Consider the following 240,611-nt stretch of genomic DNA (forward strand, 5'->3'; position numbering starts at 1 on the left):
TCTTGTGGAATTGTATATTCTTTTCTATACAAATATTTATATTTATGATTAAAGTAAAATGGAATAGCCATCAGAGGTAGTGGAGTCAAATAAAGTAGAGCAATTTAAACATGCTTGGGATAGACATAAGGGTATCCTTACATAGAACCAAGGATCATATAGGGTTTAAGGTCACCATAAGGTTAAAAAGGGGCAGACTAGATCAGCCAAGTGGTTCTTATCTGCCATCTTATTCAATGTTGCTATTTTGACCAAAACTTGGGACAATTACATGAGCATTAAAAGCAATTGGTCTACACACTTCAAACTGATTTATTCTATAAATTTATAAAAATGAATAAATAAGTATGTATGTGTATGTATGTGGATGTGTGTGTACAAAAGGTAAAAAGTACAGAAGCAGCTGCAAACTTTTTTGCTTTCAAATATGTTTGTGCATAAATTTTTGGTCTAAAAGCCCTGTTCTCGCTGACAGCGGGGAATGTATGTATAGAAAAAAGATAAGATAAAATTGCATTTACTCACCATCATTCCTGTGACCTGCTATGCAAAAAAGTAGGGAATGACCTCAAAAAGTCTGGTGGTCTCTGTGTGCAACGTTGTCAACAGGAATACATCTATTTTTTATTTTTATTCATGAAAACTTAAGGTTAACAACTATTGTTTTGAGGGCAAAGGGCTTTCCCTACTGTCTCTATTGACTCCAAGCTATATCTAGTCCCGCAGGCCATGGCATTGAGCAAAATAGTCATCAGGGGTTTTTTTTATTCTTATTTTTGTTCTTAAGATAACCAGTCAATTCAATATGTATGCCAACAAATTCAGCCTTTCTTGGTAAAGGTGGCATTCAAGTGGTCCTACACTATCTTGCCATTTCTACCCCTGTAATGCTGGCCATACACGCTGCAATTATCGGGACGATCCGCCCGATATCGGCGGATCGCCGCGATAATTGTAGCGTGGGGGGGGCGACTGAGGGTTAAATATTGCTCGGTCGGGCATGCTGGATTGTCCAGCATGCCCGTCCGATGCAATATTTTCCAGTAAACTGTCGGCCGCATCGGGCAGTGTATGCCCAGCACAGCCGACAGACAGACATTTCCTGTGTTCCTTCCTACGGAAGGAAAAGGGAAATGTCTCCTCCCCCGGGGGCGGAGCGCGGATGTCGGACTATACACTGTGAGATTTCTCTCACAGTGTATGCCGCGGACATCTGCGGCTGGCAGCCGGCCAGATAAAATGTCTGTCGGTCTGACAGACATTTTATCTGGCAGTGTATGCCCAGCATAAGATGGGCATTCAGGGGAGTTTTAATTGTAAAATAGCAAAGAGGGAAGAGAATGAGGAGGCTACAGCAGTCACGTTAAGTGATTCTCAGTCATTGCTTCATAATTTGAGGCTATAATCAATCAGTACGATTATTTAATACTTATTTACTCAAATATTGCAAGCAACCCTTTAACACTACCTAAAATATCAATGTTTTTACTCATTAGAAAATTAAATGTATTAAAAGTATCACCTTTAATATTTGACATATTACAGCACTAGATAGTGCTACCATGTACATGTACTACAGTACTTTAAATACTCTTTGAAACTCTGCTCAATAGGTACAAAGATTCATTACTACCTTTTTCATTAATTAGTAGATATTTTCACCAATTAATAATTTTGCCCAGATAGATAGTGCCACCTTTTAATTCATATTAATTATGAACTAATTATTAATCATTCTTTAGTCATTAGTTTCCACCCAAATATCCTTGACAAGAGTGTAAAGAGCAAATCCAGTGGCCCTAACAAAAAATGTGATGTATAATCATGCTAGATTACAAAATGCAGCAGCTCTGTAAAATGAATAGAAACTTGCAGAAGCAGGAAGCTATTAATTACAATATGTATGCCCTGCTTTCCTACCCTAAATATAAACTGAGCCAATCTGGAATAACCAACTAGAAGCAAACCCACTAATGTTACAGTAAAATAACAACTGAGTGTGAACAAATAATTACTGAACAGATATTTTACCTGGCTACAAAACACCTTTACCCCCAGAGGGAGTTTCAGAATTAATGATCTAGAAGTCCAACTAAATACTAAATTATTGGTGATTTTGGCTTTAACTTGTGTGCTGAAGTGAGGGAGGAAGTTCCGTTCCCCCTAGTGGCAGTGAATTGGTTAATGGTAAAGGCGGTTGTTGGATTCGTTGAGTATCCTAATGCACTTTTTAGATTCAGAGAAGTTCCCGGCCATAGTGTGTAGCGACAGTGTCCCTTTTCTGGATGCCCTCAGGCCAGGTGCTGCTACCCTGCTTTACCTTCTTCTATGATGTTCTCCCAGGGACAGATCACTTCTTGAATGGAGTCCTTACATGCCAGCTGGTTGTCCTCCTCCTCCTCTGAGTCAATGGGATAAATCCGACACTCAGCTGGAATATCCACTTTAATCTGGAAAAAGCTGCAACAAGTAACATTAATTAAATTCTAAAATGAAAAATAGTTTGTTCAGAATTAGTCATTCTTACCCAGGAGAACACGATAATGGGTAATCCATTCACATAGCAGCCCTTCAATATCAAGCTCTGGCATTACCCAGAGATCTATTCTTCAATAATATTCTGGATATAAAAGAGCACTGCAGCCTGTCACTACTTTTAGTATGTCAAATATCATGAGGACGGGTAGATGGAAATGTAACAGTGGTCAATTTGCAAAAGCGTACGTTTCTCTGCGATTTTACAGTGGGATTAAAAGTAGCATACTTTTTTAAAAGCCAAAACCGGGTTAGTTAAAAACCGCCCTATTATATTTTTACCTTCATCTTTACTGGTCTGTGCTATTACCAGTGAATTTAGATTAAATAATGAGCATTACATATTTGCATGCCCATACATATCCTTTATTGAAAAGTAAGGGGCCTATTTAAGAAAAATTACGGCTAAGCCCCTCAAAATAACATTTCTTAAATACTGGGGCCAAGCTCCATAAAGCTTTTCAGAGCTTAGTAAATGAGACTGGGGATTTCTTTGTTTTCGTTTTCAGAGGATTGGCTGCATTTTTTACTTTGAATAATAGGCCCCTATATCTCTTTTTTGTACGTATGTGCTTGTGTTAATATGCTATTCTACAGCAGATACATGTGAATAACTGATGATTTAAAGAGGCTTTTAGTCTATTTTATCCCCATATCTTTACTATGTGTGATGTAGACTTTGTAGTGGTTACAAATCCACATGTACAGTAGATACATGAAGGAAGACATCACAGTTTATGCTGATATCTGCTAACCAGTTGCAGTTTTACTTTCAGGGTCTCTTGCCCAAGAGTCAATGGCACCACCCAATGGCTGTGCTTTGTTAAAGGGAAGGCTGGGAGTAGCATTTGAATATTCCAGCAACTGCTATTGCGAAAGCGGCTGCATTACCAACCATCTCTGAATCAGAGCAAAATAGGGATCATAGGGCCTGATTCAGAGATGTACGCTAATGCCATCACAGCTGCTCCGTGAAAATATGCAAATGTCGATTTTGAGACGCCCACCTGCGGCTTTGCAAATCCAAGCATCTGCGTACAAAGACACAGCATCGGTCACAGATCCTTCGATAATCAGACTGAGTAGCCCTATGGTTGTGAAGAAAGGGCGCTATACTGAGATGTTTGAGCCACTTTCACTGCATTTGGGATCACAGAGGCAGGCTGTGACATGCCCCGAAAATTGTTGTGACACTCCTGCGCTCTTTGCCGCCACTCCGCGTTACCTCCCACAAATGCTCCCTGACTTTCAATCACACTGTGCTGCGAGCGACTACGGTAATGTGCCTTGACACATGTGCCATGTGACTCTGACGCATGTACAGATGACCAATTATCGCTCAACTGCGTAAACATCGGAAGAGCGTACAACTCTGAATCAGGCCCATAGGTCCCTATTAGGCACATGATGACTATACTATAGAAAAGTATTTTTTAAGTGCCTGACTGACCTTGAATGCAGTTTGTTCTATTCTTGCTCCATACAGCATGGAAGATTTGTGGATATAGGGCCTGATTCAGACCCGCTCGCGAGCGGGCCGATGGTGCCCTACTGCGCATGCACACAATGGAGGGAGCTCCATCGTGTGCATGCGCGAGACCCGAATAACGACGGGGTAGCCGTCATTATGGGTCTCGCACCAAAGGGGGCGTGCTGTCGATGGTGAGTGACAGCACGCCCCCTTTTTTGAGCGTGCCGGGGGCTTGGCTGCCAGACGGAGGTGTTCCCATGGGAACGCCTACCGTCTGGGTCCGGCCCCACTGACATCACTAGTGATGTCAGTGGGAGTGATTTTGGCTCTGATAGAGCCAAACTCACTCCAGGGCTTGCGGTCACCGAGACCCTACCGCAGGGTCTCGTCGCAAGCCCGATGGTCGCGATGGTCTTGACCATCGCGACCATCATCATGGATGCTCGCATAAGCTGTGGGTGGTAACCCACAGCTATGCGAGCGTCCAAAAGGCTGGACGGAAAAAAAAAACACGCCCTGATTCAGAGCGGGCGCTCGTTCAGAGCATCCGGCTCTGAATCAGGCCCATAGCCAATACATTTCTGGCAGAGATGACAAGTAATCCCTATCTATAGTCCAATCACCATAGTTGGAACGCTGTGTGCCTTCGTTCACACAACTTTTAGTTTTTAAAGTTCTACTCTCCCAATAAATTGGTACTTGAAATGCTGCGTTAAGGGTCTTGCAGTGAAAAAAAAACTGATTAAATACCCTCTTGGTATTATATCCATCAGTGGCTCCCTGGAAACTGATTTATGAATTTCTATCAAACAATAATACACACAGTAATCTATTTTACTAACTTTGTTATGTATTTCCCCTTCTACTGTAGATGTGTTGGCATTTTTCTCAGTGTCTGAAAGCTAAAAGGAAATAATACTGGACTGAACAAAGAGGGCCTATACTCCACAATCAGATAGGGTGTTGGCAGCTCACCATTCCATGCCGTAATGGGTTCATGCAGTGATGTTCAGGTGATTGGGGAGCTTGCAGTAAAATACACAGATGTAAAAAAGCTGGTGACATCAGAGCGAACATTTTGAGACCTCCAACATGCATGTGCCATGCAAACCATATCAGACTTTCCACTGTGCAGGTGATCATAAACACGGATGCTAGTAAAGCCAAAGAAACACAATGTAATTCCATGCATTGGCCATGCTGAAAACAGTGGGAAACATCTTATTCTTTTTTTGTCCACCAGGTGTTAATGATCATACAGAACACGGCTGTGTTCCCTACTATAAAAACTCTCTCAACCACTTAACTCCCCGTTTCAGGAATGCTCCTCGCCCCCAAACTGTCAATCTGGCTCCTCTCTGCAGCTGAAGCGTGCGGGGTACCGCCAGGCTGCCCGATCACTGCGACCAGCAGTGATCAGTACAGAGAGGATCCGAAGGTGCAGAGGGAATGGGAGGTCCTCTGAGATTGGCATCTGCTGGAAGATTATCTTCCGGCAGCCGCCCAGTGGGTGTTTGAGACTGGTAGCATCAGATGCGACCTTGTCAGGCACAGCCCAGCCTGGTGTGATCACATGTAATGCGATCACGCCAGGAAAGTGGTTACAGATTTATGCGTTCTTATTCAATTAATAATTTCAAACCCCTAAAGATCCCTCTCCAGTGAAAATATTCTAAAATTAGCCTTTAGGGTACGATGGTTAACTGTAGGAGAGTCTGGCGAACTTGATAAATTCACTTATCTGAATGCAGAAGATATTTGGTAAATTGGGATATTTATATTTATACATGCTGTTTCCACATGTATAAGGGGGTGAAAAGTTTGAGAAATACACCAGTATTTCAGTTCTATGAGTTTTTTCATAGTGATTGGGGTCGTTCTGCGTAAAGACAATGATATTACGGAAAAGGCACATGATTACGGTAATCAGTATGATGCCTTGAGATTTTAATAGGTAAAAGGTTTGCTGTAACAGTTTATTTACTAAACCCAAGTCAGTGACATGGAATGTGGGAGACATGACAGAGTACAATTAGCACCTCAACAGTCATTTTCTCTGTGAGCTGGAAACAAAGGAAAGTCAGACAGTTCAATAAACCCTCTCTGACCACATATCTATAAAAACCAACATGTACTTCCCTGAATCCATCAACTTCTGTACATACTGCAGCTGGAAAAGGCTTAGTTATCCCATCCACAATTAACTACTTCCAGAGTTTGTTTAATTATACTGATAGGTTAAATACAGTTGCAGTCTAGGGTGCGCTTATCTGGCCAGTTAAAGTTCCCAATTCTTCAGCTAACATTCATTGGGAGCACCTCTACTTACTTGGTCACTGTCTTTGAGGTTTGTTGAAGCTGCTGCTCAAGCTCGTTTATAGGTTGCACTTTGCCATGATTGACCGCTGGGCACTTGGGAGAAAGGGTGGCAAAAACTGGGGAATTTGAGCACCCCCTTTTCAAGAGCTTGCTGAAAGACAATGTCACCTTGGATTTCTGAGCCGTTTTGATCTCCAATGGGACAGACAGGTGGTTCCCAGCTGTTCCAGACTCTGACCCGAATGACACTTCTGTATTGTCAGTGGGAGAAGGGAACTGGTTCTCAGAGTCATACACCCTGCCGGATTCCCATTTCCTTTCGACATCTGGAGTACTTTCTATTGCTACACTAATAGGAGAAGGACAGGCTGTACAATTTGGCAAGGCGATGTGTCCAAGGGAGGGGGTAGAGAGATCTGTTGCAGGGTGGCAGGTCAGGAAGGGACTTGTTGGGGACGGGGGAACACAGGTACCGGTGTAAACAGTCAGGTGAGGAATTGGAGCAGTGTAATGGCACAACTGTAGGAGAGATCAGAGGGTTGGTACAAGGTCAACTACAGACTAACATTGCAGGGTTTTGTAAACATTATAAATGCTAAAACATTGTAATTAATATTAACAGTTACTGTGTCATAGAGCTTGGAAAATATCAGTTACTTTCAAACTAGACAAAGCTGAGGGTAAAACATAAATTAACTTATGTACATTTGGCGAGGTACAGTACCTTATAAATGCTTTTACCTGGCCTTACATAATATTTTTCCCACCTCCTATTGGCTGTAATAGTGATGTACATAGCAGTAGCATTATTTACAATAACTAGTATTATATTCCAAGAATACTATGGGGTCTACGTACTAAGCCTTTGAGAGACATAAAGTGGACAGAGATAAAGTAACAACCAATCAGCTCCTGTCATTTTTCAAACACAGCCTGTAAAGTGACAGTTAGGAGCTGATTGGTTGGTACTTTGTCTCCGCAACTTTCTCTCTCTCCAAGGCTTAGTACATAGAGCCCTATGTACATGAAGTGCACCAGTCCCCTACACATGGTGGAGACAGCTTTTATGTTTTAAACTGATATTCTAATGAATGCAACATGGCAAATCACTAGGCATCAGTGCCATCATGACATCACTGAGGTACGAGGCAAGAAACTCATTGATGTTGCTGGTCCCAAGTAAATTGGAAGATCACATTGTCATATTGGTTCAGCCATCATTGAATATATACAGAAAAATGGTATACAATAAAAAGAATAATGAAATAAAGACAAACTTGGAAAACGGAACATGTTTATTGATGGAAAGACATGGAAATGGAATGACAGGAAGTGATGTAACAGTTGGTGAATGGGAAGGATGGAGTGTATTTTGCAACATTATGATATCTTGTATAAAGTACAAAATATATCCGCACTGACATTTACATATGAAATGGCCTAAACAGGTAACGTCACCTATAGATTAAGACTCACTGTACTGCCTTTTCTACCCACAGAAATGTGAATAAATAAGAATGACATACAGCTGTAGACACAATTCCCAAAGTCATAATGGGCACAGATTGCGCAGTCTGCTTGTAAGTCTAGCCATTTTACTGTACTGTATAGAAATCTGCAAGGAAAAGCTACAGACCTGAATATGTATATATTCCTATGGAGAAATTTTATTTGCTATGCAATAATGAAAAAGTGGTATTTATATATACTGTGCAGATTAGGTTTTTCAGTTGATTTAAATTGTATTATTTGTGTAGTTGCAGTCCTGTATTACAGTATGTTGCATTATATGTGTAGATGTAGTCCTGTATAATGTTGTCTTCTCTTTAATGGAATTGGACCTTTGTGCTGTTTAATACATAGGGCACAGGACTAACTAACATCAGAATTGCTACAAAATAGCTAATATGTGCCAATACTTCTGGCATACTGTACCTGGACTGGCAGCTTCTCATTGACTGGAAACACATAACACAGCCAATTGCAACTAGACAGGAAATGCTCCATACTTAGGGGTTTCTTTCCTCCCTAGCCTGATTTACTTTCTTGTACATGCTCTCCTGCAATGTAATAGCTGAGCATACTGGGTCAGATGCAGCTGGAAGTAAACTGGGCGTACTTGGAAAAGATGGATGGAAAAAATACTTACATTCGCCTCAACCTGAGTGCCTGGTTTGCTACCTACCCTATACTAGGTGCAAAAGCTACGCCTGCAAACAGGTGTATTTTCGCTTATGGCAAATTCTGCGGTTGTGTTGACACCAGATCACAGAAATGTTCCTACAAGAGAATGCCCCGTTTCAACTTAGTTACACCATCTACATATGTGTAGACAGGATTTAAATTTATATCACTCTGAATAGCCTGTACTTGCGTGTGCCCAGCTCCTGAGCAATCGCAGTATAAATTCATGTAAGATACGCTCCACAAACAGGCTTAGGTTCCACTCTGCCCTACTGCCACCTTGCTCTCTATGGGGCTGATGCTGAGTGATTACTGCTGGTCTGTGTAGGATTCCTTACATGATTACCCTATGTGCATGCTCAGAAAGTGAATGTATGCAGATGTTCCCAGGAAGGCCCGCACACATTTTGCACCTACCAAACCTTACGATAAGATAGGTGACATGGAGGTGGGAAGAGACACTCTAGCATAAGTAAAGTTGAGTGTGGCCATATACACCCCAATGCTGCTCATACACCCCAATGCTGCTCATGCAGACCAGCAAGTAGGTGCATATATACCTGTTAGGAGACGTATCTTTTGTACCTGCTATACGGCCAGTATAAGTACACACTGATAATAATGATATAGTTAACATGGTGCATATTCTGCCAATGCAGAGTCGTATGCATTATTTAGTTATGTTATAAGTTACTATAGCGCACACGTATTACGCAGCACTTTACAGTGCCATTCACATCTGCCCTGCCTCACTGGAGCTTACAGTTTGTTGGCCTGATTCAGAGTTGTACACTATGCCAATGTTTTTGCAAATGGAGTGATTATTTGCCATTGTGCATGTGTTTGATTTGCACTGCGCAAGGTGCATTGCCGTAGTCGCACGCTATGAGTCTTTTTATCACAGTGTGAGTGCCAGGCAGGGATCGTTTGGGGAGGCAAAGGGGAGTGTCGGCTAAAAACGCATGTCACAGGAAACATGGCTCCGGCGTCTCAGTTACGGCGACCATTCTGAGTAACCATAGACTCACTCAGGAAGTCAATGTTGGCCTGATCTGCATCCTGTGCATGTGTATGCAGTTGCGGGTAGCTGCGACGGCTCAGGTGGGTATCTCCGTACAAGTCCCGGCCGCTGTTGCATTAGCAGACCATCGCACATCAACAGCTATGAAAATCGCAGCTGCGGCAGCATTCGCACACAACTCTGAATCAGGCTCTACATTCCTTATCACAGTGTCTTTCAACCACTGTGCCGCAGCTCTCAGCTCACCGCACTTGTACTGTAGTGTGTTTTGTTCCTGTGGAGGCCAATGTGTGTGTATGTTTTTTCATTGGTCACGCACGCTGCATCGCCGGATGGTGTGCCTTGGCAATTTTAAAATCTTGTGTAGTGTGCCTCGAGTTGAAAAAGGCTGAAAATCACTACCCTATCACATACACAGTCATACCCACTAGGGTAAAAAAAATTTCAGAACCCAAATACCTTACCGGTATGTGTGGGAGAAAACTGGAGCACTCGGAGGAAAACCATGCAAACACTGAAAATATACCAACGTTACACAGATAATGCCTTGGTTGAGAAATTAACTTGTGACCTCAGGGCCCAATTCAGACCCGGACGCTAAGCAGCAATTGCTCGCTATGGCCGATTGTCGCACATCTGCGCATGCATTGCGGGACGCGTGTGCGAACCAGTTACTGCGATCGGGAATCGTGCGCTCGTAGCACAAAGACTGAGCGCTACTATGAGTGACAGTGCTGTTTGTGGGTGGTAACGGGAAGGTGCTTGTGAATGGGGGAGTGGTGCTGCGAACGCAGGCATGTCTGGGCGTCAAAGTTGAGTTTTATGGGTGTGCATAAATAGCATGGAAGCGTCATTGTACACGTCACCTGGTAGTATTTCAGCCTGCAGTGATCGCAGTGCTTGCGGTGGAGTAGGGTCTACCTCAAGCGCTGCGAGCAGCTCCCATGACTCTCGATGGTTCTGATTAACCATACACTTCCTGGAGATGACACGTGCTAAGACAGAAAAGTGGGCGTCTTTATACCGGCATGTGCTCACTCTGCCGTCGCTCTCTAAGACATAGAGGGCGTCCTTACACCAGACAGTGCGGAATTTGCATACCCGGCCCCTTTTGGATGCAAGCGATCGCGGCTTAGCGTCCGGGTCTGAATCGACCCCCCAGTACTGTAAGTAAGGCAGCGATGCTAACCACTTCTCCACCATGAGTTCTGCATATATGCAGAAATGCGCTATTTTTATATTATTTTTTTCTTAATTTACGCTAGAGATGTGCAGTTCGGTTTTACTCGGATATGTTCGGATCTCAGAAACTTGCATCATATTATCTATCCAGCGGTCACGTGTTTTAGAGAACAATAAGAGAAATCCGAACTTGCAATAATAATTTTGTAGAAAAGAACAGAGTACAACCGAACCCGCACATCTCTAATTTACGCCCAATTTGCTACCAACTGTGCCTCAGTTGCTATATGTGACTCTGATTGCCAAAAGCGGTGACACAAGCCATAGATCTCTCTCTTTAATACCCATGTTACCCAAAGCCATCAACATATGTTGATTCCTAAATCAGCAGCTTTTACAATACAACGAATTTTCCTTAGTTCATTCCAATCTGGCTTTTGATCAAACGATTCTACAGCAAACAATCTCATTAAACATCTGTAATGAAAAGCAGTGTGTAATGGAACATTCATCAGGGAAAGTTTCCTAGATTTTGCAAAAACCTTTCATTCTGTGTCCCATACTGCACTGGTAAGCAAACATTTATAATTGGTGCACACGTTAAAGGGTTTTCACTCCTATTTATCAGGAAGATCCCAGTATATGTCAGTCCGGCCTCCTAGGTGTTACCTGTGTTGCTCCCAGAGGCTCTGTTCTGGAACTACTACTGTTTCCTTTAAATGTAATTGAGTTACCCGCAGTCTATAAATCAGCCTGAGGCCTTATAGTGTGCGTGGAAGTTAGCAATTTCTGAGTAAGGTCTGACCTTGTGCAAGTGTGTGTGAGGCTGTGATGGTGTTCTATTGTACCAATGGTCTCTCAGTCTTGCTAAACATTACGGATGTGTGTAAGGTAAAGTGGGCGTCCTTTGAAGTGCTGCGACTACATAGCGATCGCAATGGATTAGCATACTATCGCAGTTGAACTGCACATTCGAAATAGCGATCCTTGCTGAATCAGGCCCAAAGGCTATACTTGCAAATGTAGTGCACCTGATCTACCTATTATGTCTAACTCCCATGGCCAGAAAGCTGATCACACAATAGATGCTGAGGCTTATTATATTATTACATGCATATTATAGACTAATCAGATAAAGAGATCAATTTTCATATGCTGCGCTTTACATATACGTCACGTCTTTACTGGATTTGGATGCTAGATTAAAGGGGCAATAATATTAAATACAAATGCTGTGTTTTGATTTAATATTTCTGGACAAGCTTAACAAATACTGTACCTAGAACTTCTTACTACTTCTTGCATATGAAGCTACAGTACTTATCACCTAAGATCTACTTCCAGAAAACGGCTAATGGTCTTTTATTTCAGTAAGAAGCCTTGCTGCTCTGTCTTTTTGTACAGCGTACCCCATTTCTGAAACAACCTAAATCACTTAAATCTGCCTTTTGTCTAAAACCTTTAATATGTATGTTGCCCGATTCCATACACATGCTTCTGATGGTAATTCTTATTGCTCTCTGGCAGATCACAATGAAATATAATTTATATGGATATAATATATACACTTACTATTCCTGGGTCCTTTCTGTGCTCACAGTCATGCCTATATTCATCAGACATAACAGCTTATTTTCATTGCTGTGGGCTATGATGCGGATACAAGTATTGTGTCCTATCCCAAGGATACAAGTAATTAAATAAGTCTTCCTAACTGTATAAATGACTTATTAAAAAAAGACAGAAGGAAGCCTGATAAAGCAATGAATTTAGTAATATTGGTAGGAAGGCAGGTGCAAACTAATAGCAGTGTCATGTTAAGGTGCCAGAACACACATGAAGGTGTACGCTGATGTCTCAGGTAAATGATTACACTGTTACCACATAAAATACCCTTATTAATAAAAACAGCACTAATGATCATTGATTACTGTCACCCACAGGGATTCCAGCAAGATTCCTCCTATACATGTATTGTCATCTTGAACTGCCCTTACAGGGAATGACCTTTACTTGAAAAGAAGGGACTACTGAAACATTACCGACAAGCCTGAGCTACAAGTGTGTACATATGATCTTGTCACTGATATTGGGTTGTGCTTTACTACTCGTTGCTCTCAGTGGGAAGACTTACAATGCCATACTATATCTGATGACAAAATGCTCCTGATTTACCTTACAGTGTCAGGGAAGTCTATTTTGTTTTAACAGATGATTCTGTATGTCCATCTGCCCTCACTAGACACCACTACATTGTCACAATCCTGATAGTGGAATTCACAGATACATAACGATCACCTTGAATAACAACCACAATCAGGAAATCCATTATACCTATAATTTGTCTGAATTTTAAATTACCCATCCTCTATCCTGTGCTCTACTTGGTACAGCTGTTGTGGCTATGACTCATTCATTGAAGAGTCCTAATTATACTCAAAGTCGTAGCTTAACCTTCTGGAAAGTCAACAAAAAGACAAATATTTTTGGACCAGCAAACAGACTGCCCTAGAAAAGCTAAGCAGTGGGGACACCTTGTGGTAGTGCTGGGAATTTCACTAGTTTCTCCATTGAATCTATAGCTGGTAATTTCATCCTGTTTTCTTGCTCTTAAGTTGCCCTAAGATTTTCTCACTCTATACTTGAGCCAGTATTGCCTGGGTCCCAATCTAAGTGGGTTTAGGAGCCTCCTGCTTAAGTTGGCTCCTCCTGTCTAGCTTGCTCATAACCTGGGTAATATCCACGGTGTTTGCAGCCTCCTTTGCTCGGGCTTCTTCCTCCAGCTGTCGCAGGATCACCGGGCTTGGGCTGGATCTCCGATGCCGACGCATGAATGGAAAGTTACTGTTAGGAAAAGAGAAATATAAAAGTATAATCATAACTATTTTCTAGGTATTGTTTTGAAAATAATGTACTGTATTATACATTTCACAACTCTTGTATTGTATATAATACATATTTCCCCTTCTATAGATTAGATAAGTTCAATGTATAAGGATATTAAAAGCTATTTATAATATCTACTGTAGTTGGACATATAAAAGCTCATTTAGAGATGTATGTAAAAATGCATCTTGTCCTCATGTAAAAATGTGTCTGCGATTTTATGTCTTGACATTGAATATGTTTTTAATTACATTCCTAAAATTGAGTGCAAATATGTGTTAGCAGCAAAACAAATGTATGGGTCACCTCTAAAGTCAGTAACCTACATTATCAATACCACAGTGTTAGCCAGCACCAAGCCACAGAGTCTGGGGTAGTCACACTATAACAAGTAAACCCGCAGCATTGGCTCACCTTGCCGTAATGTGAACCCAGACCCCCATCCCTAAAATAGAGGCTATAAATCTGCGCTGAACAATTTGGTCTGGTTCACATTATCACAGGAGAAATCCATATTGTTGGTTTCCCTGCATAGTGTGACCAGCCTGTGTAGTCTAATGCATTAGCAGGATGGTATCCCACGCTTACTGATCCCCAGAGTTCCCCTCCTGCATGTTTTCAAGGGCAACAGACCAGGCTGAGCAGAGGCTGTTGCTTATTAGTTTGAATTTTTTATTTGCTATTTAACAAAACAAGATGCAATAGTCCTCATCATCATCATCAACATTAGCTTGACACACAAGATAACAGTGAGCGGCAAATATGCCACATTTAGTGCCAGTGATTAGCTTGCGAACTCCCTTATGCCCCTTTCACATCTCCAAAATAACCCGGGTTATTGCTGTGTTGAGGTGGCTCGACCCGAGTCGAGGTGCAGTCTAAAAGCACTACTTTGGAATAACCCGGGTCAAGCAACACTGCTTATAACCCGGCATTTCATACCGGGTTATAAGCAGTGTTAAACACAAGTCGGACTCGGGTCTATGTGCACTTAAAAGTGTCTGACCCGGGTTATTTAACCTGGGACTCAGGGAAAAGGGCTTATTGGCTGCTTTTTGAATGCCTTGATGATGTTAGCAGCCTGAGCCCTGCCAGCACACTACACAGAGATAGAGTGAGCTCTCAGATTTTCATCGCCATGGCAAATTGGAGTCCTGATGAGGTGAAGGAGCTTCTAAGAATTAGGGGTGAGGCAGATATTGCCAGACAGCTGACAGGAACTGTAAAGATTTCTTAAATAACTTATCAGTGGCTGAATCTAGCAGGAGTATAGAAGAAACTATCATGAAGTCAGGGCTGCAACCTTGTACTATGTCAGCCATGATTGCTGCAATGCTGTGAGCTGTCCCCACCCTCTCCTTTTGTTCCATTCTGACACCTCATCTTTCTGAGCCTAAAAGACAACCCGGGAATAACCTGGGTCAAAAGTGCAGTGAAAATAGACCAACCCGGGAATAACCTGGGTCGAAAGTGCAGTGTGAAAGGGTTTGACCCGGGTCGGACCCGGGTTCAATATCGCTGGTCGGACCCGGGTTTGAGATGTGAAAGAGGCATAACTGTACTGTACTTGCTCGTGAACGCCTGAAACCCATCTCTGCGCACGCAAGCTCAAGATCCATGTAATTCAGTAGTGCATGCTATGAAGAAGATGCACAACGTAATAGAGCTGTCGTAATGATAACATTTCAGCACATACAATTAGTCCCCTGTATACAGTTTTAATTACTTTCATCATCCGCCAGTGTAACCTGCCAGTACATGCGTAGTAAATGGTTGGACCACATCTCCAACAAATTAGTCAATTAATTTAAACACATGCAGGATAAACAGAAGTGTATCATTAGCATAAACTATTTTAGGCAGAAATGGATACAATATTCTGATCACACTGATCTGCCACACAAGCTCTATATGCTATTTACTGTGTGTGTCAACAGTGAAATGAAACCGTGATTGTGAAGTTTCAGTACCTTTGATGGCCTGTAGATGGTGATGTAGAGACAAGAGGCTCATTTTTGGTTTTAGTGAAATGTATTTATGCTCAAACATTATTTGGACCTATTCATTTTCGGTGCTTAGTGTAATTATTTGGATATTTATAAACAAATAGCCATCAAATTAATAGAGGCTTCCTTTCAACTGCTGGTTTAGTATAGAACCGTGATCATATTTGCTCAAAATGACAGCTGAGACACTGCTGGGAAACTGTGTGTAAAGCTGGTGATTTTGGGAAAAAAAACTTCATTATTTGGAGAAAAAGTCCTGGGAAAAAAGAGAAGTGGGACACATCCGCCGTGTGACGGCCCTTTCATGAGCTGTTCTCAGCCTCTGTTTCATGAGCTGTTCTCATTCCACTGGCTGGCCAGGGAATCTGCAAGCACCATGTGCAGGCAATTAGAGTGCAGGCCTGCAAAACTTTCTGTTTGATGAGATTCTCTTGCAGGGATGAGAGAAGACACACGATGGAGAGCAGATGTGGCTGGCAAGAGAAACAGCTTGTTTTAATCTTTTCTATCACTATGGACCATCAACGTATATATGACGCCTACTGGAGAAAGTCACAATACACACTCTGCTACAACAACCAAAAAACTTATATTTCCTCTCTATACTAACATGTTAAATGCTTGTTCCTTTGGCTAGTAGTAGCCTACTGTAACTGACTGTAACTGACTGAGGGCCTTATTCAATTAGCGGCGAAAAGCCGTTATCTGAGAAAAAGTATCGCGGATGACGTAATTTCGCCAGGCGGAAACTTTTACGCCATATTCAATTGCAAAGACTTTTCGCGTACACGTAAAGTCAATGCAATATAATAGGCGAAAAAGTTTTGCCTATGAATACCTGGTGGGAAAAAGTGCAGTTTTGGGATGCAAAGGTGCGGAAACCACTCTGCACCCTTTGGACAGACCCCCAAAGGATAACTGCATCGAAATAATGCAAAAAAAAAAAAAAAAGAGGACCACCCCAAAAAAAACACTATGAAAAAGGGGGCGAAAAAGTACAATGTTGGGGTCCAAACTTAAAAACTAGCGAAATAAGCTTTTGGGGGATCTGCAAGTATGGGGGGGGGGTGTTTTTTTGATTGCAGGTGCTTGCTGAAGGTGCATTTTTAACGCTTTTTAGTTTTAACACTTCACTTTTGCATTTTTAAACTATGCTTGCACCCATTTTCATGTACCCCAAATTTGCTGGGAATAGTTATTTTCTCAAAAAAACCCTTCTAAATCCTATTCTTCACCATTTATGCAAAGACGCTATATAGAGGCAATTGAAAGCATTTAAGTACCCCAAATAGCTCCAGGGAGGCTAATCGGGGACATCTATACAATCCCCAATGTTAGTGCATCTTTTGGGGGATGTCAGGCTGATTTCCCCAAAACTGGCAGCACTTTTCGCCTATTTGAGTTTCGCCGGGACGCGTTCTCGCGTCCTTTGAAATTGAATACGGCGAATAGCGGGGGCGCGCTAGACACGAAGTCGGCGAAAAGTGCGGCATGCAAAAAGTACGGGTCTTTTCGCACCTAACTGAATATGCCCCTGATCATCTTATTAAAACAAACAGGCAGGAAGTCTCACTATGGTTATCCTACAACACTATATACCAATCATTTACACCATCTGTTTCTTTAAAGTTGTGGCTATGCCTTCTTGTAATCTCCCCTACCGTCTTTCCATCCCATTATCTGACATTTTGCTTATATTCTCTATAGTGTCCTTTCCTGATTAAAATGTCACCATCTTCCTGTATCACCAAGATCCACTTTCTTCTATAAGTTACAACCTTGCTTCTAGAGTCCCATTTCTAGGAAACCTGAGCTATAGAAAAAGCAGGAATCACAATAACCCACAGAACAGCCATCCACAACACCACTACAGCCTGTCATCAATAGCAGTTCTTTTAGGAAGTGACTCTAATATAATATAAGTGCAAATGGGACCTAGATATGCATCTGATCTGTATGGTAGACATAGAGATAGGACATAAATCTACATAAATGGTGCTGCATGTAGGACATGGAGTTAAGAGATGGATCTTCATTGTATAGTTGATATGGGGCCAGGACATGGCACTGCGCTGTAAAGTGGATATAGGTTTCTCAAATAGTTCTGTTCTGTACAGAGGACATGAGTTTAGCACAGTATGGTGGACAATGGCTGTGGGGGCACACATGGAGATGGGTCCGAGTGCTGGGAGCCTGTCTCACCCTCTAGTCAATGTAACTCTCCCTTCACTACACAAAGCTTCAGTGTCCATTGATTCTCCTACCTGCATCACTGTCTTCTCTTGCTGCTGAGCTCCGATCTCTAAACACTGCAGTGCAAACCCTGGTCACATGACACATCTAAGGTGTCCACCAGTGCTCAAGGCACCCCCCCCCATACTCAGAGCCATGCCTCTATTAGCTCTCTTTCTGTGCAGCTTACTGTCTGTGGTGTGGCCTCGCCCCCAGCTCTGCTAGCAGTGCCTGACTATACAGAAGCGAGGCTGAGCTGTTGCTGCCTCATCTCTCGTCTCCATGCAGTCCCAGGGAGCTCCACAAAGCTAGTGAGTGTTAACTATAAAAATAATTACAATAAACAAAGCAGAAGTTTATAAGTTATAAATATCTTCTTTGTATTATTCTAATAATTTTTGTATCAAATCTCAGGAGTGTGACAGGGGAGGCTCTGCCCCCCCTGCCTGCGCGTCCATGGGACACACTACCTAGATACAGGACAGTACTATATACTGTACAATGATTAACAATGTTGAGCTCACTGAGTAATAAATTAGTGCAATGCAGAGAATAATTAGTAATGAACATTGGTCTATGCCCCAAGGAGCTATTACAACCTATACTCCCTACCACATGTACACAGATATACACCAGGGTTCATTTTATGTCAGAATCCAATTATTCTACCATTACTTTTTTGAATTGTGTGAGGAAATCTGAGTATCAAGAGGAAACCTGAGCAAGCATAGGGAGAACATACAAACTGCACACATATAGGGCCTTGGTGGGAATCGAACCCAAGACTTCAGTGCTGTGATGCAGTACTGCTAACCACTGTGCAAACTGTGCTGCTCATAAGATATGAATCTGTACTGTGTGGTGAACATGGACTTAGGCTATGAATCTAGATTGAATGATGAACATGAACCTATGTTATGGATCTACACTGTATGGCTGACACATGGATTGGATATGCAGCAGTACTGTACTGTATGGTGGATATGTTATGTTTCCAACATGTGGATCTGTACTGTATGGTTGATGTGGACTCACTGCATTGTAGACATGGATTTAGGACATGCTTCTACTCTACTGTTTGGTAGAAGTGGGAATAAACTTCAAATATTTACTGTATCGTGAACATGGGGATAGAAATGGATCTGCACTGTACAGTTGACTTGGTGATAGGATACAGATGTGTGCTGTACTGTACGGTGGGCATGGAGTTTGGATATGGAGCAGTTCTGTATGGCAGGCATTCGATCCATTTCCGAGTCCCGTATCCACCATACATGGAGCTAGAACATGGATCTGCACTTTATAATAGACATGGATCTAGGATATGGATGTGCACTGTATAATGAATTTGGACATAGAATTGAAAGATATGGGCCTAGGGCATGGATCTATATGCACAGTATGGTGAACATGGATTTACCCTAAACAGTTGACTAAGCATTAGGACATGGATATGTGCTATATAGTGAACATGATGCTGGGATATGGTGCAGTGTTGTATGATGGGCATGTGGTTAGGACATGGATCTGTATGGTGAACATTAGACTAGGACACGGATCTGAACTGTATGGTGGACATTTGAGTAGGACATGGATCTGAACTATATGGTGGACATTAGAGTAGGATATGGATCTGAACTGTATTGTGGACATGAGAGTAGGATATGGATCTGAACTGTATTGTGGACATGGGAGTAGGTAATGGATCAGTACTATATGGTGGGCATGGACCTGGACTGGATCAAACATGGTGCTATGATATAGATCTGTGCTGTATATTAGACAGTGGTATAGAGCATTGATCTGCACTGTATGGTATACATGAGCCTATGATAAGGTTCTGCACTGTAAAATTAACATGGACCTAGAAAATTAATCTGCACTGTATGGTGAATATGGAGCTAGGCCATGAATCTGTGCTGTACAGTATACATGAGCCTAGGCCGTAGATTTTCACAGTCTGGTGAACATGGATCTGTTCTGTATGGTGAATATGGCGCTAGCACATGGATCTTCACCGTATGGTGGACATTGGCTTAGGATATGAACTGAACTGTATGGTGGACATGGATTTGAATTGAGTGGTGGACATGGGGCTAGAACATGGATCTGCGCTGAGTGGTGGACATGGGGCTAGAACATGGATCTACACTGAGTGGTGGACATGGGGCTAGGACATGGATCTGTACGGAGTGGTGGACATGGATCTGCACAGAGTGGTGGACATAGTGTAAAAACATGGATCTGAACTGAGTGGTGGACATAAGGCATGAATCTGCATTTTCTGGTGGACATGGGAGTTGGATATGTAGCATTAATGTATGGTGGATATGGGTATATGACATGGAGCTACTGTATATGATGGCCATGGAGTTAGCACACAGATCTGCACTGTATGGGGGACATGGGCTATAACATGGATTTAGGAGATAGAGTAGTACTGTACGGTTGACAATTAGCATAATAAAGGAGAAGCGCACCATGCTTATCATGTTGTTAGGATATGGTTCTGCACTGTATTATGGACATGTGCAGTGTGGTGGAGACCCGTCTTGGATATGGATCTATGCTGTATGGTGGTCATGGAGTTAGGAAATGGATCATTGCAGTATGGTATACAAATGCCTGGGAATGGAGTAGTGCTGTATGATGGACATGTATTTATGACTTAGTTCTGCACTGTATGATGGACATGGAACTGGGATATGGATCTGTGCTGTATGCTGGGCATATGTCTGGGACAAGGATCTGCACTGTATGGTGGATATTGGCCTAGGACACGGTTCTGCACTGTATGGTGGAAATGGGGCTAACACATGGATCTGTGCTGAATGGTGAACAGGGAAAGCATTGCATGTTTATTTTTTATCGATCTGCATCCTACTATGATAAGTATGGTATATGGTAATTTGGTTTGCATGGTATTATACACTGAGTAGGTATGTATTTCTAGGAGTTTGCTGTGTATAAAATGCTACTTATTAGCTTGTTACAGAGGTTCCCAAACGCTGTCCTCAAGGCACCCTAGCAGTCAAGGTTTTAAGGATATCCATGGTTGACCACAGGTGACTTAATTAGTAACTCAGTCAATTTGATGTGTTAGGTTATTAAGGGCCTGATACATAGATGGATGCTAATGCCATCACTGCAAATTTGCATGCAGCAGCTGTGCGAAGGTACAGATGTGTCCACATACATCTATCCTCCGTGCGCAACAAGTCGCGCCACGCATAATGCGGGAGCTCCGTGTGACTTGGTAGCGCTGAGTGTCTTTTTGTGCGCCTTTTTACCTTCAAATGCGTCTTATTCACAGAGCGATGCGAATAGATAGCTCAAGTAGCTTCTGCTGATTAAAATGATATGCAGCATGCCTATGTTCTGTGTGCGACTGCGGTAGTATCTGCAACGCTACTTTACAGTGTTACAGCCGCTGACAAAGTCACACAAAAGACGCTCTGTGCTACCGAGTCACGCCATGGCATGGCGCGACTAGAAGGACTGTTTAACGCGCAAGGAGGCTAGATGTATGAGGACCCATCTGTATGAAAATGTTGCAGCTTCGCAAATCCAAGCAACTGCATACAAAGATGCAGATCAGTCAATCGGCCTTCTGAGTAAACCCCTTAATCGTGCAAAATGAGAGCAGGAACTGAGAAACTGCAGCCATTTTTTTCTGCATACGGGACAGCAGATGCAGGTTGTGGCACACCCCTAAAACATTCCAGAAACGCCTGTGTTTATGTTGCCACCCCACAAACGGTCCCTGCCTATCACTTTGCGAATAAATCCTTGCTGTGATCGACTATGGTAATGAAACTCAGATGCATGCGCAGACCACCAATAATCGTTCAACTGTATAAACATCGGCACTGCCTGAATCAGGCCATAAGTGCAGACTTAATATGGCTTGAAAATGAATTTTGATCAATATTTTATAGGTAATTTACCAGACAGCTACCAATATAAATAATATGCTGCCCAACTGCACACTGACTGGGGACTGAGCAGACAATATTGCACGTAGAACTTTAGGATGGTGTATAAATGATAATAACATGATTTTGCTATGGGGTCCAGCAGGGCCGATGCTAGGGTATTCTTCGCCCCCCTGCAAGCTAAACTAAATTTGCACCCACCTACAAATATGTCCTCTTGACATGTCACATATTTACCCCTTATTCACATAACGTCACACAGTAGAGCCCCTTATACACATTATGCCACACAGTAGTGCCCCTAATACACATTATACTACACAGTAGTGTCCAATACACACATTATGCTACACAGTAGTGCCTCTTATACACATTATGCTACACAGTAGAGCCCCTTATTCACCTTATGCCACACAGTCGAGGCCCCTCTTGCCTATCTGTTACTAAAGAGTGGGCTGGGCCTAATGCCCAGAGTCACTTTTACTTGTGGCCTGGGTAATCTGCCTGCCTAACATGCCCCCACAGGCATGTGGCCTGATTGTACCCATGGGCCTAATAACAGACACCTAATTGGATCATGGTCAGCGCCAAATTTAAACTGGCACCGCACACGCTTGCCACGGAGCCCTCCCGCAATGCTTACCGCATTGCGCCGGCCCTGGGGCTCAGACATTTGTACTTACGTCTCTGAAATCAACCGTCCTTTTCATAGAACCACTTTGTCCTAAAGCTTGGGGTTCATGTTGAGTTGGATGCATTTTACGTGCACCAAGCCACAGAAAGATGTGGTTTGACAGTGTTAGTATTAAATGCTACAGTCACATTACCCAATTTCTACACAATATAGAATAGTTTCTGGGCAATGGTAATACTAAATGCAAATATCATATTTACCATGTAAAAGCCAAATAAATTCAGACACAAATAGAAAATAAAATTCAATTAAATATACATTTCTGGGGGTTCATTTACTAAGCGGTACATTGTAAGAGATGCCACTTCTTGGCTCGTTGAAAATGGAGATTTAAAAGTCAATGCTTTATATAGCAAAACACTGCTGATTAGTAAATAAACCAACTGATAACCTCGCCTTTCAAAATCAAAATGGAATACACTAATGTGCAGTGGTCCAAATGCATATAATAATTAAATAATATGAACAGATGGCTGCAACTTCATGTAATATAACAGTCATAGACCTCAGTGGGAGGGGTACAGACGCAGTCAGCCAATCAGAAGTGGCTGATGACTGATCATCATCAGTATGTGTTTTGCACCAGGAGTCCAGTACCTGCAAGAGATATTCCAGACAGGATATATGATATATGTACGGTTCTACCTCACTCATAAAACTTGTCCTTACTGCACTCAGCCAAAGCTCTCCTGCCCCTTCTCCACTTCCGTTCTGCTGCTTTAAGCGTAAGGAGTGAAAAGTGTAATTTGCGACTATGGGGTCTATTTACTAAGCAGTGTTATGAGAGAGTGAAAAGTGATAAGTTTGTGATAAGGTGCCAGCCAATCAGCTCCCAACTGTCATCTCACAGGCTGTGTTTGAAAAATGACAGTTGGGAGCTGATTGGCTGGCACCTTATCACAAACTTATCACTTTTCACTCTGTCTCATAACACTGCTTAGTAAATAGACCCCTGAATCTGCAAAACCAGATTGGTTTTGCCCAAGGGCGTAGCTACCGTGGGTGCAGGGAGTCTGGTTGCTATTATGGGTCCTGCAGCGTTTCCGGGGCCCACCTCCCCCTGCACCCAGCTCACCTCAGCGGCATTACAGAGAGAGAAGCCACTTATCCCTCCTGTGAACTGCTTCTTAGTGACAGGCACTCTTTAGCCTGTGACTAGGAAGCAGTTTGCTGCAGGAATCATCAGCACTGCAGGCCCCCTCTTTAAAACTAGCAGCTTAATCACCAAAATGTTGCAATTGTCTGCATCTGCAAGCTAATACATTTACCCCTATCAGCACAAAGTCTGTTGGCTGCATCTTCTGTGATGTCCTCTTGCTTCAAGAAACTGAATGTCTTTCACTCTCTATATCAGGGATGGGGAACCTCAGGCCCGGGGGCTGTATAAGTCCCGCAGAATTATTTGGTCTGGCCCTCTGTTCTTTTTTCTGCTAGCCTCATTTGGCTAGTAGGGTGCCTAGAATGGCACCCTGCAGCCAGAATCTATGCAGCAGTGCTGCCTGGAGCGCCCTTAGGATGCTTCAGACAGTCACACCGCTGCCCTTACAGCTCCGTGCATTGCTGTAATCACCGGCGATTGTGGCCCCGCCCACGTCATATGGAGGGGACGTGGCGGCCCCGGGCCCACAAATAATGTTATATATATATATCAAAATGGCCCTATGCAGAAAAAAGGGTCCCCACCCCTGCTCTATATTCTATCCAGTATATCTATGACGTGCCCATACCAATGTGGGGGCAGCACAGCTACACCATTGTAGATTAGCACACAGAGGAAACCGGTTTCTTGAAATATATTCAGTCAGTATTATGCCATTTTTTAATCCAGAATTTTTCAACACGCTATAGGACAATAGTTACAATATGCACAATGATGTCTTGTATGCACTACAGTTTGTAATACACAAAGACAACCACTGGGTGGAAGCATTGCCAAGGAAATGTTTCCATGCACAATCCTTAGTAAGAGATTATCCTGCATTTTCATTATTTTATTATTTTTATTCCACTGCAAATGATGTGCTACCCAAGTAAGTATTGAACATAGCAAAATGGATTGTTTACAGTTACACTATTGAAACATATATATAAAAGCACTAAATCAGTAATGAGCTTTTATACCAATTAAAAACATATAAACCCATATTTGAAACATAAATCCATTCCCTTCAGCTATTAAAACTCTGCCTTTACTTTACGTGTTAATCCCTCACACTCACGCCATACAGTTCCCTAATATTTTCTCTAAACGTGTGTATTTCTACTAATGCCACCCTATACTTTACCCACATTACAAGGCCACAAGTACTGTATGCCAACACCTGGATATTACACCCAAATGTTTATCTCATTCCTCCCTTTGCTGAGGTAACTGTCCCCACTTTTCTTGGAAGGATTTGCACTTAATTTTCAAACATGTCTGCAGTGATTAGCCTCCAGTCAGCCACAAGTGTATTAGAGAGGTTGGATCTGAACCTGGGCGATAAGGCCTGGCTCCTAGTCTGCATCCCAATTTATCCCAAAAGATATGTGCAGGACAGTCACGTGCTTCCCCATTTTTTGATGGACCTGACTTTCTGCAAAGGGGCATTGTCAGGCTAAAGCATGAAAGGGACTTTTCTAATCTGTTGCCACAAAGCTAGAAAACCCAATTATCTAGAATCTAATAGTGTGCTGTAGTATTAAGGTTTCCTTTCATTTCCTAAGGGTTACCAGGTTTCCAGATTTAGATTCCTGGACAGGGGGCGCATCCAGGTGTGTGGCCAAAACGGCATTTTATCCTCATGCTCTTGTATGCCAGCCCAGAGCCCACTCATGCCCCTTTATATGTCTCCTATATGTTCTGCATTGTGTACCCCCTGTCTGTATTTTATTTACAAAACTTTTCACCACATCTTTCCAATCTTCCTTATTGTGCTCCACATTGCCCCCCAGCCCCTCTCCATATTGCAAATGGTATTAAAGGGAAAGTATGCCTTTTTGCAGTCAACAGGGTAGACACATCAGGAGGGGTGGAGGGGTAAGACAAATGATGGAGGATCTAGCTAGACTAGAGGAATGGTGAAGTACATTGCAAATACAGTTTAATGCTAAAAAATGCTAAATTATGCACTTGTGTCTCAATAACCTAAAAGCTAAATATAGTATTGAGGGTACTCTATTGGAAACTACAGAGGAGCAAAGGGATCTAGGAGTCACTGTTTTAGGTGATTTAAAGACAGGTAAGCATTGTAACAAAGCAATGAGGAAGGAAAGTCAGATGATTGGTTGCATAGGGAGAGGAATTAGTAGCAGGAAAAAAGAAGTGATAATACCACTGTACAGGTCATTGGTACGTCCTCAGCTAGAATACTGTGTTCAGTTCTGGAGGCCATATCTCCAGAAAGATATAAATACATTAGAGACTGTACAAAGAAGGGTAAAATGGTGCATGGTCTACACCACAAAACTTATCAGGAAAGACTAAAAGATCTTATCATGTATAGTCTGGAACAGAGAAGGGAAAGGGGGGACATGGTAGAAACGTTCAAATATATCATGGGTTTTAACAAGGTGCAGGAGGGAGACATTCTTCAAAAGAAGAGAAGTACTAAAACACGAGGACATGCACTGAAACTGGAGGGTGGTAGATTCAAAGGAAATTTGAGGAAAACTTACTTCACAGAAAGGGTAGTGGATAAGTGGAATAGCCTCCCATCAGTGGTGGTACAGGCTAAGACAGTAGAACAATTTAAACATGCATGGGATAGACATAAGAATATCCTTACAAATAACTGAGGATCGCATAGGGTTGAGATTACCAAAAGGTAAAAAAGGGCAGACTAGATGGGCCAAGTGGTTCTTATCTGCCGTCAAATTCTATGTTTCAATGTTTCTATATGTTATTTAATTTAATTCACATAGTAATGTGCTCTATGCCCATAACCACACTTCCCTGTCTGTAGTTAGTATAATGTGCCCCCTCCCAGATTTTTGTTATTGTGCTCTCCTTTCCCCATAAACACTCCACACTATGGGCCTGATTCAGAGCCGGACGCTCTGACCAGAGCGCTCGCTCTGAATCAGTGCCCTCCTACCTAAAAATGGAGCGGCCTCCTGGCCGCTCGCATAGCTGTGGGTGACCACCCATAGCATATGCAAGCGGCCAAAAAGATGGTCGCGATGGTCAAGACCATCGCGACCATCGGGCTTGCGACGAGACCCTGCGGTAGGGTCTCGGTGACCGCAAGCCCTGGAGTGATTTTGACTCTATCAGAGCCAAAATCACTCCCACTGACATCACTAGTGATGTCCCTCCGTCATGCGCATGCGCATTGGGGTAACATCGACCCGCTTGCGAGCGTCCTGCGCTCGCGAGCGGGTCTGAATGACCCCCTATGCTCCTTTTCCCCCATCCACACCCCACATAGTGCTCATCTTCCACCAACCACATTGTGCTCACCTTCTCCCTCCACATCCTACAATTTGTTCACCTTCCCCCACCCACATCCCACATGCCCAGCACACATAACCCCAGAGACATAGTCACTGCCCAGCATTTCACTTCGTACATAATAATAACAATACTATTAGTGATAACAACAATGCTAAAAATACAGGTCTGGTACATGTAAGAAAAATACTCAAAATCTGTCCCAGTCTGTCAGTGTCTCTCCTGGCTCCTTTCCACACCATCCGGTTTGCGGTCATAGGGAGTCCACCCAGTTGGGTCACTCACATACCACATCTGCTCTGCTTGGCTGAGCCGCTGGCAGCCGCACTGAGAGTGAGTGACTCACTCTCTCATGATTGGCCCGGCAGAAGAAGAGGGAGAGCCTGAGCTGCTCACCCGTTATTAGTGGTGCGGCAGCGACACTTGCAGATATAACTGCCACGGCCAGAGTCCCTGACATATACTGTCCTGGATTACCACCCATCTGGACTCCGGACAGTCTGTCAGATTTCCGGGCTATCCGGAGTAATTCCAGATGGGTGGTAACTCTATCTGTAAAGCATTTTATTACCACCTCAGAGGCTAGAGAAACTGACATGGATGCACCAACAGATGCAGGTCAAAATCAGATACTTGATGATCAGTGCATCGTGCAAGCGGCACTTGTATTGTTATTGGCAAAGATGAAAACTGATCCCATTTGCCAGGATGACCTGTCTATTTGGAACCAGTCAAAAAGTAGACACTATATCCACAGTGAGCATGTCGACCTGAGAATGCCGGCATCGGGATCCCAACAAGTTGGGTTATGCTACTTGCATCATTTTAACTGTGTGGGTGTTATAACTTTAAGGTTAAAACACCCGCTTGGTTACAATGTTCTAAGTAGCATTACACCCATTTTCACTGCTCCAAAATCCAATGGTAGTATACTTTATTCCCCTCCAGCTGACCTTTGACATTGCACAGGCTGATCTCACACTTATGCGCAGCTGCTTCAAGCCTGCTTGGACATGGAAGTCCAATCCATGAAGCTCCTGACAAACAGTTCTTACGCTGACGTTGCTTCCAGAGGCAGTTTGAAGCTCGGTAGTGAGTGTTGCAACAGAAGACAAATGATTTGTGCTACACTCTTCAGCATGGTTCTGTCCTGTGAGCTTGTGTAGCCTACTGCTTTGTGGCTGAGCTGTTGTTGCTCATGGAATTTTCCAATGCACAGTAACAACACTAAGGGGTTTATTTATCAAGCAGTGAAAAACTTAGTAAAGCGGACCAGTGGAGAAGTTGCCCATGGCAACCAATCAGCTTTGAAGTAACATTTATTAAGTACAGTCTTTAAAATAATAGGTAGAAGCTGATTGGTTGCCATAGGCAACTTCTCCACTGGTCCACTTCACTAAGTTTTTCACTGCTTGATAAATAAACCTGTAAAGCTGGCCACACATCTAAAGATTATCTGTCCAACCAGCCAACTAGTTGATTGGTTGGAATGAAAATCTGGTAACGTATGGGAGTAAATGATGAACAGCAATTTGCTCCTAAATGCCAGAAAACAGATGATGAATGGTCAGTCACACAAGTTTGTTAAATGCTTTTTTGTCCATTTTCTGGCGTTTGGGAGCAAATTGCTGATTATCATTTGCTTTCATACCTTACCAGATTTTCATTTCAACCAATCAACTAGTTGGCTGGTTGGACAGATCATCTTTAGATGTGTGGCCAGATTTACAATTGACCAGAGCAGAAATATGACAACTGACTTGTTGTAAAGGTGGCTGTTTCTGAAAGTGTCACACTGAAGATCCCTGAGCTCATCTTTATGATCCATTCTACTGCATATGGTTAACTGTGTTTAACTAATTAACATTGCATGACGGTATGCTTTGTTTTATGCACCTGATGCCATGGGTGGGGCTGAAGTGGTCAGCACACTATTTAGAAGGGATGCTGACATACTTTTGCCCATGTAGTGTATTTGTGGCCACGATGATGCCTGATAGTATTACAGCATCAGTTTGTTTTGTGTTTACAAACATTCTTGTTTTACTTTTGTTTTTATTTTTCAATGTTGTGCCCTTTACATCAGTTTTTTTTTACAGAGTACAGTATGTGTATTGGCAGAGAAACAAGCACCATTCTGCATGACTAACACATGTATGTTGCTGTTGCACCACAGCTTGTGGGTGACCCTGGTTATCTTTCAATGAAAGGTTCATCATGCAGTATCTTAACAAAAGGTCTATTATCTTGTTCTGCATTGACTAAATATTTCCTTTTAGCTGTGCTCTAATAGGCAATTACAGCAGTGTATGCAGGATAGCTTGTCATGATATCTGTAGATGCAGGGTGTCACACCACTACACTTGCCTTTTTTTGGTCTCCTGTGGGACGACAGCCTTGTTGAGCATCTCCTTGTAGATGGGGGATTTCAGGTACCTGGCATATGAATCCTACTGATAGAAAGGAGAACATGGTAGAAAATGCGCAGGGCAAGGGCCATAAATGCGTGTCTTGCATCTAATAATACCAAACCTTTTTCATCAACATATAGATGTGGGTTTGCGCAGCGTCCAACACATAGCGATGAGGGTGCTTCAGTCCTTTCACTGTGATATCCATGGTTTTGCCATCGATATTAATCCAGCGTCTGGCACCTGGAGCCAGAAAGAGCCTAGAACAGAAGAGAGTTAATGTAGAAAGAAGAATACAATAATAATAATTATCACCATAATTTAAAACAGGAAACCAAGCAGAAGATGGTTTGTAATCCTAACATTTATCACCTAATGTAGAATTGCAGGGATGAATCACTGAGAGGAACCTTCCAATGTGGCTGCGGTTCTTCCACATCTTCCACATGCGGACTGCCTGGCAGCCCATTGGCAACATTTGTACCATGAAAATTTGCAAAGCAAAACATTTTCAAGGAATATAATTGCTATTGGATAAAATGTTTAGGTGCAGATATATATATATTATATATATATATATATATATATAGAGAGAGACAGACAGGCATGATATTGGGTGCCCGACGGATGGGACATTCCATTTCCGAAATTGTGTGGACATTCAACATTCCTTGATTTACGGTTTCACCAGGGCTGGTGCTAGGGTCTTCGGCGCCCCCCTATAAACTATAATTTTGTGCCCACCTACAAATATGTCTTGAAATGCCTCATATTGACCCCTTATTCACTTTACGCCACACAGTAGAGCTCCTTATTCACCTTATGTCACACAGTAGTGCTCCTTATACACAATATGCCACACAGTAGAACCCATTATCAGTGATCGTGAAACACGCGCTACAGCGCATTTTTACGCGATACAGGAAGTTTTTAAAAATTGTGTGTGTTCGCCGCAGGGCAGCCAATGACCACGATGCTGCCGGTGGTGACGCTGCTGCAGTGCACACACAGCGGCCAAAGCAGCCAATCACCATCGGTGGACCCTCATCCTCCATCTTTCTTTATCCAATCACCGCCGGCTGTGTGCACTGTGTTCAATCTGACCTCCGCGCTGCTCCCGGTTTGCCCTATCGTGCTTCCTCCTAACTAGTGAATAGATCCCCTTCAGTAGAGGTATCCTGATGTCATCATTCATCCGTGTGACTGCAGTATCACTGTATCTGGCAGCAGGTAAATTATATTTATATTTATTATAGCACAGGAGCAGACTGGTGTCCTAATGTTATTTTTATACACGGGAGCATTCTCTACTGCTCTGTAGTGCCCTGTTTGATTATATGGAGAGACTGACCTGTGTCCTATTATAATACTAGTGGAGCAAACTATTGTACTCCTTGTGCTCTCCTGCGTAGTCTCCTCTCCCACCCCTGTGCCCCCTGTTCCCCTCTCCCCTTGTGCTCTCCTGTGTAGTCTCCTCTCCCACCCCTATGCCCCCTGTTCCCCTCTCCCCTTGTGCTCTCCTGTGTAGTCTCCTTTCCCACTCCTTTACCCCCAGTTCCCCTCTCCCCTCCTGTGTAGTCTCCTTTCCCACCCCTGTGCCCCCTGTTCTCCTCTCCCCTTGTGCTCTCCTGTGTAGTCTCCTCTCCCACCCCTGTGCCCCCTGTTCCCCTCTCCCCTCCTGCTCTCCTGTGTAGTCTCCTCTCCCACCCCTATGCCCCCTGTTCCCCATTCCCCTTGTGCTCTCCTGTGTAGTCTCCTCTCCCACCCCTGTGCCCCCTGTTCCCCTCTCCCCTTGTGCTCTCCTGTGTAGTCTCCTCTCCCACCCCTATGCCCCCTGTTCCCCTCTTGCTCTCCTGTGTAGTCTCCTCTCCCACCCCTGTGCCCCCTGTTCCCCTCTCCCCTTGTGCTCTCCTGTGTAGTCTCCTCTCCCACCCCTGTGCCCCTCTCCCCTTGTGCTCTCCTGTGTAGTCTCCTCTCCCACCCCTATGCCCCCTGTTCCCCTCTCCCCTCTTGCTCTCCTGTGTACTCTGCCCTCCCAACCCTGTTTCTACTTGTGGAATCGATGCAATGTTGAGTTGCTGCACTTCGCCGGGCTACAGGGGGTCCTACACAATACTAGGCACCTGTCCCATAACTTTTGGCACTCCAGGGTGTACATCATATAGTAATACATATGCTATACAGACAATTACAAAAAAATTACACAATAATAGAATGAATTTTACATACTGTAATTATTTCTCACATAATACAATTTATGAAAAATTTGCAATTGACAATAAACCTATAAGCCACATATAGTTTATTTTACAGGGATAGACATTGTCTCTTTGTTATCATGGTCTTACTGTGATGCATGAGGCTAGAGTTTCCTAGGGCACTGCTTTACCTATTGTCTAATTATCACTAGGATGCCCTATTCCGTCATTACTGAAAATATTTCAAGTGCCCCAGTACATCACAGCGGTTACTAGTACCCTAGGTTGAGTATAGCTGGGGTAACTAGTACCCTAGGTTGAGTACCGAAGGGATAACTAGTATCCTAGTTTGTGTACCACTGGGGATACTAGTACCCTAGGTTGTGTACCGCTGGGGATCTTAGTACCCTAGTTTGTGTACCACTGGGGATACTAGTACCCTAGGTTACTAGTACCCTAGGTTGAGTATAGCTGGGGTAACTAGTACCCTAGGTTGAGTACCGAAGGGATAACTAGTATCCTAGGTTGTGTACCACTGGGGATACTAGTACCCTAGGTTACTAGTACCCTAGGTTGAGTATAGCTGGGGTAACTAGTACCCTAAGTTGAGTACCGAAGGGATAACTAGTATCCTAGGTTGTCTTACCGCTGGGGATATTAGTACCCTAGGTTGTGTACCGTTTGAGTTACTAGTACCTAGGTTGAGTACCACTGCAATCCTCTATAGTCAGAAATAACCTTGTAACAATGTCCTTTTTCTCTCTGAGAGCTAAAGAAAAGTATCATTAAAAAACATTTTCCCCCATCTAACCCCTACAACAGTAGAAAAGTACAAACAATGAGCACCACCCAATGCCTACCGAATTCAAGTTCATATGGGGGGATCTAATTAAACTAGACCCAGCTGTGGTTTATTTTTATTGACCAGTCTATTGATCATTTTGATATGTTTTCTTTACTTTATGATTACAACCCAATTGACATCTTCTATTAAGAGTAATTCTTCATGAAATATACCTAAATCAGCACCATACAACCGGGGTTGGGGATGGGATTCCGGCGACGATCAGAATACCGACAGCGGCATCCCAACATTCAGAATCCCGGCAGAATTTTGTGTCATGACCCTTACTCTAACCCTCCCCCTAACCCACCTTTCCCGCAGCCTAACCCTAACCCTCCCCTCCCGCAGCCTAACCCTAACCTCTATCCTAACCCTAATACTCATGGTTGGGATGTCAGCAGTCGGGGTTTTGGAGCCAGGTTTGAGGCTGCTGTCGAGATTCCGGAGCCAGCATCCTAACCGTCAAGATGCCAACTACATCACTACCACAGTGCTGACTGTCTGCTGCCTGACAAGTGCTGGAATTTCAGTGTCTCAGCAGACCATTAATAACTGTTCTGGAATAGAATTACTCATCCCCTTCTATGTTAGCTTGTTTGTGAGGTAGAGATCATAGCACCTACTGCAGGGACAGATGGTAAGACAGACCTAAGGCCTTACCACCTGGCTTACACTCACTTGTAAATCTCCTCTGCTTTCTCCTTCACCTTTGACTGGTCTCCATATTTCAGATCTTCACAGGCTTCCCAAAAACTCATGTTCTCCCCTGGTACAGAAAGATAAAAGATATATAGTGTATTTCCAGGTCCAGATTCCTGGACAAGCTGGATCATTGATATATGTTGTAGTAATCTTAAAATGTATAGTGAAGATTGTGGCAACTGCAATTTTGTCCACTGGACCTACAGTATGAGAGACCTCAGCACAATATCCTCTATGTACTGTACCTACCACTAAATTCTTTCTTGAGGAACAGCTGAAAACTTTGCCTTCCCTTGGGGTCCCGAATCAGTTCACTGAAATTAAATGCCCAACGCTCAACTCGCAGCTTTGTAGGAATTTCCACTCTAAAAATGATGGAGGAGATTTCAGATTCTATATAATAGAATTATACTCTCAGATTCTATATAACAGAATAATACTCTCAGATTCTATATAATAGAATTATACTCTCAGATTCTATATAACAGAATGATACTCTCAGATTCTATATAATAGAATTATACTCTCAGATTCTATATAACAGAATGATACTCTCAGATTCTATATAATAGAATTATACTCTCAGATTCTATATAACAGAATGATACTCTCAGATTCTATATAATAGAATTATACTCTCAGATTCTATATAATAGAATTATACTCTCAGATTCTATATAACAGAATGATACTCTCAGATTCTATATAACAGAATAATACTCTCAGATTCTATATAATAGAATTATACTCTCAGATTCTATATAACAGAATGATACTCTCAGATTCTATATAATAGAATTATACTCTCAGATTCTATATAACAGAATGATACTCTCAGATTCTATATAATAGAATTATACTCTCAGATTCTATATAATAGAATTATACTCTCAGATTCTATATAACAGAATGATACTCTCAGATTCTATATAACAGAATAATACTCTCAGATTCTATATAATAGAATTATACTCTCAGATTCTTTATAACAGAATAATACTCTCAGATTCTATATAACAGCATGATACTCTCTACTTCACACAATAAGTAGGAAATGGAAACTGTAAGCTGCAAAAACATTTTATATATATAGTTTATACATGTATGACATTTTACTACAAAAAGCTAGAGTAAGAATTTCAGCACAAGCTTCTGTGTTTTCCGTCAGGGCTTCTGCAGCAAGGTTACAGTGAGGAGGGGGCTTGCAGTTCCATGGAAACAAGCATGGAGGAGAGATACCTGCTATCTGTGTTACACTGCGGTCAGTTGAATAATCAGCAATTACTGGCATACAAGGATGTCAAGTGTGGAGTAGCATTAGCAGCAAAGGGAATGTATGGCTTAACATCAATACAGGGTGGGAGGGTTACAGTGCTACTGACTGGCATCATTAGTCTTTAGATGGTTACCTGGACAAAGAAGAGGTGCTTACGTACTAGAACCTGACTAATGCATTTGGAAGACTATTTCCCCAAAAAAGATATCTTGTCTGCCTCCAAACTGAAGTTTGTTAAATTAAAAGCAATTATGGACAAATACATAAAAATTAAATAGAATTTACAGATATATCATTCTAGGATAAAATTAATGACAACCGTATAATAATGTTATCCTCATTGTCTGAAAGATCCTGATGGTTAACTTTTAAAGGGTTGGGTACGGCATCCCAACAGTCAGAATCCCGACGCCCAAAGGTAAGTACCACTAGCCCCTAACCCTCCCACCCCGTAGCCTTACCCTAGCCTCCATCCCCACAGCCTAACCCTAACACTCCCCTCCCGCAGCCTAAATCTAACCCTCCCACCAGTGCCTAACCATAAACCTAACCCTAACCCTCACACTTACCCGCTGGGATCGCAGGCGCCCAGGATGCTGGTGCCGACATTCTCACACCTGTTGGGATGATTTGGATTTATACGCAAACCCAATGGTTCACGTACAAATCCGATGTTTGGGGATTTGTGCATGGGCAGGACCCAGTCTGCGCGTGTGTAGAACGGGTCCTGTGTGAACGCTCGCAGTCCCCCATTAGCCACAGCATGATTGACATGCTGTGGCGTTTGAGGGATGGAGACTGGTACCGTTCTGCAAAATGGAGGCATGCTGCCCCTGTTTTGTAGGCTTGCGGAGCCTAGGGTCTGCTTGTTGTTGGATCCCTTCCTGGACCCAACTGGCCAGATCCGAAGTCCAGTCTGGCAGAGGGCTGCGACCATCGATCCGATACTGCATCTTCGAACGCAGCACTCAGATCGCAGATGCATGCAGACATCTCCTGCTGCATTTGCATTTTAGTTGTATGGTATGGCACAGCTGCTTCCCTACAGCTCTGCAACAATAAAGTGCAAATCGTAATCAGGCCCATAGTTCACTACTGCAATTTGTGGCCCAGTTGCAGGGCCCCAAAATCTAAAAATATATTTTTATACATAAGCTTTATGAGGTAGGCAACTCACAGTTTTGCATTAAGCTCCCAGAACGTAGCGTCATCCGTAATCCACGGGTTACTAGGGAGACACCCAGACATAATGGGATCATGGGAGTAGTACTGCTCACAGTATTTCAGAACCCTGCAAGAAGTTGGGAAGGATGGTCACAGGAAGCCACAAGATAGCATAAATGTCCCATTTTCACCAGAGCTTACATAGTTAAGTCTTATTAATTAGCCATTGATTGGTAATGTCAAACTAAGTACAGGTAAATGTAAACATATTAAATGATTTACATGATGTGCCATTCACATATATATGTATATCTAGGTCCATGCTGGCATCTATAGACTTTTTTTTATTATCAAGCAAAATCCAGTATGGACAACACACAAAAAAGATAAATTTATTTCTGAAGGTTTAAACACACCTGATCTACACTAAGGGGTATATTTACTAAAGTGAGAGATTTTAGAAGTGGAGATGTTGCCCATAGCAACCAGATTCTACTTAAATTTAGTTAGCACATTCTAGAAGATAATAATTTACCCATAAATGAGTGCATTTCTAATACATCAGACACACTAGCCTAGTCTATCCACACTATGGGGCTTATTCAGAGTTGCACACAGGTCCTTTTAGCGGATGGATCTTGCATTTTTTTTAGCACAGCAAATGCATTCAAGCTAAGCAACTATGGGCGATACAGAATTGTACTGATCTTAGTCACATCTCAGCTTACGGCTGATTGAGTGTTACTAGGTGCGAGTGAACGTTCGCATATAGGCTAAGGACCTGATTCTGAGATGGACGCTGTCACATCTGTATGTGACAATACTGTGCATGCATGTTTTTGCTAATACCATGTGTAAAGTCACACATCTGAATGTGCAAGGACTATGAGGCCCACTTTGAGCATCTTTAGATGCTGAGAGCCAGCTTGGTGCATCTTTAGATGCAACCATTGGCCCACCATCGAAACTTGCACCAGTTCTATGCTAGGTGCAGATTCACCAACAGAGTATGGCATCCAATGTGAGCGACTAAGCGCCTGAGTTCACAACCAGTCCTCCATTACACCCATAACATGCCCATAAGACGTTACATCTCGGTACGTCTGCATAGCCACCTCTGAGGAACACCCAATACATTTCAATCACTACTGCCACTCTATACGCACACACAGTGTAACGCATGCGCAGTCCGAGTTTTTCGGGATTGTTGTGCACAAGCAGTAGCAAATGAATTGCTATGAACATCAGCACTGTGTGTGACTCAGAATTAGGACCTCATTCAGAGTCGGTCGTTGCGCCAGCATGGTCGTAAGGTAAAAGGGGCCGGATAGGCAAATGAAGCGCTCGCCAGTTGCGTCGTTAAGATGGGATCGATAGCTGGACGAGCTAGGGGATGAGGCGGCCGTAAGACTAAAAATACGCCCCCTTCTCGTACGCATTACATGTCATCTCCATCCATATAAGGATTAATCGAGACCATCGGAGCTGCTCGTAGAGCTTAAGGTTGACCATACCCTCTCTTAAGCACTACGATCTAGTCAGTGTAAAAACCTCCCATGTCACTTGTGCCATGACACTACTTAGTTAATTATGCACTCCCATAAAACGCCGTTTGCATAGTCAGGCACGCCTGCATTCGGATCTCCACTCCCCCGTTCACAAGCACCTTCCCTTCTTACCACCCACAAACGCCTCATCCTGTCACTCAAACTAACGACCTGGCTGTGTTCAAGGAGAGAGCAATTTCTGATCGTAATAGCTAGTTTGCGCACGCGCATTGCGAATTTTACACATACGCAGTTTAGCGAACATCGGTGGCGTACGACCAACTCTGAATGAGGTCCTTAGTCCCTAAGTGTTCTGTGGCTTGTTGTGGGCACGTAGGTGTTACAGATTACAGAATACATAGAGATTAATGTGATTTCAGATTGATTTCACAATAAGGAAAAACCTTGCATAAATGCATGTGGATAATGGTAACGGCTACGTATGCAAGCGGCTGGATAGGGCGGTACACAGATGCATAAAGGCAAAAATCCACAATCACTTCCGTGCGTGCAATGTGGCTGCACTTCATTGCAACTCTCAATCATCCTCAATATTATTTCTTTCTTTTGGGTTTACTGACTCCATTTGATAACAAGGAGTCTACTGTAGAGTGACGTTGGGAGCTATAGTAACTGCATGGAATCGGCTGAACGATGGTCAGAAGGATCAAACAGGATGGATAATCAATCAAACTATGGGCCTGATTCAGCAAGGATCACAACTGCTATTATGCAATCAATCGGCCGATTGTTGCGTACTGCACATGTGTATGCATGGCAGTGCGCGAACCGGCCTCTGCGATCGCAGTAACTACGCAGACCCATCGCAGTGTGATTGACAGGAAGTGCCATTTTTGGATGGTGACGGGGGTGGTTGTTGCGAAACGCAGACGTGCCAGGGCGTTTGTACGCCGTTGCAGGGGTGTGCATAAATTATCCACTGAAATACCATACACAGCCCAAGGACTCGTAGCGTGCGCTAAATTTAGCAATTTCTGAGTAAGGTCAGGGCTTGTGCAAGTGTGTGCGTGAGGCTGCGATGGAACTCAATTGTAGTGATGGTTTTGCAGTCTTGCTAAACATTACGGATGTGTGTAAGGTAAAGTGGGCGTCCTTATGTTGTGCTTCGGCGGCATAGCGATCGTAATGGATTAGCATACTATCGCTGTGAGACTGAGGGTCTGATTCAGAGCTGCTCGGAAGCGGCCGCTCGTTCGCTCCGAGCGATGTTCGCACATCTGCGCATGCGTATGGGTCGTAATGCGCATGCGCCAACCAGTTAGTGTGGCCGGAAATCGAGCGCTCGCAAAATAGCGAGTGCCTGCTATTTTGAGTGACAGAAGGAGGCGTATGTGGGTGGTAACAGGGGAAGGTGCTTGAAAACGGGGAGTGGAGATCCGAACGCAGGCGTGCCAAACGGTCAAAACGGGCGTTTTAAGGGTGTGCTTAATTAACAAAGCAGCGTCATCGACCACGTCACTTGGTTGTTTCTTAGCCTGAACAAGCACTGCGAGCAGTTCAGACGCCTTTCGATGTACTTGATTAATCTAATAAATAGCGGAGATGACGTATGATGCGAGCGGCCAGGAGGCGTCTTTACAAAATAGCGAGCGCATGTTTCGTTCGCTCGCTCACACATAGAGGCGTCAACAGACCGCAAAGAGCGAGCGCTCAATTTAAATAGCCGGCCCCTTTTTCTGAACGAGCGAGCGCAAATAGCGTCCGGCTCTGAATCAGGCCCTGAGTGCGTAATCGGTATTGCAATCGCAGTTGCGATCGGTAGTGAATCAGGCCCTATCTTTGCTGCTCTTCAGCTGTTCTGAGGCTGGAAATAATTGAAGTCTATGGCCCTGATTCAGAGCCGGACACTCTGACCAAAGCGCTCGCTCTGAATCAGGGCCCTCCTCCATTAATATGGAGCGTCCTCCTGGACGCTCGTATAGCTGTGGGTCACCACCCACAGCATATACGAGCGTGCAAAAAGATGGTCGCGATGGTCTTGACCATCGGGACCATCGGAATTGCGAGGGAAACCCTGCAGTCGGGTTTCCCAGCCGCAAGGCCAGGAGTGATTTTGGCTCTATCAGAGCCAAAATCACTCCCACTGACATCACTAGTGATGTCAGTGGGGTCGGCTTCAGACGGTAGGCGTTCCCATGGGAACGCCTCCGTCTGGCAGGCACGCCCCCGGCACGCCCACCAAAGGGGGCGTGCTGTCAATCAACATCGACAGCACGCCCCCTTTGGTGCGAGACCCGGAGCGATGGAAAGTCCTTCGCTCGCCGGGTCTCGCGCATGCGCACGAGCTTTGAGCTAAATTATTAAGGTGTAACTACTGATATATATATATATATATATATATAAACATACCACTTGTACAATAAAACACTGCTTGGCAGGACCTGGTCTGACACGATTCCTCCTCCTAGGAACATCTATTAGTGTTCCTAGAAGGACTGTGGATCAGTTTAAGTTGCTTATAAACAAACAAAATGATGCTACGACTGGCAAAGTCAAGATTAGAGTTTCTTATGCTGCCCATCCACTAGGCGATTAAATTGAGTGGTTGAACGATAACGGCGTCGTTATTGTTCATTAATCGTTTGAAGATCGTTCACTAAAATGTCTAAAACGTCCAGCGATACGTGCTCCCGCTGGTTGCTTTAGACCATCTATCATCGGGCAAACATGCTAGTCAACCTGACGACAGCATGTTAGCAGATGATTGATGTGCCTACACTGAACGACAGCTCGTTCAGTGTAGGCACATCACATAATAAACAGACAGACAAACGATGTCTATACAATGTCTATAATCGTGCAGTCTTTTGCCTGTCTTCTAGTAGATGGGCAGCTTTACTGCAAATTTACTATTAATGTGATGTTTCAGACACAACAGAAAATAAACAAAGAAGCTAAGCATTTACATTCCAAAATGGGAGCAATAATATTTCTTTTCAGTGAGACTCTGAGCCTGATTCGGAGATGGACCCAATGTTACGCAGGTAAGAGATTACCGGTGATCTGTGCATGTGCCCGAGTCGCACTGAGCATGCGTCAAGTTTCATTACCTTTGTCACTAGCAGTGAGGATTTATTTGCAAAGTGATTGACAGGCAGTGACGGCTTGTGGGTGACAGTTGGGGGGTGGAGGGTGTGACTCAAACTTGTCGCAACCATTTTTGGGTCATGTGTATGCCTGCGACTGTGATCCCTTATGCAGTAAAAATGGCTCTGGCGTCTCAGTTCCCACGGCCATTCTGCATTACCATAGAGTTACTCAGAAGTCCAAAAACCATCTAATCTGCAACCGATGCTGGGTGTCGCAATACAAATTCCAGCCACTGTGCCATTTGCATAATTTTACACAGCTGCTGCGTACAAATTTGCAGGTATATCTCTGAATCAGGCCCTCTGTATTTGTTATACCACAAGGTTAGTACAGATGAATAGTGCTGTAAGCACTGATAACTCTCCCAGGAATGGGTAATCCTGATTACACCGGAGTGTTGTACAATGCTGTGCTATCACAGTCCCAGCTTCCCTACCACACAAAAGGGCTACTTAAAGCAGAATATACCCTTGTACTTCTGTTTCCCAGTGGTGTCATTTGATGGTCACAATAAACATGAATCATGAAATTGTGTGCAAGGTTATTAAATGACTAAGTGTATGTTATCCATCCTACACAGGTTTCATAGCTCTCATACACCTTATGAAGTGTAAAATAGAGCAACACACAAATATAGCTGTAATGCATCAGATAACCAGGAGAGACAGACACGCAGCAGGAACAGTAAGCTGCTGATAAACTGTACAGACAATTCACTAATAAACTGTCCACAATGTACAGTATGCAGTAACAGAGAGGGCATGATAGTGACAGACAGGATGTAGAGAGAACTGAGATATTGTATACAGTATCAGGCAGAGGACAGGATAGACACACACAGGAGGAAGATACAACTAACACATTATATACAGTATCAGGCAGAGGACAGGGTAGGCACACACAGGAGGAAGATACAACTAGCACATTATACACAGTATCAGGCAGAGGACAGGTTAGTTACACACAGGAGGAAGATACAACTAACACATTATACACTGTATCAGGCACAGGACAGGTTAGTCACACACAGGAGGAAGATACAACTAACACATTATACATAGTATCAGGGAGGGGGCAGCATATTCAGACACAGGAGAAACAGACAACTTACACATTGCAAACTTCTTTTGAAGGAGCAGGTTTTCATTAGAGTACAATTTGTCTATACAATTTAATTAATTACTTTTGTGTTTCTATTTAGAGGTATACAATATACAGTAATCTATTTACTTTAAATAATTAATACTAATGAGAGTATAACGGAATACCGGCACAGAAATCACAGTATGATACTGTCCAATGGTAGAGGTATCACAGTATCAGGGAGAGGACAGGTTAGTCACACACAGGAGGAAGATACAACTAACGCATTATACACAGTATCAGGGAGAGGACAGGGTAGTCACACACAGGAGGAAGATACAACTAACACATTATACACAGTATCAGGGAAAGGGCAGCATATTCAGACACAGGAGAAACAGAAAACATACACATTGCAAACTGTATCTTGGAGAGGGCAGGGTTAGTCAAACACAGGAGGAAGATACAACTAACAAATTATACACAGTATCAGAGAGAGGACATGGTAGTCACACACAGGAGGAAGATACAACTAACACATTATACACAGTATCAGGGAGAGGACAGGGTAGTCACACGCAGGAGGAAGATACACATTATACATAGTATCAGGCAGAGGACAGGGTAGTCACACACAGGAGGAAGATACAACTAACACATTATACACAGTATCAGGGAGAGGGCAGGGTAGTCACACACAGGAGGAAGATACAACTAACACATTATACACAGTATCAGGGAGAAGATAGGGTAGTCACACACAGGAGGAAGATACAACTAACACATTATACACAGTATCAGGGAGAGGTCAGGGTAGTCACACACAGGAGGAAGATACAACTAACACATTATACACAGTATCAGGGAGAGGGCAGGGTAGTCACACACAGGAGGAAGATACAACTAACACATTATACACAGTATCAGGGAGAAGATAGGGTAGTCACACACAGGAGGAAGATACAACTAACACATTATACACAGTATCAGGGAGAGGTCAGGGTAGTCACACACAGGAGGAAGATACAACTAACACATTATACACAGTATCATGGAGAGGGCAGCATATTCAGACATGGGAGAAATAGACAACTTACACATTGTAAACTCTCTGGGAAAGGGCAGGGTAATCACACATAGGAGAAAGACAACTGATACATTGTAAACTGTATCTGAGAGTGGGCAGGGTAATCACTCACAGGAGAAAGAGACAACTGACACATTTGTAAACTGTATCTGGGAGAGGGCAGCATAGTCACACACAGGAAAAAAAGACAACTGACACATTGTACATTGTAACAGGGAGAGGACATTATAGTAACAAACACGAGAGAGACATCTGAAACACTGAACACAGTATCAGGTAGAGGGTAGGATAATCAAACACAGGAAAGAAATGCAACTACTGATATTTTGTGCACAATAACAGGGAGAGGGCAGGGTAGTCAAACAGAAAGGAATGGGAGAGGAATGGATCACTTACCCAGATAGAGACACAGAAGACTTTACTGTAGATCTCATCAGAGACTGCTGATAGTACATGATCTATGGTGTAGAGAAGAACATAAAGTGAAATGAAGTCCATTAGCACTCATCCACAAATGTTGTGAGAAAATCTAATCAGCAATATTTAAATATATCTCCTTCATCTCAAATCTTAAGTAAGTTCACCCCTGCACTGCATACTGTTCTTTTCCAAACCCAGCCAGTTATTACACAATCCCTCACACATCAACAGTTGTGCACTTACACCAATAAGGAATTAACTAGGAACAGATTGCAAACCAAATAAAAATGTGTGCTCTCAGACACACAAGCCAATCTCCAAACACAGAGCACTGCACAACCATCCTGATTTTGCCTTAAAACATATTACTGTTTGCACGCTGAATCTAGGAAGTTGAAACCTATTACGTATACCCTTTTGTTTATATTTCCTAATACACTGCTAGTATGTTTTTATAACATCAATCACTATTTTATATTTTGATTTCTGTATTACGCTGGTTATTGGTACATAATTACACTTTCCATATGCATTGTGATTAGACAGAGCAGTTATGAATCAATCAATCAATTTTCTGGACATAAAAAATGCTTTTCCACTTAACTCAGTTAGAACTTGGGGGGTATTCAATCAGGCTGCGTAAAGTTGATAAATTATTACGTAATTTCAATTATCCCCGTATTCAATTTCAAAGACTTTTCGCAGGTTCGAAAAAAAAACAGGGATAACTTTTCACCATGTTTTACATGGCGAAAAAAAGTGCAGAATTGGGTTTTAGGGGTGCAGGCTTAAAAAAAATATCCTGCACCCCTGGGAATAGCCCCTAAAAAAAAAATAATAATAATAATTGGGGAACAGTGTTTAAAAATAGCCCAATAGGTTCAGAGGTAGTCTGTAAGTATGCGGCAGGTGTTTTCTAGAATAGGCTACTAGTGGCAGGTGCATTTTTGAAGAATTTTTAAAAAATGAGTTTAGGGACTGAAAAATATGCTAGTACCCATTTTCATGTACCCCAAATTTGATGTGACCACTTAAAAAAAACTAAAAAAAACTTAAGTGCTCTTCAGCATCACTTGTTCTAATGTCGGTAAAAAACACCTGGGCTAAACGGGGGTACCCAGAGTGAACCCTCATGTCTGGACATCTTTAGGGGGGTCCTAGGAACAAAACCCGAAAATTCCCAAATTTTTAGCGATACTTTCCTTTTCGCAGGCTCACGTTTTCGCTGCTTCCTAATTGAATACGGAGATAAAATGGGCGCGCGCCCAATACTTTATCCTAGGAAAGGCTCCAATGTGGAGCAAAAAGTCCAACACAGACTTTTCGCTCCCAAATTGAATATGGGCCTAAAGAGAGCTTACACATTCAGACAATGAATAGTTATTGCAGAGTGCAGTTTGTAGTCTATATTAGAGCAGAACCTGTATATAAAGGGCTGTGCATATGACATTTGCTGTGTTTTCCTCAGTACAGTTTGCCTTTAATGTCTGTATTTGCATACATAAATTATATATAGTGTACTATAATAAGAAAGAACAGAGGTAATTAATTATCCAGGAAAATGTCACTTTTCATATACATTAGCTGCATGCGCACATTCCGGTTACAGGTACTGCAAATTGCTCCTAATATGGCTTTGTAGGTCTTGCTGGAACTGTACATGGTGAAAAGAGTGAAAATGTAACTCTAAAGTCCTGCCTACAATCACTTTATATGTTTCTTCTTTCCTTCTAAACCTAAGTTTTATCTTCCATTAAGCATAAGAGTGAGGGGACAATGGGACAGTTTCTATTACGTGTCACTTTTGTGGACAGTATTTGAATGATTTTATTACATTAGTAGAATTGTGCTTTCCTGTATAATATGCGTTGGAGACCTGAAATAGGATTATGCATGTATAGGCCAAGATCTGATCTCTGTCACCTGTAGATGTGTAAAAAGGAGAAATTGCTCTATAGACATTACTAAGAACTGTCCCCATAAATATGCACTTTGCAGCCCTTTCGTTTGCGGGCAGAAGGCACAAGTACAGGTGACAATTTCTACGTAATCAGCATTTAGCTAGGAATGCCTACATCTGCACCAGGGCCTGATTCTGCCTTTCATGCAATGTCAATGTCGGACACAGTTGAGCGATTTTGTACTGCGCATGCATCTAAGGTGTCCAAATTCCACGCACACAGTCGCAGTGATGATTGAGGCGCAGGGTCACCGAATATAAATAACTGTATTGGGCAGCGGTGGCAGGGAGCTGGCTTTGTGGACACACAGAGATGGTCCATGTTATGGGTGTAAAATAGGATTGTGGCAGGTGTGTCACTAAAGTGCTTGCAAACTCAGACGTATAATTGCTCACATTGGAGGCCATACTCTGATATCTAGCATGGGGCTGGTGCAGGTTTTCAAGGTGCGACAAATGGCAGTAGCTAAAGACGCACCAGGCGGTATTTTAGTGTCTAAAGATGCTGAAAGTGGGCGCCTCAGTCCTTGCACATTCATACGCACCTCTGTACACCAGAGCAGAGCTTGTAGCGGTAATTGCAACGAGACGCAGGAGCAAGACCGGTAAGAGATGCACACATGGGCGCTGCAGCGTCCAACTCAGAAACAGACTCCAAACATTTCCACCAAAAGATGCAAAAATTTGCACCCCCTCCAGATATCCACATAAACTGGCGCATTAGCGTAAAATCTGCAGGGACAAATTTTCCAGACCTTATGAATGTGAGGGCATGACAGAGGGTGTGTAGAGCAACAATCAGGTTATGTATTAATGGTGTCAACGTTTTCACAGGTCTAATTTCCTTTCCAGGTGTCTTCATTGCCACTGGGGAATTGTATTGTAATAAAATAAGTTTAATGAATAATAGATGATAAAACCTAACTGCTGACAATTATATTTTGTATACTAGGACTCGGCTGCCATTGAGCTAAAAGTGATTTACACTTAATACACCCACTGCTCTGTGCAATGTTTCTGCATCTACAGTATCTGCAAGGAGGATATATATATATATAGAAAAGTAAATATCATTCACTATGGCAAGGTGTAAGTCACAGCTATTTTCAGCTGCTGTTTCTAAGCTGAGTCTTTCCAGGAACTAACGACCACTTACTTCTCTCCTGTAGAAATCCACCGTCCTCTTCTGCAAAGCAGAGAAATAGAAATATATTACACAGCAAAAGAAAAAGAGAGAAAAACATATCTCTGCACAGATGATTTATCGCCGTACAATCAGCAATTATACCATGGATACATTTAAAACCGGAACTGTTCTGGGGCTTTGAGGACCGAATTTGGGAAATACTGCTCTATATTATGCAAATTCATTCACATGTCAGGTTTTCAGAGAAGTCATTTAAAACCAGACACACTGAAATTGCAATACAGTTTCATTAGCTGCACCCATAGAAATACAGTGCTACCTCTTTATAACATCTTAAGATGGAATTAGTAAGTAATACTGCCGGCCGCATCCCGACATCGACAGCCCGGCAAGGGTGAAAATCCTGATTGTCCATTAAGGTAAGTATAGCTAACCTAGCCCCCCACCCCTAACCCTCCCTTAGGCGTGCCTAAACCTAACCTTCCCCTCCCCGCAGCCTGACCCTAAGTCTCCCGGGGGGGGGTGCCTAGCCCTAACCTCCCCCCAGGGGTGCCTAACCCTAACCTCCTCCTTCCCCTAGCCTAAACCTAACCCTCCCGGGGGGGTGCCTAACCCAAAGTCCCCCCCGGGAGCCCCTAACCTAACCCTCTCCCCCGCAGCTGTCCGCGCCTGGCTTACCTTTGATCGGGCTCCCAGCGTAGGTCTGACAGACGTCGGGATCTCAACACCTGTCATTAGTGCCTTGCCGGGATTAGACAGTCGGGAAGCCGGCGGTCGGGATTTAGTCTGTTGGCTACCCGACTGGAAGGACTCAGTATGTAATACCGCAGCCTAACCCTAAGTCTCCCGGGGGGTTCCTAACCCTAGCCTCTCCCTGGGGGTGCCTAACCCTAACCACCCCTTCCCCTAGCCTAAACCTAACCCTCCCTTAGGAATGCCTAACCCTAACCTCCCCCCCAAGTACATAAACCCTAACCGATTTCGACGCCTGTCATTAATGCCTTGCCGGGATTCCCAGTCGGGAAGCTGTCGGTCGGGATTTAGTCTGTCGGCTTCCCGACTGCTTCCCCTTAAGACACATGCTATAGCAAGTATAGCATTCTAGAGATGGCGACTTACTGTACTATGGAAATCATGGATTTGATTGCATGAAGAATACTGTGATAATGCAGTGAATCTACCGGTTGCTAAATGAGGAGGAAACACTGGACTTATAATATTACAATTGTACAACATCATGTTAATATTTTTTATAAAGATATCAGCTGCATGAATCATATGGCTATATGAGTGGGGTGATAGTCAAGCATTAAAGACATTTTATTCATGCAATAATAAAATGAAACACAGCTCTCCACAGGAGCTGATTCACTCAATAATGTTCAAACAGCATATAGTGTCCTGGCTGTAAACACTGTATCTGACAGATCACTATCTAATCAACCAATACCTCACTACACTAAACACTTTAATCAGAGACACCCAATCTGGGAACAGGCACTGATTCTGAAGGATTTTTGTAACAGAATTGAGGTAGAGGAGTGTTATGTGCAATTTGTCTATGTAGCTTATGTACAATTGCGAATATTAATAAGAACAGAATATACAAAAAAAAGAAGAGGATAGAGAATAAATTAAAATGAAATGTGTCCAGGAAATGGCAAAGAGGAATTTAGCATGATGAATACTGAGTGTAAAATAAGTATTAGAGGAGAAATACGTAAAGTTTTAGGATGTAGAAAATGTGTCATAGTATAAACATTTAGGGCCTGATTCAGTAAGGATCGCTATTGCGATTGCAGCTCCGTAATCGCACACAGGACTGCTGCAAAAATTTGCTAATGTTTGCAATCGCAATGCCATCGCAGCCTAACATAAGGAAGCCCACATCCCCTTATACACATCCGTAATACTTTGCAAGTCTGTGAAACCATCGGTAACATCAGAGCCTCACGCACACTTGCACAAGGTCAGACCTTACTTAGGAATTGCTAACCTCATTACACACAGTGAAAGCTCAAGCTGCGTATGCCATCGCAGTGGCTTATATATGTATGCCCCTGTAACGGCGTTCAAATGCACTGGTATGCCTGCGTTTCGCCGACCCCCCCCACCCCCGTCACCACCCCCCCAAACGCTCACTTCCTGTCAATCACTCTGCGATGGGTCAGCATAGACACTGTGATCTCAGTGAAGCCTTTATGCACGTGCACTGCGATGCATACGCAGTACACAACAATTTTCCGATTGCGTGCATAATCGCAGTTGCGATCGGTAATGAGTCAGGCCCTTAGTACATAGTTTTGGAAATATGTTAATAATCTCCTCATACCATTACGGAGGATTTAGGGGCTGATTCTGAGGTGGACGCAGGTCCTGATCAAGACGCCCACTCGCAGAGGCACTAATCCGTCGCGAATGCCTCATTGGATGCACTATGGAAACGTGAACCAGCCCTATGGCAGGTGCAATATCTCCGTCTAATCATGACGTCCTGTGCTATTGCCGCCTGCATATGGCTAGCCGTCCCCATGTTACCTCCAAGTAACACCCACTGAAATCCCCAGCTCTTATGTCCGAAATCCTTCTGCGTCTCCCGGCGGTAACCATCGGGATGCATGTCGTGTGCGACTCAGAAGCATGAGCAGACTTACAACATCGGCTAACTGCATGCGGCGCTGACACTGCGTCCACCTCTGAATAAGTGCCTTAAACTCATAAATATTATAGTGCTCCACAGCTTGGAGAGAATTCAGCAGCAGTATGCTCACAACCATCACTAAATGATGTGAGCATACTATAGTGAACATACTGTAGTGAGCATACTGTAGTTATAAAATGTAGTGGCAAGGTGATATAGTGGGGAGGTTCTCTGCATCTTAGGTCCTGCACTGGAGGTTAGTGTTCTCACTGGCACAGAAAGGGGAGCTGGGGAACTGATGTACGGATATGGTGAAGTCCACTGAATCAGAAAAGGCTGATGTAAGTAAGTGACATTTCAGACATGAAAAAGTGCATTGATACTTACAATATCTGAAGATATTGGTACAGCACATTCAAGTCTATTACACTGTGGTCTATATTACAGAAGATTTTATATATACTAGTACTGTTGCCAGAGCTGGAGCAGTGCTCTCTGGCGCCCTGTGCTGGCCCCGTCCCAACCCCTGATGTCATGCGAGGGGACGGAGCAACCAGCAGGAGTAGTGTGGCGTGCTTCTTAACGGCTCTATGAACTGCACTCCGAACAGCAATGAAGCTGCATTACTCATCATAGGGTGCCATTTCATGCACCCTGCTAGCCAGATGTAGGGGCTGTGGTGCAGCGACAGTGCCATCCCCAGGGCCCTGCACTCTGGGCAGCGGCACCGCTCGCACAACCTTCCCTGTGGCCTTTAGGGGGAGATGTATCAAACCTTTAGGTGGTAAAGTTCCTGTAATTTTTCAAACACAGCCTGTGAAATGACAGGAGCTGATTGGTTGGCACTTTATCTCTTTCCACTTTGTCTCTCCCAGGGTTTGATACATCTACCCCTTACTGTTGCTCTGTGCATATACAGGGAGTTCGGAAAGTCCCTCCGCAGTAACTGTTTGCTAGTTGTGTGACAGACAGTGGAGGCTCCAGAGGTGGGGCTGCAGCCCAGTCCATAATTCAAATAGGGGAGCCACACCAACTGCCAGCTCAAACGCTGCCAAACATCGCCGACCGGGACTCACTGGCAGCTGGTGTAGTTTCCCTATTTGAATTTTGGGCTGTCACACACTTAGTACATACATGTGCTAAGTGTGTGCTGTAGTATTTAACTCTATTTTCCTGAGTACAGTTTTTCATTTGGTATGTGTATTCTGCATACATGTGTTAGATAATAATATTATTATTATAAAATAAATATTGAGCAGATCTATATTAAATTAATTTGCAGAATATACTGTAGCAAACAGTTCCAGTCAACAGTTTTTCCAGAAGTACTGTACTTATTTCATAGTAAGTATACTCTGGTGCTCAGCCTCTCTAGAGGGCTACAGATGAGTCTGTTTTGTAATGCAGTTAATGCATAGAGAGTGTTAAGCAAATACATATTTCGTTAATAATGGGAGATCTCAGCTCACTGGAGCCATTTGCATCTTAACATAAAAAGCTAAGTATGTATCTCCTCCTAATTGCTGGAGAAATTAATGATGAACATGGTATTATCATCTGACAAGCAGCCTCTCCTCTATCTCCCAGACAGCATTCTCAACACAAGATTCCCAGAGATAATGTTCAAAGCTGAGTCTGCGGAGAGAACGGACAAGAGAGGATGAAAAAAATCAGCATAGAAATTAAAGAAAATACTTCAGTTTCACAAATATATCTCATCCAGCCCCACAGTGTAAAACTGTACAGATATCCTTTTATAGAAGGCAGCGGTTTTAAGAATCCCAGACACCACTCTAGGACAGAGACAGACTACCTGTGGCTCTTCAGCTGCTGTGAAACTACACATCCCAGCAATTGGAAATTGTTCAGAGTACATGCAATGTATGTGACACATGTTCATAAACATTACAGAGATATGTGACTACATAAAACGCACACTTGCCTGGAAAGGAATTACTTACTTTATTTAAGGAGAATATAAAAGGGCCTGCCCTGTAATATTGAGCTGTGCCTTCACCCTATCCTTCCTAACAGACAATCTTTCATGCTGGGAGAAAAACTGACCTGCGCACTTCGCTGGGGAAAATGACTGAGTGATCCCTCTTTGCACTCCTCCTGCAGGTCCTGTCAGGGGTGTATTTATAATGAGGGCAAGGTGTGCGGTGCACACGGTCCCCTGGGTCCAGGATGGTGCCGCACCGCACACCTTGCACCCATATTATGCATACTTCTCGGTGCTGTAGACTCTGGGCACACTCTAGTGCTCAGTGCGCTGCCGGCCCGAGAGAAGGGGTCCCGTGACGGAGACTGCACACGGGCCCCCTCCTCTCTAGAAACGCCCCTGGGTCCTGTGACAGGTGAAGAAGCAAGGAGAGATGTGTACTGGGGTTTCAGTGAATAAAAATCACTTTAAATCAGTAAGCATGATGAACATAACTGAATGCACTTATCTTGTACAATGCATTGTATATCTGAGAGAGCAGATGCACCCCAGCAAGAAGGTAGTACAGTATACTTCAACATATAAATGAGATGAAAACCTTTTCAAAGTGAGTTATGCATTGTTTTATAGATACTAGCAGCACCCATGACACCTATCCAAGTACTTAGATTCATAAATCGCAGACATTAAAAATCATCAGAGTAGAACAGTACTGTACTTTACTAATACTTCTCTGGTAGTATGGTGGAGGTGGAAGGGAGAGTCTATGAAGGGGAGGGGTGGTTTATTTTTCTTCAGGACCATCTTTGGCTCCATACTCCTTGTCCTCCAATTCAACCTTTGTTAAATTAATGGGCATAAAGTGGGCATGGTTTAGCTAACGCCACAATAAATCCTCCATTTTATAGAATATGCATGTTGTGATTTATATAGTTGACATCCAGGTTCCCTGGCCCATCCATAGCCAGAAGGATAATGTGCATATATATATATATATATATATATATATATATATATATATATATATATATATATATATATATACTTGAATTGATTGTGTTTATCTGATATTATAACTCAGCATTACTTGAGCTCTGTCATACATTGATTTATCTATGTTTTTTGATTTACGTGTACCAATTACATACGTGTGATATAATTCTGAGGTTAACACTGTGTTTAACCAATAAACAGATTTTCACGCAATTTATCTTAGTTAGCCTATTAGTATACTCACAGGCACACTACACATATAGGGGTTGTAGCGCTGTAAATCTGTCTACTTATCTGTATATTGAGAGGAACAGGCACCTCTACCCTACCTGCAGCAGACACCGTAACAAAACAGAACTAACCGGTGCGCAAGGAAACCAATTACCTATTTTTTACAATAAATTATATATATATATATATATATATATATATATATATATATATATTTATATATATATATATATATATTTATTTATTTTTTAAATATAGTATCAAAATTCACAACTGACATTTTTAGGAACATTTACTGATTCCTCCACTTTTACAGAACACTGCCAAGTAATTAGGGTAGCCACTTGGTTAATATATCATCTGGGCTATGAAAATCAGAATCGTGAAAGTGTTATAAATGAGGCATAAACATAACAGATAGCATGGATGGATAATTTCTTTATACATGTGATGTGTTCTCAGGAATACTAATATTGATGTAATTACAGCACTCCCTCTTAGTACCCCTCAACTGTAGAGCCTTGTTATTTAACCTTTTGCAAGTCGTGCTTTACATAGACACACAGCTCCTCCCTCGTGTTACTGGCCTAGACAGCAGAAAATCCTCTAACCTGTCTCATTTCACACACTGAGTTTCTATGGTAACCAATGACAGACCCCAGTAATCTCTGATCTCCGACATGTTGAAGGGCCTCAAGGGGAGGTTTATCAGTGATTCACCATCTTTTATCTGAACACTGTCACTGTGTCTATTATATATTCTGAGCATTGGCTTGTAATTTAGTGTCAGACAAGGAAAATAAAATAAGCTCTTGACAGTCATTGTTGAGTGCAAAATACAAATATTCCTGTACATTGTGAGCTTTTTTTTTTCAATTAACCATTTTGCTTCTGAGCTCTGAACTGGAGTTGAGACCAGAAAGGTGTTCTCTGTTTACGTCAGCCATGTATTTAATAGAATACTTTTTACTTGTGGACTCTGGAGAAACAAAAAAACATGCAAACTCTCCTGAACCAAGTATATAGTTGTCCCTGGCAGGGAATGAGTTAAAATGGACTGGTTTGGGACAAACCCATGTAAACAGTCAAAGCAACAAAATGATAATGCCCCACACTTCAGTCAACTGAGGTTAGTAGCAAAATGGGCAAACATTTATCCAAAATTGCTGCTCTGAGTAAGACGCATTTGCTGAACTCATGCTTATGTGAGAACGCCACTTCCCATTCCGCCTCTATAGATGTAAGACTCAATAGGATGGATTCAATTAGCTGTGCATTTATTCACCTATTACACTAAGCAGATTCTACTCGCAACTCCTTAGGCTGTGAAAAGAATCTGCCTTCTGTGGGTAACGCACAGAAGCTGCCGAGACCCATTACGGCAGCTTCCATGCAAGGTTGGATCTGCCCAATTAGCTTACAAAGCGCCCCACTCTGCCACCGGCCATTTGCATATGTTTATGATCAGGAAAAGCACAGTGCAAAAATACTCAAACTATCCCGCTTCATCTGGCCTGATGCTGACTCTTCAGCAGCCCCTTGGTGTGCAAGGGATAAAAAGTCATGTTACGTTATAGCTCATAGCAGTCATAACATAGAATAAATGGCGTACTCTACTTTCCTGGGAGTAAGCTTAATGCATGCAAGGCTAAACATCTGTGATATCCGCCATTTTATGCCCAGAAAGGTTCCCTACAAAGCCATTTCCTTTCTGAAAGGATATACGGTATGAATAGGAAAATGTCTTCAACATAAACAACACACTTGTCTGTAATGTTCTGTTTGATTTGCATTTCAGAAAAATAAAACGCATTTATGGGTAACACGGATATATCCTTAGTATAAAGCCGGTAGTATTTTAGAATTACAGATTTTTTTTCACAGAAGCCTTCTTTAAACATATAACATATTAACTTCAAACTGTGAATTATGAACCTGTGCCATCCTACACCGATATTCTGCCAGTACCTCAATAAACTAGTATAGCATCACATTTTCCTCATCAATCCTTCTCTCCATCACTGTGTTTCCCCAATGCAGATAGATCCCACTATGATATCAGTGCATGAAGAGGGATAAGTTCATCTCCTCTCTCTGTATTATGTTAAGTGCTTCTATTTTTCCATTTTGATCAATTCAGGACACACTGGTATCCGGGACACTCTGGTTACAAGGCATCTAAAGGTTTCCATGAGAGATGTGGAGCCCAGCATACCTGGTACCACTTTCATTTTGTGTCTTACAATTTCCAAAATATAACAAATAGGGTTCATGGCATCCTCACCTGTTACCTTGACAGCATTGGGGTCAGTGGCTCTGTCCATCCCATACTCCAACACATCCAGCATTCCCGGCTGATATAAACAGAAGGCTGGGGTTAATGTGTGCCAATGATATATAGCTCCATGCTAAATGTATTGAAGGCTTTTACATCTTCTAATGACTTTAACTCAATGGTCTCTACATGTCCTTCTGTTGCTGATTTCCCCTCTTTTATTCACACAGGCAGACTTTTGTTGACCTTAAATATTACATGGAAGTTGTTCCAGAATGAAACTGTGTCCATTGCACACGGCTGAACTGTGTTGTATCTAAAGACAACAAATGAAACAATATAAAGTAGAAATCACTCATCCAGCGCTAATCTACATAAACAGCAAAAGAATGTTTCCCAGCTGATTTCGATGTATCATCCACCAACACTTTTATGGGATGGTCTTCCGTTGTAGTCCCCTCATAGGCCCATAATCAAGTGCCAAAAAACAGAGGAGAAAAATAATATAGTAAAGTACAATTTAATATATTATATAAAAACAATCAGGCATTCAACACATCAACGGATATCTCCAAATGGCTGAAATGGTTACAATTACCGGGTAGAGGAAACAACTGTCAACGGGCAGTCCTTAGAGCACTTATGGTAAAGTGTAATGAGGTAGTGCCAGTCCCGGGTACTTCACTGTTCCAAGCTCCAATTCCCTTATTTCCTCTACCCAGTAATTGTTACCCTTTCGGCCATTTGGGATATCCGTTAATGTGTTGAATGCCTGATATATATTATATGATATATTAAATTGTACTTTACTATATTAATTTTCTCCTCTGTATTTTGGCACTTTATTATGGGCCTATGAGGGGACAACAACGGAAGACCATCCCATAAAAGTGTTGGTGGATGATACATCGAAATCGGCTGGGAAACATTCGTTTGCTGATTATTTAGATTAGCACTGGTTGAATGATTTCTACTTTATATTGCATTTCTATTGGTGAAGGTGTGAGGAAAACTTCTTATAGTTATCCACTATACCCAGGGGCAGAACTATGGGAGACAATGGAGGCGCCTGCTGCCGGGCTCCAGCTCTGAAGGGGCCCCTTGTCCACAACATATTCACCCCACTTAGGGCTGTAACTATATACCCAGAGTGTACCATCACGGCCGCCCAATACACGGCACCCATTCCCGGCACCCAAGAAACCACCATACACTAGTGGAGAGCTCCATGTCAGCTGCTGCCTTCGTCTATCTATAGCCTGTCTGCATGCAAATTACTACAGCTGTGACAGGGGGGCATCAAATTAAAACTTGCCTCCGGGCATCTGGGATGAACTTACGCCACTGACTATACCGGCTGCTTTTCTGTCTTTTCTGCACACCTAAGCACTCATCACTGTGTTTCCAACAAATTAAACAAATCTGCTCAAAATATGTACAGTAATAATGACCTTTGTGAAAAATAGAGCAAGCCAGTGTGATGCTGTAACGTATTAGAAAGAAACTGCATAATGCTATGTGCAATAACTGTATTTGAAGATGGAAGAACCTTGATATCATCTTTATTTCTCAATCTATGACTTTGTTGACTGTCCTGCCCTCTTGAGTAGAACATCCAGGTGCTCCATGATGCAGGATATAAGTTGCACTAAGGGTAAGTGATGAGGGCATTCACAATAAGGAGTTATTGAACACCCTGCTACTCCATGACATCACAGCCCTACTTGTTGAGCGCTATCACATAGCACTTGTGGAGAAGGGAGAGGAAGTCAGTTTAGCACACGTGCAGAGCTGAGTTTCTCTTTACGTAAAAAAACTCTGCCATTAATTACACATGCAGCAGAACTAATTATTTAAGTAACACCGAATGCACTACTTAAATAACCAGTTCTACACATGGCAGAGCTTGTTACATAATGGCAGTGCCTTTAAGTAACATCTAAATGTCACTTAAGCTGTAAATAAGCAACGCTATTTAGGGGTGCTAATTTGCATAGAGCACAACTACTTACCTATGTTATTTTAACACCTCTTCCTTAGTTAAGTAAGGTGTTCCTAAAGGCCCTTACTAAACATATTTTACAGAACCTGAAGAAGTATCTGGGTGACAGCACAGACCTCCTAACACAGCTTCTGATTTGACGGTGGTATTGCAGGAGCTATGTTTTTCTTTTTCTTAAATAGGATTATACACAAGATGACATTAGCTGGAGAAGAACCAGTCACGTCTGTATACTCATGCTGCAGGGGAAGTATATTCTGGTGACCTTGTATCAGTGAAGCACTGTGACTGGACAATAAGTAATTCAGCTGTTACATTAGTATACACAACATATTTCCTTGTACATCTGTGCAATCCTTTGCATGCTCCTCATACTTTTGGGCACCAGTGGTGTATGCTATAGGGATTTTTTCTGTTTAAATAGGGAGCTTGCAGACCTGAGAAATATATTATCATGAAGGCACACTAATGATTCTTTACATAGTGGAGGAATTTATTAAAATTGGTGGAAGGAGAGAAAAGATGCTGTAGCACATAGCAACCAATTTGCTTTATTGGTCATTTTTCTATGCACCTTATAAAATTAAAGTGAACACTTGACTGGGTTGTAACACTTCTTTTTTATTGACAGCCATTTACATTAATGTCCTCCAATGGGTAGCAACATACAATAGAATTTGTGTTTACTGTTGGTGAATAAATATGTTAATTTCATGGTTAGCATTCAGGAAAGTTTGACACTGGTCTACTTACAGGTGGTCGGTGAACCAGCCAGTATGCCTTTTCCTGGCAGTCCAGCACCACACGGTCAGATTTCTTACGCTCCTTTCCAGCCCTGAAATAATAATTCATGTTACAATTTAGGTGTATAGTCATAGAGTGGATAATAATTTATCTATCTAATATATGAAATCACTCTGTGTTAGAAACATACACTACACATCAGCCTTATGGGTCTATTTACTAGGCTGTGTTAGAAGATAAAGTGAACGGTGATAAGGTACCAGCCAATCAGCTCCTAACTGCCATTTTTCAAATACAGCCGGTGACATGGCAGTTAGGAGCTGATTGGTTGGTACCTTATCACCGTTCACTTTTTCTCCTAACACAGCTTAGTAAATAGACCCCTTAGCTTAGAGCTGTGTTCTCTGCAGAGGTACAGAACAAAACCAATGATCTGTTTTAGGGTCTTGCAATATTAGAAACTGGATCAAAAAGATACATTTAGTGAGTAGAGGTAGTCTGAGATCTAAATATTATTACTGATTATACTTAGAAGTTCCAATGTTCCATAGACTGTTAATCACAATGATGTTTAGAATGGGACGTAATTACCTAATTTAGTGCTTCCAAGGTTCAATGAGTTTAATATGAAAAAAAAAAAAAGATATATACACAGCAACTAGACAACTTTCAGAGGAGCTCATACCTAACGACATAGTATAGAAGGTAATTGGGACAAATTAATTTTGCTGTGGCACACACATAAAATAAGGAGGGGGGGGGTCCGTCCAAATTGTGGGCAAGCCCAGTAATAATACTAGGCTGTTTCCCCTCAAAAAGCTGTGAATTGTCCCAGGCATCTGCTATCATTATTATTATTATTATCATTACTATCATCCCAACATCCAACGATTTGAGACATACGTGTCCGTTGTGAGGTATGGGAGCAATTCAACTGTTCTTAAAAAAGGTGCAGGGCAAGTAACGTGGACTATTATGAAGCCCTTATGTACATTAGCCATTTCCGTACACGCTCTCATTAACAGTTTATGCAGCAATCTAAAAGCTGTCAGAGCAGGTATCCTTCACTTTAACCCAATCCAGAAAAAAAACAAATCAATAGGACAGCACCGTAACAATATACATAGAAAAAAAGAATCACCATTTACACCTCACCCAATAAAAGTTTAAACATAATTCTGTTCAGAGTGAGACTGATGTGGAATGAAGAGGTTAACTAACCACGCAGCTCCACTCTGCTAGACACTGCGCACTCACTTGTACTGCTCTTTCGCCTGCATAATGATAAAGTCCCATTTGTGGTTAATTTTCTTATTTAAATTGCTGTAGTTTTCCTGGAACAGAAAAAGAGGAAGGAAAATCTAATTAGCTTTTAAGAAAATTAACATAAACTATGAAGTATCCAGGGAGATCACAATGATTCTGCAAAGAAACATTAGGAAAATATTTAGCAGCAGTTATCTCTGGCCAATGGCAGACTATTATAAGGGAGCTGAGTGTGTTCAGAGTTTTGGCACTGTCAATTGTCCCAGATCTTCCCATTAAAATGCTCTGGTATTTGGAAATATTGTCTTAGTGAGTTGTGTGATTACATCTAAAGACTCCATGTAGCCCTTACTGACATCCCCCCTTACTGTACACTACTGCAGCATGCTATTGAACATTTCTGTTTTTCTCTTATTGTTGTTTTTTCTCTATTTGATTTCATTTATCCATAACCTTTGCTAAAAATCTAATTATAGAATACCCACATCTTTTTCCTGGTACCAGTATGACCTAGACAAAGGGTAAACGAAGCTCTGAGGTTTGTTAAATATTCTGATGAACTTGGGGAAATGTTCCTGATAGTTATTGTTTTATGAGGCTCAATGTGTATATTAATACATTTGGATAAAGGGATTTGTTTTTTGTTTACATTTCAGGGGTCAATCCAATTAGGTGCGAGTCCTTCACACCCGCGAGTAAGTTACGGTACCGCCAGACTCTCACATTTCTGTTTAGAGCCCCATAGGGTTGCAAGCAAAAATCTGCGAGTCCGGGAAGAGATCAGGCTGCAAAGGGGATGAATTGCCGTTCCAACGGCAAATTGCACCTATTTGGGTTGACCCCAAAGAGTCTAGACATAAAAGTATGTGTAGTTGGAACACGTGGATGAGTCTGCTATTTCTTGGGGCACTCTTGCAGTCATTGAACTACAAGTCTCAGCAAGACGTGCCTGCCTGCCAGTAAAGTGTAAACTTTGAATCACCAAAAGACTACACTTCCCCCTAAAGCTTTTAATCAATTTAGGGAACAAATTTACAGAATTGTCAGTGGCTGAATCTCTAGCAAGTCACAATATTGAGTGATAAAACAAATCATACAATAACAGTATTGCATGTAAAGGCTGCAGATAAAACTCACCTTTTCATATTCTTCTAAAAAACCTTTTTTGCGGATATTTTTCTTTGCAAGGTAAATTGCTGCCAACGAAAAAAAAAATAATTAATATAATGTGATAACAAGGATCAATGTTCATTCTCCACACCAATAGATACTAATAGATCAGCTGAATCTTTCTTCTCCCTATACTGCACACTACAGAATCTCTCTCCACCGTCACATTTGCATAAGAAGTAATTGGCATAATGGAGGCGTAGCCATCAAAAAAAGTTTATAGACAGATGAAAAAAAAAAAATACTACAAGCACAGGGCCTGATTCAGAGCCGCTCGTAAGCGGCCGCTCGTTCGCTCCGAGCGATGTTCGCACATCTGCGCATGCGTATGGGTCATAATGAACATGTGGCAACCAGTCATTGCGGTCGGAAATCGAGCGCTTGCAAAATAGCGAGTGCCTGCTAATTTGAGTGACAGAATGAGGCGTTTGTGGGTGGTAACAGGGGAAGGTGCTTGAAAACGGGGAGTGGTGATCCGAACGCAGGCGTGCCAAACGGTCAAAACGGGCTTTTTTAGGGTGTGCATAATTAACAAAGCAGCGTCATCGACCACGTCACTTGGTTGTTTCTTAGCCTGAACTGTTCGTATGATTGCGGTAGGGAAATCCTACCACAAGCACTGCGAGCAGTTCATACGCCTTTCGATGTACTCGATTAATCAAATAAATAGCGGAGATGACGTATGATGCGAGCGGCCAGGGGGCGTCTTTACAAAATAGCAAGCACATGTTTCGTTCGCTCGCTCAGACATAGAGGCGTCAACACACCGCAAAGAACGAGTGCTCAATTTAAATAGCCGGCCCCTTTTTCTGAATGAGCGAGCGCAAATAGCGTCCGACTCTGAATCAGGCCCACAGTCTCCTTCTACCTTCCCCAGTAAATTACCATAGGTATGTTCTCAGAAGAAAAGTGTATTACAGTGTTTCATTGTATACCAATATATGCCACTCTCTTTCTAATGCCGCCCTCACTTTAACACTAGTTTTGGCCTGTACGCTATATTATAAGGGGGAAGCACTTTATAAATGTGATATATAAGAACTTTAAAATGACTGTGCTATTGTATCAGGGTCTGATTATTCATTAACAGAAATGTTACATATTTTGCTTGCTATCAATTTGATGGTACAGATTATTATAGAAAGTACACACAGAGGTACAGTAAATGCAATGTCCTGCATTATTATCTTAGCTAGAGCATTGTATGGGAATCCTCCTCTGGTATATGCCTCTGAAACACAATAAATGTCACATATTGACTGGTAAAATCCAATCCACAATCTTCCTCAGTATTTGCCTTCTCCTGTAAAACATAAAAGTCTCCCACCTCCTGTTATTATATACAGTAACTGTCTTAGACCAGCTAGTACAGGACATAGGCTTTATACTCACCATAATCTGTGTCCTCTGCAGGCCACTGTTGTGTTGGCCAAAAATATGGTGTCTAAAGGGACGAAACCAAATATTAACTTTAATTTTAATTTCATTCCCTCTAGTCAAACTTATATTATTACATTAATATTACTGGAATATGCTATGTGACATATTACAATACAACTATCTATAGAAGAGGCAGGTATTACCAGCACACACTATGCGCTACCATAATATTCATATATTGTACCATTACACAACTACAAAATAGCCCATACCTGAAAACTGCACCCCCTATTTTATACACCTACAAAGTAGCCTATACCTGGAAACTGCACTGCCTCCTTTACTGTATAGACCTACAAAGTAGCCTATACCTGGAAACTGCACTGCCTCTTTTACTGTATAGACCTACAAAGTAGCCCATACCTAGAAACTGTGCTCACTCTTTTACTATATATACCTACAAAATAGCCCACACCTGTAAAGTGCACCCCCTCTTTTAGACACCTACAAAATAACCTATACCTGGAACCTGCACCACTTTTTTATACAGTACAACTAAAAAATAACTTATACCAGAAAAATGCACCCCTCTTTTATACACCTACAAAATAACCTATACCTGGAACCTGCACCACTTTTTTATACAGTACACCTATAAAATAACTTACACCAGAAAAATGCACCACCTCTTTTATACACCTACAAAATAACCTATACCTGGAAGCTGTACCACCTCTTTTATACACCTACAAAATAACCTACATCTGGAACCTGCACCACCTCTTTTATACACCTTCGTTACACCCCAGTGATATCCTTCACACATGGAACCTTCCCCCTCATTGATACACAAAATAACAATCAGTACCCCCAACACCTTTGCCCTGCACCCCCATTTTATACTCCAGCCTTACCCTGCCACCTGGAACTTTTGCTCCATCCAGTATTTCTAACGCGTGGAACATTCACATCATCATTAAACCCTAACAGTTTCTCCAGCAGCAGAAGCCTATATCCAATCATTACATCCCAGCAGTATACCTGATGTATGCAAAATTCACATCTTCAGAATTCCCCATACCTGGAGCCTGCACCACCTCTTTTACACAGCTGCAAAATTCTATGTACCTGGAACCTGTTCCCCTATCTTGATACCCCACCACCTGGATCCTTTTACTCATCATTACACATGAAATATTCAACCCATCACTACAACCGAGCAGTGCTCCCACAACTGTAGCCTTTATGCAATCATTATAATACTATAATTATATAATATAATTACACCCCAGTAGTTTCTTTGTCAACAGAAACCTTCACCCCATCATTACACCCCAGCAGTATCTCCCACACCTGGAACCTGTATAGGCTGTTGTCTGCCTTCAGAATGAGGTTTGTGGGTTCCTGCAAAGGGTAGATGTAGCCACATTTCACCATCAGATTACCAAGATGCTGCCCTTCTGCAAAACAATGAATACAGTAGAGATATTAAAAGGACAGTAACACAACAAATAAATACACTTTATATACACACAGTTGGCTCTTGCCTGTGCTATGAAATGGGGGGAGAACAGGTGGGGCTGTGATAAGTAACAGGTAAGACCACAGCACGTAACTGCATCATGTTACAGGAAAGTAAAGGACCTACAGGGCAAGGTGGCATCTGAGGAGGTGGAAAAGTGCGCACAGCTAAACCAGTAGTAAGTTAGCTGGTCTAGGCAAAGACTGATTGTCCAGGGAAAATGGGAGTTTATTAAGACAACTAGAAGGGGTAAATTTACTAAAGTGAGAGTTTATAGAAGTGAGTTTTAAAAGTGATGTTGCCCATAACAACCTTTCAGATTCTCGCTATTATCTTCTAGAAGGTGCTACTTAAATGCTATGGGCAACATCACTTTTAAAACTCACTTCTAAAAACTCTCACTTTAGTAAATTTACCCCGAAGTGTGGATCCACAATGTTTGACACCTTGTAAATGAGCCAAAAACTATTACAGCTCGTGAAAAGGTTTTGTAGCTGGAGATCTCATCTACAGAAATTTGTCAGTTGTATATGCAGGATGTCCCCCAGTGCAATGCAGAGGACTACAATTACCAGCAATGATATGCGAGTCTCATCTTATATTTCTTTCCTGATTTTTAATGTGTAATTTAGAAAATACAATTTTGCTGAATAATTACTGTGCATATTTATTAGTAAAACAGAAAACATACAGGGCCTTACAGAAAAAGTACACTTAAAACACAAAAGAACATATGTATTAATGGAAACATATCATAACTATAAAGAATCAATAATAGATGGAAAGATTTGTTGGAGGAGATTGCTGTTTCCTCATCAGGTCCCGTTTCCATAGTAACAGAATGCGCGACCTCCGACTCAATGCGCATGAGCGGCTTACCAAGCTTTCTTCTTCCTCCTTAGTAGTAGGACGTGCCCACGAGTGTCCCTGTGTGTCAATGAACTTACGTCGTCACCACTAACCACTGTGTCAACACCACTTATAACTGTGTAACCACCGCTGACAAGTCCTACTACCACCACTGCGTGTATACAGTATTATGCTGCGCAAAGCCCAAGCACAGAACGCTACCTCCGTTAACCTGCTCCTGGCTGGATAGGTATCAAACTGCATGTATTTTAGATGTGCTGCATTAACCCTGTGTTGTCACACACCCAGTTGTTCTACCTGTTTAATAACCCAAAGATCTGGTTAAGCTATTTAATGTGTGGACTGACATCATTCACACACTGCCGCCACCTACATCAACAGTTATAGGTTCTCTCAATAGGTTATGGGCCCAGGCTGCCAAACTCCCAAGCTGCCAGCGTGTGCTGAAAAACTATACTGTAATGGTGCATACACACGGTACGATCAGTCAGCGATAACGATATTGCTAACTAACTCATTCTGCACCTTCCCGGAGTGCTGGATGATCGATATCGATGATCCAGCACACCACCAACTCACCAACGACAGCCAACGACCCTATAGTAACCTGGTCGATATCGACCAGGTTGGCCTGCATGCACAGGAGATGGACGATATCATTATCGTCCATACGTGCCCGCGCATCGCAGGTTATTGGTGGGTTACACGGGACCAAAAAATGCATGATATGAACGATAACGATATGATCGATATCATCGTGCATTTTACTCGTCCCGTGTGTACGCACCATTAGAACTCTGCACTGTTCTGTCATGTTATCTGGCAATATCCATTCCCCGCCAGTAGGGGTCGCCAGGCCTTTTTGTTATGTGAACTGCGGTACTGGTCCTTACCAGAGGTGTTGCTCCTCTGACTCTTTATGAAACCAGGGGTCAGGTAATGGATGAGTCAATCACCAGTATAAACTACACCTGACACCTGCCTATTGTCACGGCCAGGGTATTTCAGCATGGCGCTAGGCGGGTGTTACCTGTGAGGTGGTTGTGGCGCGGGCTGTCTGGTGGCGGAGCTGGTGTCTGGCGGGGGGCTTTGGCTGCGCGCGTTGTTGTGCGGCCCTGTTGTCACTCTGCGCTGGTGAGGCCTGGCGACGTCTCCGTTCCGTTTGGCATGGGCGCCGCCATCTTGCCTTCTGGCCATGTGATGCGGCTGGCCAATCCTGGTGAGTCACATGTTCCCTCCGGCCAGTAACAGCACGGCATGGGGTATTTAGGAAGGGTCAGTGCCTTCCTTCTTTGCCAGTGCAACGTGCATCTCAGCCTAGCTGAGAGGGAGTTCTCTGTGCTTTCCTGTTCCTGTGAATTCGCTGTCTGCCAGTCTGCCTGTCAGCTCCTAGCTCCCACTGGACTACCCCGCTTCCTCCATCACCCTTGCCATACCTGAGTGCCTGAGCCTGCTGACATCCTGCGCTTCAGTTTACTACCTGCAAACCTGGCTTGATTATTTTCAGTTCACTACCTGCAAACCTGGCTTGATTATTTTCAGTTTCACTACCTGCACACCTGGACAGCTCTAATTGTTTCTACTTGGACATTAACCCTTTGCTCCCACCACAGAACTCTTGTGCACATTTATATATTCCTGGACTTTTATTTTCTGCCACATTATATGTCTACTCAAGCACTTATTAAAGATCCTAGTTTTATTTTCAAATCTGCTTCTGTGATCGCTCCTGCTTCCACCTAGGGCCAACAAACAACCCAGAACATAACACCAATTTAGTCTGCCTGAACTCAGCACTCATTGCTGTGTCACCAATGTTTCCTGCTCATATATATGGACCAATGTTCCTGTAATGTTTCCTGCAATATTTCTGGATTGCTGTTAATATTTCTGTGCCTGCCAAACCAAGGGAACTCTGGCACTTTTCAGGTTATCCTCCTGCTATGTAGTATTACCATTGTTTCTAGACTTGTGTTCTTACTTGTTGCTGTGCTCTGTGTCTGTCAAGCAAAGGAATGGCTGCCATTCACTCTGCTTCTAATATTATTATTGCAGTACTCCCCTTAGTCTGCTTTGCCAATTTCATCTATATTGCTAAATTCATCTGCTTTATCAAGCTTACCTGCATTTCCGTCATTGTATCATCCCTCAATAAATATAATTCTAAATTTACTATTACAGTCTGTTACTTGTGGTTCAACTGCACCCAGTGGGTTGATAACAGATACCAATAATGCAGTTGACGCAGCAACACGGAATAAAAGGACTTCAGTGAGTACAGAAAAGACCTTTATTCATACCATAGGTAAAAATGTATGCTACTAATGCAAGTATTGGTGTATTGGGAGAGCAAAATGGCTACTGACAGCCATTTTCATTCATGGTTCTTATGTGTGTATCAGACATGAAGTGGTACAGGAATGTGGAAAGCAGACAAGCCATAAATCCTTTAGGCGTTGTCTTTTGCGATGTACGCCTGCGTTAAGTTTTAGAAAGTTCTTATCAGTAGTTAACCAATAGAGTAGTTTGAAATAGGTTCATACCCATATTAGTAAAGTTAGCTGGGTATGACAAGTAGGATGCTATATAAACAAGAGACAAAGGAGATTCGAGCGGCCTGCCCTATGCCTGGATCAGACTGCAGCTGGTGGCCAGGGAATTGTTCGTCCAGAGATAGAGGCTCCTGGATTGTGTAACCATTTTATATTCCGAAGCTAAGTAACTATTATTCTTTTATATCTTGCATCTTTTTTCAAGATACTGGTTTGTGAGGCTTAATTAACCTTTTGTATCCAAGAACCTTATTTCGTTCCACCGGGAACCATTGGATTCACCAAACTAACGGGCTCTGAGAATTTATGCTACATGGAAGTTTGCAATGCAAATGCAGTTAAAGAGGGAAATAATATGGAAAGTCCCTAGGGATCCAGTAAACCCCAATCCTGATGATGTGGATAAAGTCATGGGAACCATAGGTCTGGCTGTAGAGCAGCAAGTGTATTCCATTATTCACGGGAAAGTGACAGCACACGAAATGTGGGTAGCATTACAGATGTCTTATTCGGACAAAGGCTCATCCTGAGGCACACTCTGTATGGCCCTATGCTAAGTGGATGTAAAATTATGAATAATAATATTTAGATATGGTGCTATCTATCTTTCAGCAGTTAACTTCAGTAGGCGTCCAAGTAGAAGACGAGGAGGTAGCAATGGTGATACTGCAAAGCCTTACGGTAGAGTATGATTTCTTAGTAGTTGCTTTGGAGTCATGCACTACCAAGGTGTCAACGGAGTTTGTACAGGTCAAGCTACTGCAGTTTCAAGAGGGCATACCTTTTGAGACCAAAGCTGAGAATTCTACTCTGCTCTCAAAGGGTGTAAAGTTTAAAAAGTCCAAGAACAAGTGCTTTAAGTGTCATAAATGAGGACATAAGGCTTCAGAATGTAAAGCAAGTGACCCAAGTGGTATTTTGTCATGCAAGTGTAACAGAAAGAAGCTAAGTACTACAAAAACTTGTGATGCTGGACATATCAATAGCTGAAAGTGTGCCAGAGCTTGAAACCACAGATACAAATGATCACTCACAGAGCAGGAGCTCTACGTTTCCTTAGGGGTAGTATTGGATATTATACTACCCTGAAAAACTTCAGAATAGGATGAAACAAGTAAGGCCCCTTACAGACTTGTCCTCCTACATTTATTCTCAATACGCCACGCAGAACAACATTAAAGGCGTGAGTGAGCTGCCAGGTCCTGTGCAACTCTGCTAGCGTCAGACTTTTGCTGAAAATGGGTCTAAGTTGCAATGCGATGTAACTAGGATGCATAATGAGACTGTGATGACTAATTTGAAATGCGACACTTGTATATCTGTGTGCAACTGAGTCTGTAAATGGAACTTAGCACTTCATATGCTGATTCAGAGACTCAGTCGCACACAGATATACAAGTGTCACATATCAAATTAGTCAGCACAGTCTCCTGGTGCATCCTAGTCACATCACATTTTCGGCAAAAAATTATGCGAAAAAGACACCCGGCACTAGCAGAATCTAATAGGACATGGCACATCGAGAAGGGTTATTTGGTGCGACTGCAGCAAAGATGTGCGAGGATACATCTGTACCTACTCTCACAACTATATGGACTTTTTGGACTTACCTCACATGGAACATACTTGGAGAGCTGAGTACACCTTATGCGGGGGAATCCACTGGGACTATAAATCCTCCTAGCACAGATACTTTTTCCTATAACAAGTTAATACGTTTTTTTTTATTATTATTATTTCTTTATTTTTGTCAAATATATATATTTTATTTTGAAGTTATCTGTCTGTTGTTTTGAATAAATGTACCATTTTTATCACAAATTTATTGGCATATGTGGACAAATTATGTTTTCACATGTGCGGAGTGGAAGAGCCATTTAACATTATAGGACATAAGAAACATGACAGATAAGATTATTTATTTTGTACATACAACTGCATAATAAGAGCATGTGATAACTTTAAAGGATCTATTGCACTTTTAGCACAAGTCACTTTATTGGTCAGCATTATTGCACTATTGTAGTCTCTCTTTTGTATATTGCTGAGTTGAATCAATCTGGGGCTCACTGTGGACATACTGGGCCTGATTCAGAGGCGCTCGCTTTGAATCAGGGCGGGCGCAGGTTTTTTTAGTTGCGGCCTCTTGGCCGCTCCCATAGCTGTGGGTTACCACCCACAGCTATTGCGAGCGGCCATGATGATGGTCGCGATGGTCAAGACCATCGCGACCATCGGGCTTGCGATGAGACCCTTGTGGTAGGGTCTCGTGGCCGCAAGCCCCAGAGAGCTTCTTTCTCAAATAGAGCCGGAAGCTCTCTCACTGACATCACTGATGATGTCAGTGGGGCCGCCCACAAACGGCAGGCGTTCGCATGGGAACGCCTCCGTTTGTGAAGCCACCCCCCGCCACGCCTACAAAATGGGGCGAGCTGTCGATCAACATCGACAGTTGTCCCTTTTGTAGTGAGTCCCGGAGCGAGCACTTTTTGCGCTCGCTTCGGAGCTCGCGCGTGCGCACTGGGCCACCATCGACCCGCTTGCGAGTACAATGCGCTTGCGAGCGGGTCTGAATCAGGCCCACAGTACTGTGCAAAAGTTTTTGGCAGGTGTGGAAAAAATGCTGCTAAGTAAGAATGCTTTCAAACATAGAAGTGTTAATAGTTTATTTTTATCAATTAACAAAATGCAAAGTGAATGAACAGAAGACAAATCTACATCAAATCAATATTTGATGTGACCACCCATTGCCTTCAAAACAGCATTAATTATTCTAGGTACACTTGAACACAGTTTTTGAAGGAACTAGGCAGGGAGGTTGTTCCAAACATCTTGGAGAACTAACCACAGATCTTCTGTGGTTGTAGCCTTGATCAAATCCTTCTGTATCTTCATGTAATCCCAGACAGACTCGATGATGTTGAGATCAGGGCTCTGTGGGGGTCATATCATCACTTCCAGGATTCCTTGTTCTTCTTTACACTGATAGTTCTTAATGACTTTGGCTGTATGTTTGGGGTCGTTGTCCTGCTGCAGAATAAATTTGGAGCCAATTAGACGCCTCCCTGATGGTATTGCATGATGCATAAGTACCTGCCTGTACTTATCAGCATTGAGGACACCATTAATCCTGACCAAATCCCCAACCCCATTTGATGAAATGCATCCCCAAACTTTCAAGGAACCTCCACCATGCTTTACTTTTGCCTTCGGCGAATAAACTGCCTTCTGTTACAGCCAAATATTTAAAATTTTGATTCATCAGTCCAGAGCACCTGCTGTCATTTTTCTGCTCCCCAGTTCCTATGTTTTTGTGCATAGTTGAGTCACTTGGCCTTGTTTCCATGTCGAAGGTATGGCTTTTTGGTCGCAAATCTGCCATGAAGACCACTTCTGGCCAGACAGTAGATGGGTGTACCTGGGTCCCACTGGTTTCTGCTAGTTCTGAGCTGACGGCACTGCTGGACATCTTCAAATTGCGAAGAGACGTAAGCATGATGTGTCTTTCATCTTATGCACTAAGTTTCCTTGGCCGACCACTGCATCTACGATCCTTAAAGTTGCTAATTTATTTGTGCTTCTTCAAAAGAACTTGAACAGCACATCTTGAAACCCCAATCTGCTTTGAAATATTTGCCTGGGAGAGACCTTGGTGATTCAGTATAATGACCTTGTGTCTTGTTGCTGTGCTCAGTCTTGCCATGGTGTATGAACTGTGACCTGAAACAGTCTTCTACAACCTCACCTTTGTAGAGTTTTCTGTTCCTAACCCAGTTTTATGCCTCATACACAGCTGTTTCAGTTAATGACTGTGTTTCAGCCTACATATGAAAATGATAATCATTATCATCTGTTTGGTATGATTTGTTAATCATACACCTGACTATAATCCTACAAAATCCCTGACTTTGTGCAAGTGTACCTAGAAGATATGATGCTTTTTTGAAGGCAAAGGGTGGTCACACCAAATATAGATTAGATGTAATTTGTCTACTGTTCATTCCCTTTGCATTTTGTTAATTGATAAAAATAAACAATTAACACTTGCAAAACATTCTTAATATATACAATTTTCTGTCAGATATCTGTCCAATCTGGCTGGTTGGAATGAAAACCTGGTAATGTATGGGAGCAAATGACAATAGTCCATTTGCTTACAAACACTGGAAAATAGTCAAAAATGGTTGTTCAGACAAAATGGTTAAAACACACAAATGTAACCAATTTGAACAATTTTTTTTGTCCTTTTTTCAGTGTTTAAAATCATATGATCGACTGTCATCTGCGCCCATACATTACCAGGTTTTCATTCTAACCAGCCACATTGGACAGATATCTGACAGAAAATTGTATAGTGGATGCTCAGCTTTACTTTGCAGCAGTTTTTCCATACCTGCATAAAACTTTTGCACAGTATTGTACATCTGGTTAAAGAAAAAAATCTGAACCTGAGGTGACATTGTTTTTGCACAAATACGCTTACCTCAAGTTTATGTCTGGTATGCATATATAAATAAGGATTTCCTGTTGAAAATTACCACTAATTCTGAAAATGCTACACTATTAGGTGCTTGTTTCCTCTTCACCCTGTTCTGGATTTATAGTGCCGATCCACTCCCATTGGCACACGGAGGAACAAAAAATAAACTGTTGGGGAAGTGTATTTACCATTATTGGAATTTGGTTATTGTTCTGTAAAATTCACATTATATACTATGAGGTTATTCATTGATAGTAATATTGCAGAGGTGGGAATTCTAGAATTCTATAAGATTTTATGGTTTCTAAGAACGTTATTGCCACACAGACACGTATGCACACAGTGGCAATATCACGCTAGATGGCAATAGTGAGCCATGTATTCTGTGTGGGGCTGAAGGGATCTGCCCACACAGGGTAGAAAAAGGAAGTGTAATGACACCTAAAGGCTTCCTCGTGTACAGAGGTCAGGCAAGGCGGGATGCAATCGGGAAGCCGACTGCCTAAATACCGGCAGCCGGCTTCCCGACTGTCTTATCCCGGCAAGGGTGAAATGCCGGGCGTCTAGATGTAGATGCCCGCATTTCCCCGACGCCGGGAGACCGGCGCCCGGCATCACGATCGTAGTGATGCCGGGCGCCGCGAGCGGACAGCCGCGGGGGGGGTGGAGGGTTAGGTTTAGTGCTCCCCAGGGGGGGACTTAGGGTTAGGCACCCCCCCGGGAGGGTTAGGGTCAGGCTAGGGGGAGGGAGGGTTAGGGTTAGGCACCCCCGGGGGGGACTTAGGGTTAGGCCACCCCCCAAGGGACTTAGGTTTAGGCAGCGGGGAAGGGGGTGGTTAGGGTTAGGCACTTAGAGGGGGGATTAGGGTTAGGCACTTGGGGGGGAAGTTAGGGTTAGGCACCCCTAAGGAGGGTTAGGGTTAGGGGGGTTAGGTTAGTGGATACTTACCTATCCACGATCGGGATTTCCAGCGCTGTCGGGCTTCCGCTGCGTCGCACTCTGCTTCTGTTGGGCTGCCGCTGACGGGAATCGAACCGCCGGCCATGCGGCCGATGGTATTTCATACCAATTCCGGCAAGGCTAACGAGGCAGACCAGTCAGGCTGCCAGAAGGAGACAGTCCAAGTGGGACTGTGGCAGCTACAGGGCCCAGTGTGCCTGGAGGCCAGTGGGGGCCAGGAGGCCGGTGTCTAGACCGGCAAGAGGAACTCTGACTGTTTGTGAGAAGCTGTAGCAGACAAGCTACAGGCTGGGCCCATACTTGCAGGAGGCAGGGAGGACCACAAAAGATACTTTGTGTGAAGACCAGGAGACCATGTTTGTTCCCTGTGAGAGACTAGACAGAGACTTTTGAGAGACTGTGCTACATTTGCAGACTAGCTGCCCATAATAGTCAGGGTTCAAGAAGTGAGTTAGTGCCCTGAATGGGGGCTAGGTGTTTGTTATTTTTGTTCCTGAATGCTGTCAGTAAAGCTCCATTTATTTTTACTTGAAAAGTTTACTTGAAAAGTTGCGTGTGGACCCTTATTATGCACAAAGGCACTGCAGCACTGACCTGCTACTGAGCTAAATTATGCCAAGTTATAACAATATATTATATAGAATGGGGCACTCACCAATAGAAAGTGACGGTTTACTCTATATTCGTCATGCTTACAAGTTCAACATCATTTTGAAGTAAATGTTTTGACCCCATCAGTGGTCTTAGATGCTGCTTCAGCATTGAATCAAATTCAATGCAGATTCCAGATTATCGAGAATCTGTACGTGCGCAGGACCCCTTCTGCACATGTGCAGAACGGGTCCTGCAGGATCACACGCAGCCTCTGCCTTATTGGCAGATAGAGACATTTAAGGGGCGGTGGAGGACAGGGTGCAGCTTTGCAATTCCATCCACTGCTGAATTAGCCCCTTAGTCATAACACAAGTTATTGTTTCAAATTCAAATGCATATATGTAAAATATAAGGTTTGTCCTGTCTCCTCATTGTGTGTGGAGTGGAAGCCTGGGTGCACAACAGCGACTGGGGGCTTCTGCAAGGGAGATGGAACAGACTTAGAAGAGGAGGACCGGCCGGGGTAAGAATGGGAACGGGGGAAGGGCCCGAAGCGACAGAGGTGTGGAACAAAGCGAGAGGGGGCGGAGCTGGTGGAGAGGGGACAGGGATGGCCAGAGCAGGGAGGGCGAGACTGAGCTTGGGCAGAGACTGAGATGACCCGGCCCAATCCGTTCCTAGCCATTGGAACTTTGATGTAGGCAAGTGTTGGCACACGCCCAGATATTACTCATAAAGTGAGCCGTGTTAGCCAATTTGTAAAGAAAGGAACACTGGTCTGCTGTGAAGTGCATTACCTGAAAGGTACTAGCTCCTTTAAATGAAAAAAATTTCTAAAACTGGAAGTCTGGAGTTACAAGCCATCTGTGATGCCGACTAGGGATCAGATGAGGACAATGGACCTCATTCAGAGTCGGTCATAAGTGGCCGTTCGGTCGTACGCCTAACGACCGCAAAACTGAAAAAGGAAGCAATCGCACGGCCGGTCGGTCGCAACCAAAGTGACACCCATACGTGAACAATGCACCTCCTCTAGCTAGCGAGTGATAGCAGCTAGCGATCGAGTCAATCGTTGTCAGTCGCTGTATGTTAATTTTCTTCTGATGGTTGCGGCCGCTTGTGTTGTGTGCAAATTACATAAAAAATTAACAAAAAAACGCATAGAATAAGCCATCCCCATGAAATATATTTATTCTTATTCTCTAATGCAAACGCAACTGAATCAATTACAAGCCAATTAGCAGTGTTATTAGCAACAACAAACGATTATTACCTGCTTGCATTGTGTGGCACAAAATAGAAACATCAAACATAACATTAGTCACATTCGATAGTATCGATTGTACTCTCGTGCTTGAGAGAGCACATACCCAACCTCAAGCTGTACGATCAGCCAGGCCTCTAACCTGCTCGCAGAGTGACGTTTTACTACTTCCGGCCTTCTATGTCGGTCGTAGCAGGTAATTTATGTACGCCCCTAAAACGCCCTGAAAACGGTGAGGAACGCCTGCGTTTTTAGACCACCACCCCCGTCAACACCCACAAACGGCCTTTCATGTCAATCAACTCTCGGAAGCCACTTCCTGCTCGTAAGCCGCACGATCGACAGCATTTTGGATCGCAAGGTCACGTACGCACATGCGCACAACTAACCGCACGCATGCGTGGTTTGGAAACATCGCATGCGTACGACCAAGAGGCTGCTTACGACCGACTCTGAATGAGGTCCAATATGCTTTCCTGCACTGGATACCTGTTTGTACTAGCAGGTACAGTCGTCAGCTGGACTAGTAGAAAACAACCTATTGTTGGCTGAAATAGACTTTGGGGGAAATTTACTAAGAATCTTGTTTGGTCGAGATTGCAATCTCGGGTGTGTTTTGCCATTTTTTACAACTCGCAAATTTACTAAAGGAAAACTCGGGAGAGATTTCTCTATTTACAAAGAAAATCTCGGGTGAGAATGCAATCTCGATTCAATACGCCATCGGCCAAACTGCAAGTACTTTCCATGGAAAATATACAACTCGGGAATTTACCAAGAATCGTGATTATAATCACGGGTGTAATTTGAGCAAACTTCATCCTAGATAGTTTTAAATAGACTACCCCTGAGCTGCGAGTTTGGCAGAAACATAGACAGATCAGTGTGATCTGTGTATGTTTCTGCCTGTAATTACTATCTAGCGGGTAAATGTTAAAAAAAAAATTACGTAGGGATCCCCCCAAAAAGCATAACCAGAGACGGACTGCTGACCCAGTCCTGGTTCTAAAAATACGGGGAATGAAACGAGTAGGGTTCCCCTGTATTTTATGAACCAGCACTGGGCTCCCAGAGCCAGTCTTTGTTTTAAATATATGGGGGAAAAAATGGTGTGGGGTTCCCCCTATTTTTAAATCCAGCATCAGACTTAAATCTAGCCGAAGTGTAATGCTACACAGCCAGAGGACCCTTTCAGCGGGTCTCCCCGACCAAGACATTAACACTCCAAGCTAGTCTGCACAAGCCGGGGATCTCGGGGGAGGTGGGGAACCCCCAATAAAGAGTTCCCGAGCACCCCAGACTTACACTGAAGCCCGTGGCTTTTCCCTGCACCCGTGGCCGGTGTGTTCAGGGGTAATAGTGTGAAAATTAGAATGATACTATTGTTTTTTACAGTAGAAGCTACTACATAGCTTGCCTGTCCTTTGGCACTTGTCGAACTACAAGTGCCAGGAGATGGCAAAAAAAAAAGACAGTACACACACACTGTAGAATTTAAAAGTTTATTACATAGCTAACACACTCACATACTTACCTCCTACCAGTTGTTCACGTCCCTTTCTCCAGTAGAATTCCCACGGGTTTACCTGTGAGAAAAAAAATCCAATACTCCCCTAAATCCTGCTGTAGCTTCCGGCCCCTGCTCCTTTAGGCTCCATGGGACTTGGAATATAAAAACAAATACCCGATCCATATCGGACATGTAGAGATGTATGTGTTAACACCTACATCTCTACCGCTCTGAATAACAGAGACCGCATGGTTTCTGTCATTCTCGAAGGCAACCAGACAATCAGAGGCCGCTCTACAGTTAGAGGCCGCTGATTGGCTGTGACCCACGTGTTGTTGACTGTCAGTCACGTGGGTCACCCTGAGAACCCTGTTTACTACCATAATCTTCAAACAACTTTGGTATTTTATAAGATGTGCACATTTCACACACCCAGGGGAAAGCTGACAGGGGCCACTTTCATACACGCACGCAGGGGGGGTTTCCGAGTACCTAGAAACCCCCCCTGGCCGCCGCTCCATCGCTGCCCAGCTGAATTATTTTTTTTCCTAAAGAGAAGGAGCAGCCGGGCCCGGAGTTCAGCTTACAACCAGCTGGGGCTTGGCTGCTGGCTGAACATAGGGGGAGCTGCAGCGGGAGTGCAGCTCCTCCCAGGCAGTTCCGATGGGGCACTGTGAGAGGCGGCTGAGAAGCTGAGATGCCGCCGGGTGCTGACTATTCCCGGCGCTCTTTCTTGGAGCCGCAGGTGAAGGGGGTGGGGGTTGCCGGCAGGGGGGGGGGTCCTCAGGGCCGGCTGCTTCCTTTAGGCAGCTTTAGGCCTATGAGCGCCGGCCAGTAGCGAATGGGCCTCTGTGTAAATTTCAAGCAGCGGCCGCGGCACTAATAGAGCCGCCCCAGGCCGTCGCGCTGTTTTGAGAACTCCAGCGGCAGGCACAGTCACAGCCTGTAGGTGCCCATCGTATCTGCCCGGCGGACGCGGCACTTGTGAAGCAGGCCGCGACCACCGAGCTATCATGTAGTCGGGGCTGAGACAGACAGACTGCAGTGTCACAGTACTGTCTGTCTCCTCACTCCCCGGCCAGCCGCGCCTCCAGGCTCCAGTCTACAGTCACAGTGCTGCCTTTTCTAATGGTCATGCGCTTCCACCCAACTGTAGAATACACAGATTAACTGCGGCAGCTGGGTCCGGCGCAAGTGACGTCACTGTGACACCGGCTGGCCCAATCTGCCACTCCGCCTGCAGACTACCTGTTGGACAGGCCCGCGACAGGGGGGTACAAACTGGTACCCCTGTCCCGGGCCCTGAGGTTTAGAGGGCTCAAAGCTGGGGTACAGTGCCGCCGCCAGCCCTGGTAACCCTCCTGGTGACTCCTCCCCTCCTCCGTGAATGGTCCCTCTCCTGGCTACTCTTGTCATACTAATGACGCTGCAGCGCCATTACGTACAACGCTGTGCTGGCCCTACTTCCTTCCCTGCAGCGGTGGGCCGCGGCCACCTAAGAGAAATAGGCAAGGGAAGTGCTGCAGTACCACCAAGTCCGCTCCTCGGACTGCAACAGGCTATTCTGTAAGACAGCTTTGTGGTAAGTGGATATTTAATTTAATTGGTATATATATATATATATTCTGAAACATAGTTAATATCAAGCTGTAAGGGTCTGTGTATTTATAAATCACCCAGAGTGCCGCCGCAACACTGCATATAATATATATATATATATATATATATATATATATATATGTATGTATACTGTGTATATACAGTCAGGTCCATAAATATTGGGACATTGACAGAATTTTCAGATTTTGGCCTCTATTCACCACCACAATGGCTTTGAAATTAAACAAACAATATGTGCTTTAACTGCAGACTTTCAGATTTAATTTGAGGGTAATTACATCCAAATCAGGTGAACGGTGTAAGAATTACAATGGTTTCTATATGTGCCTCCCACTTTTTAAGGGGCCAAAAGTAATGGGACAAACTAAACAATCCTAAATCTAACTTTCACTTTTTAATACTTTGTTGCAAATCCTTTACAGGCAATTACAGCCTGAAGTCTGGAACGCATAGACATCACCAGATGCTGGGTTTCATCCCTGTTGATGCTCTGCCAGGCCTCTACAGCAAATGTCTTCAGTTCCTGCTTGTTCTTGGGGCATTTTACATTCAGTTTTGTCTTCATCAAGTGAAATGCATGCTCAATTGGATTCAGGTCAGGGGATTGACTTGGCCATTGCATAACATTCCACTTTTTAGCCTTAAAAAACTCTTTGGTTGCTTTTGCAGTATGCCTAGGGTCATTGTCCATCTGCACTGTGAAGCGCCGTCCAATGAGTTCTGAAGCATTTGACTGAATATGAGCATATAATATTGCCCAAAACACTTCAAAATTAATTCTGCTGCTTTTGTCAGCAGTCACATCATCAATAAATACAAGGGAACCAGTTCCATTGGCAGCCATACATGCCCACGCCCTGGACACTACCACCACCATGCTTCACTGAGGTTGTATGTTTTGGATCATGAGCAGTTCCTTTCCTTTTCTTCTCTTCCCATCACTCTGGTACAAGTTGATCTTTGTCTCATCTGTCCATAGGATGTTGTTCCAGAACTGTAATGGCTTTTTTAGATGTTGTTTGGTAAACTCTAATCTGGTCTTCCTGTTTTTGTGGCTCACCAATGGTTTGCATCTTGTGGTGAACCCTCTATATTCACACTTGTGAAGTCTTCTCTTGATTGTTGACTTTGACACATATACATCTACCTCCTGGAGAGTGTTCTTGATTTGGCCAACTGTTATGAAGGGGTTTTTCTTCACCAGGGAAATAATTATTTTGTCATCCACCACAGTTGTTTTCCATGGTCTTCCGGGTCTTTTGGTGTTGCTGAGCTCTCCAGTGCATTCTTTCTTTTTAAGAATGTTCCAAACAGTTGATTTGGCCACACCTAATGTTTTTGCTATCTCTCTGATGGGTTTGTTTTGATTTTTCAGCCTAATGATGGCTTGCTTCACTGATAGTGACAGCTCTTTGGATCTCATATTGAGAGTTGACAGCAACTGATTCCAAATGTAAATGTCACACCTAGAATCAACTCCAGACCTTTTACCTGCTTAATTGATAATGAAATAACGAGAGAATAGCCCACACCTGTCCATGAAATAGCTTTTGAGTTGATAGTCCCATTACTTTTGGCCCCTTAAAAAGTGGGAGGCACATATTGAAACCGTTGTAATTCCTACACCGTTCACCCAATTTGGATGTAATTACCCTCAAATTAAATCTGAAAGTCTGCAATTAAAGAACATCTTGTTTGTTTCATTTCAAAACCATTGTGGTGGTGAATAGAGGCCAAAATCTGAAAATTCTGTCAATGTCCCAATATTTATGGACCTGACTGTAGGTGTATACTGTGTGTGTGTATATATATATATGCGTTTGTATATACTGTGTATGTGGCAATATGTGTATATATGTGTGTGTGTGTATATAGGTGTCTATACTGTGTGTGTGTGTGTGTGTATATATATATATATATATATATATATACATACATACATACATACACACACACATATATATATATATATAATGTGTGTTTGTGTATACTGTGACTATATGTGTCTATACTGCATGTGTGTGTATATATATATATATATATATATATATATATATATTGGCTCTGTATTCAGAAATTGGAAACCCACCATTCAAAATCCTGCGTCTGCCACTGACTTTAAACATATTATACTAATAATTAAGCCAAACGTATTGTTCTATATACTGAGACAGATCAACCATGTTAAGGAAAGAACTGAGCTAATTGCCAATTATCCAAACAAAGATGTTATAAAGTCACTGCCACTAATCTTCCCTCCAGCTCTCTGTAGTGATTAGTTCAGGAAGATGTGCTAAAACTGAAACTTTACAAACAATTTAGTACAGTAAAGGGACAAGGAAAAACTGTAGTGGAGTATGGAAACAGGCAATTAAATAATGGTTACATCGAGCTGCTGACATACAGGGCTCTGAAAATGGAGATAGAACATAGACCATTGTGGTGTTAACAAATTGCTACATATTTATCACAGAAACAAATTATATAGTTTTTGTGCTTTTATTAGAACAAATGTTTGCTTTGATACAGTAATCTGAAGTGTTTACTAAAGGTACGTACACACGATACAATCAGTCAGTCATAACGATATCGCTGACTGATCGTCCTGCACCTTCCTGGTGTGCTAGATGATCGTTATCGTTCATCCAGCACACTACAAACCCACCAACGGCGAGCCAGCGTCCCGCGATCCTGATATCGACCAGGTTGGCCTGCATGCACGGGCAATAGTCGATATCGTTATCGTTCATATTGTGCATTTTTATTGTACCGTGTGTATGCACCATTAGTTAACAGAATATATTGAGATTTTAAAATGGAAATGATACATGCATGTAAACCACTATAATAAAACATCCTACAGCATTGTCTTCAAAAGAGCTGTGCCCACTAGTATCCAGAGTGTGGTATTATTATTACTTATTGGGCATCAATATGTTCTGCAGTGCCAAACAGGAAAAAGGTACAAAATGGAGTAAACTTAGTAACTAAACTACACCAGTACATAATTACATGTGTAGTCATACAAACACCTATCGACTTAAGGTGCATACACACGTAAAGATTTTCTGTCCAACCATCCAACTAGTTGATTGGTTGGAATGAAAGCCTGCTCAGGTATGAAAGCAAATGACAATCAGCAATTTGCTCCCAAACGCCGGAAAAAGGACAAAAACTGTTGTTTGAACAAATTGTTTAGATCAAACATTTAACAAACTTGTCTGACCGACCATTTATCATCTGTTTCCTGGCATTTAGGAGGAACTTGCTGATCATCATTTACTCCCATACCTTACCAGATTTTCATTCCAACCAGCCAACTAGTTGGATGGTTGGACAGAAAATCTTTACATGTGTCCCCAGCATAGAGAGGAGGCAAAGGTCATCGGCTGACCGGAGAGGGCAAAGTCTAAGACAGGTATTTTGTGAACCTGCTCACTGCTTGTTAGCATCACCTGTATATTTGTTATGAATGAAAGGATACTGTGTACTATGGAACTATTTAGGATTACAAAGACCTTGTTTAATGTTTTAGCTCCCAAACTGTACCTGGAGTCCCATGCATTACTCTTTCCCTTTTGCCTACAGGCGCTGGGGATTTCCAAGGAAACATTTACAAATCATGTTCCTGCTAATTGCAAGGTATTCAGCCTCTATAAGAAAGCACTTTGCAACAACAACAAAGTACAGTAGATCGCAGAATTAAGGAGCACATGCTGTTTTTTCATGCTGAGGTTTCTTTGTTTTAATAGCTGTCAATCAACGTTCCCTAAGGCTTTCTTGCTATTGAAGTAAATGCCAATCATTTTATAATAAGCTAAACTGTTCTCTGCAGATACAAAGGAACGTCAGAAAATTGTGTTACAGCTGCAAATCCAATATATATTAAGTGATCTGTTTCAGAAATTAAGGTGTTTTTGAACTGTGTCAATATTTGCTCTGCCATGTTACTGCACCCATCTTTCGCTTACATCTCTCCTCTTATGCTGGGTACAGACTGGCAGATATATTAGCCGATAAATCAATGTATCGGGTGCCCGTTGGCCATTGTGTACCAGCGATATGTCTGAACGACGTCGTTCACAGACATATCATGTCGGCTCTGCTGCAAAGTCGATGGCAGATATATCTGTCCATCGTGCCCCCCTTTAAAAAAAATTTATTTCCCTCAAGTATTTACTAGTGATAATTCAGTCAGTAAGACTCTGGGTGTTGCCGTTTTGTTTGCTCGCCACTTACCGATATCTGATGTCTCCATACATAATCTAGTTGAAGGTAGAGGTATTTTGGTTAAATGCACTCTATACCATCAGCGCTTTTTTTTTTTGAACGTTTATACACCTAATTCTGGTCAAACCTCTTTTATTGCTGCTGTTTTAGATAAAGCTGAGACTTTATTGGAAGGAATTACGGTTGTGGGAGGTGATTTAAATTGGCCTCTTGATCCTCTTCGTGACACTTCCAATAAAACAACTCATAGGCCAGGGAAGGAGTTTAGGTGGATGAGACGCACCCTTCACGACCATCAGTTAGCTGATTCCTGGCGGATCGCTCATCCAGCTGTATCTGACTTTACCTTCTTCTCTCGCCCCCACCACACCTACTCGAGAATCGATTATCTTTTCTTGAGCCACAGACATTTACATCTCATTTCAAACACCTCAATAGGATCTATCACGTGGTCTGACCATGCTCCAGTTTTCCTTACCCTTTCCCTTCCACAACACTCGCTCAATCCTTGATCATGGTATTTTAACGATATCCTTCTACAATATGCCTATTGCAAATCCCAAATTGAGTCCTCCATAGACTCTTATATTGAACAAAATGACCAAGTGGATATTTCCAAGGTAACGGTGTGGGAGGCACACAAATGTGTTCTCTGGGGCACTTGCATTCAATTAGGCTCCTATTTAAAAAAAACAGAAAACGAAGCAAAGAGATGCCCTTTTGGCTGAGATCAAATCCTTGGAAACTTCCCACAAAGCTTCCTTATCCCCACACTATTATTCTAAATTGGAAGAAGCTAGAGCTGCACTTCATAAACTTTCCATGGATAAAATTAAACTGTCCTACCGTAAATGCCGTAGTCGTTTCTATCAATGGGGAAATAGACCGGGTAAGATGTTGGCTAGGGCGTTGCGTGAACAGCGTGCTATCACATTTATTCAAGCTATAAAAGACGAACATGGCCAGACCCATAATGAAACTAAACGAATCGCTGAGTCCTTCCGGTCTTACTATGATAAACTCTATAACCTTAAGAACCTGGGTCAGGACTCGGACATTATCACCCACCGAGAGGCGATTTCATCTTATTTAAGATCGCTTAACTATCCTCAGCTCTCTCCAGAAGAGGTTGATTCTCTTGAAACACCTTTCTCCATTGAAGAGGTGGATCGGGCAATCTCCTCCTCTCCAGCTGGTAAAAGTCCTGGTCCAGATGGACTTTTTACAGCCTATTATAAGGCTTTCAAAGATAGACTGGCACCCCTTATGACTCGTGCCTTTAATTCAATCTCAGATAGTACGAGTTTTTCCAAACATTCACTGGAGGCACACATTACTGTCTTACCTAAGGAGGGTAAAGACCCTACCTTATGCACTAGTTATAGGCCTATTTCACTCCTAAACATTGACTTGAAGATTTTTGCTAGGCTCCTAGCCGACTGGTTGAAAACATTCCTGCCTAAATTGATCCATGATGACCAGGTTGGTTTTGTCTTGGGTCGCGAGGCCAGAGACAATACCACAAAAGTTATTAATTTAATACACCAAGCCTCTCTCTCTCCTTCCCAGACTATTATCTTATCAACTGACGCAGAGAAGGCTTTCGACAGGGTCGACTGGTAGTTTATGTCAGGTCTTTTACGTCATTTGCGATTAGGGCCTTCATGTCTGCAGAGAATTTTGGCATTATATGATGTCCCCACAGCTAGAATTAGGATAAACGGATCCCTCTCTGACTCATTTTCTATTTCAAATGGGACGAGGCAGGGGTGCCCACTCTCTCCTCTTTTATTCGTGCTATGTATGGAAGCTCTGGCTAGGGCTATACGTAGTAATGTGAACATTTCTGGTATTCATATAGGCAATCAGGAATATAAGCTAGCACTCTTTGCAGATGACCTTCTTGCAGTGCTCTCTAACCCAGCTACTTCTCTCCCGAACCTTGTTTCAGAATTTCAAAAATTTGGCATGTTTTCAAATTTTAAAATTAATTGTTCCAAAACCGTGGCTATGAGTCTGACTGCTCCTCCATCTCTGGTAAATTCTTCGAAACAATCCTTCCCCTTTGTTTGGCATCCTACTAGACTTAAATATTTTGGAGTCTTCCTGACTAAAGACCTATCCAAACTGTTCTCGAATAATTTTTTGCCACTGTTGCAAACCATTCGTTCTGATTTGGCCAATTGGCGCACCACTTGCTTATCCTGGATCGGCAGAATTAACGTGATCAAAATGAATTCCTTGCCCAAAATTTGGTATTTAATGCAAACCCTTCCAATTCATATACCTCCAGCATGGTTTAAGGAGATGGAGCGCATTATTCGTAGATTTGTCTGGAACACTTCTACACCACGCTTTAAACATGCTATCCTTTATCGCCGCAAACAAGATGGAGGTCTGCAACTTCCCCACATCACTAGCTATTATCATGCCATAATGCTTAATCGCGTTCTTGAGTGGACCCGGGCGAGTGGTTTCAAATAGTGGATAATGTTAGAGGAAAGCTGTCTGGCTCAACCCATAGAATTCGCTCCATGGCTTCCCAAAATACCAACTGTTAGATACCCCACTATAACATCTACACTATACGCTTGGCAGAAATTGCGACGCCTCCCCCATATTTCATCTATTGTTTCCCCTCTTACTTCCTTTCTTGGGAATTTGGACTTTTCCCCTGGGCTCTGCACACTGTCCTTCAAAAATTGGATGAGCGGTGGCCACTTTCGATTGGGTCAGATGGTTTGTTCGTCAGAGGTGCGTTCGTTCACAGAACTCCAGGAATCATGGCATCTTCCCCAATCCGAATTTTGGAAATACCTCCAAATACGGCATTTTATCACTGCCGCTTGCAAACTTCCTGACCTCACCAGGACACTTACCTTGTTTGAATCCTTATGTTCTTCCTCTCAGACTCCATCCCATACTATTTCTACATTATACTCACTAATTATTAGAAATTTATATGAACTGCCTCCTCCATTTACTGCAGTGTGGGAGAAAGAACTTCAAGATAAAGTTCAGGATATTGTTTGGGAGATTGTTTTTAATAACACCTTTGCCAGTTCTTCTTGTATAGCTACTCTTGAAACTTTCTACAAAGTCTTATCATGTTGGTATAGATATCCAGTTCTTTTAAATAAAATGTTTCTGCAGGTCCCAAAGGTTTGTTGGAGATGTAACTCTGCACCAGGCAGCCTTCTTCACATATGGTGGGATTGTCCCTCGCTGGTTACTTTTTGGTCAAATGTATTTGAATGTTCCAAGATAATTCTAGGGGGGAGAGGTCCCTAGAGATCCTGGTTTTTGGCTCTTAAACATGACCTCTTCTTCAGTGGCTTCATACAAGAACTCCTTACTGCGACACTTGAACAATGCAGCTAAAGCGGTAATCCCTATTTTATGGAAGTCCACCTCCCCTCCCTCCATTAAAGATTGGTTTAAGAGGATCGACTACTATATGGATATGGAGGACATCATATCCTTTTCTAAAGGTAGTCCTACCGACTTTACTGTCATGTGGTCCCCTTGGCTGTTGTTCAAGGGCTCTACACAATACGCCATGTTTAATGGCTCCAATTCTGTACCCGTATCTGTCTCCTCTTGATTCTAATATCTATTTGAGACTATGATAATTTGCCCCATAGATCACCCCCTTATCTATCTACCGCTTAGTTTTCCTCCTTTTCCTCTGACCTACCTTCCCCCGAACCTTCCCCTATAATTTTTATTTACTGTTTATTTTATTTTATTATTGTATATTTTTTGTGTGATTTATCTATATTACATTAGAATCTTGATTGTATTATTCGAAATGGAATCACCAAGTGTCAACTGTCTATATCTAAGTTTTTTCCATTTTATTCTATCTAAAATGTCTGATTCTTTTTCAATAAAAATAGTTTGTGTAATTTAATAAAATCCAGTTGGTGCTTCTAATTTTTAGTTTCAGATGACAAAGGAGAAGGACTCCGCCTATTTCATGTTTTGCACAATTCTGCTATTCAGATATTTTTGCAGAGCAGTCTCCAAACTGTGAAGAGTAGGTACGCACCTTCATGTACAGACCATCTAGGGCGGCGAAAAAGAGGTTTTTTTGCTCTGCAGCTATTATTTAATTTGTCTTTATCTATCATAATATATACATGAATACAGAAGAAAGGTGTTATACATGCCTACAGGTGTCATTATGTAACAAACAAAAATAAATCCTATATGCAGAATATCTGCAAACTATTTTCATTTAGATAAAAAGTGACATGGTATAATATGGAGATAGAAAAACTTGACATTTTTTAGCACTTAATATGCAGTTCAGTTGTCATAATTAGACCAACCTTCATCAGTAATCTGCAGCCTCTGTATAATCCATTCCAGAATATCATGTCCTGTGGGATAAATAGGTAAGAATTAATGTGAAGTGCGAGTGCCATATGTCCATAAAATATATACAGTGGCTTGCAAACAAATTCACCCCCTAGAAAGTCAACTGATTTACCTGTATTACAAATTACACAGATTAGCTCTTAATACATTTTCAAACTCATAACTCATTATTTGTCTTCAGATTTTTTTTATTTAAATAAAAACTGAATAATTATGTTGGCATAAGTATTCAATCCCATTCAGGCTAATACTTGGTAAAACCACCTTCTGCTGCAATAACAGTTACGTCTGTTGGGGTAATTGCACACTGAGAGGTAAATTTACTAAAGTGAGAGTTTTTAGAAGTAGAGATGTTGCCCATAGCAACCAATCAGATTCTACTTAACATTTAACTAGCACCTTCTAGAAGATAATAGGTACAATCTGATTGGTTGCTATGGGCAACACCACTTCTAACTTTAGTAAATATACCCCTGGGAGTGTTTTTATCCCACTCTTCCTAGCTGATTTACTCCAGGTTGGTTGGATGATGCTTGTTGGCTGTGATTTTCAAATAGTGCCTCATATTCTGTTTTGGATTGATACATGGACTTTGACTTGGCCATTGTAGAACATTTAAATTTTTGTTGTTTGGCCACGCCAGTGTGGCTTTGGCTTTGTGCTTGGCATCATTGTCCTGCTGAAAGGTGATCTTTCTCCTAAGCAGACTGAAGCAGGTTGTCTTGCAGTATCTCCAGTATTTTGCACCACAGATTTAAATAAGATGCCCTATCGCCGAGGTGGAAAGGCACCCCAGGACCATGATGCTGCCACTCCTATACTAGACTGTTGGGATGGTAATTGCTGAAGAATGAACAGAGATACAGTCAGGTGCATAAATATTGGGACATTGACAGAATTTTCATATTTTGGCCTCTATTCACCACCACAATGGCTTTGAAATTAAACATACAAGATGTGCTTTAACTGCAGACTTTCAGATTTAATTTGAGGGTAATTACATCCAAATCAGGTGAACGGTGTAGGAATTACAACAGTTTCTATATGTGCCTCCCACTTTTTAAGGGACCAAAAGTAATGGGACAAACTAAACAATCCTAAATCTAACTTTCACTTTTTAATACTTTGTTGCAAATCCTTTGCAGGCAATTACAACCTGAAGTCTGGAACGAATAGACATCACCAGACGCTGGGTTTCATCCCTGGTGATGCTCTGCCAGGCCTCTACTGCAAATGTCTTCAGTTCCTGCTTGTTCTTGGGGCATTTTCCCTTCAGTTTTGTCTTCATCAAGTGAAATGCATGCTCAATCGGATTCAGGTCAGGGGATTGACTTGGCCATTGCATAACATTCCACTTTTTAGCCTTAAAAAACTATTTGGTTGCTTTTGCAGTATGCTTCGGGTCATTGTCCATCTGCACTGTGAAGCGCCGTCCAATGAGTTCTGAAGCATTTGACTGAATATGAGCATACAATATTGCCCAAAACACTTCAGAATTAATTCTGCTGCTTTTGTCAGCAGTCACATCATCAATAAATACAAGGAAACCAGTTCCATTGGCAGTCATACATGCCCACAGCATGACACTATCACCACCATGCTTCACTGATGATGTGGTATGTTTTGGATCATAAGCAGTTCCTTTCCTTCTCCATACTCTTCTCTTCCCATCACTCTGGTACAAGTTGATCTTTATCTCATCTGTCCATAGGATGTTGTTCCAGAACTGTAATGGCTTTTTTAGATGTTGTTTGGCAAACTCTAATCTGGTCTTCCTGTTTTGAGGCTCACCAATGGTTTACATCTTGTGGTGAACCCTCTATATTCACTCTTGTGAAGTCTTCTCTTGATTGTTGACTTTGACACATATACACCTACCTCCTGGAGAGTGTTCTTGAGTTGGCCAACTGTTGTGAAGGGGTTTCTGTCTTCCACCACAGTTGTTTTCCGAGGTCTTCCGGGTCTTTTGGTGTTGCTGAGCTCTCCGGTGTGTTCTTTCTTTTTAAGAATGTTCCAAACAGTTGATTTGGCCACACCTAATGTTTTTGCTATCTCTCTGATGGGTTTGTTTTTATTTTTCAGCCTAATGATGGCTTGCTTCACTGATAGTGACAGCTCTTTGGATCTCATATTGAGAGTGGACAGCAACTGATTCCAAATGCAAATGTCACACCTAGAATCAACTCCAGACCTTTTACCTGCTTAATTGATAATGAAATAACGAGGGAATAGCCCACACCTGTCCATGAAATAGCTTTTGACTTGATAGTCCCATTACTTTTGGCCCCTTAAAAAGTGGGAGGCACATATAGAAACCGTTGTAATTCCTACACTGTTCACCTGATTTGGATGTAATTACCCTCAAATTAAATCTGAAGGTCTGCAGATAAAGCACATCTTGTTTGTTTCATTCCAAAACCATTGTGATGGTGAATAGAGGCCAAAATATGAAAATTCTATCAATGTCCCAATATTTATGCACCTGACTGTAGGTTTCCGCCACACATAGCTTTTTGAATTTCAGAGAATTTTTGTCTCATCTGACCATAAAACCTTATCCCACATTTAGCTTGGTCACTCTGATGTATTCTGGCAAACTCTAGATATGCTTTGATGTAGCTTTTCTTCAGTCATAGCTTCTTTCTAACCACCCTTCACTCAGGCTAGTTGTATGTATGTGTGCTAGTTGGCCTCTCTGTGGCTTTCCTCACAAGTCCCCTTCTTACTCTGACATTGAGTTAAGGCCATTTCTAGTCAGTGCATGGGAGGAATGATGCAGCTTCCATTTCCTCACAATTGATCCAACAGTAATCACTGGGATATCCAAGCACTTGGATATTATTTTGTAGCCTTTTCATATCTTGTGATTGCCTATAACTTTATTTAATTTTCTTAGAATGCTCTTTGGTCTTAATTTCCACAGCTTTCCTACAGATTCACAGTATGACCAATGTTATTTGAATTAAGAGTATTTTATCCTTAAAAGTTGACCTCTTTTTAATGATCCACAGGTAGAGGCTAATTTGAAAGCCAATTGTTATGGAAAGAAAAAATAGCTGTTTAAACTTGGAGCTTCCACAGCACTTGGGTTGACAGCATTTTCTCAGTTTTTATTTTTTTATCTGCTAGCATATAATGAATTATGAATTTTAAAATGTACTTTAAAAGCCTACTGGTTCTCAATAAAATTACTGTCTGGAATAATCTGTGTAATTGTCATTTATAACCATCTGTTGACTTTGTAGGCCACGGTTTATTGTACTTCTACTTAATCTGTAGCAATATTAAACACGCCGCGTAGCAAATATCACAGTGTGTCTGTATTTGACTATTGCTATAGAACAAAAGTGCTGTAACCAACTGCAACAAACTCAGTTTCTTTGTATATAGAGAAAGGACTATGATTATTATATGGTACAGCACCACATTTTATAAATATCCACCAGTATCTGCTAACAAAACTGTCTGAGTACATTCCAAAAGGAAACCTTTTATCTGATGATACACAATATTCTAATCCTGTTTTCCTTCAGCCACTACAGTAACCCACACTGCAATATCACAATAGTTTGCGAATGTGTACAGCTATAAAGCACTACAGCGGTTGTGTTATTTCCCATCACTAGGGACCTCATTCAGAGTCGGTCGAAGCGGCCGCACAGTCGTACGGAAAAAGGGGCCGGATATGCAAATGATTCCCTCGCAAGTTGCGTCCCTAAGTTCGGATCGGTAGTTGGCCGACCAAGGGGAGGAAGCGGTCAGAAGACAAAAAAATACGCCCCCTTCTCGTACGCATTGCACGTCATCTCCGGGCATATAAGGATTAATCGAGACCATCGGGAACCATCGGAACTGGTCGTAGAGTTTAAGGTTGACCATACCCTCTCTTAAGCTCTACGATCATGTCAGTGTAAAAACCTCCCAGGCCACATGTGCCATGACGCTACTTTGTTAATTATGCACTCCCATAATCCGTATGCACTCCCATAAAACACCGTTCGCATAATCAGATACGCCTGCGTTCAGATCTCCACTCCCCCGTTTTCAAGCACCTTCCCCTGTTACCACCCATAAACGCCTCCATCTGTCACTCAAACTACCGACCTGGAGAGAGAAATTTCTGATCGTAGCGGCTAGTTTGCGCACGCGCATTGCGAACTTTACGCATGCGCAGTATAGCGAACATCGGTGACGTACGACCGTGCGGCCGCAACGACGACTCTGAATGAGGTCCTATATCAGTACTGCGGTTAAATCGTATATAAGAAGGGTGGGAGCAAAGCATTTGCATACTGGGTGGAATAAGTCAATGTAGTCTTCATGTATAGTATTTGAGTAGGGAACGTGTGGCAGAGGTTTAGCAAATAAGGAAAGGCAGTGTGATAAGGGTTGGACGACAAAGCAGTCTCTACTGAAAGACTATTCATATATAAGAAGAGATTGCTGATGTGAAAAGATAATCTTTTAATTTGATCTATTTAAGGATACCTTGTAGGTAGCCGCAGCTCTTTCTGACTCAGTGATCAATTGAAGGTCAGACAAGGTCATTAATCTCCAGTTTATTCTGCAGCCTCAATCATTCATCCATGTGTGCTTCTCTTAAAGATGCCCTGTCAGGTTTATTATATACGTTCAACATGAAATTAATCAATTGACCAATCAATTTGTAGGGTTTTGTAAACAAGTGTCCTTTGCTAGTTAACACTATAGCCTCCTGCCTATCTCTGTAAATCTTGTATCACTGAGCTCGAATTTAATAGACATCTTAACACCAAATATCACACATGAATTATGATTTTCCACTGCTGCTTTGCTATAAGTTTTATAAATTGTTTTCTCACCTCCATCGTATAGAATGCACTAAACTCTGAAGCAGTCACATGTGAACAACTCTGTGTTCCGCTAGTGGTTGATTGATTGGTGTAATGCTAGGCAGGGGCGCCGAGAGGGGGGGGGGAGCGGGTACAGATTACAGGCTTCCTGAGGGGTCCGGCGCCGCTCCCCCCCTCACAGCAGCCCAGCACACAGCGTGTGCTGAGTTGCAGTTGGAGACTGCTCGTGGCTGCTGAGCAGCAGCCACAGCAGTCTCCTATGCCTGTGCGGGGGAGCGATCACACTGATCGCGCCCCCCTTGGCTTTGCACCGGGCTGAGGGGGCTCAGAGCGCCCCCCTCCGCAGCGCTGCAAATCTTTTTTTTTCCTCGGCAAGGGGGCGTGGCCACGCCTCCCACAATTAGGCCACGCCCCCTATTACCGGGGCCCGCCACGACTCTTGGCGGGCCTGATGCTAGGTACACTATGCGATATGACGTTCATTTATCCGATGAATGACATATCGCATAGTGCATCTGTCCATATGTACAGACGATATGTCTGCCAACGACGACGCTCACAGACATATTGCGTCTGCCCTGCAGTACAGCCAATGCCGATATACTGTATCTTGCAGATATATTACTGCATTTGGCTGCAGGGACTGCCGACGCTGACATCTCAACTGGGAGGGAAAAATTACAACCCACTTGTGATGTCAGCCCAGACATATCAAGCAGCATATTGGCAAATGTGTACTGGCTTACCAGTTGGCTGCTGGATCGGCAGATCCACGGGTCGGCGGACAAGTCATCAAGGTGTGTATCCAGCATTAGAATCAGCCAGGTACCTGTGCAGGTTGCCTAGGATACATTAGCAGCTTCTTCTCTCCCCTGGGCTATCTCTCAGGTCAGTGGCGTAACTAGGGTATTTGGAGCCCAGGGCAAATTTGAAAAGGGAGCCCCACCCCCCCACCCCAACATCCTGATATGTGCGCACGGGAAAAATTGGGCGTGGTCACTTAAAAATGGGGCGTGTCAACATGATACACCCCTTTATTTTCACGCTGAACATTCCTATCCATATGCACCTTAACCCCAGTAGTACCCCTTATACATTACCCCCAGTATGCAGTTGTGGTCCCTCTTATGCAGGCCCAAAGTAGTGCCCCTTATACAGTATCCCCAGTAGTGGTCCCCCTTATACAGCCCCCAAGTAGTTCCACTTACTCAGTGCCCCCAGTAGTGGTCCCCCCAAATGCAGTGCCCTATGTAGTGTTCCCCCTTATGCAGTGCCCCCAGTAGCAGTCCCCACAATGCAGTGCACCCAGTAGTGGTATCTCCTTATGCAGTGCCCTTTATATAGTGCCCCCAGCAGTAGTCCCCCCCATGCAGGTTTCCCAGTAGTGGTCGCCCTTATGCAGGCACCCAGTAGTGATCCCCCCTATCTAGTGCCCCCTGTAGTGGTCCCCGCAGTGCCCCTAGCAGTAAGCCCCTTATATAGTGCCCCCAGCAGTAGTCCCCACCCTCCCATGCAGTGCCCCAAGAAGTGGTTCCCATGATGCAGGCTCCCAGTAGTGACCCCCCTTATCCAGTGGTTCCTGTAGTGGTCCTTCCTGTTATTGCCCCCAGTTGTGGTCCCCCCAGTGCAGTGCCCCTAGTAGTAGGCCCCTTTTACAATGCACCCAGTAGTAGTCCCCCCCCCAAGTAGTGGTCCCCAGTTGAGGTTCCCCCTCCCGATTAAGTGCCCCCTGTAATAGCCCCCCCCCAGTAGAGGTCCTCCCAATAATGGTGCCCCCAGTAATAGCCCCCCCAGTAGAGGTCCTCCTAATAATGGTGCCCCCAGTAATAGCCCCCCCAGTAGAGATCCTCCTAATAATGGTGCCCCCAGTAATAGCCCCCCCCAGTAGAGGTCCTCCCAAAAATGGTGCCCCGTAATAGCCCCCCCAGTAGAGGTCCTCCTAATAATGGTGCCCCCAGTAGTAGCCACCCCCCCCCTGTTGTGCCCCCACCCCAGTAGAGGTCCCCCCAGTGGTAGCCACCCCCGTTGTGCCCCCAGTAGTGCTGACAGTTTTTTTAAAATATATATATAAAAACATACTTACCTGAATCCACGCTGCTGCTGCTCCTCCAGTCCGCGACGCCGCTCCCGCCGCCGCCGCCCGCCAGTCCTCCCGGGCTGGCGCGCTCAGCATAATGGGACAGACGTCATGACGTCTGTCCCATTACCCACTGCAGGAGCCGGACGGAAGTGCGGCTCTTGCAGTGGGTGCTGCAGCAGTCAATGAGAGTCTATCTGACTCTCATTGGCTGCTGTTTAACACACGCATCGCCGCCAGCGCTGGCGGCGATGCGTGCGTTATGCACAGCCTGAGCCCGCCTCCTGGCGCTATTGGGCAAGCGCTCAGAGGGAGGGAACGGGGTCAGGTGTGCAGCAATGTGTAGTGCTGACCGCACCTCATTGCGGTCGGCGCTACACTGGTGGTTAACTAGGGCGGGCCGGACCGTGGGGGGCGCCGCCGGTCCCACGGCGCCCAGGGCAAGCACCCCGCTCGCACTGCCCTAGTTACGCCACTGTCTCAGGTGCTGCTTATCATGTTTTAGGAGTAGGCTTGAATTCAGAATCCACAGAATCCACTCAATTGGATTCTGGCCACACACTAGACCAACTTTCATCCAACCAGCCAACTAGTTGGCTGGTTGGAATGAAAATCTGGTAACATATGGGAGTAAATGATGATCAGCAATTTGCTCCTAAATGCCAGAAAACAGATGAAAATGGTCGGTCAGACAAGTTTGTTAAATGTTTGATCAAAACAATTTGTTCAAACAACAGTTTTTAGGAGTTGGGAGTAAATTGCTGATTGTCATTTACTTTCATACCTTACCAGATTTTCATTCCAACCAATCAACTAGTTGGATGGTTGGATGTAAGTTGGTCTAGTGTGTGGACAGCTTTAAATAACTTGCCTTGCCATTTCACCTGTGCTGATGGAACCAGGTTCTGTATATTAAGGTTTGACCTTGGCTTTATTTCTTGGCTTATATAGATAGATAATGCAAATGCATATTTTAGGAAGGTCATATTCATTAATCGGTTTGGAACTATATATGTTTCAGGACAAATCAACCCAATATAGGCATAGTGCAATTTTACATATTTTTCCTTATCTTTGCTTATTTTCGCAGAACTTCTTACAGTATGTCTGTTCACGACTACTGACCATATGCTGCCATCCCTTACCTTTGGAAATATCTTTGGGTCTATGTAATAATGATCGCCAAACTGTTGCGATTATTATCTATCCATATCACAGGGGATAATTTCATTTTTCATGAAAACATACCCGCTATGTACAAAGGAGAACTCGCAGGGACAGCGGTTGCGGTAACCGCTGACCCTGTGAGTTATATCCCCGGCAAACTGTAGAAAGTGAAAGACATCTCCTGTGGAAGCTGACACTGCGCATGCGCACAGTGTCAGCCTCCGAAGCTGGCCGGAGGATGAGAAAGAGAGATCGGAAGATCCTGCTCCTGAAACCTCCATAGGCTTAAAGCAGTTTACATCATCGACGATGGTGTAAACTACCAGGGCCACTCTCCGAAAGCTTAACCTTTTGGGGTTTGGTACATATGGGTCAGATTTTAGTCCCCTTTGATAATAATGGGGACTGCGATCTGCTGTGCTAATTAGTACTTTGCCAGAGATTTCTGTGAAATCTCCTGCATTGTGCCATTAGTACATAGGGCCAATACATTAAATTATGCAGAAACTGCAGTTTCTGCATAATTTTATGTAACAAACAGCTTGATAAATAGACCACTTTGACTTTATTTGTATTACCACTTACAGATGTGTCCTCCTACACCTATGCTTTTTGTGCCATAGGGTAGGAGATGTCTGGCACGATTCCCGTGCAATGCACTTCTCGTAAAATTTTAATACTTCCTCAATTTTGCAACTTAAGCCAGACCCTAGACGATATCCGGCTGATCAGACGACATATCGCCCACATCGGCCAGTGTGTACGCGCTATGTCGCTGACGATGCGCACTCTCGCGTGTTGTCAGCAACATCACCTGTTGGACCTGCATGCAGGTCCAACGGGTGATATCGTCAGCAGGGGCCATGCTGCCGAATGAAGCATGGCCCCCACTGTCATTCCATCGCTGCCGGCATCAGCAAATGTGTACACACTTACCGATACCGGCACCCCCGCCAGGTCCTTCCGCAAACGACACTGTGCTGGGAACACATCGTTTAATGTGTAACCAGCATTAGTTCGCATATAGGATACTAGGTATTTGGGATTATTATTTTCGTTGCAAAGGAATTAGTATAAAGTCGCAGATAAAGCATAACCATGTATGGTGCAGACCTGATTTTTCTTTTTACACAGACTGCTTATTTTTTCTACTTTTGACACAATTTTGCATCTTACCTGTTTATACTAGGTGCTTAGGAATAGTATTTTAGCAAAAGCATTGATATAAAGAGGTCTTGGATGGAGATAAAGACCCAGCCAATCAGCTCCTAATTGCCATGTCACAGGCTAGGTTTTAAAAATTATAGTTAGGAGTTGGTTGGTTGCTACTTTATCTCCATCCACTTTATCTTTATCCAAAGCTTAGTAAATAGATGCCAAAGTCTCAGATTAAACCTAATGATGCATAGTGAAAGTCACTTGTATCAGACATTCGAGGCCCTTTTACTTTATATTGGTCTTTTTAATCAGGATATTTATAATATATATTTTGTTTAGATATAGGTACTGTAGATACTAAGATATAATAAATAGGATTTTATATGTCCGACGCCCAAATTCGTTGGATTATTTACTTGGGCGCCATGTTTATGAAAGGTCCTGAGCCCCCTATTTTTACCTTGTAAATTATTCTATATATAATTTTTATTTACCTAGTATAAAAATATTTTATATAGATTTTTCAAATTTACCATGTTATATTATTTTTATTTATGTATGGACCTCTTTTATATGTAAACATATACTTGACGTGACTATTTATCTTGGTTACCATGACTATGTCGTCATGTCAGTTTTTTTTCTTTAAACAACTTTATTGAATATCAACAAAATGGCGTCTGACATATTGGACATCGAGACACGGGTCTGCCTTTATTACATGTGAGTACTAGTTGCCTCAGTTGGAGGTATTCTAATTGATACCGCTTCCATAGTGTGTTTTAATATTAGTAAGGTTGTGCCACGAGCCGGTGATTTCCGGTATTTAACTTCCAGTATATAGGTATATACACTGGGGTCTGTATATTATTATTAGTATTAGCTGTTATTTATATGGCGCCACAAGCGTTCCGCAGAGCCTTACAAAGTACATAAACAAATTAGTGAACAAGAAACCAGTGACTTACAGTACATTACAATACGTTAGAACACGTGTTCAACCTGGATCAGACCAGGGCCAGACCCCTTTTATACCGCGGCACCGACCCGGGCGTAACCGCTCACACCTGTGACCCGGCCCTTCCGGCGGTGCAGTGGACGCTTGGAGATGATGTCATCTCCAAGCGCCACTGAAGCCAGCCACACCGGAGCCAGGTCTGCAGTGACCCAGCTCTTCCAGTGTTGCAGTCGGGCAGCCTGCAAGGTACCCAAGTTGGATCCACGGGTCCCTTTACCAAGGTGGATCGGTTTACACTGACAAAAATCCTGGGTTGATGCGCGTTCACGTGCATCAACCCAGGATTTTCAGGTCTGTGCAAAAGGGGTATTAGTCTAAGCCAGTGGCTCAAACTCGGTCCTCAGAACCCCACACAGTGCATGTTTTGCAGGTCTCCTCATAGAAACACAAGTGAAATAATTAGCTCCATGTGTGGATCTTTTAAAACATGTCAGTGAGTAATGAATACACCTGTGCACCTGCTAGGTGAACTGCAAAATATGACCTGTGTGGGGTCCGGAGGACCGAGTTTGAGAACCTGTGGTCTAAGCCATACAAGGAAGGTACTCCATACAGGAAATTCCTTCATCCGCAGCATCTGCTTCACTCCCCCATTGTGTTAATACTTGTAAATTGGAACACATTCAACAATTTGATCCTGTACACACTTGTGTAAATGTTTTTTGACATGGGGACATTGTGACTTTTATTAACATGTAATAAATAAATGTACATTTTCCTTTAATAGTGTCTATCGTTATATATACATAGTACACTAAGGTGACAGTGCTCTAACCGATTAATTTACCCTTAAGAGTGACACATTTTGGTTGCACTGTGGTGTGGCATGTTGTGTATTGGAGGCACTGTGGTGATGCACTGTGCTGTGGCATACTATGTATTGGAGGTATTGTGGTGTGGTAAACTATGTTTTGGGGGCACTGATGTGTAGCATACTATGTAATGGGGCACTGATGTGTGGCATACTATGTATTGGGGCATTGTGGCGTAGCATAGTATGCATTGGGGCACTGTGGTGTGGCATACTATGGTTTGGAGGCACTGTGGTATGGCATACTATGTATTGGAGGCACTATGGTGTGGCATACTATGTATTGGAGGCACTATGGTGTGGCATACTATGTATTGGAGGCACTGTGGTATGGCATACTATGTATTGGAGGCACTGTGGTGTGGCATACTATGTATTGGAGGCACTGTGGTGTGGCATAATATGTATTGGAGGCACTACAGTGTGGCATACTATGTAATGGATGCACTATGGTGTGGCATACTATGTATTGGAGGCACTACGGTATGGCATACTGTGTATTGGAGGCACTACGGTGTGGCATACTGTGTATTGGGTGAATACAATGAATTGCACACCGGAGATGGGCATGTATCCAGTCTGATGGCATGTGGGGAAACTTGAGAAGCATTAAAGAGGTGGTGATCTATAGAAGTTTTCATATATTTTGGTTGCGGATGATAATCTGGCTCCTACATTTTTAAGATGACTCTTAGATTTAAAAAAAATTTGTCGAGCCCTGTCTTAACATATTTTTTTTTCTGTGATTCTCCCTTTGTAGAATAGAAACAAATGTGAATGAACAGATATGATGTTACTAATGACATAATGTACATTTTATCTGAGGGCAGACATTAAGAGTATCTACATGAATAAGAGCCTGCTTCACATGGGCTTCAGACTCCATATTCCGTATTGCGTCACCAAACATGGCTCTGCCCATCTCTTGCCAGAGTGGGGGGAGAAAAAAGAGAAAAGAAGGATTTGCAAGTTTAGGAATCAACCAAAAACATTTTTCTTTTCTGCTCTTATACTGCACTTTACTTCTTTTCACAATAATTACAAAAATCACAAGTCCTCTTTAAGCCAAAAGTTTCTGAAGAATAAACTTTAGAATAAAAATAATTAAAACAACCAGCATTATTAATCAAAAGCTCACTTCATGCGTTTTAATTATGGATGTGATCTCTGCATTAATAAGTATGAATATACATCATGTTGAGATCAGCCTGTCTTGATATTAAAGCTACGTTAGCATTAACAGTGTGCCAAAGAAAGCAAAATGTAACTCCATGACTAGCAGAACAACTGGGCTTCCTCTCTTGGACCTCTGCACTGGCAATGCCTGCTGTAACATCGCTCTCTTGGTGGTGGTAGAGGTGAGGCTGCTTTTAGTCCTGGTCTGGATTATTATTTTTACCACTTATTTATAAAGCACCACAAAGGGTCTAGAGCGCTGTGCAAAGAGCATACAGCAAAATAGTACTTTAAATTAAAATGCATTATATTCCATACTATATATACAAACATACAGCTACGAAAAGCATGACAAGCAGCAAGAGGTACATGACGGGGATCAGCATCTCACTTTAACTTGAGGAGAGAAGTGAGAGGACAGAATAGGGAACAAATTAGTGCAAACGGAGTCTGGGCAGAGGAAACCGGACCAGAACTGCTGAAGGAGAATACAAGACAACTGCAGTATGGGGCACAGAAACTCATGGAGGAGGAGTGGAATACAGTTAGCTGGTAAAGTGAATCATGACAGAATGACAACACAAGGAAGGAGGGTTCTGCTCGTGAGAGCTTACAATTGAAAGGAGATGTATATACAACGAAGAGTGTGATACTGGGTGGGAGAGTAGAGGGGATAGTGAAGGGAGAGGGATAGGAAGAGGGCTGAAAGGTTTTTATGTAAAGTTGAGGTTTTAGGGTACATTGCTGTGTGCCTAGGCACGCATCCACAATTTCACTCCTCCCTTGTTTTGATGGAAGTCTATGAACACGTTGGGTCATATCACCTCAGGGCCAACTACAGTGTTTGAGCAGCATGTATACTGAGCTTCTACAGCGTATCCTTGTTCTTTGTGTTGTGACTAACGTTTCTCACTACCCCAAATGTCTGCTATTTCTATTTGTTATCAACCTGGCCTGTACTGGATAATCCCTGTCTGTTATCCCAACCTTTGGCTCGTTTGACCTTTCACCTCTACTTTACATTCCACATGAAATTAATACTAAGGATCCCAGGAAAGGTGGCTCTCAAGGTATGACAAGAAAGCTTGTCAGGGCACAAAACAGCTCAATATTGTGAATCTACACCTGATGCTTAGATGCATTTATCCTAACTCTCCTACTTTTTCAGCCAAATCTCCTGCCAATTATTGTAAAAAAGTAATCCTGTTTCTGATCTCCATGTACTTTAAATGGCTCCTAAATTGATGGACGTCCTCCCTGTATATCAGTTTTGTGCCACCAATAACTGTAGCAATAAAAAAGAGAAAATATGCGAATGTCGCAGCCGCAGGGATTTGTACTGAGACGCCCACTGGTGACTTTGCAAATTCAAGCAACTGCATTAAAAAGGCTCAGCATCGGCCACAGATGAGCCGATTATCTGACTTCTTCGTGACCCTATGGTCGCACAGAATGGCCATGGGAACTGAGGTACCAGAGCCGTTTTTACTGCGTATGGGATAGCAATCACAGGCTGAGACACACCTTGTAAACGGATGCGACACACCTGCGTTTCAGTCTCCTCACCACCATGACCATCCACGAACGTTAACTGTCGGTCAATCGCTTTACAAATAAATCTTCACTGTGAGTGATGACGGTAATGGAGCTTAACGCATGCGTAGTGTGACTCATATGCATACGCAGACTGCCGATAATCACTCAACTACTTAAACTTCACTGTAGCCAGCAGGGTTTATGGTAGTTGTTTTGTGACCCTTGTCCCACATTCATTTTCTGATGTATGCTTTGCAGATAGTTGGCTATACCTTTATTCCTCTAAGATGATGCTGTTTAAATCTGTGAAGGGCATTTAGTGACATGCACAGATATATTGTTATCGGGGGTAAAAATGTCAATAAGGTGGTTCACAAGACACCATGGCCTTGGCATATTTCAGTAAGGTACCCCATTATGTATTATTTATGATTGCGACAATACTGACCCCTATTGCTAATAAAAGTAGGGTATTAATGTATGTGTCCTGGGGAGACATCTCCCCTAATTTCCAGGGGATAAAAGGAATATTCATGTGACACGTTAGGCCTTTCTGACTGGAGTCCACTATTTCTCCAACCTGGATGTCTCCTTAAGAGATCATTCCTGAAACCTGTCGCTGAATACAACTGATAAAGAGCTGAGTATATCTTTATATATCTTCTGAATACATAACTTGGGCTTCTAGTTCCTCTAGCAGAAAAGTATACAAAAAAATATAAAGAAAATAAATATGTTCCCCCTAATTCTAGTTTTAAACAAATCTTAATTTCATTAATGAAATCATTTTTTCATTGTTGCGTTCTGTTGTTGCAGCTCCACTGCTGACCGTGCTGAGGGCCCTCTTCAATGATGTTAAGTTGGTCAATAGGCTGCACTGGGCTTCATCATCATCAGAGGGGGTGGTCCGGTCACAACTGTTTTCCTGTACGTTTTGGCATTACATAGCACCGGCGGAGCGAGAGTGAGGAATGACAGGCAGACAGTGTTGGTAAGGTACGTAAATAGCAGTCTCTCTGTACCCATGAATATTTTTAAATGGACTGTTTCTATTGTTTGTGATGCCCTATTAGTTGTGCTTATTATGTAAGGCTAGCTATTTTTTTTATGCCCTTATTTTTTATTTGCCTGCTGAACTAATTTATTATTGGTGCAGAGATAATGATCTGAGGGGCAGAGGGTCTATATTCAGTTATAGGGTGATGGGGAGCACTACCATGGTGTGAGGTGCAGGGATCGATACTCTGTTATGCGCTACACAGGATTGTATTTTGTTACATGGGAGGGCCGCCATCAGGGGGAGGTACAGGAGGCACAGATGCAATTGCCCGGGCTAATATGGGGACCCGCCAATGCTGATAATGAAGATTGCGAAATTGTTCACATTCACAGATAGTCCTTTGAATAAGAAACAGTTTGCGGCCAGGATAATCGGCATTGAAAATGTATTACAAAGAGGCACAGGGGGCACATTGACTGGGCCTCCCTCGCTCAGGGGGCCCGCCGGAACGGGGGCCTGATTCAGATATTTACGCTAATGCAATCACAACTGCATTCTCTCATGGAAAGCAGTTGCTAAAATATGCTAATGACTTTAAAAGCATAGACAAGCATAGGATCGCCCACTGCTACCTTCTTGTATCCGTCCGAAGACGCACAACAGCGAAAACATTGGTACCATCGACGCACATTGGGCAGTCACACAGCATGTAAGTCAAGTCTGACCAGCCACAAACAATGCAGCTCTCCTGACACACAACGGCTAATTTATACAAGCCCATGAAACAGCGCTTAAAATGGACCAACACACTTACGTTTTCTAGTCACTCCTCCCAATCACCACCCCCAAACACTGACTGCTTGTTATTCACTTTGTGAATGGTTCCTCTGTACGGATTTTCACGCATGCACAATTGCAAACAATACCTCTATCAGCGTAAATATCGGGGGGGGGGGGGGGTTCACTTGTTCTGGGTCCCAGGATTCCTATTTGCAGTCCTGGATATCACCATATCATCTCTGTCAAGTGCTGTTACAGATATTCTGCTGCGCATACATGTTAACGAACAGGTTGAATTAGTGTTTTCTACACAAAGTTGTATGAATAAAATACCTGTGATTGCATGGGGTATAGTGGTAATCATCAGCCTCTGTGTGTGCATCTTAATACCGGTCTCCATGTCCTGCATCTCTAGTAACAGAGCTTCAATCTGAAAAACATAACACAACAGGTTAATATCTACAATGAACAGGTTCGTTTTTCTTTCTGCTATTTCCAGCTAAGCTAATGAGCATTCCACTCAGTTAATCATCCAAACACATCGGGCCAAATGTAATAGGTCACGTTTTAAAGAAAAAATCCAACTCGCATCTTCTCGCATTTTTTGAAGGTGCGAGTTGGTGCTACTACACTATATGAATCTGAGCGAGTATTTCCCTTTGTAAACTTATACCTTTTATTGTGACTAGCATTAAAAGGTGCGAGTCATACAGAAGCCATCAGAGATCAGTGAGATCCGTGAAGGCCTCTGTCTGTGTGATTTTTATAAAAGTAAAAAAAAAAGACGTGCACCCTCTCCCCAGAAGCATAACCAGCCCCGGGCTCTATACAGCCTATCCTGGTTCTAACAATACAGGGGCCAAAATGCGTAGAGGGCCCCTGTATTTAAGTACCAGCACAGGGCTTTTCTGAGCCGGTCCTGGTTGTGGAAAAACAGGGGACGGTCCCTGTAATTTCCATTACCAGCAATGGAGTTTTTCTATCAGGGGGGGTGGTAATGCCACAGCCAGGGAAACCCTTTCACCGGTTTCCCCGGCCAAAGCATTACCCCTGACTGCTAGTCAGCCCAGGCCGGGGAGCCCTGGGGAGGTGGGGACCCCCCTATAAAGGAGTTCCCCTCTCCAGGGAACCCCAGGCCTAGGCTGATAGCCCGGGGCTATCCCTGGCACCCCTGGCCGCTGGGTTACCTTTCCTCCTGTCCAGCATGGTTTCGGGTTTTTCCGTTTTTTTTAACCTCCTGGATGCCTACAGGGACCGAAGAGGATAGGAACATCGCATAAAGAGGTAAGTATGTTGGGTTTTTTTTTATTACAGGTACCGTATGGATTCCTACTGGAGAAAAGGACATGATGGCATCAGGGATACTAGGTATGTGTGTCACTGAGTGTGCATGTGTGTTTAAATAAAATTGTACTTTCACGATGTGTCTTGTCTTTATTTTAATATTTTTTGCAGTGGAACTACAGGTACCAGTGAGCCTGTAATGCCCTGCATGCTGGTACTTGTGGTTCTCCAAGTACCAGGATGTGGGGGAGGCTTGCTGGGACCTGTAGTTCCACAGCAAAAGATAATATTAACACTTCTATTTTACACAACACATTTACACTATCAACCCGGCACCCTGCGGCCCGGGGTGCCGGGGATAGCCCCGGGCTTTCAGCCCAGGCCTGTGGTGCCCTGGAGAGGTGGACCCCTTTATTGGGGGGGTCCCCACCTCCCCAGGGATCCCCGGCCTAGGCTGACTAGCGGTCCAGGGTAATGCTTTGGCTGGAGAACCCAGTGTAAGGGTTTCCCTGGTTGTGGTAATACTCCCCTGCTAGAAAGAGTCTGGTGCTGGTTATGGAAATTACAGGGGACTCCTACTTTTTGTCCCCTGTTTTTCCACAACTAGGATCGGATCAGAAAAGCCCTGTGCTGGTACTTAAAGTACAGGGGCACCCTATGGAATTTGGCCCCTGTATTTTAAAAACCAGCACAGGCTGTACAGAGCTGGGGATGGGTATGTTTCTGGGGAGGGGGTGCACATAATTATTTTTAAAATTAAAATTATTTTCATATGTACACACAGAAACATACACGTATTTCATGGATATGTGCATGTTTCTGTATTACACTGACCTGCTCAGGATATACTCACTATCCTGAAGATGGTCTATTGTTTTTGCGAGTTCTCAGGCAGTAATATGTGCGAGTGAAGCCCTCGCACTCTATTACATTGCCCGAGTTCTATCTAGAGAATGGGAAAACATCTGGATGCGAGATGTTTGTTGTGAGTTATAGTAAAGCCCGAAAAAGCGAGTTTTACTATAGTCGCACCATATTACATTTGCGAGTGAGTAAAAAATGCGAGTTCAGTGCTAAACTCGGATTTTGTTACAAAATTGCAACCTATTACATTTGGCCCATCATGCCTAAACACAGATAAGTGCATTAAAAGGAGGCACTGATGTAATGGCAAATGTAAGGGCAGGATGCAAACTTTCTAACTGCTCCTATTATTATGTGGTTGAAACTGCTCTGCCTTTGGATACAAAGTATGTATGGATCTGTACAACAAAATGTTATCATTGACTCGTATCTATTACCTTTAAAATGTATAAACAGAACCCTAAATATTATCAATTAAGTGCTGTATACAATAAACTGTGTTTGAGGCTAAGGTTATCCTTCTTTTAGGAGCATACATGACGTGATTTGATACTTTGTTTGGAATCCTAAAATACAATACTCCAAACCTAAAAATACTTCACGGTTCACTTGACCACGATTCTCAAAAAAAAAAAAAACACCACTCACAAAAATATCTATCAACAAATGTGGGTCTGTAGCATGGAATGTGGAGCTGTGCTGACATTTTAAGGATTCAATGTGGCATTATGGAGTTGTTGTGGCAATCTATGGCTATATCATGGCATTATGGAGCTTTAGGGGTAAATTTACTAAAGGTCGATTTTGCATTTTGAGTGATTTGAGGTGCAAGTTTCATTCGATTTGTATTCGATTTTGCATTGGACCAGGGGACCACTCGAGGTAATATAGGTGAGTATGTATGTTTTAAACTTACTGTGTAAGGTGTGTGTTTCTTTCAACATTTCTTTACAGGTGAACCACAGGTCCCAGTGGGCCCTTAATGCCACGCATGCTGGTACTTGTGGTTCTCCAAGCATGCGGGGGAGGCTTGCTGGGACCTGCAGTTCTACTGTTAAGACAATGTTTTTATTCTTCTATTTTTACACTACACTAACATAATCAACCCGCCACCCACCGCCCAATGGTGGTGGGGATAGCCCCGGGCTATCAGTCTAGGCTAGGGGTGCCCTGGAAATGGAGAGGGAGACCCCTTTATTGGAGGGGTCTCCAACTCCCCAGGGATCCCTGGCCTGGGCTGACTAGCAGTCAGGGCTGATGCCGCGGCTGGGGGGCCCGGTGATAGGGCTCCCCTGGCTGTGGCATCAGTCCCCCATTAGAAAGGGTCCAGGGCTGGTTCAGTGAATTACAGGGAGACCCTATGCAAATTTTTCCCTGTAATTCCAGAACCAGCACTGGTTCCCATAGGCCAGTGCTGGTTGAACTAAGTAGAGGGAGATCCTACGCAATTTTTTCCCTGTATTTAGTCAACCTGGGTTTGCAAAGTCCGGGGCTGGTTCTGTTTTGGGGGGGACCTCACGTCAATTTTTTTTTTACATTTAACTCTTTATTTACTTTTTACAGTCAGATACATGCAGGCATCTCACTGATGTCTGCATGTATCTGTGTGAGAACAAACTTATTTTTACACATCTGTTCTTTACCCTTCACTATCACCTTTTTTCCCCTTTTTGTGTGATGCCCTGGGGATGGTCCTTGGCTGGAATTTTTTTGGGGTACCTAGCTTCTCGGACGTGTACCCCTTAATGTTAGGGACGCCAGTATAGAGGAGCCTTGACGATGGCCTGGCACTTATTCATATATTTGCAAATGTATGTAACTAATACCTCTGAATCTCTATTATGTAGGATTTAAGTATTTTAGGTTGATTTTGCTGCAGTGTGCTGGAGAGCAAATCCCTTATTTTTCTGTTTTCAGTGTAAACCCCGCCCTTTACAAGCACCTGTGCTATGTCATTAAGCTGATATGAGCGACCACCATACTTTCTGTTTGCATATGATGGAAATCACAAGGTCTCCCTCATTTACCGGGGAAGAGATGTATGTGAAAACACATACATCTCTTCACTGTCCGAATGGTCGGCGTTATTTCAGTTTGTTATTTTCTGTGGCCGGGACTCTACGCCAGGAGGTAGGGGAGTATTTTTTTCTTTTTTTTCTTAGGGATAACCAGGGATTTCTACTGGACAAGGGGGGTACCACTCACCGGGGACAAGGTAAGTATGTATGTGTGTGTTTTGTGTGCAATAAACTTACACAGTGGTGCCTGAAAGTTTGTGAACCCTTCAGAAGTTCTATTTTTCTGCAAAAATTTGGCCTAAAACTACCTCAGATTTTCACACGTCCTACAAGTAGATAAAGAGAACCAAATCAAACTAATGAGACAAAAGTCTCCTGTGTTTCAGCGATGCTGTGAGTGTTTCACTAGGACCAGACACAATTCTTGGGAAATTTACCCATAAGGCTATATGGGGGGATGATGACCTTCTATGCATTATGAGGCTATGTGGTCAGCACTGTGGGCCTGAGAATGCTATTGCGATCGTAGCTGCGAATACGCATGCAGTCCTACAGCAAAAATATGCTAATGAATGCTATCGTAACGCCCACTTCACACATCCGTAATACTTTGTAAGTCTGCAAAACCATTGGTGACATCGAGTACCATCGGAGTCTCACACACACTTGCCCAAGGTCTGACCTACTCAGGAATTGCTAACCTCATCGCACGCAGTGACAGCCCAACTGCGTATGGCATCTCAGTGGCTAATTTATGCACGCCTGCGTTTCACCGACCATCACCCCCAAACGCTTACTTCCTGTCAATGACTCTGCGATGGGTCCGCGTGGACACTGCAATTGCAGACTGATCAAGTGGAGCCTTCGCGCACTGCGATGCATGCGCATAACGCAACAATCGGTCATCTACATGCGTAATCGCAGTTGCGATCAGTAATTAATCAGGAATTATTAGAAGAACCTCTGGCGCTACTAGAATACCAAGAAGAACAGTCTCAAGTCTCTCAGTTAATCAAGTCTCACAAATTGTTAGTCTTTGGATGAATTCCTCTATTTGCTGTGAGATGTCCTCTCAATCCAAAACAGGTGGACCTTTTAAGATTGTCCTCAACTGAGATTACAAAGAAAGAGTTCCACTGCTGGCTTCTGCTCCATTTCAGCGATCTTCTTCAGCACAACTGGTTCTGTGAGTCCAAGTACTCAGGCCCATTAATGCGCACAGTTTTGATGGTGTAAGTTAAGCAATTTCACATGAAATACATGGGAGCGGCCGTCATCATTATCACCAATACTTACAGTACACCTCATTCTAGATGTGATAGATACAACTGAAATAAACACCCCTCGCCATAATGCATGACTCAGAATATGGTGTATCTCAGGCTACACGCCCACAACGCTCCCTTTCGTGCGTACGTCCAGTTGACACACAGAAACGCCCATTTCATGGATGGAGAGAAACCTTCTAATGGATTGTCTGACTCCGTATCACTCGGATTTACACACAGATACGTATGTTTGCTACAACGCATGTGCAGATTGCTAAAACTTGCCAGATGTGGCCGCATTCAGGAGTATGAATTAAAAGATCTACACTATTTAGATAGACAGTCAAAAGATTGACACTAAATGGTAGACAGGCAATAGGTTGACTGGTACAAAAGTTCGACACAGAAATGGTTGACATGGATGAAGATCAACAGATACAAAACATTGACATGGTCAAAAAGACAACACTGCAATGGTTGAAACAAAAATGGTCGACACATTTTTTTTTTCTTTCAAACCCTACCCTTCACCCTAATCCTCCCACCTAGTGCCTAATCCTAACCGTTGGGGTAAGTGCCTATATCTAACCATCCCTCCTAGTGCCTAACCCTCCAATAAGTGCCTAACCCTAACCCCCCCAAAAAGACAAAACAAAATATGTGTGTCGATCATTTCAATGTCGACCTTTTGACCATGTCAAACTTTTGTACCTGTTGATCTTCATCCATGTCTACCTTTTGTACCTGTCGACCATTTGATGTCTACCTAGACACTGTCAACCTTTTCATTGTCATCTATTGACTGCCATCCGACATTCAGTGTGCGACTCAGAATCAGGTCTAATTTAAATAAAAAATAACTAATAAAAGCACAAAACAGCAACAAACATACCATAAAGTCATTCAGACGGCTCAAGACATATTAACATTTCCACTCATCAACTGTCCATTAATAAGAAACAATACAATCAGGCTGACGGGCCACTTAATTACGATATGTACTAATCAAACAGGTTCTAATAATGCTGAGTTTATATGCCAAACAGCAGATCTCATCTAATTACGCCAGCGAAATTGGAGAGAATGCTAGTTCTTGTAGTGCCAAATTTGGAGTATTTTAAAGTACCTCCTGGTAAGTTAGCTCTTAATTTTAAAAACACAATGTGTGCGATCCAATATAAGGGCTCTCATTGTTTAGCGTTAGGACCACCCTTAGCAGAGGCACCTCGACATGGCGGGTGGCTTATCATATATTTGAAAATGTGTGTAACTGAGTACCCGTAACCTCTGCATTTTATTTACATGTGGAATGCTGGCTTTTTACTGTCTTATTGCAGTATGCTGGGGTGGGGACTTTGGACCTCATTCAGAGTCGGTCACAAGCGCTGAGCGCTCGCAACCAACTCGAAGTTTTGGTCCTGCGCACACACAGTGGCGGCACTGCGCGTGCGCAAGCCCCAGAGCGAGAGAGAAACTCTCTCGCTCCGTAGCTCACTACAAAAGGGGCGGCTGTTGATGTTGATCGACAGCTCGCCCCGTTTTGTAGGCGGGGCAGGGGGGTGGTTACACAAACGGATGTGTTCCTGACGGAACGCTTGCTGTTTTGTGGGCGGCCGCAATGACATCAGCAGTGATGTCAGTGGGGAGTTTCCTGCTCGATCAGAGCAGGAAGCTCCCTGGGGCTTGCGGATGCCGAGACCCAACTTTAGGGTCTTGTCGCAAGCCCCGATGGTCGTGATGGTCTTGACCATCACCCTGGTCGGTCGCTAAGCTGTGGGTGGCTTAGCTTAGCTAGCGACCAGGAGGCCGCACATAAAAAAAAGAAGTGGCCGCCCTCATTCAGAGAGAGCGATCACTTCTTGCGACCGCCTCTGAATGAGTGCCTTTATCTTGCCCAGATAACCCCCTCCATTCCAAGCACCTGTGGAAGCCAATAAATTGAATGAGCAACTTGCATTTTCATATAACACGTATTGAAAAGTGACCCTGCTTCTCAGCTTTGAGGACAAAAGCCCTTTCTTGCTACTCTAGCACTCAGGTTCAAGACTTTAAAAAATAAGTAATCTAGGTGCAGTACAGTGTAAGAACACTCAGATACACCATCTCCCCTGGAGGGAAGAGGAGCAAAGTGCAGTTCTCATGTATAATTTATACTCCATGTTCCCTTCACACCTAACCCACTTCTTACAAGTGAGTAAACCGCTGTGCGCCACTGTGGGGGCGTAATCCTTTGAAAGGGCAAAGCATCTGCAATTCAAATCCATTCCTTGCCATAAAGAACAGTACAACGGAAAAGGGAGCAAGACACAGGGAAAAATAATTGTTTGGCATTTAGAATCAGTTGGTTTTATGAACAGAATTCCTCGAAAAATGGTAATTGTGCTCCCCTTCTCCCCTCCCTATCTCTGCTCTGCATGAGGTAATTAATGAAGCCGCTTACAGGGCACAAGGTTTGGTATATTTATGATATCTATGAGTCTCTGGGTTTGACATTGCATGTAATAACATAAAAAAACATAAAAGTTGACCAGTTATGCTTTAACTTACAGCTGGTAATGTCAGCAGCTCCTCATATACAATATTAAATATTAAAGTATACCTGTCACCTACATACAGGGCCTGATTCAGCAAGGAACGCAAAGATGCAGACGCACGCACACGGCCGCTGCGAAAATATGCTAATTAATGATTACGCACGGCAATCGCAGCAGAATAAGCAGGCACCCAGCACTACATAATACCATCCACTTCCCTTTACTTGCGTCCTCTATACCTGGCAAGACAGCGGAAACATCGGTAACATCGAGAACCATACGCACAATAGTGGTTGACCTGACCCTCTCGCAGACATAGCAAGACTTCCTGTGTTCAACTAGCTTTCAGGCTGTGTCTGCCGCCGCCGCAATGGTTTAATTATGCACGCCCCTGAAACACCGTCCTAACGCACAGGCACGCCTGCGTTTTCCCGACCACTCACCTGCCACCACCCACAAACGCCACTTCCTGTCAATCACTTGTCCCTGGGGCTGAGGACTCCCTGCGTACGCATACTCCATCGCTCTGGCCGGTTCGCGCACTGCGATGCATACGTATGCGCAGAGCAAAACCATTGACCGATTGTGTGCGTCTGCATCCGTGCGTTCCTTGCTGAATCAGGCCCAACAGTCGTTCCTTCTATGGGCTAAAGTGAACCTATGTATGTATTAATATCTCTGCAGTGGTGCGAGCATGGGGAGTTCTGAGTACACAGAAACAACCCCCCCTTGATGAAATTTTTTTTTTGCTGACCACTATTCTGCGGCATGCGATCGTAGCTCCGTCCTCTTGCGGCATTCGAGGTCTGTGGGGATGTCTGCGGTCAAACCAATTAGGTACAGCTGGACTTACTGCTGTATGCTGCTCTTAGGGTACCGCCGGACTTGCACTTTTCTGTTTGCCGCCCCATAGGGCTGCGAGTAAAAATGTGTGAGTCCGGGGTGAGATCGGGCAGTGATGCCGTTGCTGGCATTTCTACGCAGTTACAATGGCAATTTGCCCCCTTTGCACCTAATTAGATTGTCCCCTATGAGAAGTGCATCATTTTGGTCCTGCCCACATCCCATAGGCGTGCAATAGTGGCATAGTGCTGATGGGGCGGGGCCTAATGATGCAAGGTGCCTGGCCCCATCTCAGGCTCGGCTCCAGTCCCAAAGTAAGTGTAATCTACTAGTTGATACAGTTGTCCACCTGCTTGACCCTTATATTTACTATACAACTTGCACTTGTTTGCTGCCTCCTTCCCCAGCAATGCATCACTGGACTGCAAGATGCATTCCCCCCTTGCCTGGCCATATATATTTTTGATACCTTGTATGGCGCTACATATACTTTGTGACAACTTAATAAGTAAAAGATTACCCATTGATTCATCAGGAACCAGTGACATCCCTGAGAATGCAGCCTCTAATGGTGCCTACACACTTGGCTCACGATCCAACATTGTGTCCAATTTCCCTTTAAACTCTCCCCAGCAGCTCCCCGGCAGTTGTGGGTACGATTTGGTGTTGAAAACTGGCCAATGTGACAAACGATCTATCGTGCCTCCTAACTATTCCAGTGCATTGTGACTGAGATTGTCAGATCTGCCCTACAGCACGGCAGATCTGAAGATGCTATGTACGACCTGCGCATCGGCATCGTGATTGTGAGTGGAAACTCACGATTTGGGCATATTTTACAAGACTTGTCGTCACGATTCGTCGGAATTCGGCAAATCGTGTAGGCACCTTTAGAACCAGGGACATTACTATAAAGGTGGCCTATCACTTCACCAGGAAACAGTTACATCCTCATTAATGTCATGGTTGGCTTGTAAATAGCACACCTGCCAATAATTCATTTTTTGTGATCCAAAAGATTTTATGAACCTTTTTGAAGGTGGATATGATTCCATGTATTTACAAGTATAATTAAATTTAGTGTTACGTAATTTTGACTTTGGAATTGTTTTTAACCACTAAAAAAAATATCACTTTTTCACACCTGCCAACTGCATTAATTTTCACTATTCAGTCTTAGTTTTTCTATCCCAAAAGGTGTTGTGGTCTGTCAGACAAGCGTGACTTTAGCAGAAATGTACATAGCAAGGACAGATCCCAATAAAGATGTGTGTATGAGAGGTATGTCTTCATTGGTCGTAGTTTTCCAAACAGAATTTTGCCAAGTATGAACATTCTCTTGGGTTGAAGATAAGTGCACCATGGGACTATAAAGCTGGGTACACTCTCTGAACAACGGTGCAACCCAGCAATGCAACAATGCGATGTAATGATACATTGCACGCAGCGTACACACTGCACGATCCGGTGTACGACAACGTGATGTATCGTTACATGCTGCATGTACCAGCACCGTGTCATTCATTGGAACGTCCCATCTGCCGTGCAGAATACAATGTGTACGATATACAGTATATTGCTCTGATCCGCATCAGAACGATATATCATACAATACATTGTATGTACCCAGTTTAATATCTGAAAAAGTTGGTCATTTTCTGTGTATTCATCTGGTTATTGTGTTATGACACAAGAACTGGCCAAAATTATTACATTTTATATTGCATGGAATGGGAGTGCTCTAGCTTTCCTGCCACATGTAAGTCATACTTACCTACTTACCTTACCGAGGCAGCCACAATGGGTGCACTACATATGTTACAGTGAGAAGGAAGAGAAACTCATAGAAGTGTGATACACAGTGGGAAACAGTTTATGGTGATTAGTAGTCTGTCCTTAATAGGTGATGCTACTGATCTCCATAAAATACTTGCATTGGTGTGGTGTTGGCTTTCAATATGGTTGTTTGTACAATTTCCAGGAGTTCATCAGTAGAGGCTACGGGAAACAGTCGGGAAGCCGATGGGCGGAATCCCGACCGCAAACTTCCCGACTGTATAATCCCGGCAAGGGTTAAATGACAGGCGTCGAAATCCCGACGCCTGTCATTTTCCCTACGCCGGGAGACCGACACACGGCTTACCGATCGAAGGTACGCCTGGCGACAGGCGTGGACAGCCATGGGGGGGGAGGGTTAGGTTTAGGGTTCCCGGGGAGGACTTAGGGTTAGGCACCCCCCAGGAGGTTAGGTTTAGGCTAGGGGAAGGGGGGGTTAGGGTTAGGCACCCCCCGGGGGACTTAGGTTTAGGCGGCGGGGAAGGGGGAGTTAGGGTTAGGCACTTAGGGGGGGAGGTTAGGGTTAGGCACCCCTTAGGGAGGGTTAGGATTAGGGTGTAGAAAAGGTTAGTGAATACTTACCTTGGGATGATCAGGATTTTTCATCCTTGTCGGGCTTCCATGCGGCCGGCGGTAATTCATACTGACTCCGTGGCTACAGTCATCCGGATGGATGAAACCTCAACATATTTTAGGTATTTTCTCAATTCCATTACCCTGCTGCCCACTTAAATATGGTGTTAATAAGTTAGTGGTTAATGACAGCTGAAGCGCCTCCAACATCACAAAAACAATATCCTTATGGTATCGTTTACTGGTAAAAATTTGATTCTGGAAACCTTTGAGCTACTGTGACCTAATTTGCCCCACTCCTGTTATAGAACCAACCAATCCCACCAATTCTGCACACCAAGGGCCTCTTTTATCAGCGAGTTTTATCATTCACAACGAGTGGTAAAACTCGCTGCATATGATAAAGTAGCTCCAGCCAATCAGCTACAAACTGTCATTTTTCAAACAGATGACAGTTAGGAGCTGATTGGCTGGAGCACAATTTATCATACACAACAAGTTTTATCACTTGTTGTGAATAATAAAACTCGTTGATAAATAGGCCCCTTGTTTGAAAAGCTGTCACTCAAACTCTGCCTGCTTACAGTAGTTAGACAAGCACCTGCCTTCTCAGGTGTTGTTTTGCTGAAGAGGAGTGAAAGAGAGCATGACGGACATAGGGGTCTATTTACTAAGCTTTGTTAGGAGATAAAGTGAACGGTGATAAGGTACAAGCCAATCAGCTCCTAACTGCCATGCCACAGGCTGTGTTTGAAAAATGGCAGTTAGGAGCTGATTGGCTGGTACCTTATCTCTGTTCACTTTATCTCCTAACAAAGCTTAGCAAATAGACCCCATAGTTACATGCAAACTCTCAAGTTATATTATGCAGATCAGCAATGTACACTTTTTACTATACAGTATATTAGTGTCAAATAATAAATGTATTTGCTATTTAAAGCACACCCCTCTTACTATACACTCCTGTCACCTTACCAGGCCAAATAATGAGGGTGAGTGGTTGATGTTGGAGTGATTATCCCTACTGTACAAATAAATTGGACATTAGGAAAGCAATATTTATGTCTGGAATATCGCACACTGGGCCTGATTCAGAGCCGCTCGCTGCTGGCGAGCGCTCACTCTGAATCAGGGCGTGTTTTTTCTTTTTTTCTCCAGCCCGCTCGCAAAGCTGTGGGTGACCACCCGCAGCTTGTGTGAGCGCCCTGGAGTCTGTCGCGATTATCGCGACCATCGGGCTTGCAACGTGACCCTGTGGTAGGGTCTCGGCTCCCGCAAGCCCGAGTGGACTTCCTGCTCTGACAGAGCAGGAAGTCCACTACTGACATCACTAGTGATGTCAGTAGTGCCGCCCACATACACCAGGCGTTCCTAAGGGAACGCCTGAGTTTGTGCAGCCTCCCCGCCTACAAAACGGGGCGAGCTGTCACTCACCATCGACAGCCGCCCCGTCTTGTAGCGAGACCCGTAGTGACAGAGCTGCCATCGCTGATCGGGTCTCACGCATGCACACACCAGAGGCGACACATGCACAGTGGGGGACCATCGACCCGCTTGCGAGCGCTGTGCGCTTGCGAGTGGGTCTGAATCAGGCCCACAGCCTCTTCTCTATACAATCATTAATACAGGAGCGCCCCGTCCATTCCTGGAGTTAATGTATCTGAGTACTCAGCAGGTGAATTAATTTTTGGAACAGATGTTCAGGCAGTGGAACTAATATCTTTAGACATAACAAGACTCTGCTAAAATGCCAACTATTCAAATATAGATGAGATAACATGACATGGGATGCAGCAAGATAGTGCCAAGCTTTCATTGCCTTGTCAGCTACCTAATACCTGAAGTTCCCCATTGTCGTGGTTACTCCTGTAAGGAACCAGCAATGAAGCCAGATTCAGCAAGGAACGCACGGATGCAGACGCACGCACCCGGCCGCTGAGAGAATATGCTAATGAATGCATACGCATGGCAATCGCAGCAGAATAAGCAGACACCCAGCACTACATAATACCACCCACTTCCCTTTATTTGCGTCCTGTATATCTGGAAAGACATCGGTAACATCGAGAACCATCAGACCAATACGCACAATAGTGGTTGACCTGACCCTCGCGCAGACATAGCAAGACTTCCTGTGTGCAACTATCCCTCAGGCTGCGGCCGCCGCCCCAAGGGCCTAATTATGCATGCCCCTGATACGCCGTCCAAACACATAGTCACGCCTGCATTTGCCCGACCACTCCCCCGTCACCACCCACAAACGGCACTTCCTGTCAATCACTGTGCTCTGGGTCTGCGTAGCAGTTCCCATTGCAATAGCTAGTTCGCGCACGTGCACTGCGATGCATAAGCAGAGCAAAAACATCGACCGATTGCGTGCGTCTGCATCCGTGCGTTCCTCGCTGAATCAAGTCCTAAGTTGGATGACTGCACTCTACACACTTTTTTCTGGCTGGGCAGAAGTAGACTGGTGTGGTTATTAATCATGTCTTGTATTGAGATCAGGGTTGTAAGATGGTTGTCAGTACTTCCATATAAGGGCCAGATGGCAATGGGTACCAGTGTCTGCTCAGTGTCTTCACACACAGTGGCATACTTGAAAATCTTGAGTGAATTGTTGCCCTTTCCTTTCCACAGTGAATGACCCCATTAAATGTTAATAAATCTAGAAACATAACCGTCATTTACACAGCAAAGCTGCAATAAAATGGACCTGAAATGATAATATGATACCTCAAGCGGGAAATTACAAGCAGTGCACCTAGATTTACAGAGCCCCACATCCATTTCCTCAATACTGTATAGCTGTGGTGGAATGGCTGAAAACTGAGCAGTCCATGTGGAATTGTTTTTGTTGCCGTTTTAAAGAAATATTCCAATAAAAAGAAGACAGAGGATATTTTTACTCTAATGCAACTACCTACCTATAACAATGATAGTTAGACGCACTCTTTAGTAGAGTTTATGTAACATTGCTTGAACTGAGTAAAACTTAGCTTGATGTATCAGGAAACAGATAACTTATGGGACAGAACATGTCACCCTCGCTCCTTCATCATCTCTATTCTAGCTGTTTAAAATTACACAATAACAACAGTATTTGCACTGGGCAACTTAAATGTTAAAAAACATCTTTTACCCAAAATCTGCAAATTCAAGATTTCTGTTCAAAAAATAAAAAAGAGATTTAAATCAGGTGGCAGACGTACAGTATAGATTATAGGGCCAGCAAGTTGTCTGAATATGTTATCAGCAAAATTACTTTTAATAAGCGACCCCCCCTCCCCCCAAAAAAGGCATATCAAGGCAAAAGCTATACAAAACCTACAAAAAAAGACAAAATCCGGATGAATGGTCGACAGACAAAAGGTTGACAATGTATAGGTCAACACCAAATGTTCGACATGCAATAGGTCGACGTGGGCAAAAGATGAACAGGTACAGAAGGTCGACTGATGAAAGCTGACAGTGCAAAATGTTGACAGGTTCAAATGGTCGACACACCAATGATCGACAGTTAAAAAAAAAAGGTAGACGCATGATTTTTATTTATTTTTTTCAACATTTTAGGGTTTAGGGTTAGGCGGCCGGAGGGGATGGTTAAGGTTAGACGCTTGGGGGAGGGTCAGGCTACAGTTAGGTTTAGGCACTTGGGGAGGGTTAGGGTTAGACACCAGTGGAGGGATAGGGTTAAAAAATCAAAAAAGTGTTTTGTCCTTGTTGACCTTTTGCCTGTTGGCCTATGAATTGCCTGCTGCCATGCATCAATGCCGCAAAATATATGTATTGTCATACATGTATCCAAAATAAAGCAGTCACTCACTGTCATGTTACGCCAAAATGGATGTAATATGTGCAGTATTTTGTAAGAAGCCCTGATAGGTAGAATAAAGGAGGGGCCTAACTTAACCAAACGAAGTGTCTGATGTTTTATTCTCTCTGAGCAATAAGAAAACAGAAAAGTGCATGCCCGGCTACTGACATTCCTAGAGGCACCCAGCAAAACTTGTGAAGGGATGAATTCTGCAAGAGGCATTTAGGACATTTATCTGTGCCTAGGTCTGACAACTATGCACAAATTATATGACCTCAATGACAGAGGAGAATTAATTAGTATATCTGGCCACTTCATGTATACAGAACTTTATGGGGGAGTTTTAAAAAGCAACGGTTTGGGATGCAGTTTTTCAGAACTAGTTCAATATATTTTCTCTAATTATACTACCTACAGTTGTTAGATGCACTCTCTAGAACTGATCTTGCTTGCATTTGCTTCCTTTCATCTACCACTCTCTCAATTGAAACCCCATTCTTTTCATCTATTGTCTAGGATATATTTAAAGCAGTATAACTACACAGCTGGCCTGGTTACATGGATTGTGCCCTCCTCTACCTTAATTGAGTCATTGCACCCAGGGCCGGCGCTAGGCTGAGCTGCGCCCAGTGCCGTCCTGTGTTGCCGCCCCTTCCCTCCTCCGCTCCCTCCCCCTGAGCTTAAATATCAACTATAGCGCTGGGAGGGAGGTGGGTGTTTCCTGCGCCCTCCGGAAACAGTACTGCTCCAGGCGACGGACCGGCTTGCACGTGCCTGGAGCCGCTACTGATTGCACCTTGCCAAGCATTTAGCCTGTTGCTTCACCTATGGGCTGTGACTGTAGTGGTGGTATCAGCAGCCCAGCTTGTGACAAGGGACTGTGTCTGTCAGCGCTAAGCATGTACATCTAAAGGTGCGTACACACTAGACGATGTGCTCACGATGCGATATCGTGAGCGATTTCCCTTGAACTCTCCCCGGCAGCTCCCCGGCACTCCAGGACACGATATGGTGCTAAAAAGTGACCAACATTCTTTGGTGCATCCGTAACAATTTCCAGTGCGTCGTGTACGAGATTGGCAGATCTTGCCTGCTGTAGGCAAGATCTGAAGATGCGATGTACGACCCGTGGGTACGCGCATCGGCATTGTGAGTGGACACTAACGATTTGGACATATTTTACACAATTTGTCGTTCCGATGCGTCGAAATCGGGCGAATCGTGCAAAATATCGTCTAGTGTGTATGCTCCTTAACGGTAGTACTTCTCTGGATTCACATTAGGCTCTGTACAGTGAACCCTTGCTCCATCTGCTCAGCCTGTGGTATATGCCTACCAAGCATGGTGCTGGCAGGTATTCTTATAGGTCAGAATATGTGAAGAACACAGGGTCAGTTTCAGCTATATCTAGGGTTGATGTTTCTGGTGTGAGCAAGCTGTAGGTGAAAGGGATGTCCATTACCCCCCTTTGTTCTTTCTATTGCAAGTCACAAATTTGGGGTTATCAGTAGCACTCCTATATATGAGATAGGACCAATTTCTGAATATAAAGAGATCAAATAAATTCATTTTGGGAACCTACTGACCACACTGGAGAGAGTGGCGTGGTGAGAGGGGCGATTCCTACACACAGCCTGGACCTATGGATTGTGTTATGCCGAGGGACTGTGACTAAATACCCGGTACTTTATCAGTTCCATTACATCCGGCAAATTTATATCAGCCATATGGTAGGTTGGCATCTGTTTCCCCTTGTATTTTATCTTTGATGGCTGGGTTTGTATGCTTTATTGAGTCGATTTATTTGCTTTATGTGTGTAAAATATGTGCAATAAATTTTGCTAAAACACATACTGCAATAGACTTTTTATGTTATCAAACACTTGCCAAATTTATATTTGTTGAACCCCTTTTCTGACATTACAAACACAGCTGATTATTATTTGTGTACACTTATCAAATTGAAGTGTAACTATTTGGTTCATTTAAAACATGGGCACACAAAACATGTTTTAATAAGAGATATGTGCCAATTGTGTTTTAACTTGTAGTGATATCATATGTCTGAATGGGGAGTATAGTGTTTCTCCCATGTGTTTAAACACAGTCTGCTAATTCTATTATTGTGCAGTATAAGGGGTCTATTTACTAAGCTGTGTTAGGAGATAAAGTGAATGGTGATAAGGTACCAGCCAATCAGCTCCTAAATGCCATGTCACAGGCTGTGTTTAAAAAATGGCCATTACGAGCTGATTGGCTGTTATCTTATTACCGTTCACTTTATCTCCTAACACAGCTTAGTAAATAGACCCCTACGTCTCTTACATATTTCCCTCTAACACTGCACAGGAAAAAATACCAGCCACACTGAACAGACCCAAATACCAGCCACACTGCACAGAACACACTACCAGCTACACTGCACAGAACACACTACCAGCTACACTGCACAGAACACACTACCAGCTACACTGCACAGAACACACTACCAGCTACACTGCACAGAACACAATACCAGCCACACTGCACAGAACACACTACCAGCTACACTGCACAGAACACACTACCAGCTACACTGCACAGAACACACTACCAGCTACACTGCACAGAACACACTACCAGCTACACTGCACAGAACACAATACCAGCCACACTGCACAGACAGCCCTAAACAAATACACAGATATTTTGTCCAGACTTAATTGCCAGACACATTGCACAAACTCGATCAACCATATTACATAATTTCACTATCAGCCATAGTACACATATCTGATTAGCAGCCACTATACTCCTTGTCAGCCACATTATGTGATCTCACTGTGCAGAATCCCATGTACACATATTGCATACACCCATAAAAAGTCACATGATAGGGCGATGTGAGAAAGGAGTAGGGGCTGTAAAACAGTGTATATGCTGTTTTGTAATGTCACACTTGCTTATTTTTTATTATTTTTTTTACGAGATTTAATTTTGCAGGACGGTATTATTAACTAACCTTTCCAGGGTGGATAGGTGGATTCAGTGTCCCTCACTTTTTGAGTGCACAGCCTTTTATTCTCCCCCAAAATACCTGAATTCTTCTGGAGCTTGGAGATGCTTAAACCTCATCCTTATACATATAATAGGACACATTATGCACTTGCAGGTGCACTGTTGTAACAACCCATCAGCTTCTAGCTATCATTTATCTAGTACAGTCTATAAAATGACAGATGGGCAATGCTATGGGCAACTTCTTCACTGTATCTCTCTGAAAGATTTGATACATTTCCCCCAATGAGCATTGTAATAATCTCTAAATAGACAAAAGTCACTCTAATGGTTAATTTTACATATATAATGCTAAACTGAGCCTCATTTATGGGGGGGAATCCACTTGCAAATCGCGCATGCATCTTGCATGTTTTGGACGGAAGCGACCCGCGATGCGCGTGCCCGCGGGTCGCTTCCGACATCCAACATCGCCCGTACATGCAGGTCAACCTCGTCAGGTTCTGCATGTGTGGGGATGAGGGATGTGCCGGGACTGAACGAGTGAACGTTCAGTCTAGGCACATCACTAGCTATACAAACGACAGCACGATTGCAATGTCGCAATAGTGCCCTCGTTTGTATATCGCTAAGTGGATACCCCCCATTAAGTAAACTATATAATACACTATTTTAAATGAAGGCGCTTGATCCCTCTCTTACAGGGGAACTGACACTGTACTGTGTGTAATGAGCCTTCACTTTGACATAAACAGACCTACAGGCAGATGCAGTGTGAGCCAGCAGTCTATGCTATAATACAGCTCAGTGCCAGCAGGTAAGTGACTGAAATACAGTAAGTGTCTATTAGAGAAGGAGTTCCAGGCTGTACAGTAGTTGGATATTTGTACAGGTTGAGTCTCCCATATCCAAAATGCTTGGGACCAGGGGTATTTTGGATATTGGAATATTCCGTATATTGGATATATTTGCATACCATAATGAAATATCTTAGAAATGGGACACAAATCTAAACACAGAATGCATTTATGTTTTATATAAGGTATGCAGTCGGGAAACCGGCTGCCTTAATACCAACAGCTGGCTGCCTTGGTGAGCGATCGCTTCCCATGCTGTCACTTTGGCAAATTTACATACGCTGGATGCGAGCGATCGTATCTAGCGAGCGGGTCTGAATGAGGTCTACAGCCTGCAGGTAATTTTATACAATATTTTTAATAATTTTGTGGCTCAAAGTTTGTGCACATGCATGAAATTTAATTTATGTTTCATATACACCTTATACACACTGCCTGAAGGTTATTTTATACTTTATTTTTAATAATTTGGTGCCTTAAACAAAGTTTGTGTACATTGAACTATCAAAAAGCAAAGGTTTCCCTATCTCAGTCATGCTAAAAATATTCCGTATTTCAGAATATTCCGTACTTCGGAATATTTGGATATGGGAGACTCAACCTGTAGTGACAGGGATGTCTCTCCACAGGAGAAAGCCCGGAGGATGTTTGTGACGAAACTCATGTACTATGGGAAGATTTGCTCTACTTACGACAGATGGTAAATTCATCATTTGTGATTTGTTTAAAGCTCATTGTATAAAGTGGGATTTTGAGAAGAAAGATTTTGTACGAGGAATTAGACTGGAAAAGTGACACTGGTGCCTTAGGCTGCCCTTTGACATGTAGTTGGTAAGGGGTGCTGAGATTTGTAGTTCCAAAATAGCAGCAGAGCCACATTAGGCTCTAGAGACAGAAGGAATAGAACAATCTTACAATCTGAGGGCCTGATTCAGAGATTTAGGCAATGCCGATATGTACGCAGATCAAGCATTTGTTTGCCATTGTGCATGAGTGAAAGCCGCACTGCGCACACGCAGCAATTGTTTTGCGACTACGCTTGCATAGAGGAGTCAATTGCAAAGTGGGTGACAGATAATCAGCATTTGGGGGTGGTAACGGGGGTGGCTAGGTAAACACAGGCGTGTGACGGTTTAAACGCTGTTTCATGGGCGTGCATAAATTAGCCATTGCAATCTCCTTTCGCAGCATGAGAGATCTCTGCGTGTCAGGAGAGACGCTGTGGTTGAGACAGGTCAGACTTGTCACATATGCCGCATGGCTGCCTGATATGTGTCAATGTTACCGATGCTTACGCTAGTACGCAACATCAGATGGATATGAGAAGGCAGCAGTGGGCATCCCTATAGTCGGGCAAGCTTTGGAAACATTAGCATGTTTTTACGATTGCGGACAATGCGAAATCGCAGCTGTGATTGCATAGCGTACATCTATGAATTAGGCCCTGAGTATGTACTTTGCTTTTTGATGATCAACACTGTCCGGGGATTATTGGGGGTAGGGCCCCTTGAAAGGGAGCACAAGAAGAATTTCACTTTTGTGTTACATTGCTCCAGAGAAGAATATTGCTTATTGTAGGAAGTGCCCCACACACCAGGTTGCTTGACTGTACAGGTATGACCCATCTTGAAGTGTATAGGAGGCACATGTTATAGAAAACATAATAGGCAAACGCACATCTCTGAATCAGGTTATACTGTATGTTTTACATTTTTCCTCCTTCGGCACAGGATGGTTTTTCCATGTGCAAATATTGCACTCATTACTTTGGATTTGTAACTTTCTCTAAATCAGGCCCATAATGTTCATTTTCCCTTTATTCAGTACATCTTCCAGCACTAATGCACAGACAATACATTATGCCACAAGGAAATCTAATTGTATTTATCTAATCTAAATACCAGGGGTGACCTTATAACAATATTTTTGTAATAGAACTGTATGACGCTGCAGTACATCTCAGCAGCTCCTGAATTATACGGAAGATACATCTCTCCACATCTGCAAGTGTGTACACATGATTGACCGACCAATATGCTGGTGACAGGAACCAGCTATAATTGCATCACAGCTGGTTCTTCTGGACATATCGGGCAACTGATTAGTAAGTATGTATGCACAAGGTCGTAACCTTGCCAAATTGTATCCAAAAGATGAGGTATCTCTGGAATATACCAAGGCAGAAAGCAACAACACAAAGCAGCACTAAAATGATCACAATGGTTACACCTTAATAACCAGACACAGAAATAAGCAAGTATGATGATGAAGTGATCATACAGGTGCGCTACTCACAATGGGCGCGATTCAATTCAGCGCGATATAAATAGCGCCGGGAGATAGCTCCCGGAGCTATTCAATTCATCGCGCTGTTAGGTCGGGGAAGGCTCGTTATCGCGTCTTAAACAGGGTGTTTAGGCGCGATAACGGGCATTCCCCGACCTAACTTCCCGCCGCGAGGCTGTTTTCCCGGCGCTAAAGGCAGAAAACAGCCTCGCGCCAGGACTTTTGTCGGGTTTCTTCTCTCATCCCCGGAGGGATGAGAGAAGAAATCATAGTCGGACTTGTCAGCTTGGTGTATTGAATAGCTCCGGGAGCTCACTCCCAGAGCTATTCACATCGCGCTGAATAGAATCGAGCCCAATATGAGGTAGTGATATATCAGGGCGGTTTGTGACAGAAGTGATACTTACCTGCCTAAATAGGAGTGATTCCCGTGGAGCTAATACAGATATTCCAGGGAGAGGTATCCGGAGACCTCCATCTTACCATTTACAGGCCTGTTTTTATTGGACATCTGGTAATCCTCCAATCTATTAACTTTATCGTGTGGATGTGATAATTGTTTTATTGGTCAGTATATGTGAATACAATACATTTTTGTGTGTAATACTATACTACGTTTTCCATATGTTTCCCTCTCTATGGGTGGGATACATGAAGCATCGCATTCGGGATGCGATGCATCCCCCCGGTCTTCGCATGCATGCCGGCGTTAGTAACGCCGGTATGCATGACGGTCAGCGCAAAGGACTACTCTGTCTGTAAGAGCGGCCCTTTGCAATGGAGGGACTTCCGGGTCCCCTCCGGCGTCTTTATGCGCATGTTCAGAAGGACGCACGCACCACGGGGGTGCTGGGAGTTATCCGATTGGATCCCTCTCACAGCACTCTGCGGAAAGAAGCCCTTAGGCTTCTATGGGTAACGCCATCGCTTGGTGCATATGAGAAATGTGATCAAACCTGCATTTTCAGAGTTTGACCGCATTTCTCACCCTGCTGCATCTCGCCCATTGTGTAATTAGCGCACATGTTCAATCACTTCATCATTATACTTGCTTGCCAAATTGTTAGATCGGTCGGCGGGTCGTCCGATCTTTTTGTCTTTGACGTGTGTACCCCACATAACACATTCCCCCTCATTGTAACACATTCCCCCTCATCCCTCATTGTAACACATTCCCCCTGACCCCTAACTACAGGGGCGGATTGGTCCAGTACCTGCTGGGCCGGGCCCCGTGCTCCCCACAGTGGCTTGCCACAGCCCCTGGCTCTCCCCGTTCATAACTGGCTGTCGTGATAAGGTAGCACTCGGAGCTTCTACGCATGCTCAGAGGCTCATTGTAGTATGTGTAAAATGGACGATTAGTAGCCACTCCCATTGGCCTTTGCAGAGCTCCGTAGGTCACTCGTCACGGCTTCGGCTCCAGCAGCAACACAGGAGGTAAGTGGTGACTGGCATTGCTGTACCCAACGCATCTCATCGCAAGGACACACCTCTCTGTAACACATTTCCTCTCAATGTAACACATTCTCCCTCACTCCTCACTGTAACACATTCCAATCCCCCTCACTTCATCACATTCTGAGATCGCGGTCTACCAATCTATGACCCAGTACAAGACAAAGATGCTCTGACAGTATATGCACTTTGAAATCCACCCGGGTACGCCTGCTGCACACAAGCTAGGCACAAGCAGTCGCAAGGGTCAGTGTTGCTGAAATCTGCATAGGTGTATATTCGTGCATTTACTTTCTGAGCATGTGCGGAGCAAAATCAGAAATCACAAAACCGGTGTAGCACTCAGCATCAGCCTCTATGTTTCAATTTGCTAATGTCTTTGAGCAGACAAATGGGATACTTTACTAAAGTGAGAGTTTTTAGTAGTAAGAGATGTTGCCCATAGCAACCAATAAGATTCTAACTATTATCTTCAAGAAGGTGCTAGTTAAATGTTAAGTAGAATCTGATTGGTTGCTAAGGGCAACATCTCCACTTCTAAAAACTCTCACTTTAGTAAATATACCCTAAAGTGTTTAATATGTGTCCATACTTTCAAATATTGTGCAGGTGCTAAATTTCTACTGTATAGTCCTTTTATAATGACAGACTATTGCCACAACTGCTACAAGGAAGATAACATGGACTCCTGTTTGGACATAACAGTAAGTGTAAAAAGATATATTTGATTAAAGCAACAGACTATTGTAAAATCAGATATTTACTTAGTATCTCTTGTCTTTTGTTTCATTTGCTGTGAAAGTAATTATCATGCTTAGGGGCATATTTATTAATTATCAAGTTCTAGACCGGATAATTATAATTTCTTATCGCTGCTATTCGCGACAATAAGAAATTATAAATCGATGTACCATTAATCACACACATGGAGAGGAGCCCACCCCTGCGATGTGTTAGAACTGAACTGATGACTAATGTGATAACAACATTAGCAGCACTGCATATGCACAATCTACTGACCATGCATGCGTGGGTGGCCATTGTTGAGAAGGGGACCTTCTCCTTGTAAATGCCGTGGAGTGTAGCCTATAGGCTACAATGACTAACACCATCTAAAGATAGGGTTAGTTATCGGGCCCTGCATTCTGGAGCTTGGTAAATTCGGTAATAAAACATCCCCCATAAAAACCTATGGGGCTGCTTTTGCAGTCAAAAACAGGGGACAGCATCAGAGATCTCCGATATCTGCTACAGTATCCTGTACATTCGGGGGATACTTAGGACCTCATTCAGAGTCTCTCGCTAGGTGCAATCGCTCGACCCAGCGTATGCAAATTTGTCAAAGTGACGCCACGGGAAGCGATTGCTCGCCAAGGCATAAGCACGCCCACCATGTCTTAGCGAGCGGCCAGCATACGCCCAATCGCATAGGCAGAGCCGCCCACCAGCACACGTTATCTCTAGGAAGTGTATTAAAACACTGGTACATCGAGGACAATCGGAAGCGATCGCAGCGCTTGTGGTTGTCTTACCCTACCACAAGCACTGCGAGGACTTCAGTGTAAAAAACAGGCATGTGACGTGTACTATGACGCTGCGTGTTAATTATGCACGCCTCTAAAACGGCGTTGAAATACTCAGGTATGCCTGCGTTCGCACCTCCACACCCCCGTTATTAGTGTCCTGCCCCTGTTACCACCCACAAACAGCCTCTCCTGTCACTCATTTCACTGGGCTGTCTTTGCTGGGTGAGCGAGCGGCCTGCGATCGCACAGAGTAGTTCGCAGAACGAACCGTGTGCATGCGCGTATGCAAACCATCGGCCCGCTTGCGAGCGCACAGCGCTAGCGAGAGACTCTGAATGAGGTCCTTAGTACGTGCAGGTAGCCTGAAATACAGGGTTTTCAGGGGATAGCTCGCAAATAATAATTGATAAATACTCCCCTTAGTATGAAATAGTCACTGTAATAATTCAGTAAGAACTAATTTTAATGCTACACTTCACAATATAACTATATACACAAGATTGATTTTGGCACATATTTTTGTTAATCATATTTATTTTTTACTAATATTCATTTATATATGCCAGCATATTCTTTTACGCTTTACAATTTTCTAAGGTCCTATAACAGTTACCAACAGGCTGGTCAGAAACTTGTTACTGGGATACATGCTACCTGCCCTCAGAAATGTGAAGTGGTCAGTCTTACCCTCAGTGGTTTTTTGGGGGAGAGGTCATAGTATGTTAATTTTGTCTTTCTTTAGTTTGCCTACATTGATATGTTTGATAGTCTTTTAGATAATTTTTTTAGAAGTATTATTCTTTAAATATATTGTATGACGGTAGGTCTCCCTTTTTATGGTGTTACCCTATTTTGATATTTGATTTATTTATTTATTATTAACAGTTTCTTATATAGCGCAGCATATTCCGTTGCGCTTTACAATTAGAACATTAACAGAACAAAACTGGGTAATAACAAACAGATATATAGGTAGGAAGGCCCTGCTCACAAGCTTACAATCTATAGATTGATGTTTATATTTAATATCCTATTATTATTCTATGTCCTTGTTGGACTTTTATGCTTTATTATCGTTAGTGAAAAATATAGTTTATTGTTTACATTAATATTGTATATCTTTTGCCTTTCAACAGTTCAGATTGTCATCTTACTTTCAACCTCTGGAACACAAGACGTCTCTAATATCATTCATCGTATTCTGTTTTTTTAATATCAGATATCCTGCAGGTGAAACGAACAAAACGGAAACTCATTGTATGTTGTACCTGATATCGCAGGTCCAGCAGTGCCGTCATGCACTTGGGCGCCGGTTTCTGTATCATTCGCATCTATTGAGTTACAAAGAAGGGTTCACCACTTAGTAGCCCTACAATTATTATGATTGAATGATCAAGATCCCAGGGAGGATCGAAACATCAATCAGTATTTGTATCTTCTAATTGGTTATATTGCTATTTTCTTTCTAAAAGTCTAGTGAGTGTCTCTCTTACATGTACACATTAATACAGTGATATTTTGCAGTCGATCCTTAGCAATAAAGCAGATTCCAATTTGATCTTGATTTTTAAAGGGAAAAGCGACAGACATGTTTATTCATTTGAACTTAATTCTCTAATTTTGTCTTTGCATCTTGTTTTCATTTCCGCTTACATGGTGAATGCAACTTTATTAGTTGCTAATAACACTGTCCACATGTAATATATTATGAATGATTTATGTAGAGCAATTTTAACATATACCACCACTGTGCAGCCACATCTCTCCTGGAGTAGAGCAGGTGCAATAAGCTAACCATGCCGAGCGTTACGCATTTTGCAATATGGCCAGTTCTGCAAGCCAAGCAAAAGATGCCATTTTATAGGGCGTATTTTACGTTTGCCATTTAGAATCAAATTCTGTCCCTCGGAAAGCCCTTCATTTTTAACAGTGGCATTAACTATTTATTATGCAGCATTATTTATTTATTATATGGCCAAAAGTTATTAAGTATTCATGAGGACAACACTTATAGTGCAAACTTGTGGCATGACAAGTGCAAGTACTGTATACACTTATACCAATGAGCATACACTTGTAGTTCTTAATTGCCAGTACAGCTATGTAAGGGCCGGATTCAAATTTGGAAATAGAGTAATGATCCACTAGGCAATTAAAATGAGCGATAGAACGATAACGACATTGTTATCGTTCAATCGCTCATTAATCATTCACAAATTGGGCATAGAGTGTGAGGTTCTGAATTTGTTGTGGACCTGGGGTGGTGATAGGAGCAGACACAGAAGCAGACTTAAATGAAAAAGTGGAGTTTTTAATAAGTGACTTAGAAGACATGGGAATGGCAAATGAAAAAGTCCAGGTATAGCACTAAAGTGCACTTGATAACTGTAGTGGGGGTTAATGAGAAAATGTCCAGATAGTGACAGGCAGGAACAGTCCAGTATGGTTAGCTGAAAACTGAATGCAGGTTTGATGAACTGTAACTGAATGCAGGTTTGGTGAGCTGTAACTGATGCAGGCAGAGGTAGTGAAGTCCAGCTGGGAGTGAAATGAAGCAAGGTGCAGAGAAACAGCAGGTTCAGGTACTCAGGCAGGTGAGAAGGTATATGGAGGGTGCAGGGTAAGTCCAGCAGGTTGGAGCAGGCAAGGTTCAGGCAAGAAGCGTATTACAAGCAGGCAGGTAAGGCACAGGTACTCTCTCTCAGCCGCAGCTGAGAAACACGTTGCACTGGCAAAGGAAGGAAGGCTCTGGACCTTCCTAAATACTCAGTGGCGCGCTGTGACTGGCTGGAATGAGCACATGACCTATCAGGATTGAACACCCATGGCCGCAGGCAAGATGGCGGCGCCCATGCCAACGGAATGGAAACACCACCAGACCTCACCAGGCCTAGTGACAATGTGCCCGCACAGAACCACGCGCAGCCAATGCCCTTCGCCAAACACCAGCACCGCTACCAGAGACCCCCCGCCATAACGACCTCACAGTTAATATCCGGTGACCACCATGCCGTGAAACCCTGGCCGTGACATAGAGATGTTGAAAACGACCAGCTATGCACGCTCCCGCTAGTCGTTTTCGTCAACAATCATCGCCTGAACATGCTGGTCAATCTGCTGATAATGACAGATTGGGCATGTTCAGAGATGAGGGAGGGTGCCTGCAAAGAACGACATATCGTTCAGTGTAGGCATTGCACATTATGAGGAACGACTGTCGTTCCTCTAGCTGCTAGTCTGCTAGTGGATACGCACCTTAAGAAAGAGGAAGTACCTGTGCAGGGATATAGTTGAAATCCTGGTGGTGAGAATCCTGGGGGTGGCATCCCGACAGTAAGTAATGGGGTTAGGGGGAGGGTTAGGCACTAGGGGAAGTTTAGGGTTAGACGCTGGGGGGCATTAGGCTTAGGCACTAGGGTGGGAGGTTAGGTTTAGGGTGCTTAGGGGGTAGGTTTAGAATACTTACTGACAGATATCGGTGCCCTAACCCTGTCGGGATGCCGACTTCGGGATTCTGACCGCTGGCATCCCGTACCCAACCCTCTGTGCACCTTGGTAAAACCATATTGCTCTGCAGGTGGGGCAGATATAAAATGTGCAGAGATTTAGATTTGGGAGGGGCATGTCCAAACTGAAATGTAAATTGCAGTGTAAAAATAAATCTGTCTAGCATTTGTGGGCTGCATGCAAAAGCAGCCAGTATTTACCCTGCATGCAAAAATATGTATGTACAGTGCATACGGAAAGTATTCACAGCGCTTCACTTTTTCCACATTTTGTTATGTTACAGTCTTATTTCAAAATGGAATAAATAAATTTTTGTCCTCAAAATTCTACACACAATACCCCATAATGACAATGTGTAAAAAGTTTTTTTTTTTTATGATTTTTGCAAATTTAAGAAAAAAAAAAAAAAAACACTAAGAAATGACATGTACATAAGTATTCACAGCCTTTGCCATGAAGCTCAAAATTGAGCGCAGGTGCATCCTGTTTCCACTGATCATCCTTGAAATGTTCCTACAGCTTAATTGGAGTCCACCTGTGGTAAAATCAGTTGATTGGACATGATTTTGAAAGGCATACACCTGTCTATATAAGGTCCCACACTTGACAGTGCATGTCAGAGCACAAACCAAGCATGAAGTCCGAAGAATTGTCTGTAGACCTCCGAGACAGGATTGTCTCGAGGCACAAATCTGGGGAAGGGTACAGAAAAATATCTGCTGCTTTGAAGGCCCCAATGAGCACAGTGGCCTCCATCATCCATAAATGGAAGAAGTTCGGAACCACCAGGACTCTTCCTAGAGTTGGTCGGCCGTCTAAACTGAGCAATCAGGGGAGAAGGGCCCTAGTCAGGGAGGTGACCAAGAACTCGATGTCAAAGCTACAGCATTCCTCTGTGGAGAGAGGAGAAACTTCCAGAAGGACAACCATCTCTGCAGCAATCCACCAATCAGGCCTGAATGGTAGAGTGGCCAGACGGAAGCCACTCCTTAGTACTATAAAGCACATGGCAGCCCGCCTGGAGTTTGCCAAAATGCACCTGAAGGACTCTCAGACCATGATAGAAAGATTGAACTCTTTGGCATGAATGCCAGGCATTATGTTTGGAGGAAACCAGGCACCGCTCATCACCAGGCCAATACCATCCCTACAGTGAAGCATGATGGTGGCAGCAACATGCTGTGGAGATGTTTTTCAGCGACACGAACTGGGAAACTAGCCAGGATAGAGGGAAAGATTAATGCAGCAATGTACAGAGACATCCTGGATGAAAACCTGCTCCAGAGTGCTCTTGACCTCAGACTGGGGCGATGGTCCATCTTTCAGCAGGACTACGACCCTAAGCACACAGCCAAGATATCAAAGGAGTGGCTTCAGGACAACTCTGTGAAAGTCCTTGAGTGGCCCAAGCAGAGCCCAAACTTGAATCCAATTGAACATCTCTGGAGAAATCTGAAAATGGTTGTGCAACGACGCTTCCCATCCAACCTGATGGAGCTTGAGAGGTGCTGCAAAGAGGAATGGGCAAAACTGGGCAAAGATAGGTGTGCCAAGCCTGTGGCATCATATTCAAAGTATTGAGGTAAGGCTGGGAATACTTATGTACATGTGATTTCTTTGTTTGTTTTTTTTATTTATTAAATTTGCAAAAATCTCAATAAAACTTTTAACACGTTGTCATTATGGGGTATTGTGTGTAGAATTTTGAGGACAAATATGAATTTATTCCATTTTGGAATAAGGCTGTAACATAACAAAATGTGGAAAAAGTGAAGTGCTGTGAATACTTTCCGGATGCACTGTACACTTGGAGCAGAAGCACGGGTGCAGAAACAGCTATACATGATGTTGCTACTTTACTTATATTACAAAATCAAAACACTTTAACGTCAGTTCCTTAAGAGATCTTGGTTAAACCTTGAAGACCCCATGAAAGTCACAGCTGTGACCTGCTGGACCTCACTATGTTTTCACTGTCTGTGCCTAGCACTATAACTGCTATTGGCCACACAGCCCAACAGTGGGCAGCTGGCCTTGTCACAAGCAATAACACTAATACTCCTCAACAGGATAAGCTGGGGACAGGAGACACAAAACTCACAAGGAAGGAAGGTAGGATCAGTGGCCGTCTTAATACGTTCTCCGTATTGCGTTCCAGGATAAGGAAAATAAGAGTACAGGTAGAGGACATAGGGAACAGTCATCCAGCAATGTCAGTATGAGTCACTCATTGTGCGGTTTTCAGAGTATAGGATCCTGTTAATTACTTGGTAGTTATTAGATGAGAGTGCTCATGTATATTATAAATAAACTGATATAGACACCCGTCTCTGTATTACATGAATATAACTGCTGAGCTCGCTGTTTTACCATTAAATTTAAACACATATCACGTCTGCCCGACAGATTTCATTGTACATTTCAGCAAATGACCAGTTCTGGTAAATTGCCCCTAGTAATGAATGCACTGTACAGTGATGCTAAATATCTCAGACAGGGGAAAAGAATGAAAGGTACACTCAGTACTCAGTACCACTTTATACCTGTAGAAGCATCTCATAAAATTAGTCTGTGACAGCCTTTAAAGATTCTATAAGAGTGAGATTTCTTATTGGCCTAAAGTGCAGCCATATACTGTACATTACACACAGTGGCAGTGGTGAATATACAGAAACCTTTGCACACCTGTAGTGACAGAAATAACATGCACAATGAAAGTCCACATATACCCAAACCCTGCTATTGCTGGCAGTGAGAGGGTTACCGAACCAGAATACAGCTCCATAGGCATTGCTTGAAATCCTGTATTTTAACCATTAAGTCTGGACATAGAGTCACACTTTCCAATGTCCTGGAGACTACTGAACTTACAGAACTATAATAATATGTGCGCCCCACCACACAACTGATAGGCTTCTATTAAATATCAGTGACCTGTCGCTGGGGGGGGGGGGATGGGGGAGTGTCAAGGTTAATGTATCACAATAAAAATAGACTCTATTATACAGACAACCCAATTATGCATGTGCTGTATACCTACCCAATACTAATATGTATGTATTATTATTTAACATTATATATGCCCATTGTGTGAATATGTATACAGGCTATAAATTACACATAAAGACATGTAAACATATAAGGTTACAATATGCAAAATGCCAGCAGCAATATGTATATTTACATTATTATGCATGGCTACTACAACAATAACAATATGACATCCTGTGTGATGTACACACTGTACCTCAGACACTGTATCTGCAGCATGCATGGACAGACCAGACACACGTTACACACAACGTAATTACCTTTTTCAGGAATGCCATTCTTGGCCTGTAATGCTGGCCCTGGTCTAGATGTTTGACAGTCATGTTTAGCAGCTGATCAGACAGATAGGAAGAAACACACAGAAGACAGAGACAGGTTGTGGGGGCTCAAGACGACTGCTTCCCTCTCAGTGCTCAGGCTCTTATACACTGCAGCCAATCAGGTGGCAGTCAGCATCTGCCCTAATTTACATGGAGTATTCAGAGGCTGCTTTGCAGGATGCTACCACTAGAGGGAGTGTTTGCTGTATTTTATAACGTATTTACTTCTGCAGGAGAGTCATTTTACATTTCAGCTTTCAGAGTTGTTGTGTAGGGGAACTACTACAGCTAGGTACACACCCGAAAGCACTGACGATTTTCTAAGCTAGCTGTGTACACGATGTACAATTTTCGGGCCGAACAGACAATTCTCTCCTGCCTGGTCTGATTACACAGTGTGTACACAGCACCTGAGTCCGACAGTCTTTCCAAAAACCGTCGGATCTGCACCCAATGTCAGGAGTGCTACGCGACATTCGTCTATCCCAATAAGCCGATATCGTGCCACAAATTGAGAGGGAAATTTATCAAAGTGAAGCGAGAGATAAACTGGAGAGAGATTAAGGGGTCTATATACTAAGCCTTGGAGAAAGATAAAGGGGTTTATTTACTAAGCCTTGGCTGGAGATAATGTAGCAACCAACCAGCTCCTATCATTTTTTAAAACCCGGGGAGATTTATCAAAGCTTGGAGATAGATAAAATGGAGAAAGATAAAGTACCAACCATTCAGTTCCTGACTGCTATTTTATAGGCTGTGTTTGAAAAATGACAGGAGCTGATTGGTTGGTTTATCTCTTTCCAAGATTTAATAAATCTCTATCTTAGTGTGTGTGTGTGTTATCAGGCCGCCATATTTCATTTAAAAACGGCACCTCAACGATCTTTAGGGACTTTTATTGCTCCAATAGGAGTGATAATTGAGTATTGTGTATGTTGGAAATTGGAAGTTCAAATGATCGTTTCAGCTCTCAGGAAAAAAACTTTCCATAATCTATCAAGTATTTACCTAGCTTTAGAAACGATAATGAGAACATCCGATTTGGAGTATACACATTACTCAGTTATTTTTCATAATTTCTGGGGTCTTAGACACTAGCGCTAAAGGTATTCCCCACTATATTTGCGGAGGCTGCTGGGCACACGAGTTGTCCAGACTCGTAAAAAATGATACCTGAAATGGAGGGTTATGTCCAGCGCCAACCTAAAGTATAAATGGCTAAGTATCTATGTGACCTGTATACAGTATTAAATGGTTAATGATACTATTTATCCAGAATGAAACAGAAAAATAAATATAAAAAATAAAAAATGTTGTAATATTGGAAAAAAACAAAGGGGATGATACCTGTCTAAAAAGCTATTTATTTCAATAGAAATATTATATAAAACAATATATGTTATTATGTATGTGGCTATTTGATAGGTCAACGTCAGATGGCTCCTTTAGGGTGCCTCTTTCCGTAGGACAGAGTTGTCCCTACGTGTACCTATAGCCAGATACTGTGGAATGATTTGAGCTGGACTCAATATAAATAAGCGTCTTTGTTTGCACCTTGGTTGTGGGTTGTATAAGTGACTCCTTTAGGGTGTCACTTTCCGTAAGCACTCAGTACCTACGTATCCCTTATACACTATGAGTGACAACCTTCCAGATATAGGTGTGTGATCCCACTTAGGTGGGAAAAATATGCCTTGATGTGTGGCATAAATATAGGTATGTCTCTGTATATCTCGCACACTGTCCTCCTATGTAAATAAGGTCAGTCTTATGGAGGTCCAGTGGGTCAGATGGAAATGAGGGGTCTAAGTCTTCCCTTGCTAAGGGGTGACCTTCCGTATAACTAGCTACATCATACGTCCCCTCAGCACACAAAGTGAATCAATTGCTGGAATGTTAGTGGGTATACAGTGGCGGCGTCCCGCACTACTGATCTTACCGCTGGTGCTGTCTTGTTTGTAAACTTCACCGCATCGCATAAAACTTCCTCCGCTGATGGTGTGGGGGATCACCTACTCCTGCTGGAGTGTCCCTTTGCGAGGTTCTGACTCGTCTCTGCAGGTCAGGGGAATCGGTGGGTCTCTTAGAGCTGCTGCTTGTTTCCTGCTGCTCGTGTCAGCAACCGGTGTGGGGTCACGTGTCGCGTGTGGAACAACGCGTTTCAGCCTGTGGGCCTTCCTCAAGGTTACACGCGAACAACTGGGTGTGGGTTAAATTCATCCTTCATCCAATCATGGGCTTGTATGGGCATATCTCCTCCTGTCAATCACAGTTTGTAGGCTTATGTGGGCATATATGGGTGGATCTACCCCTGTCAATCACAGTCCCTCTGGTATATTTAATACCACTCTTTCTTCTTTGATCCTTGCTCATATGTGTCTGCGCGTGCAGAAAAAACATATATCTAGTGAAACTATGTATCATGTGTCTCTAGAAATAGATTGGATTAGAAAGGTACATATATGGCTGTTTTATATAAAATAGCTGTTATAAATATATGGTAAGAGAGTATCTCTATTGTTGTACACATACTTGTAATGGTTTTAATTACAATGTGACGTTTTTAGGATGTGTTAGTATGGAGGACTCACTTGATGTTTGCATAACTATATTACATAATAAATAGTTACTCCATTGTTCTATATTGTGATACAAAAATTATGACTATCAGGCAATCTTTTATATTACAGATGTTTTGCCTCGATATGATTTTCTATAGGTGCCTGGTTATATTGGCATATATTCCAAAAGTAAATAAACTAAAGTAACATGGATGGCAAAATGTGAATCAGTTTATCTAAGTGGAATATATTAGTCTGTAATATGTATCAGTCATTGTAGTTAATATTGTAATGTGCACATTCTCCTTGTATTGTTATGACTCAAATAACCCTATTTATTTTTAATTTGTTATGTTAGGTCAAACCATTCGTCTTCCTATACCCTTGATTCCATATTTATTTAGGTTATGGATTCTAATCTAGGATGTTTCCCCTCCATTGTATTTTCATGAATTTCATTTCACTAATATGCTGTTGTTAAAGTCCACATTCAATCCTTGCGGTATCATGGTTTTCAAATTGAAAATCCATTTCATCTCTTGTCTGTCCAGAATGTTCGAATAGTTGCCCCCCTCGCCAATTCTTCCGTGGTTGTTCTATGGCTATAAAAAAACATGCCAGATGGATCTGATCTATGTGCCTCTTTATAGTGTCTTGAAACACTATGATTCTCATAGCCAATTTTTATGTTCCGTATATGTTCATATAGCCTAGTCTTGAGTGGTCTTATCGTTCTACCTATATACTCTAAACCACATCCACATCTAAGCATGTATATAACCCCTTTCGTGTCACATGTGATGTGTTGATGGATTCGAAAGGTTTTTTTCACTGTATTTGAATAAAATTCTACATGTCTTTTGGTGGTTCTATTCCGCATATTCTTACATCCCACACAGTTTCCACAATATGAGAATCCCTTCGTGTGTTCTGCAAATGGTAGTGAAGTTTGTACGTATGAGGTAGGTTTTATGTGATTTTTCACCAGTTTCATTTTTATGTCGGGAGCTTTCCTAAAGACAATATTTGGAGTTGTGTCAAGTATCTCATGAAGATCGTCATCCTGTAATAGAATATCCCAGTGTTTCCTCAAACTTTGTTTGATTTTATTAGCTGATTTGCTGAATTGGGTAATAAAGTAAATCTGTTCTTTTTGGTCTTTATTCTGTAACGTCTTTTTTTCTAATAGAGATTGTCTATCCATCAGTTTTGTCTCGGTGAACACTTGTTTCACTATTGTGGGATTATATAGTTTTTGAATGAATTGGTCACTTAACTGTCTACCTTGTTCTTCATAGTCCTCTATTTTCGAACAATTTTGCTTAATCCTTCTAAACAGCCCTTTAGGTATATTGTCAAGCCAAATCCTGTTGTGCCCACTGGTAGATAGTATTTAACTATTTACATCTACATTTTTCTTGTATGTTCTTGTGTGTATTTGGTTATCACTTATGAATATCTCGAGATCGAGAAATTCCACTTTATTTTGACTGATCTGTGTAGTAAATCTAAGATTGCAGTTATTTTCTTCCATGTGTGTCAGAAAGTCTTGTAGGGATGCATGTGTACCCTTCCAAATGATGATGATATCGCCTATGTACCTCCGCCATAGGATGAGGTTCGCGCCAAACTCATGACCACTCCATATGTGTTCTTCTTCCCATTTCCCCATGAAGAGGTTGGCATAGCTTGGCACGACCCTCGATCCCATGGCGGTTCCTGTGGTCTGTAGATAGAATGTATTTGCAAACCAAACATTGGGCCTGATTCAGACCCACTCGCAAGCGGCTGTCCGCTCGCAACAAAATTTACCACTGACACCCCCAACAAACTTTTACGAGAATTTAATTTCTCTAGAAAAACTGATACATAAAGAGACACGAGTATGGTGAGACAGACATATATTAGATTGGTATATAATACATGATTCCATACCGAAGGGTCTTAAAATTAAAAAGAAACCGACACATCATATAGGGGACGAGTCCTTCATGGAACAATGGAACCTCATACTACACAATTGTTCGATTGAATTAATGAAATTAATTAACACCAAACATGGAGAGGATTTAATATCCCTAGCGGCACAAATAGAAAACACAAATGCACTATTAGACCCCTTTAAAGGAGATCCGGGATACTCTGATTTAGAAAATATCTACAGAAATAGACTAACAAACAAAGAAGACCAGATAATACAAACTAAGATTAAAAAGATTCTGAGAGATCAACATAATAAAACTAAACAGAAGATATATAAACAGGGAGCGGCACTAACACAAAAAAAGAGTAGGAAGAAGTCTAAGACTACAAGACAATCAAAAGAAATCAATAATAAGAACATAAAGTTAAAAAAGGACACGACCAATAAGATCGAGTATGGACAAGTTCATTACCAGAAACATTTATATAAAGATACTGGATTAATTTACCAAGAATATATGACTAAGATACATAACAAGTCCACAATACAGAAATCAAAACAAAACATCACAATACTAGAAATAGAGAGTAGGGAATCCACTTCAGAAGACTCAGACACACCATCATTTTCAATTTATGAGATTGAGGATGATGATACTGAGGATGAATTAGCCAGACTTTCATTCGATCAAGGATGGATTACTACACAAAGATCGTATAACAACAAGTATAACAAGAACACGCCACATACGATTAGTGACTCAAACAATATAGACATATCGATACCACCTATTGGAGTAGACAACTGTAAGATTGCAACACAAGGAACATTAGACCTACAATCATGGGACGACAATTTTTTAGATCTGGAAGCAGGCTGGAAGGCCTGCGAACCAGTCATGATAAAAGAACAAAATACGAACACACCGGCAAAAAAGTTAAAGAGAAAAACCACAGAACTAGACGAGGAAGCAGAGGAGGGAAACACAACAAAAAAACAAAAACAAGTAAAGGAGACCATCTAATTAACAGTAAACCATGTATTTTTAACCTCAGTAACACCAATTTAACCAAAGAACAAGAAAGTGTTCTGTCAAAGGGTTTGAAATTTGCACCAACCAAAACAGCAAGTAAATTTGACATTTACTGTGACTTACAAGCATTCACGAGGAAACTCACTTTAAAGAAATACTTCTAAAGTAATCCCATCATAAGGAATTACGAGAATGCCAACCATACAGGTAATTCAACATTCAAACACACCTAATTAAAACCTCCATCCAGTTTTTTTCCTAGTCACTTGAAGAGTCATCATATAAAAACTTTTGAAACTATGGTCATGAGTGACATAGAAAGTATTGAGGATAACACAAAATCAAAATACAACACAACAAATAAGGACAATCTCACCAATAAAGAAACAAAAGCACTAAGAGAGTTAGAAAAGGACGAGTATATAGTAGTAAAACCAGCAGATAAGGGGGGAGGGATTGTTGTGTTGGACAAAGAAAAATATATAGAGGAATCGTTGAGAATATTGGGGGACAACAACACATACCAGATACTGAGAAGTGATCCCACAGTGGAATTCAAAATTAAAATGGACAAATTATTGAAACATGGTAATGATATTGGTATACTTACAAAACAAGAATTCACATTTCTACAGAACCAATTTCCAATAATACCTGTATTCTATCACTTACCAAAAATACATAAGGACAAAACCAATCCACCAGGACGCCCGATTATTTCGGGAATCAATTCCCTTACAGCAAACCTTTCACAATATGCAGACACATTCCTACAAGATCTAGTGAAAACATTCCATCATATATCAGGGATTCTACTGATATTCTAAATACTCTTCAAAAAATACAATGGCAATCGTATTATTGGTTGGCAACTAGTGATGTATCCTCGCTCTACAGCATTATTGATCACACACAAGGACTAGAGGCCACTAGATATTACCTTGAACATAAAACAGACATGAATCCCTTACAAATTGATTTTATCATGGACATCATACACTTTATATTACATCATAACTATGTTTGGTTTGCAAATACATTCTATCTACAGACCACAGGAACCGCCATGGGATCGAGGGTCGCGCCAAGCTATGCCAACCTCTTCATGGGGAAATGGGAAGAAGAACACATATGGAGTGGTCATGAGTTTGGCGCGGACCTCATCCTATGGCGGAGGTACATAGACGATATCATCATCATTTGGAAGGGTACACATGCATCCCTACAAGACTTTCTGACACACATGGAAGAAAATAACTGCAATCTTAGATTTACTACACAGATCAGTCAAAATAAAGTGGAATTTTTCAATCTCGAGATATTCATAAGTGATAACCAAATACACACAAGAACATACAAGAAAAATGTAGATGTAAATAGTTAAATACTATCTACCAGTGGGCACAACAGGATTTGGCTTGACAATATACCTAAAGGACAGTTTAGAAGGATTAGGCAAAATTGTTCGAAAATAGAGGACTATGAAGAACAAGGTAGACAGTTAAGTGACCAATTCATTCAAAAACTATATAATCCCACAATAGTGAAACAAGCGTTCACCGAGACAAAACTGATGGATAGACAATCTCTATTAGAAAAAAAGACGTTACAGAATAAAGACCAAAAAGAACAGATTTACTTTATTACCCAATTCAGCAAATCAGCTAATAAAATCAAACAAAGTTTGAGGAAACACTGGGATATTCTATTACAGGACGACGATCTTCATGAGATACTTGACACAACTCCAAATATTGTCTTTAGGAAAGCTCCCGACATAAAAATGAAAAATCACATAAAACCTACCTCATACGTACAAACTTCACTACCATTTGCAGAACACCCGAAGGGATTCTCTTATTGTGTTAACTGTGTGGGATGTAAGAATATGCGGAATAGAACCACCAAAAGACATGTAGAATTTTATTCAAATACAGTGAAAAAAAACTTTCGAATCCATCAACACATCACATGTGACACGAAAGGGGTTATATACATGCTTAGATGTGGATGTGGTTTAGAGTATATAGGTAGAACGATAAGACCACTCAAGACTAGGCTATATGAACATATACGGAACATAAAAATTGGCTATGAGAATCATAGTGTTTCAAGACACTATAAAGAGGCACATAGATCAGATCCATCTGGTCTGTTTTTTTATAGCCATAGAACAACCACGGAAGAATTGGCGAGGGGGGCAACTATTCGAACATTCTGGACAGACAAGAGATGAAATGGATTTTCAATTTGAAAACCATGATACCGCAAGGATTGAATGTGGACTTTAACAACAGCATATTAGTGAAATGAAATTCATGAAAATACAATGGAGGGGAAACATCCTAGATTAGAATCCATAACTAGACATTTGTCAGCTAACAAACCCAGACACATAACGTGTCCTTACTTTTTCACAGGCACATGCTAAATTTCCCTTCATACGGATTCATAATTTAGCCTTCTTACAGGCACAACATTACACAGCCAAAGTAATTTCCTTACTATCTCCCATGGACTGGATGAATCGGTTGGACATAGCTTTTCGGACCCCAGGTAACTCCAAAGGAGCCATATCCTTATTTTATAAAATACTCAAAACACCTTATTATAGTGGTTATTATGAAACGGGTATAACTAGATGGCAGAGACACTTCCCGGATCTTAGTGAATCCAAAATACTACAGGCACTACTATATTCAAATAGAGTGCTCTCAGCAATTACATATCAGGAAATGTTTTTTAAATTGTTTTATAGGGGTTATGTATCACCCTCTCGTAGTCATTTAATTGGTATCTCTACATCGGCAAAATGTCTGAAATGTGCTAGTTCTGAAGCTACATTATACCACTGTCTCTGGGATTATGTCTCTATTAAAACATTTTGGTATCAAGTCAAACAATTAGCAACTTCAGAATTAATTAACTTTTTACCACTAACTCCCGAATGGGCCATTTTTGGAATCTTAACGACAGATTCAAAGATCTCCCCAGGATGCAGAAAATTACTACTGATGCTCTCAGCCGTGGCGAGGAAATGTACACTTCAACAATGGATATATTCTTCCCCCCTGTCTATACAAATGTTCAGAGACAAACTTTTTCACATATTTAAAATGGATTGGATAGAAACGTCATTACACAAAGAACAAAGAATAGAAAGATTTTTTGAAATATGGGAATCTTTTATTGACACTTTGAATACATCACTTAAACAACAGATACATAACTGTTTCCGAATTACTTTATGGTATGAAACTAGATTGTTTCAGCAAGACCCTCCTATTCAACTTGGCTAGGGGTCCACGGATTAACTTTTTTCCCTTTACCTTCCCCCCCCCCCCTTTTTTTTTTTCTTTTTCTTCTTCTCTCTTCTCTCTCTCTTCATATATCATGATATGTTCTGGTTGATTAAGAAAATGCTATAAGTAATTAACATGAGGTATCTAGCCTAATTTCCATATTTGGAAAGGGAATGATCTTAATACTTAATATAACAACAAGAATATTTAGTTCATATAATATGTACTACAATAAATGTATTGTTGTATCTTTGTTGAAAAATTCTATATGTTATATGAAAATATTTGAAAACCCAAATAAAAACATTTTGAAAAAAAAAAAAAAAAAAAAAAGAATCCATAACCTAAATAAATATGGAATCAAGGGTATAGGAAGACGAATGGTTTGACCTAACATAACAAATTAAAAATAAATAGGGTTATTTGAGTCATAACAATACAAGGAGAATGTGCACATTACAATATTAACTACAATGACTGATACATATTACAGACTAATATATTGCACTTAGATAAACTGATTCCCATTTTGCCATCCATGTTACTTTAGTTTATTTATTTTTGGAATATATGCCAATATAACCAGGCACCTATAGAAAATCATATCGAGGCAAAACATCTGTAATATAAAAGATTGCCTGACAGTCATAATTTTTGTATCACAATATAGAACAATGGAGTAACTATTTATTATGTAATATAGTTATGCAAACATCAAGTGAGTCCTCCATACTAACACATCCTAAAAACGTCACATTGTAATTAAAACCATTACAAGTATGTGTACAACAATAGAGATACTCTCTTACCATATATTTATAACAGCTATTTTATATAAAACAGCCATATATGTACCTTTCTAATCCAATCTATTTCTAGAGACACATGATACATAGTTTCACTAGATATATGTTTTTTCTGCACGCGCAGACACATATGAGCAAGGATCAAAGAAGAGCGGTATTAAATATACCAGAGGGACTGTGATTGACAGGGGTAGATCCACCCATATACGCCCACATAAGCCTACAAACTGTGATTGACAGGAGGAGATATGCCCATACAAGCCCATGATTGGATGAAGGATGAATTTAACCCACACCCAGTTGTTCGCGTGTAACCTTGAGGAAGGCCCACAGGCTGAAACGCGTTGTTCCACACGCGACACGTGACCCCACACCGGTTGCTGACACGAGCAGCAGGAAACGAGCAGCAGCTCTAAGAGACCCACCGATTCCCCTGACCTGCAGAGACGAGTCAGAACCTCGCGAAGGGACACTCCAGCAGGAGTAGGTGATCCCCCACACCATCAGCGGAGGAAGTTTTATGGGATGCGGTGAAGTTTACAAACAAGACAGCACCAGCGGTAAGATCAGTAGTGCGGGACGCCGCCACTGAATACCCACTAACATTCCAGCAATTGATTCACTTTGTGTGTTGAGGGGACGTATGATGTAGCTAGTCATACGGAAGGTCACCCCTTAGCAAGGGAAGACTTAGACCCCTCATTTCCATCTGACCCACTGGACCTCCATAAGACTGACCTTATTTACATAGGAGGACAGTGTGCGAGATATACAGAGACATACCTATATTTATGCCACACATAAAGGCATATTTTTCCCACCTAAGTGGGATCACACACCTATATCTGGAAGGTTGTCACTCATAGTGTATAAGGGATACGTAGGTACTGAGTGCTTACGGAAAGTGACACCCTAAAGGAGTCACTTATACAACCCACAACCAAGGTGCAAACAAAGACGCTTATTTATATTGAGTCCAGCTCAAATCATTCCACAGTATCTGGCTATAGGTACACGTAGGGACAACTCTGTCCTACGGAAAGAGGCACCCTAAAGGAGCCATCTGACGTTGACCTATCAAATAGCCACATACATAATAACATATATTGTTTTATATATTTCAATTGAAATAAATAGCTTTTTAGACACATATCATCCCCTTTGTTTTTTTCCAATATTACAACATTTTTTATTTTTATTTTTTATATTTATTTTTATTTTTCTGTTTCATTCTGGATAAATAGTATCATTAACCATTTAATACTGTATACAGGTCACATAGATACTTAGCCATTTATACTTTAGGTTGGCGCTGGACATAACCCTCCATTTCAGTTATTTTTCAGATATGAATGATTATCTGTCCCAAGTATCGTCTGTGTCTCTGCATACACACACTAGATAAAACATGCTTCCATATTTGGGACAGATGATTGGAACTGCATACACACTACAAAATGTGCACAATATCGGCACGTTTATCAAATCTTTTAACCAGGCTGGAATGTCCAATCATCTGGTTCGACCAGATAATCGGCGCTCGTATGTGCGTACTATACAATGATCAGCCCGATCATACAATTATCAGTTTATCAGCCTACTAATTCTATAGTGTGTACCCACTATAACACAATCATTTTTATGTTTTTCTTGTTTTAGAAAGAACACTGGGCCTGATTCAGCAAGGATCGCTATTGTGATCGCAATAGCGATTACGCACGCAGTCTCACTGCAAAGATACGCTAATGATTGCGATCACAATGCCATACGCAGCCTAACATAAGGACGCCCACCTTACTTTACACACATCCATAATACTTAGCAGAACTGCGAAACCATTGGTAACATCGAGTACAATCGCAGCGTCACGCACACTTGCACAAGGTCTGATCTTACTTAGGAATTGCTGACCTCATCGCATGCAGTGGAAGCCCAAACTGCATATGGCACTGCAATTGATAATTTATGCATGCACCTGCAACGGCGTTCAAACGCACTGACACAACTGCGTTTCGTCGACCACCCCTCTGTCACCCCCCCAAATGGTACTTCCTGTCAATCACTCTGAGATGTGTCTGCATAGACACTGCGATCTCAGTCCTGATCACCGTAGCTGGTTCACGTACACGTACTGCGATGCATACGCGATTTCGTGAATGCACTTGTCTGCTGGAATTACTTGATTTTGGGTATTTATATTCATCCTGAAATTACCTCTTACAACATCATTTTGGGTGATTTCTACTGAATCAAGCTGAGTTATTTGATTTTAGGTTAAAGTGCAATTAAAAACAAAATAGTTTTATGATATGTGCAAAGAATATGAATGGTTTTAACAGAGGCGTATTGAGGGCTCGGTAAACCTGTATGCAGAACCCCCCCTTTCCACCCAACACCAACTTCTGTGGCTGCCAGACAAATCCTCACTACAACCGTAGTCGCATTTGATCACAATTCAATCATCGTACACGAGCCTTCTGTCTAAGATAATTGCTCAACTGCATAAATATTGGTATTGCGAACATATCTGAGCCTCAGGTCTGATTCAGACCCGCTCGCAAGCGATATGTGCTCGCAAGCGGGTCGATGGTGGCCCAGTGCGCACGCGCGGCGTGCGCGAGCCCCGGAGCAAGCGCAAAAAGCACTCGCTCTGGCGCTCACATCCAAAAGGGACAGCTGTCGATGTTGATTGACAGCTGCCCCGTTTGGAAGGCGGGGCAGGGGGGTGGCTGAGCAAACGGAGGCGTTCCTGCAGGAACGCCTCCGTTTGTGGGCGGCCCTACTGACATCACTGACATCACGATGTCGTAATCGTACTGTCGTGTTGGTATCTGCTAGTGGATACACGGCTTTAGAATTATTCCCAATCATTGTATATAACATGATTGGAATCATTCTAATTGGAAATCCCGTTATTTTTAGAGCTTCCTCCTGAATTTTCATATTGAGAAACAGAAGACGTAAAAGCATGATGGTCAAACAAGGATGCCCAGACATGAGTAATTCCTGAACCAAAGCTGTATATTTGTTTATTCCACACTAGTACCATTTTTATCAATAAAGTTATAAATGGTAGATATGGAGCCAAGGTCTTTAGCATGATAAAAGGACTGCTACCACTAAGGCTGCGTACACACTGGCAGATATATTGGCATCGTTCACAGACATATTGCGTTGGCTTTGCTGCACAGCAGATGGCAGATATATCTGCACACATATCTGTCCATTGTGCTGTGTGTACAGGCGATCAGCTAACTGCTGGTACGCTTGCAGCACCAGCCGCGGGGTTGGGATCGCGGCGCGACCCCCTGCCAGCGGGACCCGCGAACATAAGGAAGATGATGGTTGTTCAGTGTGTATGAACAACCATGATCTGCAGATGTATCTGCTAGGTGTGTACCCACCTTAAGGCAGCTCACTTGCCTATTAACTAAACCTAAATAATCAGTTTTGTGGTTAATGAGATACTTTATCAAGGTTTTTTTTTTTTTTTAAAGATAATAGAGATATCAAGTTAAAAGCATAAAGTCGCAGTACAGGGATTTGAATCAGGGCCATCACTGTTACCACTTATTAGCCAAATTACTAGACACCTGATCTACTCCAGCATTGTGAAAGCAGCACGCTTTGTGACTGCAGCAACAAAACCGTTATGATACAAATGTTTGATTTTATTATTTCAAATGGTGAGAAGTTTCTAGTAGGTGGCAGCTAGTCCAAATGGAATTTTATACTACAAAATAGTAAAACTAACAATGAACTGTTTTTTTTTCAAGTGAAAGACTTTATTTGGATTACTTATACCCCTTTCAGACAGAAAAAAGAACCCGGTAATTTCCGGGCTCTAGCCAGGTCGACCCGCGTTTTTTTCTGTCTGAAAGGGTCAACAACTCAACACGGGATCAAATTCCCGGTACTTCGACCCAGGTATTTACCTGGGTTTTTCCCGTGTCTTACACGGGTTGGCGTCTGTCTGAAAGGCTCCGACCTGGGTTTTTCAACTCCGGGAATAGTAAGCAGCGCTTATTGGCTGAGATGGTGCGGCACTGGTATGATTGGCTGAACGGCAGGGTCTCCCTGATTGGATGAGCGGGCGGGGCAGTGGCGCTGGCGCCTGATGTCATAATTGTGCTGCTGAAAAACAGAGAGAGAGAGGCATGGTGCATTAGAAAGAAGAGGAGATCCGCGAGCTGCTGGCAGTCAGAAGGGAGGAGGCAATCCGCAAACAGATCAGTGGCACAGTAAACGACACGATGGTGTACACAAATATAGCAAAGATCCTCACCTCAAGGGGCATTGTCCGTACCCAGCAGCAGGAAGTGAATAAACTGAAAGCTCTACGCAAATACTACAACAAAGTTCACAATCATAACAGGCGGAAAAGTGGTGCTACCAGAATGGAATGGGTTTACTACAATCAGTGTAATGAAGTATTTGGCAATTCTGCACTGGTTAATCCCATTGCCATATCATCGTCCAGTTGTGCATTTTCACGAAGTGTTACTCCGGAGAACAGCCAATCCTACCCAATGATGCCACCAATGCTCTTTGATTACATCACAGAGATAAGTGACAGATACGATGGTTGCCATGAGGGTCCCAGACACCAATACAGTTGAGGGTGTGGTTGAGGCGAGTGGAAGCAGTGCAGGGACACCGAGTGGGACAGCAACTCCTGCACAGACTGAGACCCTGACAATGCGTCAGAACAGTACGTTTTTTTTTAGTTACTATACACCCACTTCTTTAGACATAGAATCCAATTATTACTAATAACAACATTGGCCTGGATTGACCTGTCATTATAGTACCACTATGCTGATTTTACTATGATGAAATCCAAACTCAATGTATCTGTTGCAGTGTGAAGCTAGTGTGCAGTAGGCCGCAAGCACATTTCATTTGTAAATGTATTTTTTCTTTTCTTCTATTCCTAGTCTTTGAAGTACCAGAGCGGAAGAAAAAAACTTCCAAGATGGAGCTAGCAACACGCACAATGACCAGAATCCTGATCAATCAGCTGCGAGATTCCAATGCTGAATTCCAGGCCCAGGAGGATGCCCGACTCCAGCGCTTCTTTGAGAATTAAAGAGAGTTACAAAATTAATTTGTCAGTCAGCTTGTTGGTCTACATGAATGAATTTTGTGTGAAAACAGAGAGGCACAGATGTCCTTCCTTAACGGTCTGGTGTCAAGGTTACACACTCCACAACCTTATGCAATGTATTCTCCTCAGTACTCTGAGGGTCCTGTCAGAAATTACCAACAGCATAGCAGAGGGATACCATTTCTGCAAAGCAACCCCTCCAATCCACCTCATGCTACTCCACATGGCACAGTGCATAGTTATCCAGATGGCACAGGGAATAGTAATCCACATGTCACTGTACATAGCATTCCACATGCCAGTACCAGTCCAGAGGGCATAGGAAATATTAATCAATATGGCACTGTGCATACTTATGCAGATGGCATGGGGATTAATACACCAAATGGGCCAGTGCATAGTTATTCAGATGGCACTAATCAAAACAGTCCAGATGTTTTTCATGTTTGCTGTCGAGTTTATATTTCTTTTTTTTTTCAGGCCTGCTTTTTTTGACAATCTTGTATATCCTGCGCTTAACAGGCCTGGCAAGAGCTCAGGGCAATGTGTGGGTGGCCTTTAATTCAGCTATGTGTATATATGGGGGTGTACCTAATTTAAAATGTACACACATTTCGTCTTCAATTTGGTGAATGTGTCCATAGCCAAATAATTATTTATGTTTTGTTTACTACTTTTGTAGTGAATCATTTGTATACTGCACTGAACAGGCCTGTCTAGAGCTTTCTGCCACGTGTGGCCGCTATATTACCAAACATATATATATATATATATATATATATATATATGTGTGTGTGTGTGTCGGTTGAAAAGGTGGGCCTGAAACACAGTTGGGGTGCCTCACCTTTTATATTTTAGACTGCCTGACAGCACAACCTATTTTTCTATTCTCTGTATACACATTTAAATTGTTGAATGCATTAAGGTTATGTTGTTAAAGGCTAATGCATATTTGCTAAATAATAAAAGAAGCACTTTAAACGTAAAAATGTAATACTGAAAGTGTTACATTTGAGGTAACATGTACATAACATGAGCCTAACAAATAAAACAAAACTTTGATTGCAACAGAACGCTTGTGTCCTCTATTGTGTCATTGTATATAAGTTACCAGTGAGGGTGTTACGGATGACCTCAGCACTGGCACTAGTTGTTTCACCCTCGTAAGCTGCTGCTTCTACCGGAGTATCAGACAGGTCACAGTCCACCACATTCCACTCTGGTAGAAAGTGTCCTTTGTTGAGCTCGCAGACGTTGTGCAGAATGCAGCAACCACATCCGGTACAGGGGCAGAACTATGGGAGACAATGGATGCGCCTGCCGCCGGGCTCCAGCTCTGAAGGGGCACCTCCTCCATTGTCCACAACATGTTCACTCCCACTTAGGGCTGTAACTATGTACCCAGAGTGTACTGTCACGGCCACCCAATACATGGCACCTGTTCCCGGCACCTGAGAAGCCACCATACACTAGTGAAGAGCTCCATGTCACACCATCAGCTGCTGCCTTCATCTATCTATAGCCTGTCTGCATGCGAATTGCTACATTACTGTGTCAGCGGCTGTGATGAGCTGAATGTGTGGGTGAACTGAACTTGTTCCTGAGACAGTGGGAGATGTTGAGTGAAGCCCTTGATGAGCCATCGCCTCAAAGGGTATGCAGCATCTCCAATAATGTGGATCGGGATCTCGACTTCTATACAAATTTGGATTTCTGTAAAGGTAAACAAAATTTTTTAAATATAGTATAGGCGCCAATCTGTATATCACACCTGGCTAACCTGTGGCTCTCCAGCTGTTGTCAAACTACACACATCAGCATGCCTTGACATAGTTTTAGCTTTTCCAAAATTGAAAACTGTGGTAGGGCATGCTGGGATGTGTAGTTTCACAAAAGCTGGATAGCCACAGGTTCCCCAGGCCTGCTCTATATGGTGGCAGGGTAAAATCTGTGGTAGGGTATGCTGGGATATAGGGCAACCCTGTACCGAAATTGCAATATATTGCATTTTGATTGTACACACAAGGAAACAAAAGATTACAATTACCTCTCTAGGGAACAGCCATCTATCTTGCCTCTCCTCCGCAATCTCGAACAAGTCAGAATTGGCAAGTACACCTGAGTCATGAGCACGCCTAGTCCAGCCGATATATACATCTGTGAAACTAATTGGTACACGTATTAGTTGTGGTTAATAAATACACATTATGGGCCCAGCATGTCTCTCAATTTAGAACATAACATACCAATACTTATGGTCCACTACAGCCTGCAGGATGATGGAGTGCCAGCCTTTACGGTTGTGGTAATCCGCTGGGTTCTCTGTGGGGGCAATAATGGGTATGTGGGTCCCATCTATAGCCCCACCGCAATGGGGATATCCACGTCACAGGAATCCTTTGTTTCATCCAGCCGATCACCTTGTGGTAAGGAAATGAAGCAGTGGTAATGGGTCTCCAGCAATGCCTGTGTCACTTCCCGCACTAGCACACACACAGTTGAAATGCCAACACCAAACAAACAGGAGATGGTACGGTATTCCCCCGGGGGTTGCGTACCACCACAACACAATCCCCAGTCTCCTGCATGGCTTGATGGTCTTGCGGTAGTTGGTTCTTCCCCTGGTGAGTGCTGGGGTGGGAAGTTCCAGCAGGTAGTTGAAGGTACCACGCGACATACGAAAGTGTGCCATCCACTGCTCTGGCACAAAAGCTTCCACAGTCGCCCAGAAAGCTTCTACATGCCTGTGGTCTCTGGTCCACAATGAGCGATTTGTCGCACTGGTAAGCCTCAGTGTGGACATAATGCTGCCCAAAATCAGGGCTCTCCTTATCCGCAAATACCTGCGTTGAATAGAAGCCTTCTCCACCAGAAATTGTTCCCTTCTCCTTCTGGCACAAGACTGTGCCAGGTAGCACAGTGTAAGCACCTGCATCAGGCTTTCATATGCTGTGTAAAACAGCAAAAAACAGCAATGACTGTAGGACTCGGAGTTACTGTGTAGTAACTCATCAGCCATGGTTAATGCAATGCAGTGAGCAGTCACCACCCACTTTTCATGACCTCATCTCTGTGTGCCATAAAAGCAGTCCTTTTATTATGACACACAGTATATTGCAGGGCTAATCTGGGTTCTGTGGGAAAGGGGTTGCCCGGGAATTTCCCGGGTCTTATGTGCTGTGTGAAAGAGGGTTAGGAGCAAATTCCCGGGTCCTTCCCGGGTTGAAATATATGGGAAAAACCCGGGTTTTTGGGATTTTTCTGTCTGAAAGTGGCATTATACAATCTCAACGATCTCCCTGACACAGGTCTTGGGCTGACACCTGATTAGTATAGCCTCCAAACAGAAGAAAGATAATGTAACTAATATCCCTTTTCCACCTAAATTCCGGGTCTGACCAGGAGTTGGAACAAAGTCCCTATCCGGACCCGGAATTTTGCCGGCGCCGACTCAGTATATTCCCGAGTCGGCGCCGCTCACTCCGGAGTCGGGTCTGCAGAGACCTGGCTTTTCGGAATGAAAGTGGTCGCTTGGAGATGACGTCATCTCCAAGCGCCACTGAAGCCGGACCAATCGGCCGGCTAGCAGCGCACTCCAGGTCATCGTGACCCGGAGTGTGCTGTTCTCACAGCAGGGTTTCACGCGCTACGCCCGTGTTAAACCCTGCTAGTTACCTGGGTTGGATTGCCAGGTCACTCGACCCAGCGATCCAACCCTCTCCCCTTTTACACCAGGGAACTGCCCGGGTTAACCCTTCAAAAACCCGGGTTTTAGCTCCAGTGTAAAAGGGGTATGAATAGAAAAATAAATCAATTCAACTTCAAAAGTTATAATCTAGCTTGACCCAGACACTCAAATTCTTGCAGACCTTGCCCAAGTCAAGTCTGAACTTGACCTCCTTCTCCCCAAACAATAGCTAAACATCTCATATGCATAAACAAACTTTGTATGAGAAGGCAGACAAGGCAAACGGAATACTGGTCTCGAGTCTCTGTGAGAACCCAGAAAAAGATAATATCTATCAAACCTTCAAAAATCAATGAATACTGTACATCAACTTACATTCAAACCATATTCCAAACTTATTATAACACTTTATAATCTTCAAACCTAACCCCTTCCTCCTCCCTCCAGGCAATCTATAGATATCGTGATCAATACATTTCTTGCTGATGCTCAGTTATACTATCCCAGCATTCACCACAGTGCTTGAGCAGCGAAATGACTTTAAAGAAAATAGAGGCTACTATAAAAGGCCAAAAAAGGAAGTATACAGGACTGGATGGATATTCTGGTATATATTCTAGAAAATGTTGTGCCCCTATTTACTACAATCTTCATTTGAAATGCGGATTGTAGTGTGATAATTTCACCTAAATTCGCATTGGGAATTTAGGAATTATCACAAGAAAGTATCAACATTCCCAAGGAGGGGCAGAGTTTGTGAGAAAGCTCTGTCCCTGCGATTCATCACAGCACAATTCTCAATGTATTTTTTGCAAAATATACAGAGAGAGTGCCTCTGCGCAAGAGCTGATGGCACCCTTTAATACATTTCAGTATAACTAAAATGTGAAAAATTGCGTGAAAACACCCGTTTTCACATTATTTTAGTAAAAAAAATTTGATAAATAGAGCCCATACTGTCCTCCCACCAGCCTCCTTGTTCAAACTAAGCATATGTATCAAAGCTTGATGTAAGATATATCACCAACCAATCAGTTTCTAACTTACATTTTGCAGGCTGTGATTAAGAAATGATAGTTTGGAGCTGATTGGTTGGTGATATACATTTCACAATTTTATCTTACATCAAGCTTTGATACATATGCCCCAAAATCCTAAATATCCTAAAATGGAGCAATTTCCCCAGTGAAATGATGGAAACCAGGACAGTAGTGATCCATAAAGAGGTGAAAGAACCACGCAAGTGCAGCTAACTTGTCTATATCACTCCTTAATTACTATATCAATATTTGTGTTAAAATCTAAGAGAGTAACCCAAGTTTTCTGAACCACTATGATCAAGTGATCTTCATTCCAGGGCATCAGAGAAGGGAAAAAAGAAAACAAGGCAAGACACTGAATCTTATCCATATTATAAACTTCAGGAGATCTCCATTTATTATTCTCTAACTTGTCAGTGAAATGTTCCCACACTTTTCTCCAAGTTTCAGGCTGACTTGACCTCCCGGAGTGGGTGTTGTCGAAGCTGGATAATTGGCTGAGACAAGATCAGCTTAAAATTAGATCGTAAAGACGCCATCTTGCGACTGGCCGCAAGACGCCATTTTAGAAAATGAGATCGCAAGATGCCATTTTTCGAATGGCCACCCAAGCGCCATTTTAGGTGAACTCACAATTAAGTACATATGGCGATATTACTATTAGCATCATGCGATTGCATCTTTCACCATTTCTCATACACACATTAATACGCACAATTACGGTGTTAGCTAGTCGCATATTAGCGAATGCATAAGATCCTGTATGAAAACGCTGTTTATTAGCTTCATGCGCACGCCTCTGTCCCAAGTTAACTAGCGTCTTTATATCAAACCCCAAATACTTACACAGTACATATTCACATAAAAGGTTTCATAAGCTTTAAAGTATAAGATTCAAGTTTGTTCATTTATTATAATTGCTGTGAAATAAAGGTTATTTGGTAGCTAAGGTTTAATACATGATAAGTAAGTCATGTTTGATATTATACTGATCTGCACTCTTTCAACAGCATTCTGGTATCGTCAGTGTGAAGATCACAACATGCATTCTCAACTTATGGACCGCAGAGACTTAAAGCACCGAAATGTACATTATATGACCAACTGTTAGGATGTGCATGAGGCAGGAAACCAGAGACAACCAGTTGTTAGAGGCTGGACTGTGTCTATTTGAATCAACCTGTTAAATGCTCTGCAACAGATGCATCCTCCTTGGGAACCAATGGCATCAGCGACAAGCCTCTCTATTGTGTTGTCTGTTTCTGTGAGAGTATAAACGTGTGTGTTGTGACCCCAGTCTGAGTCTTCTTGCTGAATGCTGATAGATGGGGGTTTCTTGCTGATGCCTACATCTAGTCCAGAGCGCTGCGTATGTATAACTGTACTTGGGTCTGTATAAGTCTTTGTGCTAAATTGTACTTAGATCATAGTGTGTAACTGACTGTACTTTTACTTGAAATATCACTTTGTGCTTTGGAACCACAGGTTCAAGGTCTGGAGTCTTTATTTACTATATGACTGCGTACGCAAAATAGCGTCATCCTTAGAGGTTTATAGGCAGGATATTAGAAGGCATAGGCAGGATATTAGAAGGTATAGGCAGGAGTGTATAGAGGTTCTAAATCAATATCCTTTGTTGGGGGCTCATAGTGAAGTCACGTACCTAATCACACGATATATACACGGATATCTATATCTCAGCAAAGGGTGGATAGTGGCCACAAGCAGTCTTACCTGCAACCATTCGATGCTGAGAGATCGCTACCCATTTGCGTGTGAGTCAGGGACGCTGACTAGAATCCAGGGACAAGAGAGGAAAAAGTTTGTTTTCCTTTGTTGATAGAACCTTATGTTTAAAGGGGTGCAACAGTATTGAGCACGCAGCTGACTTACAGTTGTGAACACAGCCAAGACGCACTTTTGTGTACGCAGCTAAAGGTTGTCATACGGTAGTGTGGTAGTCGCATTATTGTGTATGCGACTGGTCGCACAATAGCGTATACGTACTTCCGGTTGTGCTGCCACGTGTTTAAACAAAGCCGTTGAGGTTTCCATTTTTCAATTGTTATCAATATCTGGGTTAACGTGTATTTTTCTGCGCAAGAAAAAAAGTATGTAACAGTGAGTATTTGTTGGTAGTGGTAACTTGTTCCCTAAAGTTAGAAGTACCGTATGACCTTTAAGGGCTAAGTGCTAGCCGCTCGGTAAGCAGCTTACCGTTCTATACACAGTACCAGGTGTACATGTTGTCTTTGTTGTAGAGAGGTGCGTGGAAGTAGCCGACTTAAACTTCCATAGGTGTGGAAGTTGCCTTCTTAAATCTTATCCGGGTGTGTGGAGTAGCCTTCTTCAAATCTTCACGGGTGTGTGGGCGCTGCCGTTTAAATCGTCCACAGGTAAGGGAAAGTATCTTGACTGTCTTTCACCAGTTTAAATCTTTATTGAAAAACGTAGGAGTTGTCTCAAGATGGGAGCCACGCAAACAATAGAGATGTTAGACAATGATGTGTTGCTAATGGAAGCGTCGCTTGGATCGGCCCGTCATATTATGCATACTAAGTACGGTACTTATGCAATAAGGTATTGTGATGTATGGTTTAAAATCACGATGAAGAGTATTAGATCGTTTCCCAGAATTGGTAGTTTTAATAAAGATGTATTGGATAATGTCCGGGATCACATCAGTCTGATGCGCTCCCGAGAGAAAAAGGTAAAATATTACGAATGTTTAAAATTGTGGCAGCATGAGGGGGGTGAGTGGCTTAAAAATGTGCAAGCAACGTAAACTAGCGTTGCGAGCGCATTGCCAGAAAATACACCCGAGGCGCTAAATTGCAATGCGTGCAAGCCGCAAAATGACGCGCACATGCGGCTAGGTGGCGTTGCGGAAGGTATTGCCAGCAGTTCACGCACACCACCTCCACCTTAGGTGGATGGGAGTGCAAGTACAGTTATCAAAAATACCCATAAAAATGTAACAAGCAATTTGTACCCTCTCTTAAGCAACCATAAAGAAAATGTTCATGATGTGGATGATGAGCTTATTGTAATGTCTGCCATTTCCCATTCTGTAGAGATGATAGATGCTGCACCACAACAATCACGAGTGGTGCCGCCATCTTCATCGATAACAGCAAGGGAAGTGTTAACACCCTCTGTCGGTCTGCATCCCATTCGGACAATCACTGTTCCGAATGGAAATGCAGATGCATACGGTGTAGTGCCCACGAGGGAAGTGGTAATGCATTGTCCTTGGACAAGAGCAGAACTAAGTTCCATCATAAATGATTTCACTGATCCCAAAAAGGAACTAGCCAAATGTCAAAGATTTTTGAGGAATTTGGGTAGTTCTCATGAGCCAACTAATAAAGATTGGCGTGTGGTGTTAAGGACCTGTCTACCACGCAATATCGCCGTGACAAAATTTATCACGGATTGTGTATTGGATGGTGACGTTCCCTTAACAGACCAAGTAAACCAAGGTAACATTTCCTGCATTGTAACTCAATTGGGTATATATTTTCCAGTAGTAGTTAACTGGTACAAAATTTTCACCATAAAGCAAAAGGAGAGTGAATCTGCAGAAGATTATTGCGACCGGGCTCTGCAGGCTATCACCCAGTACACTGGGTTAAAGGATATTAAAGATAGCACTCACCACAGGGGAATGATAGTCACCATATTCATGGACGGTCTTAAAGAGAACCTAAAGACCCGGGTTCAGACCTCGCAGCCTGGCTGGAGGGGAGTCACAATAGATACACTCATAGAATCTGCCATAGAACATGATAAAAACATCTCAAAGAAGAGAGAGACCCAGAGCGAAAAACTAATGGCTGTCAGTATCCAAACTCTGGAAGGAATGACGGTAACATCACAGCCAACAGACACACTTGCATCTACACACACACTTGCACCTGAACAGTTATATGCCCTCACTAATCCCACGCAACAGCAAACACAGCTCTATTCCACTAACCCTACACAACCACAGGTCCCATACTACTCACAAACTTCATACCCCCCACAATACCCTTATCCTCCATATCCCTACCCATATCCATCACCGTTTCCTCCTGCTCAAACCTCACAACAACCCGTGTCTTCATCCGATCCACGAACATGTTTTAATTGTAACCAGCCAGGACATTTAAGTAGAAACTGCAGAGCAAAAAGGGTAGGACCCCCAAATCAGGGAAAACCTGCATATCCCCATAAGGGATATGCACAGAGACCAGCAAATGTCCAACAGGCACCAGCTCCAATAGTAGCCGTTAATGCTTTATTGGAGAATGGAAGCCAATGCTAGGGGTCAGGTCATACCTGTAGTCTACAGATAGTTAAATTAACGGGAAGTACTAGGGAAGAACCGGTCATGATGGTTGATGTAGCTGGTACTAAATATCTTTTTCTTGTAGACACAGGGGAGACCAGGTCAGTGATAAAATCTCCCGTTAATTTACAGGTGACCAACGAGACAGTACCAACAATGGGTGTAACAGGTAAAGTGGAACATTAACCTTTAACAAAATCCACAGGGGTTACTATCGGGCCGCTGCATACCAGGCATTCTTTGCTTCTGGCTGCTGCGGCTCCTACTAACCTGCTGGGTAGAGATTTGTTATGTAAGATGGGATGTGTCATATATTGCATACCTGATGGTGTATCTCTAGATATCCCAGAGAAAATTGCACACGAGGTGCAGGATATGTTGGACACTCCCCAAAGGATAATGTATCACTCTACCAGTTTAAATGAAAATCCATCTCAGGTAGATCAAATGTTGTCCCAAATTCCAGATTCCCTTTGGACTAAGGATGGACAGGACACTGGATTAATGGCAAACGTAAGCCCCGTAATGGTAAATTTAAAAGGCGGTAGGTAAGCTCCAAAAATTCCCCAGTACCCACTAAAACAGGAGGTAGAATTAGGGGTTTTTCCAATAATTGAGCGATTATTGTAACAGGGAATTTTAGTTCGTACAGCTAGTGTAGCCAACAGTCCCATCTTTCCGGTGAAGAAGAGTGATGGGAGGGGTTGTAGGCTGGTTCAGGACCTTAGAGGTGTTAATAAGGTAGTAGAGAGCCAATTCCCCGTAGTGCCAAATCCAGCTGTCATTCTTATGCAGATCCCACCAAATGCAACCCATTTCACTGTCATTGACCTCTGTTCTGCTTTCTTCTCTGTCTGTGCCTCTCCACCCTGATTGTCAGTATTTATTCGCATTCACATACAGAGGTGTACAATATACATGGACACGATTGCCCCAAGGTTTCATTAACAGCCACAGTATCTTCTCCCAGGCATTGCATGACTGTTTACAATCTTTTCAACCTGCCAATGGATCTGTTCTAATTCAATATGTGGACAATTTATTGCTATGTTCTGATTCGTTTATGTCATGTTTGAATGATACTAAACTTTTGTTGCTTCATCTCTCGCATACAGGACACAAGGTTGCTAAGGACAAACTACAGCCGTGCCAATCCAGAGTAAAATATTTGGGACACTGCCTAACTCAGGGGTTACGACATCTCACAAATGACAGAATACAGGCGATACAGAACATGACACTGCCGCAGAATCAACAGCAAATTCATACCTTCTTGGGAATGTGTGGATACTGTAGAATGTGGATCCCAGGTTTTTCTATTTTGGCCTTGCCTTTACAGGACTTAGGACCACATTCAGAGTCGGTCGTTGCGGCCGCACTGTCGTACGCATACGATGTTTTTCGTTCTGCGCCTGCGCATGGCTAGCAGTGCGAATGTGCGTACGACCTCTACTGATCAAAAATACTGTCGGTCGTAGGGCTTCCGACACGGAAGTGGATTGCTAAAGTTGATTGACAGGAAAGACCATTTGTGGGAGTATACGGGGGTGGTGGTCTGGAAACGGAGGCGTTCTTCAGCGTTTCCAGGCGTTTTAGGGGAGTGCATAAATTACCTGCTTCGTACGACCAAGAATTGCGGATGCATGAAAACGTCACTTTACGAACAGGCTGATCGTCCAGGCTAAGGTAGGCAAGAAGCGTCCGTAAGCCACAAGAGTACAATCGTTAATCTGATGTTACCTGCGATGTTTCGATGTGGAACCGCACAAACCAAGCAGCTAAGATTGCTGCATTGTAACTATTAACACTGCTAATTACCTTGTAACTCATTTCACTTGCGTGTGCATTAGGGAATTCGTAAAACTAATGTTTATTTCTGCTTTTTAAACAGTTTTTGGATAAAACAGTTTTTAAAACATCTAGCATTGTGTTTTGCGTAGCAGCCTTTTCAGATACCACACTTTTTAAACCTTGTATACATTGATATAGTTAAAGATAGACATTTTTGGTATGAAATTTTTTTATTTTGTTTGAATTTGCCTTTAATCACAGTGTAAATAATAATTGTTTAGGCAACATTTGTATATAATTAAAATAATGTAAAAAAAAAAAAAAAAAAGCTTGAGACATTGGTGACAAGAAATATGGGGACTGGACAACAGGTGAGGGCGGAGATATCCAGGGCTACTTGCGTCGTTTGGGCTGGCTTGGAGGAAGAGGTAAGCTACGGACAGCCGACTGGCATGTAACACGCCGACTGACCTGGCCAGAGGTAGATGGGATTTCCTCTGGCCTAGGCATAGGGCTCTCCATACTTGCGGGGGTGACTGTTGGGCTGCCAGAGGTGGTGGTCCTGGGAGGAAGGGAGTCTCCTTCCTCCCAGGACCACCACCTCTGGCAGCCCAGAGGTGGTGGTCCTGAGAAGGGAAGGGAGTCGCTCCATCATGGCAGGTGGGTTGGCCTGTTCCAGGGTATTGGCCAAACGATCTAGGGCCCCAGCAATGGTCTCCAGGGCCACCACCCTCACCAGAGTGGTCTCCATCCTCAGAAGAACACATGTGTTATCCTGAGTTTGGGAGACCAACCTGGTGAGGAGAGGCACTGCTCGGTCTGATGGTTGCCCTGGAGTAGACTCCACAGGGTCCCCAGATGGAGTACTTGGATCCTCCCCTGCAGAGTCTCCATCTGTGCTGGACCCAGACCTGACCTCAGGAGCAGGCACTACCTCCTCTGACTCTGGAATATAAAAAAAAAAAGTTATTTGTTTTTTTGTAAGGGAAATATGACCAGTTCTTGTGTTGTGTAAAAAATGTGATTTGCACTTACCTGGCTCTGTTAGCCTCTGCTCACCATGCTCCTCGGTTGACATTCTGCTAACTTGTGAGAGAGCATGAAGAATACTGCTTGTGCAGACTTTTTTATAGATGTGATCGCATCCCTGGATTGGTTACCCGTGCATCCTTATTTCCCTAACTACAAATGCACACCTTTCCTGCATTCCGTAATCACTGCGTGGGTTGTGCTAGATGTGAGCGCATCCCTGGATTGGTTACCCGTGCATCCTCATTTCCCTAACTACAAATGCACACCTTTCCTGCATTCCGTAATCACTGCGTGGGTTGTGCTAGATGTGAGCGCATCCCTGGATAGGTTACCCGTGCATCCTTATTTCCCTAACTACAAATGGATACCTTTCCTGCATTCCGTAATTACTGCGTGGGTTGTGCTAGATGTGAGCACATCCCTGGATTGGTTACCCGTGCATCCTTATTTCCCTAACTACAAATGCACACCTTTCCTGCATGTTTCAATAATTGGGGTTTGGTTTCTTTATTTAAGGCAAAGCCAAATGTTCCCTTACTTGTGGGTTGTAGTTGGAGTGTTTGGTGGTGCAGGAGGTGTTTGCTAATTGTTAAATAGTTTGAATTTGATTGAGAGGTGCTTGTGTGTGTAGTTTGAGAGGTGTTTGTTTGAATTTGATTGAGAGGTGCTTGTGTGTGTACTTTGAGAGGTGTTTGTTTGAATTTGATTGAGAGGTGCTTGTGTGTGTAGTTTGAGAGGTGTTTGTTTGAATTTGATTGAGAGGTGCTTGTGTGTGTAGTTTGAGAGGTGTTTGTTTGAATTTGATTGAGAGGTGCTTATGTGTGTAGTTTGAGAGGTGTTTGTTTGAATTTGTTTGAGAGGTGCTTGTGTGTGTAGTTTGAGAGGTGTTTGTTTGAATTTGATTGAGAGGTGCTTGTGTGTGTAGTTTGAGAGGTGTTTGTTTGAAGTTGATTGAGAGGTGCTTGTGTGTTGCTTTTAATTTTAATTTTGTTTGGTTTGAATTTATTTTGGTTGTGGGTTTTTATTTGTTTTTTTTATTATTTTTTGGTGTGTTTTTTTTAAGTGTTGGGTTTTTTTGTGTTCCTTTCTTTTTGGGTTGGTTTTTTATTGGTGTTCCTTTCTTTTTGGTGGTTCTTTTTTGTGTTCCTTTTTTTTGGGTGTTTGCTGTTTGTGTCCCTTTTTTTTGGTGTTTGTTGTTTGTGTCCCTTTTTTTTGGTGTTTGTTGTTTGTGTACCTTTTTTTGGTGGTTCTTTTTTGTGTTCCTTTTTTTTGGGTGGTTCTTTTTTGTGTTCCTTTTTTTTGGAGGTTCTTTTTTTTTTTTTTTATTTATTTTGTGGTGTTGGTTTTTGAGTTCCTTTTTTTAAAAAATTTTGTGTGTTTTGTTTTTGGTGTTGTTTTTGTGTTGCCAACTTTGATTGTTTTGGACTTTGAAAAACCCCGTTAGTTTTTGGGCTTGATCCGGTGACTTGTTTGGTTGGCCGGGCTTTTGTCTTCTTCCTAAATTCAACGTTATTTGAAGAATCAAGTAAGTGTGCCAGCCTACTGCATTTATTTTTTTTTGTGATTAACAATCCTAAAAATCGTTCATTTTTTAATATTTTTTTTTTTTCTAAATATTTCTTAAAGGTGTTTAACACTCCATTTTGGACTTGAATCAGGTAAGTGTCTATTTATTCAAGCCTACACTTATTATTTTTTTTTTTAGATTTTTTTTAATCAAATTTTTAGGGAATATTGTTTATTGATCTATTTTTAAATTGTAATTTTGTACATTTAACAACAATTCATATTTGCGAGTTTAAAAATTAAGCATGGTTTTAACACTAAAAGTATTAAGATTGGTTTGACCTCAAAAAATGTTTTTTTTTATTTTTTCCCTCTCATTTTAAAATTGTACAACAAATACACATGTAGTGATTACCGAAGATGGCACTGCCCGACCCTGTAAGAATATGCACCATTATTATAAAGCTAAGTATTTTTGCACAAAATATCAAAATACACTCTGGAGAACCAATTAAAAATACAAATTTAACTTTACAGAGTGATGTTGGACAGCTAATAGTGGCCATGTTGACCCCCACCAACCTTCCTCAGCCTCCTCCTGGGCGTAGGCATAGGAGGCGTGCAAAGGTCAAGATATATAGAACAGGTGTCACCCTTTTTGGAATGCCTGATGATGTGGTTGTAACCACTTATCGGCTGCCTCCAAATATTATCCTAGACACTCTTTCAATAATAAAGAATGATCTAGAAAGTCAGATTAACATTCCTACAGCAATCTCACCGCTTACACAGTTGTTGGCGGTGTTACATTTCTGCACCTCAGGGTCCTTCCAAACCACTGTGGGGCTGGTGGGTGGCCTCTCCCAGCCCTTATTTTCACGGATCCTGAGGTGTGTGCTAGATGCATTTTTCAATCATCTTGCACATTTTATTAGTATGCCTTTGGATACGGAAGCCCTTGATGTGGTAAAGCAGAAGTTTTTTGAAATTGCAGGCTTTCCACACGTCATAGGGGTAGTGGATGGCACTCACATAGCACTTCAGCCCCCTCCATGCAGGGAACAAATATATAGGAACCGCAAACATTACCATTCCCTAAATGTAATGGTGCTATGTGATGCCTCCCTCCATATCCTCTCCCTGAATGCCAAATTCCCAGGCTGCAGCCATGATGCGTATGTGATCCAGCATTCAGGGATTTGGCCCAAATTAAGCACACTGCAAGCTGGTGACGCGTGGATTCTTGGTAAGTAAAAAACCAGTATGTCTTTCTAGTAATAGTGTAAACAGGTTCTCATGGTAAATGTATGTATCTTTTGGTGTCCCATTTCCATCAGGTGACAGTGGAAATCCTTGCACGCCCTGGCTGCTGACTCCTTATTTGACTCCCACACCAGGGCCCCAAACTCACTATAATGCCGCATTTACAGTCACCAGGCAGGTGGTGGAGCGCTGTATCGGCCTTTTAAAGGGCCGGTTCCGGTGTCTCCATCACTCTGGTGGTGCACTCATGTACTCGCCGGATATGGTTTCTCACATTGTGGTCCTGTGTGGGATTTTACACAACATTGCAATAAGGAGTCGAGTACCCATGCAGCCAGAGGAGGCCTTGCCAGAGGAGGGCACCCCGGAGGAAGGTGTTGTGATGTTGTCGGGGGGGGGGCCAGACGCGATGATGTCGTTTCATGTTTTTTTAGGTATGCATATTTACATTTTTTGGAAAAGAAAAATAAATTTTGCAAAATGTATTTTAATGTGTCCCTTTTTCTTTTGTTTTCTTTTCCTACCAAAACCTTCCAAAAAAATGGAACCCATTGGCAATACCCTGTATGTTTTTGGACAAATAACACATTTTGCACGGATATCCCCCAACATGTTTAGTTAATTTGTCTTTTGTTTTAGTAATTGATATGTTTTCAAATCCAAAATCTGTTTGTTTTTTAATCTAGTTATGTTTGACTAAGCCAGATGTTTAATTTGTCCAAACCATGAGGAAATTTGTTATGTGTGAATCTGTTATGAATTTTTTGTTACCATTAAAAGCCTGTAGGCAACATGTTTGTTATGTAATAAATGTTTGAAATAATTTAAAAATGTTGTTGTTTGGTTTTAAAAATTGTAAGCCATTTTGAGGTGTATAATGTATACCAACCCATATTTGAAAAATAAACAACATTACTGCAAATTTGCTTAAGGTTTACTAATACATGTTTTAAGTTCTTACACTATGGAAAGGCACCCACCTTTGTTCCTAAATTTTTGGATATGCAGAATTACACCCTTTAATGTGTGGCAAAAAAGAGGACAAATGTTGGAAATGACAAAACTTTTTTTTTTTTTTTTTAAATGTCATAAAAATGTAAAAAACACAAAACAAAAAAACTACACATCCTCCAAACGCCCCACTAATCTTTGGAGGCAGCAGTAGGCCTGTATTAAGTAGCCCGAGGTCTCTCGCAGCTCCTCCCTAATTTCCCTCAGGATGTGGGTTAGATCTGTGGAAATTTTAAAAAAAATTGAGGATTAAATACTTAATTACAATGAGAAACATTTGAACATTACACATTATTCAATGTACCAAAAAGTGTTTAAACACACTGATGTTACGGTGTGTTTGAAAGTATCAGACACACAGCATTATTAATAGGTTTCTACTTTTCTGTTGTTCAACTAATTTGAAACCCTAACTATGTGGCATAAGCCAAAATCCACTATGATGATGTTACAAATAATGGGAGGTGTATTTTTAAGTCATGACGGCCATATCCTTAAAACACAATGCACGTATTCACTTCTAGAATGTTGTTGATAAACCAAAAATAGAATGTTTTTTTTGCTATGTAAAACATCACTTTGCCTAAGTACATTCGTACATTTTAAACACAGTGTACACAACATCAACAAGGCTAGTCTGGTTCCTAGCACCTTGCCAAGTTTGGTGACAGGTTTTTTTACATTGTAAAATACTAATCCAAATTTAAACATTATTTCCTCAAACTCCAAAACATTTTTGAAAAACCAATAAACCTATATTTTTCAGGTCCCCAAATCAAAAAAAGGGCCAGCCAATAAACATAAGGTTGTAAGTCTGAAAAACAGCATTACTGCGCAATGATGTGGGGTTCAGCAAATTTTCGAAACAACAAAAAAGGACAGAAATTTGAACAAATACATGGATAACAACAACACCCCAAAAAATTAAATTACAAAAAAACATACCCTGAGAGTGTGCCGACACAGCAACAGATGGTGCCGGAGAAGCTTCGGGTGAGGGAGAATATTCGGGAGTGGGGGGAATGGTTGAAGGGGAAATGGAGCAGGAAAGATCACAGGGAGGGGAGATTTGCGACATTTGGGATGAGTGGGCAGGGGAGGGAGGAAGACTTGGGGAGGATTGGAAGAGGGAGGGAGGGTTACTGGGGGAGTATGGTGGTGGGGAGGGAGGTCTATGTTGAGGAGATGCAGGTGAGGGATGCTGGTTGACAGTAGCTTGTATTTGCACTCGGCGTGCCCTTCTCTGTCTCCGCTGGGCTTCTAAAATGTAAACATAAAATACAAAAAATAAAGTTTAGAATTTCGGTTACACAATGCATGTGCACATTCTGTACAATAGGGACAACATACAGGAGGGTTTTTTAACATTAACTAAAATAATTGGCAAAGGAACATAGATTTTTAACAGTCCACTAAAATTAATACTTTTAAACAAACGCATACTTACGTCTGCGTATTTGCGCCCGCAAAGTCATGAGGAGCGCAGGCGACCGGCGGCCCAGGTCCGACACCTCCGCATAGGCGGCCCGTTTTGTGCGATTTGAAATGGGCAGCACAGCCTGGGTGATATGCCTGCCCATGATGTTTACCAGGACAAGCAACTCTCTCCTGGTAAACGCTGCGGCTCTCATGATGGCAATGGGCGTTTTTACAGAAAACATGAAATATACATGGGGTACAAAAAATATGATTGGCTAAAATATTTTCACTTTCCTCAAAAACACCACTATTGGCCAATCCTTTAATCATGTGTCCCGAAAATAAGGTCACATTTGATTGGCTACAACACGCAGTGTGCAATTGCAAACATAAGAGTGCAAATGATCCTAATGCAAAATGCACATGCATTTATAAAGTTAACACAATTAGCAAATGGACATTCACAGTTAATAAACCTTACTTTGTTTTTAACATTGTGTGAAAAAATAAGAACGGAGAAAACAACCACAAAATGAACAATAAAGTTTATTGACACATGAGAAAAAACTCGTTTGAAAGAACAGCAAGAGTTAAACACTTAATTAGATAATTGCCAACAAGCTAATAACAAGCTGATCGATAGTCCATGTAAACATGACATGTGACCATCAAAACAGCACATACGGCCGCAAACATCAGAACATAATTAGCATACAGCGACTGACAGCGCCTGACTACGATTGACTCGATCGTTCGTTCAGATCAGTCGGTAGCTAGAGGAGGTGCAATGCTAATGAATGGGCGTCACTTTGTTTACGGTCGCCCTGCCGTACGATCGGATTTTGCTGTCGTTGATCGTACGACCGTGCGGCCGCAATGACTGACTCTGACTGAGGTCCTTAGTCTCTTCCTCAAAGCCCGATCGTGTCATACACACAGAGGAATCAGAGCAGGCTTTCCTTAATCTTAAGGATAGTCTGACAAAAGCACCTGCATTGGGAATACCTGATTATGAAAAACCTTTTGATTTGTATTGTACGGAAGCCAATGGTTGTGCTGCAGGTGTCCTCACACAAAAACATGATGATGCCAGTAGGCCCGTAGCACACTACAGTGACCAATTGGACACTGTGGCAAGATCACTCCCCACCTGGGAACTAGCTCTAATTGCACCTGCAAACATCACTGTTAAACGTTGTAGTACGCTGAATCCAGCAACGTATTTACCATATGTACAACATGATGTACAAAGGGTGGAAGGGGACGAGTTGCTGGTGGGAGGTGAGTTCAGCAGACATAATGATGCACATGATTGTATGGAATATCTAAATCAGACCTGACTTTTTACACGGATGGGAGTTGTCATAGACAAACAGACACAGGTGAGTTATGTACAGGTTATGCTGTTGTAAATGACACAGACATCATAGAAGCTGAACCTCTTGGTCCTCCTCACTCAGCCCAGGTGGCAGAGTTAGTAGCACTAACAAGAGCGTGTGAATTGGCAGCAGGCAAGTCTGCTAACATTTACACTAACTCTAGGTATGCGTTCGGGGTGGTGCACGATTTCGGGGCTCTATGGCGTCTGAGAATTTTTTTTTTAAAACATATTTTTATTGTAAAACTGCAATCAACAATGTAGCATGTTGGTCAAAAAATTACAAGACATCAGTAGGAATACAACAGTAATGTACAGTACAATCTATCCACGAGGAACGTATCTTTACAGGATTTAAAATGGTGGTCCACCTGAGGATAAGACTTCTTCATTATACCAAGTTGTGAGTTGGACTGCGGCACGGATCGTGTCTTTAACCTGAGGTGTTAATGTATGAACATATGGAAGCCAGATATTAAAGAATTTCTCTGTCTCCTTGTCTTTATTGAGGGATAATTCTAGCCAATCCATATTAAATAGGTACGTAATTCTAGGTTGTAAAAGATTAAGCGTTAAAGTGTCAGTGGAAATCCATTGGGATAATATAGTCTTTTTTGCAGCTGCTGCAATCTTTGCTAGTAGTAGACGGGCACCTCCAGGGGGACAGGATGACCCAGATGATGGTACGATATCCCACATAGCCCACTCGGGTGTTAATTCAAAAACAATTCCCAGTGTGGTAGATATATATGTGTTTACTAAAGACTAGAACCTCTGTACCTCCGCACAGTGCCACATACAATGCATTAGATCCGCATCAGGTTGGCCACATTTAAAGCAATTTGAGTCTGTGGAAGTACCAGTAATGAATCTTAATTTGGGAGTGAAATAGGCGCAGTGTAGTAATTTGTATTGCATTTCAGCATATGAAGCTGAAATTAGTTGCTTATTAAGTCTAACAAAAGATTTTAGAATGGTAGATAGGGGTATGTCAGGGAATGTGGAGTGCCATTTAGCGAGTCCCACAGTTTCCACCCCCAGATTTATTTCCCGGCGTATATAAGTGTATAGCGTAGAAGTGGAAAATGACATAGCAGGGCAGCGAGACAGCACATCATCCAAACCATTTTTCCCAGAAGTAGTGGGAATTTTAGTGAATAACGGAATTTGGATACAGGGACATTTTTCCTGTATTTGGTTGTGAGAGTAAATAGTCATGGTGGATAGGTCTAGTAACTGATATATGTAACGCAGTCCCTGTGTGTTCCAGGTTTTGAAAATCTGTGTTAGAAAACCAGCATCAAACCCAGGGTTATGACTGATAGGAAGGAACAAGGAGACATTAGGAGGGACTCTCATTTGGGTTCTGGCTCGTCGCCAAGCCATGCATGTGGTATGAAGTAGCAGAGTTTGTGCAACGTGGGGTGGTAAAGACGAGGGTCGTGTGTGTAACAAACTAGCTAGTGGAGTCTTGACACTAAAAGATTGCTCTATTAGACTGTCAGCAAATCCATTTGTTCCTCTAATGCAATCGATTGCATATCGGTAATTTGACGCAATAGCATAGGATTTTAAAAAAGGGAGATTGATTCCGCCTAAGGTAGGTGGTTGGCTGAGTTTAAACAGTGAAATCCTGGGTTTTTTGTCCGCCCAAATGAACTTGCTGATCGCCTTGTTAATCAATTTTAAGTCAGACTCCAAAGGAAGCAAGGGGAGCATCTGAAAAAAATATAAAATCCTGGGAAAGGATATCATTTTAATTAACTGACACCTGCCGAGATATGAGAGTGGGAGGTGTTTCCATTTTTTAAAATCTAAAAGTGTACGTTGTATTAGAGCGGGGAAATTAACTGAATATAGTACCGAGGGGTGTGCCGGTATATTAAGGCCCAGGTATTTCAGAGTTGTCTTGGCCCATTTAAATGGAAAAGAATCTTTCCAATTTTTGGTGGCGTCCGCGTCTGAGAAATTTTATGACAGCAGCAGGCACACCAGTTGCACATTCCTCACACATAAAACATCTTTTAGAAGCAATCCAACTGCCCAAAGTGGTGGCAGTAATTAAATGTAAAGCCCATACATGTGAAGATGATCCAGTGTCACAGGGCAACAACAGAGCCGATGAAGCTGCAAAATGGGCAGCAGGGTTAAAAATATTTTCACCAACTGAACAAATTATGTCTTTTCAAACAATTGACATGCTGAAATTAATTGAGATGCAAAATTTGTGTTCAATCCAGGAAAAGTCCATCTGGAAGTCTAAGGGATGTGGGCAAGAGTCCTCCGGGCTCTGGAGGGACGGACAAGGTAAGCCAGTAGCCCCCAAGGCATATTATCCCAGCCTGGCTGAGGCAGCACACGGTCTGACTCATCTGGGAAAGCAAGGTATGTGCAAATTGGTGAGGGCATACTGGTGCGCACCAGGTTTTTCTTCCCAAGCAGAAAAGAGAGCAATTTCCTGTCTGACCTGCTTGAGGAAGAACATAGGGAAAGCAATCCCTACCGAACCATCCCACATTCCACCGACTGATGGACCTTTCCAGGTAATACAAATTGATTTCATCCAATTACCACCCTGCAGCAACCTTAAGTATGTGTTAGTGCGCACTGACGTATTTTCCAACTGGGTTGAGGCCTACCCAGCGGCAACTTATACTGCTGCGTTTACTGCCAAGAAAATAGTTCAGGAATTTATATGCAGATACGGTATCCCTAAAATCGAGAGTGACAGGGGTACTCATTTCACAGGTGATGTTTTTCAAAATATGTGTAAGCTGAGGGGTATTAATAGCCGTCTTCACACCCCCTACCGACCGCAAGCCAGCGCCAAGGTAGAGAGGATGAACGGGACTATTAAAAATAAGTTAAGTAAAATCATGGCAGAGACTGGACTAGGATGGCCAGAAGCGTTACCATTGGTTCTACATAGTATAAGGACCACTCCTAGACCCCCTCTAAATCTGTCCCCCTTTGAAATACTGTTCGGTAGACAACCTCATTTGATTATAAGTCCACAGGAAGACTTGAAGGGTAACAACGAGGTAACTGTAAGGTATCTTATATCAATGAGTAAGCAGTTAAAACGATAGCAGCAGAAACTGAAATTGTTGTCCAATGATATGCCTGAAACTAACTGTCATGATGTTGAACCAGGAGAATATGTTATGATCAGAAATTTCTTGCCTTCATGTTGTTTGACTGATCGGTGGGAAGGTCCGTACCAGGTGCTGCTGACAAGTACTACATCTTTGAAGGTGGTTGAGAGAGATACCTGGGTCCATTCCACTCACTGCAAAAAGGTCAATCAACCGGTGGAGAAACAAGTCGGAGACAAGGCTGATAGCGTGGACCTGCTGATCGTGAACTTGTTCCGGGAGGATTGAAAAGGTCGTAGTGAGATACCTGAACTAAAAGAAATTTGTAGGTCTTGTTGTGGCAATGGACGGGCCTGCTGTGTTCATTTTCATATTCTCTTTTAGAGTGTTCATCATTCTGGTTGGTTCTGGGATATCCGATTTCTGTGATGGGGGACCGATTGAGGAGATGGGAGCTGATGGCAGTACTGATGGAGTGGAATCAGGATGAGTGCTATGCCAATCAGGGGAGTGTCTGACCAATCTTAGTACTGTTATTGTTAAGAGAGCTGTTATTCCGGATACACGGGGACGGTGTGGAGGTTTATCATCTGAAGATTCCTGTAATTGTGAGCTTTGTGGGTCCCTAGTTGATGAGAACTGTATTCAACGGTGCCAGCCTAAATATAACCCGTACTGGGGTGAGTATCCTTTAGAGGATTATCATAGCATGGGAGGCAAAGTATTAAATCAAACTGATTGCTGGGTGTGTTCACATGTGCCACAGGGACAGCATAATGTAGGGTTGGTGCCATTTCCACTGAATATCATGGAAATTTTAGAATTACAAAAAGGGAAAACATTGGATGGAAAATTCCTCTCATCCAAACCACCTCATTTCAAACTCTATCAATTCCAAGTAGATAGATCACTTTTGTGTTTGAACATAACCAACCCCAATAAACCCAGGAGTTGGGAAGTGACAGGGAATAATCAGATGATGACCTTTTCCCAGAGAGCTGATAATGAGTCCGTAAATCATGATCTGTTACGTTCAATTAAATCTAGTGGGAAACATTTTAGGTACCAGTACACATTGAGTTCCACCAAAGAAATTATTGGTAAGGTACCAGATGGTTATTGTGCTAAAATAATACAACCAGAGACTTGCATGTACCAGATGGAAGATCCCGAGATAGGATTGTTTGCAAGGGAAATGTGTTTAATGATAATGATGCATACTAATCCTTATGCTCTCCCCGATAATGTGTATTTTATATGTGGAAGAAAGGCGTATAAGTGGCTCTCCCCGAGTTCCGAAGGTTTGTGTTACCTGGGAAGAGTAGTCCCAGAAGTTATGACCCTCACACATGTTGAAATGCTCGGTATCCATAAAAACACACCATCACCATATCTTCACACGCAGTATGAACACACAGGTAAACGAAATATGATACCTGGTGACGTGCACAAAGCCACTCAGTTAATTAGTGAGACAACTGGCTTCCAAGTTTTAGTCGCACTGGATCCCACCAGGATCACTCAGGGTACATAAAATTTTAGATATATTCAGTAACTTGCTAAATTGATAGATAATATCACCGAGATGTATGATGACACATTCAGGTATACAGGGAGAGAATTGCAAGCGTACAAGAAAGAACTGGTGCAACACAGACTAGTGTTAAATTATTTAACTGCTGTTACTGGAGGGTATTGCGTAACATTGGCCACTCAATTTGGAGTAAAGTGTTGCACCTATGTCACCAATGATACCAGCGACCCCAAAGAGGTGATAGACCGGAAGATGGATGAAATTCTGCAGCTAAAATGGGTGGCTCGTAATAACCATAATGCTTCAGTGGCTGAAGTAGGGGAGAAGATAGAAGGATGGGTCTCATGGTTGAACCCAGTGAAATGGTTCTCAGGCCTAGGGGAATGGGTCCAGGAAGTGATCACCAGCATAGGCAAATTCTTGATCCTTATACTGATTGTCATCATAATAATTGGCATATGTGTCCAGGACAGCTCTCTGTGTTCCTATTGTATTGAAGTGTGGAAAATGTAAAAATAAAGTAAAACGAAAGAACGAAATTATGATGGTGGTCAGTAATGACAATATGAATACTGAGGTAAATATAGAACTGCATTACAACCCTGAACTAGGAAATACCATCATTTAATGTATTATATTTAGACATGCATAGAATGTATTATTGAAATGTTATTCTTAAAACACCTCAGATAATGTAAAGTCTCAAATTCCCCTTCAAGACTGCCTTTATAGGACTGGTGTATCCCCACACCTTTCTCATGATCTTCCAAGAAAAGCTGTGTGAGGTAAATATAGAACTGCATTACAACCCTGAACTAGGAAATACAATCATTTAATGTATTATATTTAGACATGCATAGAATGTATTATTGAAATGTTATTTTTAAAACACCTCAGATAATGTAAAGTCTCAAATTCCCCTTCAAGACTGCCTTTATAGGACTGGTGTATCCCCACACCTTTCTCATGATCTTCCAAGAAAAGCGGTGTGTGTATAATAGTAGTTTTATGTCCCCACTCAGAGACACATTATTGATGGATTAAGAACCATCTTGTGCCATCCCATAATAACACACAATAATATATAAATTTAAGCCTAAATTAATTTTTAAAATCAGATTGTGATAGCATGTTGTTCGCTATCAAAGGGTGGACTGTCAAAGCTGGATAATTGGCTGAGACAAGATCAGCTTAAAATTAGATCGTAAAGACGCTATCTTGCGACTGGCCGCAAGACACCAATTTAGAAAATGAGATCGCAAGACGCAATTTTTCAATTGGCCGCCCAAGCGCCATTTTAGGTAAACTCACACTTAAGTACATATGGCGATATTACTATTAGCATCATGCGATTGCATCTTTCACCATTTCTCATACACACATTAATACGCACAATTGCGCTGTTAACTAGCCGCATATTAGCGAATGCATAAGATCCTGTATGAAAACGCTGTTTATTAGCTTCATGTGCACGCATCTGCCCCAAGTTAACTAGCGTCTTTATATCAAACCCCAAATACTTACACAGTACATATTCACATAAAAGGTTTCATAAGCTTTAAGTATAAGATTCAAGTTTGTTCATTTATTATAATTGCTGTGAAATAAAGGTTATTTGGTAGCTAAGGTTTAATACATGATAAGTAAGTCATGTTTGATATTATACTGATCTGCACTCTTTCAACAGCATTCTGGTATCTTCAGTGTGAAGATCGCAACATGCATTCTCAACTTATGGACCGCAGAGACTTAAAGCACCGAAATGTACATTATATGACCAACTGTTAGGATGTGCATGAGGCAGGAAACCAGAGACAACCAGTTGTTAGAGGCTGGACTGTGTCTATTTGAATCAACCTATTAAATGCTCTGCAACAGATGCATCCTCCTTGAGAACCAATGGCATCAGCGACAAGCCTCTCTATTGTGTTGTATGTTTCTGTGAGAGTATAAACGTGTGTGTTGTGACCCCAGTCTGAGTCTTCTTGCTGAATACTGATAGACGGGGGTTTCATCGCTGATGCCTACATCTGGTCCAGAGCGCTGCGTATGTATAACTGTACTTGGGTCTGTATAATTCTTTGCGCTAAATTGTACTTAGATCATAGTGTGTAACTGACTGTACTTTTACTTGAAATATCACTTTGTGCTTTGGAACCACAGTTCAAGGTCTGGAGTCTTTATTTACTATATGACTGCGTACGCAAAATAGCGTCATCCTTAGAGGTTTATAGGCAGGATATGAGAAGGCATAGGCAGGATATTAGAAGGTATAGGCAGGAGTGTATAGAGGTTCTAATTCAATATCCTTAGTGTGGTATGCAAGATCAACAGTGAAAAGGTTGACATTCAGACAGTCGACACCAAGAGGTTGACTGGTTCTGAATGTCTACAGTCAACAGGTCGACATGGTCATTAGGCCGACCATCATTCTGTAGACATGTATTTAGATCAACAGTGTTAAATGGTCGACACATTGAAAAGGTAATTTAACAAGTCGACACTAATATGTCGACAATTTTTTTATTTTAAGCTTAACGCCCTAAACTAGCCCTAAATACTTAACACTTAACCTAGCCCTAAGCCTAACCATAAAAACCATGAAAAAAACAAATGTCAATATTTTAGTGTCGATATGTTAAATGTGAAAGATTTTAATGTGTCGACCATATAACACTGTCAACCTAACTACATGTCTATAGAATGATGGTTGACCTAATGATATATCAACCTTTTGACTGCCGACATTCAGAATGTGTTGACCTTCTGGTGTTGACATTCTGAATGTCGACCCTTTTAGTGTCGACCAATCGACCAGATACCCCTGAAGTTGTATGATAGCATTGTGGCTGAGCTGTGAACAGGGGCGCCGAGAGGGGAGGGGGAGTGGGTACTAATTACCCAGGCCTGCTTGAGGGGCCCGGGTCCAAACCCCCACTTCCTATCAGCAGCCCAGCAGCCTCCTTAGCCTGTGGCGGGGAGCAATCACACAGATCACACCCCCCCCCCATGGATTTGTGCCGTGCTGAGGGGCTCACAGCGCCTCCCTCCCCTGCGAGAAGGGCCGCTTTGCAGCACTGCAACTAGGGTTTTATTATTCTTTTATTGAGGGGCTGTGGTCACGCCTCCAGCGATTAAGCCAAGCCCCCTTCACCCAGGCCCAGGCCAGCTCTTAACGGCCCTGACTGTGAAGATTAATTTCATCCTCCTAATTAGCTATACCTAAACATTAAATCTAACTTCCTGCATTAGCCCGAATTATCCTCCCAAAGGAAACTGCACAGAAATCTTAGACCACATACTTCTAAATTACTCCCAACTTCTGACAAAAAGTGGTACACTTAAAATCAAATATTATCCTATTTCCTTCATAACCCCTATCTGTGGCAACTCTCATCTTGCACTAGGGCCATTCACGCCTAAGTTAAACAATTGGATCAAAGGAGCTCATTCAGACCTGCTCGCTAGATGCATTCGCTCGCATCCAGCGTATGCAAATTCTGTGCACGCCCAGCAAGGCATGCGATCGCACGGCAAGGCATTAGCACGCCCACTATGTCATGTCATGCGATCAATTTGAGTATGCAGACGTCCACCAGCCTGTTATTAGACGCCCACTTGCGCTCGTCATCTCCAGGAAGAGCATGAAACCATTGGTACATCGAGCACCATCAGATGTGATCACAGGGCTTGAGGTTGACCATACCCTGCTGCAAGTACTGTGATCACTTCAGTGTGAAATTCAAAATACAACTAGGTGACGTGTACAATGACGCTGCCTGTTATCATTACGTACGCCTCTGAAACGGCGTTGAGAAACTCAGGCACGCCTGCGTTCACACCTCCACTCCCCCGTTTCTAGTGGCCTGCCCCTGTTAACACCCACAAACGGCCTCTCCTGTCACTGGGCTGTCTATGATGGGCAAGCAAACTCTTCCCAATCTTTCGCAATGGTTCGTGCACGCGCACTGCAGTGCATACGCATGCGCACAATGCGAACAATCGGCAGCTACGAGCGAACGCTTCTTAGCGAGCGGGTCTGAATCATCTCCTAAGTTCCCTACTGTACCACATTATGGGGCATATTTATTATTTATTTTAGACCCAATAATTATATTTCTTATCGCCGCTTATAGTGACAATAAGACATTAAAGATCACCGGGATGTAGCATTAAACACATGCAGGGACAGTGGCTCCAATAGGAGACTATCCCTGTGATGTAACGCATGAACAAGTGGCCATTGCCATAGGCTACAATTGATAACACTGTAGCTCATACTTGTTTACTCTTGTTTAGGCTCCCAAAAATGGGAAGGCACTCCTGGCTGCCCAGAAGAGTGGGCAAGTCTCCCGAGCTGGCCGCCATCCACTCGCAAGCTACCCACTTAACTGGTGAAAGTAGGCGGTCCGTGTGGCCAATGATGCGTTTCGTGCTGTATTATGTCACTGTGGCTCCATCCATGATTTACAATGCTGGTAATCACGGCACTGTGTAGCGGGAGGCAGGGTCACAATGACATGATCATCTTATCACGCCCATCAGCTCGCCCACTTTCCCATGACACGCCCTTCCCTAATGAGCCAACCTGGCTGGCCTCTACTGAAGGTGGCAGTCAGGAAGTCGGCAAGTATGGATTAGCTACAGGGGTCAAACTTTGGAATGCTTTGCTTTTAAAGGATACAAAGTGTTTTTAAAAAGGCTTCAGATCGGGATGCACTAACACTTACCGCCAGTCACCGCAATTGTACAGATCGCATATGCACTAACATATGCGATCTGTACAGCAAAGGACAGCTCTTCCGATAAGAGCTGTCCTTTGCGATCACTGCTTCCTTGTGGACTTCCGGGTATATGACCCGGGAGTCCATCTGTGCATGCGCAGAGTGACGCGGCGGCCGCGGGGCATGCTCGGAGGGATCCAATCGGATCCCTCATAGCAGCGCGATGCTGTAGAAGCCCATAGGCTTCTATAGAGTAACGCCAGCAATACCTGGCGTTACCGTATGCATCGCAGCCTGGCGGACAGCTGATTGATGCATACAGAAAATGCGGTAAACCGGGGTTTTACCGCATTTTCCATTTAGTGCATCCCGGCCCAAGTAACACCACCTATTTTCTCTTGGACAGAGGCAGTGTATTTGCTCAGGTATGGGGACGCTAGCTTTGTGTCTTAGCCCTCCTCTCCTATCCTGCTAAAGCATCTCACCTGCCCTTAGTATTCTATTATTCTAATACCCTACTTTCTTACACGGAATCGGGATGGAATCCCGGCTGCCGCATGGCCGGCAGTTCGATTCCCGGCAGCGGCAGCCCGACAGATGAGCAGAGTTTCCGGCAGCGGAAGCCCGACAGCGCTGGAAATCCCGATCGTCCCTAAGGTAAGTATAAACTAACCTAATCCCTTAACCCTAACCCTCCTTAGTGGTGCCTAACCCTAACCTCCCCCCAAGTGCCTAACCCTAATCCCCCCTCTAAGTGCCTAACCCTAACCCCCCCTTCCCCGCTGCCTAAACCTAATTCCCCCGGGGGGTGCCTAACCCTAACCTCCCCCAGGGGTGCCTAACCCTAACCACCGCTTTCCCTAGCCTAACCCTAACCCTTCTGGGGGGTGCCTACCCATAAGTCCCCCCCGGGTGCCCTAAACCTAACCCTCCCCCCCGCGGCTGTCCGCTCGCGGCGCCCGGCATGCCTTCGATCGGGATGCCGGGCGCCGTCCTCCCGGCGTCGGGTAAATGACAAGCGTCTAGATATAGACGCCGGTCATTTATCCCACGCCGGGATAAAGCAGCCGGGAAGCCGGCTGTCGGTATTAAGGCAGCCGGTTTCCCGACTGCATACCTCTTACACACCCTTCTCCTCTTTCTAATATAGGATGTTTAGAAGTCTGCATTATAATTTATCATGCCTATACCTGTCCTTACACAACCTACTATGAACCACACCTCGTAAAATAAATCTTTATTGAAAAACGTAGGAGTTGTCTCAAGATGGGAGCCACGCAAACAATAGAGATGTTAGACAATGATGTGCTGCTGTGCTGCTAATGGGAGCGCCGCTTGGATCGGCCCGTCGTATTACCTACCTAAAATTGGAGCGGCCCCCAGGCCGCTCGCATAGCTGTGGGTGACCACCCACAGCTTATGCGAGCGTCCAAAAAGATGGTCGCGATGGTCAAGACCATCGCGACCATCGGGCTTGCGACGAGACCCTTGAGGTAGGGTCTCGCTGCCGCAAGCCCAGGAGTGCTTTTGGCTCCCACTGACACTAGTGATGTCAGTGGGGCCGGCCCCAGACGGTAGGCGTTCCCATGGGAACGCCTCCATCTGGACAGCAACGCCCCCGGCACGCCCACCAAAGGGGGCGTGCTGTCCTCACCATCGACAGCACGCCCCCTTTGGTGCGAGACCCATAGCGACAGCTTGGCGGGTCTCGCGCATGCGCACGACGGAGCTCCCTCCGTCGTGCGCATGAGCACTAGGGCACCATTGACCCGCTTGTGAGCGCTCAGCACTCGCGAGCGGGTCTGAAATAGGCCCTAAGTACGGTACTTATGCAATAAGGTATTGTGATGTATGGTTTAAAATTACAATGAAGAGTATTAGACCATTTCCCAGAATTGGTAGTTTTGATAAAGATGTATTTACATAATGTCCGGGATCACATCAGTCTGATGCGCTCCCGAGAGAAAAAAGTAAAATATTACGAATGTTTAAAATTGTGGCAGCATGAGGGGGATGCATGGCTTAAAAATGTGCAAGCGACGCAAACTAGCGTTGCGAGCGCATTGCCAGAAAATACACCCGAGGCGCTAAATTGCAATGCGTGCGAGCCGCAAAAAGACGCGCACGTGCGGCAAGGTAGCGTTGCGGAAGGTATTGCCAGCAGCTCACGCACACCACCTCCACCTTATGTGGATGGGAGTGCAAGTACAGTTATCATAAATACCCATAAAAATGTAACAAGCAATTTGTACCCTCTCTTAAGCAACCATAAAGAAAATGTTCATGATGTGGATGATGAACCTGTTGTAATGTCTGCCATTTCCCATGCTGTAGAGATGATAGATGCTGCACCACAACAATCACGAGTGGTGCCGCCATCTTCATCGGTAACAGCAAGGGAAGTGTTAACACCCTCTGCACCCATAGAGGAAGTTGTTAATATCATATGTAGCAGCAACAGATTAAACCCAGCCAGGTAATAAGGTCAAAGGTAGCAGCGCTGCCGGTCTGCATCCCATTCGGACAATCACTGTTCCGAATGGAAATGCAGATGCGAACGGTGTAGTGCCCACGAGGGAAGTGGTAATGCATTGTCCTTGGACAAGAGCAGAACTAAATTCCATCATAAATGATTTCCCCGATCCCAAAAAGGAACTAGCCAAATGTCAAAGATTTTTGAGGAATTTGAGTAGTTCTCATGAGCCAACTAATAAAGATTGGCGTGTGGTGTTAAGGGCCTGTCTACCACGCAAAATCGACGTGACAAAATTTATCACGGATTGTGTATTGGATGGTGACGTTCCCTTAACAGACCAAGTAAACCAAGGTAACATTTCCCGCATTGTAACTCAATTGGGTATATATTTTCCAGTTAAATTAACATTTTCACCATAAAGCAATAGGAGAGTGAATCTACAGAAGATTATTGCGACCGGGCTCTGCAGGCTGCCACCCAGTACACTGGGTAGAGGATATTAAAGATAGCACTCACCACAGGGGAATGATAGTCACCATACTCATGAACGGTCTTAAAGAGAACCTAAAGTCCCGGGTTCAGACCTCGCAGCCTGGCTGGAGGGGAGTCACAATAGATACACTCATAGAATCTGCCATAGAACATGATAAAAACATCTCAAAGAAGAGAGAGACCCAGAGCAAAAAACTAATGGCTGTCAGTATCCAAGCTCTGGAAGGAATGACGGTAACATCACAGCCAACAGACACACTTGCATCTACACACACACTTGCACCTGAACAGTTATATGCCCTCACTAATCCCACGCAACAGCAAACACAGCTCTATTCCACTAACCCTACACAACCACAGGTCCCATACTACTCACAAACTTCATACCCCCCACAATACCCTTATTCTCCATATACCTACCCATATCCATCACCTTTTCCCCCTGCTCAAACCTCACAACAAACCGTGTCTTCATCCGATCCACGAACATGTTTTAATTGTAACCAGCCAGGACATTTAAGTAGAAACTGCAGAGCAAAAAGGGTAGGACCCCCAAATCAGGGAAAACCTGCATATCCCCATAAGGGATATGCACAGAGACCAGCAAATGTCCAACAGGCACCAGCTCCAATAGTAGCCGTTAATGCTTTATTGGAGAATGGAAGCCAACGCTAGGGGTCAGGTCATACCTGTAGTCTACAGATAGTCAGGTTAACGGGAAGTACTAGGGAAGAACCGGTCATGATGGTTGATGTAGCTGGTACTAAATATACTTTTCTTGTAGACACAGGGGCGACCAGGTCAGTGATAAAATCTCCCGTTAATTTACAGGTGACCAACGAGACAGTACCAACAATGGGTGTAACAGGTAAAGTGGAACATTATACTTTAACAAAATCCACAGGGGTTACTATCGGGCCACTGCATACCAGGGATTTTTTCCTTCTGGCTGCTGTGGCTCCTACTAACCTGCTGGGTAGAGATTTGTTATGTAAGATGGGATGTGTCATATATTGCACCCCTGATGGTGTATTTCTAGATATCCCAGAGAAAGTTGCGCACGAGGTGCGGGATATGTCGGACACTCCCCAAAGGATAATGTATCACTCTACCAGTTTAAATGAAAATCCATCTCAGGTAGATCAAATGTTGTCCCAAATTCCAGATTCCCTTTGGACTAAGGATGGACAGGACACTGGATTAATGGCAAACGTAAGCCCCGTAATGGTAAATTTAAAAGGCGGTAGGCAAGCTCCAAAAATTCCCCAGTACCCACTAAAACAGGAGGTAGAGTTAGGGGTTTTTCCAATAATTGAGCGATTATTGCAACAGGGAATTTTAGTTCGTACAGCTAGTGTAGCCAACAGTCCCATCTTTCCGGTGAAGAAGAGTGGTGGGAGGGGTTATAGGCTAGTACAGGACCTTAGAGGTGTTAATAAGGTAGTAGAGAGCCAATTCCCCGTAGTGCCAAATCCAGCTGTCATTCTTATGCAGATCCCACCAAATGCAACCCATTTCACTGTCATTGATCTCTGTTCTGCTTTCTTCTCTGTCTGTGCCTCTCCACCCTGACTGTCAGTATTTATTCGCATTCACATACAGAGGTGTACAATATACATGGACACGATTGCTCCAAGGTTTCATTAACAGCCACAGTATCTTCTACAACATCTCACAAATGACAGAATACAGGCCATACAGAACATGACACTGCCGCAGAATCAACAGCAAATTTGTACTTTCTTGGGAATGTGTGGATACTGTAAAATGTGGATCCCAGGTTTTTCTATTTTGGCCTTGCCTTTACAGGACTTAGGACCTCATTCAGAGCCGGTCGAAACGGTCGTACGGGAAAAGGGGCCGGATATTCAAATGATTCCCTCGCAAGTTGCGTCCATAAGTTCGGATCAGTAGTTGGCCGACCAAGGGGAGGAAGCGGTTGGAAGACAAAAAAATACGCCCCCTTCTCGTACGCATTGCACGTCATCTCCGGGCATATAAGGATTAATCGATACCATCGGGAACCATCGGAACTGGTCGTAGAGCTTAAGGTTGTCCATACCCTCTCTTAAGCTCTACGATCATGTCAGTGTAAAAACCTCCCATGTCACATGTGCCATGACGCTACTTTGTTAATTATGCACTCCCATAATCCGTATGCACTCCCATAAAACGCTGTTCGCATAATGAGGCACGCCTGCGTTTGGATCTCCACTCCCCCGTTTTCAAGCACCTTCCCCTGTTACCACCCAAAAACGCCTCCATCTGTCACTCAAACTACCGACCTGGTTGTGTTCAAGGAGAGAGAAATTTCTGATCGTAGCGGCTAGTTTGCGCACCCGCTTTGCGAACTTTACGCATGCGCAGTATAGCGAACATCGGTTGCGTACGACCGTGCAGCCGCAATGACTGACTCTGAATGAGGTCCTTAGTCTCTTCCTCAAAGCCCGATCGTGTCATACACACAGAGGAATCAGAGCAGGCTTTCCTTAATCTTAAGGATAGTCTGACAAAAGCACCTGCATTGGGAATACCTGATTATAAAAAACCTTTTGATTTGTATTGTACGGAAGCCGATGGTTGTGCTGCAGGTGTCCTCACACAAAAACATTGTAATGCCAGTAGGCCCATAGCATAATACAGTGCCCAATTGGACACTGTGGCAAGATCACTCCCCACCTGTTTGAGAAGTGTAGCAGCTACTGCTCTATTGGTGAGTAAAAGTGAGGACGTAGTATTGGGTCATGATATAATTGTCTACACTCCCCACGCTGTATCTGCTTTGCTGAACTCTGCTCAAACCAGACACGTCTCCTCAGCTAGGTTTATCAAATGGGAACTAGCTCTAATTGCACCTGCAAACATCACTGTTAAACGTTGTAGTACACTGAATCCAGCAACGTATTTACCATATGTACAACATGATGTACAAAGGGTGGAAGGGGACGAGTTGCTGGTGGGAGGAGAGTTCAGCAGACATAATGATGCACATGATTGTATGGAATATCTAAATCAGACCTTTACTGCTAGACCTGACATACGTGACACACCTTTAGAGAATGTAGATGTGACTTTTTACACGGATGGGAGATGTCATAGACAAACAGACACAGGTGAGTTAAGTACAGGTTATGCTGTTGTAAATGACACAGACATCATAGAAGCTGAACCTCTTGGTCCTCCTCACTCAGCCCAGGTGGCAGAGTTAGTAGCACTAACAAGAGTGTGTGAATTGGCAGCAGGCAAGTCTGCTAACATTTACACTGACTCTAGGTATGTGTTTGGGGTGGTGCACGATTTCGGGGCTCTATGGCGTCTGAGAAATTTTACGACAGCAGCAGGCACACCAGTTGCACATTCCCGACACATAAAACATCTTTTAGAAGCAATCCAACTGCCCAAAGCGGTGGCAGTAATTAAATGTAAAGCCCATACATGTGAGGATGATCCAGTGTCACAGGGCAACAACAGAGCCAATGAAGTTGCAAAATGGGCAGCAGGGTTAAAAATATTTTCTCCAACTGAACAAATTATGTCTTTTCAAACAATTGACATGCTGAAACTAACTGTCATGATGTTGAACCAGGAGAATATGTTATGATCAGAAATTTCTTGCGTTCATGTTGTTTGACTGATCGGTGGGAAGGTCCGTACCAGGTGCTGCTGACAAGTACTACATCTTTGAAGGTGGCTGAGAGAGATACCTGGGTCCATTCCACTCACTGCAAAAAGGTCAATCAACCGGTGGAGAAACAAGTCGGAGACAAGGCTGATAGCATGGACCTGTCGATCGCGAACTTGTTCCGGGAGGATTGAAAAGGTCGTAGTGAGATACCTGAACTAAAAGAAATTTGCAGGTTTTGTTGTGGCAATGGACGGGCCTGCTGTGTTCATTTTCATATTCTCTTTTAGAGTGTTCACCATTCTGGTTGGTTCTGGGATATCCGATTTCTGTGATGGGGGACCGATTGAGGAGATGGGAGCTGATGGCAGTGCTGATGAGTGGAATCAGGAGGAGTGCTATGACAATCAGGCGAGTGTCTGACCAATCTTAGTACTGTTATTGTTAAGAGAGCTGTTATTCCGGATACTTGGGGACGGTGTGGAGGTTTATCGTCTGAAGATTCCTGTATTTGTGAGCTTTGTGGGTCCCTAGTTGATGAGAACTGTATTCAACGGTGCCAGCCTAAATATAACCCATACTGAGGTGGGTATCCTTTAGAGGATTATCATAGCATGGTAGGCAAAGTATTAAATCAAACTGATTGCTGGGTGTGTTCACATGTGCCACAGAGACAGTATAATGTAGGGTTGGTGCCATTTCCACTGAATATCACGGAAATTTTAGAATTACAAAAAGGGAAAACATTGGATGGAAAATTCCTCTCATCCAAACTACCTAATTTCAAACTCTATCAATTCCAAGTAGATAGATCACTTTTGTGTTTGAACATAACCAACCCCAATAAACCCGGGAGTTGGGAAGTGACAGGGAATAATCAGACGATGACCTTTTCACAGAGAGCTGATAATGAGTCCGTAAATCATGATCTGTTACGTTCAATTAAATCTAGTGGGAAACATTTTAGGTACCGGTACACATTGAGTTCCACCAAAGAAATTATTGGTAAGGTACCAGATGGTTATTGTGCTAAAATAATATAACCAGAGACTTGCATGTACCAGATGGAAGACCCTGAGATAGGATTGTTTGCAAGGGAAATGTGTTTAATGATAATGATGCATACTATTCCTTATGTTCTCACCAATAATGAGTATTTTATATGTGGAAGAAAGGCGTATAAGTGGCTCTCCCCAAGTTCCGAAGGTTTGTGTTAGCTGGGAAGAGTAGTCCCAGAAGTTATGACCCTCACACATGTTGATATGCTCGGTATCCATAAAAACACACCATCACCATATCTTAACACGCAGTATGAACACAGAGGTAAACGAAATATGATACCTGGTGACGTGCATAAAGCCACTCAGTTAATTAGTGAGACAACTGGCTTCCAAGTTTTAGTCGCACTGGATCCCACCAGGATCGCTCGGGGTACATAAAATTTTAGATATATTCAGGAACTTGCTAAATTGATAGATAATATCACCGAGATGTATGATGACACATTCAGGTATACAGGGAGAGAATTGCAAGCGTACAAGAAAGAACTGGTGCAACACAGACTAGTGTTAAATTATTTAACTGCTGTTACTGGAGGGTATTGCGTAACATTGGCCACTCAATTTGGAGTAAAGTGTTGCACCTATGTCACCAGCGACCCCAAAGAGGTGATAGACTGGAAGATGGACGAAATTCTGCAGCTAAAATGGGAGTTTCGTAAGAACCATAATGCTTCAGTGGCTGAAGTAGGGGAGAAGATAGAAGGATGGGTCTCATGGTTGAACCCAGTGAAAAAGGTTCTCAGGCCTAGGGGAATGGGTCCAGGAAGTGATCACCAGCATAGGCAAATTCTTGATCCTTATACTGATTGTCATCATAATAATTGGCATATGTGTCCGGGACAGCTCTCTGTGTTCCTATTGTATTGAAGTGTGGAAAATGTAAAAATAAAGTAAAAGAAAAGAACAAAATTATGATGGTGGTCAGTAATGACAATATGAATACTGAGGTAAATATAGAACTGCATTACAACCCTGAACTAGGAAATACCATCATTTAATGTATTATATTTAGACATGCATAGAATGTATTATTGAAATGTTATTTTTAAAACACCTCAGATAATGTAAAGACTGCCTTTATAGGACTGGTGTATCCCCACACCTTTCACATGATCTTCCAAGATCTGCGGTGTGCGTATAATAGAAGTTTTATATCCCCACTCAGAGACACATTATTGATGGATTAAGAACTACCTTGTGCCATCCCATAATAAAACTAAATAATATATAAATGTAAGCCTAAATGAATTTTTAAAATCAGATTGTGATAGCATGTTGTTCGCTATCAAAGGGTGGACTGTTGATGCTGGATAATTGGCTGAGACAAGATCAGCTTAAAATTAGATCGTAAAGACGCCATCTTGCGACTGGCCGCAAGACGCCATTTTAGAAAATGAGATCGCAAGACACCATTTTTCGAATGGCCGCCCAAGCGCCATTTTAGGTAAACTCACACTTAAGTACATATGGCGATATTACTATTAGCATCATGCGATTGCATCTTTCACCATTTCTCATACACACATTAATACGCACAATTGCGCTGTTAACTAGTTGCATATAAGCGAAGACAATTTAGGTAATAATTTGAATATATAATTGGTTTATTATAATAGCACTTAATAGATCATATAATTTTCTAAGTAGGAACAATTGTTGTCATGTACTATTATGTCACGTAACACATCACTATAATTGTTAATATTATCAAGCGTTATACACGATGTTGTGATCAATACCTTGATAGTTATTTTTCACAATTTAATATCACTCACATTCTTGAGTCTTCTGTTTTTATTTTTATTTTCATCTCTCTCTTCAATTTTCACTATGTTTATTTTATTTCACTTTATTATTTTTATGATTCAAATAGTTTTATTTAATTGATTAATTTACACTTATATTGATATTTCATTTTTATATTTTTATGATATTTTAATTAATTTATTTAAATTATGATTGGATATATAATTTATATAAGGCAATAATCTGATTATATAATTGATCTAGTTTATTACTCTATCTAATTTCGGCTTGATGTGGCATGTTTATATCATTGAATTCTCCTTGGATGGCTTATCTTAGCTCTGTGGCTAAGCTAGCATCAGCTTTTCTATTATCCATTATTCTCGTCTGGTGTAGATTTCCACTAACACCTAGCAATCCTTTTCTCTGAGTCTCCGTATTGACGGAGATCTGATTGGCTGATTGCTAGGCTGAAAGATCAAGGTGAGTGTATTTAAACCTTATCAACCCAGGTATCAGGTTGTTACCATGAATAAGCTCTAAGCGGGCGAAATGCGCATTGGTGTGTGTGTGTCAGGGGTCAAACTCTATCGCGGACCGCATGTATAACGCTGACCAGGGCTGCAGTGAATGTATCTGACTGCCGGTTTTATTCATCAGCGTACTATGCGATACCCTGTAATAGTTATAAGCAACTGTATAATTTATCCTGAGTCATATTATAGACTCAACCTTGAACGATGACCGCGGCATCAGTAGATATATATCTGAATGCTGGTAGACACTGTCAGCGTGTTATGGAACAGCTGTAGCAGCAACTCTCTATATATGCTAAATGTTAATTATGACTTTGGTGAATGTGTCTGATTGCCGGTAGTGATCAGCAGCATATTACATAATTCAATATAGCGGCTCTCTACATTGCTGCTTATATTGATCCACTATTGGCAACCTTGTTTCGAATTAAGATTACACAAACATAAACGCTAAACACGGTTACAGTGAATGCATCTGACTGCCCTGGATAATTATCAGCGTGCTATGCGATACAATATAACAGCTTCAAACAGCTATCTATCTTAAGCTGGGCATACACTGCCAGATAAAATGTCTGTCAGACCGACAGACATTTTATCTGGCTGCCTGCCAGCCGCAGATGTCGCCGGCATACACTGTGAGAGAAATCTCACAGTGTATAGCCCGACATCCGCGCTCCGCCCCCGGGGGAGGAGACATTTCCCTGTTCCTTCCGTAGGAAGGAACACAGGAAATGTCTGTCTGTCGGCTGCGCTGGGCACACACTGCCTGATGCGGCCGACAGTTTCCCGGGTAAATATCGCATCGGACGGGCATGCCCGACCGAGCAATATTTAACCCTCGGTCGCCCGCATACACGCTGCAATTATCGCGGCGATCCGCTGATATCGGGCGAATCGTCACGATAATTGCAGAGTGTATGGCCAGCATAAGTCACATTGCCAGTTTATCATTGAATGCTGATTATAGCATCATTATATATAACTAAATACTGGTGGAGATTATTAGCATATTATGAAATAAGCTACAGTAGTTCTAATATATGGTAATGCTGATTACGGCTTCAACTATCAGCATACTATATCATTTATTATAGTAGCTTTATACAGTTGTTCATCTATACCTACTGTAGGTAATAGTGTAATTAAACAACATTGTAATAACATACTTAACAATTATATACTCTGCATCATATGAGCAGGGGTACAGTTGGTTAGATGGATTATTCTATTTGAACACACTATACAGGTGGCTATAGTCAATTATTGACTTCATATATAATGTTATTGATGAATGCTGAATAAAATTGTTGGTATAATATATAATAGATCTTTAATAAAATCTTCAGCAGTTGGCCACATACAGGGGCGGATTGGGATGGAAAACCAGACTGGGAAGTTTCTGGAAGCAGCCCTAATGGGGGATGGGTTACACCCTCTCCATATGGCCTGATTCTGAGTCGGACACAGTTGCAGTCACTACAAACCCCTTGCATTGTGTATAGCCTTATGTCCGAATGTGCAAGGACTAAGACGCCCATCTACAGCATCCACACACACTGCAATCATGCTTTGCGCAGCATCTTCAGACCCTGCCATCGGTGGCACCATCAAAACTTGCACCAGCCCTATGCTAGGTGCAGATCCGTCTGAGTATGGTTTCGAATGTGAGTGATTCGGCTTCTCTGTACACAGCCACTTTCAGCGGCACGCCCGAGACCCATCACTTTAGACGGGAGTGAGGGTGCGAAAAAATAATTAAATTCCCTTGAAAGGAAAATATGGGAGAAAGTACAAACATACAACATGTGGGTCCCCTTAGGGATATACACTTACTACAGCCTGTATACACCAACACATAACTCTATATAATACCGTAGCCCCTATATACCGACACACAGCTCTATATACCACAGCCCCTATATACCGACACACAGCTCTATATACCACAGTCCCTATATACCAACACACAGCTCTATATACCACAGTCCCTATATACCAACGCATAACTCTATATAATACCGCAGCCCCTATATACCGACACACAGCTCTATATACCACAGCCCCTATATACCGACACACAGCTCTATATACCACAGCCCCTATATACCGACACACAGCTCTATATACCACAGCCCCTATATACCAACACACAGCTCTATATACCACAGTCCCTATATACTGACACACAGCTCTATATACCACAGTCCCTATATACTGACACACAGCTCTATATACCACAGTTCCTATATAATGACACACAGCTCTATATACCACAGTCCCTATATAATGACATACAGCTCTATATAACGTCAAAGCCTCCTATATACAGACACAACCCCCTATACGCTGAAATACAGTTCTATATTTATCACCACAGCCCCTATACACCACCACTCCCTATACACCACCACCCCTATATAACACCACAGCTCACTATAACACCACATCGACCTAAAAAACACCAGAGCCCCCCATATAACAACAAAGTTCCTCACCTAACATCCCCCTATATAACACTACATCCCCCATATAACAACACAGCCCTGTATATATAACAACAGTGACAGTCACCTGCTGGACTCACTCACCAGCCACAGTCATGATGTTGCCAGGCTGCCGACATTGAAGATCAGAGGATCCATTCCCTCTCTGTGCTGCAGCTGCACCTGGCTCCTCTGAGACCCGGGGCCCAGTTACTGCCTGGCTCCTCCCCTTCCTGTCACACTGATCCATTCCCTGCACAGTGCACACATCCTACGTGCTGCAGGGGACGGGGATGTGTGTCTCCTTGCTTCAATACACAGAGTGGAGCCCCGCCCCCCGCTCACTCAGGACTCAGGAGACAGGTCCAGTTACGCAGACAGCAACAGCCCTCTAAAGCTCTGCAGAGCAATGCAGCCTGTCGCGGTCCTTGCAGCGCGGCCAGTGTTAGTCAGACACTGCGCCTGCGCTTGTTTACATGCAGCCCAGCCCTGGACACTGAGTTTTAGCGGCCGGCCCTGGGGGAGGGGGGCAGGAGAACATTTGAGTCGGCCCAGCGGGAACTGCCCCGATCTCCCGGCAGCCCAATCCGCCCATGGCCACATAGATACAATACTAGACAGATGTTATTCAACCTATGTTCACTGATATCAATGCCCTAGCCAATACACATATTATGTTTATGGCCTCTGTGAGCATAGGTTTAGCTGTACATGGGATTTGTTCCGCCTAGTCAATACTAATCACATAATGTATAATCTGAGAATTAGTGGGTCTCGATGATTTAAATCCTGTCCAATTGCCCATACTGGCTGTATATGATATAATTAAGATAACAGACAGGTTAGAGATAATGGACCTCATTCAGAGCCGGTCGCACAGAGCGTGCGGTCGGTCTGAATGAGGGGAGGACGTCTTGAATTTTCAAGACGTCCTCCTTTGCGGTGGTAAGGCTGTGGGTTAACACCCACAGCCTTACGACTGCCTAAGGTGATGGTCGCGATGGTCAAGACCATCGCGACCATCGGGGCTTACGACGAGACCCTAGGGTCCCTTGTCGTAAGCCCCGGAGAGCTTTCGGTTCTGTCTGAGCCGGAAGCTCTCCACTGACATCACTAGTGATGTCAGTGGGGCCGCCCCCAAACGGTAGGCGTTCCCATGGGAACGCCCCCGTTTGGGCTGCCACCCCCCCGGCCCGCCTTCCAAACGGGGCGAGTTGTCAATCAACATCGACAGCTCGCCCCCTTTGGATAGAGACCCGCTACGACCAGCGCTGTCGGTCGTAGCGGGGCGCACGCCAGCGCCGTCATGCGCATGCTCTGTGGGGGTCCATCAACCCGGTCCGAGCGCATCGGTGCTAACGACCGGGTCTGAATGACCCCCAATATCCCACTGATCAAAAGAATCAAGATAACACTCTAAGAGATTAGTTAATAGATTATGACTATACCCCTGACACACTGTTTTTAACAAAATTTATTTGTATTTTTTCACCTTATTATTATTTTTTTCAATACTTCGTCAACCTATTCCCGGAGGGGGATTGTTTTTCTTAAATAATATATTAAAAGTTATATTTTAACCATTTAGATCGGTTGGTGCACCATTAAACTACCGCTTTCTGTGTTCTTTATATTAGCGAATGCATAAGATCCTGTATGAAAACGCTGTTTATTAGCTTCATGCGCACGCATCTGCCCCAAGTTAACTAGCGTCTTTATATCAAACCCCAAATACTTACACAGTACATATTCACATAAAAGGTTTCATAAGCGTTAAAGTATAAGATTCAAGTTTGTTAATTTATTATAATTGCTGTGAAATAAAGGTTATTTGGTAGCTAAGGTTTAATACATGATAAGTAAGTCATGTTTGATATTATACTGATCTGCACTCTTTCAATAGCATTTTGTTATCGTCAGTGTGAAGATCGCAGCATGCATTCTCAACTTATGGACCGCAGAGACTTAAAGCACCGAAATGTACATTATATGACCAACTGTTAGGATGTGCATGAGGCAGGAAACTAGAGACAACCAGTTGTTAGAGGCTGGACTGTGTCTATTTGAATCAACCTGTTAAATGCTCTGCAACAGATGCATCCTCCCTGGGAACCAATGGCATCAGCGACAAGCCTCTCTATTGTGTTGTCTGTTTCTGTGAGAGTATAAACGTGTGTGTTGTGACCCCAGTCTGAGTCTTCTTGCTGAATGCTGATAGACGGGGGTTTCTTGCTGATGCCTACATCTGGTCCAGAGCGCTGCGTATGTATAACTGTACTTGGGTCTGTATAAGTCTTTGTGCTAAATTGTACTTAGATCATAGTGTGTAACTGACTGTACGTTTACTTGAAATATCACTTTGTGCTTTGGAACCACAGGTTCAAGGTCTGGAGTCGTTATTTACTATATGACTGCGTACGCAAAATAGCGTCATCCTTAGAGGTTTATAGGCAGGATATGAGAAGGCATTGGCAGGATATTAGAAGGTATAGGCAGGAGTGTATAGAGGTTCTAATTCAATATCCTTAGTGTGGTATGCAAGATCAACAGTGAAAAGGTTGACATTCAGACGGTCGACACCAAGAGGTTGACTGGTTCTGAATGTCTACAGTCGACAGGGTCATTAGGCCGACCATCATTCTGTAGACATGTATTTAGATCAACAGTGTTAAATGGTCGACACATTGAAAAGGTAATTTAACAAGTCGACACTAATATGTCGACAATTTTTTTATTTTAAGCTTAACGCCCTAAACTAGCCCTAAATACTTAACACTTAACCTAGCCCTAAGCCTAACCATAAAAACCATGAAAAAAACAAATGTCAATATTTTAGTGTCGATATGTTAAATGTGAAAGATTTTAATGTGTCGACCATATAACAGTGTCAACCTAACTACATGTCTATAGAATGATGGTTGACCTAATGATATATCAACCTTTTGACTGCCGACATTCAGAATGTGTTGACCTTCTGGTGTTGACATTCTGAATGTCGACCTTTTTAGTGTCGACCAATCGACCAGATACCCCTGAAGTTGTATGATAGCATTGTGGCTGAGCTGTGAACAGGGGCGCCGAGAGGGGAGGGGGAGTGGGTACTAATTACCCAGGCCTGCTTGAGGGGCCCGGGTCCAAACCCCCACTTCCTATCAGCAGCCCAGCAGTCTCCTTAGCCTGTGGCGGGGAGCAATCACACAGATCACGCCCCCCCCCCCATGGATTTGTGCCGTGCTGAGGGGTTCACAGCGCCTCCCTCCCCTGCGAGAAGGGCCGCTTTGCAGCACTGCAACTAGGGTTTTATTATTCTTTTACTGAGGTGCTGTGGTCACGCCTCCAGCGATTAGGCCAAGCCCCCTTCACCCAGGCCCAGGCCAGTTCTTAACGGCCCTGACTGTGAAGATTAATTTCATCCTCCTAATTAGCTATACCTAAACATTAAATCTAACTTCCTGCATTAGCCCGAATTATCCTCCCAAAGGAAACTGCACAGAAATCTTAGACCACATACTTCTAAATTACTCCCAACTTCTGACAAAAAGTGGTACACTTAAAATCAAATATTATCCTATTTCCTTCATAACCCCTATCTGTGGCAACTCTCATCTTGCACTAGGGCCATTCACGCCTAAGTTAAACAATTGGATCAAAGGAGCTCATTCAGACCTGCTCACTAGATGCGTTCGCTCGCATCCAGCGTATGCAAATTCTGTGCACGCCCAGCAAGGCATGTGATCGCACGGCAAGGCATTAGCACGCCCACTATGTCATGGCATGCGATCACTTTGAGTATGCAGACACCCACCAGCCTGTTATTACACGCCCACTTGCGCACGTCATCTCCAGGAAGAGCATGAAACCATTGGTACATCGAGCACCATCAGATGTGATCGCAGGGCTTGAGGTTGACCATACCCTGCTGCAAGTACTGTGATCACTTCAGTGTGAAATTCAAAATACAACTAGGTGACGTGTACAATGACGCTGCCTGTTAATTATGTACGCCTCTGAAACGGCGTTGAGAAACTCAGGCACGCCTGCGTTCACACATCCACTCCCCCGTTTCTAGTGGCCTGCCCCTGTTACCACCCACAAACGGCCTCTCCTGTCACTGGGCTGTCTATGATGGGCAAGCAAACGCTTCCCGATCTTTCGCAATGGTTCGCGCACTGCAGTGCATACGCATGCACACAATGCGAACAATCGGCAGCTACGAGCGAATGCTTCTTAGTGAGCGAGTCTGAATCAGCTCCTAAGTTCCCTACGAACTTTGGTAAACCAGGCTGTACCACATTATGGGGCATATTTATTATTTATTTTAGACCCAATAATTATATTTCTTATCGCCGCTTATAGTGACAATAAGACATTAAAGATCACCGGGATGTACCATTAAACACATGCAGGGACAGTGGCTCCAATAGGAGACTATCCCTGTGATGTAACGCATGAACACGTGGCCATTGCCATAGGCTACAATTGATAACACTGTAGCTCATACTTGTTCACTCTTGTTTAGGCTCCCGCCAATGGGAAGGCGCTCCTGGCTGCCCAGAAGAGTGAGCAAGTCTCCCAAGCTGGCCGCCATCCACCCGCAAGCTGCCCACTTAACTGGTGAAAGTAGGCGGTCCGTGTGGCCAATGATGCGTTTCGTGCTGAATTACGTCACTGTGGCTCCACCCATGATTTACAATGCTGGTAATCATGGCACTGTGTAGCGGGAGGCAGGGTCACAATGACATGATCATCTTATCACACCATCAGCCCGCCCACTTTTTCATGACACGCCCTTCCCTAGTGAGCCAACCTGGCTGGCCTCTCCCGGAGGTGGCAGTCAGGAAGTCGGCAAGTATGGATTAGCTACAGGGGTCAAACTTTGGAATGCTTTGCTTTTAAAGGATACAAAGTGTTTTTAAAAAGGCTTCAGATCGGGATGCACTAACACTTACCGCCAGTCACCACAAATGTACAGATCGCATATGCACTAACAAATGCGATCTGTACAGCAAAGGACAGCTCTTCCAATAAGAGCTGTCCTTTGCGATCCCTGCCACCTTGTGGACTTCCGGGTTTATGACCCGGGAGTCCATCTGTGCATGCGCAGAGTGATGCGGCGGCTGCGGGGCATGCTCGGAGGGATCCAATTGGATCCCTCATAGCAGCGCGATGCGGTAGAAGCCCATAGGCTTCTATAGAGTAATGCCAGCAATACCTGGTTTTACCCTATGCATCGCAGCCCGGCGGACAGCTGATTGATGCATACAGAAAATGCGGTAAACAGGGGTTTTACCGCATTTTCCGTTTAGTGCATCCCGGCCCAAGTAACACCACCTATTTTCTCTTGGACAGAGGCAATGTATTTGCTCAGGTATGGGGCCCCTGGCTTTGTGTCTTAGCCCTCCTCTAGTATCCTGCTAAAGCATCTCACCTGCCCTTAGAATTCCATTCTTCTAATACCCTACTTTCTTACACGGAATCGGTATGGAATCCTGGCTGCCGCATGGCCGACAGTTCGATTCCCGGCAGCGGCAGCCCGACAGATCAGCAGAGTTCCCGGCAGCGGAAGCCCGACAGTGCTGGAAATCCCGATCGTCCCTAAGGTAAGTATAAACTAACCTAATCCCTTAACCCTAACCCTCCTTAGTGGTGCCTAACCCTAACCTCCCCCCCAAGTGCCTAACCCTAATCCCCCCTCTAAGTGCCTAACCCTAACCTCCCCCTTCCCCGCTGCCTAAACCTAATTCCCCCGGGGGGTGCCTAACCCTAACCACCCCTTTCCCTCGACTAACCCTTCCGGGGGGGTGCCTAACCCTAAGTCCCCCCCGGGTGCCCTAAACCTAACCCTCCCCCCTGCGGCTGTCCGCTCGCGGCGCCCGGCATCCCTTCGATCGGGATGCCGGGCGCCGGTCTCCCGGTGTCGGGTAAATGACAAGCGTCTAGATATAGACGCCGGTCATTTATCCCACGCCGGGATAAAGCAGCCGGGAAGCCTGCTGTCGGTATTAAGGCAGCCGGTTTCAAGACTGCATACCTCTTACACACCCTTCTCCTCTTTCTAATATAGGATGTTTAGAAGTCTGCATTATAATTTATCACGCCTATACCTGACCTTACACAACCTACTATGAACCACACCTCCTAAAATGAAGTCAATTTCTTATTTAGGGTGTGGCTTACTAGGTCAATATTCATCATGTCGACATTTATCATGTTGACATGAGATTGTCGACGCGGTCGTAATGTTGACATTCATCATATGGACACCTGAAATATATCACTCAGAGGCAATTAAAAAGCCTACTTATCGTCTGATCAGGGTGACTACTGATAGATATGACCCTAAGTTATACAGAATTGTATGACCCTCCAATTCTCTTATGTGGGGTCTGTCAGCATTAAGGGTCCAACATGGAAGAAGATTTGGTGCGTTATTCCAATATAATAGAAACTTTTGTACAGGGATATCACTTTTCAGAAGAAAATAATTACTGTTGTACTGTTAAACACGCAGAGGGTGTAAGTTGTGTCTCTGTCTCAATGTCCTGTCTGTTTTACTATGCTGTAAAATAAGACTTCCTCAAATATGTCTGGTCCTGCATTGTTTTGTCTACTTGCATGGGTGAATAGAAACTAGCTACAGTAGATGATGAATCTGAACCGGGCCTGATGGGGTACATATGGCAGACAGGAATATAATTTCTCCTCCAAGCCTCAAAAGGTTGCTCTTAGTAATGGGGCCTGCGACAGCTGGCCATATTGTCCCCCCTTCCTGTGTGAGCACTTTTTGAACCTACTGTACTGTATGCAGAGCCGTAACTAGACTTTTTGGTGCCCTGTGCCAGAGAGAGCATTGACACCCCCCCATTTTTAAATAGAGACATAAGGGGCCTTGGCCTCATGGGGAAGGGCCAGGGAAGAGATAGGGGAGGCCAGGAGCTGCTGGGGATAAAAGAAGAGGAAGCTACAAGTGAGAATGATAATAAACAGGAAAACTGACAGGCCCAAACAGCACCCCCTGCCCTGCTGTGCCCTGTGCCATGTCCTATTTCTCTTATCATCTTTAGATTGAACAAATATACGGAATACGTTGCAGCAATCTGTTCTTTAAAGCTATGTCCTATTTCCCTTATCATCTTCAGATTGTGCAAAGATACAGAATATGCTGCCACTATCTTAAAAATATGTATTATTATTATTCTAGTTAGGAAAATGAGGCCCTGATTCAGAGCCGGACGCTCTGACAGAGCGCTCGCTCTGAATCAGGGCCGTCCTTCATTTTTAGAGTGGCCTCCTGGCCGCTAGTATAGCTGTGGGTGACCACCCACAGCTATAGCGAGCGGCCAGGAAGATGGTCGCGATGGTGAAGACCATCACGACCATCAGGCTTGCAATGAGATCCTTGTGGTAGGGTCTCGTTGCTGCAAGCCCTGGACTTCTTTCGGCTCTATCAGAGCCGAGAGCACTCCCACTGACATCACTTGTGATGTCAGTGTGGCCCGAGATCCCAGATGGTAGGTGTTCCCATGGGTCACTCACCATCGACAGCACGCCCCCTTTGTAGCGAGACCTGGAGTGACGGCTTGCCCGTCGCTATCCAGGTCTCGCGCATGCGCACGACGGAGCTGCCTCCGTCATGCGCATGTGCACTGGGCCAACATCGACCCGCTTGCGAGCGCTCAGCGCTCGCGAGCGGGTATGAATTAGGCCCTGACATCCAATGATACAGTACCTACAGAAAAACTCATTTGTAATGAACACGGAGGGATTACAAGATACTACCTATTCTAATTCTCACCCTCTCTCTGTTTATTAGACAGTGGTGTTGTTAGTGACAGCTGCACACTTCAGTGTAGAAGAGAGCTGTACACTCAGCTTGTCTGCCATGCTGTAAATACAGAGTGGTGGAGCGGATAGTGAAAATTACAGAGAAAATGCCTGGGGAATATTTCGGCAAGAAGTAAGGAATGCTTGCAGACATGGTCCTGCTGGCAGAGGATATGTAAATTGGTCATATCTGGCTAGATTTTAATACATTTGCTGTAATGTAACTGCAATTTTAAGAGCAAAATCTGCCATTCTGTGCCACCTGGGTGTGTTATGTTAGATTGACAGTTATCAGGCATCAGGTAAACATGAGAATGTCAAAATGGTCCACATTTCGGCATGCTTAGACAGTGCCTAACCCAACCCTCCCAGTGGTGCCTAAACCTAACCGACAGTATTCACATGGTGAAATTTCAGCTATCGACACTGTGAGCATGTGAACATTCTGGGGATGTCGACATTGTGAACTATATCGACATTCTGATGTTGACGTTGTGATGTCGACATTATGAATGGCGACATGGTAACTGTTTACAATGTGATTGGATCCCGCACCACCTTCTCATCAACAAGATAGTGGTGATTACTAGGCAGCATCCACTTAGTCCATCATAACTGTGTCAGGGATGTTTTTCTACAGGGGCCAAGCCACCAAAAAAGTATACACTCTAATCTAATCTCACATATTACCGAAATGATCCATCTAGTGCAGTGGTTCTCAAACTCAATCGTCGACCTGATGTGTCGAGCCTGACGTCACAACTGGGCGACCATTTACATGTACCTGCCCAGTTGTAATGTCAGTCAACGGCGGCCTCTGCAGCAGCCGACTGCCCATACACACAGCACGTTGTGCTGATATATCTACAGATATATCGGCCATCGGTTATGCTGCACAGCCGACGAGATATGTCTGTAAACGACATAGTTCATAGACATAATGCTGGTACACATCCGCCAACGCACCCACGATCAATTGAATGGGCGATATATATCGGCCAGTGTGTACCCAGCATTAGCATTACTGTGTAAGGCGCTGCGGGACACTTGTGATGCCATATAAATAAAGGATAATAATAATTATAGGGAGATCACTGCTGCTGGGCTGCTTATTTTTTGCACCTTTTTGGCACTTGGATAACAAGAATGCCAATCCTGGGGTCAATCGTGGGACCTATAGACAAACTGTCAGTTTATACAGCATATTAACCAATCGCTAATAGTGTAACTGTTATTTATATAGTGCAGCACTTTACAAACAGAGAATGTTTACCCTCATCTTATTATGCCACAGTGGAGTTTACAATATAATTCTTTACCAGAAACACACAAAAGCCAATTTATATTGGAGGAAGGCCATATAATTATTGAGCTACCACCAACAGCTATTTTTGGCAGTGTTTCCTTGTCTACACACTTTAACTTTCTTGTCTGTTATAGGCCGAAAGCAGATTTTTTTTAGAAATTGAGTATTTTTATTGAATTAAAAAAATGAATAAACACTGTACAAAACACAAATAGAAAGAAACTGAAAAAATACATATAAGGGCACAATAATGCATCCATGAATAACATACAAAATATATAACAATTCATAGTAAACGGGAAAGAAGAAACAAAATCTTTAGGTTTATCACAACCAGATAAAATAACAGACACAAGTATTATATGGGAAGCCAAATGGGAAGGCAGGTACACCCATGGGACACCCAGGGGGCACTAGAGAGCGAAAGGCTCCAAGTCCATGGCAAAGCAGGAAGTTTGCCAAAGGAACCATACTTTATCAAACTTAGTGGGACAATTTCGCTTGGTGTACATAAAGCATTCATGAGAAGTAATAGAGTTTACCAAACCAATCAAAGCAGCAAGAGACAGGGCCTGTGGAGCAATAAGCACCTAAACTAACTTTAGGATAGCAGAAACATAAAGTTGTAAATAAGAGTTTAAAGAATCAGATAGACCAAGGTCAAAATACAGATACAGGGGTCAAAGAGGGGAATCCCAATACCAGTCTCACTAGCATAATGTACCACTGCAGACCAAAATTCCGACACGTGCGTACATGACCAGAGCAGATGCCAGAAATCAGCATCAGAAGTGTAACAATTAGGACAGGAGGTAGAGGTCAACCTACTCAGCTTAGCCAGAAGCACTGGAGTCCCAATATAAAGATGTACAGTATCTGCTGAAAATGGGCATGTGACAAGTATTGACCGCAACTCATCATCCAACAAGAGGCTCAAGTTACCCTCACAACACAATCTGAAAACTGTAACCGCTCCTCCACAGGGTGTGACATCGAGGAGGAGTAGACGTAGCAGATCCGCTTTTTAAATGCAAGGATGCTGAGCAACTGCAACCTAGGTACACCTAATCCGTAATAACCAATTAAACCCCCCAAAATTTAATAACTAAATAGATATCTAAACAGAGAAGAAATGATAATGAAAATATCAAATTGAAGGGCAACTACACCCGTGTGACTTAAGGGCACATCTCTACCAGCCCAGGAGTAAGGAGCACACAAGGATAATCCCAAAATATAGAGTATGTGACACTCCAGACAGGAAAAGAAGAAAAATACTTATCAAACAATAAACCACTGACATTATAACTTTCCACACAACATTAATGAAAGAAACAATTAAAACAGAATAATTTATAGGTTCAGCAGTTATATAGGTAAAAATAATGCAAAAGTGTACAGAGGGAAAACAGGATACTCAAGTGGCAAAGCTTCAACTCGGAGGGCCGTTCCGGTTCTAGCAGCTGTGTTGTCGAGCCATGTCTGCAGGGCTGCTGGCAGGAGGTCCCCTGCGCCCGCTGTTATAAGTCTTACCTTGCTGTTCCTTCTATGCAGCCGCCCAGGGCATGCTTTAGCGTCTTCCGGATTGTGGCTGCGGATCCCATAGGTCCGCGTGGCTGCTCAGTACTAGTTATAAAGGGCCATACACACCTCCAGGTGACGTCGCAGGAGGCGCCAAATTCAAGCCTCCTCCTATATAAGGAAGCCTCTGAGTGCACTCCTGTGCCAGAGTATAGGTGTTACGATCCGCTACCAGGATTTCTGACAGCCTTAGCAGTTTCTAGTCCTAGCTGTTGCTAGGCAGCAGGGAAGCTTTCAGCTGCAGCCAGTGGAAGCTTTCAGCTGCAGCCAGTTTGAAATCTTGCTCTCATTGTGTATGCAGTTCAGCTGTATTGCAATTAGGAGGATGGTTGCATTGGTTCCTCTTCCTGTTATATATTGCATTCTCTCCCAGCATTCCCTGCCTTGTTGTGCTACCTGATCCATTCCATGTGTATCGTTCTGGTCTCTTGCCCTGCATATGCACAGCTGTGTCTGTTCCCAGTTACTACATTCTTGTGGAACCTTCATCATTGTTTCTACCAACTGCAAGTATTACCAAGCTTAAGACGCATATCCACTACATGATATAAATTAACGATAACGACAAACGGTCAATCATTCATTAATCGTGCAGTGAATATGTTGGCAACGACCAGAGATGCGAGCTCCCGCTGGTCGTTGTCGGCATCTGTTATCGCCTGAACCTGCTGTCCAACTTGACGATATCGTCAGGTTGTGCAGGTTCGGGGGTGAGGGAGGGTGCCTGCACTGAACGACATATCATTCAGTGTGGGCACATTATCCACTGCACAATATAATGAACAACTGAACGATTACAATGTGGTTATTGTTCAATGGTTCTTTAGTTGTGTAATGGATATGCACCTTAACACAGTGAATATCATCTCTGCTGTGGTATTTCTGCATATTCAAATATCTGCCTTACACAAGTGTTGCTACTACATCTGCAAGTCTTTCTGTGTGGATTATTATTGCTGTCTGCTAAATCACCCGTTTGCCAACTGGACTAACTGTCCTACTATTAACCTTGTGGATGCTGGTTCTGATTCTGCTATTACCCTGACATTTTTAAGTATCTGTTCCTACAGTACCTAGTGATCTCCTGTCTGTTGCATAATCCCCTACTGTTTGGAGGTATAAGACCTGGCAGCTGTCTAAGTACCGGTGTGTGCGTCTAACACTAAGGGAACAGCAGGTTGCTGTTATAGGCAGAATACCCTCCATAGAGGGACTCTAGGGGTCTTATGTAATAGTGCAGGAGTTTCAAAACATTATCACCAGGCCAAAATTAAATATTCAGCTGGAAGATGAATCCTGCCCAAGTTCTAGCTGATCAGCTTCAGACGCTGAATCAGAAATTTCAGGACTTATCCTTCCAAGTTGCCTCTCATGATTAGAGTCTCCGCACTGCTCCATTGGCAGCATTAGCTAGTAAAGACCCAAGATGAATATGAAAGATCGATTCTCTGGAGATCGGAGTCAGTTTTTTAATTTTCATGATGCATTCATGCATGCTCCAAGGTGACCAGCAGACCTGGGCATTCGGTCTATCTGCAGAACGTCCAGCCCGTCAGTCAGTGGATGCCTTATTCGCTGCCTTGGGGGTCCTCTATGATGATCTGAATCGAGTTACTAAAGCGGAGGCTCAGTTACGTTCTCTCCGGCAAGGAAGAAGTACCGCCAAAGCATACTGCACAGAATTCTGGTGCTGGGCCAACAACTGCAGTTGGAACGACCCAGCATTACGCCGTCAGTTCCGTTTAGGCCAAAGGGAACAGATAAAAGATCATCTGGTGCAGTATTCATCGCCGAGCTCCGTTACGCCTTTATGCAGTTGGCCATATGGGTAGATCGACGCATTAGAGAATGAAGAATGGAGGATGGTCCATCCCCACTTTCACATACTTTTGCCATCATGTCGCCTGAGGAAGGTTCAGTGACCATGCAGATAGGGGCTTTCCGTTTGCCAGCCGAGGAGATGACACATAGTTGGACACTGGGTCTGTGTTTCTACTGCGGTGGCAAGGGGGAAATGATAGAGCCTAAATGATGTGGAAGAGATCCACTTAGGCCTGTCAGCTATGTCAATGGCAAATTCCGTCCTCATTTCAGTGCACATATTAGTCAGAGGTAAGAAGGTCAAGGCCTCGGCCTTCCTGGACAGTGTACTGCAGGAAATTTCTTGGACCTTGCCTACGCCCAGTCTGTTTGCATTCCTGCAGAGGTACTGGGGTCTCCGATTTCCATCAGTTGACTATATGGACAACCCTTGTTGAACGGTCAGGTGAACAGGCAGACACATCCTCTTCTGCTATCCATACTTGCCAACTCTCCCTCATTGTCAGGGAGACTCTCTGAAATTGTTGCAATCTCCCTGACTCCCTGAAGAGTCTAGTAATCTCCCTTATTGCACCTTACCCCCATTATGAAGCTGTTATATAAAAAATCCCAGAGATATGTACATTCCAATAGGATCATTAGTATAATTTCCATTGGTTATAAGGCACAATGATCCCAATGGCTACATGCATTTTCTGTAAAGTATCTGTGTGTTTTCATCAACAAACAAATATTACTGACTGCTTTGGAGCTTATTTACATTTGGATGTACATACATTTTATGACACGCCTCTCAGATGTAGCAGTACACGCCCACTTTCCCGTAGCGCTCATAGGTGTTGCTTTCACAATCTCCCTGAAATGTTTTTTTCAAAAGTAGACAAGTATGCTTACTACTTTATCCACTGTCCTCTGGCTCTTATCATATTTGGACTAACTTGGGTGAAGACAGGGGTGGATCTAGACTGTTTATGTATTCACTATGTATGATTGATGACTACACAAAATTTTAGCACCAGCAGAAATCTCTATGCTACCCCTTCCCATTTCCAGGGGCAGAAGCGGCCATCTCCCTGCTCCCCCTCCATCCCTCTGACCGGGGACAGAAGCATCCATCTCCCTGTTCCCCCACCCTCTCCCTGTCCGGGGGCAGAAGCATCCATCTCCCTACTCCCCCTCCCTCCCTCTGTCCAGGGGCAGAAGCGGCCATCTCCCTGTTCCCCTTCCCTCTGTCAGGGGGCAAAAGTGGCCATCTCCCTGCTCTCCCACCGTCCCTCTGTTCGGGGGCAGAAGCTATCTCCCTGCTCCCCCGCCTTCCCTATATCCGGAGGTGGTAGCTGCGGGGTAGATAGGAGGCTGTTGTCCATGCAGTGTTCCCAGTTGACAGCAGCGCGCAGGCACTGCCGCTGTGCAGGGATGTGACAGCCTCCGATCAGTCCGGCCAGCAGCAAAACAGTGCGGCAAGCCCGCTGTAATCTCTCTTTCCCCGGCATCACTGACACACACCACGGACGAGGACACGCTTACATGGCTCCTTGACAACACAGGTTGCTGCAGGTAGCTAGTTCAGTCTGGCATAGGAGAAAGATTAAGGATGGACTGGACTGTGCTAGGGGGGAGGCGATCGCTCCAATTGCCCCTGGATCTGCCATTGGGTGAAGACTCACAATCCTGTCATAGATTGGGAGACTGATGAGGTTCTGCGGTGGGGTCCACCACACTAAGGGTTGCCTTACTCTTCCCATACGGGTGCTACAATGGGATCTAATTCATTACCACCACCTTACCAGGACTATTCCCATATGGGTGCTACAATGGGATTCTAATTCATTACCACCACCTTACCAGGACTATTTAGATGTCTTCTCCAAGTAGAAAGCAGATACTCGCCCTCCACATCGTCCATATGACTGCGCCATCGAGTTAGTTACCGGAGCCAAACTTCCCAAAGACAGGTTATACGCCCTCTCCATTCAGGAGTCTGAAGCCATGGAGGACTATATAAAAGAAAACCTTGCCAAGGGATTCATCCATCCTTCCAAATTCCCGGTGGGTGCGGGATTCTTCTTTGTAAGCAAGAAGGACGGAACTTTGTGACCCTGCATTGATTATCGAGGGCTCAATAGGGTCAGCATTAAGAATTCTTACCTTTTGCCACTTATTTCAGTCCTGTTTGATCAGCTTTGGGATGCCTCCATCTTCTCCAAGATTGATCTGCATGGTGTTTATACTCTCATCCGGATCAAAGATGGAGATGAATGGAAGACGGCATTTAACACGCACTCAGGACACTATGAGTACCTCGTAATGCCATTCCGTCTGGCCAATGCTCCTGCGGTCTTCAAAGGCTATATCAATGAGGTCCTCTGAGAATTCCTGGGTTGTTTCGTGGTTGTCTACCTAGATGACAACATGATCTATTCACCTTCACATCGTGCCCATTTCTGCCAGGTACTGCAAAAGTTACAGGAGAACTACCTCTATGCCAAACTTGAGAAGTGTGAATTGAGACCAAAGTATCATTCCTGGCTTATGTTATCAATCTCAGTGGGATTGCCATGGACCCCGGTAAACTCAAGGTGGAGCTGGAGTCGACCTGACCCACTAATCTGAAGGCCATTTAGCGCTTCCTTGGGTTTTCCAACTGTTACCGCAGATTTGTCTGGTCATTTGCCGCCATTGTAGATCCCATTGTGCAGTTGAGAAAGAAAGGTGCAGATACTGTCCTTTGGTCTCCAGCAGCTATCCAGGCCTTCCACAACATCAAGGCAGCCTTCACATCAGCATCCGTCCTTCAGCACCCAGACCCAGCATTGCCGTTTGTGGTGGAAGTAGATCTTCTGAGATTGGAGTGGGCATTGTCCTATCTGAAAAAGATCCATGGACTCTGGACTTCATACATTTGCCTTTCATCCAGAAAGTTCTCCCTAGCAGAGGCTAATTATGATGTCGGCAATCAGTAGCTTTTAGCTGTTAAATGGACCTTTGAAGACTGGCGGCATTGGTTAGAGTGTGCTAGACATCCTGTCACTGTCTACACAGACCACAAAAATCTAGTTTACATTGAGTCAACTAAAAGTCTAAGTTCCAGGCAGTTGCAGTGGGTGCTATTTTTTGCCAGATTCAATTTTATTATTTCCTACAGACCAGGGTCAAAGAATGTCTAGGTAGATGCTCTGTCACGCAGCTTCAGTCAGTCCAGACTGCAGTGACACCAGTGGAGTCTATTATTTCATCCACTATTATCCATGCTAGTTTGGCCCAAGACCTCGCAGCCTGGATCCATGGTTATCAGCAACAAGCACCACCCAAGACTATAGCTGGGCATCTGTTTATTCCACAGAATCTTCGGGCAATAGTTCTCTCACAGTTCCATGCTAACAGTGCCTCGAGACATCCTGGGGTGGACAAAACCTTGGAACTCTTGTCTCATTCGGTGTGGTAGCTATCAATGACTCGGGACACACAGGAGTTTGTACAGAGTTGTGACATCTGTGCCAGGAACAAGGTTCCCCACAGAGCACATACTGGACATCTTCTGCCTCTGCCATTACCTCAGAAACCATGGTCTCACATTTCCGTGGACTTTATTGTGGACCTTCCTAGGTCAGGCCATTGTAATACCATCTGGGTGGTCATGGATAGTTTCAGTAAAATGGCCCACTTCATTCCACTGACAGGATTACCCTAAGCAAAGACACTTTCTAAGTTATTTTTGCGCTATATATACCAACTGCATGGCCTCCCACAAGACATTGTGTTGGACCATGGATCTTAATTTGTGGCAGCATTTTGGAGATCTTTTTGTGCAGCTCTGTGAGTCTATCTTCTGGGTATCATGAGCAATCAAACAGGCAGACCAAGCGGGTAAATCTATCAAGGAGCAATACCTCCGATGTTATGTCTCCAAGTATCACAACAACTGGATGGAGTATTTGCCTTTGGTCGAGTTCGCATACAACAGTGCTTACCACTCTGCTACAACAGTCTCTCCATTCTTCTGTGTTACTGGAATCCATTCGAGGGCTGATTCCTCTGAGCCACTACAACAGGCTTCCAGATCCTTGCCTCCCATCATTAGACTTTGAGCCATGTGGACTGGAGTTCATCAGGCTCTCCTATGGGCATCTAATCATGCCTGTGCTTCTGCTGACCAGCGACAAAGACCGTGTGACTTCAAGGTGGGACAATTGGTTAGGGTGTAAACAAAATTGGTTAGGGTGGATTATTGTTGCTGTCTGCTAAAGCACTTGTTTGCTATCCAGACTAACTGTCCTGCAATTAACCCTGTGGATGCTTATATATATTGCAGCACTTCTGTGCCAGTATTATAATTTATCTAGACCGCAGAGTGCCGCACCTGGACCTGTATACACTATTTATGTAGTGGGCACCAGAGCTAGTTGCAACATTGGAAGGAGTGTGCTGGGCCATTAGCGATTTGTATATATAAATATAGATTTATATATATTATAGTTTTTCTATAGCTCCACCCCCAGTTCCGGAACCTATTTTTCCAGAAAAATAGCCCTGTCTATACTGTACATCACCTTTGTAGTAGAACACTCTACTCCATTACCTCTGTAGTAATACATTCCAATATTGTACATAACCTCTGTAGTAAAATATTTCTATACTCTACATCACCTCTGTACTAATACATTCCTATACATCACCTCTGTAGTAACACATTCACCCTCCATAATTTTGGACCATACTTGCCAACATTCTGGCTGCTCCCTCCAAGAGGGGGTATTCAGGTCAGCACAGCTGGAAGTGGCATGCAGAGGAGTAGCATGTAGCCAGGGTGCCCGGAGCATGTGCATGCTATGGTGCCCCCCTCCCTCAAGTGTTCCAGGGAAGAGGCAAGTCCATATAGGATTAATGTAAAGTAAAAATAAAGATTAGGGTCAGTCCCCTGTAGTGGTGCCCATATGCAGTGCCCCAGGAGAGGACCCACTTATGCAGGCCTCCAATAGTGCCCCCAGTAGTGATCCCCCCTATGCAATTCCCCTTATACAGTACCCCCAGTAGTGGTCCCCCATGTGCAGTGCCCCTTGTGCCCCCAGTAGTAAGTCCCTTATATAGTGCCCCCAGTAGTGGTACCCCCTATGCAGTGCCCCTTATATAGTGCCCCAAGTAGCAGTCCCCCCATGCAGTGCCCCCAATAGTGGTAACCCTTATGCAGTGCGCATTAAATAGAGGCCCCATTTGTAGCCCCCCTCTATACAGTACCCCCAGTATTGCCCTTTATATAGTGTCGAAGTCAAATGATCGCTTGTAATTATTATCTGATGATCTAGTCATCTGTGGGCTGATAAAAAGTAGATCGGATGCTACTCTGCATCGGCGAAATCCGATTCGCACAAATGCGTATATGTATATTTCTATCTATGCAAGGTTTAGTCAGTGATGAGAAACAGGTTCTGTATACATGTCTGTGACTAGTAATTAAAATACACAAAGATACTGTATTTAGGAATATTTTAATTGCAAAGATAGAAACAATGGTCAGAAGTTTGACTATCGTTAGCAATTGTATGCCTTGTGTTCAATGCTAATGTGGTTAAGAAGAACTGACAATTATATTTTAAATAAGCATAGGGAAGCCTTTGTTGAGTTATCAGACTTCTTGACTCTTCCAAAAGCTTGCTATGTCGCCTGTGAGCAGAACAACTTCATTGTATATGACTCAGACAGATATAATATCAAAAATGCCAGTTAATGGATAAAGCTATATATATATATATATATATATATATATATATAATTATATATATATACAGTCAGGTGCATAAATATTGTTCTGATTTGGATGTAATTACCCTCAAATTAAATCTGAAAGTCTGCAGTTAAAGCACATCTTGTTTGTTTCATTTCAAAGCCATTGTGGTGGTGAATAGAGGCCAAAATATGAAAATTCTGTCAATGTCCCAATATTTATGCACCTGACTGTGTATATATATATATATATATATATATGTATATATATATATATATATATTGATCCATGACACATACAGTGATGCACATTTGCACACACATATATACATGCATACACATAGATGTTTACATGCATACTCACATACATATACATAGTTGCTATTTCAATATACAGACACTCAACGCATAATGATGAATTCCTGTAAACATCTCACATTCACTTATGCAAGCACATATATATATATATATATATATATATATATATATATAGTCCACAATAGGTACAGCGGCACTCAGGAGACTTCACAAAAAGCGTTTAATTATTTCGAAATAATTAAACGCTTTTTGTGAAGTCTCCTGAGTGCCGCTGTACCTATTGTGGACTATACAGAGGGGAGTGGTCTCCGCCTCACTGAGGGCACCTGGAGCCAGACATTTACCCAGTTGGGGATTTATGGAGTGCCGGGTCTTTCTTATGTATTTATATATATATATATATATATATATATAAAGTTCCCTAGCATTGAGCATAATATTAGAGGTTTTGTTAGCTAATCATTATGGTGTAAAATGTACATATATGATATTTAAGGTATAGAACTTAGTAGACATGTCGTGTTTGGTATCATACTGACATCCTCTTTAATTCCAGATATCCGAATCTGTCGGCAAAGGAGTCGCATCTTGCTATCGGTGGTTATGGATTATGGGGAATTATTGGTTAGAATGTGTACTCTGTATGTAGTGTCTTAGGCCCTCATTCAGAGCCCTTCGCTATTTGCATTAGTTCGTTCAAAAACAAGGGGTGGCTATGCAAATGATCCGTTCGCACATTGCAGTCTGTTCACACCTCTAAGTCTGAACGAGCGAGCAAAACATACGCTCGTTTATTTGATAAAAACGCCCCCTGGCCGCTCATACCATACGTCATGTCCGCTATTTATTAGATTAATCGAGTACATCGAACAGGATATGAACTGCTCGCTATTCTTGTGGTTGGTTTTTTCAACCGCTATTTTGCGAGCAGTTCTGAGTTAAAAAAAACCAAGTGACGTGGTCATTGACGCTGCTGTATTAATTATGCACACCCATAAAACGCCCGTTTTGACCTTTAAGCACGCCTGCGATCGGATCTCCACTCCCCATTTTCAAGCACCTTCCCCTGTTACCACCCACATACGCCTCATTCTGTCACTCAAAATAGCAGGCACTCGCTATATTGCGTACAAATGATTTTCGGCCGCACTGACTGGTTCGCGCATGCGTACTAAAAACCGTACACATACGCAGATGTGCGAACATCGCTCGGAACGAGCGTACTGCCGCTAGCGAGTGGCTCTGAATGAGGGCCTTAATCAGTTTTAACTTGTTTGGAGGGATGGACCATATCCCTGTTGTCACCATATGAACTGCTCTATGGCCTGCATCGTACCAGAATGACAAGAATCAAGAACCAATGAAATCACGTATGCTTGTCTCTATTGTTGGTGCAACACTCTGGAAGGTATATAGGCTTGTGCTTTTGGGGCTAGATATCAGTCATACCCATTTGATGACCGCAGACGTTAGGATTGATGACTGGGACCTGGATCCAGGGCGCATGTGTATGTATTGGCTGTACCTTTTGTATTTAATTGTCTTTGCGCTAATTGTGATAGATCAAAGCGTGTAACTTACTTTTTGTTGCAATAAGAACTTTTTGTGCTTTGGAACCACAATCAAAGTCTGGAAAGCAATTATTTCATGTTTAGCGATATTGGGGTATTCATAATAGAGCCCCCAGTAGTGGTCCCCCGATGCAGTGCCCCCAGTGGTAGTCCTCTCCCCCCTATGCAGTGCCCCTAGTAGTAGTCCCCCCCCTTGTAGTGCCCCTAGTAGTAGTCCCCCCTTGTAGTTTGTAGTCCTCCTAGTAGTAGTCCCCTCCCCTTGCGCTCCACAGAAACCACCATCCCTACGCCCCTGGTGGCGCGGCATAAGGGGTGTGTGGTGAGATTATGACATTGTGTAGCAATGTTCGGGGCCATGATTGTGTGGAGGGGAGGTGTTCGGGGATCGGGAAGCTTGCCCACTTTTCCAGGTGCCCGGAAACACCACCCGATTTTTGGGAGCCTCCTGGCCGTTCCAGGAGAATAGGCAAGTATGCTCTGGACTGTGATAACAAATTCCTCCATCACCTCTGTTGTCATATATTTTCTCCATCACCTCTGTTGTAATACATCCCCCATTACCTCTGTAGTCACATTCCCCCTCAACATCAATCTAGCAACACATTTGCCCACTACCCCCATCAATAAGCATTCCGCTACCCATTAGTGTCACCCTTCTGTTGCTTGGAAGCTAGACTAGAGGGACAGTAGATGGCGCTGTATCACACACTGTCACTGTATAGTACCTCTTTGTTATGCATATGATAGTGTACTCCTTTATAGAATCTTATTTCAAAATTCTGGTTGTTATTTTTGTTATATAGTTTACATGTAATGGGCAAATGGGGATGCAGTTGGCATCCCGGCATGCGGGATGCTGATTGTCTGAATTCCGGTGCCGAAATCCTGTCAAGTCGGGATCCTGGCACCGGTATCCCTACCGCCGGCATCCCGAAGGTAAGTATCGGGGTGTTAGGGGGAGGTTAGGGTGCGGGGTTATGGTTAGACACAGATTGGCCAATGGTGCGTAGCGCGCCTTACGGCGAGTGGGGCAGCGCGACAGGAGCTTGCCTTACGGTGAGTGGGGCAGCGTGGCGGGAGCTCGCCCTATGGCAAGGCGTGCAAGCCATGCATAGGACGTCATAAGCGACCGGCGGCAGTGCATGACAGTCACTGCTAGCAGGCTCGCCGCGTCTATACCAGTTAAGATCAGCGCTGACAGTTTGTTTCATAGTAGCGCTGTCTGGGTGTGTTAGAGCAGCACTGACTGTGTGCTGTGTGTATTAGAGCAGCACTGACTGTTTTAGAGTAGCACTGACAGTGTCCACTGTCCCACCAGCCATAATACATCTGCTTTCAATAGGTACAGATTGGGCGCTTTGAAAAGGGGGTGTGGGACCAGGCCTCCACTGTCCCACCTGCATAATAAGAGGTCTATTTACTAAGCATTGTTAGGAGACAGAGTGAAAAGTGATAAGGTGCCAGCCAATCCGCTCCCAACTGTCATTTTTCGAACACATCCTGTGAGATGATAGTTGGGAGTTGATTGGCTGGAACCTTATCACTTTTCACTGTGTCTCCTAACACTGCTCAGTAAATAGACCCCTAAATCCTGCTCCCTGCTGCTGCCTGCACAAATAATCCGGCAACACCCTGCTCCCTACTGACCACTCTCCACGAGCATCACAGTAGAGATCGGGCACTTTGAAGGGGTTGTGGGACCTGTCCATCCACTGTGTTCTGCCTGCACAAATAATCCAGCAGCACCCTGCTCTCCACTAACCACTGTCCATGACCTCTTTATCACTGTAATAATACATTGTTGTTTTTCAATTAAAAATGTGGTTATTAGCCAGATTTTAGCTTTCAAAAATAAAATGTGGCTCTTCAAGACATCTTGTTTTTCTCAAGTAGCTCCCACCTCAATCAAGGTTGGAGACCACTGGTCTAGTGTGTACTGTGTACCCACCATTAGTCTGTATGGCCACTTATGGGCATGCCCAATTTGGACCGTAATCCATAGTTGCCTCCTGTCCCGGAATATCTGGGATTATTATGCAATTGTGTAAACATGACCTGCCCATAGTGATGCGATGGTATGATATGCAGCTTCACATACTAGCGTTCCTGCTAGGCTGTTTTAGCGGGGCGCGGCGCCCTGCCCTCTTTCTAGAAGGCAAAAAGCGCCCTGTCCTCCAGAAGGAGGGCAAAAAGCGCCCTGCCCTAACAGCCTGCGGGAACCGTCTTCACCCGCGGGTCGCAGTGTCCCGCGGGTGAAGAAATGTGCGGTGAACCGTCTTCACCCGCGGGTCGCAGTGTCCCGCGGGTGAAGAAATGTGCGGTGACCCGGTCACCGCCGGAGAATAGACGCCGGGCGCATGCGCCCAGCATCTATTCTCCCTGTCTGCAGGGCTTGGGGGCTGCCCGGCGTGTCCGTAAGTGCCGGGCATGCCCCCAAGAGTGACGAAAAGGGGACGCGTCTTATAGACACGCCCCCTTTTTGATGACCACGCCCCTTCTCGGGCGCACGCACGGACATGCCCTCTCTAGCTCCGGCGCCCTGCCTTGCGCTGGAGCTAGAGGGAACACTACATACCTTACCTTGCTCAGTTGATGTAAATTGTGTAGCTAATAATTGTCTGATTCTTCTTTTCATACCCTGTCCTGAGAAATAAAGGTAAGAAAAAAGGTAAGTACAGTATGTACTACTCCTGTTGTTCGGCACTGATGAGCTACTCCTGTTGCTCGGCGCTGAAGTAGAGGGACAGGATCATTTGATGTGTGTGGCTGACATTATTTCTACTTTCTTGCAATATGTGATCAAGTAGATTAGAAGCTGTTTCTCAGGTACTGCTGAAGAGGCTAATGTTAAAAGAATGTCAGGAAGAGTAGAGGAAGGTAAAGGTGAGCCCTCTGATAAGATCTGTAACTGGAGAAGCAATGTCTTGCATTGCTGCTGCTGAAACTCCATATGTCTCCTTTAGAGTTAGGAGTAAATCCAGTTGGAATGCCTGACTCGCAAGCAGTTCCGTATATGGCCGCATTTAGCAAACAGCGCACATGTCATAGCAAACATACGCATCTTTGTGTATCTACAGGAGATTCTGAGTTGGATACATCTGGGCTGCTTCTCTCAGTATGTGAAATGGGAGTTTCTGGCTGTCAAATGGGCGACAACTGGGCATCTGCACGAAAAATAACAGTCTCCTTGGATTGTTATGGGAGTGTCGAGGGGATGTAGTTACATCCTATGCTGAGTCGTGTGTATGCTGAGGGGATGCTTGTTTCAGATGGATCTCCTACACTCAGCATGGGGTATTGCAGGTGTAAGTTCCAATACTAGTGATGATGGCTACACCTGTGATAAAAAAAACAGTGGGGCGATGGGATGCATACTTATGAGACATGTGTATAGCTGCATTAGCATTCTGTACCAAAATATCCACATTACAAATGCAGTTACATATGGAGCTACGCAGGCCCAGAAGGTGCAATTGCTCAATGGTAGTGGTTCTCAAGATTTCTTGAGTCACGGCGCCCTAGAGTACCAGCATTGCTTTCACAACACCACTTGGCCAAAAATGTATCATTGAGAAATGCAGTCAAAATGATTAAATGAAGTAACTTGTGCTTACCTGTCGTCCCAGAGTCAGTTATGTGGCGGTGAACAGGGTTGCGCTTCTGCTTGTCCACATATTTTATGACTGGCAGCCACCAACATTAGTTTTGCCTGTTATATTGACTATAAATAATTTAATTTGGTCCTGGACCACTAACCTGTGGCACCCCTGCAAGTGCCCTGCTGCACCACAGAGTGCCATGGCATGGAGTTTGGGAACCACTGCACCATGGCAAAACCATGTTGCATTGCAGGGAGATGTTATGCAGGAAAAAGAAAATGCAGGTGCACACTATAAATGCGTAAGTATTAGGGATGTTAGGAACCCATCTGATGAGGTTCACTTTGACATGTGTCACGGCCAGGGTTTCTCAGCATGGTGGTCACCGGGTATTACCTGTGAGGTCATTGTGGCGAGGGGTCTCTGGCAGCGGTGCTGGTGTTTGGCAAGGGGCATTGGCTGCGTTTGGTTCTGTGCGGGCACATTGTCACTGAGGCCTGATGAGGCCTTGTGGTGTTTCCGTTCCATTTGGCATGGGCACCGTCATCTTGCCTCAGGTCATGTGATTCAAGCTGTCCAATCCTGGTGGGTCATGTGCTCTTTCCAGCCAGTCACAGCGCGGCACCTGGCATTTAGGAAGGTCCAGAGCCTTCATTCATTGCCAGTGCAACGTGTTTCTCAACTGCGGCTGAGAGAGAGTACCTGTGCCTTACCTGTCTGCCTGGAAGCGCTACTAGCCTGTTATCTTGCCTGCTCCAAACCTGCTGGACTCACCCTGCACCCTCCATTTAACTTTCCCCTGCCTGAGTACCTGAACCTGCTGTTTCCCTGCACCTTGCATCACACTTTAACTCCCAGCTGGACTTCATTACCTCTGCCTGCACTTCGTAACAGCTCACCAAACCTGCATACTGGACATTTCCTGCCTGTCACTATCTGGACATTCTCCCATTTGCTTCACCACAGTTATCAAGTGCACTTTAGTGCTAAACCTGGACTTTTTCTTTTGCCATTCCCATGTCTGCTAAATCACTTATTAAAAACTCCACCTTTTTATTTAAATCTGCTTCTGTGTCTGCTCCTGTCACCACCCCGGGTCCACAACAAACCCAGACCTTCACAGTTTGCACTGGCCCCGTGGATTCGGCCACGGAACAGGAGTCTGGAGTGGATTTGTTTTGATGTATTGCTAGTCGTTTAGAAAACCTGGAAACCATGCAGCATCAAATGGCTCAGTTTTTACAAGAGATGTCTAAGCGACAAGATAATCTGCAAACCTCGTTAACCACCCCTGAGGTATCAGAAACTACACCTCCTCCAGTGCCTGGTAATACAGGAACCAGGGTATCCCCTCATTTAAACCTACCTATGCCAAGGAAATTTACAGCCTGATAACTTTCCCACTACTAGAACTAAAGTGGCATACATTGTGTCTTTGTTGTCCGGCTCAGCTTTGGATTGGGCCTCCCCACTCTGGGAGCGTTCAGACTCGCTACTGGATAACTATGCAGACTTTGTGTCATCATTCAGGAGGATTTTCGATGAACCTGGACGCACGTGTCAGCATCGTCCAGTATCATGAACCTGAGACAAGGAACCCGTCCTGTCAGCCAATATGCTGTACAGTTTAAAATCTTGGCATCAGAGCTTAAGTGGAATGAGGAGGTCCTCACCTCAGCCTTTTGGCATGGCCTTTCGGACCGGCTAAAAGATGATCTGATCACCCATAAGTTTCCCACTAATATAAATGAGTTGATCTCACTCTGCAATAAAATTGACTTACGCTTCAGAGAACATCAGGCTGAAAAGCACAGAACTGACTGGCAAAAGTCATTCACTCTTCCCTTGCCTACCTGTCCACCCCATCCTCCTATAGATGAGGAGCCTATGCAGGTGAACCAAACCCATCTCTCCAAAGAGGAATGTCAGAGAAGGATGCTAAAGAACCTCTGTCTATACTGTGAAGATTCGCGTCACCTGGTGGCCTCCTGCTCCCGTAAATCCTAACTGACCCTGGGGACATCAAGTTAGGAGTTATTTGCCTGTCCCCTAATACTAAAGATTTAAAAATTTCCCTAGCTTTGGATCTTAAGCCTAAGCCTGTTTTCGTTTCTGCTCTATTGGATTCTGGAGCAGCGGGAAACTTCATGACTTCTTGTCTAGTTGATAAACTACAGATTCCTTGTTCATCTCTCCATCACGCAATCTCCCTGACCTCTGTAGATGGACGGCCTCTAGCTAAAGGACACCAAGGAGACTCAACCAGTATTAGTCCATGTTGGGGCACTCCACTCCGAGTCTTTGAAGTTCTTAGTGATACCTGAGGCCAACCAAGAAATCATTTTAGGACTACCCTGGTTATGCCAGCATAATCCCAGGATAGACTGGTGTTCTATGCAGATTCTTTCATGGGGAGCTGACTGTCAGAAATCCTGTCTTCCCAAGATATGACCTGTAAGAAAGACAGTTTCATCAATATCTCCAGCTATTCCCAAGGAGTACCAGATGTTCTCTGATGTTTATTCTGAACAACAGGCAAATGTCTTACCTCCCCACAGAGAATGGGATTGTCCAATCGAGCTGATGCCTGACAAGATGCCACCTCGTGGTCGCACCTATCCTCTATCCTTGCCTAAGACTCAAGCCATGTCTTAATACATCCAGGACAACCTAGCGAAAGGATTTATTCGTCCTTCCACCTCTCCTGCTGGAGCTGGCTTCTTTTTCTTCGGCAAAAAGGATGGTGGCCTAAGGCCTTGTATAGACTACAGGGGCCTTAATGATATAACGGTCAAGAATCGATATCCTCTTCCACTAATCACAGAGTTGTTCGACAGAGTTAAGGGGTCCATCATATTCTCATCCGTATTCGTGCTGGTGATGAATGGAAGACCGCCTTTAATACTAGAGATGGACATTTTGAATACCTTGTGATGCCCTTTGGGTTGTGCAATGCCCATGCCGTGTTTCAGGGCTTTGTTAATGAAATTTTCAGGGACTTGTTGTATGTCTCGGTTGTAGTTTACCTGGATGATATACTGATTTTTTCGTCTTCTATAGAGAAACATTATGGACATGTGAAGGAAGTATTATCCCGTCTAAGAAAGAACCACCTTTACTGCAAATTGGAGAAATGTGTCTTTGGAGTACATAGTGTGCCATTCCTTGGTTACGTCATCTCCGGCTCCAGTCTTGAAATGGATCCCAAGACGGTGCAGGCAATTTTGGATTGGTCCCGACCTCAAACCTTGAAAGCCATCCAGAGATTGCTTGGGTTCGCCAACTACTATAGACATTTTATTAAAGGATTCTCCTCATTATTGGCTCCCATCACCGCTCTGACCTGTAAAGACGCTAATCCTGCCCTATGGTCACCTGAGGCAGAGACTGCCTTCCAGCTTTTAAAACAGGCTTTTTTTTCTGCTCCAGTCTTACGTCAACCAGATTTGGACAGGCCTTTTCTATTGGAAGTGGATGCGTCTTCAGAGGTCGTGGGTGCAGTTCTTTCCCAGCGTTATGAGGATAATCGAGTTCATCCCTGTGGGTTTTTCTCCAAGAAATTCTCGCCTGCCAAAAGAAATTATGCCATAGGTGAACAAGAACTCCTGGCAGTGAAATTGACATTTAAAGAATGGAGATACCTGCTGGAAGGGGCTAAGTCATTGTTTTCACAGATCATAGAAACCTCCTATTCTTCAAGAATCTCCAGTGCGTGAGTCCTCGTCTGGTCCGATAGGCAATATTTTTTGCTCGGTTTCAGTTCACCCTGACCTTCTGGTCTGGAGCCCTTAATCAAAAGGCAGATGCTCTGACCAGATCTCTCCTCTGTTATGACAAAGCGGAGAATCAACAAAATACCCATGTCTTGGAGTCAAGAGTATTTGCCACCCTACAAGTACAGCCTCCCTCTGAAGTCCTTTGTGGCCCCGGAGTTAAGGAAACTGCTCCTCACCTGGGCTCATTCCTCTCACTTTGCAGGTCACTCGGGTACCCGGAAGACCCTGGAATTTCTGAAGAGAGGCTATTGGTGGCCATCCATGAAAGCAGACATGTCGGAGTTTATTTCTTCATGCTCCTTGTGTGCTCAGCATAAGTCTTCACGTCAGGCTCCGGCTGGTGAGTTGTTGCCGCTACCTATTCCATCACGTCCATGGATGCATCTTTCCATGGACTTCGTCACGGATCTGCAGAATTCTCAAGGGTTCACTACCATCTGGGTCGTAGTAGACCGATTCTCAAAAATGGTCCATTACATACCACTAAAGGAATTACCGCTTCTGACCTAGCTCATTTGTTTGTACAACATATATTCTGTCTCCATGGTCTTCCTGCCGAGATAGTCTCTGATCGTGGTGTTCAGTTTACAGCAAAGTTTCGGAGAGCCTTATGTTCAGTATTGCAAGTAAAGCTAAATTTTTCTAAGGCTTATCACCCACAAAGCAATGGTTCCACCAAGAGGGTTAATCAAGACCTTGAGACCTTCCTGAGGATTTTCATGACATCTTCCCAAGACAATTGGTCTGTATTGCTGCCATGGGCTGAATTTGCGCATAATGTCTCCTACCACTCTTCCACGAACCAAACCCCATTCCAAGTGGTCTACGGTCTTCATCCTCGGGTTCCTCAATTTCAAAGCCTGCCCGTCTTTGATGTACCAGCTGTGGAAGACACTGTAAAGAGATTTGCATCAATTTGGACTCAAGTTCGTGCTGACCTGGAGAAGGCATCCTCCCGTTACAAATTTCAAGCTGACAAGAAGCATAGGATAGTACCACGTATGCAAGTTGGAGACCAAGTCTGGTTGTACACCCGGAACCTACATCTCAGAGTACCATCTATGATATTTGCTCCACGCTTCATCGGGCCCTTCTCCATTATAGAAATGATTAACCCCATGGCTTATCGCCTTCAGTTGCCCCCTTACCTGAAAATTCCCAACTCCTTTCATGTCTCCCTGCTTAAACCCCTAGTGTTGAATAAGTTCCACAGTGTCCTGCCTGCTTCTCCCTGTGTCCAGACTGAAAGAGGAGTGGATTTTGAGGTTTCCCAAGTCTTGGACTCTCGTATCCACACATGACATCTGCAGTACCTCTTGTATTGGAGGGGTTACGGTCCAGAGGAGCGTTGTTGGACTGATACCCGTGATATCCATGCTCCTGCACTCATCAAAAGGTTCCATGCTGCCCATCTGGAGAAACCTGGTGAGTGTCCTGAGGCCACCCATAAGGGGGGGGGGTACTGTCACGGCCAGGGTTTCTCGGCATGGTGGTCACCGTCCTGCCTCTTTATGATAAAGCCGCTGCGAGTGGTGAAACGCGTTAAAGGGAACACGACTGCTCCACCTATGTACCCCCACATCTCTGGAGCCATTACTTGCTGCCCCCGTGGAGCCGCACATACAAGCTTTTCTAGCTGTGAACAGCTTGTCAATCCATTCCTGTGAGGTGACCTATTCGCCCCGTGTGGTGCAGGATTTCACCTCCACACCTCACCAGATTTCAGCTGCGAGGACACGGCTCACATCAGTGCGGCACGAGCACATCCACAACAGAGCACGGGCTATACAACTGACCGCAAGGTCACTTTTCAGCTGGTAGGAACAGCGATCCCACTGTGCTGCCGGAGGATACACCAAGTGCGGCAGTGGCAGACCTGTCCATCTGAGGAAGTGTTGCGGGTATGTGCATTACATGCGGACACTGTATCAGCTAACAATTAGCCATCATTTTTGTATTGGCATATCCTTCTAGCAGAGCTATCATACGCTTTATTTATACAATATTCTATATAAAAAATGTTTTCCTATGGACAGACTCAATGGTCCCAATAGTGACTTTATCTCTGTGTAGGAGAGACTAATGAGTCATTGTATTAACCACAGTGGTATTGTGACACCATACATATTTCTACTAGTGGCTCATCACGTTATCGTGGACATTTACCATATAGCATCAGTATGCTGGAGATATATCATTGTGTTTTAATGTGTATTAAAAAGTGATTTATTTATTTATCTACCACTTGCTTGTTCCTATGTATGTTTGAGCAGCACTTTTCACCTACTTTTTCTAATGGTCACCGGGTATTACCTGTGAGGTCATTGTGGCGAGGGGTCTCTGGCAGCGGTGCTGGTGTTTGGCGAGGGGCATTGGCTGCATGTGATTCTGTGCGGGCACATTGTCACTGAGGCGTGGTGAGGCCTGGTGGTGTTTCCGTTCCGTTTGGCATGGGTGCCGCCATCTTGCCTCAGGTCATGTGATTCAAGCTGTCCAATCCTGGTGGGTCACGTGCTCTTTCCAGCCAGTCACAGCGCGGCACCTGGCATTTAGGAAGGTCCAGAGCCTTCATTCATTGCCAGTGCAACGTGTTTCTCAGCTGCGGCTGAGAGAGAGTACCTGTGCCTTACCTGTCTGCCTGGAAGCGCTACTAGCCTGTTACTTTGCCTGCTCCAAACCTGCTGGACTCACCCTGCACCCTCCATTTAACTTTCCCCTGCCTGAGTACATGAACCTGCTGTTTCCCTGCCTCACACTCTAACTCCCAGCTGGACTTCATTACTTCTGCCTGCACTTCGTTACAGCTCACCAAACCTGCATACTGGACATTTCCTGCCTGTCACTATCTGGACATTCTCCCATTTGCTTCACTACATTTATCAAGCGCACTTTAGTGCTAAACCTGGACTTGTTCTTTTGCCATTCCCATGTCTGCTAAATCACTTATTAAAAACTCCACCTTTTTATTTAAATCTGCTTCTGTGTCTGCTCCTGTCACCACCCCGGGTCCACAACAAACCCAGACCTTCACAACATGGTAGTGTCACAAACCGCAGTCACGCGAGGGTTGATGGAGACGACCTCAGACCAGTTGCTGGGACACGGAGACGCTATCCCGTCAGCTTGTAATCCTCTCTTCAGGCTGACATCATCTCTGCTGCAACAGGATTGGTCCGTCTTCCTTCTTATACCTTGTTGGTGCTCTGCCCAGGTGCCGGTGATAGCGTTTACGTGTTTCCAGTTCAGGTGTGAAGTCTCCTGTGTCCAGTCGAGCATCCAGTGTCCTAGCCAGCTTTGTTTTAATTCCTGCCATTTGCGTCATCCAGGCAGCACGGTCCGCATTCCAGTCTCCAGTCGCTTGTATCATCTAGGCGGCACGGTCCGCATTTCATTCACGTGCCATTTGTGTCACCCAGGCTGCACGGGCCACACCTCAGCGTCCTGCTCCCAGTTATCCAGGGAGCTACTGCTTGTGTCAACGTGGCGGCACGAGCCGCATCACTGCACCTCATGTAAACAAATCAGTGAGTGCTTCTTGTGTCAACTCGGCGGCACTAGCCGCATTTCAACTTATCATATACACAGCCCTAGGGGCTGCCTCTTGCCAAGACCTACCAGCCCTCAAGGCTGCTACACGACTCAAGCGGCATCTAATGCACAGCTCAGAGGCTGCCTCTTGCCAAGGCTTACCAGCCCTCAAGGCTGCTACACGGCCTAAGCCGCATCTAATACACAGCCCAGAGGCTGCCTCTTGCCAAGACCTACCAGCCCTCAAGGCTGCTACATGGCTAAAGCCGCATCTTGCTACTGAGACCAAAGGCTGCTTCTCACCCAGACTTGCCAGTCCTCAAGGCATGCAACACCTCACCAGCCCTCGAGATAAAATGGCTGCCACTAGCCAAGTATTACAGCCCTCAAGGCTGTAGCTGGACTATCCTATTTCTTTCAGTTGTTTCATCTCCAGTCTACAAGGGGTACCCCCAACCAATCCCTTTACCAAATTCTCCGCTCAACAGTCATAGGCGTCGATTCCCTTGCAGGAATCGTTATGGTAGTTGGGTAAATCGAGTAAATTGCAGGTAATTAGATTGGGCCCTTAGTGCTTAGAACAGAGGTTCCCAACCACGGTCCTCAAGACACACTAACAGTCCATGTTTTAAGGATAGCCACACTTATACACAGGTGTCTTAATTAGTACCTCAGTTATTTTGATTTAACCATCTGTGCTCAAGCATGGATATCACTAAAATCTGGACTGATAAGGAGCATACACACTAGACCATATGCTCCCTGAGCGATATCGTCTAGTGGGTCCCCGGCAGGCTGTGCTCAATGTCGTTCATGACATTGAGCACACCTGCTGAACAATATCATTAACGATATTGTTCAGCGATGGGCTCTCTCCGCCATTCCATAACATGCAGCAACCTGACGACATCATCAGGTTGGCCTGCGTGTTAAGCCGATGAACGATAATGATGAACGACCCGCGGGAATGCGCGTCGTCGTTATCGTTCATCGTTTTTGTACCTGTTTCATTTATTTATTTTTTGATCACTAGACTGGACTTTCAATTCCACTACACATATTGCCCATGTCCCCCTATGCCATGGGTTGCAAAGATATGAATTTGTGGCGATGTTGGGAAAATGCTCTATCCCAGTGGACTCCATGCGGCGCGAGTGAACTGCTCCGTGTGGTGTAGCATTGCAACTGTTTCTTTAATTGTGCATGTTATTCGCACTACATATGCAGCAAAACACTTTTCAATCTGTGCCAGAGACACCGGGCTGCGGCTTTAATGTCACAGGTATTAGTTTTTAATGGAATCGGTATGAAATAATGATGGAGGAGATGCCGGCTGTCAGTACAGTGACAGCGGCATCCCGATGGTTGGATTTCGGCCCTCATTCAGAGCCGCTCGTTAACAGCAGTACGCTCATTGCGTTCCGATGTTGTGACACCACGCATGCGCCGGTGTAACACTGCGCATGTGCGTACGGCAGATTGTGAGGTTTTTTTCAGTCGTTCGGCAAATTGCGAACAGGAAGTGACATGTCAAATGTGATTGACAGAACAGGCCGTTTTTGGGCGGTGACGGGGGTGGAGATGGAAAAACGCAGGCGTGGCGAGGCGTTTTTGGGGCGTACATAAATTAGCTCATGCGAACGTCCAATGTGTTCGTACCAACTCATACGTCACTGGCTGATCCTCTTTCCGTTCAAACTGCTCGCACAGCTTAGGGTCTGGATTACTCGACCACAATGGCGATGGCCTTGTCCTTTTGCCCGGGCCTCCACGATGTTTCATCGATTTATCACGGCTTGTCAGATAAACAATCAACTTTGGATTGAAAACCAGCTTGTTTTTTTTTTTGTTTTTTTTTTCGCTTTGTAATAGCACAAAACCGTACGCAGCTGAAAATCTCGGCTGCTAATTTCAGGATTACACAATCAATTAGCGTTTTTTGGTAGTAATGTATTTTACAATTTGTTTAGTTTTTTTGCATTTTGTAACAATATTGTATTCATCTTTGTGTGTATTGTAACCTTTTGCATTTTTTTTTTTTTTGGTAACATTTATTCCAAAGTGTTTTTTAAAGTAACATTTTGTTTTAACCCTTGATTTTTTTAAACTCCCAAACTCCGATTACGTTTTTGCCTTGTGGGCCAGAATTAACTATAAAACAATTGTCAATTAATGTCACAATACAGTTGATAACAATTTGTAGGTTTTATTTGCCAAACATATTTTTAAACAAATCATGTGCATTGTCATGTACATTTTTGGGGTCCTTGTTACCCACTAATATTGGACACATATTTTTGGATTAAATGATATTTTTTGCACACAAACGAAAAAATAAATAAAAACAATTCACAAGAAAGGAGAGGGAAGTTTTGGCCAGAAAGGAATATGGGGCAAGCACAGAAGGTGTGTGGGAAAAGTAGCCAGTGCTGTCATCGTTTCTTTCCCCGTTTGGCTGGGGTAGGGTGGGCGCCAGACCGGCTCCGGGATGTCCTCTGGCTGGCCTGTCCAGAGGCAGATGTTGTGGCCTCTGGACTAGGCACAGGGCTAGGCACATTTGGAGGAATGGCTGTTGTTGTGCCAGAGGTGGAGGATCCTGATGTTCCGGCAGGAAGGGAGGTCGGCTCCACCATGTGCTGACGAACGAGCTGCTCCAGGGCATTGGCGATTCGGATGTTGGCCCTGGTATTTTCAGCCAGGGCCTGACCAATGGTCACGTTGGCCGCCGCATTTTGCTCCAGGGCCTCAGCCACCCGTAGCAGACTGGCGTCCATCCTCTGCAGAATCTCCGTATGGGAATCCGATTTAAAATTGAGTTCTGTGAGGAGTGCCACTGCCTGCGAGGGGGATTGCCCAGGACTGGCTTCTGCAGGGTCCTCAGCCGGATGTACTGGTTCCTCCTCTGCAGAGCCAGCAGAAATTCGGCGGCCAAGGCTCCCCTCTGGAGCAGACTCATCCGCCTGTGTCTCTGTGAGAAAAAAGAGAAAAGAGGAACATTACAATCTACATATTGTCACAATAACATTTCAGAGTTGGTTACATCACAACATTTACCTGGGACAACATGAGGAGCCGCAAAGTCTGGCATGTCCGTATCCATGTTGGACACGCCAAACACCTCCAAATCCTGCACACACCCCTGTGCCAGCTCTTCCAAATCATTCAACTCCAATTACACAGGGGTGGGACCCCCACCTGTCCCCCTTGCATGCCTAGCCCTGTCCGCCATTTTTTGTTTCAGGCGATATTTGAAGTCTTGCCATCTGTGGTTGAAAAAGTAGCCATTATTCCTGCATTTTTTTGGGGGGGGGTTTAGGGGGGTCAAGTTTTTACTTACCGCCGTTTGACATCCCGGGCTAGACGGACATAATCACCCACCCTATTGACAGCACTGGCTATCTCCTCCCACATTCTCCACTTCTGGCTTGCACCCATATTCCTGTCTGCCTGTGGCAGGATGTCCACACACTTCTGAACCAAAACCTCCATCTCCTTTCTTGTGAATTGTGGCTGCCTTTTCTTTTTCCCTGCTTTGCCCGGAATACTGGGCCCAGCAGCCTCTTCCATGTCATCCTCCACACCTATTTTGTGAAAAATTTAGAAATTGTAGCATGCAAACTTGCACTATATTATGTTTCAAAATAATCCTTGTTTGGAAATGCCTGAAAAACTTACCGGCCGCCTCTTGGCCATTGTTTGGCTGGTCTGTAGCCATTTCTTATAGCAAAACAAGAAATACACCAGACCGTTTTTTTGGGGTCGTGACGTATTTATACATGCGTCCTTATTTTTCGGCCGCATCATTGATTGTGCGTTCCTATGATCCCTCCTTAATTTGAGCGGGAAAATAAACACTATTTATGGCTTTGGCCGTCTCGAGTCTAGGTGGCGGGTGTTGGTTGTTGGAGGTTACGTTGGTCGGAGTGGATTGTTGGCGGGACTTGTATTTGGCGGTGTTTGGCGTTTTTTTCTGTGCGTTTTTTTGGAGTTTATCTTTCCGTTCGCTTTTTTTGGTGTGGTTCTTTTATTTGTCGTGTCTTTTTTTGGTAAGTTTTTGGCCATCTTCCTTTTGTTCAATTTGGCTATCCTTTTTAAAAAAAAATTTTGTTCAATAATTTTTTTACAATTATCCTTTGGTAGGTTTCTTTTGGCTCTGCCCCAACGACCTTTTTCTCCGGTGACTTATATATCCTGTATTGGTAAGTTTGGATTTTCACTTGTTTATTAAATGTTCATGTCATTTTTTACGCAAGTTTTGTTCACCTTACAGTTTTTACCTTTGGTTTTGTCTTTCCTAAATGTCTGAACTAATTAGCGCATTTTTGTCTGCTTCTTTTCTGTATTGCAATTGCGAACTAATTAGCGCATTTTTGTCTGCTTCTTTTCTGTATTGTAATTGCGAACTAATTAGCGCATTTTTGTCTGCTTCTTTTCTGTATTGTAATTGCGAACTAATTAGTGCATTTTTGTCTGCTTCTTTTCTGTATTGTAATTGCGAACTAATTAGCGCATTTTTGTCTGCTTCTTTTCTGTATTGTAATTGCGAACTAATTAGCGCATTTTTGTCTGCCTCTTTTCTGTATTGTAATTGCGAACTAATTAGCACATTTTGTCTGCTTCTTTTCTGTAGTTAAATTGGTTGAGATGGGGAGGCGGGGGAATTTTGGGTATTTTGGGGAGAGGATGTTTGGCTGGGGGTTGGGGAGAGGGGACGAGAGCGCCGTCTTTGACGCCGATGACGCCGTAGTCTTCGGTCTGCCCCTAAATGATGGAAAACAAATTGAGGTTAGTTTAGAACATCACCTTGTTAAACGCTAATTGTTGAAGCCAAAAAAATGAAAACATGCACATGCAGATATGAGTACAAAGAATAAACAGGCCATACATGAAAACATGCACATGCAGATATGAGTACAAAAAAAAACAGGCCATACATGAAAACATGCACATGCAGATATGAGTACAAAGAATAAACAGGCCATACATGAAAACATGCACATGCAGATATGAGTACAAAGAATAAACAGGCCATACATGAAAACATGCACATGCAGATATGAGTACAAAGAATAAACAGGCCATACATGAAAACATGCACATGCAGATATGAGTACAAAGAATAAACAGGCCATACAAGAAAACATGCACACGCAGTTAGGGCCACAAAGATAAACATGAAAAACAAAATCAAATAAACATACATTCCGCTATCTGCATGCGAAAGCATGCCAGCAAGCGGGGCGTCCGCCGTTGAAGGTCGGACCACCTGCGCTCCAGCTGGCCGATCTGGCGGCGTGAGCCGAAGGAACCCAGGCGTCCACGTACCTCCGCATATGCGGAACGCTTTTCACGATTGGTGATGGGGGGAGGCTGGCTGGTGATCCACCTGTCCATCACCTCTGTTAATACCAGGAGCTCGCGCTTGGTGAATGCAGAGGCTCTCATGATGGCAATGGGGTATTTTTAATAAAACAGTTTTAATAAAGACCAGAAAATAATTTTGATTGGCTAATGTATTTGGGTAATTAACAGGACCAATTCTATTGGTTAGTGTATGAGTCATGTGTTCGACAGGGCCAAAAATCTATTGAGAGTTATGATAGGCTTGATGCAGTGACATGCGTAAGCTAATTTAAATAAAGAAATGAACCCAGTAAAATATGCGTGGGTAAAAACACAGAAAACAAATGGATAATTGCCTCAAACATGTATTTTGACAAATAAAAGCGAATGTTTAAGCCGTACGTATTCTGCGGGTAAACACAAACACGGACAAGAGTAAAATTTATTGCATGTCAAAATAAAAAACTAAAAAACTTGTGACGAGCAATTAAGCTCATTGATATATTGATTGCCATGATATGATTGAGGGAGGTAGGCAGAATAAACGAGCAGGTAATCGGAATCTGACAGGCCCACTTCCGGTTTGTACTTGTGCGTGCGTGCGTTCCCTGCAGGCCACATTGGGGATGTACACTCGCTATTTGGCTCGCTCGTTAGGTAGAGGAGGGGTCAGTAGTCTTTGGGGTGGATTTTTGGGTGCGTGCAAAATTACGTGCGAGCGCTTAAATTTACATATTTCGGCACGTACGCCGAACGTACAAACGGCCATTTGCGTCCGGCTCTGAATCAGACCCTTCGTCAGGGTAACGTTGAGCACTGTTCCCCTGTACTAATTACCCCCTAACCCTCCTTTTTTGTACCCTGATACTAACCCTCCCTACCCCGCACCCTAACCCTCCCGGTAAAGGCCTAAACCTAACCCTCCCCCCTTAGTACCTAACCCTAACCTCCCCCTGGTGGTGCCTGAACATAACCTCACCCTGTATGGAGCCTAACCCTAACCTCCCCTCTCAACGAGCCTAACCCTAAGTCTCCCTGGGGTGCCTAAAATCGACTAATACTTACCTTGCCCCAGTCTCCTCACGATCAGGATGCCGACTGCGGGATTCCGACGTCGGCATCCCCAGTCATGTCGGGATTCCAATGCCGGTGTTCTCTCAGCGATTGGGATTCCGGAGCCGGGTTTTCGGCATCCCGATCATCAGGATATTAACTGCACCCCTTTTACATATGTATAGAAATGAAGCACAACGGAACTTGGCGTGAAAAAAACCATAACCGCTGCACCGTAGCACTTTGTATACAGATTCAGACTCAGTTGCATACAGATGTACAAATGTCACATAGCAAATTAATCAATGCAGTCTCGTTAATTGGTTTTATCACATTGCACATGTTTTGAGCAAAAAAGACGCTTGATGCAAGCCGAGTTGCACGAGACCTGGCGCGCCAGGAAAGGCTGTTTTGCGTGACTGCGGCAAAAGCGTATGAGGACACATCTGTACCAAATAACCACTATGTGATTAGTTCAAATACCACTTTGCAGAAAGAAGGAACCTATCAACATGTAAACATTTGTTACATTCATATCTAAATGAACCAAAACAAATGCAGTGGTAGCAATCTTAATATGAATGTTGGGCCTGGAGATGAAGCTAGCATTTGTATGTCAGGTTTATTCAGACTACTCCACATGCCCCTGATATGCCAGCCACATCCCCCTTTATGCCAGATTCCTCCACATGCCCCTGATATGCCAGCCACATCCCCCTTTTATGCCAGATTCCTCCCCATGCCCCTGATATGCCACCCACATCCCCTTTATGCCAAATTCCTCCACATCCCCTTTATGCCAAATTCCTCCACATGCCCCTTTATGTTATCAGACTCCTCCACATGCCCCTGTTATGCTATCAGACTCCTCCACATGCCCATTTTATCCTATCAGACTCCTCCACATGCCCCTTTTATGCTATCAGACTCCCCCACATGCCCCTGTTATGCTATCAGACTCCTCCACATGCCCCTTTTATCCTATCAGACTCCTCCATATGCCCCTTTATGTTATCAGACTCCTCCACATGCCCCTTTATGTTATCAGAGTCCACCACATGCCCCTTTATGCTATCAGACTCCTCCACATGCCCCTTTATTGCTATCAGACTCCTCCACATGCCCCTATTATGCTATCAGACTCCTCCACATGCCCCTTTTATGCTATCAGACTCCCCCACATGCCTCTGTTATGCAAGCCACGTGCCCCCTTTTTTTCATATCAATTTTTCTTTATAGAAGCATGGCATGGCAAATACAAATAAGAAATCAAAGAAGTACATTAAATGTAAGTACAGTACAATACACTTTGAGATCAAATATCCAAGATTAAATGAGTCGTATTTTCCAAAATTGTGTTAAAAAAGAAATAAAACTGAAAAAACACCTGTCAGAATCCCACTATCAAATTAGATGCATCAGTTTCCACAATAAATTTAGAGATATATTTATAAAAGGAATCATTTGGTGGTTTGGGGCATAAAGATTTAATAAAATAAAATTCTCACCCTGTATGAGCCACCTCTTTATAGTTAAAACCACTTTATAGTTAAAACCTTTACTAAATACAATGGCTATCTCTCTCTTTTTTATGAAGGGGGCTGAAATACACTCCTTTATCCACTTACTTTTGAGAGTGTTAGCACAACCCAATAGCTAATATGTTTCCTGAAATAATAAAATATCAGGGTGGAAAGTCTTAAGGTGTGTAACTATTCATATAAATTAAGTTCTTCGATTCATCAACATCAGTCCCAACCGATCAAATTCATCAACATCGGATTCAAATCCATTAAGTTCTTCAATTCTTCAACATCGGTCCAAAACCCATCAAGTTCATAAATTCATCAACATCGCTCTGAATTAGGGCCCTCCCTCTGAATTTAAGAGCGGCCTCCTGGCCGCTCACACAGCTGTGGCTGACCACACACAGCTATAGCGAGTGGCCAAAATGATGGTCGCGATGGTCAAGACCATCGCGACCATCAGGCTTGCGACGACACCCTTGCGGTAGGGTCTCGTTGCCGCAAGCCCTGGAGTGCTTTTGGCTCTATCAGAGCCAAAAGCACTCCCACTGACATCACTTGTGATGTCAGTGGGGCCTGCCCCAGACGGTAGGTGTTCCCATGGGAACGCCTCCGTCTGGGCAGCCATGCCCCCGGCACGCCCACCATAGGGGAAATGCTGTCACTCACCATCGACAGCACGCCCCCTTTGGTGCAAGACCCATAACGACGGCTTGGCCGTCGTTACTTGGGTCTTGTGCATGCGCACGACGGAGCCACCTCCGTCGTGTGCATGCGCACTTGGCCAACATCGACCCGCTTGCGAGCGCTCAGAGCTCGCGAGCGGGTCTGAATTAGGCCCTCAAATCCATCAAGTTCTTAAATTCATCAACATTGGTCTCAAACCAATCCAGCTCTCAATCCAGCATCATCGGTCCCAATCACTTCTGCCCATTCCTTCAGTATTTTATGTCCTGGGTGGTGGGTGCAATCATTGGCAGCTGATCAGTACCAAGAGTTCACCACACCAATGCAGCTGCATTCCATCTCTGATGGTCCAAGCAGGGTGGAGGCACAGAGTTTGAGCCACAGGATTTTAAAGTACCAGAGTACCTGTAAAGAAGACCCAGAGGCAGACAGCTGTTGGTGGGTGCAAGGATGGCCTCAGACAAGAGCCTCGACTAGGGACACTTCACAGCAGCCAGCAGTGCAGGAGAGCCATGATGGCACCAACATGAAGAACTCAGCCACAGGCTGGTCTCCAGGGGGGATGCAGTCGGCCGAAAACAGGTCTCCACAGTCGGGCATAGCCACCAGAACTCAGGCCAGGCTCTTCCACTGAAAGGAAACCCATGGGTAGTGCAGGAGACCCGGGTATAGAGCAGGGTACAGGGAGCCCAGGTAGAGTGTGGGCGCTCACGTCGCCCCACCCACCTGAAGTCCATGAATTAAACTTTTAATTTGTATGTATCAAAGCTGTAAATCACCCGAGGGCCCATACCTATCACAAAGATCAGTGAATGTTCGTGGTGTGAAGTAACATGAGATATGTGAGAGTGTACTTGGCTAAAGACAGGGGGCCTAGAAGGGCTGGATCATAAGCAAAGAAGTGTAGATGTCACCATAGTGGTGTTAGAGGGGAAGGGTATGGAGCCAGATTTTCAGACTAAACTGAACACAAGAGAAAGCATGGGCCGAGGCTGGACTCATTTACTGAATAAATCAGAGAAGACACCAAACATCCTGATCTCCCACTAAAGTGCTCTTTATATTTACCCATTTTTAACAGGCCGGGTTTGAATGGTAGGATAATATGTGACATTTGAGTAGCCTGATAGTATCTCTCCAAGATGGACAAGACCAGGCCACCATTAACCATAGATTTAGAAAGACTAGGCAAGAATTAGCAAAAAAAGCTCTGCAATTTGTTGGGTTCCTTCCTTGCCATATGAATTTACCACAAAGTCATAGGTCTGAAACAAGTACAACAACCTGGGCAAAACATTATTTTTTTATTGTTATGAGCTGCCGTCAGGGCTCATCTTTAATGCAGATCCTGGCCTTTGCTAGGCGGCAGGGATGTTGCATCTGGTTCCGGGTCCTATGGTTGCTAGGCAACCGGAACGTTGGACGGCCACAGGGAATTGTGGTCCCAGCTGTTACTAAGCTGTCGAGATGTCGGGCAGCTGTAGCTGTTACTAGTAGACAGGATGCTGGCAATACATGCAGCACTGCAGCTGCTTCTATTTGTTTTAAATAGGGGCTTGTCTCTCTGCCTGTGTCCTATTGGTGCAGTTCCACACTTCCTTGCCGGTGATAGTTCATACTTTGTGTAAACCTGCCGGTCCAGTTCCTGTCACTTTGTGTCTGGAATATACATTACTGCCTGAACCCTTCTGTTTGGAAGTGCTCCTGATTACCCTATCTGTGTTGGAATCATCTCTAGCCCTGTCTCCCCTGTGGAGTTCATTCACCTCCGCTGCTAAATACCACCTGCAAGGCGACTCCATCTCAGCTCTGCTCAGTGAATGTGTTTTATACATGTTACTATCGCTACCCCAGTGTTCAGTCCCGTGATCCACTCCTGAGATCATATTGCCACTACCTGCTACTGGGGTTTCAGCTTGTAGCAGTTATAGTCCTGTATCCATCTCTGCCAGTGTAAACTGCGATTTCCTGTTAATTATATAAGCCCCTACTGACTGGGAGGTTAAGACTTGATGGAATCAAAAGTACCGGTGAGTGCATCAAACTCTAAGGCAGGGATGGGAAGCCTCCTGCCCAGGGGCCGTATAAGACCCGCAGAATCATTTGGTCTGGCCCTTGGAACTTTTTTCTGCTAGCCTCATCTGGCTAGCAGGGTGCCTAGAATGACACCCTGCAGCCAGAATCTATGCAATAGTGCCGCCTGGAGCGTTCTTACAGCTCCCTGAAGCATCCTCAGGATGCTCCAGGCATTGCTGTAATCACCGCTGATTGTGGCCCCGCCCCCGTGTGCCATCACACAGAGGAGGCGTGGCCTGCATCGGGCCTGCAAATAAAGTTATATATATCAAAAAGGCCCTTAGAAGAAAAAAGGTTCCCTACCCCTAAACTAAGGGAGCAATGGACTGCTGTTTTAGGCAGAAGTCCTTCCTAGCATGATTCCCAGGGGTATATTTACTAAAGTGAGTTTTTAGAACTGGAGATGCTCATAGCAACCAATCAGATTCTACTTAACATTTAACTTGCACCTTCTACTAGATAATAGCTAGAATCTGATTGGTTGCTATGGGCAACATCTCCACTTCTAAAAACTCTCACTTTAGTAAATTTACCCCTAGGGGTCTTATATACATTATTCAGGAGTATCATAACATTTATGGAATGGATTCTACCAAACCAGGAGATGCTGGGGGAACTCCATTTAATCAAATCAGCTTTAATAGTTTCTAAAAGGAGAACAAGCTGGTCATAGTGCCTAGACATTCCAGATTAGTAATTGCTAAAGGACGCCACAGAAAATGAAGTTATAAAAGTTTTGTTACATGTGAGGGAAGATGGAACACTAGCGCTTCTGAGTTTGAGCCGTAAAATTAGAGATACTAGAGATGTGCAGCGGACCATTTTTGCTGGATTTGACTCTGATCCGTCGCCCGATTTTGAATTTGGACTTGCCAAACTACCATGAATGGTTTTGTTTTTGGATTTGCATTTTTTCAAAAATTGTCAAAAAACGCTAAAATCACATAATTTGGCCCTTTATGCTCCTAAAGTATTATTAACCTCAATAATATTCATTTCCAGTAAATTTTGACCACCTCACAGCTCACAATATTGTGTTTACCAATATTGGTCAAAGGCGGCAGCGAGCTGGCTGGTTACTAATACAGAGCAGCAGCACAAACACACAGCAGTTTATAGCACATCTATGAAACAATGCCAAACAGCAGAAAAGAAAAGTGGTGCAAGATGGAATTGTTCTTGGACCCTCCCACCTACCCTTATGTTGGATATTAAAAAGGACATGCACATGTTAACAAACCAAGCACTTCAGCAACAGTGACTGCCACTTTTGTGACTGAAGTGCTTGATTTGCTACCAATGGGCTTAAGGTAGCTAAGCAAACAGCTCTACTGTGGCAAGATGTCACTGTCATTGCCATCCTCATCAGTGTGTACATCATCCTCACACAATATTAATTCATCCCCGCTGGAATCCACCATTACAGGTACCTCTATATATTTTTACATGATTGGCGGTAAAGGTCTTTCTCGTGGAACTTCCAGTTAATTTTGATGAACATCATCTTTTCCACATTTTGAGGAAGTAGCCTCCTATGCCGATCGCTGATAAGGTTCCGGGTTGTGCTAAAAACTCTTTCTGAGTACACACTGGAGGGAGGGCAGCTCTTGTTAATGCAAAGCCATGTCCAGTAGTCAAAGGGACTCTGTGACATGCCTATGTGTATGGTGTCATGAAAATAATCCTCCACCATTCTTTGGATGGTGACCCTATTAGATGGAGTCATGGTAGGGGTATTAATTATTTTCGGAAATTCTTTTATACCCAAACAGATGTCACAAATTGACTCCTCTGCATCACCACTGGGTCTTTTAAGAAAGCTCAGTTTTTTCCTGGCAGCTTCTGGAGAAACTGAAGGAGATGTTGTCGTATCGTGTACCACTTGAGCTGCCAACTTGCTAGACTAATGAACACTCCCCCTCCTCTCCCACTGTCATGGCTTATTGTATAGCTGTAGATGGCTTTTTTCTATTCATCCATTCAATGAAGAATATAAATGGTCGAATTCCACCTGGTTACCACCTCTTGCTTCAGTTGATGGCAGAGCAAATTTTACTGTCCTTGCAGCTGCTGCAAACTCCTGCATGCTGTGGCTGAATGTCGAAAATGTCCCAACATTTTTCGAGCCACAGACAGCATCTCCTGCATGCCCCTGTCATTTTTAAAAACACCCTCTACCAAGTTGATCATGTGAACAAAGCAGGGGATGTGTTGGAATTCACCCAGCTGTAATGCTTTCACAATATTTGTGGCATTATAAAAAATCACAAATCCTGAGAAGATTCCAAATGGGGTAAGCCATGTTTATTTATTATTTATTTATTATCATTTATTTATATGGCGCCACAAATGTTCCGCAGCGCCTTACAAAGCACATAAACAAGTTGTAGACAAGCGACTTACAGAACAATACAATACAGGACCAGGACATGGATAATACATATTGCTACATTAGTGATCATAACACCCAGATAAGCAACAGAGCATAAGCAGCCAAGTGTTAGGTGCCCTAGTGGTGAGTAAGAAGTAGATGAAACTAAAGTAGGGAGAAGTACAAGAGGTTAGACGGCCCTGCTCATAAGAGCTTACATTCTAAAAGGGGAGGGGAAGACAAACAGGGGTGGCACAGATGGGGAGGAAGGTGTATGTATCAGGGAGTTAGATGCTATGACATCCCTTAGTTTTTCTAATAGGTTGTCAGCGGTATGCCTCTTACTGAAGCTGGTGATACACAGAGTTGCCTGCCTCTGAATGAGCTGGAGTTGTTTGTTAGATACTGATTCTGCTGCTGCTGAAGGTGATTCACTCACCCAGTGGGTTGTCACAGTCATGTAATCTTTAGTTTGCCCATTACCGCTTGTCCACATATCTGTGGTTAAGTGGACAGTGGGTACAATGGCATTTTGTAGGCTAATAATTATTTTTTTTTTAACTTCCTGGTACATCCGAGGAATGGCTTTTCGGGTAAATTGGAACATAGGGCCTGATTCTCTACAGAACGCAACTGCGAATGCAATAGCGATTACGCACGCAGTTCAACTGCGATAATATACTAATTAATTGTGGTTGCTATGCCATATGCAGCACTACATAAGAACGCCCACCTTACCTTACTTGTCCTAATGTTTAGCAAGACTGCGAAACCATCGGTACAATCGAGTACCATCGCAGCCTCACACACACTTCCACAAACCCTGGCCTTACACAGAAATGGTTAACTTCCATGCACGCTATCAGGCCTCGGGCTGGGTAGGCCATCGCAGTGGATTATTTATGCATGCCCCTGCAACAGCAACTGAAACGCACTGGCACAAGTGCATTCGCCCTCGCCCGACTCCCACCCCGTTATTACTCACAAATGGCACTTCCTGTAAATCACTCTGCTAGGGGTCTGTGTAATCACTGCGATCGTACTCCCGATCGCAATCGCTAGTTCGCACACACGCACTTCGTTGCATACACATTCGCAGTACGCAACAATAAGCCGATTGTGCGTGTAATCGCATTTGCGGTAATCAATCAGGCCCATAGATGGAATTTGGTACCGGGGACACAAAACCTTAATTAACTGTGTAAAACCTGCATTAATGGCAGATATTGGAGGCCGATCTAATACTAGCATAACTGTCATGGCGTCAGTGATCCGCTGTGCAACTGGGTGAGAGCTGTCATACTTGGTTGCTCTTACAAGGAATTGTTTAACAGTCAATTGTTTTGTGAAACTACTAGTAGTAGTCTTCTTGGTTTAATTCTGGGATTCTGGGATGAAGATCCACCCCCAGCAGCATCAGCAGGCCTAGTGCTCAATAATTCTTTTAAGGAATCCTGGAAAGGGGAGCAGTCACCTATTCTTAACAAATTAGATGCAGAACTACCTCTGATCATTACTGAGGATGAAGGTGTTGGCGGTGGAGTTTGCAGGTGCTGGGATCTAGTTGAGAGAAGGGAGCTAGCTGATGATGGACTGCTTGTTGTTTATTTTTTTAGCACCAGTTTATTATGTTATCAAAAATTTGTCATGAGCTCACTGCAAATGACGTAACAGGGTGGCACATCCTAGATGTTTAACGTCCCTACCTCTACTTACTGTGGTTCCACAAAGGCTACAGATGGTTTGACAAATGTTGTCAGGATTTGGGTAAAAATAATTCCACACATAAGAGGTGGATTTGTTGGTCCTATAAAAAACATATAAGACTTGCGCTGCTAGGATATAATTAATCACTGTTTAATAAATGATTCTACATGGAATATCCATGTATAATAACTCCGATAAAAAACACATTAATATAAAAACAGAGAAATAAATAAATAGTAATAGAGATATAGGAATCTGCACGTGTAGAGTCCTTAGAGACAAATATGAAACAAATTGACATGACACAAGAAAAAAGGAAGGATGTTTCAAGGTTTAACCATGGTTAAATAACAATGCATCATCTTCAGAAAAAAATCAGCTAGTAGCTAAAAAAATGGACAGTTGCTCTGTTCAAACAAGTCGTATGCCTCCTTCAAAGGACAAAGGACCTCATTCAGAGGCGGTCGTAAGCGGCTGCTCGGTCGTACGCATCCAATGTTTCCAAACCACGCATGCACACGGTTAGTTGTGCGCATAATGCGTACGAGGCTTTGCGATCCAAAATGCTGTAGATCGTACAGCTTACGAGCAGGAAGTGGCTTCCGAGATCTGATTGACAAGAAAGGCCGTTTGTGGGTGTTGACGGGGGCGTTTTAGGGGCGTACGTAAATTACCTGCTACAACCGACATAGAAGGCCGGAAGTAGTAAAACGTCACTCTGCGAGCAGATTAGAAGGCTGGCTGATCGTACAGCTTAAGGTAGGGTAGGAGCACCCGCAAGCCACACAGTACAATCGATAGTATCAAATGTAACTGATGTTAGGATTGATGTTTCTATTTTAAGCCACACAATGCAAGCAGCTAATAATCGATTGTTGAAGCTAATAACACTGCTAATTGGCTTGTAATTGATTCAGCTGCGTTTGCATTAGCGAATAATAAGAATAACTAAATTTCATGGTGATGGCTTTCTCTATGCGTTTTTTTTTATTTTTTGTGGGCATCAACACAACACAAGCGGCCGCAGCCATCAGATGAAAATTAACATACAGCGACTGACAACAATTGACTAGATCGCTAACTGCTATCACTCGTTAGCTAGAGGAAGTGCATTATTCACGTATGGGCGTCACTTTTGTTGCGACCGACCGGCCATGCGATTGCTTCCTTTTTAGTTTCTCGGTCGTTAGGCGTACGACCGAGCGGCCGCTTGCGACCGCCTCTGAATGAGGTCCAAAGTCTGTTTGAGGTTTAAATGTATTCCCTATATAGGGCAAATTGCTCAGTTGGCACACTGGATAGTCCCGCTATTATAGGCATCAACTTGTATATAAGCACTCACAGTTTAGTGGACATGTCCCGGAATCACGGTATGGCCGTTGGTCCCCAATATTCACTATGAGCTGGTGGAACTACGCTGTATGGATAGCGCGTAGGTCAAGGGAAATCCAAAGTCTGTGCACAGGTAGACACCGGATCCGTCCGAGCGTACTTGGAGCTGAGCGGGGATCGGAACTGCACTAGCGGCTGTATAGGAGTGCAGTGGTAGTCCGGAGTGAACGAATGTGCAGCCTAATAGAGCAACACAGAGGTGTAATAACTCAAAGCAGGATCCAGGCGCTCCGCTCGTGTCTATGGTTCAAGTGAAGTCCAAGACAACGGCAGTGGTAGCTAGAGCAGCCAGGTTCTCCGGTGTGAATGGAAGTCAGATAGTGAAGAAGCCCTTAATGCGTTTCGTAATGCTCACGTGACTTTCTCAAAAGGTCAGGCATGACAATGGCCTTCTACTTATCATTGCCAAGAGCTGCTACCACTGGTGCCTGACTTACACAAACAACATCCTCAGCATCCTCATTAGCGCTGGCATCAGCTACACAAATATCCCCCTCATCCTCTTGCACTTCCCCAGTGGCATCCTCAATTTCTATGTCATCAGCTATACTTGTGCTGCTCATCCCCACATTTGCAGAGGGAGCAGAAATGGTGGAATGTGGCTTCTCTGCGAGTACAAAAGTATCAGAAAGGTCAGGCTCAAAAATAGCACTCGTGGACAACTTAGACTCTCCTTAGGGATTTGTGACATTTCTGTTTATGAACGCACAGTTTGGTCTACTGCCTTAGTGGATTTCAATTTTTACACCTCTTCTAGACTCTGAGTAAAAAGGTCTTGCATTGTTATGAGAGGCAAAAGAAGATGCCTCACTGGCAGTTGCAGAACCACCACTCAGAAAAAAAGGCCAAGGCCTGAGTCTTTTCTTGCCACTGCATGTGATGAATGACATGTTGCCAATTTAATGTTGTTCTGCAGCAAACTTTCCCTTTGTTAGAGGTGTTTTTTTCTTTACTACTGTATATTTTTTTATTTTAGATGCCCTGCCTTAAACCTTCTATGCCCTCGAGCATCGACTTTAGTAGATGATGTTGAAGGACTAGTATCATCATCATGACTGGTGACAGCAGCTGGAGCGCTAGTATTTGCTTGCTATTCTCTAATTTAATCGTTATCCATTTTTCAATTCACAGATGACTGCATGGAGTCAGACCTCTTTTACGCACATGCTCTGGGGTAATACAGCGTACTGGGGTGCAGTGCACAGGAGAAATACAACAATTTAAATTTTTTGAAATTGGCAGTTTGGCTCACAATGCAGACCACTTTTACGCACACACTCTGGGGTAATACAGTATACTGGGGTGCACAGTACAAATACAACAATTTCTTTAAACTGACAGCTTGGCTCACACTACATAGAGTCTGGGGTAATACAGTGTGCTGGAGTGCAATGCACAGTACAACAATTTTTATTTTTTAAAACTGGCAGCTTGGCTCAAACTGTGTAGAGTCAGACCACTTTTACACAGATGGTCAGGGATAATACAGCATACTGGGGTGCAGTGCACAGTACAAATACAATGCGTTATTTATTTTTTTTAAATTGGCTGCTTGTCTCACAATGCATAGAGTCAGACCGCTTTACGCACACACTCTGGGGTAATACAGCGTACTGGGGTGCAGTGCACAGAACATTACAAATGCAACAATTTTTTTTTACTTTTTATTATTTTAAAGTTTTTTTTGCTGACAAATATGGAGTCACACTGTGATCACAGTGGGTGGGGCCTGCGAAGTCAGTGCAACACCACTGTGATGGGATTAGACTAACACAGCATGCCACTTAGATGGACATAGTGACAACACAGCCCCTTAGAGATGGACACAGAGCAACACAGCCCCTTAGAGATGGATACAGCCCCTTAGAGATGGACACAGACCCACTTGGACACCGCAAAGCAGAGCGCAGCATGCAGAAGGGTGACTGGACTGGAGTGAATGGCACCGAGTCCCGGCCACGGCTCCTTATATGGAATTCAAAACCAGCGAGAATCCAACACCCGGGAGGATGATGTATGGCCTTAATCTGGCATCCGAGCCTGGTGGAAAACCCCCGAGCCAGGACTCTGATGCGGCTTGGATTAAGAAGTTCGGAGCTCATCTCGAGTATTTGCCATACTCATCCAGTTCCCAAACGGGATTGGGAAGGGAGATCTGGGGAGTAGATATTTTACATTGCAAGTTGTTCAGTGGATGTCTCTAAAGTCAGGATTACATCAGATTCTGGCCACAAGTGGCTCAATACAAAGAGGATAAATCACACAGTGATAGACTGCAGCCTTGCCTAGTGCTATTACTCAGGCTGAATATAGGTGAACAAAACCCATTTGTAGACACAGGGGATATCGGATTAGAATATAGGGCCTGATTCATCGCAGATGTCAACTGCAACAGCGTACGCAGATCATCAATTTTGCGTACTGCCCATGCGTATGCACCGCAGTGCGCGAGTTAGCATTGCGATCGCACTACAATCACTCACGCAGAAAGAAAGCCATCACGGAGTGAGTGACGGGAGATCACTGTTTGGGGGAGGTGACGTGGGAGTTGTCGGAGTGCTTGTCCGTTTGAACGCTGTTGCATAGGCGTGCATAAATTAGCCACTGCGACGGCATACACAACTTGAGTACTCACTGCGTACAACAAGGTTAGCAATTTCTGAGTAAGGTCAGAGCTGCTGTAATTCTGCGTGAGGGGCCGATGTTACTCGATGTTCCTGATGTATACGCAGGACTGCAAGATATAATAGGGAATAGTTCCCTCACAACTTTGCAGAACACTGTACTTTCTCAATCTATACCACTATGTCTCACAAACTGGATGGTCTGTAAAACAGACATCGTAATAACTTACGGTTTGTAGGCATACCTGAAACTATTAGGGGGAACGGTTTCTAAGATTTTTTGCAAATTGACTTGTGGGAGCTTTGGGTTTGTCTGGTGACAAAACCCATTATGCCATCGAACAAGCTCATTACCTAGGACTGACCGTCCTAATAGTTTGGGGCATCTTCGAAAAGTCATCATTAAATTCCTTAATTTTAAAGCCCATGCTATCATTCAGGCCTACAGAAAGTCTGCCGAAGTGTTAGTATGTGATTACAAAGTGCTGGTGTTCAAGATTTTTCAGTTTTTGATCTTCTAAAATGTAAAATGTAAGGAATTTGTCCCTTCATGCAAAATGATATTTGACAACCACGTTAGTTTTGCTCTCATTTATCCGGATAAATTGAGGATTCGGGAAGGGGATCAGAACCATATTTTTGACGCCACTATAGCAAGGACTTTATTCTGCTATGTGTATCTCTGATGCTTTCTCTTCTAGGTCATCAACTTGAGTTTGATATTTAAATATTGTGTTGCTATATTACCTGTTACAGTAAATGTATCAGGTCTACTGTTTGGCCTTACTACAAAGTTGTTTTTTTCTGTATGTTTTTTTTTGGTCTGCTCTGTTGTAGACTGAAATGATTGCATTGTGGAGGAAAATTGGAAAAATTATTCCTGGAGTGCTTTTACTCACCATGGGTGGGAGGCACATATAGAAACCGTTGTAATTCCTACACCGGTCACCTGATTTGGATTTAATTACCCTCAAATTAAATCTGAAAGTCTGCAGTTAAAGCACATCTTGTTTGTTTCATTTCAAAGCCATTGTGGTGGTGAATAGAGGCCAAAATATGAAAATTCTGTCAATGTCCCAATATTTATGCACCTGACTGTATGTACTAAGCCTTGGATAGAGATAAAGTGGATGGAGATAAAGGATCCAACCAATCAGATTTATCTCCATCCACTTTATAGTTCTCCAAGGCTTAGTACAAAGACCCTTTATTTTGCTGGAAGAAGGATCCACTTTTGTTTCCTGCTTATCTATGATAATGCCCACTTCCCACTGTAGTGTTGGATGAGTGACTCAACGCTTTCTTCTGATCCTTGTTCCCAAACCTAATTGGGGTGTCTTTAAATATTGTTTCATAGAATGTGGGCGGTTTGACTCCAGTTAAACACAAGCGCATGATCTCTCATCTTAAATCTCTCAAGCCAATTTAAATTTTTCTCCAAGGAAGGCACTGGTCTCAATCGTCTCCATCCATTCTCTGTAGTCCATGACTTGGGGACTGCAATACAGCTTCTTCTTATACATCTAAGAAATGTGGTGTGGCCATACTGTTTCCACACCCTCAGTCAGTTGCGTGCTATTACAGAAAGTGAACGCTGAAACTGGCATTTGTATAATTTACAGTTGCAAATCCATAAGAAATCACAGCCGTGCATGAATAGCGTTCACCTCTGACCAGGCCCTTTGTCCCCTAAAGCTACAAAAATAAGAATGAAATACTCCAAAACAGATTGGGGCCCTTGGCGTAAGACAGCCATAGCCACCAAGAGTTTCTCAAAAGTTTGCGCATAGGGCTCTGTTTTTCACTATATGGGCTGGCCCAAAGTAATGATTCCCCTTTAAGGTTAAAATTAAGCCCACCTTCAATGAGTCAGAAGAGTAAGTCCTAGGTTGTTTTCAAAATACCAATAGTATATGAGCCACAAATATTTTAAACTAAGCCTGATTACCACCAAACATCTCAGGTAGCTTAAATGGAGGTGCTGGGTTCTTGAATCACATGTTTCTGTGCGACCTGGAGTTCATCAAGTCACCCCTATATGGTTGGTAGATGAGTCTGCAAGGTGGACTCCTTTATAACAGACTGAAGCCTAATGACATGAGCAACAGAGATTACAAGAGCAGAAGTACCATGGCCTCTGTGATCCAGCTCATAGGTGGAATCTACAAGCTCACTGACCAGCAATATTGGAGAACTGCTGTAAACCATACTGACGGCACAGCTGTCAGAACCACTCCATCCATACCAAGAATGATCAGCAGCCCCTGGGAGTAAACCAAAACTCCTCACCAGACAGATCACAACCTTCCCACAGGGACTCAGTAAGTGTTGCTTGTGATAAAAGTGAGCTAAAGAGCAGACAAGCAGACTTGACCCGCTACGTTGTGCAGTACCGATGTTGCTATGTTATATTATGTTGCTTTCTATTGGTATATATAAGAGGTACGTAATCTAATGAGTAGCCTATATAAGTGATTAAGTGACTTTGAATAAGTCTGTGCTTGGTAGAACACGTCAGGCGGTACCTTTTACTAGTGGAGCAGCGAACAGCAAGCTAGAATGACTTCCAACACCAAGGAGACTTTTTCACATCTCACCTGTACCCTTATTAACAGCTGAAGCTGCAAATTATGGGCCTGAGTTAGAGATGTGCACTAATGCCAGCGCTGTTGTTAATTTGTACACAGTGTCTGTAAGAAAATATGCAAATGTGGCAGCTGAGATCTGTGTTAAGACACCTAGTGCCGGCTTCGCAAATCCAGGCAACTTCGTACAAAAATGCACATCGGTAGCATATCAGGCCCTGATTCAGAGCCGGACGCTCTGACAGAGCGCTCGCTCTGAATCAGGGCCGTCCTTCTGAATTTTTAGAGCGGCCTCCTGGCCGCTCGTATAGCTGTGGGTGACCACCCACAGCTATAACGAGCGGCCAGGAAGATGGTCGCGATGGTCAAGACCATCGCGACCATCGGGCTTGCGACGAGACCCTTGTGGTAGGGTCTCGTTGCCGCAAGCCCTGGAGTGCTTTTGGCTCTATCAGAGCCGAAAGCACTCCCACTGACATCACTTGATTTAACCATCTGTGCACAATCATGGATATCACTAAAACCAGGACTTTTAGTGTCCCTTGAGGACCGAGTTGGGAATCACTGGTCTAGTGTGTATGCTCTGTCATCCGGTGTGCGCTCCTGTGGGGTTGTCAGGCGCATCGTCAGGTTGTCCATACATGCAGGCGAACTGGACGATGCGGCTGATGACCCTATGCAGCGGGATACATGTCGGGCACTGGATTCTCTAATGTGTACAAGCCTCCCGATGTCGGCCCGTTGGCAGGGGGGGTGTCGCATCCCTGGGTACACACATCGCTTGGTGTGTACCCAGCTTTAAAAAACTGTCCCATACTCCTTGCTCACTGTCTCTCCACTCTCTGTAATCTGTCTCCCCCTGCCTTTAAACTGTAAGCTCTCACAAGCAGATCCCCCTACCCTCATATGCTTTTCCTTCCCTCGCTTCTACCACCATCTCTTCCCCGCTGCCCACAACAGCACAAATCCTTGGGTTGTGACACCCTGCTGCTTATTTGAGTATTACAACCGCTGATGTAGCAATGTTTATGTGGCCGGAGGCTGACCACACGAGGCTAATGGCGGCCGTAGCACTGAAAGGGTTAACCCCCTATGGTGTGGCGCCATATTTAAAGAGACAAAAGGGCACTAGGCGCCATGTTAAAATGTATTACTGGCGCTAGGCACCGGGTGTGTGGGGGGATGTGTTTTGTGCTTCCGCAGCCCATCCGCTCTGTGGCCATGGCAGCGCTGCACCAGGGGACTGTCTGAAGCGCCGCATGCTGCCAGAGTTGAGCTCCGGCAGAGCGGCGATGATTTAGGTTAACCCCGGCGCGCGCTGCACCGGGGGTGGGGGCTGTCTGTGAGCGCCACAACCTCGGATCAACTCCGGCGGCGGGACGACAGTGTGGGCTCCATGCTGGGGACTGGGAGCCCAGCTCCCGGTACCCCAGCTCCACAGGGTCACCGCTGGTCTCTCCGTGCTGGCTGCTTACTGCAGCCAGATAGTGGAGGGCAGGGATTAGGAGCCGCACACTGGGAGACCGGGAAAGCCGGCTCCCAGTGTGGTGCGGAGCGGCCACGGAGCGCTGGCTCCCGATACCCTGTGCAGAGAGAGGGGCAGACACCGCACTGTCCCGGACTGCAGGGCTGAGAGCCACACATGAGGGGACCTGGCTAGCCGGTTCCCTGTGCACCGCTAGTTAGGACGGCGCACTGACCGCTGGGGACCGGGAGCCCCAGCTCTCCCAGGCAGATTGGCTGCCCGCTGGGGGCAGGGAGAGTCAGCTCCCTGTACCCCCAGCGCGGAAAGGGGCACAGCAGCTGAAAGCTGCTGGGTGAAAAGTACAGCTGCTGCAGCCAGGGCATGGTCCCAGGCTGCAGAGCTAAAAGCCCTATGTTGGGGACTGGGAGCTCTGCTCCCAGTGTCCCAGCATGTAAAGGCTGAGTTAAGTAAAGCCCAGCGCTGGGCACAGTTAAAAGCACACCCCTAGGTACATATTGTTAAGTAAAATGTGTATATAAATTGTATGTAAAAGATGTAATGTTAAATGTATAATTTAATAAAATGCACTTACCTGTGGTCTGTGAAGGTCCAGGGGGATCCGAAGCTCTGTGGGCTGCTGGGTCCCCCAGCATCTTCTCTAGGGGAATAAAATGTTCTTCTATGCAGCCTCATGCCTGGAAGTGGT

General features: G+C 43.5%; 1 protein-coding gene across 1 annotated transcript; it reads right to left on the reverse strand.

The window, feature by feature from the left end:
* Nucleotides 1-1,913: 1,913 nt before the first annotated feature.
* On the reverse strand, nucleotides 1,914-131,068 carry RGS9 (regulator of G protein signaling 9). The gene is made up of 19 exons (XM_088467998.1): nucleotides 131,006-131,068; nucleotides 100,366-100,462; nucleotides 84,429-84,479; nucleotides 61,845-61,951; nucleotides 60,504-60,555; nucleotides 59,079-59,137; nucleotides 57,933-58,009; nucleotides 56,685-56,766; nucleotides 53,946-54,008; nucleotides 45,857-45,886; nucleotides 42,717-42,778; nucleotides 35,506-35,619; nucleotides 33,302-33,417; nucleotides 33,029-33,116; nucleotides 29,430-29,568; nucleotides 29,265-29,347; nucleotides 13,442-13,559; nucleotides 6,336-6,844; nucleotides 1,914-2,460 (listed from the first exon to the last, which is right to left on the reverse strand). The coding sequence occupies exons 1-19, from the start codon at nucleotides 131,066-131,068 to the stop codon at nucleotides 2,307-2,309; spliced, it is 2,064 nt and encodes a 687-aa protein (XP_088324124.1). The 3' UTR covers nucleotides 1,914-2,306.
* Nucleotides 131,069-240,611: the final 109,543 nt, after the last annotated feature.

The sequence above is a fragment of the Taudactylus pleione genome, unplaced genomic scaffold (assembly GCF_031769625.1).
Source record: "Taudactylus pleione unplaced genomic scaffold, aTauple2 ptg000012l, whole genome shotgun sequence".
Taxonomy (NCBI): domain Eukaryota; kingdom Metazoa; phylum Chordata; class Amphibia; order Anura; family Myobatrachidae; genus Taudactylus; species Taudactylus pleione.

What these genes read in the sequence shown, in the direction of transcription:
- RGS9 (XM_088467998.1), bottom strand. Translation starts at nt 131,068, where the DNA reads ATGACTGTCAAACATCTAGACCAGGGCCAGCATTACAGGCCAAGAATG. An exon ending in GAATGGCATTCCTGAAAAAG is followed by an intron (nt 100,463 to 131,005) that starts GTAATTACGTTG and finishes TATGTTTTTCAG; the next exon opens with ATTGAAGCTCTGTTACTAGA. An exon ending in ACCTCAAAGACAGTGACCAA is followed by an intron (nt 2,461 to 6,335) that starts GTAAGTAGAGGT and finishes TACTTGTTGCAG; the next exon opens with CTTTTTCCAGATTAAAGTGG.